Raw genomic sequence first — 288,358 nt, forward strand, 5'->3', positions numbered from 1 at the left:
ACTCACCACACAATCAAGCTGTGGAATTTGTTGCTGGAGAATATGGTCAAGGCATCTAGCATAGTCGGGTTTAAAAGGGTTTTGGACAAGTTTCCTGGAGGAAAAGTCCATAAATAATTATTAGCCAGATGGACTTGAGGAAAAAGCATGGCTAATGCCTGGGAATAAGCCACAAGGGATTAGATCAGCTCTATGGGATCTTTTGGGTACCAGATTGGCCACTGTTGGAGACAGGTTGTTGGGCTCGATGGACCCCTTGGTCTAACCAAGCATGACTGTTTTTACATTCCCAGGAGCTGACCAGAGAGAATGTTCAGTACACGCTACATACACTCACTGCAGCTTTCCCCAAGCGTTTACTTTGCTGGAATGCTGTTTTGAGCACTATAAGCTTCCCACATGAACAAAATCTTTGCCCTGGCAGTCGTTTTTCTTGGTGTTCTTCTGGTACTAGCCGTAGCCGACGGCACCCATATGGAAACAGCTGAATGGCAGGGTGTTGGTGTCGAAGTCTATCAGAGTCCCCTGTCCCAGAATCAGAGCTCTGCCTGAAATTCCTGCTGAGAAAGCTGCTCAGACTCCATCCTCCTAGGCCTCAGCCTTTAATGGAATCTCTCAGCAACGCATTGACATCTACAGCAAGCAAAGGACTTCGAACTCCCCATGGAGAGCATTGCAAATCAAACTCAGCCTTTCACACATTAGTTAATGATAAACTTTAATTGGAGGTGGTGAATGGGCAGGGATGTTCTATGGATTTTATTTTATCTTTTATTAAGGCTCCAGGTACTACTTCATACAGGACAGGTCATATCTTTTCCATGTGTTTTTGCTTCCCCAGTGGGGCAGCTTTGTCACCACTTTTCTCCAGCATAAACCCTTGGAGGCACCTTCTTGCCCACTTCACTCTCTTCCACAGATCTCTATGCCTGTCAGAATGAGGTCCATTAGCTTTCTGCTTGAGGTAACTGCGGGAGGAAGGAAACGCCAGATATACCAGTTTACATCCCGACACATCGGCGCGATCTTCAAATACGATCTCGGCATTCTTTCAGACAACTTGCCGGTTCCTTTCATGAAGGACTGTTCCATCAGCAATCTTACAGGCACGGGTTGGCACCTGCCTGGGTCTCCGTTCTTGTGATTTCCAGTCATCTGTTGCTAGTTAAAGTGAACTTTACAGGTGAAAACGTATTCTTTATAGTCATGGTAGCTCTCTACGCTCTCATGGTAAATTTCCGACTTTGCATACTTGATACCCAGGTAAATTACCATTTTCTTTTATCTCATTTTCTTTAAATGGCATACTGGACCTCTTTTTCACATAACATACTTTTACATTTGATTCACAGACAATGCGGTCTCTTTTGATCCATGGGTTCCCACTGAGGAAGCCGGATCAGGCGAAACTGGGCCTTGTTGGGAATTCACATTAACACGCAGGATTGTTTCCCTCCAGCTTTTTGTAATGTAGGCAAAAGTCATCACAGTGTATCATTTCTAAACAAAAGGCAAAAGTCAACACATTGGTATCAGGTCCTTTATGATGTGGAGTTACTCCACTGTATCAGGTTGTTGTTGAATTTATATCAAATTATAGAACATTTGCATCATATTCTGGGTTGTTTAACTGTTTTAATAATCCTAGTCAGTTAGAATTTTCTAATTTTAATATTATTGGTTGATATTTTGTTTTGATCTCATGTGTATGCTCATCTATTTTATTGTGTATAACTTGTCAATAAAGAATTATTGTTTTAAATTTACAACATGACTTTTGGATTTTACACATTAGTGCTAGATGTCCCTCTCTAGTGATGCAGCAGGTTGGTTTAATATCAGTCCATTTTACACATATTACAGTTTTATACAGTGCATATAGTAATAATTATTACTTAACAACAATGTTAATAGAATTCCTGAGCTGGTGCGTCCTGCTCCCTCTCTCGCCTTGTTTAAATCCCACCTAAGAACCCACCTTTTTGAGGCTGCTTTAAAATCTCAAGCCTGATTGTCCACCTTCAGTCTCATTAACTCACTAATTTTAACCATTGTCTTACTATATGAAACTCCCCAAGTCTCTTGACCTGTATGTTTGTCTTGATTAGACTGTAAGCTCTATTGAGCAGGGACAGTCTCTTATTAGTTGTTTGTTCAGAGCTGCATACATCAAGTAGCACTATAGAAATGTTAAGTAGTTGTAGTAGTAGCTCAGCAAAAGTACCTCTTTAATGATGGTTCAACATTAACACTTTATTAATAAGTGATCCATACATTTCATGAGGGAAGTATCTGGCAGTGCTACTATTAATGCAGGTCCCGTATTAGCTGCTTCTGGCAAATGCTGGCTGACCGAAAACTCCTGATGAGACAGCAGGCTGAAATGCAATTGCCAGGTTTCATAAGGGGAGGAGAGATGAGAGCAGTGTTGCTCCTGACATAGTTCCTCTGCTAAGGCTAGCATCTGACTCAGGTCAAGCCTAATGGCTTGATCCATTTCTAGTTTTGCCCCATTACCTCTATGAACTTGTATTGTAGCCTTTCCTAGAGAAATTGAAACTACAAGTCCAGAGATGTAACTTGGCAAAATCAGGTCTGGCTCAGCCTGTCTGGGTTAGCCTGCATCAGGTGGCATCAAGGGTTGCCAGCTGGCTTCATGCAATAAGGAACAGGCTAATCCAGTCCTGGTTTTAAAGCGTTGGCATATAGTCTTGTAGCCCTGCTTTTCTTAGGGAAATCAGAACTACAAGTCCCTGCATGCACTGCAGTAAAAGCAGGACTGGATAAGCCTGTTCTTTGTCACATGGAGTTATTTGGCAATCCAGCCATCTACCACTGTCCCGGCTCTTTCTGATTCTGTCACCAACTCAATTTCTGTATGATTGCTTCAGGAAGATTGAATCCAAATGATGGCTATCTTGACTGACTCATAATTTCCTCATTTATAGAAAAATCCAATCCTACAGACCGAGGATATTATGATGAGCATTAGAAAGCCAGGATTGAATAGTAAAATGGAGAAAATGTAAAATAGAATTATCTCAGAGACTTACAGAAGTGACTCAGTGGAGGCAATTTTAGGATCGCTGGCTGCCGCAGGGCTGACAGAATGAAAAAAAAAAAAAAAAGAATGAAAGAATAAAACATGGGCCCAGGTGTTTGAGCCTTGAGATTATTCAGTCCATCTGCACATTATTAGATTTTTCGTTCTCAACGTGTCAAGGTAATACTGCAAACAAAATGCTCCATATTGAAGCGAGAAAGACAGGAGGCATCTTAGCATTGAACCTACTGAATTTCATCAGGATCTCAGCCAAGGGAAAAGGATGGGCTGCTTCACTTCTGAGGGAGGTCTGTCGAAAGTGTGGGAAAGAAAGAGAAGGAGAGACCTTGACACAAAGAGAGGAAAATAGAGGATGAGGGAGACCCCCTAACAAAGAGAAAACATAGGAACATAAGAAATTCCATACTGTATGCTGAGTGAAAAAATACTTTCTCTGATTTGTTTTAAATGTTCTACCTATTAACTTCATGAACCATCTGCTATAAGGGCACAGGATGTGCAGAGTGCAAAAGGTTATCCTGGAGCCAGAGTACGAATGTTCCAGGGCTGCTAGGTCATCTTTTGGGCAGAGAGAGTTACAAGCCCTTCTTGATGGACAGTGGGGTACATCCCCTATGAGCTCGGTCTCTGGGAAAGTGATAAAAACCCTGTCTCTGTTCAGTCCAGGGCTACCCCAGATTTGGAAGGACAGAGACAGGTTGGAGTTGTGATTCTCTTCCAGGGCTGCAGAAGGGAATTGCAGGAATGAGGCAGAGATTTTCTCCAAACATCTCAAGAGGCCTGAAGAGAAGAAATAGAGTGTTTGCAGTGGAGCTTGGAAGATTTAAAGGAAAAGCCTGAGCTTAACTGCTGCAGGCCATCCGTCTGGGTCAGGAAGACAAACTGTGCCAGCAGTGACTTGTGCAGGGCTTGGTGGGTTCCTGTCTGCTGCTCCAGAGGGAATTCCTCCTTGAGCTGAACAGGACTGTGGAGTAAATATTTTTCTAAATGCTGGAAAGGAAGAGATGGCCAGGATAGGCTGGTGAGAAAAGCGAGTAAAGGGAAGAAGCAAAGTAGAAAGGGAGACCGTGTTACTAGAAGAAGTAACTGTCACCAAAGGAAGAGAAGTCAAGGGAAAGGAGCTGAGCATTTTCTGGATCTGTGATTTTGTTTAATTTTCTGCACCCACCAGTGCTTGTGGAGGAGTAGCCTAGTGGTTAGAGCAGTGGCTACAAACCAGGCGATGAAGGTTGTCTCAGGTGCAAACTCAGATTGTAAGCCCTCTGGGGATAGGGAAATCCCTGCAGTACCTCAATGTGATCTACTTTGAAGTGCTGAAAAAAGTAAATTATTTTTATTTTGGAGCACACCTTGTGTCTGGACATTGGTTTGTTTGTGTGGAGTGTCCTCAGCCTGGCACTGACCCTCCAGTTTATCCTGCCCTCAGCTCACAGCCCCACCTAGACTTGAACTCACACCTCGAGAGAGTGACCCCACTGCTCCCCAAGGCTGGAAAGGTGACCCCAGAGGTATTGGCACTCATGTCTGGTCTCCAGTGGCAGCAGCATTAATAATGAAAGTCAGTGTAAGCTCCCAGGCCCAGCAGTGGCCTTAATCCCTCCTCATGCAGGGTTTCCTGTTACTAGAGAACCTCATGCAGACTCACGGGCCACACATTGACTTCCACTACTTCTGTTGCTGCTGGCACTTGAAGAGTGCTGCCCCTTGAGGCACTTGTGACCTCTGATGAAGGTTTTGGGACCCCCATCTGGGATCCCACTCACAGTTTGGGAAGCCTGTATGCAATTTTAGCCTGTATATGAACTATGTAAACTTCCATGAACTATAAGAAATGTGTGGTCTAAAAATTAAACTAAATAAATAAGCCCTGGTCTATTGTATCGCTTCTCCAGGATGAAGAGCCCTAAACTGTTTAGCCTCATTTCACAGGGCATCATTCCATCCCCTTTATCATTTTGGTTGTTCTTCTCTGTACCAAAATTGAAATCGTCGGTTCAGTGTGCTGCGGCAGTCAAAAAAGCAAACAGAATGTTGGGAATTATTAGAAAGGGAATGGTGAATAAAACGGAAAATGTCATAATGCCACTGTATCGCTCCATGGTGAGATCGCACCTTGAATACTGTGTACAATTCTGGTCGCCGCATCTCAAAAAAGATATAATTGAGATGGAGAAGGTACAGAGAAGGGCAGCCAAAATGATAAAGGGGATGGAACAGCTCCCCTATGAGGAAAGACTAAAGAGGTTAGGACTTTTCAGCTTGGAGAAGAGATGGCTGAGGGGGGATATGATAAAGGTCTTTAGGATCATGAGAGGTCTTGAACAAGTAGATGTGACTCGGTTATTTACTCTTTCAGATAATAGAAAGACCAGGGAGCACTCCATGAAGTTAGCATGTGGCACATTTAAAACTAATCGGAGAAAGTTCTTTTTCATTCAATGCACAATTAAACTCTGGAATTTGTTGCCAGAGGATGTGGTAAGTGCAGTTAGTATAGCTGTGTTTAAAAAAGGATTGGATAAGTTCTTGGAGGAGAAGTCCATTACCTATTAATTAAGTTGACTAAGAAAATAGCCATTCTATTACTAGTAACAGTAACATGGAATAGACTTAGGGCCGGATTTTAAAAGGGTTACGTGCATAAGGTAAGCGCGTAACCCTTTTAAAACCCCCCTGCGCGCGCCGAGCCTATATTGCATAGGCTTCCAGCGCACACGTAAGTCCCGGGGCTTTCTTGGGGTGGGCGTGTTGGGAGGCGTGACGCGGTTGGCGCGTCATCCGGGGGCGGTGCCGCGGGCGTGGTTTCGGCCTGGGGGCGTTCCAGGGGCGTGGCCGTGGCCTCCGGACCAGCCCCCGGACCGGAACATGGCGCGCGGCAGCCGGCCCGGCGCGCGCAAAGTGAGCAGGCGTAACTTCTGCGACAGAGGTGGGGGGGGGGGGTTTAGATAGGGCCGGGGGGGGGGGGGGGTGAGTTAGGTAGGGGAAGGGAGGAGAAGGTGGGGGGAGGCGGAAGGAAAGTTCCCTCTGAGGCCGCTCCGAAATCGGAGCGGCCTCAGAGGGAACGGGCAGTGTGCGCAGGGCTCGGCGCACGCAAGTTGCACAAATGTGCACCCCCTTGTGTGTGCCGACCCCGGATTTTATAAGATACGCGCGGCTATGCGCGTATCTTATAAAATCCGGAGTACTTTTGTTCGCGCCTGGTGTGCGAACAAAAGTACACTCGCGCATAGAATTATAAAATCTACCCCTTAGTGTTAGGGTACTTGCCAGGTTCTTATGGCCTGGATTGGCCACTGTTGGAAACAGGATGCTGGGCTTGATGGACCCTTGGTCTGACCCAGTATGGCATGTTCTTAAGTTTTCTAGTTCTGCTCCTTATTGTCCAACCTCAGAGAGAAGAGGGGGTAACAGGGGACAACAGTGTCTAGGGCAGAGGTTCCCAACCCTGTCTTGGGGACCCCCCCAGCCAGTCAGGTTTTCAGGATATCCACAATCAATATGCATGAGAGAAAATTTGCATGCACTGCCTCCATAACATGCAAATTTTCTCTCATGCATATTCATTGTGGATATCCTGAAAACCTGACTGGCTGGGGGGTCCCCAGGACAGGGTTGGGAACCACTGGTCTAGGGGCACCAAAACCCTAAATCCCTCTCTGTATGGGGGTGTTCAACAAAAATTTACTGCAACCACAAGTACTTTGGGTCTAATTCACAAAGAAATTCTCCAACTGAGCTTCTCACAAAAATAAAACAGTCCAAAGGTAGCTCTTTCCTCAGTTCTGCCAGCTGAGTCAGTGTCCCTAAAGTGGCCAGGCACTAGGCAAGACCCAATCCTCAGAGTCTAGATATTAGACGTGGCTTCCAGCTCTCTCTTTGACAGTATAATCTGAACTTCTGGTGGTAGAAAGTCCCCAAAAGGGTTCAAATCCAAAACGTCTCCTGCTCAGTGGGCAGGAACTGGTAGCAAAATAATTCCTTCCAAAACACCTCTGCAAAAATATTTGTTTCTTCTTCCTGTAAGGTTACTGTGGCCCCCTCCTTAGCTGAGCAGCAGGGAATCCCAGCATCTTATCCAGACCTCCCAAGACAGGGCTGACAATCCTCCTTAAGCAGGACCAGGCTCCCAAAAGAAAAAAGAACAAACAGCTCCCTACAACTCCTCTTCCACTCTCACCAAGACAATCTCTTCAAGACTCGGGGAGCAGCAACCAGGGCAGAGTCTCTTCCCTCGCATCTGGGCAGGAGGGCGCCATACAGAGGGACCAAAAATCAGACAACTTAATAACAAAACCCAAACCACACTTCTCCCGGTGCACAGCCTGCTTTTAGGGAGCTGGCTGAGCAATCCAGGCTTGCAAAGGATGGTCTGCAAGCTACTGAAGCTGGGGACAATAGCAGTCTGCTCCCGGAACATCCTTGGCTACCATCTAGCAACTGGAGCTAATATTTACATGTTCAGAGGAATACATAGCAATGAGATTATGAGAGGGGAAATACCATCTGCACAGCTGTCAAATAGTATACGCCTCACCTTAGTAGAGGTTGCAGATGACGGTGGGGGGAGGGTGGGTGTTTGATTTTTCTCAGCTGGGCACCTTATGTGAAAAGCTGATATGTTTCTAAGCTCTGGGGTCAGCACAAATTAGGATTGTGCATTTGTTTGAAAAGAAACTGGAAATTCTAAGAAATTTCTCCTTTTATTTAAATTTGTTTTAACACTAACCCTCACAAAAAATGTAGCCATGAACCATTCAAAACCACAATAATCTCCCAGGAACTAGAACAGTACGTTCAATCATACAAAATCTAATTTATTTTGCCTATTCTCTTAAAGCAATAATTTATATAATAATAATCTTCTTAAAAATTGCATTAAAAACTCACTAATATGTCTCTAAAAAATACAAATATCTGTAAAGTTAGCTCAACAAAAATCCAATATTCTATGAGTCTGGAAAAATGCTGAAGGTATATTCTCCTTCAGCATTTTCCCAAAGTTACAGAATATTGGACTTTTGTTGAGCTAACCATACAGATATTTGTATTTCTTTAGAGACATAATAGTGAGTTAAGTTTAATGCAATTTTTTAGGCAGATTATCATTATATAAAACATTTTTGTTTTAATAGACTAGGCAAAATAAATTACATTTTTTATTGTTGAATATACTGTTCCAATTAGTGGGAGATCAAATTTGTTTTGAAACAAAACAGAAATAATAAAAAATGTATTTGTTTTATTAGTTTCATTAAAAAACAAGATGCCTGCCCCATTAGAGAAGGTAAAGAAAAAACCTACTAGGCCTTGCCTTTGATTCTGTCTGTCCGCATCGCTGACCCCTTTTACTATATTTGTAGTTCTTTATGGTAGCAGGCTTAGAAATGGTGCTAGCAGACCAAGGCCAGTGCCATTGTTAATCTTTTCTGTGCAAGGATCAGGCCGGCGCAAATTTGCACGGAAGAAATGAATAATGGCGCCATTTGTGGCAGGGCAGGAGCGACCGGCTATATTCACTTCTACCCCGTGAAGGACTAAAAAAAATGGGTAAGACGGTTTGGTGGGGGAAGGATTTGATGGATGTCCCAGGAGAGTTTTTGTTTTTCAAATTCTCTGATGGGGTTGATGTTTTGTTTTGTTTCCTTCATTTGATTTTGTTTGTTTCATTATTTTTCCTTTTAAATAAATGAAACAAAAAAACAAAGCAAGAAAAGAAACACATACATAGCCGTTTTCTCTCTTCCCTGCTAGGATATATCCCAAGAAGCATTGTTCTTGCTCTTTCTGTGACATCATGGTGCTGTTTTCTCCAGTCCTCTGAAAGCATGACCACTGCTGCAAGCCTTCTCTGTGAGGAGTCTGAGCCCCAAGCAATCATTTCAGTTACATGGCGTCTGCTTATGACGGCAGCATTGATAATTTAGGGAACGTGACTAAATCCATGGGCAGCAAGACCAGTGAGTGTGCTTAGCCCAGCATGAAGGCATCCCAGCAACCGGGAAGACATCCATGGGAACACTTTGGCAGCACAGCTATTAGACCATCATAAATAACAAATGGAAAAAAATAAATAAATCCTTCATCCCCCCACAATATTCCAGGTAACCTAAACCATGAAAACGGGATCTTCAAAAACCAATTTTTCCAGTCCTCTTCTTTAGGAATCTCCTAAATCAGGGAGGATAAAAATCCCATGCATGGAAAAAAATGGAATTGCTTGTGCAAAGATACTTTGTCACCATTTCTGCTCTGTTTTTTTTGTTTTTTTTTAAACGGTTTTTATTAATTTTCAACATACAGAATACAATATCAAATATAAAGCAAGCATTACCAAATTAGCAACCCCCCCTCCCCCCTCCCCCCACCCCATAGTCAGCCCAATAGTCTCTGCCCACAGTCTCGGGGTCTCCATGCCCCCAAACATTCTCCAATAGTGTTGGCGTCTCAAGCATTCAAAATGTGGCTACGAATCCTATGTGGTAGCGATTGAACATATGCGTCCCAAGTACGTAGAAAACAACGATCCCGTTGAAAAGATGTAGTCGCCCATTGCTTGTCCATCAACATCAACTGATGAAATTGATTTCTCCATTGCCAATGCGAGGGGGGAGCAACGGTCTTCCAGTTGCAAAGTATAGTTTTTTTCCCCACCGCAAAACCCTTCCGCAGGAGCAGGCGAGGGCCCTGTCCCCGAATGAGGTCCATAGGGATCTGTCCAAACAAAATCATACAAAGAGAACAAGGAAGCTCAACATCCAGAAGCCTGGAAAGATATAGAAGCATTCGCGACCAGAACTTCCGCACCAGGGGACACTCCCAGAACATATGAAGCAGAGTGCCCTCAGCCTTCTGACACTTCCCACATATTCCAGTGGACACTAGCTGATAGTGTACCGCCCTAACAGGCGGGATATAGGCCCTCCACAAGAATTTAAATTGCATTTCCCGGTAATATGCACTAGAGGAGACAGTAGATAAATGACGAAAGCAGCTCCTTATCATAGCCGCCGTTACCTCAGTCCGACCCTCCCTACGCCACCGGGTTTCCAACATCGTGGCTATGTCATTCTTTTGTTTCCCCATTAGATTTTTATATAATTGAGATAATGTGGGGGCCTTTGAAGCAGATAAAGCAAAAAAAGTGTCCAACGAACCGAAATGACTCGGCTCCCTGCTGGCAGGAGGTAGGGAACGGATATAGTGACACACTTGCATATAGGAGAATACTTGCGTCGAGGGCAGGCCATATTGCTGTGTTAACAAGGGAAGGGATGACAACCTGCCCTCTTCGTCCAACAAGTGGCCCAAATATTGAATGCCCCTATCTATCCATACTTTAAAATTAGCGTTTTGGGATCCCGGGGTAAAGTCAGGATTCCCCCGCAGGGGCAGTAAATAAGCACATACACGGGGAAGTTTCAGGAGTTTCATTGTAACCCTCCACGTTACCCTGAGGGGAGCAAATAAAGCCTCCACAAGGGGAGGATAGGCGAACCCTCCATGACCCCCCTGCAGTATAAACCCTAAGTCCACCGGGGCCACCAGAGCCTGTTCCGCTGGCAAATTCAGACACACCGATTTACGCAGGAGCCAATCCCTAATAAGGCGGAGATTGCCCGCTAAGTTGTAGAGACGGAGATTGGGCACCCCCAAGCCACCAGAGCCCCACCTCGTTTGCAAGCATCGAAGGGGTATACGCGCCCGCCTCCCCTGCCACAAAAAACCCCGCAGAACTCTCTCCAATTGTCTGATGTCTGATCCATGTATAATAAAAGGTAAATTTTGAAATAAAAAGAGCCATTGGGGCAAAATAATCATCTTAAAGAGATTAAGCCGGCCCAGAAGAGATAATGGCAAAGCCCGCCATGCCTCTAAACGCTCCCTCGTTTTCTGCAAAAGAGGGGGAACATTACTTTTGTATAAGGAAGGTAATTGAGTGGGAAGAAAAATACCCAGATAACGGATCTGAGAGGTGGCCCATGTCATCGGAAAATCAGACCCCCAACTGGCCCTTAGGGCCAAAGGAAATGGTATGGCTTCCGATTTCCCCGTGTTCAATTTAAACCCCGAAAAGGAGCCAAATTCCTGAAAAAGGGGATAACAAAGCAGTTAAAGATTCCCGGGGATTCGTCAAAAAGACTAAGAGATCGTCGGCGAAAGCCGCATATTTAAATGTTTCCTCTTGAAACCGGATCCCCTTAATATTCCGCGCAGCCTGTACCGCTAACAGCAAGGGCTCAAACTGTAACACAAACAAGAGCGGATACAGCGGGCAACCCTGTCTTGTGCCCCGAGCAATGGAAAAATATGCAGAGTTTGAGCCATTCGCCACAATAGTCGCCAAGGGGTTATGATATAGTAGTTGTATAGCTTGGTAAAAAAACCCCCGAATCCCCACCTGGTGGAGAAGCGGGAACAAATAGCTCCATTCAACTCGGTCAAACGCCTTTTCGGCATCAAAGCTGACCACCAGGTGGGGAATGTTATCATTTTGACACAACGTCTGGGCAATTAACACCTTACGAATATTGGTTAAGGCATATCGGTGGCGGACAAACCCCACCTGCCCAGGGCCTATCAAAGTGGGGAGGATAGTGGCCAACCGGTCCGCCAGAATCTTAGCTAAGAATTTTTGATCCACGTTAAGTAACGAGATTGGGCGGTAAGAGCCAGGGTGAAGAGGATCCTTACCCGGTTTAGGAATCAATGTAACCAAGGCGGTATTCGTATGAGGTGGGTAGGAGCCTCGCGTTATAAGGGCATTGAAGGTATTAGTGAGAGGGCCAACCAGTGGATCAAGCAAAGACTTATAAAATTCGGCGACATAGCCATCCGGCCCTGGAGCTTTATATTTTGCCGCCCCACGGATTACTAAACGCACCTCATCCTCCAATATCGGGCTATTAAGCCACTGCTGCTGGTCCCCCGTAAGTTTGGAAATAGGCACCCGGGCGCAAAACTGCTCACGAGTCCTGGGATTAGTAGGTCCCGCCGAGTATAATGAGGCATAATAATCGTGAAATGTATTCAGTATGGAGGAGGTATCCCGCACTAACTGCCCGCCCGAAGAATATAAGGCCGAAATGTGCCGGGAAGCCCGCTGCGTTTTGACCAGGTTAGCCATCATTCTCCCCGGCTTATTCCCATATTGAAATAGGCGGAACTTATAATACGCCTGACTTTTTGTGGCCCGCTGGTGTATCAAAGTGTTAAGTTCAGCCTGGAGGGCAAAATACCTAGTTCTATTTGTGGCTATAGGGGATTGTTGCAGAGCCTGTCCAGCCCGCCTCAATTGAGCATGAAGACTCAATAGCCGTTTGTCCAGTAATTTCTTACGGCGAGCCATAAACGCAATCACATCGCCCTTCAACACGGCTTTCGCCGTGTACCAAAACAATATCGGATCAGATACGTGGTCACTGTTAAATTTAAGGTATTCATCCCATTTGGATCGGAGATATTCTTGGAATGAGCGGTCCCCCACCAAATATTGGGGGAAACGCCACCAACGGCCCACTGAAGAGGAAAGGGAAGTCTGCAGTTCTAGCCATATTGGGGCATGATCGGACACCACAATGTCGTCAATATCTGCCTGTACCACATTGGTGAACAGTCGAGGACTGATGAGAAAATAATCGAGGCGAGACTGCGACGGATGTGCTCTAGACACATGTGTGAATGTTTTATCCATGGGATGTAGAAGATGCCAAGGATCCAGCAGATGGAGGGAGTCCTCTAAAAATTTAAGGCCTCGGCTAGGCAGCTGGGCTGCAGCCTGGACCCCCACCCGGTCCAAAATAGGATCTCGGACAGAGTTAAAATCCCCCCCCGAGAATAAGGTCTTGGTCCACATAGGGTACCAGGGAGCGATAAAGCTGTTGAAAAAAGCCCAAGGGTGGATTGTTAGGAGCATAAACGTTACAAATAATAACGGGCTTATGATCCAGCTCCGCAACCAAGATCAGGAATCGCCCCTGAGGGTCCTTAATCTCCTGGTGGACCAGGAAAGGAACAGTTTTACGAATTAGAATGGCGACACCAGCAGACCTAGTCGTCGCCGAGGCAAAATGAACCGCCCCCACCCATTGCTGGCGCAATTTTTGATGTTCCTGATCACTCAAGTGTGTCTCTTGGAGAAAAGCTACATCCGTCGCCTTCTTCTTTAAAACAGACAAAATTTTTGTTCTTTTAATTGGAGAGGTGATGCCACAAACATTCCAGGATACAAGTTTAAACGTTTGCTGAGACATATCTAGGTGATCCCTAGGGACCAGTACGATGTATGAGAAAGCATGACTGTAATCAGGAAGCCTGATGGCCCTCCCAGCGGGAGCCACCAAGCCCATGCATTAAGGACGACCCCGTAACAGAAATCAACAAAAAAAAATACCAAGGCAGAGACCCGATTCCCATATCCATTGAGCTGACCCCACGCACATTACCCCCCCCTCCCCTTTCCCTCACCCAACCCACCCCTCATTCTAGGGTATATAACACCTCCCAACGCCTTCCAAGAGGCTGAAAGGTCACTTTATACTAAACAGGCCCCCCACCGAGCACCCCGACCCCCCCGGCACCCCCACTTACTTAACATATCGAATAATACATACCACTAGGCATAAACACAACAATGTTGAAACCACAGTAACATTCAAACTTATAGAGCAGCCAATATAAACAAGGCAGTGCAGTGAAGGTTCAAATTCAAGCAGTGCAGAGAGACAAAAAAAAAAAAAAAGTCCCGCCACAATTTTCAACTATCTGGCCAAAATGGCAAACATGACATAAAACAGTACCCGAGGCAGCTTGGCGCCTTAATTGCTGGTTATCTTCCAGGATATCGACCCCCAAATAAAAAGAAAGGATAAAAAACAGCAAAACCAAAGGCAGGGGTGCCAAACTCACGCCGAGCCTTCATGCTAGTGAAAACTGCCAGAACCACAAAGTGGCAACGCAGGGTCCCCAAAGACTCAAGATACAGCGGGTGGCAGCTTCGAGGGCGTCGCACAGCCGTCGGCGAATCGAGAGGCCTCCCCCGGATCTGTGAACCATTTCACTCCGGCATCAGTAGGGACCCGAAGTTTCGCCGGGTAGATTAGCATCGCCTTAATCCCCAACTCATGCAGGCGCGAGCAGGTAGGTGCCATCGCGCGACGTTGTTGGGCCACCGCCGCTGAAAAGTCTTGAAAAGTCAAAACTTTTTGGTTCTCGTATTGCAGCGCCTTACCTCCTCTGGTGGCTGCAAGGATTTCTACTTTGTGGCGATAGTTTAAGACCTTCACGATGATTACCCGAGGGCGGGGATCAGCCGGCTTCTTCAGGCCCAATCTGTGCGCGCGCTCAATGCGCAAAGGGCCGTGTGTAGTAGAAAGCTGAAGGACCGAAGGGAGCCACCGCTCAAAAAACGCCGGTAGCTCGTGCTCTGGCAAACTCTCCGGGAGTCCCACAAATCGCAAATTCGACCGTCGGGACCTATTTTCAAGATCTTCCTTGCGGTCAGCCTGGCGATGTACCATTTTCTTGAGGGCCTCAAGCTCACTTTGCACAGCCTGGTGGCCATCTTGTAAGTCCGAGATCCGCTGTTCCGCCTCAGCAAATCGAGATTCAATAGATTGCATGGACGACGAGAGGTCAGACAATTTAGTGGAAATCAGAGATAACTCCGGTTTTAAAATTTCTTGCATCGCCTGTTTGATCTCGGCTAGACTTGCCGGCGATGCGATGTCGGGGGCAGATTCTTCCCCCTCTAGCATGGCTTCCGAAGGCCGCACCCGGTCCTTGTCTTTTTCTCGATCTTTTTTCAATTGCCGAGTCGTCATAGTTGTCCAAGGGTTTCAAATCACTGAGGTCAATACTGTGGTTCTAATTCCGATGGCTATTGCCGCATTAAGGTGCCAGATGGGGCCAGATACTCGGCAGGGGCCCTGAGAAGGGAAATTGTGCGTCCTTCCCCTTCACAGCATCACGTGACCTCTCTCTCTACTCTGTTTTTAAAGTTGGATTGTTTTGGCAAACAAGGGTTTGGGGTTTTTTTCAGCCTTGAAATATACAGAAGAGAGTTGCTGAGATTTATTGGACAGAGTTAAGGAAAGGCTGCCCACAGCTTGTAAATAAAATCTTTATTTGCTGTGGGGGATGCTCTTAACTCAAGGGACTAATGTCTTGGGAAAGAAGCCAGGTGACATTAGCATATTTAATCGTCCTTTCAATAACCTTTTGTAACTGATCAAGAGACTGTAATAGCTGCGGCTTCTAGTGATATAATAACCTACGTCTCTATAAATGGCAGCAAAGCAACAGCTCCTAGGAAGAGTATTTATTCGTAAGCCCCGCCTCCTTCCCCCACACCTCCCCTGGAACAGCATGGGTGGCACGGTTCTTCCTGGACTGCGGGTGCCTGCTGTAATTCACTTGATTAAAATCGTAGCCAATCTAAAAGGAAAAAAAAAAAAAAGGCTTTGTCATGGAATAAAGTGGAGCTGATCAATTTTATTCCTATAAGGTCTGTAGCCCCCAGTACAGGGAATCTTACACAGCAGCAGGGAGGGAAGGTAGGTGGAGATCAGGGATAATTCTTTAGTATGGGGGAGCGGGCAGGGCTGTCTTTGGGAGGGGGGGGTGTGTGTGTGTGAATCTTCCGTTCATGCATACTTTGAATGCTCTTTGATAAATGATATTAAAAATGATAAGAGAAAATGAAATACATGAACTTTAGGAAGGAAGTGTTGTGTAGTAGTTAAAGTGCTCTTGGACTCTGAGGTCAAACTCTGGCTCTGCTACTAACTCTTTGTGACCTTGGATATGTCATTTTATCTGTAGCTGGGTGATAACACTAATAATATTGTTTTACTTTTTTCCCCAACTCACATTTTGGAAAGCTTTCTTGCTGTTTGAGGATTATACATGCGCTGTCAGGACCTTCATCCCAGAAATGACTGCATATAGCTTTCTTGGATGCTGGGTTGTGGAGCTCACCGGGATCCAACCACACCACCACAGAATCATGAAATCACAATATTTGAAACTAATTGTATGCAAATATGCCTTACATACTGTCCACCAAGCCTCCTGGAACTAAACATCTCTCCATTAATTGAATTCCTCACCCTACATCTTAATACTTCTAAACCCACCATTGTATTTGGTGATTTTAACCTTCACATGGACATATACCCACTATCAAATACCTGCAAATCCCTATCTGATATAATGAACACACTAGGATTCAAATTAATTATAGAAAATCCCACACACAAAGCAGGGCACGCCTTAGACCTGATCTTTATCAACAATAATCTCCTCGAGCATCTAAACACAAACTACACTCAAATCCCATGGTCAGATCACTTTCTTATTCAACCTACCATCAAGTTTCTAAACCCACCAGAAAAACAAAAAACGGAACCTACTGAAGTTAAGTACCATCCTCCCTATAACTTAGAAAGACTAAAAGAAAAACTAGAAGGAAATCTAACTGATTGCGACTTTAAAGATTGCCACTCCGCAACATCAGCATGGGTTATGATGACCAATAAAATAGCAGACGAATTAAACCCCATAAAATACATGCAAATCAATGAACCAAAACATACAAATCCCTGGCACACCGTAAAAATAAAAGAAATCAAACGAAACCTCAGGAAAAGAGAAAAAGAATGGAAAAATCACAAAACAACAGAGAACCTAACCAAATATAGGAAACACCTAGCTTACTATAAAAAAATAATCATTGAAGCCAAAAAACAATATTACAGTTCTAAAATAGAAAAATACACAAATAACTCAAGAACACCATTTACCATAATAAAAAACCTGACTAATGACAAAACAGATTCTCCCCATAATCTGCCAGAAAACAGGTGCAACGAAATAGCACAGTTTTTTAGGGACAAAATCATCAATTTAAGAACCAAAATACCTAGCACTACGAAACAAGAGATTAAAATGGCCACAAGAGACATTTCACAATGGGCTGATTTCACCGAGACATCTAGCCTTGAAGTAGAAAACTTACTAAAAAAGATAAATCCTGCACCCCGTATAATTGACACAATACCTACTATGGACCTAAAAAAGTTAGCAAATATAGCCTCCCCAATACTAGCGCAGATCATAAACCTATCCCTGAAAGAAGGTTCATTGCCTGATATTCTAAAAGGAGCAATCATTAAAAAATTTAAAAAAAAAATAACATGGACCCTTTGAGCAATTATAGACCAGTGTCAAACCTACCGTTAATTGCAAAATTAATTGAAAAAATCATACAAAAACAACTAGCAGAACACTTAGAAAGCAACAATATCCTACACCCATCACAACATGGCTTTAGGAAACACTATAGCACAGAAACATTACTGCTCGCACTATCAGACAATATCCTGAGAGGTTTTGATAGCGGAAAACACTATATTCTTGTACTTTTGGACCTATCATCTGCATTCGATACAGTAAACCATGAAATACTCTTAAAAAGACTGAATGAAATAGGATTACAGAACAAAACAATAGCCTGGTTTAGATCATACCTAAGTAATAGATTCTTTCAAGTACAAATAAAAAATGCAATTTCTGAAAAAAATTGCCTAAAAACAGGAGTACCCCAAGGCTCAGCACTGTCTGATACACTATTTAATATTTACCTACTACCTCTGTGCCATCTTTTGGCAGGATTGGGAATCATATATTACTTTTATACTGATGACATTCAATTAATCCTACCAATTGTTATGAATCCTCCTGTAGCAGTGCTACGGGAGGCTCCTCACCTCTTCCTGGAGGCCGCTCCGAAGCCGGGGTCTCGCCTACGAACTATCCAGGATTTGCTCCAGGGCCTGGGAGGCCTCGATGTCCTTGGGGCCTGCCTGAGGCTTGCTTGCATCTGCATGGACTTCCTGGTTTGGGCCACGCCCTTCTCCCTAGGGGCCGGCCTGCAGCACTTCTCCTCAGTTATAGGGCCAGCTAGGTGTGGCCCATCCAAACTCCTCCCAGGGAGTTGCCTGTCTTCAGCTCTATAAAAGGACTTCAACTTCCAGTAAGCTTTGCCTTCGCAATGAGCCAGTTGTCTGAGCCAGTCATCTGAGGAGCTTCTCCTTCCCCTCGGACTCCATGTTCCTGCTCTTGCTTGGTGTTCCAGTATTCCAAGGGATCCCTCTTCATTTTGTCTCTGCTGTTCTTGATTCTGGTCTCTGATGTCCTGATGTTCCTGACGTCCTCTGTCTCTGCCCTCCGGATGTTCCTGAAGGCCTGATGTCCTTGATGGCTAGAGGTCCTTATGTTCCTGATCTTCCTGATGTCTGTTCCTGCAATGTTCCAGCTCTCCTAGTCCTCCAGGTGGCCACCACGAGGGTAAATCCGTTCCGTTCAGTTCCTGTTTCCGGTCACTGGAGCCTCTGCCAGCTGGATTTGTTCCTGAGTCTGCCCCGCTCCCGAGTGGTCCATGACCAGCCTTCTTAGGCTGTGTAGGGCGCGTAGAGGACAGGGTGGTCTGTGACCAGCCCATTGGGTCCGCCCTGTGTAGTGGGCTGTGTAGGGTGCCCTGAGGAACAGTGCTCACCCATCTTCGTCGAAGTATTCCAAGTCCTTTTCATCTTGTTGTATTTCCCAAGGTCCGTAAGAGTCATCCTTGCCTCAGACATTTCTGTTGCCTTGAGACGCCACCTTCTCTAGTCTCAGATGCCTTCTCTGACCAGAGCTTCCATCTGCTCGCCTTTCTGGATGTCAATGCCTTGTGCCCTTCTCCTGAGTCCTGAAGCCTTCGTCTCAGCCTTCAAGCTTCAGCCCTTGTCCACCCTCGTCTCTTGTCTGGCCTGCCGCCTGTGCTGCTCCCTGCAGCAGGTCCGAAAGGGCTGGGAGTAGTTGGAGGACCACTCCGAGACCAACCTTGCGTGGTTGGCCTCATCCAGGCATGCAGGTCGGCAGGGGCCTGGGCAGCTTCAACTCTAGATGAGGTCCGTCTTACCGCAAGGGGCACACATCATCACCCCTAGCGCTCCCAGCCAGCGGAGCACAACACCAATTGACGACTCAATTGAAAATCATTAAACCTTGCAAATATCTATCTGGACATAATAAAACAACTACTAAACCAAATGGAACTAGTCATTAATATCGATAAAACTGAATTCATACACCTGGAACAAAAAAGCATTGATATCATTAGAACTCCAATTATACTGAAGAACAATCAAAAATTAGAATTAGTAGAAAATGTAAGAAACCTTGGTGTAATAGTCGACACGGAACTTAATCTCAAACAACACATATCACTTAAAGTAAGAGAAGGCTACGCTAAACTAATGGTCCTAAGAAAACTAAAACCTTTATTAACACTGTCAAACTTCCGAACTGTTTTACAGGCTCTGATATTTGCAAGCACTGACTACTGTAATGCCCTGTTTTTAGGTCTAACATACACCACCATAAGACCACTTCAATTATTACAAAACTCTGCTGCACGGATTTTTACAGGAAAAAATATAAGAGATCATATTTCTGGAACACTAGCAGAATTACATTGGCTACCCATTGAACAAAGAGTACAATACAAAGCACTCTGTACAGTACATAAACTAATTCATGATGAAAAAGCAGAGTGGCTCAACACAGCACTGCATGTACACGTTCCACAAAGAAATCTCATATCAGCCAACAAAGCCCTCCTAACCCTCCCGTCTGTAAAAACAGCAAGACTTACACAAGCGAGGGATAGAGCACTGTCCCTGGCAGGTCCTTCTCTATGGAATAGCATGTCCCTGAAAATAAGGTAACAGAACAATTACAAATTTTTCAAAGCAAGTTTAAAAACTTGGCTTTTTAAACAAGTTTTCTACAAAACAAGCGGAGAATAAGTTGAGAAATAAAACTGGCAGTAATACTCCAAACAACCAGCACTCAATTTTAATGTTAATTAATAGTATACAGCAAGGGTCCCCAACCACCAGTCCGCGGACCAGGACCGGGCCGTTGGGGATTTTTGCCGGTCCGCGGCGCCACTGCAGACCAGCACTAAACAATGACAGTGTGCTCTGCTCTGCGGCAGCTCAGAGCACACTTTGTGGGGTGGATACTGCCCGCTGCCCAGGACCGATGGAAGCACTAGGCGAACTAGGCGATCGCCTAGGCGCCAAGCATTAGGGGGCGCCGAGCCGCTGCTGGCCGCTGGTGGACCTCATCCCACTGGTGGCTGAGCGGTGAACTACTGCTGTGCTGGGTGTGTCGGATACACACAGCAAGAAGATCAGCAGGGCCGTGGTGGAGCTCACGTCACCAAGGCCCGAAGAAAAAGGTCACGTCTAAACATGCAGGTGCTCCTCCTCCTTCCTGCCCGCGTGGCTCCAGGAACATTTTTCTTCCGGGGCCGCACGGGCAGGAAGGAGGAGGAGCATCAGCCACGTGCAGAAGAGGAGCAGCGCGACCCGAGAAGACCAGGGCCGCTGCAGAGCCCATCCTGTGGGGACCCCTAAAGAAGAGGCCCAGAGGTGAGAGAGAGGCTGAGTGTGTATGTGTGCATGTATGAGATGAGTTGAGAGATTGTGTGTGAGAGTGAGTTGAGAGTGTGTGGGAGTGAAGACCTGAATGTTTGCAGATAAAGCATGTGAGAGCCTCTGTGTGTGTGAGAGAGACAGCATATGACAGTGAGAGCCTGTGCTTGAGCAAGACAGCATGTGGGAGTGAGAGAGAGCCTGTGTGTGAGAGTCAGACAGCATGTGCCAGGGAGAGACTGTGTGTATGAATGATTGTATGAGAGAGGGCATGTAAGAGTGAGAGCCTGTGTGTGTGTGTGAGAGAGAGAGAGAGAGAAAAAGCATGTGAGAATGAGAACCTGACTGTGTGTTTGAGGGAAGAAGACAGATGGAGAGAAAAGAAATAGAAAAAAAGACAATATAAAAGGAATTGGCAAAAAAATAAGAAAGGGAAGGTGGGGGAAAAAAAGCCTGTGACCAACCGATTAGAAAACTAAGATCAGACAGCAAATGTAAAAAAAAAAAAAATTACTTTTTTCTGATTGACACATGTAATCTTTGGGAATGTGCAAGAGTAGCACTTTCTCTATGCGGATCTCACAATGTACGAGATCAGCATGGAGGAATTGGAAGCCCACGGGGTCTGCACAGAGGAGGCAGCAGAATGGGCTTCAGTGCCAGTAGCAGCAATCAGCACCTCCCCAATAGCCATGCGGCAGCAGTGACAGTGGCAGCAGAGGAATGAGAGAGGCTCTGAGGTTGCTGGCAAAAGAAAGAGAGGGGGTCTCTGCCTTTAGTGTGTGCATGTGTATGAATGGGAGTCTGTCTGGGGGTGTATGTGTGTGAATGCATGGGTGCCTGCCTGAGGGTGTGTCTGTGTATGAGAATGAATGGGTGTTTTCCTGGGGTTTGCTCACAGCCAGGGGAGGTCATGAGAGGGAAGGCGTTAGGTTGAGGAGAGAGGTGTGAAGTTTGGAAAACAAGGGAAACAAGCCCGGTGCTCCCACTCATTCTGAACCTATGGTGAGTTGAGTCACATTCACATTATAAATGTCTCAATTAAATGATAAGTATGCACTAAAATCCAACCCCCTCCATAACCCCGCCCCCATATGACCAAAGCCCCACCCCTGCCCCACCCCCACCCTGCTCTGCTCTGCTGGGCCATGGAAAAATGGTTTTGCTTGAAGCCGGTCCCTGGTGCAAAAAAGGTTGGGGACGACTGGTATACTGCACACTTTTGAAAAGGACAAGATTTGTGACACTCAATCAAATAGTCTTTATTTTGAATTTTGTTATAACTGAAACCTTTTGGCACCATTATACTCATATATCCCAGTTCTTTATTGAACATAACCATTTGTGCCTTTATGTAAACCGTTGTGATGGTATCTAACTTAACGACGGTATAGAAAAGATTTTAAATAAATAAAATAAATTTGTGCAACAGAATTTCACGGTCTTATTTATAGATCAAATATTCAGGCCAAGAAAATAATTTGAACATAAAGTCAAACAAACATTTTCAGAGGCACAAAGTGAAAAATACAACTGCCCTTGAATTTTTGCCTAATTGAGATTTTCCTCTCTAACCTCTTAAATAGTGCAGTTATAAGACCCATATCTGACACATCACTAGGTTTCCTCGCTCAGAGATTCTATTGCTTGGTGATCCTGCTGAACACAGCTGGCCATGGGCATTGAGGATTTGGGTTTCAATGTGAATCCTAACATCGTAATTAAATGATTTCCATAAGCTGAATGGAAGGTTATTGTCATGATGTGGAATCGGATGAGGCACTTCAGGAATGCATTGGCTCTCCCTTTAGATAAGGAAGAGAAGGTTGGGTTTAGCTGTTTCTCTATATTCCTGAGACATAACTTGTCCCTCTTCTAAACTGGAAACCCATACCAGATGTATTCCATGCATTACAAATGGTAGAAAGAAGGTTAAATAATTTTCCTAACATCTCTTCCAACTGCATCATCTATCCCAGGGACACAGTCCTTGGATACCTTTGAGCCCATTGCTAGCACTGAAATTTTACAAATAATTTCCAAAATGAAACCCTCTTCCTATCCTCACTCACCATGTTCGTTTAATCTCCTTAAAGCAATCAAAGAAGGCATTGCCCTACCTATTGCCAACATTGTAAATTCGTCACTTGTTACAGGTACATTACAGGATTCCTTAAAAATCACTGCTGTTATCTCCATTCCCAAAAAAATAACTAATAATCCTGATTTCTCCGACTTTTGCCCTATGCCATAGTTACCATTTCTCACAAAAATAACTGAATCAGTTGTTCTAAAACAACTAACAGCTTTCCTTGTTGAACACTCACTTCTAGATCAATATCAATTCAGTTTCAGACCCAATTACAGTACAGACATGCTCTTAATCTCCAGTACCGATATTATCCGTTGTGGTTTTGACTCAGGAACTTCATATATTTCCATTTTCTTAGATCTTTCCACTGCCTTCGACACCATAAATCATGAAATTCTGTTCACTCGCCTCTCCAATCTAGAAATATCCGGAATTGTACATATTGGTTTCAATCATACTTGAAAAACAGATATCAGCAAATCTTTATAAATCAAACAAGTTCTGTTCCCTTTACTTTAAACCCAGGCGACTGCAAGGACCTGCTTTATCGGGCGCCTTATTCAACATATACCTCATACCTATCTGTCAGTTGTTGTCCACTCTAGGCATATAGAATTTACACCGATGACATTCAATTTTACTTTCCAACCAAACATACTTGGAATGATATATTCAAAATTCTTGAACTCTCCTTATCCACAGTAAAAAAAAATGGTTACTACATAAAAAACTCATCTTAAATTTTTATCAAAAGCTGAAATACTGATTTTAGGAAACCCTTAATTTGACATCATTTCAGAATCCATTCTCATAGATAACTCTATCATCAATATCACGAAACAGGTCCTTAATCTTGGCATCATACTTGATCCAAAGTTAGATTTAACTACACACATTAAATCTTTACTCAAAACTTCTTTCTACAAACTTTGCCTTCTCAGGCATATAAAACCTCTACTTGACTTGAACCACTTTCGCACAATACTTCAATCACTAATTCTTTCTGGCCTAGATTACTGCAACTTGCTGTACCCAGGCATACCTCAAACTACTATTCATCCACTTCAGCTTTTACAAAACACCACAGCACGGCTTCTTTCCAACAGCAAGCCCTATTATTATATATCACCAATACTTCATCAACTACATTGGTTACCAGTCAAGTGGCGCATCCAATACAAAACTCTAACAATTATTCATAGCCTGATTTATAACAATAATTCCACCTGTTTATCTGCTGCTTTACCTCAGATCCAAAAACAAACTCATTTTTCAAATTCTGTTCCCTAAAATAACCAGGCTAACTATAACCAGAGAGTGAGCATTTTCAATTGCAGGTCCTATTCATTGGAATACACTATCCCCTGACTTAAGATTAACTGCCAATAAAAAAGATTTCAAAAAAGCTCTTAAGCATCATCTCTTCATACAAGCTTTCCCAGAATTATTCATATCAGACCATCCTTCTCTTCTCCCTTTTTTTCTCTCATCACCCTATGTTATATCACTAAAATATTTTTATTAGTATATTTTCATATTTATTTTGTTTAATTTTGTTTTTTAGTTTTAGTTATATATATTGAATCACATTATGTATGTTTTACATGTAACCCGCCCCGAACTTTGGAGGGTACGGGAAATAAATACTTTTAAATAAATAAAAGGTGAGGTAAGAGAGGCTATTACAGCTAAAAGAACAGCTTTCAAAAAATGGAAAAGGGATCCAAATGAAGAAAACAGGAAACAGCATAAGCACTGGCAAGTTAGATGCAAAGCATTGATAAGAAATGCAAAGGGAGAATTTGAAAAGAAACTTGCCATGGAAGCAAAAACTCATAATATAAACCTTTACATTTGAAACAGATAGCCTGTGGGAATCAGTTGCACCATTAGTTTCTCAAGAGGTAAAAGGAGCACTTAGGGAAGACAAGCCCTCAATGCAGAGACTAAATTAATTCTTCGTTTCAATCTTTTCTGAGGAAGAAGTATAGGAAATACCCATGCTAGAAGTGATATTTAAAGGTGATGATTCAGAGGAACTGAAACAAATATCATTGAATAAGGAAGATATAATAAGGTAAATTGACAAACTAAAGAGTAGCAAATCACCTTGACCAGATGATATACATCCCAGAGTGTTGAAAGAACTGAAAAATGAAATTGCAAACATACTATTAGTATTTGTAAAACTATGGTACCTGAAAATTAGAGGGTTGCCAACATAATGCTAAATTTTAAAAAGGGTTCCAGGGATGATTCAGGAAACTACAGACCAGTAAGCCTGATGTCAGTGCCGAACAAAATGGTAGAAACTATTATAAAGAACAAAATTACTTAACATATGGATAGACATAGTTTAAGAGATAAAGCCAACATGGATTTAGCCAAGGGAAGTCTTGCCTTACCATTTTTTTTTGAAGGTGTAAATAAACATATGGATAAAGGTAAGCCAATTGATATAATGAATCTGGAATTCCAGAAAGCATTTGACCAAGACCCTCATGAGAGGCTTCTGAGGAAATTATTGTGGATGGAGAACTGGTTAAAAGATAGAAAATAGAAAATAGAGCTAAATGATCAATTTTCTCAATGGAGAAAGGTGAAGAGTAGAATACCCCAAGGATCTTTTCTGGGACCACTGCTTTTTAACATTTAGAAATGATCTGGAAATGGGAACAGTGAATAAGGTGATCAGATTTACAGATGACACAAAATTATTCAAAGTTGTTAATTCAAAAGAGGAATGTGAGAATTGTGAGACTGGACATGCAAATGGCAGTTGACATTTAATGTGGACAAGTGCAAAGTGATGCATGTAGGGAAGAGCAAGCTAAACTATAGCTACAGAGTGCAAGATTCCATATTAGGAGTCACCACTCAGGAAAAGGATCTAAGCATCATCATGAATTTATGAATTTATTTAGATTTATATTCCACTTTTTGCACTCTTTTCAGCGCTTCAAAGTGGATTACATTCAGGTACTGTAGGTATTTCCCTATCCCCAGAGGGCTTACAATCTATGGATATGTTGAAATCCTCTGCTTACTGTGTGTCAGCAGTCAAGAAAGCAAATAGAATGCTAGGACTTATTACAAAAAATGGAGAATAAAACACAGCATTATCATATTGCACTCTGTATTACTCCATTGTGTGACCACATCTTGAGTATTATGTGCAGTTCTGGTCACTGGATCTCAAAAAAGATATAGCAGAATTTGAAAAGGTACATAACAGTGTGACCAAAATGATAAAAGGTTGGAATGATTCTCCTATGAGGAAAGGCTTAAGAGGTTGGAGAAGAAACTGCTGAGGGGAGATGTGAAAAAGGCCTATAAAATAATGAGTGGAATGGAATAGTTGAACAAGAATTGGTTATTTGCTTTTTCAAAAAGTACAAAGACTAGGGGACATGTAATAAAGTTACTAGGTGATACATTTTATACAGATAGGAGAAAATATATTTTTTAAATTAAATGTGTAGTTAAACTCTGGAATTCACTGCCAGAGGATATGGTAAAAGCTGTTAGTGTAGCTGGGTTTAAAAAAGGTTTAGACAAGTTCCTGGAAGAAAAATCCATAAACCATTATTAAGGTAAACTTGGGGAAATCTACTGCTTATCCCTGGGATATGCAGCATAGAATCTATTGACCTTTTGAGATCCTGCCAGGGACTATTGACATGGATTGACCACTGATGGAAACAGAATGGGCTTGATGACCTTTGGTCTGACTCAAAATGGCAAATCTTTTATTCTTATGTTAGGGGGAAAAGAGAGAATGGGTTGGGCAGGGAAAACTGGTGGTGGGGTTTGGGACAGAGGAGGGTAAACTACAGATCCAAACATTCCCTTTTCTCTCTGCCACTACAATCCTCCTGTAAACAGCTGTTTCAGAAAAAGAACAACCTCAATCTTCCCTCCTCCTGAGCATCATTCCCATAATTAGGATAAACACCTGCCCTCTCTCCCCTTTCCTTCTTTCTCAGGGATAAGCAGTGGATTTCCCCAAATCTATCTTAATAATGGTTTATGGTCTTTTCTTCCAGGATTTTGTTGAAACCGTTTTTAAACCCAGCTACACTAACAGCTTTCACCACATCCTCTGGCAACAAATTCCAGAGTTTAATTATGCGTGGAGTAAAATAACATTTTTCTCCTATTTGTCTTAAATGTGTCATCTATAGCTTGATTAAATGTCCCCTAATCTTTGTACTCTTTGAAAGAGAGTAAACAACCTACTTGCTTTTATCCATTCCACTCAGTTCATTATATTATAGCCTTCTATCATATCTCCCCTCAGCCATTTCTTCTCCAAGCTGAAGAGTCCTAACATCTTTAGCCTTTTTTCATAGGGGAATTCTTCCATCCCCTTTATCATTTTGGTCGCCCTTCTCTGTACCTTTTCTAATTCCGTTATATCTTTTTTGAGATGCAGTGACCAGAACTGCACACAGTAATTGAGGTTTGGTCTCACCTTGGAGCAGTAGAGGCATTATAATTTCTGTTTTATTCTCCATTGCTTTCCTAATAATTCCTAGCATTCTATTTGCTTTCTTGGCCACCGCCGCACACTGAGCAGAGGATTTCAAACATGTTATCCATGATGATGCTTAGATCCTTTTCCTGGGTAGTGACTCCCAAAGTGAAACCTTGCATTGTGTAGCTATAGTTTGGGTTACTCTTCCCTAAGTGCATCACTTTCCACTTGTCCACATTAAATATCATCTGCCATTTGGATTCCCAGTCTTGCAATATCCTCTTGCAATTTCTCACAATCCTTTTATGATTTAACAACTTTGAATGATTTTGTATCATCAGCAAATGTGATCACTTCATTCGTTGTTCCCATCTCTAGGTCATTTATAAATATGTTAAAAAGCAGCAGTCCTAGTACAGATCCCTGGGGCACTCCACAATGTTCAACATTCCCCTCTACCTCTCTCCACTCCAACATTTGCCTGGCTGCAGACTCCTTTCTGTCTCTCCCAACTCCCTCTCGACAGGCTGATCTTCAGGCGTGATCTCCAACAACAGTCTCCAGCGTCCCTTCTCCTACCTGCAGCCCTCCTGAGCAATCTAGGGGCAGCTATAATACAGCTTCTGGAAGCAGCTTCACGTATGGCCCAGTGCACATCAGCTCTGCCTCTCATGAGATCATGGCACCCATAGGCAGAGGACTGAGTGTAGGTGGGGGTTTGCTCTTAGAAATCAAAGAGCAGAAGGGGAAGACCCAGGTTTGGGGGGGGTGGGGGGTGTCCTTCAGAATTTGCTTCTCTAGGCAGATGCCTACATTGCCTAAATCTTTCCTGGGTAGCAGGTGCTACTTTCTGTACCTGAAGGGGCTGCTCCTACCCCCATCAGACTGGCTGCAGTCCAAATACTGATACAGATGGACGGGGTCCCCTAAAAACCCTGGGGCAACACTCCCTTCACTGGGGTTGTCAGCATCTCTCACTTACCCCCTAGGGGTACACATATCACACGTTGAAAAACGGATCTACAGTGTCCCAAAAGAAGAAGTCGTGCTTTTCTGAGTTGTCCTAAAAACTTCCATCTTCGAACATTCATTAGTTCAATAGCAGAAAGAATCCTTAGTTATTGGGAAGTGAAGGCAAAGCTACAGTTCAAGGGAGCTATGCAATATCAATTGGTAAAGGGGCAGACTGGATGGACCTTACAGTTAAAGAAGACGCAGAATTTTCAGCAGTGTAACATAGACAGGCTGCTCAGGAACATAGAAGGTAGGGAGAATGTGCACTCCATTACTAAATTACGTGAAGCCTTCCCTCCATGCCACTGCCCCCCACCCCTCAAAAAAACAAAACAAAACCTTACATTATCATCACAAGCCCATCTCCTCCTCCTCCAAAGTTCCAGACATTATATTACTGCCAGTTAATTTACGGCTTCGCATTCAGTTCCAGTAAAATGTGCACTCCAGCTAATCTCAGCTTTCCAATGCTCTTGGCTGGAGTGTGGGATGTGAGATCATGGTTAGGTCTGTGAAACACATCTTGGAATTTTCCCCGTACAGGCTTTACAGCAGATTAGCTCCGTTTGAGACTCTGTGACTCACATCATGGAAGAGGCCTGCTGTCCGCCAGCTGCAAGAGGGGTCAGGGCCAGAAGCTGCTGCTGCTGAGCACAGACTGATACCCAGCACTTGTCAGGTTACATAAACCATCTTTTATCATCTTCTCCTGGGCTCTAGGAGTCTAGCTTTGATGAAGTTCCATGGATTAAGCATTGTCCCATAGACGGAACAACTTGTAGATATATCTGAGCCTGACATGCCACTTCTCGCAGACAGGGTTAGTTGAAACAAATGTTATTTTTGTACTATAACAGTCCAGCACAATGGGACTAGAGGTTTCTAGCCTGATTTCCATAGGGTGGAAAGCTTATGGAGGCATGTGTATCCCTTATAAACTTTTTTTTCTCCTATCCACACCAAATTATCACGTCATCACAGTGGGTCCAAAGGAATCCTGACAAACTATATATATATTTTTCTTTTTGGGGGGGGGGGGGGGAGAAGGTGGTCCACATATACATGCAGATGTATTCTAGAAAATAGACTCCATTATTTCTGTATGTAATAAGATTAATATTTCTTCTCATAAACTGACCTCTTCTAAGTACTGCCAGAACTCACAAATGAAATTTCAGACCTATTACTAGTAATTTGTAACCTATCATTAAAATCGTCCATTGTACCTGAAAACTGGAAGGTAGCCAGTGTAACCCCAATATTTAAAAAGGGCTCCAGGACAATCCAGGAAACTATAGACTGGTGAACCTGACCAGTGCCGGGAAAAATAGTGGAACTATTTTCAAGATCAAAATCACAGAACATATAGAAAGACATGGTTTAATGAGATGCAGCCAACATGGATTTACCCAAGGGAAGTCTTACCTCACAAATCTGTTACAGTTTTTTTGAAGGCTTTTAATAAACATATGGATAAAGGTGAACCGGTGGATGTGGTGTATTTGGATTTTCAGATGACAAAATCCCTCATGAGAGGCTTCAAAGAAAATTAAAAAGTCATGGGATAGGAGGCGATGTCCTTTTGTGGATTACAAACTGGTTAAAAGACAGGAAACAGAGAGTAGGATTAAATGGTCCGTTTTCTCAGTGGAAAAAGGTAAACAGTGGAGTGCCTCAGGGATCTGTACTTGGACCGGTGCTTTTTAATATATTTATAAATGATCTGGAAAGGGGCACATCGAATGAGGTGATCAAATTTATTTATTTATTTATTTTATTTATTTGTTGATTTTTATATACTGACATTCGTCAGAACATCATGCCGGTTTACATTGTAACAAATTAACAAGAGCGTGAAATACAATAAACAGGGATGGGGAAGGGGGGGGAGCAGCAATGAAGGAGGAGACAGGACAGCAGTAGGAAAGATAGGGAAAGAGAGTAATTTGATAGGAACATTTGAAGAATATAAGTTAACAATAGACAATATATGTACAGGTGGGCTGGTAAGTACCAGACCATTGATGGCAGTGAAAGGAAGAAGTGGGGGGGGGGGGGGGGGGGAAGGGAGAGACAGGGTAGGATAAGCTTAGAGTGGAGGAGGGGAACGTATAACACAGTATTTAGGAGTCTTTGCTTGGGGGGAACAAACACTGTATTTTGGATGACACAAAATTTGCGGATGACACAAAATTTGGATGACACAAAATTATTCAGAGTAGTTAAATAACAAGCGGATTGTGATAAATTGCAGGAAGACCTTGAGAGACTGGAAGATTGGGCATCCAAATGGCAGATGAAATTTAATGTGGACAAGTGCAAGGTGTTGCATATAGGGAAAAATAACCCTTGCTGTAGTTACACGATGTTGGGTTCCATATTAGGAGCTACCACCCAGGAAAAGATCTAGGCATCATAGTGGGTAAATCATTCAAATCGTCGGTTCAGTGTGCTGTGGCAGTCAAAAAAGCAAACAGAATGTTGGGAATTATTAGGAAGGGAATGGTGAATAAAATGGAAAATGTCATAATGCCCCTTTTTCCCCGCAGATAAGCAGGCTGAAATAGTTATGCTGTCTGGGAGCACCCCTGGTAGCCCGATGAGGGAACTTCTCTCAGAAATTTGGAAAAGAGATGTGCTCCTGCACGCCTGCACAGTGCCTTCCCGTGCGACTGCCTGCATCGCCTGTTTTTTGTTTTCCCATGCAGCTACGGTCATGGGTGCTTCTCTCTCTTTTCCTATCTCGCCTCTTATCCCTTCTCCTTTCTCCCTTCCACTTCACTCACGTGAACCCACAAAGGCATTTTTCAGTGCCATTGTGGCCCCCAAGACTCCGGGGTTCAATTCTGTGGATGTGGAAAAATCATGTCCATCACGGATGGACACAAAGATCATGTTCCAGGCCCAGGCAGATGTAGCAGACTTTGTGTCCATCCGTGATGGACATGATTTTTCCACATCCACAGAATTTGAACTCCGGAGTCTAGGGGGCCACAATGGCACTGAAAAATGCCTTTGTGGGTTCACGTGAGTGAAGTGGAAGGGGACTGTGGCAGGATGTCTCCTTGGGCTCGACAACAGCGAGCAGCCAAATTGGCCAAACTTAAAGAGAATGCCCACTTCAGGCTCATACGCCCCTTCTCAGAGATCGGTGCAGTTGTCTCTGGGCCGAGAACTCAAGCGGCCGGACCTGCACAAACTTGCCTTCTTTCTTCAACCTTCCTCCAGTAAGATATATGGGGCCAGATCACCGAAACACTGGGCCATGTACCACGACCACCTTTCAGAGCCGACTCCCAAGGCCACATCACACTCTGATCCGCCTGTGTCGGAAGCGTCTTGGGCGTCGACCCCGACTAGGGTGCGGTATGGAACTGGAACACAGACACCGATTCAACACGCTGCTCCACACAAGCATGACGCAGAGTGTCGTTTGAAGCACAAAGGGGGGGGGGGTGTTTCTGGCTCAAAGGCACCAAAGCGAGGTTCCAAACCATCGACGAACACAGTGCAGAAGCCTACAATGATACACTCAACATGAAAGGCCTTGAAGGAGATTCCCCACTCACGACCAGCACCGGGGAAGGCCAAGGCGAAGACCCACCATTTGTCCTTGGCACACTCGACACATCAGCGCCACGAGCGTCATGACTCGATGAGGAAAACAGTGCACTGCGTTTAGACCTCTCCACCTGTCTTCACACTCTCAGATATGGACTCGGGAGCTTCCAACGTAGGCACCCCTTGCACTTCCGGCCGCTCTCCATCTTCAGCTTTGGCGGAGTGGGAGCTTACCCGACTAGGGAAGAGGTTACGGGATCAAGTCTGGTCAGACAATGACATGAATCATTTGGACCATGGCATGATTCATTTGGACTGATTCATCGACCAGCAGGTATAATCATCAGTCTAAAAAACCTCCAAAATATATTTTAAAAATTCAGTCTTTATTTCTATCCAAAACTTTAATGAATTATTCATTTTTTTTAGTAATATTTCTAATATATATAAAAATGGAGCAACTGATCCAAAATTTTCAAAACCACTTTCTTCTTAAAGAGCAATCCTTTAAATTTAAACATAGGAGAAAGGTGCACTTAACTTAATGGTGTTATAGCCATGTTGTAAAAAACTCCGACAATCCCTTAGAAAAGTAGGGTTTGGAGGATGGACTTGAAATCAGAGTATTCGAGAAGAGGTTTAAAATGGCCTAGCAAGCACAGTTTGTAGTAAGAGGAGTTGGTGATATTTCTTATAATTATTTATTTATTTATTTATTTATTTAAAATTCTTATATACCGACATTCCTGTATGTCATACAGATCATACTGGTTTACAATGCAACAGAACAGTCGCGTGGAAGCGATACATTGAAGATTAGAAACATATGAGTGAAAAAAACCCCCAAAAAACGTTAACAGCTTGATCACAAACAATTACAAGTAAAAAAATGAAAACGGGAAAGGATTAACAACTCGGATGAAAAATAAACTTTGATACAGAGCAGAAAATTAGACATCGAGTACAGTATAGGACCCAAACTGGACGTGGGTTAGGTAGGGATGAGTTCATGAATGGGAGCTGATCAGGGGATGGGGGATATCTGGGCAAAGGACATGCATTGAAGGGAGCTGGTTGGGGAAAGTTAGGTCTCCTGTGTAGAAAGTGAACGGCAAATCTTCGGTTGTAATATATGAGAAAATGGGAAGTTGCAAGTGCGATGGACACTAGTCTAGGGAGACATTGTCCTGGAATCGGGACGAGGCTTCCTCGACAGCTTAAGTCTCAGGAAAATCTTGACTGAAGAGCCAAGTCTTAAGTTTTTTCTTTTTTTTTTTTTTTGAAACTTTATTTATATATAAACAATAACAAACATAACAGCATAGATATCCAGGTTAACAATATTTGGTTTTTTGTTTTTTTTTGTTGTAAGAAAAGAAATACCCCCCTCCCCTCTCCCACTTAAGTTTTTTCTTAAAGGTCTGAGGGCAGAGTTCTTGCCTGAGATCTGGGGGAAGCGTGTTCCAGAGGGCGGGACCTGCTGTTGAAAAGGCCCACTTTCTTAATAGAGTTTTAGTGGGGGGACCTTTGTATGCTCTTCTGACAGGTCTTTCAGAGTAATGTGGGCGAAGATGGGTGCTTAGCTTGAGGGGGGAGATGTTGTGGATGTCCTTGTGGATCATCATGAGTACTTTGAAAGATATCCTGAATTTGATGGGTAACCAATGAAGTGAGTAAAGGATGGGAGTGATATGATCTCTTTTGTTTGCGTTGGTGAGAATCCTTGCTGCGGCGTTTTGAACCATCTACAGTGGTTTGATGGTGATCGAAGGGAGACCGAGAAGGAGGGAGTTGCAATAGTCAATTTTGGACAGGATGATGGATTGCAACACAAGGCGGAAATCTTGGAAGTGAAGAAGAGGTTTCAGTTTTTTCAGCACTTGCAATTTGAAGAAGCATTCTTTCGTAGTGTTTTGCACAAATATTTTTAGATTAAACTGACTGTCTAGCAAGACCCCTAAATCTCTGACAGAATGTGATTATATGGTTACACATAATGTGATTATATGGTTACACATGGAGAGGGAGGAGTCAATAGTGACTCCTAAGTTCCATACATTTTGGGTGATGGGGATGGGATGGTATCAAAAGTGATATGGTTGGGAGTATTGATGACTAGATGGTGTGATAGAACAATGATTTCTGTTTTGGATGTGTTGAGCACTAATTTATTACAGTGTAGCCATTTTTGGATCAGTCAGGCATTTGTTGAGGAATGATTCATTCAAGGCCCATGTTTCCTTGAGTGGGAAAATTTCTTTTTTTAATATCGTCCGCATAGATTTTATAGCGCACTCCGAGGTTGTCGAGGGTGTGGCCTAGAGGGGTTAGGTAAAGGTTAAAGAGGGCCACAGAAAGATCTGATCCTTGGGGTACTCCAGAGCTCAGAGGCATCAATGAGGAGGTAGAAGAATCAATTTGTACTTGCTGTGTCCTGTTGCTAAGGTAAGACGAGAACCAGTTCAGCACTGTACCAGTTATTCTGAAGGTGCATAAATTTGAGAGAAGGATGGAGTGATTAACCATGTCAAATGCAGCAGAGATGTCAAGTAGACATAGTAGGAACAAGGAGCTGTGATCAAATCTGCGTCTCACTATATCAAAGTTAGATAGCAGTAGGAGTTCGGTGCTGTGGTATTTCCTGAAAGCGAATTGGCATTGGATGAGGATAGAGTTGCACTGGAGAAGGTACAGAGAAGGGCAACCAAAATGATAAAGGGAATGGAATGGCTTCCCTATGAGGAAAGGCTAAAGAGGTTAGGGCCATTCAGCTTGCAGAAAAGATGGATGAGGGGGGATATGATAGAGATCTAAAAAATCATGAAAGGACTTGAATGGGTAAATGAGAATCGGTTATTTACTCTTTCAGATAATACAAGGCCTAGGGGGCACTCCGTGAAGTTAGCAAGTAGCACATTTAAAACAAATTGTGGAGAAAATTCTCTCGATCAATGCACAATTAATCTCTGGAATTAATTGCCAGAGGATGTGGTTAAGGCAGTTAGTGTAGCTGGGCTTAAAAAAGGTTTAGATGAGTTCCTGGTGAAGTCCATAAACTGCTGTTAATCAATTTGATTTAGGGAAGAGCCACTGCTTAGTACTGGCATTAGTAGCATGGGATATCTATTTAATGTTTGTGTACTTGTGACCCAGATTGGTCATTGTTGGAAACAGGATGCTGGGATGATGGACCCTTGCTCTGACTCAGTATGGCAGCTTCCTATTTTTTTTTTTATGAAGTGCATACCTATTGAGTTGCTAGAACAACTAGACCCTTGTACTAAAGATAATTAGCTAAGTCTGAATTCTCTGTAAATGGTAAGTTCTGCAGGGGACTCACAAAACCTACTTGCTGGTCTATTTCTCATGGGTAAAAATAAGAAAAAAAGGAATGTGTGGCAAGACAGTTCTGTTGGATAAATTAACCTGGATATTTATTTTCTGGAAATATCCAGGTTAATTTATACAACAGAACCATTTACTCTCTTGCCACCCATTTCTTATTTTCTTATGTTTACCCTATATGTATGTGCTCTTTACTCCACATTTTTCTTGTTATTTCTCATGGGCCCAGTCTTACCTTTCAGAGACATCCGATCTCTCCCCTTTGACAGATCAGTCCAACACTTTTCCATTACATTTATATCAGAACGAGCATTGACTCTTTCCTTAAACATCCATTTAGTCCACTCAGGACTTAGTTGACAACCGTAGAAACTATCAGTAAATTTAGTGATAGTCAGCAAAACAAAACATGTCCATAAAAATATCAGGATTAAAGTCAGGGCTGGCTTTAGGGCAAATGGCACCCTGGGTGAAAAGCATCCCCCTCCTGGGCCACTCTTCGGGCACGGCAGGATGGCATTTGCCGCAGCCACTGGGCCTCTCAAAGCAGCAGTGAGATGGGATCTGGCGCAGCCATGCTACTATGGGATGGGTGAGGGTGGAGCCCATCTCATGGTGCCCCAGGGCCCACCCCAGAATCTGGCCCTGGCAATGGTTATTCCCCCTGCGATGCCAGTGGCTTAGGATCTGCAAGGCAGCAGTACTCAGAGGCTATATCTTGGTGCATAAAGGGGTTAATCTCAGCACAGGAACTCTCTAAGTGTGTACAACATGAAAACAGTAAAATGTGTATCTATAAAATAAATAGTTGAAATTAAAAAAAAAAAAGTCATGGGTTGCAAACCTTGCCAGCTTTCCTTGGCATGTCCAGAGCTGGAGGACTCCTAAATGAAATCTCAGCTTTATGGACTAATCAGATCCAGAGCCATTATCAAAAAGGAATTTATCCCATCGTTCATCAAAATGCGTTAACAACATAATGCATGCGAAAAGTATGGTAACGCATCGTGCGAATGCTAATTTTTTTTTTTTTGGGGGGGGGGGCAAGATCAGTGAGGAGTTTGGGCGGGATTTAGTTAAATTAGGGGCAATATCGCACCATGTGACAGCATAACATGCTATTGCACGGTTTTAACACCGTAAATAACTACACCTTTTTTCCTGGCATTAGGCTGTGTGATATGCCCGAAATGGCCATAATGCAATTTGCGATACATTTTTGGATTTGCATTTTGGCCATTTCTGGGCTTGGGGTTTGGAAAGGGGAGAGGGGAGAGGAGAGTGGAGTGGAGATGAAAGAGAGAGAGCCTCTGGGGAGGGCCTCACTGTGTTGCACCTATTTATATCCCTATAGGAGGGCCACCTAATAGGTCAAGGTGAGGTGCTGGTGGTGGTTTAGGGGCCAGTTTTGCATGTAGAGTGTGATGTATGAAAAGCACAGTACACCTTGGTGAAGATTTGACGTCATTTGGAGTGAGGAAAGTCTGAAAAAGATTAAATTCTGTGCTATGTTATCTCACCCTAGCTTGATGGTATCCTGTTATAGAGTCCATCAAGCTAGGGTGAGAGAATAAAGTAGAAATTTCATCTTTTTGAGACTTGCCTTACTCCAAATGACGTCAAATCTTCACCAAGGTGTACTGTGCTGTTCTTACATCTCAGTCTTCATGCGAAACTGGTCGCTAAACCCCAAACCACCACCAACACCTCACCTTATTAGGTGGCCCTCCTACAGAGATATAAATACTTCCCTACTATAAGGGCCTTGTAGATAGTCATTCTCTCTCTCCCTAAAAATAGGGATTATCGCATGGTGTGGTAACTAAAAAAGTTCAATCAACTTGCCATTTTTCCTTAGCGTGGGTGTTATCAATGCTTTAGTAACACTTTTTGATGAATCTAGGGGTTAGCTAGGTAATTAGGGAAGTACCCAGCTACTGGGTAAATCCCTGCCCATCAGCTAAACCTAGCTGTGAGAAAAATGGCAGCCCTGGGGGAGCAGGTGAAATTGGGGGAGGAAATATAGGGAAGGTGATTTGAATTTCAAATCCCTGCAGATACTTCATCCTCACACCCGGTACACTTTTTCTCCAGAGTACAATGGAGGCAGGGCATGCAAATCTTTCTCATGCATATTCATTGCAGATATCCTGAAAACCTGGGCGGATTGTGGCAGTTGCGGACTGGAGTTCGCCATCCCTGCCCAAAGTTCAGGAACCCCCTCACCTAACTCCAGTTTAGAAAGAAATGACAGTTAAGAGTTTTCCATAGCAACAGCCAAATGCCTAATTTTCAATCCCTGGAGGGAAGGACCAGGCTGCATGATGATTCTATGTATGTACAAGTCTAATTTGATTTTGCAATATGGCACTTAGCTAATAACATACAAAATGAATCTGCTGATTCTAGCAAGACTCAAATACTAAAGTCACAAGCCTCCATGGTAGGGATATCTCCTTAGCCACCCCATTAACCCCAAGGTCTTCCTCTGTTCTCTACATTAATTGTGAAAGTTGCAGACACAGTATAGAAAGTGACTTTTTTCTTCACACCGTAATTGTTCATCAGCTTTGTTGACCATACACAGTTTCTCTGTCAGGGACATATTTATTATAATCATTATGAATATTACTTTGGCAACACATGTAAAATTATCTGAATCTGAAACACACAGTTGTGCTCATAAGTTTACATATCCCTGGCAGAATTTACAAGATATGTAGCATTTTAAGAAAACGTGAGTGATCAGACAAAACACCTCTCTGTAATTTTGAATGTGTTTCAAATTAAAACTATTCTGCTTCACAGAATAGCACAATCATTAAACAAACCATAGCAATAAGGGAAATAATAAAATGGTCTTGTTCAAAAGTTGGATGAAGTCACAAAAGGGATGTGGAATGACACGCAAGCACACTATAGTATTAACCAATATAGCAGGCGTGTTGCGAGAAATGTATGCAATGGTCCATACAAAAAAAATCACTCTAAAGACACAGTCTGATTCCCTAATACATGGTGGTTACTTGAAATGATGCAATCTTTATTGTTAATGTGTTGCCTTTAGTGTGATATTTTATGGACCATTGCATACATTTCTCGCAACACGCCTGCTATATTGGCTTGTTGAAAAGTTTGCATACCCATAGTTCTTAATATTGTGTATTGCCCCCTTTTGCATCAATGACAGTTTGCAGTCTTTGTGATAGTTGTGAATAACCCTGTATTTTCTCATGGGGTAAAGCTGTCTATTCCTCTTGGCGAAAAGCCTCCAGCTCCTGTAAATTCTTTGGTCATCTAGCATAAACTGCATGTTGGAGTTCTCCCCAAAGTGGCTCAATGATGTTGAGGTCAGAAAACGGTGATGGCCACTCCAGACCCTTTACTTACTTTGTTCTGCTGACACCACTGAAGGGTCAACTTGGACTTATCATTCAGATCATTGTCATGATGGAAAGTCCAAGTGCACCCCATGCACAGCTTCCAGACTGATGAATGCAAATTCTCCTTTAATATTTTCTAATAAGATGCTACATTTATCCTGCCATCAATTTTGACTAAATTCCCTGTGCCGCTGTAGCTCACACACCCCCACCCCCAAAAAAGCAGAGATCCACTTCCATGCTTCATAGTAGGGATGGTGTGCTTCTCATCATAGCATTTAAGATTGTGAGCATAAAGTTCAATTTTGGTCTCACCATTCCAAACTATTTTATTCCACAAGTTTTGAGGCATATCATAAGCAGGCATTTTGTGGCATTGGTGCAGCAATAGCTTTTTTTTCTGGCACCTTTACCATGTAACCCATTTTTGTTCAAGTATCTCCTTATAGTGCAAGCTGAAACACCCAAACCACTTTGTTATAGAGAAGCCTGTATTTCAGTAGAAGTGCTTGTGGGTTTTTCTTTGCATCCTGACATTTTCTTGGTGGTTGAGTCTGAAATCTTTCTTGATCTACCTTAGCATTAACAGAACCCATAATGTTCCACTTCTTGATCAGAGTTTGATCAGTACTGATTGGCATTTTCAAATCTTTGGATATCTTTTTATAGCCTTTGCCTGATTATAAAGTTGAACTACTTTTCCTCACAGATCCTTTGACAGTTCTTTTGCTTTCCTAATACTTCAGTAACCACTGAAGTCAGTGCAGCCCTGGATGCATAAGGGTTTCTCAAGATTTAAAAAAAATCATTGACTGTTTATACACAGACACAATTTTTATTTATTTAGATTTTTATATTCCACGTTTCGGCACTTCAAAGCGTACAAAGTGGATTACATTCATTACAATCAAACAAGGCACAGATGTGGATACCTACCTTTCATTGCTATCTCAACCTGTCAGGTTGAATGATTATTATAAGCCCAAACATTCCAGGGTATGTAACCTTTTGAACAGGACCATTTTATTATTTCCCTTACTGCTATGGTTTGTTCAATGATTGTGCTATTCTGTGATTCATAATAGTTTTAATTTGAAACACATTAAAAATAATAGACGTGTTTTGTCTGATCACTCATGTTTTCTTAAAATGCTACACATCTTACAAATTCTGCCAGTGGTATGTAAACTTATGAGCCAACCGTAATTAAAGTTCCAATTGGAGATATGCTCCCTTTGTAAGATTTGACAGTCACAGAATACACTTTTTTGATCTCTTGTTAAAATACCTTGGAGCAGAGGATTTGGTCTTTTTAATAAAGGCCTGGCCCTCCTTATAACCCTTGGAGCCTGGGGAGATTCTCCCAGTATAAACAGCACCTCACCACCCTTATATCACTTCTGTGGTGCCAGCTCCTCTGGACATTAGGCTTAATGAGCCTCAGCTAACATGGGTGTTAATGGCCTCAACACAATGCCATACCAATCCAGCACTATCACCCAGCACTCAAACTACAACCCAGCCTACGAAAAAGCTGTAATCCAAATATTGCAACATGCAATACTGGGAGGAGTAATCTGAAAACAGAACAAGCTGGAAATGCAACATACAGATTCCTACACAGAAAAATACATGCAAGCAGAATACCTCACCTGCCACAAATGCAAAATAGCCCTCACCAAATACAGAATACGTGATCACAGACTACAAATAGAAAGATGCAGGCAAAATCTAAACTTGGAAAACCTAAGAAGCCAGACTCTGTATGCAAGGCAGCACTGGCAATGTAGAAACAAATGCATTTCTTCCTGTGCTCTGCAAAATACAGAAAGATCAGAGATGCACATTTCCCACAGCTGGTAGAGAAAATCAAATACTTTCCACATAAGAATGAGCAAAAAAACCCCTCTGTATTAGAGGCACTGCTAAGTATCTAAAAGATCCGGGGTACAGGCCCATAAGCCTTCACCCCCCCCCCCATTTGGATAATTAATTCATCATGATCAATAGCTTCGCCCTTCCCCAAAATAATCCTGTAAAAACACATAATTGGACATCACACTTTTAAATATTAAATGATCTCTATTCTATGTTCCCATGCAGCTATCAATGCTTCTTGCCTCTGTCTATATGGAGACAGGACATCCCAGCTCAGAAAGCAGGCGGCACCACTAGAACCATTTTTCACCATTGTGGCAAAGTGCTGGGCATGCACGTCAGTGCTGTCTCTAGACAGAAGGATCTTCTATGTAACAAAGAAACCTCTAGCCAGTTTCAACCATCTCATAAAACTACTACTAAAATTATTCATGATCAAAGTTGTCTTGGGGGCGAAGTCTGGGGTCTATACAGGAGAGGACAGCGCTGCAGATATCATGTAACTCTATAAAACTTTTAAGTAATAGGAAAGAATCCAATATAAACTCTACACCTCAAGTTCTACAATATCTTGGGTTCACAGAAGCTCCGTCAAAGGGACACTTCCCCTTACCACTCACCATAGAAAACTAATATTCAAATTCTGGTGTTACCTCACAGCAACACATCAGCACACCTCAGTAACATTGTGTAAATTCAAAACCCTGCAAAAAGATGTACTCAAAACCTATAGCAAACCCACCATACCATAACACACTAACTGTCAAACTCAAACAGGAACAACCCCATCTTTAAAAAGGCAACATTACAAATATTACAGAAGGCCCTGAAAAGCAATACCCCTCCTATTAGGAAATCAGAACAAGCCAGGCTGCTATAGATCCATACACAGAAACTAGGTGCTAGCAGAAAACCTCACCTCAGTCACACAGGCAGAACATAGACAGATCCTCACCAAGTATAGAATAAAGAGACCATAAAGTAAAAATACAAACATGTAGACAAAAACTGAACTGGAAATTGGAACAAGCCAGACTCTGTATACAGTGCAACATTGGAAAAAAATCACCATTCCTTGTTAAACATCAAATACAATCAAGAAATATTAACTATACCAATAAAAAGAATAATTATGTCAAATCAGCTGATGAATAGATCATCCAATAATTTAAAAAGCATACAAAAATGCTTACAAAAATTACCAAACACTAATAAAATATTTCAAAACAGCAGACACATCAAATAATATCCACTAATTGAAACTAATAAGGATTTTAAAAAAAATGTCCCGGTTTCCATGCCTGGGAACTTTAAATTTCCAGTCACCCTGAGATTATCGTAGATTGGAGGAGGGAGCACAAACTTTAACCTCTCTCTCTCTCACACACCCGCACATACACACAACTTGGACCTCTCCCTCTTCTTCAGCTGCTGGGGAAATGTGGGCAGTGCCGAGGGGCCTCCTTCCTCAACCTCCAGCTGTAGAAAAATGCCAGCGGCAGAAGACACGGATACCAAGGGCACAGAGGAAGACCCTCGGGGACATGGGCCCCATGGGTCAAGGCTACTGATGTGCCTGCTCTTTATCGTCCTTGGAGGAAGAGGAGAAACGGCAGCTAGGGCAGCAAAACGTTTGTAGTATCCTGCCATCGGGCCAGAAATGAAAGCTGACCAGGCAACAATGCAGACCAGCACCACAACCCGAGGCAAGTCCGTGATGCTATACCTTCCACAGCCAGTACACCTTTACTTACTACCAGTTTGTAATTGGTTTCCTCTTTTCTTACCCTTTTAAGCATTCTGAATATTACTTTGGCAACACGTGGAGAACGGTTATGCCAATGAAGTTGCCAGGATCTGAGAAACCCTCAAGGCCACACAGGGCCCCTTCCCACAGTGAATTCTGCATGCAGTGCCTGAATCTGGCGGCAGCAGCACAGTCTCCCCTCTGGTCCAGTTAAAGGTGTCACAACCTAAATGATAAAGGGGATGGAGCAGCTCCCCTGTGAGGAAAGACTAAAGAGTTTAGGGCTGTTCAGCTTGGAGAAGAGACGGCTGAGGGGGGATATGATAGAGGTGTTTAAAATCATGAGAGGTCTAGAACAGGTAGATGTGAATCGGTTATTTACTCTTTCGGATAATAGAAAGACTAGGGGGCACTCCATGAAGTTAGCATGGGGCACATTTAAAACTAATCGGAGAAAGTTCTTTTTCACTCAACGCACAATTAAACTCTGGAATTTGTTGCCAGAGGATGTGGTTAGTGCAGTTAGTGTAGCTGTGTTTAAAAAAGGATTGGATAAGTTCTTGGAGAAGTCCATTACCTGCTATTAATTAAGTTGACTTAGAAAATAGTCACTGCTATTACTAACAACAGTAACATGGAATAGACTTAGTTTTTGGGTACTTGCCAGGTTCTTATGGCCTGGATTGGCCACTGTTGGAAACAGGATGCTGGGCTTGATGGACCCTTGGTCTGACCCAGTATGGCATGTTCTTATGTAACCTGCATATAACCAGTTTGCTCCAGGTACCTTTACCTAGGAGAAGTTTGTCATGCTGTTGAGATAGGACTCCAGACACAACCCTTCCTTTCCATCCTGTAGTTGACAACATCCTCTTTCTGTTGAAAAGAATTTAGAAAGAAAAAAAAAAAAAGTGACCCAACCCCAAATGGGCAAATCACCAGTCAGCAAACTAAATCAGCTGCAACGTTCTTGGTTAAAATCTTTAATTATTACAAGAATCCCAAAGTTACATAAGATACATTACAAGTTTCTGTACAAAGGCAAAAAGCCCCTCCCCCCCAAAAAAACTGTTCAAGTATAGATTCTGTTCTTGAGTTTTCAATACTTATCCCCATTTTCTTGAGATTGTCATTTTGAAGGGGCAGACACTGAGAGTCATAAAAAAAAAAAAATTGTAACAGGCCATATATGAAAAGTTTCCAGGCTTGTCAGGGTGTAGTATCTGCATTTTAAGCACGTCATGTTGAATACAAAAAAACAAAACAGTGCACGTATATTGGACCCATGGTAACAGACTTGTGAGCCGTAGCAGTCAATCCTCAAGGCTTCAACCCTTCCTATTATTGAAATGGATTGATTCTACCACACTGCATGTTAAAGGCAAAATAGTTTTAGGAAACCAGGAACCTCAGCAGGCTACACAAAGTAGAGATGCTAAAACTTAACTTAAACAGATCAGCACTTTCTGCTAGCTCAGCCGCAGCATCGCACAATCATGGTGTTGATTATAGGTACATTTCCCCCTCTAAATTTCCATTTCATAAGATATTTTAATCACAGGCTGAGCAGCAAAGCTCAACAATGTGCCCAGTACAGGCCAGAATTGGCTTTGTTTGAGCAGGGAGGGAGTGAGCTCATGCACGCTTTTATCATCATTTTCAAACTGGAAAATATGATGTTACCGCTGTGTGGGAAAGCAAATTATATCCAACAAAAATGGCATAAATCTTTAAATACACAGCAATTATGAATCAATTTTGTCCATTCTTCCTACAACATTGTTCTCAACTCTATTAAAACCCAGTCTTTCACTTTGAAATAAACAGTTTGTAATGTTCAGAGGTTAGGGATGCTCTTGGATTGGCAAGGACACTGTAGATATAAATCTTAAAAGGTTTCAGATAAATTGACTGGATTCCAAAGTAAAAAAAAAATAAAATATATGGTATATATATATATATCACTGAAATCTGCACATCATCATCTAAACATTAACTTCATTAATAGCTTGCTCTTTGGCCCTCCCAAAATCAATATTTTTATTTATTTATTTTTAGGAAACATAAACCTCTTTCAAGTTAGATTTGCAGCAAGAAAGAACTGATGGATACATCAAACATACTGGGTACTGGTGAAGACGACTGGCAAAGCACTGTAGGATTGTGCAAAAGAAAAATTCATGAAGGAAAACCTGTTGCCTCTTTAAAAAGAGACAATGAGAGAGAGAGGATTTCATTCCGTTTAATAGCCTAAAGCAAACATTTTTTTCATTCTGAAATGAAACCGTGAATGCGCCAACTCGCTTCTCACACCTCTCAGAAAAGCTTGCCATTTGGAAAGCACCTTCCACATTCCACAAGTTATTTAATCACCATACATTTTAAAGATGAGACAAAGATGCTATTTCCATTTCTACAAAACTTTTTTTTTTTGCAAAAGATGTTTAAAGAATTTTTTTGCTTTACATGTACACTTCATATTCAAGTTAAAATTCAATATACAAATACATACATATGAAATTTATAGGTCTTGTATTTATAGGAAAAGCCCTTATTAAATCAAGTTTACAGGCTCATCAAATAACTCTACCCTTGTTTGACTTTGTTTAGCTTTATCAAAACTTTAGTCTTTTATGTAAAAAAAAATAAAAAAAGGAAAAAAAAAATCTATTATATTCCTTAGTGCCTCTGCTACCCAGGTCCCTTTTCTCAGCAGTGTCTCCTCTCCGCTGTGACTTTTTATGATAGCAGATATTTTAGCTGCTCTTGTAGTTGTTGGTCTGTTTTATTTATTCAGATATTTTCTATAACTGAAAGAACCCAGCCTCATTGAAACAGGAAGGTCTGGTAACATGTCCCTATGGTTTGAAAAGGGGGGAGCAGTGATTGCTGAAATGCAGGCTGGGTAACTGAAGGGGGCAGTGCTTTTAAAACCGCAAATGCTAACTATGATTTAGCAGTCAAAAAAGCCATCTTATTCTTCCTGATCTGTGAGGACAGGGTAAAGTGAGCTCCTCCCATCTTTAAAGGAAATTAGGATTGTGGCTAGAGTCAGCCCTGTGGCATGTGCCGACCCTGGTGCAATCCTCAAGTCGGATCTTCCACTCGCCCCCCGATGGGTAGTGGGGCTGCCATGGAAGTAATGCTCACAGCTCTGGGCATGGTCGTTTTTTTAAGGGTGACATTTAATGGCTGGATTCAGCACCCGTGATTAATTGGGGCCCAGAAGAGGCCCTGGTGTATGGCCTCTGGTCAAGAACCGTTACTGCCATGACCAGACCAGGTACGTTGGGGGTGGGGGGAAAACTATATAAATTAGGGGAGAACAAAATCCCCAGCTAGTGGCAAAGGAATGCTCAGGTTGCTAATCACAGTCCTGCTTCTGACTGAGCTGGATACACCAAAATGCAGGAGGAAACTACCAGCTCAAAAAACAAAATGAAGGTGTTGCTGGACTTTTCTCTCTCAAAACTCCATGCAAGTCATTCTTCACATCTGTAAATATTCCCTGATGTTGGCAACCATGCACAACTGCTATACAGAAGATCTGGGTTCAATTCCCAGGCTTGGGATTCCCAATCATTGTGCAGTGACGAGACCTGGTGGCTGGATTTAGGGTCATGGATTGCAGGGTTTCAGAAAGTTTTTGTGCATAGCCCTTAGCCGAAAACCATTGCTGCAATGATTGGACTAAGGGGTATAATATACAATATAGGGGAAACTTCCTAGACAGATATTGGGCTACGGCTCCATAAGTCTTCAGTACAGACCAATTCCAATTGAGTGGAGCAAGAAGAAACTGCCAGTCCACTAATAAATGGCTAAGAAAATAATTTAAAAAAGGATATTTGAGAAGAGAATTCTAAAGGGTGCACATTAATAAAAATATAACATTAAAAAAATCATATATACACTCATATTAAAGCAAAAAAAACAAAACAAAACAAGACTTAGGAATAAGAAAGAGCTGAGCTGATATTTCAGGGAGTCAAACTACCCTTTTTATTTTTTTTTTCAACAAACAGAGCCAAAACCGCATTAGAAACCAGAATAACCCTGGAAGGACAAGAATGGTAGGTTGTTTAAAATGGAAATTCTCTTCCCGATGCCAAGGTGCCACTGTTCAAAATATAAAAGTAGCAACCATAGATTGTGTAGAAAACAACAGATTCAATTTTGGAAATCCTCTCTCTCATGCCTATTTGGGGTTACAAATGACTCCTCCCTGGCTCCCTTGAGCCAAAAACACCTGTGCATTCCTCTGTGCCGATGACCTTCAAAGAACTGGATGTATCCTGGACTCTGTTAAACCCTTCTCCAACTGCTCACAAAACCATTTTGTAAACAAACATTACCAAGCCTTTTTTTTCCCAATGCAGATTCCAACCCCACCCTGATCTTTTATCTCAACTGCTTTCTGAAACTCGGCAAGGAGTAGCCATAATATACTGCAAGGTCACCCGTGGATGTTTTTAAACAGCAACACTCACAAAAATATATATTTTTTAACCTATTTTGGCAGATTGTTAAGATCATCTCTACAAATTTTACTTTTAATTATTTGTAAGATTAGAATTTATAGGGGTGTTTTGTTTTAGATTTCTTTCTACCTGGCCACTCCCAACTTTATAAATTGAAGTCAATTGGCAGGGCGGGTACTGTCGCAGATGATTGTAGTCGCAGTTTATTATTAAACTGACACATGTAAAATAAGAATACAGCATGGACAGCTGAAGAGCAGATTATAGTCCCATGTAGATGTCGCGCTGGTACATAGAACAGCGTTTTCCAACCTTTTCAAGCCCAAGGCACATCTACATTAACAAAAAATGTTGCGTGGCACCATTCCTATTGCCAGTTCATGGGACTGGCAATATGGATATGGAGAGGACTCATGGTCAGAAGTAGGGAATCTCTGAAAGCCCCACCAAAGGGAGAGAGGGGGAGAAGACACACATGAACTCATCCCAAGGAGCCAGTTCCCGCTGTATCCAGTACAAGTGCAGCAGAAGGGAGCAGTCAGTTTAATGCGGGCAGCTGGCAACTCCACTATTGCTGCTGCTGCTCCCAATACTCAGAGCGAGTCCCATCCAATGCTCAGGACATGATCTCCCCTGTCTCACTCAGCCTGGGGATAAGAGAGGCTAGAAGGAAACTCGGGGGGGGGGGGGGAGAGAAACACAGGGTGTGCGCTGCATACAGCAGGTCCCCGCTCTCTGTGCCCTGTATCACACTCCAGGGCCCATGCCCGATTACGCATGTTCTCAGAAAGGAGCAGCGCCACTGGGGTCTTTTGTTGCTGAGAGAAGAGCCCAGGTGCTGCTCTAGACCCAAGATTCAGGCAGTGCTGATTTTTCCGTGGCACACCAGATCAGACCTGACGGCCTTTCTGGTTGAGAAACACTGACATCTAAAACATGCATACAGCACAGAGGGATTCTTCATCAGGGCCATCGTGCAGCTGTCACATGGAACCACATAAAGCATGAAGACAGCAGGGCCATCCGAAGAGTGGATTTAAGAAAGGAAATATTTTTTAAAAAATGGGCAGCATGCATCACCATAATAAAAATGATCTTTTATTCAGAAAAGTCTGAAAACATGAAAAACAAAAGATAAAAAAAAAAATGAGATGATCAGAGAAATAAAATTCAGCAAAAGAGCCTGAAAACACACAAGGTGGTTTCCTGAAGACCTGAGCTGGTAGCACTGCTTAGAGGTTAGCTGTGAAACACAAACTTTTCACAATTCGATATGCTAGACAAGACTGAGATTCTGGCACCGAGGTCAGAAGCAGTGAGGCACCATACGGCAAAAGCTAAGCCAACTGGATTCATTTCACATGATGTCACTGGTGATATCGTCACCAGGGTGCAAATACTTACGAAGGTACGGGCAAGAGCTCAGCTGCTCAATAGTCAGCTGCTGCCTGCAGTGAGGAAATCTTCCCCAGTATTCCCTAGGCCACAATCAGACCGGCTTTTCAGGATATCTATACTGAATATGCATGATATATTTACATACAATGGAAGAGCAGTGCACGCAGATCTATCTCATGTATATTCATTGTGGATGTCCGGACAAACAGACCTGTTTGTGGCTCTTGAAGATCTGGAGTTGGCTACCCCTGCCCTAAGCAATTGAAAGAAATGCACTGAACATTTAATGCTGTGAACAGAAAAACCTGCCTGCAGAATTCCCTCTACATCGCCATTCAGATGCTTTCCTAGAAACAGGTCTGGTTTTCAGTACATCCCTAACGAATATACATGAAATATTTCCACATACTGCCTCGTTTGTATACAAATATCTCTCATGCATTTTCATTAGGGATATTCTGGACTTGATTTATACTTTCTCCTCTTCCTAGGCTGCAGAAGATGGTTTATGCTGGCAGTTTTTATGGATCCCTATTTCCATGGCCACATCTGAAATGACCAGAACTTGCCTTAATACTAATGCACCAATATGGTGATTCATCAACTACACAAGCTGTGGCTTAGTATCACCACAAACACCCCCCTCCTCCCTAACATCACGAGCAGCATGAGAGCTGAGGGCAGGGGGGTCAGAGATAGCCATGTGTGTGCAGTAAGGGGTAATGGGGAATGATGGCATGCCGCAATGGTCATGAATCTGAAAGATACCAACATTTGATTCCACAGCCTACAGAGAGCCAAAGCAGCAAAAGTGATCTCTCTGACTCACTTTCGGGACTTGCACTGAAAGGTGGTCATTTCGAACATAATTTAAAAAAAATAAAAACAGCAAAAAGTAGCAGAATATATGAAAATGTTTTTGTATTTCTTTATAGCAACCAACATCTTTACCAGATCCTAGTACCTTTCTACCAAACTGGTATCTCTCTGGCAACAACCTTTTTACATATATATATAAAAAAATGACATGTACTGTAAATATATAATTCATATTTATACATTTTTCTACCTATGTACACGAGAAGGATTTTAGCACTGTGTTTTGTATTTGGCTGCCTGCTCTAGGATCAGTGTGTAGCAGAAACATTACATTTTTGAGTCAGGCCACGACACATACTACTGTGTATCTGGTGAGCAAAGCAAGTTAGTACTGGGATTATTAAACAAACAAAACCAAACCCCCCACTCGGGGGGGGGGGCTTGTCAATCAGCCCCATGGAGCAGGGTCTTCTCATGCTGTACCTATACAGAAGTTCAAGGCATTTACGATATCTTCTTAACAACTCATTTCTCCAGATGGTCAAGGTGCCACCATTATGTGAATATCATTCTGGTATTAGCTTATTATGCTGTAGCAGATTGACCCATCCTTTGCAACCTCAGTACTACTAAAGGTTTTCAGTCTTCTGCCCCCTTGCAAACAAGACAAAGTCTCAGTATCCCAGAGGAAGGACTGCACACAGTCTCTTTACAGAATCCCAGGGAGTCAAACCCTCACACTCTCAAAGGGCCATGAACTTCCTCGTCAGTGTCATTTTCCTTTAATGAGGACATTGGCTAAAAAAAACACAAAAACAACAAAAAAAAACAAAAAAAAACAGGTGCTGCTGCTCCACACAAAATATTCAAGCAAAGATCCCATCAAAACCCTCCCTCAATCCAATTTGGAATGCAATAAGACCAGAGAAGCTGGCATGGTATCCTAAACTGGTGAGATGCTATATTGGCCACCATCTTCTCCTTGATGTAAGAGTTACGAACATGACTTGATGGTTTAATGGATGGATCATTTATTCCTAAAAGAAGTTTTTGTTTTTTTTTTAAAAGAACATTAAAAAAACAAGGCGCTCAAAAATGCTAGAGAAATGAGGTCACGCAGTTCTGGAAGTTTTCACATCAGCGTTTTTTCAGTCTGCCATTGGCATGTTGGTGTGGATGCTTGGGAAGACAGGGCTCATCTGGAAGAGGGTCGTGGGAGAACACAGAGTCCTCGCCTGAGGAACAGGTGGAGTTACGGGTATCTGGAAAACTGGGAGAATACTGATCCAAGGGCACGGACAGGTCCAGGTACTCCTACCAAAACAGAAGAGAAGAGTGGTCATTCTTCTGAACCTGGCCAGGCCTTAAAATGCTACAAAACATTTGAAGAGTATGACTGACTGAATTGTTACACAGAGCAACTGAATTCTGAACCCTTCCCAACTCACACAGCTCTTAAAAGGTTAACACCAAAATGCTAGCTTTACAGCTAGATCCCAAGTAGCAGAGGAAATAAATGTGCATTTCTATAGATTAAGCAGTTATCCTAAGCTGATTTCTTACCTATAACCCTGATGCATTTATTTCCCAACTCTGCCAACCAGTAAAGGTGCATCACAGTAACACTGGGCCCAGTGAGCGGCAAGTCTCATCAGAATTTTAATACTGCTCTCTAATTCTATGTCAGTCATGTCTTCCACTTGGGTTTCTTGGCATGTCAGGTTTTGTGTGTCTCTACCCATGGTTAGTCAACAGCAGGAGATGACAACACCACTCACAGAAGGAGGTTACCTCAAAGCCAGCCCCTCTTCTAAAAAGCACCACCACTCATTCTTCCTTTTTAAATCATTTAGTCCACACAGTTTGAATGAATAAAACAGGGGTAGGCAACTCCAACCCTGGAGGGCCACAAACAGGCCTGGGTTTTCAGATATCCACAGAGAACATGCATGCGGTATATCTGCATGCACTGCCTCCTGCATATTCATTGTGGATGCCCTGAAAACTGGATCTGTTTGTGGCACTCCTGCACCAGAGTTGCCTACCCCCTGGAAGACAAAGATGAAGCTTCTTATTTGAGCTTTTTGAAAGTCCCATCTCTTCAGCCACACCCACTGTCAGGGTTCCACGTACACCAAAGTTTAGACATATGCCTTTTCTGCTATACCGAGGGACAGGATGACTGCCAGGGAAGGAATCTTGTAAAACAGGGGTGCGATCTTAAACAGGCACACCACTAAATTTCAACCATACCTTTGGATTAAAGAGCGTGCCAAGGAATAGGTGCAACAGATGGAGGAGGAATACAGTCAAATAGCAAGGGGGGTTAATATTTGAGGAATAGAGGGGTAAATAGCATAACAAACAATTCCATCAAAATTTCTGCTTTGGTGCAGAATATTAGGTCTTCGCTGGCTAACAAAAGCATTACCTGATTGGAAGTCATGGCAACGATTCTGTCCAAGTCTTCCACTAGGTGCTTGAAGGTGGGTCTTTGAGAGGGAACGGCATGCCAACAATCTCTCATCATCATGTACCTAGGGAAGAGACAAGGAAGAAATATTTTGGTCAGAAATCATAGAGCAATGAGAGCTACCGCTCAACAAGGTAGACTGTCCAAAAATGCTGATCCGATAAAAGAGGGGGTGTCAAAAATCCAGTAAGTCTCAGATGTTCTTGCTTTTTATGACTTGGGCTGTAAACAAAATGCAACAGAGAGGGTTCTCCTCTCTTGGCAAAACTGAATTCTACTACAATCCTTGTGCAACATGTAATGCAGAAATGAGATTTGGATTCTAATCCTGATACCAAACTAAACTTGTCCTAGTACTTTTACAAAATGGAGCACTGTAGTTACTATACAAGAAAATTACAATGGTCTTCCATTTTTCCCAGATTTCCTAATGGATTTTTATTATAGTAGCCAAAATGGTTTGTACTCAACCTGCTGGCTAGTGATAACAATACCCACCGAGTAACGTTTTATTCATGATCAAGTGGGCAGCAGCTGTCCACCATATATATATGTAGTGATCATGGACTGTGACTCTATGGTAAAACAGTGCATAAAACTTTGCCCCGACTCAGTAATTCTCCGAGAGCCCGATCTGTTGCCTGGATGGCCTTGAAATCTTACACGTTAACTTACAATTCATTGGTACAGTTGCTGGGTTTGTCCATTCTATGCCCCTCCTTCAGCAGCTTGAAGAGCTCCTCCACAGGTACTCCAGGGTAAGGAGAGCCGCCTAGGGTAAAAATCTCCCACAGCAGAACTCCGAAAGACCAGCTATGTCAAACACAGAGAGAGTCAGTCAGGTCTAACCAACACCATAGCTTCTCAAAAAACTCTTGATTCTGAAGCTCAACTACTGAGCACATAGACAGAGCTCTTATGGGGCAGGTAGCCTCCTGAACTTGTGGGCACCAATTTGCTAGGGTTTTCAGGACATGTATGAAATAAGATTTGCATTCACACCGCTTTAGTTGTATGCAAATCTCTTTCATGAATATTCATTTCCTGAAATTGCATGGCTTGGTATCCACAAGGATTGGAGGTTGCCTACCCCTGGGACTCCCAGCTCCTGCAACTACACAGAGAACATGCCCCCAGAGGATACTGCTGTTTGCCTTATGTAACACCACAGGCTGAAAGCATAACCAGCTTCTGGAAACTGACCAGTTCACAAACCAGAGTGAAGAAGGGAATAAAGTCTACATGAACAGGGTATCTGGAAGTGCTTTAAGGTACATTTGCAGGACAACATATGATCTCTAACTGGCGATGGACAGACAGACTTCCCCCACTCCAAACCAGCTGGGTTCATTCTACCATCAGACTCTGACTTTTTTTTATCCAGAGACTTGTATGGGGACCCAAACAGAACTTCCCTCTCCAATACAGTGAACCAACGGCAGATTACATGCCAGAGAGACATGACTTCCCTCATCTGAAAAGCCCTCCATTACCATACTCACACGTCACTATGGTGGGTGTATATTCGATCGAAAAGCGCCTCAGGAGCCATCCACTTCACAGGCAACCGACCCTGCAATGCAGAACAAGCCCCAGATATGACTCTTGCCTTGGATTGCCAGGATTAGATGCTAGTCCAATACTTTAGTGGTGGACTAGCATCTAATCCTGGACCTGAAATTTTGCATTCATGAGGGATGCCTTACAAACAAGGAGATTTAAAATACCACATTCTTCAGAGTACCAGCGTGCTCCTCATACTGTTCCTTTTGGGGTTATATACGTCTTTTTTTTTTTAAATCTTTTGTGCCCTTTCACTTTGTGTTTTACAGACTAACAAGTGTGAAGATGTGGTGATGGCCTAACTCCATTTGTCAAAACTCCTTTTTCCTGAGTCCAGTCTTCAGTAGTTTGTGCTCCCTGCAGACTTTACCCGTCCTGGCGTGACAACGGTGGGAGGTTCTGAGGAGGTCCTGAACAGCAGGGCCCAGATTTCTCTCCCTTCAGCTCGGTAGGGAGCACTTTCATAGTTTGAAAACATTAACATCTGGTCAGGAAGCAAAATAAGATCATAAAGATTCGTTCCCACCCCTTTTTCTTTTCTATTTATGTTCTTTTTAACTTTCAACTAAATCATAAAAAAGAAAAAAAAAAAAGTAGTTTTGCTGGTTTAGCAATTTCAATGAAACCTTAAGCCAAAACCACTGGCACCTTAGCCTGAAGGCTAGCAGGGCAGGTTTACTCTGGACTACATCTTCTGGACTGCTAAGCAAAAAATGGTTTTGGAATATAAACCTTTTGAATCTGGGAAATTTACTAATTCTTTTTTTTTTTTTGTAGCTAGAAGGAATGTCCGGATTCTGATATTTTTGGGAAGACAGCCACCCAAGCCTGTGCATGTACAACAGCCTCACACTTCTGCATACTTGGGATTACAGGTCTGCTGCTATTCTTTTGATTTTGCTATGCTGGTACTGAAGAGTCAAAACAAGAGGGCAAGAATGTACTGGTACAGTTAAAAGCCTTTGATGAAACATAGACAAAAATGATTATGGCATTGCTGAAGAGGTAAGCATTTTCAACATGGTTATTAAACACAGATTGTATAAAAATAGCACCCATGTTCTCAGCAGACAGCAGACTGTGTGTCTCCGTCTTGACTGCGGTATTTCGAATGGGACTAAAAGTACCTGAATTGGAAATGCAAACATTTTTTTTCCTTAGCTGCTCTTTGAAAGAGGAGGGATTTGGCTTTCACTGCTGATGGAACCAGGTAGGACAGCCTTGCCTGTTTCCCTGAAGCTCTGTAACACATCTTTTTCTGCACCCTGGAGCAGCGACACGAGCCTCAGACATAGCAGCACGCTCCGATGTTCCTATAGAGCCGAGGGAGATCTCCAAACCCCATTCATAAGTGATTGCTGCGTACGCACGGGAGCATCGAATGAGCTGGATGCATACAAGGTTTATAAGCAGGGGTCTGTATATTGGGGGCTGGCTTAGGAGATCATGTCGGCTCTGAATAGCTACTGAAACAATCAGAACAGCACCCAAACCTAAGCAACAAGAATACTATGACTGAAAGCAAAAAGCACATCTGATTCAAAATTCAACATGCCTGTGCAAAAACAACAGTCATTTTGTCTGGAAAGTTTTCAGATTTTACCCTCTAAAAGACCATTTTTCTTGAGCAGCTCCTGCTGTCCTTAACCCAACTGTAAGGTTTCACAGGAGTCCTTCCAAAGTTTCCCGTATTCCACTGCACTTTTTAACAAGAGAAAGCAGAGTTGCTTACCTGTAACAGGTGTTCTCACAGGACAGCAGGATGTTAGTCCTCATAAGTGGGTGACATCATCAGGATGGAGCCCAATCACGGAAAACTTTTGTCAAAGTTTCTAGAACTTTGACTGGCACCTACTGGGCATTCCCAGCATAGAACCAACCCTGCATCCAGCAAGGGTCTCCCTTCAGTCTCGTCTTATAGTAAAAGTACATGCGAAAAATAAGAAAACGTAACGAACCCAACACCACGGGGTGGCGGGCGGGTTTCGTGAGGACTAACATCCTGCTGCCTGTGAGAACACCTGTTACAGATAAGCAACTCTGCTTTCTCACAGGACAAGCAGGATGGTAGTCCTCACATATGGGTGAGTATCGAGTTGAGAATGTCCGAGGAATGCACCAAATGCACCCAAAGACGTGCAACAGGCACAACAACAGGGGCTGAAATTTGGTTAAAAGGGCATCCTGAACCCTGATGTGTCGGTGGAAGGCTGTTGGTACATTAATTGGCAAATAAGTTGCGTAAGACAGACTGGCTGAAGATGGAATCTTGTCTGCCAGCCTTGTCTAAGCAATAATGGTCTGCAAAGGTATGGAGAGAGCTCCAGGTAGCAGCTTTACAAATGTCAGTAAGTGGCACCAAGTGGAGGTGCGCTACTGAGGTCGCCATGGCCCTGATACAGTGTGCTTTGACACGGTCTTGGAGCGGAATGCCTGCCTGCTGATAGCAAAAGGAAATACAGTCCGCTAACCAGGAAGAAAGGGTCTGCTTTCCCACAGGTTTACCCAATTTGATGGTATCAAAAGAGACAAACAATTGAGTGGACTTTTTGTGGGCGGCTGTACGGTCTAGGTAGAAGGCTAGAGCACGTTTACAGTCGAGAGTATGCAGAGCCTGCTCTCCTGGATTGGAATGGGGCCTGGGAAAGAAGGTGGGTAGTATAATGGATTGATATGAAACTCCGATACTACCTTAGGCAAAACTTAGGGTGAGTGCGGAGTACTACCCTGTCATGCAGAAGTTTAGTGTAAGGCGGATAGGTGACTAAGGCCTGTAACTCGCTAACTCTGCAAGCGGATGTGATCGCCAGAAGAAAAATCACCTTCCAGGTGAGATAGTGGAGATCACAGGATTGGAGAGGCTCAAACGGCGGTTTCATTAGCCCCAAAACCACGTTAAGGTCCCAAGAAGGGGCTGGAGGGCGCAATGGAGGTTTTAGGTGCAGCAAGCCCCTCAAAAAGCATGTTACCAGGGGTTGTACCGATATGGAGACATCCCCGACACCTTTATGGAAGGCGGCTACCACGCTGACATGCACCCTGATAGAGGAAGTTTTCAGGCCTGACTCTGACAGGTGCCAGAGATAGTCAAGAAACTTCGCTGTGGAACAAGTGAAGGGGGTCGATGGACATGGAAGTACACCATACCATAAACCTGTTCCATTTATAGCGAGAAGACTTTCTTGTGGAAGCTACCAGGACACGGGAAACCGGATCTGAAAGGTTAAGAGGTTGAAGAATTAACCTTTCAACATCTAGGCAGTCAGAGAGAGGGCCTGGAGGTTGGGGTGACGTAGGCATCCATCGTTCTGAGTGATCAGAAGCGGATCCTTCCCCAGAGGAATGTGCCGGCGAATTGATAGGTCCTGAAGTATTGGAAGCCACACCTGGCATGGCCAGTGAGCTGCTTTCAGAATCATCAATCCCCTGTCCTTTTGCAACTTCACGAGAGTCTTCGAAATGAGTGGTATGCATAAAGGAGACCGCTGGTCCACGAGAGAGAGAAAGCGTCTCTTGGCTGAGAGTGAGAGAGCAGAAGTTTTCTACTTTGCGGTTGTGGATTGACACAAAGAGGTCTATATGAGGGTAACCCCAGTGTTGGAATATTGAGTCCGCTACTGTGGGGTTGAGGCACCACTCGAGGGGTTGAAAAGTGCGACTCAGCTTGTCTGCCAACACATTGTCCACTCTCGGCAAGTAGGTGGCCCTGAGGCACATCGAGTGGGAAAGGGCCTCTGCCCATATCTGTGCAGCTTCCTGACACAGGAGGTAGGAGCACGTTCCCCCTTGCTTGTTGATGTACCACATGGCCACCTGGTTATCGGTTTGAATCAGGATGACCTTGTTGGTGAGGTAATCCTGAAAGACCTTGAGAGCATATCTGATTGCTCGAAGCTCTAGGAAATCTATCTGGTGTTTGGCTTCCTCTGGAGACCAGATGCCCTGAGTTTGCAGGTTTGCAACATGTGCACCCCAGCCGAGATTGGAGGCATCTGTTTTAAAGGTTATTTGAGGTTCTGCAACCTGACATGGAAGGCCTTGAAGAAGATTGGTTTGGTTTATCCACCAAGCCAGCGAGAAGCGGAGCTAGTTGGTGATGTGGACAATGGTGGACATTGGCTGAGAAGACTGAATCCACTGCATTACTCTCATGGCAAGGTGGGCCATCGGAGTGACATGCACCGAGGAGGCCATATGACCCAGTAAGATCAGAAAGTGACGTGCAGTTGAGTGTTGTTGAGACTGCAGAAGCGAGAGTGAGAGCCCGATCCCGGGGTAGGAAGGCTTTCGCTTTTAAAGTGTTCAAGTCGGCCCCTATGAACGATAGTGTTTGAGATGGAACTAGCCTGGATTTCGGATAGTTTATGATGAACCCTAGGGAGATCAGAGTATGCAAAGTGAGACGTAGGGACGTCAGCACAGTTTGATGAGTGGGAGCCCTGATCAACCAATCATCAAGATAGGAGTAGATGTGGACACTGAGTCCTGAGATAGGCTGCTACCATGACGAGACACTTGGTGAAGACTCATGGGGCAGATGCTAGGCCGAATGGCAACACAATACTGGAAGTGCTTTGGGCCTACTAGGAACCACAGGAATCTGCGATGTGACGGAGTGATTGAGATGTGTGTGTAAGCGTCCTGGAGGTCTAGAGAGCAGAGCAAGTCTTCCCTTTGCAGAAGGGGAAGTAGAGAACCCAAGGTCACCATCTTGAACTTCTCTGTAAGTATTTGTTTAAGGCGCGAAGGTCCAGTATTGGGCGAACGCCACCTGACTTTTTTGGAATTAGAAAATACTGGGAATAGAATCCCTGGCCCTGCTGGGAGAAGGGTACTGGTTCTATTGCCCGGGACTCGAGGAAGATGGAAACTTCCTGATCGAGAAGGTGAGAATGGTCGGATGTTTCCCATGTCAGCCGAGGTGGGGAATCCGGTGGAACGGTGAGGAAGCTGAGGTGGTAACCTTGAATCACTACAGCTAGTACCCACTGATCTGTCGTGATCGTGTGCCACATGCTGGTGAAGTGGAACAGTTGACCTCCTACTGGTACGGAAGGGAGAGGAGGCTGGGCACTGCTCGCCAGGAAGGAGTCAAAATCAGGATGCTGGGCAAGGCTGAGGGGCAGCTGTATCTTTTGGGGCCGAGGTTGTCTGGATTGGCCTTTTTGGTAAGGCCTGGAGGGACGAACTCTGGAAGCCGGAGGGTAATATCTCCTTGGTTTATATGCTGGCCTCTTGGAGTCTCTTCTGAAAGACCTCTTGGAAGAGGAAGAGTAATCAGAAGGTACTAAGGAGAGTCTCATGGTGGTCCTTGAGCTGCGCCACTGTTTCTTGAATCTTTTCTCCGAAAAGATTATTCCCAGCACAGGGTAAGTCAGCTAACCTATCCTGTACTTCTGGTCTGAGGTCTGAAGACTTGAGCCAGGCCCATCTTCTTGCACTTATTCCTGCTGCAGAGACTCTAGAGGCAGTGTCAAAGATGTCGCATGCAGCACGGACCTCATGCTTGCCAGCATCTAGACCTTTTTGAGCAAGGGTATGAAGCTGGTCTTGAAACTGTTCCGGTAGAGATTCAGAAAAATCTTGGTTCTTTTTGAATATGTCCCTATTGTACTGTGTCATGTACAAGTGGTAGGAAGCAATGTGAGAAATTAGCATTGAACCATGAAAAACACATCTGCCCAATGCATCCAAGGACTTTTGTTCTTTTCCTAGAGGTATAGAAGAATGAGTTTTGAACCGTCTTGCTCTTTTCAGGGCTGACTCCACAACCACTGAATGATGATCTAGCTGAGATCATTGAAAACCAGGAGCAGACTGAACCAAGTAAGTAGCATCTGTCTTGCAATTGACAGGTGGTACAGAACCTGGATGCTCCCAATTTCTTTTTAATAGATCAATAAGGAACAGACATGGATTTCCTTAGGAGCATCAATGAACTGGAGTACTTCCAGCATTTTGTGCCTGGAGTCCTCTTCTGTCTGAAGCTGAAATGGAATTGTTTCAGACATCTCCTTTATAAAATTAATGAAAGACAAGTCCTCTGGAGGAGAACGTCTTCTTTCATCAGGAGGAGAGGGCTGTGAAGGTAGATCATCAGTCTCCCGGGTCGTGTCATCGGTCCAGGGATCATAAGGCTCGTCACCAGCTCCCACAGGATCATCAGATGGGAGAAACGGTGCTAATCCTGAAGGTCCAGGCCTAGGCACCGAAGGCATCAAAGGAATCTGAGTTGGCACCGAAGGCAAAGGAATCTGAGGTGGCACCGAAGGCATCGATGGAATCGGTGACATCAATAGACACGTCGGTAGCAGCACTCCGGAAGGCGGAATGGAGATCGGTGTTTCTTCATCTGATGAAAAGGGTATCAGTGTGGAAGGAATCGGGGCCACTGGTTCCCTCAGATCCAGCGGTGGAAAAGCACCGATTAAAGTGTCCATTCTGGCCAGTAGTGGTGCAAGAGCCATGGGTATCGGGTCGGTGACTGGCTCAGGAACCGGCACTGGTATCGATGGAGGTTTGAACACCTGGAGTGCTTTTCCCATGGCCTCTTGGATCATCCGATCCAATTCCTCTCGGAAACATGGAGGGTGGAGCCCCGGTTCCGGAGTAGGAGGCAGCACTGGCATAGCCAGAGGGTCCACCGGTGACAGTGTAGTCATGGCTCCCGGCACCTGTCCAGGTGGGGAACGCCTCAGTGACCCAGAAACAGAAGAGGATGGGGCCTTTTCTGGACGGCATTTGTCGGAGGCTCAGACGACGTCGATGCCAAGGGCTTGCCTGTATTGGTGGCCTGAGCTTTTCGACGGTGGTGTCGAAGTTTTTCACGGTGTTCTCTCCAGTCCTTTTCCTGCAGAGAGACAGAAGGAGTCGACAACCGAGGAGTTGTCGAAGCCGGTCAAGCAGCAGCGATTTCACGGTGCTGGCGCGAAGTAGACGGCACTGGTTCGGACGACATCGAAGCTATCGATGGAGTCGGGGTTTTAGACCGAAAGAGAAGTTCCATCTTCTCCAGCCGAGCCTTGCGACCTTTTGGTGTCATTTGGGCACATTTGGGGCAAGTTAGGACATCATGGTCGGACCCCAAACACATCCCGCAGACCGATTAAGGGTCAGTGATTGACATTGTTCAAGTGCAGTCGGGGCATAGACGGAAACCAGACGCCATGGTCTCGACAAAATTTAACCGTGGTGTGGTCGATGGCTGGTAGGCCGTGAGCGAAAAACTCGACTGGAATAGACCGTAAGCAGGTAAAAAAAAACTTACCGTTCGACCGCAGAGTAAAGTTATTGATAGGGGGACCCCTGTGGGGCAAATATTTTATTTATTTGTTGAGTTTTATATACCGTCATTTGGTAAAGCCATCATAACGGTTTACAAAGTTCAAATTGTAATACTCTAAACAATTGAGCAAAAGGCATAACAGGAAGCATATTAAACAAAAGGAGAGACATCCAATTGCAAAGATATTGACTGGAACTTGCACTACGGATTGCACTAAGGGGTGCACAAAGGGGAGAGCCCCTTTGTCGCGCGGTGCCTGGTGGTAAGGCGCTGTTCAACGGTCGGTGCTGCCCTTGATGACTTCGGGGGGGGGGGGGGGGGGTGGGGAGGGGGAAGGGCTCCCAATCAGGTCTCTCTCTCTGATCTCTATTCCTTCTCATTTGCTGATGGTTTTCAGTTTTTTCATTTTCTCATGGTGGTGGAGAAGTGTTGCAGGGTGAAGTGTTGAAGAAATTCCGTAAGGAAAATTCCTGTCAGGAATATCTGAAGAGCTCCTTAAGCCGCGTGGCTACTGCTGCGCGGAAAAAAAAAAGACTGAAGGGGGACCCCTGCTGGATGCAGGGTTGGTGCAATGCTGGACATGCCCAGTAGGTGACAGTCAAAGTTCTAGAAACTTTGACAAAAGTTTTCCATAATTGGGCTCCATCCTGATGATGTCACCCCATACTTGAGGACTACCATCCTGCTTGTCCTGTGAGAAATGTACATTTACTGCTCTTCCAACTTCCTTAAGTGCTTATGTGTGCAGACATGCCTGGGAGCAAGTGGTTCTAGAGATGGGGGGCTTCACTCCAGGGGAAGATATACTGTACAATGGCAACTCCAAAGTCTGAGCCCATCGCTCTGGGCATTACAGGCTCTCTTCACATCCCTGCCCGAACCTTAGAAAACAACTCCAAAACAAAACATTGTATTTCAAGCGCCAGGGCCGTTGGTGTCCCCACTCGCCACCACGCAAACGTGGGGCAAGTTAGCTGTGCCCTCCCGGGAGAATAAAACCCACGTCCCATGCCAAACCCCTCTTACGTTGGTTGTCTTCTTGTAGTAATCTATGTGATGGATGTCTCTGGCGAGGCCAAAGTCCGCTATCTTCATCACATTGTCTTCGGTTACCAAGACATTTCTGGCTGCCAGATCTCTATGGATACACTGAAACACACAAACATTCTCTCTCAGCCTTCCTCAGTCCTCCCCCTCCAAAATCTCTGAGTCCAGCCGGGAGATGAACTGAGCCCCGACAGACGGAGACCCTCAAGGCAACATTATTAGTGAGCCTGTGCTAACGTGAAAGAAACTGCTCGACTTACTCCACTCTCTGCTGGCTGGAGTTTCGAAGGAACTCCTATCATGAGAAGCATTCTAAAACATGTCAGACATTTGGCCTTCGTGTATAAAGATTTTTCTAGGAACAGGAAGGGGGAGGGAAGCCTATATGAATAAGGAGCCATTGTCTAACATCTCAGCTCCGGCTGAGAGACTAGTGGGGTTTTTTTTTTCCTCTCTTTAGTAGTAACTCCTCTAACTCCTGTCTAAAAGATAATATTTACTGTTTGCAGAGGACCCGCAGTATTCAGAGTAAATCACTAATTACTAAAAAAAAAAACCCCAAAAAACAAAGAGGGGGAAGGCATCAGAGGTAAAATTTTCACTCTAGCTATCTATGCTGCATACTCTGTGTGTGCGTGTGTGTATATATTTGTGTGCGTATGTAATTATATATATATGCAGCATACTGTGTGTGTACATATATATATATATATATATAATGTATGTGTGTGTGTGTGATATATATTACACACACACACACACACACACACACACACAGCTCTGTGCTGATAGCTGTAGACACTACTTCTGTTTCCCTCCAGCTGAACATATGCTGAGTTGGTCCAAAGCATGAATAGAAGCAGGCTAGGTACTCTTACCTTCTTGGATTCCAGGTATTCCATGCCCCGAGCTACTTGGTAGGCACAGGATACCAGATCCTTGAAGGAGAGCTGTTCTTCAGGAACATGGGTGGGATTGTAGCAGTATTCCATTCCCGGGGGCCGTCTAGCCCTCAAATACTCCCGCAGGTTCCCCTTTGAGGCATACTCCACGATGACGTAAAGAGGACCTAGGCCCAAAATGAATAGGGCAGCAGCAGGCAAATAAGAGAAAGCAGAGCCACAATCATGAGTCTGTCAAGAGTGTCAGCAAAGCAGCATAAAGTACTGAGAAGGGGGCCTTGCCGGCCAAACCATTCCCCTTACCATCTTGAGTGCAGGCTCCCAACAGATTGATGATGTTCTTGTGTTTGCCAATCATCTTCATCATTTCCATCTCGGAGATCAGGTCAGACAAGTCCTTTTCTGTGGCATCCGCTTCACAAAGCAAAGAGCAGAGGAGGAAGGCCAACAGTCAAAGGCAATTTTTGAGTAGAGTGTGAGTTACCTAACTATGACCAACGTCTGCGTTATGAGAAGGGTTCCTAGTTCCAGTCATGTATGAACAGCTGAATTCAAGGGTTCCCAGCAACCGAAATGTGAGATATTGGCTTCATATCTGCCAATGATAGGATGGTGCAACCGTTGTGATGGCTACACCAAACGACAGTATATAAAAAAGATCAATCAATAAATAAAAAAATAAACAAAAATAAATATTTTTTTTAGTTTCAATAGGCTAATTGTAAAATTACTGAGGGTGATGCTGTTAGGATCCTTTGAGACTAATGACATGAGAAAGCATATGAATGCCTCAACTTGAAGGTGCCATTCTTGCAAGGACACTAGGTTGCAATTCTGCTCCTGGTACAGGACTGAGACAGCGTACGGTCATCCAGAGAACACTTTTGACCCTTTCCATTCAGAAAGCAATATAGGAAACATAGCAGAGATATTGGAGTCCTATCTACATGACCTGTTGAGAAGTTTACCTCCGAGAGCAGGAGAAAGGGGAAGGGCAGATCTTACTATTAATCAAGTCAGTAAAATGAAGTGACGGGAGCTGACGCTGTATTGATTGCTCCTCTTCTTGCTCTTGAGCTAGGCTACCTAAAGATGCATCTTAGAACTAGGGGCCTCAAGATGGACACTTTTACACACTGCTCATGTCTGCTACATATCACCTCATATCACGGGGAAAACTGGTACATCGCTGACGGAAGTAGCTTTCTGTGGTGGTTTCAATACACTCTAAACAAATTATGCTCTCACTGAGAATGAAACAGTGTCTTCCTTTCTGAGAGCCTGAGCTATGATGGCACAATTACATTTTTATGGACATTAAAACCAGCTTTTGACTACTGAGCAGATATATGAGCAGAATAATATTTTTCAGGAGGCGACATGGAAATTCTCCAATCAAGTGAGGCCCTGGGCATTCACTACGGAGGAGAAAGCGGGGCTGGGAAGCCTTAGAATTCAATGAAAGAAATGCCTCACTGTGGGGAAGGGTTGGAAGTGGGGCCAAGGGAGGAGGAAGAGAAGGGAGAGAGATTTCTACTGGTTACTCACCCTTTAACATTTTAACAGCCACTTTGGTTATTCTGTTGGGCTTATCCTTGTCCAGCCCAATGGCCTCTGCCATGACAACCTGACCGAAGCAGCCTTCTCCTAGAGGCTTACCCAAGATAAGCCTGAAATGAAGCGGTGCACACATTGAGAGAGGGAAAACACAATTATTTTGGAACTGAAAAGAAAGCTCCCATACTTTCAGGCCGATACAGTACATTTAACCCATGTTTGGATGCACGTTTGACGTGCTAGCTTTACCCCTTATTCAGTAAGGGGTAATAGCGCGTAGAAAACGCGTGTCCAACCCCCCCAAAACTAATAGCGCCCGCAACATGCAAATGAATGTTGATGGCCCTATTAGGTATTCCTGCACGATTCAGAAAGCAAAATGTTCAGCCAAGCCGCACATTTTACTTTCAGACATTAGCGCCTACCCAAAGGTAGGTGTTAATTTCTGCCGGCACCGGGAAAGTGTACAGAAAAGCAGTAAAAACTGCTTTTCTGTACACCCTCCGACTTAATATCATGGCGATATTAAGACGGAGGTCCCAAAATAAAAAATAATTAAAAATAAAAAAATTTAAAGAATGTAAAATCGGCCCGCAGCTTGAAAACCGGACGCTCAATTTTGCCGGCATCCGGTTTCTGAAACCGTGGCTGTCAGCGGGTTTGAGAACAGACGCCGGCAAAATTGAGCGTCGGCTGTCAAACTCGCTGACAGCCGCTGCTCCTGTCAAAAAAGAAGAGCTAGGGACGCACTAGTGTCCCTAGCGCCTCTTTTTACCGCGGGCCCTCATTTAAATACTGAATCGCGCGCACAGGACTTTTACTGAATCGGCCTGTTTTTTTTCTTAAACCAAAGTTTACAAAAAGACTTCCTTCACAGCCCAGCTGAGGCCAGAGAGCCTGCAACAGCTGCCTCTAGTTGCAAATGAACTGAACTGTTTTTTTTTTTTTTTTTTACAGGAAATGGAAAAGGGATGTCAAGTTGTGCACAATTATTTTATGGATGCTGACAACAGAACAATGGATTTAATAAGAAACAGAAGCAAGCAAATGACATTTTGCATCATTTTTTCACTCATCCTTTAAGGTTATCAAACTGTAATAATGAGGCTTTCCCCACTGGTGTCCATTCTTCATGATAGTCATCTTTAAAAAGACTAGAGAATGTACCAGGCAAGGACCTCCATTTTGTGTCGAATCCGTGACCAACTGGAAGAATCCCTCACCTATCCCTTGAGAACTCCCACCGAGGATCCTCGGGCAGCTCATATTCGGAGACCCCTGTCAGCATGGGAGTCCCACTTGAGGAGAGGCGAGAGGGTCGAACCAGCATCACTCCAGAATTCATCGAGGAGCTGGATTCAGCAGACACCTGGAGGGTACGGTAATGTAACAGGAAAGTGGGGTTACCTTTCGGGATAAACAGTGGCAAATGGAAGATGCTGAAACTCACAGGGGCGGCCGGCTGTCAAATTACCATTGCACTACCACTCTACTAAGGGATTACAAAAGAAGCCCGAGTCTCAGTATTCATGAGTATACAGATTTGTTTGTTGAGACAATACACCAAACCAAAATTATATGCTGATGTACCCATCATGGGCACCACACATTCACACATTATGTATGTCTCCCCCAAACAGATTAGAACTACAAATACCAGAATCCACTGGGACAAGGGCTGAACATTTTCTGTAGCCGCACCCATTTTGTGGCTCTCTTTGCCCTATGACCTACAGACGTTGGACTGCACAAGGACATTCAGGCGCATGCTTATAACATTCTTTTTCAGACAGGCACTCCCATGAGTGAAATCGGCATCCTATAAACGGGGACAATGTACTTTGGAGTAAGATTTCTCTTGGTTTGCTCGTTTTGTTTATGCTATGTATGTTTTTATTGTACACCGCCTAGGGTTAGGCATAAGCGGGATATGAATTAAATACAAGTAAAGTAAAAAGTAAAAGAACATGCAAGAGATCAGCCCATCATAAAATCTCTTATTTCTGACCTCAGACAACATTCTCTCTGGCTTTCATTGAAGTACAGTTGGTATTAACGAACAAAAATTAATTTGCATAGTTCATCACACTTGGAGATAACCCAAGCCCAAGGAAGTATGGACAAATAATTACATAAATCATTTTGGCTCTGGAGTGTGCGTGCATACAAAATTAATACTGCACATATATTAATAAGTGCTTCATAAATTGGAAGCAAAAACACTCTAGCTAATTATTATTAGCAATGCCAGGACCTTATGAGCAGCAATACTGCAGTAATTTTTTTCACATTTTTCCTTCATTGAAGGATGACCCTTTCATTCAGGAAAAACACAGATTCTGCACACATAAACCTAAATCTGGGGGCAAGAATGCAGCTGTCCAGTCCCTTTTTCACTATGGATCTATCTGAACTCACAAAGGCACTCTGAATGCCAATGAAAGCATTCTCATTCTTTGCATGCATTGGGGTTTGTTTTTCTTAGCCTCGATTATTAATCGCAATGTTCGTGTATATTTATAACACACACCCAATCTGGTCCTTTGCTTTGCAACGCGCCATGAATGTGCTGCTTTCAATTAAACTCCTGCACACTGACTTTGCAGAATTAAGGAGAACACGAAGTTCTTCCTTTTATCTTTTCAACATTATATGTGCTGTATTCTCCTCTTCCTTAAAACATTAAAAAGCATCAGATCCTGTCACAATCTCCCCTGGAAGTTTTCCAGCATGGACACAGTGGGCTGAAGGACGCTACCCTTCCATTCGACCTGTCTGAGCACAGCTCCTAGGTGCACCTGAGGAACAGCGGCGCTTCCCTCCCCACGCCCACAAGCAATGACAGTGATCCAAATCTAAGGCCGGGCCAGGCGGTTTCAGGGTACAGGGGAGCAGGCAAGACCACCACCCCTCCTTGCAACTCCACGCCGCTCTTCCTCAATAACCGAGCCCCCCTTGGCCGTCTCTCGCATCCTAGGCTCCCCCAGCACTGCTCTGTACCACTGGGTTTCAGTTGCTTTTAAAATGTTGCGAGGTGCCCTGCACAGGGGCTCCATAAAGACACAAATTTAATTTATGTGAAGTGAACATTTCCAGCCCTTGTGTTGCAATTTGTAAGAACCACCAGGGTGGAGAGAAGCTATTTATTTTCTAATGCATCACTTAAACAAATACTTTGTATATTATATTCATTATGTGTATTCCACTTATATCAAATGCAGCTATTGAGGAGTGATGGCTCTAGTCCTTTAGACTGGTTAACCATGGCCTAATAGCTAAAATGCAGTCAAACAAAGGTAGCAGCACCTACGTGGTATGAGCTAAGGAGGAGCAGCCAAAAGAATCCAGGTCTGACTCTTCCAAGTTATTACTATTAATTCTTTGCATGGGCCTGGATAAGGCAACTTAACTTTCCCCCAGCTGTTACACATGCAGTACTCCTTGCATCGTTCAAAAAAAAAAAATAAAAATGTCCTCCTTATAACTTCCATGACTTTGACCACAGGGATGACCACTCATGTCCAAAGTGATGCAACTAATGTGTGTTGGGATCTTGGATGGAAAAGTACTTGAAACACTCACAGATTATCATGAAATCCTAATCATGCAACAGCCAAGAACTGAGGTGGTATTCACCAGATTCTCTCACCAGCAGCAGATACTGGTTTGGGCCGAAAGGCCACGCGGCAGGCCTGCTGCAGACTAAGGAAATGCATCTCATTTGGAATGCAAACCAGTAACCTTATAGGCTCAAATAACCCCAAAGCCAGAAAGCAGTGGAGGTACTACTAACTTCCTCCTTGCTTCTCTCTCGCCCCTCGCACACTACATCGCCCCCTTTAGGATGAGGAAACAGGTAGTTGCAAACCCCCCATATACTTTCTGTTACCTGTCTGCGCAGGGGGATGCTCTTGGCCAGCTTATGCACAGCCAGCTGGCTGTTGAAGTCCGTCTTTTTGGTGGTGTTTTTCATCTTGCAGATAACGACGGTCACCAGCATGCAAAAGATAAAGAAGGCACCCGCGCAGTAAATGATGATCTCCAGGTACAGCGGCGATGCCATCAGTGCCGGCTTATCATCTTCCATGGCTGAGTCAATGCGAACAAGATGTTAGCACTGCAAATCTTTCACAACATAAACCTAACACGGGAGTACCTCAGGATGGCTGATTAAACCCTTGGTTTACACTTCAGTTACAACATTACAGAACCTTTACTGGAAGAGTTGCTGTGCCACTTTTGCTCATGACTCTTCAACAGAAAATTTGTTTCTTAAACCAGCACCACACACACAGTTGATTTTCATTATATTTTGCTCTCAGATCCCAGTGCTAGAGTTAATTTGCTGTTTCATCACAGGTATGCCCAGCCATAGAAACAGGCCCAGGATTCCTGGCCTGTGGTAGATTAGGAACATGCACAGCATAGGATGCAGACAGCCCCAACTGCAGGAGCTGGGAAAAGGCGACTGCTTCTTTACAGCAAAACACTGCAGCTGGGATTAAATGATTGGAGATTATTATGCATTATGATGCAGCACAAATACATTAACGCAAGCATAAGTGGCCTGAACAGTGAGCTGCTTTGCAGAAAGTCTTTGGGTTGGGTGAGAACCCAAGGACAGATCCCCATAAATACTTTCCTTCAGATTTGCATTCTTACCCTAGAGATTCCCGGGACATTTCAAGCATGCTCCTACATCAATCCTTAACTACCTTCTTCTTAAGTGGATTCATTTTCATTCTTATATAGGGTGAAGTCTGTACTAAAATGCATGCGTCTGGGCTGAGATCGGCTTACATATTTAGCCTACCTGCTGGGATACACTGTAAAGGAGCCACAATTAGGCTGTGAAAAGGCTAATAATTGAAGGCATTACTAAGTGGGTGAAACCTCAGCCCTAGTTTACAGGAGCCCCTTGCCCAGTTGACTATCTTGGAATGCTGCCTGTAGACAAAGAGCACTAAAGTACATTGATGTCTAAATATGGAGCGATAACAATGGGGCAAATATATAGCACCAAGTAACTTCAGTCTAAGCATGGACCAAGAAAATCTGCATTTCTCCCCCAGTGGTGCTTCAGATCCCTGCTGTACCTGCCATCGAGTCTCTGGCTCCTGAACACACTCTTTCAGGCCGATAAGAGTAAAGCGCGCTCAACTGAGCGCACTGTTTGATGCGCGTCCACAACCCCTCATACTATAAGGGGTTTAGCACATCCAAAACGCGCGTCCAGCCCCCCTGAAACTAATAACGCTCATCACATGCAAACACATGTTGATGAGGCTATTAGCTGTTCGCCCTCCCAAAAAAAGTCCGCCTGATCCGCACAAATTTTACGCTCAGAAATTAACACCAGCCCAGAGCAGGCGTTAATTTCTGAGCAGCCCAAAAAAGTGAACAGAAAGGCAGAAAGTACTGCTTTTCTGTACATCCTCCAACTTAATACCTTGGCGAAATTAAGTAGGAGGAACTGAAAGGTTAAAAACATTTTTTTTTAAAAGTGCTGGTGGTCAGGTTAGGAAAAGGGACGTTCAATTAACGAGTGCCTAACCCATTGACAGCCACCTCTCCTGGGTGCCCGCTGCCAAGGAGGCGCTAGGGGCGTGCAGTTGTCCCTAGCGCCTCCTTTTAGCGTGGCCCCTCATTTAAATATTGTTTCGTGTGCCAGGAGAGGTGGCCGGGTGCGCGTTAGGAAAGCAGGCGCTCAACACTGAGTGCCCGTTTTCCGCGCGACTTTACTGTATCGGCCCGCTAGCTGGGAATCCAACCTCCTCCATGCATGGGTTGCTTTTAGGGGACAAGTTCTGTGGACCTTGTGGATTTTGTGCTCCTGAGGGTCGTATCACAAATTTACTCCATGTGTCTGTCACTATAATACCTGCAGAACTCTTAGCAATGTTGCCTCCACTAAACTCATACAGAATTTGAATATTTTACAGAGGAAAGGTTTGCTTTTTTTTTTTAAGATCCAGACGTTTCCTTCTGTTCCATTGGGCTTCCAACTCAAATCAGACGCGGGACTGGGATCTGGCACTATAAAAGCCTTCATTCACACCTACCCAGGGCCTTCCCCCCGTTCTATGTCCCCTGCTAACTTACTCGAATCCAGTCCCTGGCTGGGGGCCGAGCAGCAGGGCTCCCTCCAGAACCATGCAATCATGGACCCTAAAACTCAGTCAGCAGGGGTCATCATAGTCATCGCACAATGACTCCCCCTCCCATTAGAGGCTGCAAATGCTGCTTCTGCAGCATCCCCAGTGCCTGCTGACCCGGCGAGCGGAAGATCTGCCAGGTGCTTCTGCCTGGTGGTGCACGGAACTGCCACTGAGCCAAGATTCAAACAGCTGGAAAACAAATGGGTACAAATGGAGGGTCCCTGCACGGAGGTGATATGGTGCCAAGCAGTCCAATGACTTGATTCAGCATTTCTTGAAAGCTGCTAAGAGTGATTCTTGCCTTCAATGTGCGGGCAGCACACACTACTTACAGAACCTGGGCACTAGGACTTGTACTGGATGACCGTCTTCAGCTTGCATACTTTGCATTAATGCACCTATACTGTGATTGCTGGAGCCTCATCAGCATGGTCCTTGGTGATTCTATATTCTCAACACCAACACCAGTCAGTCACCACAGATAGGGGAATATTTTGTATTCATTTGCTAACCCTTAGGTGCTCAGAATCTAGACACCTGAACTAGCAAAAATGCACATGAAAGAAAGGTAGGAATTTTAGAAACTGCCATCTCCAAAGGGTTAAAGAATAGTCCTTATAATCAAATTTCACTCAACAAATGAATGAAAACCAACCCTTGCTTTTTCTTTTCCAAAGTCGTCATGGAATATATATATATATATATTTTTTAGGCAAATCAATAACCAGAAAGCATTTATGTCTCTGCAAACGCAAGAAAACATTTTAAAATGCTCTAAAGCTGATCACATTTACATCGGGCATATTCATGAGTGTGAAAATAAATTAAAACAAAAACACAGACAAAACGAAATAGCATTTAAAAAGCAAGTCACTCCCCGCCCGCCTCCCTTCACCCTACCCCCATCAACCTAGAAAGCCAAAGGCCTTGGAAAAAGCAACGAGAGGCACTGCAAAGCATATCAGGAAAACCTTAAGAAACAGGAGCTTGGAAGTGACTATAGCTAGCAGGGGAGGGGAACCTTTGGTGATAATTGTGAAAGCTTGGGCATAACAGAGAAGCCCAAAGCTTGCTCTCTCCTTGCCAATTATCAACCCGTGTTAGTAGGACATTGATGGCCACGCGAGGAGCAGCAGCAAGGCAACATCAACAGAGCACGTCCCGAGAGTAGGACGATGCCAAAGCAGCAACGTGACACAGGTGGTCTCATGCAGACTATTCTGGAAAAAAACACCAGAGCACCAACCCAATAAAAGTAGCTCTCCAAGACTTTTCCAACCAACACCAGTGCTGGGATTTACAGGCTATTGATACCACCAGGGCTCAGATGTTTGCACTTTGGGAGATATCTTTAAGATTCTTTTTTTTTTTTTTTAGGAAGAAGGGAAATGTGAGCATAAAAAAAAAACTTTCCTTCCTAGATCGAAGAGGTGAAGGTAGGATAAAAAAAAACCAAAACGGCTGCCACCCTCCTGATGTCCTCAAAATCTCATAATCAACAAGTTAAAAAAATAAAAAAAATAAAGCCAACACATCCGTAAGGATGAGGATGTACCACAAAACCAAGCAAGCAGCAAGGTGGTCATTTCTGAACTTGGAATCAAAATATTTCTTCGTTCTTCACAGAATAAGGATCCTAAAAGTTGGTGAGTTCAGAATTAGCACTGAACGAGCTCACAGGGCCCCTGGCACATAAACCAGCTGGACCAACCTTCGCTGCCTCACTTTTCCCAAGAGCTCACAATGGACATGCAGACACTGGTGTTGGCAAAAAAAGAATGGGAATTAAACAAGACTTTTCATTAACCTCATCACATGTATGCACTGCCTGGGCAAATGAGGGAGTTTTGCCTTTTTTTTTTTTTTTTTTTTTACACTTAAACAAAATAAAATTGGAAAGGTATATGGGCCAGCCAGCTGACAGTCTTCCAAGAAATAGCCCAGAGACGTGTAAATAAATTCTTGGATTACTTGGCAAGAAAAACTATTGTAAAATGAACTTATTTACTTTGAAAATTGACTGGCAAGTGTGCAGAGTTGGCCGGTAAGAAAATAAGATATGGAATGTCCAATGGACTAAAATCTTAACCCATACATTAAAAAGAATGAAGAGCAAGGTTCAAATTCAGTAACACAGCCAAGCGAATAACAAGCTGAATGAACAGCACTGGAAACTGGACGGATGTCTGCAGAAGATATAAAATTTTTCTAAGCTAGATAAATTTGGCATGCGTTTACCGCTGACAGTCTCCCTCATGGCCCAAATGCATACTCAATTCCACAGAAGTGTCAGAAAGGACAGTTAGAAAAGCCATATGTACCTTCAAGAACTGTCAACCATGCAGAATGATGCGAGATCCCAATAGAGTTACCCGCAAAGCATGTATACTGCCCCGCATCCTCAAAAGAGACATTCCTCAAGTGGAGGACTTCCATTTCTTTGTCTGTAGTGTTAACGCCAGCCGTCTAGAAGGAAAAAAAAATGGAAGCAAAACGGACAAGCAAACGCCATGAGACTTTCTGAGGAACGCAGGACGGACGATGCACCTGGGAGCGAGTCATCTGCGAGACCCCCCCTGGGTAGCAGAAAGAAAGAGAGAGACCACTGCAGGACACCTGTTAGACACCTTAGCAGGCCCTCCGATGTAGGTTGACCTAAGGAGGAATTTTGTTGAACCCTTCACCACACTGAATCTTCTGCCCATCGGAACATGCTGGTGGATGGGCAACATGGAAAAATGGAACCCAAAGGAGAACAGGCTGGCTTAGATTTCATGACATGACCTGGAGACATGAAAGGCCCATGTGCGGCAACAAGAACAGAGAGACAGAAAAGAACTTGGAATGAATTCAAGCAAACAAGAGCTCTCACACGGCTGAAGAAGCACCTGTACGTGATCCTGAACCAAATCAAAGTCACTGTCTGATAAGACAAACATTGTCATCAAGGATCTGGAAACCAAAAAAATAAATAAAAAATAAAGCAGCCTAGATTAGGCCGCAGAGACTACCCTAGGCACGGCCCAAACAAAAATATTCATAAACACAATTCTCAACGATTAATGCTTTTATATTTAAGAAAGACTGCGCAGTAGGAAGGCTAGAGACAACTCCACAGAAGCACCACACGCAACCCAAGCAATAGGAAAGGCTGAGAGATCTCGCAGAGAGCTCAGAAGACAGAAGGAGCAACATGAAAATCTACTGCCTGCCCATTCCTGAGTATTTTTCCATGGCTTTTTGGTACCAGAAATATAGCAGAGACAGGGAGAAGTCAGAAGTTTTCTGCCGCTAGGGGCAGGTTATCCTAAAGTACCCCATTTTTTTGCCCTTTTTTTTTTTTTTGGAGGTTCTTTGGATTACCTTTTGCCACGGGTCTGCTGACAGTGAGCCATGCAGACTGGTTAGCCTCGCCAATATAATTGGAAACCTTACAAATATACTCCCCGCTCTCAGCCTCTGTCACATTGTACAGGGTCAGCACCTCCGCATCCGAGCTATTAATCCCCGAATGCTAGAACAAACCAATAACACAGGGAATCATGACACAGTGGGGGAGGGGGCAAACAATAAATCCACTGCAGACAGAGATATCACAGTCAAAGAAACACATTCTGGGGCAGAGAAGAACATAATGGGATGAGGCGGCATCTCAGCCAAACCGTTACTCTTCTTTCTTCTATTTCCCTTCCCCTCCTCCCGATAATCCCTGAGGCCGTTTAGTGGACAAGTTACCCGGGTAAACTTAGGCAGATCACGTGTTCTGTATATTCAGCGGGTTGAACGTCCCGCTGAATAAACTTGTTTAAAGTTATCCGGCTACATTATGTCAAGCTTACGCTTCCAGCGCCGTCTGTTTTAGAGCAGACGGTCCCTTATTCCTGGTAATCTAATTTTAAGGTATGGGGGGGGATGATGCCGTGAAATAGTATAACCTTGCGGGTGGCTGGGAGGGGACTGCCAGATCTGAACATTGACCACACACTGGGAGGGGGGGGGGGGGGGGTCTTGTTAATATTTTTAGAAGGGGTGAGGAGGGCATTGCCTGACAAGGCCTTTTAAAGATTTTTTTTTTTGGGGGGGGGGGGGGGGGGGGGGGGGGGGGGGAATCGAGGAAGGGAGTGGCCCGCTATCAATTTAGTAGTTTTCAATTTTGGACCGCGCTGCTTAGCTGGATTATCTTTAAAGTTATCCGGTTAAGCAGAAAGTTATCCGGCCACACCTGCTCCTGAGCAGGTCTAAAGTTATCCATCTAACCTAGCCGGATATACCCGATATTTAGCGAGGTTAGCTGGATAACTCAATCCCTCCCCGGAACGCCCCATTATTATCCGGCTAAATTCTAGCTGGGTAAGGGCTACATACAGCCAGCTAAGCCTTTTAGGCACATAACTATTACATTATCTAAGGACCCCCAGACATATACAGTCAAGGCACAGTTAACAGCTCAACTGTGTCAAATCCCAAAAGTGCTCTCATGACTTACCGCTTTCCTCCTCTCGCATGGCTGTAAAACCAGATTTTAATTTTGAAGGGAAAAGCCCCATCTGCTCCACCCCATCCAGAGAAACAAACTGCCACATTCTTGTGACATCGTCGTTTGGCTCAGTGAGAATTAAAACCCCAAACCTCCTACACAGACACCGTGGTGGCAAGGAAGGCAGGTCTGGGCGGCCGTAGCATTGTGGAGGCAGGAAGGGAAGGCAGGCCCCACTGCCAGTGGTGGGCAGTGATGGCAAGGGAAGGACAGGTCCGGGCGGCAACACAAAAGGTTGGTCCAGGGCCTAGCTGTGCTGATCTTTCTTTTTAAGCATGGTTGCAGCAGTAAGACTCCCCAGCAGTGGCTCTTAAATCGTGCAGGGACTCCTTTCTGAGAACATGTGCAATCACGCACGTCACATGAGCCCGAAATATGGGAATCAGTGGGCAGCATGGGCAGGACCCGCTTGGTGCAGCACACACACACACACACACACTGCACCACAGCATCTCTTCGGCTTCCCGTTCTTTGGTTTCTTTCAGCCTCTGTCTTAGCCCCAGGCTGAGAGAGATGGGGAGAGTGTGACTTCAGCACTGGCTGTGACTCAGTTTGCGTGCTGGGAGCGGTAGCAGCGTGGGAGCTCTGGCAGCCACATTCAGTAGTCACAAGTGAGTGAGAGCAAGTGAGCCAGCTGGCTGCCCCTCACCCACCACACAGACTTCTGCACCCATATACACCATGACAGGCTCATGCTTTCCTCTGGCTCCCCTCCTCTTTGTTTTAAAAAGTTTGGAAGCAAGTCTGGTAAGGCTTTCAGTGCTTTCTTAGCTTTCCTTTTGGCCATATCAGTCCTCTCTATGTTTGCACTGCATGCTCTGTGGAGGCTGGTGTGCCACACATTTTTTTTTTAATGTAGGTAATACCTTGGGCATGAAAAGGTTAAGAAACATTGAAGTAGGGAGTGTGCTACAGAGACTGGATGGACCAAGAAGCCTTTATTTGTCGTCATATTCTGTGTATCTGTGGCAAAGGAAAAGTGACTTGCTCTGGGAAGGCAGTCACCCCCCAATCAAGACTCAATTACATTTACCAAGGAACTAAACACTGCCGTCTCCTTCGGGTTCAAAGCCAGCAGTCCATGTGGAAAGGAATCACTGGAAGCAGACGTCGTAACTCAAAGCCAGGCACTTACCTTAAGAATCTGGACATAAGGTGAGCCATCGGGCCCGATCTTGCTCCCGTTCACCTCAGTGTGCTTAAGCCACTGGATATGGGGCTGTGGGTCACTGTACACCTTACAGACAAACTCTACGTTGCTGCCCACAGAGACTGTTTTGTTAGCCGGAAGACCAGCTTGGAGGATGGGCCTGTGTGGTGACCGCTCTGAAAGAGAGAAGACAGAAAAGACCCTGCAGTATCTCTCTTCAGCCACACACAGTTTGGTCATAAGAACAGAAGATTCTGCAGCTTTGACTGGGATCCAAAGGTGCACTGAGCCCAGCAGTACTGTCTCCCAGGTCACCAGCAGTACCCAGCAGACCCTCACTCCCAGGGATGAGTGCTGGCTTTCTCAAGCCTATCTGGCTAACAATTATTTATGGTCCTTTTCCTGCAGGAACTTTTCCAAACCCCTTTTAAACCCAGCTTGACTGTGCTTTTAAGTGAAAAACAGAGAATATCATAAGGCTTCTGTACGGGTCTACGATGTGACTGCACCTCGAGTACTGTGTGCAGTCCCTGTAGCCCCATCTCAAAAATGATACAGCGGAAGTGGAAGAGGTGCAGAGAAGGGCAACAAAAATGATAAAGGGAGGCTAAACAGGTTAGAAGTCTTCAGTTTGGAGAAAACAACTGAGAGGGAATACAAATTAAGTTTATAAAATCATGAGTGGGGTGAAAAAGGTAAATAGGGAATGGACGTTTATCCTTTCAAATATTACTAGGACTAATGAAACTAATAGGTAGCAGTTTTAAAACAAATCAAAGAAAATGGTTTTTATTCTTACAAATAACTCCTAATGTTCTATTTGCTTTTTTGACCACCACCACCACACACCTTGCTGAGGACTTCACCATATTGTCCACAATGATACCACAGCTCTTTTCCTAGGTGGAGGCCGTGCATATTCATTGTGGATATCCTGAAAACCAGGCCTCTCTGTGGGCGTCAAGGGACCTCCCCTACTCTAGTCTAACCCCCACTAGGCCGCCTTTTCTCACAGACTCAACTTCCCATGCAATGAAAAGACTACAAAGATATAAAAGTTCACCACAGGAGGAGCTCAGTTCATTAACAGGTGCCAAAAATTATGCTTCAGGAAGGGAATACTAAATTGATCCTCGGATAGCAGAGCCCATAGTAAATGAAGAAAGATGAATTGTTTTGGACATATTTGATGCGACTGAGCCAGTCTCTGTTCTTCAACTTTTTTTTTTTTTGCAGGGCAGTTGTCCCAGGCTGGTGGGCTAGTAGTTCCTGGGTCTTGGCTATTGCAGTGTTTATGATGGCAGGCCTGGCCTTGAAAGCCCTGATGCGGCCAAATAACAGACAAATGTTTCCACAGGAAACAAACTTTCCCTTTCTTGGGTAGTTTTGTGGTTCTTGGTGTCCTTGCCAGTTTCTCCCACAAAGGCTGGATTCATTGGGCCTGTGAAATGTTAGCTGAATTCAGAACAAACTTGAACAGCAAAGGGGCCCGAACACTTCTCCACGGCAACCTGTGTGTGAGAATCACAACAGTGACAACAGCAAACTCACTGTTCATCAAGCACTCATGGTTCTACAGTGCACCAAGGGGCCACTAAACTAAGTCCTCAGGATCTGTATGTTAGGAGATCCACAATGAATGCTTATGAGCTCTACTTGCACAACCTTGGTTTAAGACCCAGATTAAACTGCATGTTTGGGTTATTCTAGAAACGGAGCTGGCTTAGGATCCCAAGTCATACAGAATGGGGTCCCCGTCATTTTGTAATCTTGGGGTGGGTGGGGAAGGTCCTCTTCCTCACACCCTGACACATTCTGGGCTTCTCTCCCTTGAGTTTCCATGTCAGATACTATACTGAGAGTACAAAACCACCTTGGGAAGGGATCAGCTGGACTCCCTGAGGGAGAAAGAAACCCATGATTTATCCGGTCGAAAGACCGGATAAATCATGACAGTTTATTTATTTTATTTTATTTAAGTTTTTTTTTTTTTATATACCAACATTCAGGACGATAGTCCCATCATGCTGGTTCACAAGAAACAGGGGTGCAATAATAATAAAACTTTACAATTTGAACAATAGTGCAGAAAAGCAGTTACATATAACAAGGAAATCAATAACTTGGAGTGAGAAGGAAAATGAAGATCAGATAATTATATATAAGTATAGATAGCATTGAATAAATAACATTTATTAACGTTATTACTAGCGAAGCGTGTTGATTGATGGGAGATTAAATAATGTTGGAGTTAGGAAATGCCTGCGTGAACAGCCACGTCTTGAGTTTTTTCTTGAATGTTGAGATGCTGGGTTCCATTCTAAGATCCGGGGGAATGGAGTTCCATAAAGTTGGACCGGCTGTGGAGAATGCCCGATCTCTAAGCGTGATGTGTCTGGTAGTTTTGGCTGGAGGTACTTGAAGTGAACCTTTGTAAGCATCTCTTATTTATTTATTTATTTATTTAAATTTCTTATATACCGGCATTCGCGATGGGAGTCGCATCATGCCGGTTTACAAATAACAAGGTGTGACAACAGAATAAATACTTAATAGCTTAAAAACATTAACATGTGATAGAAGAATAAGGTAGCAGTTACAATAAAACAGGGATAAAATGCAACTTGGAATGAAGAGAAGGCAAAAGAGAGATTAACACTGAGATAACAAAAGAATGACCAAGGTAAATAAAACCAAGGTAAATAAAATCTCTTGTCGGTCTTGTAGAGTGGTGTAATCGTAGGGGGATATGGAGATCGATTGGAGCTAATTGATGGATGTTTTTGAAAATGGTGAGAATGGCCTTGTAGATTATTCTGAAGTGTATGGGCAGCCAATGAAGGTCCATCAGGATAGGGGTTATGTGTTCTCTTCTCCTGGTGTTAGTGAGTATTCGGGCGGAGGCATTTTGGACCATTTGCAATGGTTTGGTGTGTGATGAGGGGAGACCTAGCATGATGGTGTTACAATAGTCCAGCTTTGCGAAAATGATTGATTGTAGAATCGTTCTAAAGTCATGTGTGTGGAAGAGAGGTCTTATTCTTTTCAGCACTTGGAGCTTATAAAAGTTAAAGTGAGGGGCCTCCACTGGTTGAGCCAGTGTGGTTTTCATGTGCCACATCCAAGCTGGAATAACTCTGAGCAAGCTGCCACGGGCACGGACCATCAAGATGGAGGCGAATCCCATCAGAGACAAAAAAGAAAGAAATGCACCAGGTAAAGCCAAACAGAGCAAGAACAAATTCTGCCAACAAAGCTTCAACAGCTTCGTTCCTGATAGGACAAAGTAGGGATCAGGGCACTCCAGTCCCTACATAGGAAAAAGATGGGAGTCCCAAAGAAATATGAAGGGAGCTCCAAACAAAGTTTTCCTTTCTTTTTAATCCCTCTCTAGGGAAAAAAAAAAATCAACAAAACTCTTCCTGAGGTAAATCTCTCAGGGCTGGCCATTTCCCCTGCCAAAAGAAAACCTTTCCTCTTTCTAAAACAAGCTTATCCGCCTTAGACTGCTGAGCATACTTTCTATAATACAAAGCTTCATTACTCTCGCCAACCCCTCTCCTCTCTTCTCCCCCCCCCCCAAATCCTGTTTTTCCACACAATCATCCTTATTAAGCTTCAATTGCTTCCTGTCCTGAAAGCCGCTTGAGGCCTACCCAGGCAGCTAAGGCAAGATTCACTGGAGAGGAAGTCCGATACAGGCCCCGGCCACAGCTTTGTGCTCCAAACGGAGAGGCAAGAAAACCCGCAGCAACAACCAGAGCTGTGGGCTTATTCCCACAGAGAACAAACGGGAGCCCAGCGCGGGCAGTGCTTCAAGTCACCGGGGTATTACAGCCGCAATAACCATCCGTGACAAGGACCCGCAACCGGAGTAGGAGGCAACAAATACTCAGCAACTCTCATCTGCTTCTGCTTGGTCTAAGAACCGAGTTAATTTTCATAAGTTGAGTTATCCTGCAAACCAGACTCGACGGAGACTCCCAAAATTAAATTTGGGAATTCCTGATTGATCAGACTGATCAGAATATGAACTGGTTTATAGGTCTGTTGGTCTCTCCTTTAGTCTTCACTTCTTTTTTCAAGTAAAAAAAAAAAAAAAGAAAGTATGTGCCTTTTGTAACAATGTCCTTCCATGGATCTGCTTCTCAGACTGCACAGTCCCTTTCCCCTCCCTGCAAACCTTGATAAGGATCAGCAGACAGCAGTGAATCATTTACTGAAAGAGATAAGCTCCAATAGGTAGGAGAGCTAATCTTTTTTTTTTTTTTTTAAAGAAATGAACTAAAAACCAGAACGGGGCAGACGTGAACTGTGCCAATTTTCATTTCATTAAATAGGTAACTTACCTAAAAAACCCTCAAAAGCCCCAGACACACATTCTAATGACCCTGTTACTTTCACATTCTTTGGAAATAACTTTCATCCCCGTCTGCTGAGGATGCCCTATTATTTTTACCCTGCTGCTGATCTTTCCTTATTTTAAACAGGGTTATCAACTAGCCCTGCCTCACCCTGCGTTTTGCATCTCTGGACTTGTGGTTCCAGTTTTTTTCTAAGAAGTGAAGGCACGGCTGATAAAGACAAGCAGTAAACAGGAGTTTGACAGGGTAAGGCAGCAGGCCCAAGAGCCAGGGCCGCACTCTTCTCTGATGGATGCTAGCCCAAGCCATTGCACTTGATTTATTATACAGTGCTGAAATTAAGCACTAAGGTCTGTCTCTCCGGGAGGCAGAGTAGGTGCTGAATGAAAATAGTGCAGGAATTTGTACTGAGGGGTAAGGTGGGGGTGGCAGTTTAAATACAATCGCAGCTAGGGTAGCCATCAAGGCATCTTGCCTCGCTCAGTGCTGCATAGACCCATCTGTGGTCTGTGAAAAAAAAAAAAAAGAAAAGATTTACTGTAATTTTCTTCCAGCCCTTTCAACCAGTGTCTGCGCCAGCTGTCTTCCCTCAGCAAGAGCCCCAGATCTACCTGGCTCAGATGTAAGAGGTTGCAATCACGTGGCACGCCGACATTCCAGGAATTTCAGCATGGCTGACCCAGGCATTCTGCACCTACCTTCCTTCTAGGCCACAGCGCATGCTTTTGCCAATTGTCAGGCTCCGTTTTGCAGGCCTGTTCTTGCACACCCAGAAACTAAACCAGAAGGGTATGTGGCATACCTCTAGCTGAGTCTTCAAAACAGTCCCCTTTCTGTGTCTATGCTGAAATATTTAGCAGAAACATAATCGCATGTGTAACTTGAGCAAATAGATTAAAAAACAGTAAAATGCGGATCGCTTAACACCAAGCTAGCAGCCGCAGGGTTTACCATTATTCAGTTTTAAATGACAGTAAGCTTGGAGACATCTTGTCTTCAAACTACAATGGTAAACTAAAAGTAGTCCTTGTTAAAATGAGATGCACAGGATTCATTCTAACAAACACAGCAACCAGAAGAAGTACCTGCAAAAACACAGCAGAGGGCTAGTGATATTCAGGTGATCCAGGGGATTAACTTATTGTAAGTTAAACCTCTAAGAACTGTATGCACAGCGTTCATCCACTTTCAAGTTATTTTACTGTTACATTTCCCCATTTGGCAAAAAGAGGATAAAACAGAGTTGCTTACCTGTAACAAGTGTTCTCCGAGGACAGCAGGATGTTAGTCCTCACACATGGGTGACATCATCAGATGGAGCCCCGATGCAGAAAACTTATGTCAAAGTTTCTAGAACTCTTACTAGGCAAAAGCTAGTGCATCCCCATGCCTGGCACCGTGCGTAGACAGGGACTGGTGCTGATGCTCAGCCTGGTCTTTCCCTGGTGCCGAGGTCGAAGACGACAAACCTGGCATCCTCAGCTCAGAGAAGCTCAATAACGGTCGGTCTCAGACACCCATATCCACCAGCAACATTGACAGAACAGAGGTTCTTTGATGCTGATGCAGGTGATGCCGATGGCTCGGACTTCCTCGACCTAAAGAGCTGATCCTTCTTGTTGAGTCAAAGCCGATGTCCCTTCGGGGTCATCTGGGTGCACAAGCAGCAATCCCGGACATCATGCGATGCACCCAGGCAGAGGAGGAACAACTCATGTGGATCAGTAATTGACATGGCCCTTGGGCACTGCGGGCATTGGCGGAAACTGGACATGGCCATGAGGGGGCGAAACAAAAGGGACGTAAGTTGAAAGCGATGGCGGTGGGTATCGATGGCTGGTGGGCACTGAGGCACTGCCACCATAGGGGGAAATCAACCGTGATAGGAAACTTACCTGAAACACTGAAAACCCTGTCTGGGGACACTACAGGAAGGCACTGAGAGGGACCTGGCGATGGAGCAAAGAGAAAACCGCGAAAAAACGCAAAGAAAAAAGTTTTCCACAAGGCAAAAAGCCAAAGTGAGCTCAATCACACCGCAAGACTTACAGCTCCGCGGGAAAAAAAAAAATAAACTGAAGGAGGGACCCCACATGGACGCATGGTATAGGGCATGCTCAGTGTGCCTAGTCAAAGTTCTAGAAACTTTGATATAAGTTTTCCGCATCGGGGCTCCATCTGATGATGTCACCCATGTGTAAGGACGACTATCCTGCTTGTCCTCGGAGAAAAAAATGTTTCAGCCTTGTCCCCCTGCAGAAATTGGTCTTCATACACTATTTTCATTCAGAACTTCCACCATCCTCTCTACAAACTCAACCAAAGGCATCAGCTCTGTTCTGCTTTCCGGATGAAATGTTAGGAAAAGCTGGACAATCCCTTGACAGTACTTTTACAACTGTCCATACTAACCCGCCTCTCTCCAGCAGGCAGATTTGCTAAATAGCATGGCTAACAAAATCATCCTACTAACCTCTAAAGAAATGGCTGAGTCCCATGAATATGGAACTACCTTTCTGGTCAGGTGCCCTATTCAAAATTTACCCTCAAGTGTTTGGAAAGAGCATTCCATTCTGTCTTAATTAGCAGTTACTGGGCAAAATGCAGAATCAGAGTCCAGCCTACAATGGCCTGTAGAATTCTGCCCTGATGATCAATCAGGATTCACACAAGTAACAACTGAATCCTAGCAAGATAAATTGGTAGGCAGCAGGCACAGAGAGGACTTGCCCTCACCGGAGATGCCCTTACCTGGTGACAGCTTCTTGAGCTGGTTCTACTCAAAAGTTCCCTACGACCCTGAGGTGTAGCATGGCTTGAAATAACACTTCCCAATAATCATTACCAGCAAAAAAAAAAAAATATATATTCTAACCGAGGCCTTGCAGAGACCATGGATCTGTCATTCCAACATTCAAGTGGAATCCCACAACGTACAAAGGCAAACTGGCACCATTCTTATTTTGTTTACTCAAACTGAAGAAACCGCCAGCCAAGTGAGGGATTATTTCCTATTGGAATATCCGCAAGTAAACTAACCTCTGAAAGAGAGATCAGACTTATCTAAAGCACAAACAGCCATGAATTCAGGGTCTGAGAAAAACAGGACAGGTGAAATTCCTGTCGAGAAACTGGGGGAGGGGGAGAGTGAGCAAACATGCCTAACCCTTCAGGGGAGTTATAAGGTCAAGGAAGCTTAGTGAAGCCCCAGTTGCTACACAAAGACCCTTCTGGTGTGGGGCGTTTGCATTAAGAAGTCCTTTGTTTCAAGCTCTGGCTTGTTTAATGTAATCAAATGAAATCCCAGTTTTTAAGGGTTGATTTGCTGATGTTCAGAGGAGCTCCACATTCGGAAACACACAGCCAGGTCTAATGAGAACAGAACTAAAGTGATCGTGTTTTAAAATCTCTCTCTTTATTCCCTCAGCTAATAAAGGTTTGCACTTATTTGAAAACTCTGCATTTTGAAGAGCAGAAATGCTACAGTATAGCAGGGAGAATGTCTGTGAGGCAGAGAAGGAGCAACATGACTGGGGAACTGAAGGAAGGGGATAAATCATTTTGCTTTGGGACTTTACATGTCACAGGAGGTGAATCAGAAAGCTATTCTGACTTGACCTCAAGCTTCATAGATAAGGCAGAGCACACCCTCTCCCAGTCACCATTCTGACAAACCAGTAAGACCAAAAATAACAGTGATGAATGCTAGTATGTGGCAGGGAGCGCTGACGTCCACATATAAAAAGTACACGCAGGCTTCAGTCCGAATTTTTAAAAGCAGGCTTACACGCACAAACTCTGAAAATTAGGCGGCGTTTGCGGAATACTGTACTTCCGAAAATCTAAAGTATGCACTTAAATGGTTTCCCCCTTCCCAACTCCATCCCCAGAATGCCTTTTTATGTTTCATGCATGTAAATGCTTTGGAAAAATCAGGCCCACGGTGAACAGGAAAATGTGAGGCAAATAGGCTGGGCTAGGAAGCGAAGCAGAGGGTAGGAAAGGTGATGGGGAAGGAGAGGTGTGCAACAGCATAGGTACAGCTTGGATACCGACCCACGTGAGGGGGGGGGGGGGAGGAGGCTGCAGAGACAACCAAACTCTCTTCTGCCTTCCTTAAGATGTCAATATATGGGGAGTCAAACAGAAGCTGTGAGTTTTGGAGCTAATCAGGAGCGAGAAAGGGAAGGTGGCCGAGACTGGAATCTGCCCTTGAATGCCGCTAACTCCCCCACTACCTTTCCACCCAGCCCTTAATATCCTTACCAATGACATCCAGCTGGTAGGTATGGTTGATGCTCCCATACTTGTTTTCCACGAGGCAGGTATAGTTCCCCTTATCAGAGGGCACCACAGAGTCCATAATGATGCTCCAGGTTTGATCTCTGACCTTTGGAAGTAAAAGAAAAAGAAAAGGCTGTTTAAATTCTCTTGCTTATATTTTCAGTCAGGTTTTAATAATTCTGAAGTTAACAGGAAGCACTGAGTACCCATTAGGAGATGCCATGATAGATAATTTTAGATACATTTTAACCTCAGATTACTAACCCCTCCCTCTCCCCCCCCCCCCCCCAAGCCTTGTGATCCAAGCAAACTTTTGTCTGGTGAGCTTTGCCCTTGTGCTGTGAGGCACAATAATCTCTCTCCACTGATATCTGACAGGCTCTATGGCCATCTCCTTTTGCCTCCTCTAGAGCAGCTGTTTTTCACCCACTGTTAATCCCTGGGCTTTGCTTCCACTTGGCCTGGATGCAACAGTTTCCTCCCTCAAGATCCATAATCTAAATCCCTGGGCAGGACAGCAGACTGCGGAGCACGTCTACTCTGCTCACACCAAAGAAAGACAAGCTTGAGATGCTCCCCATTGCTAAAATGTAAAGCTAGAACTGTGGGTAGCAGTCTAAGGAGGAAAGCATTAGAGCACAATTTAGGAGGAGAAGTTCAGGGTTCAAGGCTCTTCTCTTTGCCCCCCCCTGAATATCTGACCTTGGGACAGTCATCATCTCCCGTGCCTGGAGGACTTACGTGAACCAAAATGTATTTGTTTTGTCCTGGCCTTCTTTGGTCACCACAATTAAAACAAAAGGAGCAGGAGAAAAGCAAAGCTTGCTTACTTGGAGACAGCAGGATGAATTAGCCATTACACATGGGAGACATCTTCTGATGGCGTCAAAACAGACCCATCTCTCAAAAGCTCAGTAAACCTTTACTGAGCACGTGCAGGAGTTCTTGTGCGCATGCACTATCCTGTGAGCCCCCTCAGTCTCTTCCAGAGCTTAAGCCATGGAGGTGGCTGGATATTAAGAATGGCTATCTTACTGTCTACACAGAAACTTGTTCGCAGGTAAGAAAATCTCCTTTTCCCCCATCTACAAGCAGATATGAATTAGCCATTATGCACGGGGAAGTCCAAAGCTAAAGGTTGTTTAGTGGGAGCATCTACTTAACACAACCTGACCCCAGGAAGTGGAGTGTGAACTACTGGAAAGCAGGCTGCGCACTTTGGGCATGTTGCCCGGATAAATAATATTATGTACAGAAGGTGTGCACAGACAACCAAGTGGCAGCTTTGCAAACGTCTTCAATTGAAGTGGCCCTGAGATGAGCTACTGAAGCCTTCATGGCTCTTGATTGATGAGCTTTGACAACATTTGTAATGTATAGGCTAGCCAGCACATTACAGTGCATGATACAGTCTGCTAGCCAGTTGGACAGTTTGTTTGGCCACTGCCACTCCCAATCTATTGGGATGAAAGGATACAAACAGTTGAGAAGCTCGATAATGAGACTGAGTCTCTCTCACATAATATGTTAGGACTCTCTTAGTCCAAGGATTGAAGAGCCCTTTTCTCCTGTCTGCGTGTGGTTTCAGGAAGAAATTAGGCAGCACAATAGCTTGGTTAATGTGGAGTGCAGGCACAACTTTTGGAAGGAACTTAGGGTGAGTATGCAGAACCACCCTGTTTAAAAAAAAAAAATAATTGTAAGTATGGTGAGGAGACCAGAGATTGCAATTCACTTGCTCTTTCAGCTGAAATGACAGCTACGATGTCCACAGACTTGAGGGGTTCAGCGAAGGATTCACAATTTGAGCCAGTAATATGTTGAGCCCCTTAGCACTGGAGGTTTACTGACTGGAGGCCTGGAAGGACCACAATCCTTTCCTGAATCTGGATATCAAAGGGTGAAGAGAAATCAGTCTCTTCCATCTGCTGAGGACACATCACAATAGTGCTGAGATGACCTCTGAAAAGGTACTAAGGCCTAAAGATGAGAGACTAGATAGTGAAGTAAACTCCTTGGTTCACAGGAGAAGGGATCCAGACAGCTGGTCTCACACCAAGTTGAGAACCTCTTCCACCTGAAATTATAGGCCCCCCTAACTGAAGATTTTCTACCCCAAATTAGCACTTCCACCACTCCCTTTGGAAGGAACAAAGTGGAGACTACTATGCATGCAACATTCATGCCACGAGGGCCAGAGATATTACATTTTGGATGGCACACCTTGTGTGATGAGGGTCGGAGATATCCCCAGTGGGATTGGAGACTGCACTGACAGATGGACGAGATATGGAAATCACATTTGCTGTAGTCAGGTTGGTGCAATGAACATTCTGGTCACAGTCCTGGTGATCAGAGGGATCGGAGATTATACATAAAGCAGATTAATGTTCCAGTTTAGAAAAAAAGCACTGGGAGCCAATATGTACTTGTTCAGATACTTAGATCAAATCTTTTCAACCTTTTTATGGCCTTCTGAGGCAAACGGATCAATTACCAGCAGTCCATTACCTGCTATTAATTAAGTTGACTTAGAAAACAGCCACTGCTATTACTAGCAATGGTAACATGGAAGAGACTTAGTTTTTGGGTACTTGCTAGGTTCTTATGGCCTGGATTGGCCACTGTTGGAAACAGGATGCTGGGCTTGATAAACCCTTGGTCTGACCCAGTATGGCATGTTCTAATGTTCCGAAGGACGGCTCATTTGGATATAATAGTCTGCTTAGGCCAGGAGGCGGCAACTCCTGTCCTGGAATACCGCAAACTGGTCTAATTTTTAGGACATCCACAATGAATGTCCATGAGAGAGATCTGCATACACTGCACGGCTTAAAATTCTCTTTTCCAGCAGGAGATGAAAGCCCTCAGAGTGTAATGATTGGCTCACAGTTCCAGCAGGATGATCTGCAGATGACTCTCCACTGGGTCCACAAACATTCTGTCTGTGTAGCTCTGGTATGAGTCCCCACCCCTTGGAAGAGGTGTTGATAGACAGAGTCACCTGATATGGTGGGACATGTAGCGAGAGCCCCACTCTCAGAACTTCTGGATTCATCCACTACTGAAGTGATGCCCTCATTGCGAGGATCACAGAGATTTGGTGGGATAAAGGCTGATAGACTTGATCCCATTAGTTTAAATGGCCCCACTGAAGGCCTCATGTGTAAATGAGTCATAGGAACTATACACACTGCAGCAGCCATATGCCTGAATAGGACCAAGATCAATATTACTGACGTTCGACCTGCTGAAGAACAGACCTTGAGGCCACTCAGCAGTTGCAGTTCTTTTGGTCGGAATGAACATTTTCTCCTGAAGAGAATCAATCCACGCTCAAGAAACAATCTGCTGAACCAGAACCAGGCTCGACTTGGCAAAATTAACTAGAAACCCTAGGGACTGGAGCAATGTTCCCTCTAATTTCTGAGGGGCCATGCACACATAAATATATTTTTTTTGCAACTTTTTATAAGCTGAATCCAAATTTGTGTGCCATGAGCCAAGTGTGCCTGAGCAAGTATAATGCAAATAGTATTGGGATTTTGAGGAGCTGAATGGTCAAAAGTGTACTCTAGAAGCCCTGACAAGGATGGGTCCATCACCAACAATTGTCCAGGTATGGGAACATGCAGACTTTCTGCCGAAGCTGCACTGCCACAGCTGTACTGCCACCACCACCAGGCATTTTGTGAATACCCTCAGGGCCACAGATAGGCCAAAATGGAGTACTTTTATTGGTGATGCATACCCTTCACCACAAATCTTAAAAACTTCTAATGGGTGGCAAGAATGGGGATGTGCACAAAAGCATCCTTCAGATCCAGAGCATATATCCAAACTGTAGGTTGAATAAAAGGGAGAATTGTCTGGACGGAGTTCATCTTGAACCTCTCCTCAATCAGCAGTTTGTTCAGTCTTTGTAAATTCAGTATAGGCCTCAATCCTCCAGATTGCTTGGGAATTAAATACTAGGAACAGAACTCCTGGCCACATTCCTCAGAAAGTACAGGATGTTCGCCTTCTGCAGAAGGAAAGACTCCACTTCCAACTGTATTTGGGCAGAGTGAGATGTGTCTCAATTGAAGACCAAGATCCACCAGGGCAGAGGAGGGAAAGAGATGTGTAGTCCTTGGTGATCAAGTGCCACTCTGGTAGGAAGGATGGGACCCTTCTCCCTACCAGTGGAAAGCTGCGGGGGGGGGGGGGGGGGGGGGGGGGGGGGGGGCAGGGCTCAGAGCTGTCTACAACTGGCACACAGTATGGCTGATGCATTTCTCTCCGATGCCCGGGAACAGGAAGCTATTGCTCCTGTAGAGAGGACAGGGCTAGGTGATGCTAAGAAGAGAGGGACATTTTTGGAAGAATCAACTCTTGTAAGGAAAAGCAGATTTGCATACTTGTAACAGGTGTTCTCTGAGGACAACAGAATGTCAGACTTCACACTTGGGTGATATCCTCCGATGGAGCCCGGCAGTTGTGGTCTGTATATTACTTAGAAGTTGATCACGATTATGAACGATAAATTGCCTAGTTTTGAAGATATGTGGCTACCATATTCACAGTGGTGAGAGCTGCATTATTAATGTGCTGTGCTGAGTGTATTGCTCTCATTTTTCTTTTCATTTTATGGACATTTTCTTATATCATTATTGTCCAAAGTTTTTATTTTGTGGATGCTATGCCTCTTTTACTCATGTGATACTGGAGGATGGGGGGTTAGGAGGGCGGGAAAGGGTTAGATGGGATATTATGGTTACTGCAAAGATGTTGTGATTTCATGTTGATTGCTTACAGATATTTTAATAAAAATTAAATTAAAAAAAAAAAAAGAAGTCATCTAAGGAGAGGCAGGCAAGTTTTGTGAGAACTGAAATCCTGCTGCCCTTGGAGAACACCTGTCAAAGGTAAGCAACTCTGCTTTCTCCGAGGACAGGCAGGATTGGCAGTCCTCATGAGTTGGGAATCCCTAGTTACAGACTGCTCCAAATGAAAAACGGGGACAACAGCTACCAAATCTCAGTGAGCACAACAAATTATTTTTGTTGGCAACAAGCCTTTTTTCCACTTTATATCTTATCTATAAGGGATAGCCTGGAACAAAAACAGCAGGCCCTAGGAGAGAGTGGAATTGGGTTCTATACCTCATATATGTATTTTATGTAATTATTTGATTTATATTCTGCCTTTCAGCCACTTCAAAGAAGATTATATTTAGGTACTGGCCAAACCTGCTGTCTTGCTGGGAGTTGGTGTCCAAACAGAGTGAGATGTGAATGTATAGAGAGAACACAACATTGCAGCCTTGCAGATCTCCTCAATGGAGGCCAATCTTAGGTGAGCCACTGACGCTGCCATGACTCAGACAGAGTGAGTCTTGACATGGCTCATCAGGTTCAGTCTCATCTGGCCATAACAGAAGGAGATGCAATCTGTTAACCAACCATTGAAAGTCTATTTGGCAACAGCAATCCCTGGTTTGTTAGTGACAAAAACAACCAAAAACCAGGTGGACTTTCTATAGTCTTCTGCCTGCTTCAAGTAAAAGGCCAAGACTTTCTTGCAGTCTAAACTGTGCAGTGCTTGTTCACCTTGGCAGACATGTGGCCTAGGAAAAATGCTGAAAGAATGAAATTCTGATACAATCTTAGGTAGAAACTTAGGATGGGTGCACAGAATCAGTCTATTGTGATGAAACTTAATATATGGTGGATAGGTTACTAGAGCCTGGAGCTTACTGACTCTGCATGCTAAAGTGACTGCACCAAAAATACAATCTTCCAGGTCAGGTACTTCAAGTCACAGGAATGCAGTGGTTCAAAAGGAGCTTTTATTATTGGGATAGAATCACACTGAGGTCCCAAGAACCGGCTGGAGGTCTGATGGGAGACTTCAAATGAAGTAGGCTCCATATAAACTGGATAACCAAAGGTGCTTCAGAGACGGGTCTACCTTCCACATGCTGACGATAGCCACGAGTGGCACTAAATTAAACTCTTATTGAGTCGGTTTTGAGACCTGATTTGGATAAATGTAGAAGGTAATCAAGCAGTTTTTGTGAGGAATAAGAGAAAGGATCTAGAGCTCTTTGCTCAAACCACAAAGCAAACTTACTCCATTTTCCACAGGACTTTCTTCTAGTAGAATCCTTTCTTGAAGCTAAAAAATAAAAAAAAAAAAATAAAAACCCCCCAAACTTTGGACACATCCTCTGACAGGTCAAGAGTCTGCAAAGTTGGCTCCTCAACATCCAGTCAGTAAGCCCCAGGGACCTGATGATGGGGTGGTGTAACCTGCAATGATGAGATATGAGGAAAACCCCAGCCTGATTGGTTCCCTCATGGCCATCTCCCTGATGAGTGGTCCCCAAATCTATCTCAGCCAAAATGAGGCTATGATTATCATGCTCCTCCTTGTAGTCTAGTGGTACTGGAGGTTACACGTTTAGTAGACCCTTGTCCCAGCTGAGGGAAAAGGAATATGAGCTAGTTTTTCCTGTGCCCGTTTCCTGGCACAGAAAAGTGAAACCTTCCGGTTCACAAACAGATCACTGTGGAAGTGCCTCACTCATGGAATACCTGGTTTGGTACTCTCTAGACCAGGGACTATTCATGGGGCTCCAGGGACCAACTCAATCTGTCCGCAAGGATATTCTCCATCCATGCTAGATACATGGGTCTGAGAACCATCTCTTGAGAGTGGCCCAGTCCCACAACTGGACAGTCTCCTGACACAGGAGGTATGATCCTGTGCCTCTCTGCTTGACAATGCAGCACATCGTAACTTGGTTGTCCATTTGGATCAAGTCCTACTTTGTTTGCTAGCTGATCTCTGAAAGCCTTTAGAGCATTCCGGATCGCCCTTAGCTCCAAAGACCAAAGACCCTGGATGCAGAGTCCCTCCACCTCAGCTCCACGCCTCCAGGTTGGATGCATCCTTGGTAAGGGCAATTTTATATACCCCTATCAGATTGCAATTGTTCCACCACCAGGACAGAGAAACTGTGAGCGGTTGTGTGACATGGATGCTGTTGTGCAGATCCTGAGTGGCCTGTAGCCACTGTGCTTTGAGGGTTTATTGGGCTCTCCTCATGTGATGATGTGCCAAGTGAATGACAAACAGTTGAACTGTAAGACCCAACATGCTCAACATATGCCATGCTGATGTCTGCTGACTCATCTGGATACTTTCCACTGCAGATATCAAGATTATAGCCCTTTGTTGCAGAAAACAAAGAAGGAAGGCTCTTACCTGAGTTGGGCCTATCAGAGCTCCTATAAACTCCAATTGAGATAAGCTCAAGTAGGACTTAGGATAGTTGATGACAATACCTAGCAACTCCAATACCCATAAGATCTTGTGCTTCAATTCTGTGGCATCCACCTGTGATGTTTTCTTGATCAGCCAATTGTCCAGATAACAATACACATGCAACCTCAGTTTGTGCAGGTGCATCACCACCACCGCAAGAAGTTTGATGAAGACATGTGAGTTGATGTCAGGCCAAAAGGTAGCACGCGATACTGGAGGAGGCGATCTCCCACAATAAATCTGATATGATTCCTATGTCGGTGTAAACATCCTTGAAATCGAGTGAAGAAAGGGAATTAAGATGTCCAGAGAAACCAACTTGAATTTTTCGTTTTTTTTAAAAATGTCTTCTAGGATGGATGGAGTTCCCCTGTTTCTTTCGAAATCAGGTAGATTCCCTGCTCTCTTTCCGCTGGTGGAACGGGTTCGACCACATTGGTCTCCAAGGGGGAGGCAAGCTCCTTTTGAAGCAATTCCTGATGTAGTGAGTGACCTCCAATTTGAATCTGGGGGCCACTTTGGCAGAAAACCCAATGGATTTAATTTGTACCCTCTCTTTATGATGCTTTGTATTTATTTATTCCAATTATTTATTTAAAAGTTTTATAGCCCACTTATAACGAACCAGTCCAAAGTTACACTGGGCTAACTGTTTATGTAAAACCTCAGCCTGCCTCCAACAAGAAGGTGCACATGTACAGATACTGGAATGCAGGCTATACTCTCTGTGATCCAGGTAAAACCCCGTCCCAGGTGTTGATTGGAATGATGGCCATGGCTTAGGGGCCTGCTGCTGCTGCTTCAGATGGGCACACGGAGCCTGCTGTGCACAGAAATGAGGGGGTGAAGGATAGCATCTCCAAGGCTAGAAAAAGTGCCTCATCTACCCTATCTTGGATACCTCCTAGAAGAGGAAGGGAGGGTCTGGAGTGACTGTGGAGAGCTGCTGACGTGCTGCACAGTGTTCACATATCTGTGTCACCTTTTTCTTAACCTTATTTTCAAAGAGATTCTCTTCGGTGCATGGCATGTGTGCAAGTCTTTCCTGCACCTCAGGTCCGAAGTCTAAAGCCCGCAGCTAGGTGAGTCTGCGGGCACCAATCTCCATGGCAGAGATTGTCAATGCAGTCTTGAAAACATCAAAGGTCGAGTGGACCATGTGTTTTCTTCACACCATTCCCTTTTCAACCAGTAACTGCCGCTTTTGAGAAAGTTGCTCAGCCATCTGCTGCATCTGTTTCAATAAGTCCTGCAAGTACTGGCCCATGGAAAGCTGGTAGGAGGCTATATGGGCATTTAGCATAGATCTCTGAAATTCTAGACTCCTTCCCCCGGAGCATCAAGTATTGGGTCCTAGTCCTTTTGGCCCTCTTGTGAGTGAATTAGATCACCACAGATTGCTGTTTATTATTATTTATATTCCATCTTTCGGCACTTCATTTAGGATTATATTCAGGTACTATCACCAGAGGGCTTACAATCTAACTTTGTACCTGAGCCTATGGAGGATTAAGTGATTTGATCAAGGTTACAAGGAACAGCAATGGGATTTGAACCCTGGCTTCCTTGGTTTGCAGCTTACTGCTCTCCACTGATGTCAGTGCTTCTTTGCCATTGCTTGATGTCTAGCACAAGAGCTCCTCAGTGCCAGAGTCAAAGAGGAAGAACCTGATGCCTTCTCTGAATCAGAAAAGCCAGGCAATAGCCTGTCACTTGGGTCCCTACTGATGCCCAATGTCAAGGAAGTGGCGTGCTCTCTCGATGCCAATGCATCACCAGCCCTCGGAGCAGCTGCGTGGTCTTTTAGATGTCAATAGATCAGTCTTCTGGTGCCCAAAACACTTTCCCATCAGATCCAGCCAGGACAATCATCCCTTCAAAGTCATAGTTGCACATAGATGACACCTCCAGATGTCATACGATGCCCCCAGGTACAGGATACACGTATCATAGGGATCAGTGATAGACTAACACTGGTGCACTGAGGGCATCACTGGAAACTGCTAGACATAACTGACTGAAAAATAAGGGAGGCAAAAATCATACTTGAAGGCTACAGGAGATTGATGCCCGTTGAGCACAGCTGGTGCACTGACTTGGCACCAAGACGGCATTAAAAACTTACAAAAACGACCAAAACAAATGTTACCTAGGGAACCACAAGGAGATGAAACAAGACCCCAAAGTCCAGTGGTGAACGATGTTGCGACAAATTACCTGAGAAAGAACTGGTTTAGGAGGAGGAGTGAGGAATCGCCTCTGGTGGACTTCTCAGAAGAGAGACTTTGGAATGGATTGAAGCTCTTTAACAAGAGCTGCTGTTTCTTTAATTTTATCACAGAACAGGTTGTCCCCTATGCAGGGCACATCTGTGGATGATTTTGCATATCTTTCTCAGAGGCTGCTAGCTTGCAGACTACGAGTCTCTTGGTTCCAATGGCCATGACTGACGTTATGGCTGCAGCACTAAAATCTTCATCGACAGAATAGATCAGATGTTTCTCACATTCCTCCATTTTGGAAAGCAGAGGCTCTAACCTCCTTCTCCTGTCTTCAGGTGTTAAGGAGGCAAAGAAAATTTCCACTAGCTCTGACAATTGGGGCAACAGCACTGGAGCAGATACATCTTCCTCAGAAACTCTCAGATGGGCTTATCGTCACTTAGAACTGGTGGTAAAGGTGAAGAGCAGCTTTGGCACCACAGTTGTAATGGCTCTGAGGCATTCCTCTCCAGCTGCATCAACAATTCTCAAAGATCAGCTCTCCACTGTGTACATGGTGCTGATAACTCCTTCTGTGCCTTGGAATCTCCAGTTGAACTTGAACCTATATGCCAAAGTGCTCTGCTCCACAGATGGTGCCTTGGAGTGTGTGCTCTGCATTAATGACAGACAAAACCCTGGCTGGCCCTGTGTAGAAGAGGTGACTATGTGCCATGGGGGATCTTCTGTTCCAGAAATGAAGATGGCACCTATGCTGATGAAGCTACAGCCCTTCTTGGGGATGAGGAGGGGCCTGCGTCCACAGGGGTCTTGTGCTGGTGACACCAACCTTTTTGGTTCTGATAGGGATAGCCCTTTGCTGCTTAGGTGCCTTTCTCCACACCTCCTCCAGCACCAATAGCTTTTGCGCCATGCTCAACCCCCTGACCTGGGACGGATCTGGAGCCCAGTACCACAGAGAAAAGGGTGGGGGAAGCCTTCCTGTGTTTGCAGGAAGCCATAAGATGCTGTGCTCTGTGATGAAAGAGCAACTCTGCTGCTTGGCCTTGCATCAAAGCTTAGGGCTCTTATCTACTGGCACTTTCTGAAGGGCCTCCATCTTCCAGGCATGATGCTACTACACCCTGGGGGACAGGCACCCAGCTGTAATAGTTTGCAAGCCTTAAACCTGCTTACCATGGGCTTTCTTCACCATCAGCTGTTCTTTTTGGCTAGAAATTTTGGAGAGGTTGCCAAGACAGTGGTGAAAACATTTTAGCAACAAGGCAGAAAAACAAGAAGGCACTAGCCTTCAAGAGAGATAAATATCTGAGTGTGGCCATGATTGCGACATGTTTGTTTGGTAGCTTCGACGAAGGAAGACTGCAAGGCTCATGTGACAGCGTGCACACACAGGAGCTATCATACATGCTCTGTAAAGGGTGACTGAGTTTTTGAGAGATGGGTTCGTGTCAGCGCTGACGGATGATGCTACCTCAGATGGCACAGGATAATTTTGTGAAAATAATTAAATGTCATTTGGAAGTTTGTTTTGACCAATGATAAGTTTAGCTGTACATAAACACTGATATACCTCTAGCATGAGGTCTTTTACTCCACAGAAAATTTACTTCTGACACTTGAGTTTGTTTGCGTTGTAGTTCACATTATTTCATCTGCCTCGTTTCATTTTTGGATTTGTTCTTAATTTGACCTTGCACTTTCCTCCTGCTTCTTTCAGTGTCCATCTCAGGCAGAATCAGCCTTTATTCAGATATGGCACTATGAACCTGGTGATTCCCCCCAACACACACGGTTTCTTCCTATAGCCCCAGGCACTGCAGCAACAGTCCTTGACCAGGGGCTACAGCTCATGGCTTCCTCGCCTCTTTGCAATGGCAGTGACTCCCTCCCCTCAGGGGAGCTTTGCCTCCGCAGCATCCCTAACCAGCTCAGAGAGCAGAAGCCAGCCCGGGTCTCACATGCAGCATAGCCACTGAGCCACCAGGCCAGTTTTCTTGAATTCCTTTGCCGGTTTTCCCCTGCCCACCCCTGGTCTCAGTCAACAGTATCATTCCCACTGCATGCCTTCTTCTCTGAAAGCACAATTGTGTTTTCCACTCTCTGGGGTCTGTGCAGGGGGCTCCTGCATTCCTGGTCCCCAGGAGGAAGTCTGCTTTTGTTTAACTGTGATGACATTCCACCCTCATTAAATGGTCTCCCGGTGAGCCAGGCAGATGTATGTCTGTATATGTACAGAAGGGCACTCTCTTATTAAAATAGATGTACCAAATTTTTCTATAATTGGCAGCTGAATTAGAATAAGAGGACCTTGTCACTGCGGCTGAATGCCTTGTAATCAAGGAGAAAGTAAACACTTTATTCTGTGTAATCCACACACACTAAGTAAGGGAAAATGTAGCAACACAGAGGGGAAAACTAAGTTTCATAGTAAAATATTTTTTTTAAACCCCATAAACAAAAAAAAAAAAAAGAGAAACTCAGGGAACCCTCTCAGCACTTCTTGACAGGTCAGTGGACTGAGACTAAGCAAAGTTATCCATTAAAAGTTCTACAGAACTCAGCCAGCTCCTTTTTCCTAAGATTAGCAATCCTGAAGTACAGCATGTGAATGATTGCAGACATCACACGAGACATTTAGAAAATGAGTATTTACCAAACCCCATATATATATATATATACTTTGTGCATTTATATGTATAGCTATATATAATAATGCAATATCTACCCTAATATATGTTGCAGATGCTATGTTAATGGAATTAAAAATGTTTCAGAGTTCCAAAACCTTTTTGAGTCCAAAAGTGATTTTTCCTAAAGAAAATTGTCCCTGCCTTTAGAAAATGATACTGTTCACGTTTACTGCTTCTTGCAATTCCAGACGAGGTGTGTGCCCACTCTCCTTCCCTGGTCAAATCTAATTTGAAGATGAGGAATCATTTCAAGTCCTCCAGTCTGTGCTTTGGATCATCAAATAAATGTTTTATTTAATTGGTTCAATAAGGCAGGTGATTCATAGGCTGACACAAGAACAATGGCCAGTTAGCGTAGTGCGGTGCTTCCCCGACAGGTATTGCCATGGCGCACAGTTCTGTTGCTGTGAGGTGCTGAGAAGACAGTCCAGGTGCTGGCCTGGATCTGGTGACTTTTCCGTGGCACACCCGATTGAGTCTGAAGGCACACCGGTGTGCCATAGCAATACTGGCTGGGAACTGCACACTTTTCCTGCCTCACTCAACCCGAGACTAAGACATATTCTCAGAAAAGAGCTCCTACAGGTTTAAGAGCCACCACTATTGATGTTTGCTGCTCTGAGGTGCTGAGAGAAGAGCTCAGGTGTTGCTCTTAAATGTGCATAATGATACATTTATCTCCTTCCAGCTACAGCACAAGGCCCGGAGTGTGGTAATTAATGGGCAGCATGCAAGGGCATGGTAAGCCAGGTTCCACTTTGATTGGCACATACATTGCACATAGCATCTTCTCCCCCGCCCAGAGCTTTGTCCTTTGCGTCGTTCCAGCCTCTGCCTGAGTAAGACCACGGAGTTGAGGTCATGTGTGTTTTCCTAAAATTTAGGGGAGAGACTGGTGGGGTTTTTAGTGATTCCCTAACGCTTCTTTTGACTTTACGAGTCCTCTCCATATCTGCATTGCCTGGCACATGGAGGCTGGTGCGCTACACAACATTTTTGTTAATATAGGTGTGCCTTGGGGCTTGAAAAGGCTGGAAAACACCGGTGCAGTGTGCACTTCTGATCAAAGGCTGGGCACGACCATACTTTGCATAAGAGAAGAGGGAGGTCCTCTGTATGTTCAAGCGGGTACAAATAGGTGTCTCAACCCTCTTCCCATGCTCTCTGCAAGGTATCACAATCACTGTTCCACCACTTCCCAGCAGCCAAGCATCACATGAACGCTCCCCAACAGTCTCACCGCCCCTGGCAGTGAAGCAGGATGAGTGGTTTGCAACTGATTTCTGCTTTCACTGCTCACTTCTCCAGGCTCCTCTCTATCCTCACCCGCCTCTACTGCCCATAGAGACCCCTCTTGTATCATTCCATCTGTTTGATTTGTGAGGCCTCTGAAGCCAGAAAAATGTCTCCAGTAGTTATATAAACTATACCCAGCATATCTTACTACGTGTGCAGATAATGACCACAAGGCCCACCTCTTCTCCTCCCTTCCCACTGCAATACCTTAGACTCGGCTGGTCTCCGGCTTTACTCTCACATCTCTGCTATTACGGGAAAGAGAAATCTGGATTTTTAGCTGGCTTTTCCAAGTGATGCTCAAAGTGGTTTTCTTGACATCACTTCCCCTGGAAGACCACTCCATGCACCCAGCACGTTTTCTGAGAAGAAATTCGGAACATGCATCCCCTCCAACCTCTTCCTTCTAAGGTAGATACATAATTGGTCCTCATAGTAGAGGAAAAAAAATAACTATATTGCATCATTTAAGTTCAATATCACCATTATACATATCTAATCATAATGGAGTATATAAAGTTATATATTAACAATAAGGGCTTTGTTTTGTAAAGATTTTTGATGTAGGCACAGGAAAGAAAATGCCTTAGAAAATGGGTCATAAAGAAAGCAGTACACTGGGAAATGACTGCCGACATAATATAATATATTGTGGAATTAATGGAAACACACGTCAGCAGCACTGAAGACTGGTTCTCTCAAGCCAGACTTTGCTGCAAATTCACATTTTCAACTCTTGCAGAAGATCAAGGCTTTACAAACCTGTTCTGGTAACCCACCCCACAGTCAGTCAAGGTTTTTAATTTATCCACAATGATAAATTTGCATATATTGGGTCATCAGTATGCAAATTTATCTCATGCATATTCATTGTGGATATCCTGAAAATTCTAATGGCTGTCGGGTCACTAGGACATGTTTGGGGAGCTCTGCATCGGAATATGGCAGGAACACTGAGGAGTCACCTCTAAAGGGTATGCTTGAGCCTAACTAATAAATAGTATGTGTGAACAACTGACCTTACCAGGGCTTTTTAAATGAGGCAATCACTGTCATTACTAGTGATTCCCTCTAGGACACATTGCACAGATGTGCTCTAAAAATGACCACCCTCTTTGGTGGCCATCTACAGCATTTCTGGCTGGTCTAAAGAGCTAGTCTTTGTTCACAAGTCCCCGTGAGTCACTCATTGCCTCCAGAAATCTTTGCAAAGAGAAGCAGGATGAGAAATGAAAGAAGTTTCCAGGCCCTTCATTGTATCTATAGCTGGGCAAGCATGTATAAAGCACAAGAGCTGGGGAGAGAAACAGCACCCAACAGGGCCCTCGTCTCCAGGTGCCAATTACAGGGGTGGGGCTTGTGGAACGAGGAGAGAGCGAGAGAGAGGGGGATAAGGTGGTTAGAATTAGTTCACACAGCTCAACATGTCTGTACAGCTTTCCCATCCCTGTGCCTTAGGGTTCCAACTTGCCAGCCGAAGGAAGACTGTTCCCAGTTTGGCCAAAGCTCACATCGTTTTTCAATGAGCTCCCTTTCCTACATGTCAAAGGAGGTGGGGAGAAGGAAGGGAGGAAAGGGATGATAAAGTAGATTCCCGTTTCTTTCATAAAATCTCAAAAGATGGGCAGGTATCCTGCCCTTATTGTTAAAAAAATAAAAAAATAAAATACTTCCCAATGGATATCCCTCGTTTTCTCCTTCCACCTCTCAGCTCATTTCATGCTCCAAATAAGAGATTTCCTTCATATGATAAGCAGAAGGAAACTGGCAGCTATATTTCCAGTCTTACTGCACATGGGCAGAAGCTGCTTCTGACTGAGATGGAAACAAAAAGCAGGAAGAAACTGCCAGTCCAAATCAGAACCAAACCAAACCCACAGAAGAGCTTTGTTGGAGTGGAAGTGACAAAGCTGGAACCTAAGTTTTGTCGGAGGTTGCAGTAAGAGGAAAGGAGTGGCCTTGTAGTCCTTATCAACCTTCATGCTTCGTCACTTCCATGAGATTAAAAGGATGCTGTCCCTCTTCAGTTAGACACGGATGCTGCTAGTCTATACCTACTGCATACGTGTGCGGTATCTACTGATCAATGGTGACGCCAGGAGATCCGACTTAGGGTTCACGTAGGGTCCACATTAGCTAAGTTCTGGAGGCAGCCGGGGTTTGGGGGTCCCCTGGCTGAGGACTGTTGTGATGATAGGCCAGAGTTGGGAGGAGAGAAAAATGAGGGAGAGAAAGAGACAACACCCCCGAAATGAAAGCTCATGGTGCCGTAAGCCCAACAGAGACCAGCTCCAACTGAGCTGGAAGCACAAAGGAGCAGGAGGAAACTGCTGGGCCAAAAAAACAGAGAAGGTCTGATCAACATTCAGACTGAAGTGCTGTTCCTTCTCCTTTTAACTTGGGGGACTAAGGAGCATACACCTCCCGTAAGCACTGGTCATGATGAACAAATGGAGCCCTGGTCTGACTCAGTTTGGCAATTCTTAGGACTGCTTTTCTAAGGAGGAAGAAAGGGTCTTTAACAGGGAAACTAACCAACATGCGTCACTGGCCGTGCTGTGAGCCCAAGCTGGCACTGCTGTCACAGGCACACTTTCCCACAGAGCCCTCCAATCCCACTTCCGCTCCCTCTCCCACTGTTGTGCTGCAAGAAAACCATTTCTCCCACTACCGTATCGGCTTCTGCCCTTCACAATGCCTGCCTGCAATGCTTCAGCTCCGAGAGGGCCAGCAAACGGTCTCACAAGGCGGTCTCAGTTCTCAAACAAATAGTTTTACTGGGACAAAGAAGCAAAAACGGGAGGGGGGGGGGGGGGGGCGGAGAGCATGGAAACTAAATGTTAGAAAAATGAAAGGCCATTTCCCACTGCCAAAAGATGCCCGAATAAATCCTGCAGGCGCCTTATCACTGGGGCTGTAAAAATAGGTTTCCTTTGATTTTAAAGGAGCTTATCCTCAACTAGAGGCTTCTACCAGATTTATCCATCGTGACCAGATACTCAAAGGTTGCCCATTTGTTCCACCCACAATGTGAAGAACAGAAAATAATAAACAGCATGTAAAATAGTTTTCAGCCACATGTCCGCAGAAAAACCAAGGTCTCTCATACTGGATTTGTCATGTGCTTTTTTTCTGATGCCTAAATTCTCTGAGTGAGTGATATATCCAGTCAGAGGTGGTCTGAATTCTCTTTTTACTTCATAACTCTATTAATACACCAATGCATCAGAGACTAAATATCCATTTATCATGCAAGTTCACAGCATTTTTTGTTTGTAAAGCAGTGAGAACCTCTGCTTGCTTCTAGGTGGCAGCTCTGTGACCTCCAGCTGATTAGCTTAGTGACTAAGGACTCAATCTTCAAAAGATATCCGGGTATGTAGGTTCGCTAGACAAGACTTATCCGGCTAACTTACATGGACATTCAGCAGCACAGCTATGCTTATCTGGCCAAGTAGCATTCGGCATGTTTTGAATATCAGGGGCCTTTCTAATATTCGTGTCTTGCTGCATTGTACAAATGGCTGCTGAAGCCCGGGCTGTAGTCTCCCTGCTCACGCCGCCGCCTGTAGATCATGACCAGGCGGCTTGCACTACCATACCTTGTATCCCCCGATGCGGTGATCTGGTTTGAACTCTCTGCCATTCTTCAGCCAGCGCAGGGTTGGAGAGGGGGTCCCGCCTGCCTGGCACCTGAACTTCACAGTTTTGGCTGCAGGGACAGCATGGAGCTTCTTCTCCATCTTTCCTGGGTATGCCCAAAACGGAGCTACAGCTAACAAAACCAAAGAAGCGGAGAATGAGGACCAAACAAGAGGCTGGAAAAGAGCTTTCCCTTACGTACAGAAAAGCTCAACTGACTTGCTGGTAAATGCTGTAGGATAAACATTTTATTTAACAAAATCTATCATATTTGCCAGATTTGTTTTGGGGTTTGTGTGCAAAATACTGTGTCTATTAAATTCTTCAACAACTTACACTGGACTCAAGACATGCTGCACAGGCCACTACATTCTGCACTGTTTCCTTCTTAGATTTCATTTCCAAAGAAAGACAGAAAGTCCAGAAGAAGAATGAAACAACAGAAGGAAGGGGAGGGGGGGTGGAGCACAAGGAAGCAGGGCCTGCCCTGGGGGGGTGAAAGGAACACTCGCTACACACCTTCTGTTGGCGACAGTAAGGGCGACACTCTAGAAATGCCAAGGATTGTACCAAAACACACTGCTCATTCCCACAGCTGCACAGTTTTGCTGGTTTTACTTCCCTGATGAAAATAAGCGCCCTCTCCCCCCTCCCACAGAGACACGCTTCTCTCTTTGGCGACTGCCTTACTGGACTCTCTGCGGGTGCGTTTGCCTGTCACCTGAAGCTCCAACACAGGCTCCACCCCCCACTCCGCCCACCCTACAGAGAGCGATACTCCTGCCCCCAAGGCACAGGATACACTTTCAGCATTGCCCCACCAGCTTTTCTAAACGCACGTTCCAGAGCGGTAAAGAGAGGAGAGGGGAGGGCAAGGGAAAGAAAGGGACAGATGCATCAGTTTACTGTGTTCCTGACATGGCCCAGGGGTGCAGGTAATGATATATCCATGCAGCGACATATATTTATCATCTCCAACGGAGAGATTGTAAGATAGCAACACAGTCATTATGTAAACTGTGATATGTAATACATACAGCGCTGCTCAAAGAAAATGATAGGTGTTGCGTGATAACTAACTATAAACAGGATAACATAATTATATATAATCACACTATAAATATTTAGCTGGGTTCTACTGTGCTGCATATTACACGCCCACATAGGATGTTATACACTATAAGGGTGATATTCAGCAGGACTTGTCCGGCTAAGTAGCAGCAACTGAATATCTGGCCCCGCTGAACAGCCAACACTTATATAGTTAGCCAGTTAAGTAGCAGGTGGGGAGAGAGCAGTCTGGGGAGGAGCCGACTTAGCTGGATAAGTTATCTGGCCAATTCAGATATTCAAAGTTAGCCAGGTAAGTCTGGTTAGCCCATAGACCTGTCCTAAAGTTGGCTGATAAACTTATCCCGCTAATTTTTAGATAGCCGGATATATTTAGCAGAGTGGCTGCACCTCTGAATATATGGACAAAATTAGCGGGATAAGTTTATCCAGCTTTCTAGCCAAGCCACACAGTGGCTCAATATCTACCTCTACAGGTACATATGCAGTGCAATAATGAGATTATAGTATGACATGTAATATAAATGCATACAGCATCACAGCTGATTACCAATAAGGTACTATACTTGTGATCATGTAAAATACAGCACAGCAGTAGTTTTCTAATTATCTCTGTGCTTCCACACTGTATGATGATGAGAGATGTGCCTCACACCATAAAGAAGTACCGTGCTATCCAAAATGGCAGAGGCTAAACACACACACTTCAATTTCTCTCTTTTCCATAACTGCATTATTTTCCCTATGCTATGTTTCCTTGGGGCACCATTGTTTATCCTCAGACCTCAGACCCATGGATGAATCCCAGATCATTTCTGTGACACATATGGCAGTGTGGTAATTAACTACACGCACGTGCCTTTCAACTCCATTTCCATTTGATGCTGCACCCCTCCCCACCCGAACTGCTGGCTTCAGTACAAAAAAAGGACTCCGAAGCAGCAATAGGAAGAGTTTTCAAAGCACGATGCATTTCACCATGGGTTTCACTGACCCATTTGTGTTCTTTGGCATGTTCTGATGTTCAGTCCAGTAGTAAAGGGATGCTACATCACAGATCCTCAGCATTCCTGGTCACTACTTGCCCAAGTCAGACCAAACCCTCAGCAAAATTGGCCAAAACAATCATTCAGCTTGGAGTTTTTACATGCCCAACCCAAAGTTACCTCTGGCCTGAACTGATCTCTTAGGAGTTTTCTTCTAATGTGTGTGTGCGCGTAAGGGAATACCATACCTTGGAAACCCATTTCCTAAGGGGATATTTAGCACTGTCTGTGTAAAAATGCCAGGAATTAGTGGAAAAAAAATAATTCAACACGCAGGTCCCTGAACTCAGGGGGTCGAAATCATCCTACACATCGCCACACATCATGGCACATTCAAAGTGGTATCGTGCCAGCCGCTGGGCTTGTCCTGCTAAAGGGTCTACATGTAAATGCACTAGCATGAGAAAATAGCTCCCTCCCCTCCCTGCTTTACTGTCAAAATGAACAAGTAAGGGAGCATGACCTCCGCATGGGCAAACATTGTGCATTCAAAGTATTCATGCAGCAGCTGTTTATAGGCCCAGGCTGATGGGACTGCAGAATTAGATGCCATCCCTGCAGTTTCCATATGGGTGACACTGGCATCTCTCCTTGCCCACAAGGGTGTACATAGTTTCAGGGTAGAGAGGGAGCCTATCAACAGATTTCTTGGAATAAACAGCAGAACCTTGGCGTGAGCATTCAGCGATATCTGCTCTGTGCCTGGCTGCACAACGCACAGCCCAGGCCACTGGAATGTACTGATCAGTCACTGCAGGAAGCTTATCTTCTGCCTTTCCCTCATCAATATGGAGGTTCCTAATTGTAACATACAGTACCATAGCAATGACGGCAGAAAAAGACAAATGGTCCATCCAGTCTGCCCAGCAAGCTTCCCTAGGTAGCAACTGCCACTCCGTGCAGGCTATCCCAAGCTTTATGATAATCCATACAAATTTCAGCTAGCAACATTTTTAGCTGGGTGATGAGCTTTCTCGAAAATTCAGACAGTGCCGCTTGACGTGCGTTGCTTATGGACTTTGCCGTAGAAGCAGCCCTGTGTTTTTTCCCTTATGCCAGAGTATCAGTAGCCCAGAAGGTAGAAGTCGGGGCCCTCTTAGTTACTGCCTGAATCCAATTCCCCTTTCCCCCCCCTGCCGAAGTGGGGAGCGCTGTTGGAGTTGTATTAAAAGCATCAAGGCTTATAGGTTAAGGGTAGTAACCTCCATGCTTTCTGCTATGGGCAGTAACCACCACACCAGCGACTTCCTTCCCTGAACGCTTTCTTCATTTCCTTTAGGACTGGGCCATAGAAGCAGTCCTATGCTTTTTCCCTTATGTTTGTGCATCAGTATCCCAGTCTATAGAAGTCTGGGACCATGGTTGTTTTCTGGATCTAATTCCCCTTTCCCCCACTGCCATCAAAGAAGGCAGCAATGCTGCAGTTGCATTAAAAGCAACAATGGTTATTGGTTAAGGGTAGTAATCTCCATGCCTTCTGCTAAGGGAAGTAACTGCCATATCAGCAGGTTACCCCCCCTGCTTTTCTCATTTCCTTCCTCTAGTCTTTAGAGATCCACAGTGTTTATCCCATGCTCCTTTGAATTCTTTGACTGTTTTTGACTTCACCACCTCCTCCGGAAGTGCATTCTACGCATCCACTACCCTCTCCGTGAAGAAATATTTCCTGACATTTGTTCTGAGTCGTCCCCCCTCGAGTTTCATTTCATGACCCCTTGCTCTATTTTCTTTCCACCAGAAAAGGCTCATAGTTTGTGCATTATTAAAACCTTTTAGGTATCTGAAGGTCTGTATCATATCCTCCCCTGTACATCCTCTCTTCCAGGATATACATATTCAGATCCTTCAGCCTCTCCTCATAAATCTTCTGATACAGACCCCACACCATTTTGGTCGCCCTTCTCTGAACCATCTTCATCCTGACTCTATCCTTTTTGAGATGCAGGTTCCACAACTGAACACAATGCCCTTGGTACATGTCCAGGTGAGACCTCATCAAGAACTTGTACAAGGGTATTATCACCACCTTTTTCTTACTGGTTATTCCTCTCTGTGTAGTCCAGCATTCTTTTGGCTTTAGTTATCACCTTGTCACATTGCTTCGTCATCTTCAGATCACCAGACATGATTACCCCACGATCCCTCTCTTGGTCCGTGCACACCAGTCTTTTATCCCCCTCCCCCCACTCAATCACAAAAAGCTCTTTTAGATTGCTGCACCCCAGATGCATGATTCTGCACTTCTTGGCACTGAATCCCAGTTGCCAAATCTTTGACCACTCTTCAATCTTTCTTAGATCACTTTTCATTCTCTCTACTCCTTCAGGCATGCCCACTCTGTTGCAGATCTTAGTATCATCCGCAAATAGACAAACTTTACCTTCCATCCCTTCCGCAATGTCGATTACAAACATGTTAAACAGAACCGATACCAATACCAGTCACTACACTTAATATGGTTCTCTCTTCAGAACAGGTTCCATTTACCAATACACATTGTCTATCAGTCAACCCGTTTGTAATCCAAGCCACCACTTTGGCGCTCACTCCCAAGCTTCTCATTTTATTCACAAGCCTCCTGTGTGGGACCCTATCAAAAGCTTTGCTGAAATCCAGGAAGATCACATCGAGTGTTCTTCCTCAGTCCAATTCTCTAGTCACTGAATTCAAAAAATCAAAATCAGATGTGTCAGACAGGACCTTTCCCTGGTGAATCCATGCTACCTCAGTTCCAGCAACCCACCAGATTGTAGATAGTTCACTATCCTTTCCTTCAGCAGAGTCTCCATTCATTTTCCCACCACCGAGGTGAGGCTAACTAGTCCGTAGTTTCCACCCTCCTTCTCTGCTCCCACTCTTGTGAAGCGGGACCACCACCGCTCTTCTCCAATCCTGTGGCACCACTCTCCTCTTTACAGGAGTGAACCCACCAACATATCTCTGAGCTCCCTCAGTATCCTGGGATGTATCTCAACCAGCCCCCATGGCTTTGTCCACTTTCAGTTTGTCTAGCTCGTTCCATATATTCTCCACTGTAAAAAAAAAATGATTGGCCCTACAAATCTCGGCTAGGTTCTGCATAGTTTCTGACACTCCAATGGACAGTACACAAGCCACCAGCAAAGGCAGAAATTAAAAGGGATTTAAAAAAAAAGGGGGGGGGGGGGAATTGGATTCAGGCAGTAAGTAAGAGGGCCCCGACTTCTACCTTCTGGGCTACTGCTACTCGGGCATAAGGGAAAAAGCTCTAGACTGCTTCTACGGCAAAGTCCATAAGCAACGCACGTCAAGCGGCACTGAAGACAAGAACATCCCCAAAATATAGAAATCTGTATTCAGCAGCAGTGTCCAGTGACCTCTGTATCAGAAAGGGGGGATTCCAGAGACCTGTATAACTAGAATAGCAAGAGTAGAAAACTGGGATTCTGGCCTAAAAATTGGTAAAGAAACCAGGGCGGCACATCATTCATACCACCTGCAAAGTAATATCCATTGAAAATGATCCTTCTGGTTTCACAGGAAAAGTGGAGCTGTGGCACTATGAAAGCCACATGCTCAACCCACTAGTCAGCTGTTAAACTCCAAATAGCTGTTTAGTTAATTTAGATATTTGGCCTCCAGACGTTATACTACATGAACCACCTGACTTGGCCAGAGCTCTAGAACACATTTATCACTGCTTCTCATAGATTAAAGGCAACACCTGCCCCAAAGCCCCTTGGAGAATCTCCCCTCACAGAGGTCCTAATTATTCCTCATTCTGAGTGACAAGTCCTTTTATTCTGCCCATCCCATCCTCCTCCTCACTACCTAAATAAAAGGTGCTATGGCCTTTTTCTTTATGCCACCACAGAGGGCATCCACACCAATGAATTTTAATTGAAGGCCAGATGAGAAATGTGTTTCTCCTGCTCCCAGGGTCTTCTGATGTAACAGATGTCAACTGCTGGGATTATAACAATGTAGGCAATGATCCTTAGCCAATCAAGAGCCATTGCCACAAGAACACGCAACATCACAAGCAGGGGGGGCCCACACCTTTAATTTACAGGAAGCACATTCCATGTGGTGGGAGCGGGGAAATTCTAGTGCTCTTCTGTCCAGTCCACAGAACAGCACCAGAAAACCTGAAATGAACATGGCTTATGGGGGAGGGATGAACAGCTCAGCTAGTATTTCTGACAGAATGAGGAGGACAAGCAGTAAGACAAGGGACCGAATCCAGCCAGTAATGTCTGCTTGCCTCTCCTGGTCTGCTGTAAACCTTACGGCCTGCACTGTTTCATTAGTAAGATGAAGGCTAGTTAGCACAGCACTTGCTTCTGTTGCTTATCCTTTTGAAGGGTATTGTGGCTACTGATTTTTAGGGTCTCAAGGCTTTTCCCTCCTCCTCTGTGCCCATCCAGAACAGCTGCTAGGGAACCAGATCTGGTTTCACAATGCACTGACCGTGCGGAATCTCTCATGCTCTCAGAACATCATCCCATGTCCATCAGCGACAGAACCAAACAGAAGCGGAAACCCCAGCCGTCCACTGGCAGAAGCCCTGGACACAGCAGGTGCTTAGCCTGTGTTTTCAAATTATCCATTTGTGTTCTTCTCCAAATCAGAACTGGAATCTCCAGTTAAGAGCAGCTGAATGGCAAGGACTGAAACAGCTGGATGACAAAGCTTTGGTCACTGGTGAACAGTAGCAGCAAAAAGAGCAGGCTAAACCCATGACATCAGTACCTCAGTGGCGAGCAAGATTTGGATTGGTTTGGAAGAGATCCTCCCCTCTTGAGGTACTTGGCTAGTCCAAAACTACCCACATATTGAATTTTCTGTTGCCCACAATATTCCTAAGATTGGAGAAGTGATCAAGCCTAGACGCAGACTTCCTTCTGTGCCACCATTCCCTGGTCATAACTCACCTCTTTGGTGTGCTCTACCAGTAGATGGGAAGACTCAAGAGTCTGTACAGCTGCAAGAAGTGTGCTGGGAAAGATAGCAGTCTGAACAAACACAGATCAGAAAAGGAGAAGGGAGGGAAGGGTGGGTTTAACCCGAGCAATGAAGTCTCTCAACCCAACCATCATCCATGAGAAGAACTTGGTGTAAAAGGAGAAACCACTGGTAATCCAGCACACATCAATACTCAGAAGATGCGAGCAATTTCGCTTATTGACTCATCTGTTGAAGCTCATCTCTTGGCAGGAGAGCCGTTTCCTTTGCCTCCTAACTGCACACCTGTCAGACATCACTAAACAAGGACAGTTCTGTTTTCCCAAGATCCTCCAATTCTTCTCCAGTATTCTTCCTCATCAGAATATTTGATTTGCTGCTAAAATGTGCCTCTGCGAATAGTAAAGGATTTGTTGATTCTCAAAATAGTAAAAAAAAAAACCAAAACATAACATCCATCAGCTTGCAAAAACACATTAAACAAGAATTTATCTCAATTCAGCACCAAGGGACAGGATATATTTTCTGCTGCCGCAGTATTAGGTTCATCCATCAAGCTGTATGACTCAGATATTGCGTGAACGTTTCGACAGACAATGAGTACAGTATTATACAAACTGCATCTAAGGTATTGAAACTGGTCATTCAGAGTCCTTTAATGCAGTGCAGGCATCCACCACCTCCACTAAGTACTAACCTGCTGGGCATGAAGATTCACAGCTTTAAAATGATAACCTAAACCCTGGATGCTCTCAAATTCTGTCAATCAGGGGATGTATTCATCTATCCACATGATGGTCTTCAGTTGCCCGTTCCTTCTTTTTGGTTTCTGTCAATAATGAACTCTAACAAAGCAATTAGTGCCGGATGGAACTCCGAAAAGGTGCAAGTGGCATTCTCCCTTTCTTTCTGGGAAAGAAATTACGTGGAAGACAGCTTCATTGTGCTTGGACGGGACTCGGTAGGAAAGCCTCAGTTGCACACAGCTGGCATGCCTCTCTTTTGCATTGCAATGATTGACACCTTTTGTCTCTTGTTGACGTGTGGACTTCGGCAAAAAGAAAAAAAAAATGGAAGCTCCCAAAGTTCTCATGACCCTAACATTTTCCTGCATCTAATGGTATAAATTAGAACAGAGAAGCAAAAAAAAAAAAAAAAAGTTCCTTAAACTTCTTTTTCAGCAGATTTTTATTTTATCTTTTATATCCCTGTAGATGTGGTGGTACTTTTATACATGTTAAACTTGTAGTTGTTATGGCAAGTTGTTTTAGCCCATTTATGTGTTTATTTATATTTGCTGCTTATCCATGAACACATTCCTGAGCTACACTACATTAATTGAAATGAAAGGGAAGCTTTTAAGATCCCAAACTCTCAGAGGGCTATCTCAATTGCAGATATTCCCTGCAGATAGCTTGTTTAATGCTAGTTCAATCCTGATCATACTGTTGGTGTTGCATTCCTCAGTGGCATCTTAAACCGAATAGTTTAAGATGCCACTGAAGATATGAACATCTTAAAATATCAGGCATATTCTCTGTGGGACCTTAGTTAGGTCAATGGTGTCACCCATTAAGAAGGGGAAGACTCTTGGATGTTTATTGGGGTTGGGGAGTGATCTTTGATACTTTAACCCTGCTGCATGTGAGAAAACCAAGCCAGTCACCATCAGAAGTATGCAAAGGCTACTGGTTAAACTAAGGGGGAGATCTGTTGTAACCCCGCTTTCTCAAATATTCATATTGCTCAAAGATCAACCCAGAGCCCCCAAAGTGCACAAAATTTACCAACAAGCTGAATCAATGGTTATGTACTAACTTACGGGCCGATACAGTAAAATCACGGGAGAGCGGGTGAGCGCCCGCTCTCCCGGCACGCGCACAGGCCACTCTCCTGTGCACGCGATTAAGTATTTTAATTTAGTTTAAATAGGGTCGGCGGTAAAAAGAGACGTTAGGGACACTAGTGCGTCCCTAGCGCCTCTTTTTTGACGGAAGCGGCGGCTGTCAGTGGGTTTGACAGCCGACGCTCAATTTTGCCGGCGTCGGTTCTCGAGCCCGCTGACAGCCACGGGTTCAAAAACCGGGCGCCGGCAAAATTGAGCAACCGGTTTTTGACCCACAAGCCTATTTCAATTTTTTTTTCTATTTTTTTTTTTTTACTTTTTTTTTTTTTTTTAACTTTCGGGACCTCCGACTTAATATCGCCATGATATTAAGTCGGAGGGTGCACAGAAAAGCAGATTTTACTGCTTTTCTGTGCACTTTCCTGGTGCCCGGAGAAATTAGCCCCTACCTTTGGGAAGGGGCTAATTTCTGAAAGTAAAATGTGCGGCTTGGCTGCACATTTTACTTTCTGTATCGCGTGGGAATACCTAATAGCGCACGCAACATGCATTTGCATGTTGCGGGCGCTATTAGGTTCGGGGGAGGGGGGGTTTGGACTTGCGTTTTGGACGCGCTATTACCCCTTACTGAATAAGGGGTAAGCTAGCGCATCCAAAAGCGGGGTAAACTGTATCGGCCCATTACTGAGGCTTTTGGAGGCATTCTCTTCCATCAAAGAATTGCCTTACTTCCTTCCTTATATTAGAGTACCTCGTTTCAATAAAATATGTAAAATACATTCCTCTCCCTGTAGAATCTTGAAAGAGCTGCTGTCTTCTTTCATTTTAGTCTCGCCGGTGAATTTTAAAAAGACCATGTAATTACTTTAATAGATTTTTTTAATCCCCCTGAAAACACTAAAAATAATATTTATACTGTAAGCCAAGCGGACTCTTTTGCTGGGGTGTGACTGGCACAGCTTATTTATTTATTTATTTAACTTCTTTTACTATACCGACACTCAAGACCAGGTCTTATCGTACCGGTTTACATTAGAACAAGGGGAAAAATCAATTAACGTATAAGTGGAAAAGAGAAGTTACATTAAAACAGGGAGAGTAAAAAGAGCTTAAAGGGCAAACTCCCTAGGCCCACGCCGCCCTGGGCTCAGACTGGGCTGGAGCTTTGCCCATAGCCACCTGTTCCCCACAGGTTGAGCCTTCGGGTTCCAGAGGCTGGCAGGTCTTAGGCCATAGTCTCACAGGGCTATGATGAAGAGTGAGTCCGGGGCTGGACTGAGGTCTGGGCAGGCAGCAATCAGGAGGGTCACCGGGTGCAGGCCAACGGTTGGGGCAGGCAGTGAGCAGAGCATAGTCCAGGTCCAAAGCAAGGGTCCTAGGCAGGAGGCAAGCAAGAGAGTGGTCAGTGTCTGTAGTGAAGGTCCAAGGGAGGCAGCAGGCAAGAGAATGGTCAGTGCTCATAAGAAGGTCAAAGGTAGGAATCAGGCGAGACAAACAAGGAGACGGAACACAGAGGACCATAGAAAGGCGGGAGAGAAAAGGCAGGACTACGGAAGCAGGACCACAAGAAAGGCAATGGCTGGGAGACAAAGGGAGGGAAATGAGCAAGCCAACGAGAAACAAGGCACAGGGAGCGACACGCACTGTTGCTGAGGTGAGGAATGAAGGGCTCAGCGGGGTAGTAGTAGTAGTAGTCCAGGAATGATGTCATCAGAGCACACCGCTTCCAGCTTTCCACCGTGGGGGCCAATATAACATGCGCACACATGCCCATAGAGAGCGGTGGAATAGTGATGGCAGCAAGGGAGCCGCGAAGTGAGTTGGCATCTTGGGGTGAATGCAGCCAGCCGCATCCCGCAGCCAGCCAAATATTACATATACTGATATTCACCAAACTTTGTAGTTTTAAAATAAATACCATCTCAAACCCCTATGTGATCTCCCGCTGTACCCCACAACCAAGGGATTTTCTAGACTTGCCCTGGGATTGCCTTATTTCCAATAATATTTTCCCCAAACTCCTCACCCCCACTGAAAGGCTGTGAAGAAATGTTAAGTCATTCCTAAATCTACCTCCTCAATCTGAAACACTGTAATTCAGGAAACCAGTAAATTCTGCTTTGGGCGCAAACACCACCTGGATACCGTGGTCTGAACAAGTGCCGCTAAATTCCCCCTGCTGACATGAGGGAAGGCAAGCATCTGAAGATTTCTGGTACTGGATTTGATGACTTGGGGCTCAGGCTGCAATCAGAAGGGTATAGAGGGATGAATGAGAGGGACCTAAAAAGAAGAGAAGCAGTAGAAACAAAGGAGAGGCTGAGAGGCAAGGTGAGAAAGATTCAGGACCCGGAGGGTTTCCAACATGGGAAGCCCACCAGTTGTTCTTTGGTAGCTGATGGTCCAAACTCAATAGGAATATTCAGGATTGCATGCCATTCTGGGATCCCAGAACTGCTGTGACGGTTTAACGCTAGCCATGTTATGGGGCATGCTGGGATCCACATGGGGGAGAAACTCTTTGCCCTTTCTTCATTTTCCTTGCAGTCAAAACACTGAACTTAAAACAGAAAGGACAAGGAGGTAGATTCATTGGCCCTATCGGCAGAGAGACACACGAGATGCATACGGTTAGGCTTGGAATTCGAAGCTTCCTTCTCTTCAGAGGAGGAATCGTCATCCTCATCCTCGTCCTCTGCTGAAGGGAGAGCATCTGCTAAAGGAAAAAAAAAAAAGAAAAAAGGTGGAGAGTTAATGTCAGTGGGACTGGTGCACGGGAACGGGGGAAGAGACAAGTGCTAAAAATGTAACATTTCATGCCTCAATCTTGCTGCATGCTAAGATGGCAATTTTCAAAGGCATTTCCCCCGGGAAAACAGCGCAGAAATTGGGCCTTTGAAAATTGCCCTCCCTACCTATGGGTAAAAAATACATGTTTGGTACCACTACCCCTTGCCCTTTTACCTACAAGATAGAGTAGGTGGTTCTAGGGGTGAAATCTGGGTGGGCTTATCACTTCCATACCATTTTTCATTTTCAAAAGTAGGCGTGGAAATTTCCATGGGGGAAAAAAAAAAACACACCCACATAAATAGCGGGTGCAAGTCTGTGCACTGTCTTTTTCTCTTTCAAAACTGACATAAAGGCTGCAGGTAAAGGGAACCCGCAGACTTCTGCGCACAGTTTGAAAAGTGCCCCCTAAACTCGTTAGCAATCGTCAGAGAGCAGACATTATGAATGACAACGCAGCAGTGACCCATCATCTCATGTCCCCATTGCTAGAGACCGCAGAGCACGCCTGTATTAACAGCTGCAGCTAATGGCCAAGGCAGAGGCTGGTGGACTGGTGAGACACCACAGTGACCGGGCAAAGCCAAAACCTACTCTCCCCACTCCTGTGGCCATCACGGGACTTTCACAGCATTCTGTTTATGGGAATGGAGGGAGGGGAGAGAAGTAGAAAAGTGTAACAGACGCCGATTATTTAACTTTTCTCTGTGTATCCAATTCTGCGCAAAAGAAGAGAGATAAAAGTACACAAAACATACAGTCACTGACAGAACACAAGAACAAACAGGCGTAAAATGGAGGGCAGGACAAAATTCACCTGCTCAGCAGGGATGAGGTGGAAATTTAAACTCAGGTTTGTCTGGTTAACTCACAAAGTTAGCAAGATAAATCTTTTGAGAATCAAGCTCTCTGAGGTCTATTTTCAAAGGTTTAGGTGCTCACTTTGGGAGTTAAGCACCTAAATCAGCTCTTTTGAAAACTGAAGAACAGAGTACCTAAATGTAGGGGCCTAGTTTCATTGGAAGCCTAAATTTAGGTGCTAAAAAAATGCTACTTGCAACAAGCAATGATTCTATGGAGGTCTACTTAGATCTCTCTCTCTGGGCCATGAGGCATCAGCCATTAAACTCCTTGTCTGGGCTTTGCTGTAAGCCATATTTCACCTAGGCACTGCATAACTCCCAATCAGCTTATGGGCAAATAAATAGTTTTCCTTCTGCCTTCCTGAGGTCCTTATTGTGTTGCCTCGCTGTTGTGTGAAGCAGATCTACAGTCATTTCAATATAAGCGAATGGAACGTAGGTAGGAACAGGTTGTCAGAGGGAAGCCACACTCTGGTGCTGCCTCTCTCATTCCTAGAGGGGAGCCACCTGAAGCTGAAAGGCCATCCTAGCCAATGAAGGGATTTCTTTGTGGAAAAAAACACAAGGAGGTCACCAGAACTCAGGAAAAGGATTATTTTTAATCCCTTTGTGCTCTTACAGCTCCATGGAAAATGTTTATCTGCATGCTAATGTCCCTTTGGGCTGTTTGCATGAGAAAGGTTGGGATTTGCACTCAGTTAAAAAAAAACCAACAAAAAAACCCGCTGTTCATGCCTCAGAGCATGTAAAATCCTGGGAGCTTTCCAGAATCTTCCAAAGGCAGCAGGATTAATTTGTTTTGTGGAAGTCAGTGCTTTCTTACCTTGGGGCATGAAGACTTTGTTATTGTAAAGGAGCTAAAATGAAAAAAAAAAAAAAAAAAGATTGCAGTGCCTGGGGTGGGAAGAAGGGGAGGGAAAGGGGTGGATGAATGAGAAACGTCTCAGGCTGAGCTCCTTCACCACCCACCCCCTGCTTTTTTACAAGACAATATGAATATGTTAATTAACTCACTATTCACACAGAATGGAGCCCCTTCTGTTCCCTTTTGTGGGGTGGGGGTAGATTTTGAGGCTTCCTTAGCAAGGACAAAATGCAGCCGTCTTAGTAGAAATTGCTCTTAAACAACCTTGCTGCATGTAATCTCAGCTTTCTAACCTTCAGCACTTCAGGCAAATCAGTGCTTTGCCATGGCAGGAAAGTTACAGGAACGTCTGCTGAGGCACTGCAAAGGGCCTGGATTTACGCACAGACCTAGGCCTGTCCTCTGGGGGCAAACATTCCAGCCTGCCCCTACGGACCTCTTGGATCTGCCGCCCCCTCCACCACTACTCCCAGCAAATCTCTGGGCAGAAGGCGGGAAGCAAGCAGAGGCCGGCGGGGGAAGGAAGGAAGGAAGACCATGCCTGGCACCGACTGTCCAAGGGTGGGGCCCAGGTCATAATCTGTCACCAGTGTCACGGTGACTCCGGCGTTAAGTGCTCCTGCGACACGGCCGCCACGAAACAGCAGGGCGCGCGCTACGGTGACCGAGCAGAGATTCTGTAAAAAACAAAATAAATAAAAACGTGGCCCCGAATCGGCTCTGAGGGGCAGATATTCCTTCAGCCAGCGCCACCAGAACGCCTGGGGAAGGGGGAAGGGTGAGGTAGGAAAAGCCTGGAAATGTTCTTAACTCCTCGGATGAGTTTTCCCCTCCCCTGTCCGTCCTGGGAATGCTGCTCAGAAGCAGCTGCTAACGCCACCCCCCCCCCCCCCCACCACATTCTTTCGCCAACTGCATCCGATTCTTCCTGCAGTTACAAAACGCGACAGCCGCTCATATTGAATGCATTAAATTACATTCTCTGCAGAGCTGGATCGCGCCGTGCAAGTCGTTTTAACTCGCCAGCCCAGGTGGAGTTCTCTGCAGCCCCAGCTGGGGCCGCTCATATACGATGGCCCCGGGAGATGTGCATTTCCTGGCTAGGGTCTGCGACACACTGCCCCCCATCTGTTCCGGTAAGGGCCAGCTGACCTTCCTTTACAGTCACCTCACTATAAAGTGGGGGCCGAGCTCAGGATGTCTGGGGGGGGGGGCTCACAGGACTTTGGAGCTCTTGAAAAAACAAACAAAAAAAAAAAGGCCATTGTAAAATTCTTTTCCGCTACCTAGCTGGGTTCTCTCACTACTCCCACCCTACCCACATTTCCCTGGTTTCACTTCTCCTTAAAGATGGGGCAAGCTCATTCCGAGCCACCGTGTCCGCTGCGAGTCTTAAACAGATCCTTTCTAACTGCTACAGATCTCTCATCCCGTGTACGAATGTGCAGGAAGGACACAGATTACAGAGACACACGAGCATGATGATAACTCTTCCTATAAAGGCATCATCAGCACAGAAACTTAGAAATATAGAAATACAGAAACATGACAGCTGAAGACCACATCTGCTTTCTCTCTGGTTTTCACCCTCCCTCTGCCGCCATGAAAAGATCTGTGCTTGGCCCAGGCTTTCTTGAATTCCAATACTAGTCCCGTCCCCCCATGCCTCATTTGTGTGTATCCTGTATTTCTGGGCAAAAGTTACTTCCTAGAGAGACATCAGGCATGGAATACCACCCTGGAGACGACAAACAAACACACACACACACCAGCTTGCTGCAACATTGGGCACCCAAAAACCACAAACATAAACAACAGGCAACAGCAACAAGGGACATACCGAGAACCCCCTCTATTCTAATTCTCACTAGTAGCATTTGTGAAGGCAGGGCCCATCGAGGGCCAGGTGTCTTTGCAATTTCTGCTAATTTTCAGACATTTTATTGTGATTGAAGGAGAAAGACAGCCACCAGGAGGTTTGTGTGAACACAGGTCATTGTTGCAGATACTACTGAATAAGGATACCTAATCCTTTCTGAATGCAGTCCTTTGCTGCTCAGAATTGGGGGGGGGGGGGGGGGGGGCGCGTTGTTAGTAGTAGGGAAGCATCATGCACAGGCACAGCCAAGCCTCAAAGAAAGCCAATAAAAAATGGGCATTGTTTTGGAAAAGGGGCAGGCCTGAAGACTTCAACCCCACACTCTCCCTCGCTCTTCAAAGTGAGTGCTTTCTAACCCAGCCTGCTTTTCAGGACAGCTGCAATGAATATGCATGGGGATGGATTTGCATCCACCGGAGACCCGGGTGCATGTAAATTTCTCTCATGCATATTCATGAAGGATATAGTGAAAACCAGACCGATTGGGTGTGCCTCAGGGACAGGGCTGGGGAATCGCTCTTCTGTCATGGGATGAAGCATCACTGCATGCAGCCAAAACGTGAACATTTCAGACTAATTTCCACAACGATAACACAACAAAATGTCCCCACAATCGATTAAAAAAAATAAATAAATCCCTTTGTTGGACGAACACACTGGCAGGGAGAGAGTCAGATGTGCTGCCTGGAAGGTTCCAGGCTCATAACTTGCCTCTAATTTTCTGCTTGCGTTTTTAGGAACTCATTTGTCTGGAGTTTACTGAACAGTAAATCTATTCCAGCTGCTTTCTTCGCCATTCCACTGTGCAGATTACAAACTTTGAAGTTCATATTCAAAGAACCAGTGAGCAAGTTAGCTATCCAGATAACTTTAGGGCAGCTTCCCCCGACAGGACTTACCTGTATAACTTTAACACAACAGCAGAGTGCCAAAGCTCCATGGCTAAATTTTTACCAAGCCCCAGGGATGCCTCCAGCCCCGTTTCTTTTTATGTGGCTATATTCTGTGCAGGCAATTATTTGCCTAGACAAATTTATTTATTTTTTTTTAAATTTATACTTTATGCCCAGACAAATTTTACCTGCTAATCGAGAGGGAATAGAGAGGTAGCTGGAAAACTCTGGAGTTCAAATTAACTCCCCAAATTAGCCAGACATATCTTTCGAACAGCGTCCTGTTTTGGAGGTCCATTTTCAAAAGGTTTTAAGTTCCTAAATTTGGGAGTTAGGCACCTAAATCAGCTCCTTTGAAAACCGACTAGGCTTGAACCTAAATTCAAGAGGCTATGGGGTGGAGTGAGAGGTAAGTTTGGCATAAGCACTGAATTTTCAGCATCTAGGCACCTAACTTTAGTACCACGCCCTGAACTTTGAAGGGAGTGGGTTATAAATATTTCAAATAAAATAATTTTTCTAGATTTAGGCTTCTAAGTTTAATTGCAGGTCTAAATTTCAGATTTTAATGTTGGCTGAAATTCTACTTAAATGTAGGCACCGAGCAATTTTTGAAAACCAATCCCCTTTGTTTCTGGATAATCAGCTAGATTTATTGTGGCACTGGGATACCTTCTTTCAATATGACACTCCTGCTGAGATTGCGTCATGTAACACCCCTCTCCTAGGAGGACAGTGTCCTTAAAGGAACAGCACACTAATTATACAGGAAGTCAGGGTACTACACTGGCCCTATAGCCATTTTATTTCACATGTAGCGGCTTCATCGCTTGGCACTGCCCCCTTTACGAGAATCCCCATCCCAGGGGCAGCTACAAACCTGAAACATTAACTGTGAAGTAGGTGGTCTCGCTCCCCGAGGGGCCATTGGCCATGCAGACATAGAGCCCAGAGTCTTCCTGCACGGCTTCCCTGACCTCTAGCTCCTCCCCAGTGATGCGAGTTCGATTGTTCTCAGACAGCTGCACCCCATCCTTCACCCAGCTGATGCTCTGCACATCCTCCCGCAGCCTGCACCGTAACTGAAGGAGCTCACCAGGATGCACCGAGTACGATTCAAATTTTGGCACAACTGGAAAATGTAAAGACACACAAAAAAAAAAGCAAACTAGATTTTAATTGCTGGGGGAGGGTTTGTGTAAGGGGAGTTAAAAACGTTAAAGACCTCACAGGTTATCTGATGCTTCCTTTACCATCTACGTGCTCACAAAAAACGATGAAAAAAAAATCCTTCAGTATTTAGGTGCTTCCTGTTTGTAGCCCAGTGGATTTCCAAAGCAAGGATGCCACACTCTGATCCTGTAATGCCACAAAAGGATCTGGTTTCAAGATACTTGCCAGGACTTTGGATCATGGGTACTTTGGCTACACTGGTAAACCAAACTCTAGTATGGCACTCCAGGGACATCGTGTGCTCCCCTTGCCTAGGTGGGCAGGATTTACTTCTAGCTGGAGGGAAGCTGGGTTGTGGGAGACACTCATCTAGCTGACGTTCAAAATGGGAAAAGTATGGGCACAGTCAACCTGTCAAGTCCACAATTTAACTGCTCTATCAGTTTGCAAGATACATGCACAAAACGAGGAGGAGAATGGAAAATAATCAAGCTTACTTACCACCAGTTACCTACCTGTTAATCAACCAGGCACAGTGGCGGCCATGCTGCCCTTTCCAAGACGAGCAGAGGGAAGCAAGGTTAGACAAGCTGGAGCAGCAGGATTAGGGTTTCAGCGCGACTAGTGACATGGCTGCTCTATACTGGTTTTAGTGCTGTTAGCTAATTCCAGGTCACCATCAAATTTCATAGCCCAGTCCTAAATTTCCTAGCACCCACCCAGGTCAAGTCTAAAGAAGAGAATGCACTTTTATAACATCCCCTGGTTTATCACTGCATGCGCATGAGTACACGAGGAGGGCACTGATCCTGTTCATCAGGGTGGGAGGAGCAGAGGGGCAGATCCTCTCTTTAAAATTTTTACAACAGCGATCCTGAAACCTTGCAAAAGCGGAAGGCAGAACAAGTTGCAACTCCATGCCATCATCGCACATTCTGGTTTCTAAACTGGTTATTGATTAGGGATTGGGTGAGGGAAAGGGAAAGGGAGGAGACAGAACAGCAAACTGCAAGTCTATGTACACACACAGTTTTTAGGAAGAAACATCATTATAAAAGTATGATGAGCATTCACTGAGACTGAGAAGTAAAAGTAGCACTAGCTGTAAAGCAAAATATTTGCTTTAGAATTTCACGGCTCTGCAGTACAAATACCTTTTCTTTCCTTACTGGCACTTCTTGATATAAAAAGTAAATATTATTTGCCCTCACCTAATTTGCGTCATAGGAGCTATTTTACACATTCACACCACAGAACCAGACACAGGCGGAAAGCAAGTCTATAGAAAATTACTTTATAAAACAAGAGGACCCCCTTCCCAACAGAATGCTATAAACACAAGCTGTTGCAAATAACTTCTAAACTGTTTTTCCCAGCTCCACGTCACAGAGCATCTGGTATCGAGAGCAACCAAGGCTCGGTGCTATGCTATCCCGCACACTTAGGATCATCACAACCCTCTCAAGAGAGTTTCCCCACAACGAAAGACACTGCTACTTGAAGCTGAAACACCTTTTTAATACACCAGGGGATGAATTTACCAAAGATTTCATTATTTACATATTTGTAAACCACAATATCCAAGGTTCTGTGCAATGAACAGGTTAAAACTCTCATAATATAACAAAACATAAAATAGTCATAAAACACAAAATACAATAATCAAAAGGCAAAGAATTTAGTCATATCTATGATTCAGCTGACACCTCAAGATTGCCTGCCATTGCCTTAGGATCCAGATGTGGCTGCATATGAATGTTTGAGATCCCCTATGGGTCCCTTCATCAGCTGTGACTAAAGGGAGCAAAGAGAGCACAACATTGACCAAAAGAAGTAGCAAGTCACATCTTTAGAGCAGCCACACGTGACCTGTCACCTCATCAGGACAACAATCCTTCCAGCTCAGTTCAGGGTCAGCATCATTGTCATATTAGAGAACCTTCACTGGTTAGAGAGTCAGGCGACTTCCCTTTCTTTTATATTTAGTTTAGTTGGTTTTCACAACTGTTAAGATGCGAGTTCAAGTCAGAGGGTACTCCTGGGAAATTTTTTTTCGTGGTGGGGGGGGGGGGGGGTGGATTCTGGTTCTAGCTTGTTGCTAGCATGGCAACTTTAAGCAAATCCCCATGTGCTCCTCTGCCTCACTTTACCCAGGTAGGTAAAGCAGGGTAGCTGCCCTGCCCACAGCCCAGCACACAGAGCTCCAGGTCCCACCTTGCCACTGTCAACTCCTCTCACTTTGATGTCCTGAAAGTGGGAGGCAGCATTTTTGTTTATCAACTATTTTTTTTTAATATAGAATACCGCTGTTAACCTATCGAAAAGATTGTTAAAAGAAAACAAAAGCCATTGGTAGAAGATACCAGCTCAATTAGGTTGGCAAAATAAGATGAACATTTATGTTCCTCCTCCTCCAAAAATCACTAGGTGGCCTTCAGCACTTCCTTCCAGTGTTCAAACCTAGGCTAAGGTCTTGAGATCGGGGATATCACAAAAGCATGTGAACTGTTTCGTACAGCAGCCCAGGGTGTACAGACACTGCTCCCCATCCAGTCCTCGTTAAAAAGCTCCGCCCAGAGAGGCACAAAAATCATTCCACCCGTTTCAAAACGCAGGGCAACTAAAATGTTTGAAACTCAAGTGACATGAATTTCAAACTCACTGAGGGAGAAAGATGGGCCAAAGACAAAAGTAAAAGAGAAAAAAAAAATTAATTTCAAAGTACTTCTTGGCCTGCATTATTTCAGGCTTTGTTTGGTAAGAAAAATAAAAAAATAGAAAAAGAAAATCCAATAGCTTTTGTCTTGGTTTCAAGAACAGAATCTGAAGTGCCAGTGAAAGATTAACTTTCATATCCCTGTGTGTCAAAACTTCTCCAACCACCTAAACACTCCTTCTGTCCAAATCCCTCAGGTTTCAGTTCAAGAACTAAACTAATTTATCCGCATGCTCATCTATCAATATGTTGAGAGCCTTCAGATGAACCCTATTACCTCCCTCCCCATAAAGAGATCTCCTAAGATGCCAGTGACCATCAATCATCACGGCAGCCTACGCAGCCTTAAATCTCATCGGTCCATCTCCCTCCCTTGTAGATGGTCAGAGGGCACCTTAGCACCACCGCTCTAGTTCTTACAATCTGTGTTCCCGGCATACGGCGTCTGCCACCCTAGTCCAGTCCCACCCTTGCCCTTGGTGACTGGTGAATTATTCATTTGGAGGTTCACAGGATGAAATGCTGCATCGTACATCACTGCCACTTCAACAAGGATCTAAAGCTTTTAACTGTGCCAGTTTATTCAATGATTTATTTACCGGCTAGAGAAACAAGCAACCCATGATCTCCTCAGCCATTAGAGTTTAGGGCCTATCAAATGAAACTGAGATAGCGAGAGATGGGATCACTTGGATTTTCCTACCAAGTCTACTACTTAGGTTCTGTGTGTGCAATCTTTACCTCCATGTGACTCGGTTTACACAACATAACCTCTGAATTGAGGTCAGTATTTCGAACAGCGAGTGAGAACTGCAGTAGCTTACAAAAGATGTCTCTGTTTAATTTATTTTAAACAACAAATGTGTGTTTTGAAAGTTGTTGTTTTTTGTTTTTTTTTAATATACAAAGTTATCTGAGCACTTCTATCAAACTGGAGATTGGCCCAGACCTCCTCTTTTTAGGGCACAAGGGGATAAGCTAAGTTCTGGATACCGTATGCTAAAAAGGCACAGCTGATGGACCGGGCTCTACTGCTGTCTGCAAGTCTCCACCACCGGGTTACGTCAAGCACTACTCACCCTAATACCTAGAGGTCGGAACAGATGCAGAAGCTGGCCTGCTCCCAAATGAACTAGCATAAAAATGAGTCTTCAGGTCCCAAATCCGACTGGAATGCAAAGAGTTCAGCATGTTTTTTACAGTCCCAAATGCTCTGCGTTACGCTCAACCACGGAACCTTGCAACCAACAAAATGAGGAATTCCAAAGAGGAAATCTGGAAGCACTTAACTTTCAGCCGAAGCACAACATTCCTCTTCTCTCCAAAAATGAGCTCTACCCAGGCCGAGTGCACGAAGGCTGAATACACCTAGCTATCTCCATCCATGCCAAAGCCAACGCATGGATACATGAACGACCAACAAGTCTAGATCTTTCTTCCCTCAACATGAACCTAGACAAGCAATGCATTTATTAGAACCGTGCTTTATTTTATTGCCAAGAGTTTGAATTTTATTGAAATGACAGAAATGAGTAACCATGAAGGCTTTCCTGAGTTTATAATACCCTGCCATATAACCCCTTCCAATGTGTGTCTTACATTAATAAAGAAATGCTCAAAGGGGGTAAAGGCTGTGTCATGTTAAGTTTAGATATGGAGGATGTACCCATTTTTGTAGGAAAGAATGACATATGCATATTGAATTATATGGCGGCTAGTAAAGGCTGCAGCTTTGGATTGTTTGCTGGTCCAGAGGCTAGTATTTTTTCATAGTCCTTGGACAGGCATTAGCTCTAAATCCATGAGGGGAGGGGGGGGCAGAGAGAGAAATGAACCCCAAGACATCTACTGGATGATCTTTTGAGGTTGCCGAAGCATGTGACTTATGTAGGCAGGGATAAAGATCCCTTCACTATTGCATACCTTAGGTATTCCAAATTAGAAATCTGGGCTCTCAAAAGCAAATTCTTTCACAATATTTACTACACAAGCTATATTCTGCTGCTACAAATAGGGCCACATTTTAAAAGGTGCGCGCGGGCGTAGATTTGTTCGCACAACCCGGCACGAACAAATCTACGCCTGATTTTATAACATGTGTGCGCTGCAGCGAGCATGTTATAAAATCCAGGGTCGGCGCGCGCAAGGGGGTGCACAATTGTGCAACTTGCGTGCGCCGAGCCGCGCAGCCTCTCTCTGTTCCCTCCAAGGCCGCTCCGAAATCGGAGCGGCCTTGGAGGGAACTTTCCTTCCGCCTCTCCCTACCTTCCCCTCCCCTTCCTAACCCGCCCCCCCAGCACTACCTAGAAACCCCCCCTTACCTTTGTCGGGTAAGTTGCGCCTGCCTCCTGACAGGCGTAGCTTACGCACGCCGGCCAACGGCCAGCCCGCAAACCCTGGCACGCCCTCGCCACGCCCCTTTTTGCAAGCCCTGGGACATACGCGCATCGCTGAGCCTATGCAAAATAGGCTTGGCGCACACAGAAGGGGTTTTAAAGGGATACGCGCGTAACCCTTTTAAAATCTGCCCCATAGCTTTTATAACAAGCTCCCAGCCTGTTTGTTATAAGGAAGGATCAATGTACTGCTGGCCACACCTGGTGACATCTTGGTCCTTACATTCCTTCTCAAAATCATTAAGACCCTAGTTCAGAATTATAATCTCTGTGGAAGGGTGCAGTGGGATGATACAAGCTCAAAAGGAAAGGACTACTAAGGACAGCAAGCTTTGCAGCAAATTTAAACCAATATTATTAGACATTTCAGCTTTCAGTTTCCTTTATCAAGGTGTCCGGCTTGAAAACTAGGGCAACCTGTGCATAGTGTCAGCCAGGGGTGCCTCCAGGCAGCCAAGCTCCAGTAAAATAATTCCATGGCAAACCATCAAATCATGTGATTTATGCAAAAGGCTGAGATAAGGCTATCGCCTATGAACTAGTCGGGGAAAGAACTGCAAGTGTTCAACTTGGTAGTGCTACATAAGCCATTAGCGCTGATCAGGAGCTATAGGGGCAGCTTTTAATCGGTTTCTGAAGCTCTCTCATCGATAGGTTATTTCAGCAACACGGCCCAACAGAGCAGCAGTCAAGGGCTTCAACACACTTAACAAACAAACAGTTCTGACTGGACAAAGAGGGTCATAAGAACATAAGAAAATGCCATACTGGGTCAGACCAAGGGCCCATCAAGCCCAGCATCCTGTTTCCAATCCAATCCAGGCCATAAGATCCAGGCAATTACCCAAAAACTAAGTCTATTCCATGTTACCATTACTAATGACAGTGGCTATTCTCTAAGTGAACTTAATAGCAGGTAATGGACTTCTCCTCCAAGAACTTATCCAATCCTTTTTTAAACACAGCTATACTAACTGCACTAACCACTTCCTCTGGCAACAAATTCCAGAGTTTAATTGTGCGTTGAGTAAAAAAGAACTTTCTCCGATTAGTTTTAAATGTGCCCCATGCTAACTTCATGGAGTGCCCCCTAGTCTTTCTACTATCCGAAAGAGTAAATAACCGATTCACATCTACCCATTCTAGACCTCTCATGATTTTAAACACCTCTATCATATCAATGTGTTTAAACAACAAGGAAACAGCAGTTCACTAACATGATACTTAAAAGTCAGGATTTCTTTTCCAAAGAATATGCACATTTGTCCTTTCGGTGGGTATCAGACCAAATCCAACACTGTATGTGGAAGACACACTGAACTTGCATGCTTTTAGAGCAACACAAGGAAGATTAATTTCACAGTCTTGTTTCCCTCCAGTTCATGGATAGCTCCTGCTCTATTGAGTGCTCTCCCCTGAATGGATATGGATGAAATTTGACAGGACTTTGGGTACCTCAGTAAGACTTTCCTACCACTACCAAATTCGTCCACAAACAGGACCCCCAAGATATGAATGCATACGGACAGAAGATGAACACACAAGGCAACAGCTAAAAGTGCCTTGAACGGTGTCTAGAAAGAGAAAAATATAAAATTTAAGGTGCTATAGCAATGCTCTTTCGAACAATTTTTGAGTGACTTGAGTGACTCAACTTTCCTTCCCCAACCACTACTCATGAGAGTCACTCCTAGCTCCTCAACTGAAGACAAGCTTAAGTGCCGTGCCCTTCGTTTATGTAAGAGATGGAATTTGGGGTCTATTTAGGTTAGCTGCCTGACTTTCCAGTAGCTAACAAACCAGATGGCTAATTATCTCTCAAGTCTATAGTTTGTAAAGAGGACGGTACAATGCCTACTAGACCGGTATGGGGTTAATATTCTCAGAGGTTTTAAGTATAGCGTACCGCCATGCAAGCAATGGCATCCTCTGGGGAAGTGAAGGATAATTTCTAGGTACAGTTCAGTTTATTGAAATTTACAGTGAATATCTAGTTTCTGCTTTTCTAGCCGGTTAGGATTAGCATGGGGCATAGGGGCTTGCTAGGGGGAGATCTTGTTTGAAAGGGTAAATCACAGCCTCCTACCCTCCCCTCACTCCCCCTTTCTCAGACAGGAAAAACATGGTCTGAATTAAATGCATGACCGCAGCAAGAAGACACTGGAGCCAGGGCTCTTTCCTTCCACCCACCCCCCAATCATGGGGCAGAGAGCAGTTCAGACCGGTGGCCTTTGGTAACCCTGAGCACATCTTGTTTGCTTCACTCCTGTAGAGACGCCCACGCCAGTGAGAAGTTTCAGCAAAATGATTTCAGAGGGTAATGGGTCCGTCCAGGTTCATTAACCCTTGGACTCTGAGGCAACAGAGCCTCTAGTTAATCAAGCAAGAGTCACGTGATCCCATTTATAAAAGGTTAGGATGCCACAGCTTGGGTTTCTCAATGGTTTACTTGAAATACACGAGTAACTAACTCTCTGGAAGTTCTTGAGGCAGTATGAAAACGCTGAAGACACAGAATTCCTCCTTTTGTTCTTTATTCCTTGATGGGATGGAGAGGGGAATAGACAAAAGAAGCTGCAATTTCTAAAGGCAACTGGGTTTAGGCAGCTTCTAGCAATGACGAAGGTGGGGGGAGAGAGAGAGAGAGAGAGATGCCAATGGCCATCCTCTTATGAATTAGTATGGCCTTAGCGGCTCTCTATCTTTCACCAAACAGATTTACCTCCTAAACACATGTTCAGCTTTGCAAACAATATGGCAATACTGTTAGTCTAACATCTGTCCAAAAACAGCAGCTAGTTCTCATTTCTCTTCCTCCATGATGGGAGGGGGTTTACTATGGGAGAAGAGTAAAGGTCTCCAGCAGTGGCTCCCAACCTTTTTTTGTGTCTGGACACCTGGCATTGGGCTCACTTCATTATGGCACACCGGCACCTTCCCTATTCCCCATTCTCCTGGCATCATCATTCTCTGTTTTTCCTTCTCCCCCCCCCCCCCACCCGCCACAACCCTTGGCACCATCACCTTCCCTTCACTCACCCCCCCTGCCCCTGTCCCCTGCATTATCACCGTTTATCTTTCCTCTCCCCTCCATCTCACATCACCACCAGCTTTTCCCCTCCCTTCACTCCTCATCTTCTCTCCACAACCCTTGGCAACATCACCTTCTCTTCCCTTCTCTCTCCCTCCCCAGCATCTCTGGTATCATCACCTTCTCCTCCAGTCCCTCTCCCCTAGCATCATCATCTTCCCTTTCCTCTCCCCTCTACCCCCGCATCATCTTCCCTTTCCTCTCTCCTCTACCCCCGCATCATCTTCCCTTTCCTCTCCCTTCTATCCCCTGCATCATCACCTTCTCTTTCCTTTTCTCTCCCCTCCCTTACCCCTGGTATTAGCACCTTCCCACTCCTTCTCGCTCCCTCTACCCCACTGGAATTATCACCACCCCCCCTCCCTGCTCTCACCCTCCACACATCACCATCATCTTCCCTTTCACCTTCTTACCTTCTCCCTCCACACCCTGACATCTCCACCATCTTCCCTTTTCTACCCTCTCCCGATATAATCACTCCATTCCTATCCTCTCCCTTCCTTGGCATCAGCACTTTCTCTTTCCTTCCCTCTCCCCCAACACCCCCAGCTTCCTAGCAAATTCAACTGCCTCTTCCAGCAGCATTTACCTGTTGCTGCTTCTTCTATGCCAGTTTCCCTCTGTAATCGGAACTGCATGGGGCCAGCAGAATTTATGAGTCTGCAGGCTCCCCCATGCCGTTTCCATTGCAGACCAGAAGCAGAGGGGAAAACAGAAGCAGCAGCAGATACGTGCTGCTCTCTGACTCCCCCTGCCGGTGGGAGGATATCCTGCAGGCTAGCTGTTGGGGAAAGAGAATCTGAAGACTGTCACGGCACACCAGAGCTACAGCCATAGCACATCAGGAGGGAAATGCTGGCTACACCAAGGGTAGGCAACTCTGCTCCTGGAGTGCCTCAAACAGGTCTGATTTTCAGGATATGCACAATGACTACGCATAATATATATTTACATACAATGGAAGTAGTATTTGAATATCTCTCTCATGCATATTCATTGTAGATATCCTGAAAACCAGACCTGTTTGTGGCATTCCAAGACCAGAGTTGCCTACCCCTGGTCTATACAATGGAAAAGGTAAAAGATGGACATTTCTTTTTTTTTTTTGGGGGGGGGGGGGGGGGTGGTCAGGGGGAGAAAGTGGGTAAAAAATGAGAAGCCCATTATTTTATTGATCCACAATTCAAGATTTTCTTTTTTAATGTTTACTGGCAACTGCTGCGCCAAAAGAGCAGGATTGGTGCAGTATTAGGCCAAAAGAGCAGGATTGGTGCAGTATTAGGCACCCTAGACAAACTTTCAGGCCCAAAAGGTACCCCCCGCCCCTCCAAATTTTGATAAACTCGACACCATCACCCATCCCAGAACAATCCTGTAAAAACAGATAATTCTATCATGCTTTAAAACTATTAAAAACTGTGCTTTACACATGTACATACGATAGGGTGGAGGAGCAGCCGGCTGAGAACTGGAGAGGTGAGAGTTCAAGTCCCGCTCCCTGTGACCTTAGGCGAGTCTCTTCATCTTCTGCCGCCTCAAGTACAAATTTAGGGGCTCATTTATCAAGCTGCATTAGGTGTTTACTGTGCATTCAATGCCTAACAAAGCAGTAATGTGCAGTATTATAAATACTGTGTGTGTTAACTCCAAATAATGCTGGCATGCTAATGAGCCGCTTTGCAAAGCAGCTCTTTATTAGTAAATTTTATACTAATAAAAAATGCAAGCCGTGTTATTTTCCCCAAAAGGAAGCTGCAACTCAGGATTTGTGCTAACTTTCCCCCGGGGAGCATCAGGATGCTAAGGTGCAGCCCGATGCTTCCCAGCTGGTTGTTAAAGAGCCATTACAGCCTAAAAAAGACACAACGTCCGTCCGTCCCCCGGTGGCTCTCAGGAGAAAATGAAAACATTTTTAAGTCCCACAGCAAACGCCACCCCCCCCCCTTTCCAATAAATTGCTCTTCCCAGACCCAAATGTGCCCCTCCCCAGCAGCTGAATCCACCCATCCTAGCACCCCTTTTATTCAAAAGGCTGCCAGCCAGCACGATACCAGATATGCCCCATTTTGAACAGAGAAAGCTCTGGGCGCAGAGCCTAGGGGGCACTCCAGCCCCCACCCCCCCAGAGCATCAGGTATGCTGGGGAGACGGGGACAGGGCTGAAGATGGGTTGGGGGATTGATTGGAAGTGCGAGAGTTTGGGTGGGGGGGGGGGGGGGACGGGGCATTCACCACACAACCAACATTTTATTTATTTTTATCTTTTCTGCCGAAAGCTGCCTCTAGAAACAGGGGTCTTACACACATTGGGGGGGGGGGGTGCTCTTTCAGGCAGTGAGGACCCTTTAAGAACATGGCACATCTTTTCAGCCCTTTTACACTGTGCTATTTTTCCCCTACGGATTTTTAACACTGGGGAAAATACTGCTGTTCCCAAAGCTGCAATACTCGGCTTTGGAAGTCCCTGAGGTATTTTCCTGCTCTGGGGAAAAATGTCATGGCTTAGTAAATGACCCCCCCCCCCCCCCCCCCCCACCTTAGATTGTAATGGAACAGGGAAATGTAACGCACTTTGTACGACCAAAGAAAATATAAATATATAAAATAACGTATGTTTCAGAAATCATGTCACAGTGTCAATGAAAAATGTCATCAGTGATTTTTGGGAACAGACTGCAAAAAATATCCATTCATACATACATTTATAAATTAAAAGAAATCCATACCATATTGCCTGAATATTATCCCTGAAATGGCTGGCTGGATGTTTCCCTTGACTGCTCACCATGCAAAAAATATTTAAATTCTGTTGTTAGCAACATAAGAATTGCCATACTGGGTCAGACCAAGAGTCCATTAAGCCCAGCATCCTGTTTCCAACAGTGGCCAATCCAAGTCACAAGCACCTGGCAAGTACCCAAACATTAAATAAATCTCAAGCTACTATTGCTTAATAATTACGTTTATGGATTTTTCCTCTAGGAACTTATCCAAACCACTTCCCCTTGTAAAAATGTTATTACTAATGTAAATATCTATATCTAATGTTATCCTCTCCCTTTCTTCTCTTCTCCCAGTTCTAGTACCTTGTTATTTGTAACTGCTTCCTCCACACTAATAGGTTACTCAATTGTTCTTTGTACACCCCTGTTTTATGTAAACCGGCATGATGTGATTGTATCATGAATGCCGGTATATAAACATTTTAAATAAATAAATAAAATCCAAACCTTTTTTAAACCCAGCTACACTAACAGCTGTAACCACATCCTCTGGCAATGAATTCCAGAGCTTAACTAATTATGCACTGGGTGAAAAAGAATTTTCTTCGATTTGTTTTAAATGAGCTACTTGCTAACTCATCTCATTCACCCAAGCGCAGCACAGCGACTCACCAAACACACAATAAGTGGCCACAAATTAGAAACAGAAATACGCAGAGAAACAGACGTTTTGCTCTGCTGTTCACTCTGCCTCTCTCTCCTCCTGTTATCGGCAGCTAGGAAAGGAAGCATAGGAAGGTTTCTGTGGTATTGGGAGGTGGGGTAGCATTAGAAAGCAAAGTAGCTCTTGTTTACTGCACTCTGTGCAGCCAAGTCTCAGCTCCTCTCTTCCTGTTCCTAGCAGGCTACCTTAAAGGGAAAGGGATGGTACAGTAAGCAGAAGAGCATTCTTCTCATGCCTAAGATAATAAGAGTTGTCCCTTCTGCCATACTCAGCATTGTGCTCTAGGCAATCACTTAATTTACCTAATGGAAGAACTGACCCCTTAGACAGGGCAACCCTTCCAAACATTTGCCTTGCATGACTGTAAAATTGATATGAGCCCCTCTTCCCCACTCCCTCCCAGTCCTGAGTAACCAACAGAATCCCAGTTGTGAACAGCTGCTTTCTGAGAGGGCCAGAGAGAACACGATTGAAGATGGTAGAACTATAAATGGATGGAATGTCAAAAAGCTCAAGCAGGATACCAAACACTGCATGGTCCAGAAGATCATCTCCTTCCAACCCACTTTTCTACCCAGGTAACCTTGCAAACCAAATTCCCAACGCCCTGCCACAGAACAAGAAGCCCCGCACAGACCACCAGCTGTAGCTCGTGCATCCCGGAGCTCTGAAGCCCTTTCCTTCCACAGTCAGTCATGCACCACACCAAGCTGGCCGCTGATTGGCTCAAGGTGCATTTCAGAAAGCTGGAGGAACCCAGGGCAAAAACAGCTGCATCTCCAAGATATCACCATGTGATTACTCAGGTATATCAGAGCAATGGTTCTTTGTAATTTAATACAAGCCAACAGGTGCTGCCGCTCCATTCATGAAGAAGCTTGTTGGATTAGTGACTGCATTATTCCTGATTAAAAGTGCTTTGCTAGATCTCATCAGTAATCCTATAACTAACGGTTCTTACAGTGTGAAGGAACACTATATGCAAGTCCTTTGGTCTCTGCTTTCTGCTGCATTGTATACAATATGAATATGGGACGTTTGCTGATAAACACCTGAGAAATTCATAATTTTCTTCTTTTAGGATCAGTTTTTTCCTTTGTAAAAGGTGACTGGTTCCATGGATTTTCTGTAGGTCAATTTAAAGAAGCTTTTTTTTTTTTTTGTCATCAACCAAACTTTGTAAGTATACAGTAAACCTGTGGCCCAAACACACAAAAAAAACAAAAACCAGGCCTGTAGCTTGCCACAACAAACCTGTACCACTGCATTCCTGTCTATGTCACTCATGGTGAGAACCATTTTAAAAAAGGAATTTGGGCAAAAAAGTAGTTAGCTGACTAAATTACCCCGGTTGTAAAAACTACCTCTCCTTTCAGCAACAAAATTTAGCTGCAAAGTTCCATAAAGTGGCTAGATTTTTCCCCAGAGAAAAAGCAGGGAGTGAGGGTGGGAAAGTGCATTTTGAATTCCCTGCACATGCTTTACACCTGTAGAAAAATGGGTGCAAAGTCTGGGGGTATTTTTGTACCTGTCATCTTGCCAACCTGAACTTTCAAATGAAAACTCTGCAGAGAGTTTTCCTTTGAAATCTAGCTTGCAGATCTGCAGGACCTGCAAACTACTAGGGCCATTTTAAAATTGTCCCCATAATGACATTAAAGTTCAGTTCTTATCCTGCTGCTATGGAACATAAAGAAATTGCCAAACTGGATCAGTCCAAAGGTCTTTTTACAGGTAAGCCAAAATGCTTTCTCCATCAACAAGCAGGCATTGATTAGCCATTACATGTGTGGAGGAGTCCAAAGCTGAGGGCTGCACCGCAGAAGCACTTATTTAAACACAAATACAGAAGAGAGTGGACAAGCTACATAAAACTGCTTGTCCACTTACTGTCTCCTTGGGGACATGCTGTCCAGACAGTAGTGGAATGTAAAGGCCTGCACAGATGAACAAGTAGCAGCTTTGCAAATGTCTTCATCAGAAGTGACCATGAAATGAGCCACAATTCTTACAATAAGCCTTGACAACAGCCTGTAATCTGTAAGCAAGCCAGTGCATAACAGTGCGCTGGCCAGTCCACCAGCCAATTGGAAGTTTCACAACTACTTTTTCCAATCTATTAGGAGAAAAGGACACAAATAGTTGAGCAGCTTGATGGTGCATTTGAGTCTTCTTTAGGTAATAGGCCAGGGTTCTCTTACAATTCAAGGGGCGAAGATCCCATTTTCTTTTGTGTGCATGTAGTCTTGGAAAGAACACAGGTAGCACAATGGGTTGATTAATGTGGAACACAGATACCATCTTTGGAAGGAACCTATATAGGAACCCATATTGTGCAAAAAATTAAGGTATAAGAACATAAGAATTGCCATACTGGGTCAGACCAAGGATCCATCAAGCCCAGTATCCTGTTTCCAACAGTGGCCAATCCAAGTCACAAGTACCTGGCAAGTACCCAAGCATTAAATAAATCTCAAGCTATTATTGCTTATTAATTAATAGCAATTTATGGATTTTTCCTCTAGGAACTTAACCAAACCTTTTTTAAACCCAGCTGCCACATCCTCTGGCAATGAATTCCAGAGCTTAACTATCCACCGAGTAAAAAAGAATTTTCTTTGATTTGTTTTAAATGAACTACTTGCTAACTTCATGGAGTGCCCCCTAGTCCTATCATCTGAGAGAGTAAATAACAGATTTACATTAAATTATTCAAGTCCTTTCATTATTTTGTACTAAAACATGAAACTTGAGACCACAACTCACTTACTGTTCATGCCAAAGAGAAACACTTTCGAGATGAAAAACTTCAAGTCCACCAACTTTAGTGGTTCAAAAGAAGATTTCATGAGTTGAGCTAGGTCTCAAGGCACTGCAGATTTACTGATCGGAGGTCTGGAATGCCACAATACTTTCATTAATCTGGATAATGAACGGCGATGAGAGATTGGAGGCCCTTCTGTTAATGATACGCCAAAAGGACATCAAGATGAACTTTGACTGAAGAGGTACGAAGGCCTGAGGACAAGAGGAGGAGTAAATACTGAAGCAAGTCTCTCAGGCCACAGGGGAAAGATGGCTGGTCCCACACCAAGTTTTGAAAATGTAGGATTTTCTGTCCCATGACTCTACAGCCAAAACCAGCACACATGATATGGCTGCATACCACTTTAAGCAGGCTGTCGTCGGGTGGAGTGGTATATAAATAAGAAATGAAATGGAGTAAGCAGGAGAGTGAGAGATATCCCCACTGGAAGTGGAGACTGAACTGATAGATGGACGAGATATGGAAACCACACTTGCCATGGCCAGGCTCGTGCAATGAGGATTATCCTCACCAGAGCTTAATTTGTGGGGGAATGGCCTAGAACTAAGTCCTACCAATTCTTTTCAGACAAGAGGCAAGCAGCTCCTCCTCTCCAGGCAACCTGCAAGGAAGAAGAGGGGAAGGGTTGAGCACTGGTAGCTAAAGAATGGCTGGGGATGGAAATAGAGGATCACTAGGATAAGGAGGAGGAAGGGTATGAAGAATGTGTTTGTGATTTGTGTTAGGGAGGAGAATTCACACCCAGTCCAGGTCAGTCTCATGGTTCACATCTCACCCTGGCCTCACTTCCTACCATCCCTGCTCCACAGCTCTTCTTACTTTTTGTCTATAAATTAAGCCCTGATCCATCACCTTCTCCCGAAGGACCTCCTGGTGATAAAAATAAATAAATCGGTGGGTGTGCATAGAGTAGACTGAGGTTCTAGTTTAGCGGAAAATTGTCGGGAGCTAATCTATAGCTGCTCAGATGCATAGAGCAAACTTTTTGATTTTCTTATGGATGTCTGAGTCAACGGCTTTCCCCAGTGACTCTGATCCAAGGACCACTCATACAGTCTTAACACTCTACTAAGATGGCCCACCAACATATTCAGGACTCGCAGAAGCTAGGTTGCCTGGAGATAGGTTGTGTGATGTCTTGCTCACTACCAGATTTGCATGATTTCCTGGCAGAACATGGCCACTTGATTGTCCATTTGGATTAAGATTCTATTTCCAGAGATAAGGTGAGAGAAAGCTCTCAGAGCATAACAAATGGCTCACAGTTCCAAGATGATTTGCAGATGGCTCTCCACTAGGAGCCGCAATCCTTGGGGCCATGTTGCAGCGGTGTGCACCCCCTACCCCTTAGAGAAGACATCGGTAGACAGAGTACTTTGATGTGGAGGGATTCAGTGAAAAAAACCTGCCTTTTGAACTTCCAGCTTCATTCACCACTGAAGGGATGCACTGATGCCGGTGGTAACAGAGATTAGGTATGATAATGGTTAATAGAGCTAATCCCACTGGCTTCTGAAACCCCAGTAAAGGCCCCCACCTGTTCAGATGAGTTAGAGATACTAGGACCAACCTTGCTGATGTTCAGTCCTGCTAAAGAAGGCCCCTACTAGGCCCATCAACAGGGAGAGAACACTTTTTTCTGAAGCAAGTCTATCCAGGTTCCTCTGAACTCAAGTCTTTAAGATGGAACCAGGTAAAATCTGGCAAAACTAAATCAGCTAACCCAGGAAATGGAGGAGCCATATAGACTTTAAGGGATTCCAGAACTCCTGCCGTAGATTGATCCCTCACCAACCAAGTGTCCATCTATGGGAACAGGCAGACTCCCTGACAATGAAGCTGTGCTGCCACTACTGCAAAGCATTTCGTGAACACCCTCAGTGCCACTGAGAGGTTGAATGAAAGAAAGGATCATCTGGAAGGAGTTCATTTATTTTATTTGTTCATATTTTCCACTATTTCCATAACAACGTTCAAAGCAGATCACAACAAAGATAGTCTTGAACTTCTCCTGAACCAGCAGCTAGTTTAGTCTTTGCAAGCTCAGTGTAGGCCTCAACACTCCTGACTTCTTAGGGGATTAAGAAATACCATGAAAAGAATTCCTGGCTACACTCCTTATAAGGTACTGATTCGACCACCTTCTGAAGGAGGAGCAATTCCACCTCCAACCTTAGCTGGGAAGATTGAGAACAGTCAGAGTTGAAGACTGAAATCTGTTGAGTGAGAGGAGGATGAGAGCAGAGTAAGCGGTAACTATATTCCACAATTTTCAGGACTCACCGGTCTTTGATGATCTGGAGCCATTCTGCAAGGAAGGACTAAACCCTTCCTCCCACCATCATCAAAACCTGGTGCCTAATTTGCCTGCTGCTCAGCTTTGGGCTGACACCTTTCCTTCTCACCACCTTGAGTGAGCAGCTGCCACTGCAGAAGATCTGGAAAAGCTTGATAATGGTGAAAAGCATGTAAGGGTAGTCTCTGGAAGAATGGGCACTTGTAAAAGCAGTACTGGCTTTGGGCTGGGGCCATTTGGTCCCCTGCTGCAGCTATAATTTTAAGAGCTGATTAATGCTCCTTAAATCAGAGCCACCTTCTCTGGAACTTTGTCACTGAACAGGTTGTCCCCTGTAGAGGGCACATCTGTGAAATGATTTTACATGTCCTCTCAAGGTCACTCTCCTGCAACCATGTGAGTCTTCAAGCCCTTATAGAAGCCTTCTAAGTCCTGTCTACAGTATCAAAACTTTATATATGGAATGGATAAGATGCTTCTCACATTCCTCCTCCACTTCTTCCACTGCTCAACTGCCTGTTCTGGGTCTGACGACTCCATCAAGGGTTTTAGCTTCTGGACACATTTGTGCAAATACTGCACCAAGTAAAGCTGGTGAGCCACAATCTGGGCATGCATCATGGAACCTCAAAACATCTTTCGAGTCCTTCCCTGGGGATGTGCTTAGCACACTTCAATGCTAATTCCACCACAATGGAGTGGTGCATTTATTGGACCAACTCAAATTCTGTGGTGGCCTGATGCTATATTTGAAATCCAACTTCCGGGTTACCGGAAAGCATGATGAAGGTGTCTGTCACATCCCTATCTGAAGGTCCTAGAGAAGTCTGTGAACCAAAACAGCTGCAGAATCTGCTGGGGGTTAAAGAAACTAAAGGAGCCCAAAGACATCTGTTCTAGGGTTCTTTTCTTTCCTGACACTGTCAGAAAGACAGACAGCCTTGGCTAGCTTATGCAATACCCTGGAGTAGCAAAGATCCTCTGGAGGGGAGATATGCTGTAGCAAGTCTGGGAGAGGATCAGATGGAATCCTTGCGAACTCCTCCTCAGCTCCTGATCATGAGGGAACATTAAGCCACAACCCGATGATGATGAAGGCAACCAAAGTGGAGATTTCTGCTGGTCTGGAGGGAAAACATCTGGGAGGAACCTAGAGTAGACAGACCTACTTCTTCATGTTCTGATCCATGAAGGGATTTCCGTGAAGGAGGAGAATCTGTGAACTCAGTGGTGAGGACTTGCTACCAAAGACAGAAGCTCTTGTGGTGACGTATGTATTGGCATGGAACTTAGAGCAGCTCTACTATGTGGATAAATTTCCTTCATCTTAGAGAGAAAAGATTCTAATCTCTCTCTTCTGTCCTCAGGACAAGGAGGCAAAGAAACTCCTCACTAGTTCCAAAAACTGGACTTCCACTGACTGGGGAACTCTTTGAGGTGAAGCTGGAGGAAAGACATTCTCTTCAGAAACCTATATCAGCTCATCCAAACTCAAGGTTGCTGGTAAAGCTGAAGAGGACCCATTTCATAGCCACTCCTGCTGTAATAGCGGATGGTTCCAAGGCACTCCGCGCCAGTTGCATTGACAACTCCAATCGACTAGCACCCCACTCTACAGATGACGCAACCTTCTTCCTTGCCATGACATTCATCACAGGATTCTTGAATTGTAAGCTGAAGTGCTCTGCTATCACTGATGGAGACACCATCTATCTCACAAAGTGCATAGACTGTGCCTTGGAATGCAAGCTCTGCAGGTCAGGATAAAACAGATAGCTCAATGCCACAAGGATGTTTAAGGACCTTCATTTTCAGTTTCTATTTTATTTTTTCTGGAAATTTAGCAGTCTTTATTACAAAACCACCACGTCATTTACCTGGAAAAATGCTGAGTCATTTTTTTCCACCGATTTTGCTGTATTAATCGGATAAATTTCCAAGAAAAATAAAAAAAAAATTAAAAAGGTGGTGCCTAAGGATCTTTCACATCAAGAATGAGGATGGCACCTGTGCCGGTGAGGCTATGTCCTGCCTTGGTGTGAAGGATAGGTCTGATCTGACCGAGCCCTGTACTAATCTTCAGGTCCAAGGAAATGGCCCTGAAGGTGGTCCCTGTGCCGCTTAGGCACTTTTCTCAGTGCCTTCTCTGGCACCAGAGCCTTTTGCACCATACTCAACCCATGACCTGAGACCAGTGCCACCTGAGTGGGGGGATGGGGGGAGGGAGCTTTCCTGTGCTTGCATGAGCAAGAGAGGGAAACTTCCCGCCTCTTCTTGTGCTGGGAGCCTGATAACACATTGTTCCTCGACCTCATGCTAAGGCTTGGGGTTCTTACCCACCGGGGTACCTCCTTTCCTTTGGGTCTCCATCTTCCAGGACAGTACTGCTGCGCCCTGGGGGTCATACGACCACATCTGTAGCAGTTGTGATCTGGTTCCAAGCAGAGATAGCAAATGGACCGTTTCTCCGTAATGGACATCCAGTGCCCACAGACGCAGGCGTTTTAGCCTTTGGCTTCTGTGCTTTTCTACATCTTCTTTTCATTTTCTGTTTTACATATCTATTATCTACATACACAGAGAGAGGGAGAGACATTTTTTTTTTTTTAAGAACTTAAAATGTTTTTTTTGAGGGACTGACAAGGCAGCAGCAGCAGAAAAATCGTGATGTAATGAAGCACAAAGGGGCACTAAGACCCAAGTACAAAAAAAAAATAAAAAATTCAAGAAAGAGACTGGGACACATCCGTGCAGTAGCTCGGATGAAGAAAAACAGAGGGGATCATGAGGCAGCATGCGCATGTGGGAATTCCTGAGCATGCTCAGTAAAGTCTTTACTGAGCTCAGAGTTGGGTCTGCGTCAGCACTGTCAGATGACTCCACCCACGAGTAATGGCTAATTCATGCCTGCCTGTCAATAAAAAACTTTTCTTAGACTGACGTGAAAATAACCTAAGTAGGAGGATGAATTCAAGTCTTCAAGATCAGATGCGTCAGATATTACAGCAAAGAATTAGAATCTGTCATCACATTTTTCACACACTCAGTCCCAGCACAGTGAAACAAAGCTGCTTTTTCATAAGACAGCTGACTTGCCTACGTTCCAAGAGCCCGGGACAGTTTTTGTCATCTTCCATTGTACTCCACCCCCTCCCCCACCCAGCTGAATTTGCAAGATCCCTTGTTTAGTTCGCCACCAGCACGTCTCCCACAAGGTCTCACAATAAGCCAAACAGCCACAGACATCAGGATGGCTGTTAATTGACATCCGGCCTTACAGGTCCTTGTGGCCTTTTCAGACATCTCTCCACCCCAATCGAACCAATGTGAGGAGCCTAAAGATCAACAAAATGTAACATCAGGGGGAATATGTCAGTGCTGACAAGTGAAACGTTTTCTCTATTTCAAATTTAAAGCTCTTCATTTCCTAAAAACTAGAGATTTAAACAATAAACCAACCAGAACCCTTTCATTTGCTTTACTTTTCTAATCTGTTTATCTTTATTACTCAGTTAAAATAATTACTTGGATCTCTGCCGTCCAGGAAGTGGGAAAAAAAATGTATTCAAGTGATGTGGCCATAGCTAACAGGGAACATAAGGCCAGTGTTTACACTGCATTAGGAATGCTAAGGTCCCTTGCTCAATGAGGGGAAAGAAGAGAATGGGAATGATGTCACAGAGAAGGTGGGATTTACCAGCCAATCCACAGCTTCCCAATGGTCCAGATCAGATTGGGACTCTCAAGAAATTCATACAGCTCTCTTCTAAGCAGCACTACTAGTTGGGTTCCTTAAATTTCAACTTGCATGCATATTGGTTCTGGTTTTTCTTTTAGGCTATATTGCTATAACATCTTTGTGCTAATATATTTTCTTAAATTTTTTGTCTCTTTCAGAACAAACATTTGCTCTCCTAGCCACCTCTCTCTTTTTAAAAAATGTTCTTTCCCTGAGTTTGCTCATCCTGTTGTATGTATGCTTGCATGTCATGTTCTGATGACGGCTGACTATGGAGTATAACATTTTGAGGTGTTAGGTGGGGTAGGAATGGGGTACAGCTGCCCTCCCACTAGACTACCAGGGTCCATTTTTTTTTTGGTTTGGGGGAACCCTAGACACCAGGGATTTCATTGTATTTGGAAGGGGGAGGGGATTGGGATAGGCCAGATGGGGGGTCATATACCAAAGGGGCCAATGCTTGGGTTTAAGGGGATGTGGTGGAGAAGGGAGTGGGCTGTCGACATGCATTTGGACTTTTTTTTTTCTTGCGGGTGGGGGGTGCCAGTGCTGCCTCCATAGGCGGTGGGGTCGCTATTAACTCCTAGGGTGATTTTTCTTATTTGGGGGAGGGCCATTTTTCAGACTATTGGCCCCAGTCGATGGGGGCAGCCATCATGCAAAAATGGAGGTACCGCGGCACAATTTTTTGTTGCACGCTTGTGCCATGATAAAAATAAATTCTGCTACGTACAGCTGTGATAGTTTGTTGAGGGAGGGGCCAAATGTCCCAGGGATGCCCCCGCCCAGAATAAACTATCGCAACTTAATAAATCTTCATTTAAGATAGGTCTCAGGAAGAAAAAGCATGTGCCAGCATGGTTAGATGGTGCTGGAAAAGAGGGCAGCAAAGCCGACAAGGCATCTTTTAAAAAAATGGAAAGCAGAACCCAGTGAGGAAAATAGGAAGGCAGATAAGTATGGCCGAATCAGTGGTGAAACATTAATACAGCAGAGACTTGCCAAAGAGGCAAAAGCTAATAAAAACCTTTTCAAGTACATTAGAAACAAAAACCCGAGGAGTCATTTGAACCGTTAGATGACTGGGGGGGGAGGGGGGGTAAAAGGGGCACTCAGGGAGGATAAGGCCATAACGGGTTCATTAAATTCATTTTTTTTGCTTCAGTCCTTACAGAAGAGGATAATGGGGAGATACCCATACCTGAACCATCTTTTCTAGATGACTCAGAGGAACTGCATCAGGTCAGTGCATGACTCGAAGTGCTAAATCGATTTGGCAAATAAAATAGGGGCTGATGGTATTCATCTTGGCGTTCTAAAGGAACTCAAACATGAAACTGCAGACTGACTACTGGTAATCTGTAACCGATCATTCAAATCTGCTTCTATACCTGAGGGCTGGAGGAGAGCAAATGGAATGCCATTTTTCAAAAAGAGTGACCCGAGTAGCTATAGACCAGCGAACCTGATGTCTGTGCCTGGTAAAATGGTAAAAGCATAGGCACATGCTATAATGCTTGCCATGGGCATGTTCAGTAAAGTTCAGTCTAAGTTCTAGAAACTTAAATTTTCTGTGCTGGGTTCCATGTGTGAGGACTGCCATCCTGCTTGTCCTTGGATAATGTCTTTGTCTCCATCATCTCCACTGGTAGGCTGTACCACTCATCTACTACCCTCTCTGTAAAGAAATATTTCCTAAAATTACTGAGTCTACCCTCCTTTTACCCTCATCCCATGATCCCTCATTCTAGAAACTCCTTTCCATTGAAAGAGGCTCACCTACAGTGCATGGAAACCTAAATGTCTCTATCATATCTCCCCTATCTTGCCTTTCCTCTAGGATATACATGTTTATATCTTTATGTAGGACGATCTTCACATTGATGTCCCTTTCTATTCTAGTAGTACAAGGTATTTTGCTTGAGGAGTTTTCATTTTTTTGACAAGTTATGAAAAATGGTTGAATGTTTGAACTTGCACTACCTTCAGAGTGACCACTGGAAAGAACTTAGTGTGATACCGGATTATTGGGTTATGGTTATTAGAATGAATAAAGATATCAGGGTGATGTGTCCCCTTCAGGTTGTGGGAGGTTTTGATTGGTTTGGAGGTGCCCTGTGAAAATATAAATTCTGGGTCAAATTGGTGGGCGTTGCCCTTTCTAGATTGCAGCTTGGGGCCCTCTAGTAAGCAGGGGACCCCTCCAGTACAGAGTGGGCCCTTCAGGGGCCTTGCCCCCGGGGAAAAGGCCTGAGGCCACATAGTAAGAGCTAGCGATTCCTAACCCTGAGGAACTGGTGGGATGAGGAGCTGTAGGAGAAGCGATTCCTCCTCCTGAGGACAAAATGGCCTGAAGGAGGAAATGAAGGGGTGTCCTGAGATGAGGGGAACCCCAAGGAGAAATTAAGTGAGAAAGAGACCAGGGAATCCTTCACATTGCCAATGGCGATGCCCAGGATCCTGTGGTCATGAGTAGCCCTTGGGGTCATGTGTGTATGACTGGAGGGGTATTTGGGAATGTAAGCTCCATGTCCCTAAAAGTGGAGAGAGAAAAATAGTGAAGAGACAGGAGGAAAGCACAAGGAGGGGGAATAAAGGATTGCAAAGATCTAAATTCTGTTCAAGTGTGGATTGAGAGGAGGGTATGCCGGACTTTCAGGTACCAGATAGGCTTTATTAGTGGATTTTGTTTTGTGTATCTCATGAATTCCGAGTATTCAGTACAGAATGTCTGCCATATTCTAAAATGTACATTATTCTGGATTTGACAGCCAGTACTAAGTTAAGAGTTTTGGTTATATCTTGGAGTGGTGTGACTCTGCACACATAGAGAATTAGAGGGACCAGGTTCATGGAGGGGATAACAGCCAATGCACTCCCTGACCAGTCAAGGGAAGGTGAGCTACTCCACTGCTTCTAACGAGGTCCACCTCACCATCTACACGACCCAAATTTCTGAACCCACTAAATACATTTGAAAGACTGACCTTCATCAGACAGAACATCTCATCATTTTGTCTGTTGGAATTGAGGATTACATTTAAATCTGTCCCCATATATTTTAGAATGAAGACCATGGAGCATTTTAGTAGCCGCCCTCTGGACCGACTCCAACCAGTTTATATCCTTTTGAAGGTGCAGTCTCCAGAATTATACACCTTATTCCAAGTGAGGTCTCACCAGGGACTTATTTAGGGGGCAATATCACCTCCCTTTTTCAGCTGAGCATTCCTTTCCCTATGCAGTCAAGTATCTTTATTCACCTGTTTACCACCTTAAGATCATCAGATACACTCATCCCCCCAGATCCCACTCTTCTTTCGAGCTTAGAAGAATTTCACACTCAATACTGTACCTCTCTCTTGGATTTTAGTACCCTAAATGCATTACTCTGCTTTTTTTTTTTTTTAGCAGTAAACTTTAGCTGCCATACCCTAGGTCCAGGCCATTCCTTGAGCTTCGCTAGATCCCTCACGTTTTCCACACCTTCCTGGCTGTCTACCCTACTGCAGATTTTGATGGTATCAGCAACAAGCCAAACCTTTCCCAACAATGCTTCTGCAATCTTGCTCACGAAAATGTTGGAAAGAAATGGTCCAAGGGCAGATCCCTAAGACACCACCACCGCCACCCCCACCCCCCACCTCGGAGTGAATACCATTAACCATTACCCTTTGTCGCCTCCCACTCAACCAGTTTCTAACCCAGCCATTCAGTCTAGGGCCCATAACAAGGGTGTTCAATTTATTTATAAATCCGTTATGCAGAACCGTGTCAAAGTACACAACATCCTGCGCTCTCTCCCTTGATCCAACTCTCTGGTCACCCAATCAAAGAAATTAAGCAGACTCGGCTCACAAGATCTACGTCTCTTATAATGAGCCAGGAGGTGAATAAAAGCATGAGTTGGGGATAACAAACAGGTTTTTTTTTACCTTTTCAAATACTACTAGGACCAAGGGACACTCTTTGAAACTAACAGGTAGCAGATTTAAATTGGAGAAAGTATTTTTTCACTTAAAGCACAATCAAGCAGTGGAATGTGTTAACGGAAAATATGGTAAGGGCAACCATCCTAGGCAGGCTGAAAAAGGGGTTGGGCGAGTTTCTGGAGTAGAGAGAGTCCATAAACAGTTATTAACTTTGGCAACTCTGGGACACCTACTTCTTGTCACTGGAAGCGAGCAACAAGAAATTGGATCTAATTTTTGGGATGGACAAGATGCTGAGCTTGATGGACCTTTGTTGTTACCCAGCATGCCATTTCTTGGGTTTCGTTTTTTTTTTTTTTTTTTTAACTTTTTATTACATTTTTTTTTTTTAAATAATACATCAAGGAGCACATTGAGAAGATATTTGGGGAGCTTCAGAAGCAAAGGTCACCTAATAAAACAAAATGAAAAAAAAAAAAAAAAAAAAAGGAAACAACCATAGCTTCTAGCCCTGGATTCAAGTCAGTTTTAAGTCTGGATTGATTTTGTCTTAGAATATTATTACTTCAGGTTGTTTAAGATAGTTATGATTTATGCTATTCCGAATGTTTTGTTGTAACCTGCCTAGTATTTTAGGTAGGCGAGATATACATTTTAAAGGAGAATTTTAAAAGCCCGACGCATGCCAAAACCAGGAGATATGTGAATATGTCAGGCCAGCACACTCCGAGCAGATTTTAAAAGCCACCCCCGTGTGTGCGTAGCTCCCGCTGTGTGCAAAATGGAAGCTCCAAAAAAGGGGCGGGGCATGGGCACTCCGGGATTTCACATTGAAAGTAGCGTGCGCTGGGGTCCTCTGCTGCCTAATTTTACTTCTGCTATGGATGACATGTAAACAATAAAATCAAGATAAATAGGCAGATTAGCGGGGGCTTTAAAGATCGGGCTAACAGGAGAAAAGGGAGGAAATGTAATCTTGGGGGTGGTGGTGGGGGCGGTGTTGGAAGTTCTGGGAAAACGGGTAATGGTGTTGGTGTGCGTGTCTTTTAAAATCCCCCCCCACTTATGCGGTAGAAGCGGGATTTGCATGCACAAGTGCGAGTCCGCTTAAAACTGCGCGCACCCATGCACGCGGTCAGGCTATTTTATAACATGCGCGTATGTTATAAAATGGTTGCGTCCCTGGGCACGGGCTGACAAATGCACACGCATGTGCGTCTGCGTGCCTTTCTAAAAGTTACCGTCTTTATACATAAAGTCCACAATAAATAGGTTCTAATACCACAACCCCATGAAAACATCATAAAGCAAGGAAAATCAGACTTAAAGGTGGTGAAATATGAAGAAGAGAGAACTAAAACAGGCACAAGGGTCTAGCATTGCAGATCTCCAAACGAGCAATTGACCCTGAAGAACAAATTTTGTCACTCAGGCAGAGCTTAATTTGTGAGGGAACAGCCTGGAAGGCAGTTCCAGCCTCTCTTTTCAGACTTAAGAGGCAGAGCAGCAGGGGGTGCCCTGCTCCAGCCCTTCCACTTCAGAGAGCATACAGGGGAGAGGAGGGGGAAGGGTAGGTGCTGACCACAGAGCAGAGAACAATTCTGCTCCCTAAGGGAACAAGAGGAGAAGGGGTGCTACCCAAGCAGACACTGCAGAGGAAAGGATAAGACACAAAAAGGCTCAACTTAGCACCAAGTTTGAAATTTATAAGCAATAGTGCCAGTTGTCAAAGCTTCAACCCTAGCCTTGCTGAGTGGCACTACAGCTCACAAGTTTGTAACTCGTGCTAATTCAGCTCCTTTTTATGTATGTTATCCAAGGCTTAATTTCTGGTGGAACCACCCAGAATGGCGTTCTGCCACCTTTTTTCTGGGACCCAGAGTACCAGGGTGGAGCTGGTGGTGTAATTCAGTTCTGACTCCCCTTCCGAAATGGAGCAAAGGTGGCAGTGTCAATCAATTCCAAATTCCCTGCAAAAATGGAGCAGAGCTGGTGGCGGCCTGTAATATTTCTGGTCCCCCAGGACCCAGAGGAAGCAACATGCAGTGGTGTTTACCCTGAGATGGAGCAGCGCATGGCCCTTGATTTTTGTGCCATTTCCTGGTACATTTAAGAAGGCCCTGAGAGATAATAGCCAAGATCAAAGAGACAATGGGGTTAATGCCTGTCAGCCCCATTGTTTCTGCCCTACTGGGTGTGTCAGCTTCCTGGCCAGGCTGCTGCTTACTGTGCAGGCTTCCTGGGTCTCACTGCCTCTGCTGCTGGTGACCACACTAGGGGGCAGATGCAATATGAATCGCGGAAAGCGGGCGCTGAAAAGTCAGCGCCCGCTCTCCTAACATGCGCATGGCGCCCGCAAGGGGGGCACCATGCAATATCTAAATTAGGGGGGTCGTGCTAGCAAGGAGGTGCTAGGGTTGCTGCAGCTGCCGGTTATGAAGGAAGACAGACGCCGGCAAGCTAGGTCTGCCAAGTTTTTTTTTTTTTTTATTTTTTACTTAAAAAAAGAAGTACAGAAAAATAGTTTTTTCTGATTTTCTGTACTTCTTTTACCTGCGCTCAGCTATTAACGCCTGCTCCAGGCAAGCGTTAATAGCTGAGCGATAAATGTGCATCTGAGATGCACATTTATTTTTTTGCATGCGGAGTGAATGAGTAATAGTATTTGCATGTGATGAGCGCTCTCTCATTCACTCTGCATCCGACGTGGGTTAAATAGGCGCTAATCCCACTATTGCATAAGGGGGTGGATTAGCACCTATTTAACCTGCGTGGGAGTGCAGGTTATGCAGTGCGCTCGGCTGAGTGCACTGTATTGCATCAGCCCCTAGGGGAGGGGGGAAAGAGTGGGAGGCGGGAAAGTGAATGAAGGGGATCAGAGGAAAGCAAAGTGAGGGTAGGGAAAAAGCAAGAAAGTGAATGAGGAGATGTCTGTAAGGTGGAGGAGAGTGAGTGAAAGCTCAGAGGAAGGAGAGGGAAAAGGGAGTGAGGGGATCAGTGGGGGGAAGAGAGTGAAAGCGTTTCAACATTTTAGGGTGTGACTGAGGGAATTGGAGAGACACTGAGATAAAGAGTGAAGGCCAGTCTGAATGAAGCAATTTGAGGAAGCAGGGAAAAAAGTGAATGAGGTTAGGGAAAGGGAGCGAGTGAGTGAGTGAGGATCGTACATGGTGCTGGCTCCCTTACCTCCTTTCCCTGAGGAAGCAAACAGCAGGATGCACTTTTGAATTCCAGACCCTCCCCACCTTCTCCGAGGAGGCTGACAAGAGCCCACGGTGCATGCTAGTCTTCCCCCCACCCACCAAGGCAGAGCCAGTTGATTCCGGCTTAAAGTTCAAGAAGGAGAGATGGGAAGGAGGAATCAGTGACCTTTAGGGGCGGGAGGGGGCGAGTGGGGGCTCAAGAATCATCGAGGATTGGCGATGAGACTTGGGGGCTTTTGGACAATTGAGAGGAGATGAAGACCACTGAAGGAATCATGGGGAGTTGGGATGAAGAACCAGGATCACTGGAGAAGTAAGAAGGACAAGGAGGGTAGACAAAAAGGGGCCCCATTCTCTCTACATACCTCCTTGTCCTCCCCATCCACAGTCCATAACAGTGTTCAGCCCCCACCCGCCAGTCCTTACCGAGCGCTGATGGGTGAAGAATGCCTAGGAGTGGAGCCCTCGTGGGAGTTGGGAATGAAGGATCACTGCGATAAGGATGAGGAAGAGTGTATTCACATGTGTGTGTGTGAGAGAGAGAGATCATATGTGTGTGTGAGAGAGAGAGATCATATGTGTGTGTGAGAGAGAGAGAGAGAACGAGAGAGTTTACACCGGCCCTGGCCCCCTCCATCCAACGCAGGTCACAGCCTATCCTGGCTCTGCTACTCCCACTCCACCTCCGCCCCCCCTCCACTTCATTTTTGTCTACAAATTAAGCCCTACACTCAGAAATAAAGTTAGTTGACTTATGTTCTTACCTAAATGTGTTCGCTCATCCCCATTTGGGAAAGAAAATAAAGACATGGGTGGATGACTCTGGATCAGTCTGAGAGAGTAAAAACCAGAATGACTGTGATCAGCCCTGCATTATCAGAGCCTCAGAAAAGTTTAAACAGTTTATACATTAACTTTTGGCCTGCCCAAGCATTCAACTAAACCTTCAATAAAAAGTCTTTTAAATTAAATTTTAAAAAAAGACTAAAATCCCTCCAAGACATTTTACATGCCTGAACAAACTATTACTGCCCAAACTTTTAGATATAAACAATAATTACTTGTCTTTCAGAAAAGCCTGTAAAGCCTGGCTTTTTACTATTGCTTTTAAATGCTCATCTGGATAAAAGATGAGTAGGCAGGGTTAGATGTTCTGTGCAGGGAGGGTCATTTTAGATTTTGTATGGAAGTTAATTTTATTTTATAAAGATCTTTTATTGTTTTATGTTGGACTAATTGTTTTTAATGCATTAAAATTATCAATCACTTTTATAAATCACCTTGATCCTGTGAGACTGGACAGATGTCTCAAATGTGAAAAATAAATACAATTAAATGCGAAAAAAAAAGTATATAATTCCTCCCCCACCCCACAGCATTCAATGAGTCTCTGCTAGTGAGAACTTCAAATGTTGGCCAGAAAGTGTTTGTAATGCAGAGGCCCAACAGAGAGCCCCCAAGGCCCTGCCAGCAGGGTCCTTGCATTGGTTGCCATGGAAACCTCACCACGGCCTACTCAAACTATTTCTTGAAGAAAAGGCCCAAGATCACCAGCTTCACTAATCCCAAAAAAAGTACTTCAGATTTTTTTTTTAAGAATGAAATTTTAGAAAGCAGTCAATGTTTTATTTAAATGCATAAAAATGATCTCTTGACCTGTAATACAGCTAACATTATTTTGGCTCCCATAAATCTCTGCTAATTAGTGCTAGGCATAGTTTGGGGAGTCATACATTTCTCATGGCTCAGCTTTTGTTTACTTCCCTCCTCCCCACCCCCCACACGAAACAATGAAAGAGGCCATTACATTGGGAAACTAAAAACAAATTTAAAAAAATTAAAAACATCGGAGCTTTTCAGAGTCAGATTTCTAAAAACCTAGACACAGCCTCAGGAAGGGTATGTAACTTTTTTTTTTTTAGATTTTGTGCCATGCTATTGGTCAAAACAGGCAAGCTTGCTATCATGTGAGAGAGCCTGGCAGTAAAATCTATACCAGCATGGGTGCAGGCCTCTTTAAAGAGATTCCGCCTTCTGCTGGAACAGGCAGGCGCAGGCTCGGAGGAACAGCCTCAGTTTCACATTGCAAGGGGCACAGCCCACGGACTGAAAAAGCACCCTCAGTCTGGCGCAGTCTTTTCCCCATCAGCATTCAGCGACCCAGACACAGACGCTGAGACATGGCACACTGTAATTATACGAATCAAAAATAAGCATCTGCCTAAATAGCTTTAATGGGCTTTCCTAGACCTGCTGTTTAGGATCTGAAAACAACTGTGTTTACTGGAGCAGAGAGCCAGGACAAAACAAGAAAAACGTTGACAGAACAGCCTGTCTAAATAGGCAAACTTTCAGCATTATTGCTCTGGAAACTTATAAAACACAAGGCTGGAAAGAAGTGCTTCAGAGAATACACACAATTTTCCCAACGCATTCCTTAGGGGGGGTGTAAACTGAGAGACTTCGCTACTTAATCCCCAGCCCCTCTCTCCCTCGCCCAGTGTATGGTTTCATTATTTTGTGCGTGTGATCCGCTTTCAGTTTCTTATGCTGAGGAGGTGGAATATCAAAATTTTAAGAAATGAAACACCTTCTTTCTTTGCTGCTGACCTGAGCTGGCAGGAGGAGCCCTGGACCGCGTCCTCCTCCGCTGCCTGGGACCGGACCGAAGCTTGGAACAGAGCAGGACACCTTAGCACCTTGCAGCTGAAAGCAGAAATCTGGGCCCCGGGCAGCAGAAGAGGAGGAGGAAGCAGCTTGGGGTACCACTGCTCAGCGGCAGTGAGAGGACAGGACAGATCATTTGGTAGCCCTAGTTTAAGGGTCTAAGGTCTTGCGCCAGCAATACAGAAGTATTTTGCCGATCGAAAGTTTGCGTGGGGGTGGGGAGGGGGAAGAGAGAAAGAACTGGAGGCTAAGGTCTTCGGTTCCTGTGGGCCCCACTGGGAGCCTCTCTCTTCAATGTTTTTCAACTTCAGGAAAGTTTCCGCTGATAGGAAAAAGTTATGCTCCGAAGTTACAGCACAGGTGCAGTTGAAAGGGAAACATAGACAAGATTATGTGCATAAGACGTTACACAGCATACATGCCATAAAACGCATTAAAACAAACAAACAAACAAACAAAAAAAACCCCAGTCTCACCTATAACTTGCTTGCGTCATAAAGTAACTTCCAAGTAAGGAAGCATTTTTCAGAGCCATTTGCAAGTTGCAACTGAGTAGCTGTGTTCCAAAGAAAATGGCCAACCACTCCTCCTGCCTTCAGTTTTGTAGGATGCCAGCAAACTAATGCCATTTCATTTCCTGTACGTATCAGACAAGTCCCCCCCCTATGGTTTTTCAACTTGTGAATTCACGTTGAGGCAACACAACCTGATTTTTTTAGCTGGCGCCAAAGTAACATCAAAAGCTTCTCTCATAAGCAAAGAATGAGCGAAATCCTTAATGGATCAGGCTACCCAACAGGAATTCGTTTTTTCAAATAACCAGTATAAACTTGTGCTAGGTTCATCTCTCCCTGGTCTCCCTGTGCCGCAGACCAAAAATGTCCAATAACTGTACTCAAATACAATGGAAGTACATTTTGTAACTGGAACCGGCTACTTTCTAACACGATACTTAGGGATCTTCATTTTCAGTTATTTTATTTGATTTTACCCAATAATTTATCAATGTTTATTACAGCAAGAACAGGAGAAATTGGTAGAAAAAAAACCCCACAACATTTTTCCAGGTAAATATAATTTCTGTTCTTGTTGTAATAAGCACTGAAAAATTCCAAGGATATTTAAAATGAAACCTGAAACGAAGGTCCCCAAAGATATTTTATGACAGGAGCAGGGCTGATCCGAAGCCCCCAGGTCACGGTGCCAGGCCCACTTTATGAAAAGTGAAAGGAAAGGAAACAGGAGATTATTAGGAGCTGTTCCTGTCTCGGCCACAATTTTTTTTTAGCAGGACTTCAAAACGTGACAGCGCGCTGCTGCAATACATGCGTTTTGCCTCTATGGGAACTGTGCTGTAAGGGCCAGGACTCCAATTCTGCAGGTCCCCCTTTGAAGCAGGCTACAGAGGTTTCAGCCAGTGCCACCAGCAGCAGCAAGTTTCCAGATACCCCAATGAGATAAGAACATAAGAACATAAGAAATTGCCATGCTGGGTCAGACCAAGGGTCCATCAAGCCCAGCATCCTGTTTCCAACAGAGGCCAAACAAGGCCACAAAAACCTGGCAATTACCCAAACACTAAGATCATCCCATGCTACTGATGCAATTAATAGCAGTGGCTATTCCCTAAGTAAAATTGATTAATAGCCATTAATGGACTTCTCCTCCAAGAACTTATCCAAAACTTTTTTGAACCCAGCTACACTAACTGCACCAACCACATCCTCTGGCAACAAATTCCAGAGCTTTATTGTGCATTGAGTGAAAAAGAATTTTCTCCGATTAGTCTTAAATGTGCTACTTGCTAACTTCATGGAATGCCCCCTAGTCCTTCTATTATTCGAAAGTGAAAATAACAGAGTCACATCTACTTGTTCAAGACCTCTCATGATCCTAAAGACCTTTATCATATCCCCCCTCAGCCGTCTCTTCTCCAAGCTGAACAGCCCTAACCTCTTCAGCCTTTCCTCATAGGGGAGCTGTTCCATCCCCTTTATCATTTTGGTTGCCCTTCTCTGTACCTTCTCCATCGCAACTATATCTTTTTTGAGATGCGGTGACCAGAATTGTACACAGTATTCAAGGTGTGGTCTCACCATGGAGCGATATAGAGGCATAATGACATTTTCCATTCTATTAACCATGCCCTTCTTAATAATTCCTAACATTCTGTTTGCTTTTTTGACTGCTGCAGCACACTGAGCCGACGATTTTAAAGTACTATCCACTATGATGCCTAGATCTTTTTCCTGGGTGGTAGCTCCTAATATGGAACCTAACATCGTGTAACTACAGCAATGGTTATTTTTCCCTATATGCAACACCTTGCACTTGTCCACATTAAATTTCATCTGCCATTTGGATGCCCAATCTTCCAGTCTTGCAAGGTCCTCCTGTAATGTATCACAGTCTGCTTGTGATTTAACTACTCTGAATAATTTTGTATCATCCGCAAATTTGATAACCTCACTCGTCGTATTCCTTTCCAGATCATTTATATATATATATTGAAAAGCACCGGTCCAAGTACAGATCCCTGAGGCACTCCACTGTTTACCCTTTTCCACTGAGAAAATTGACCATTTAATCCTACTCTCTGTTTCCTGTCTTTTAACCAGTTTGTAATCCACGAAAGGACATTGCCTCCTATCCCACGACTTTTTAGTTTTCGTAGAAGTCTCTCATGAGGGACTTTGTCAAACGCCTTCTGAAAATCCAAATACACTACATCTACCGGTTCACCTTTATCCACATGTTTATTAACCCCTTCAAAAAAATGAAGCAGATTTGTTAGGCAAGACTTCCCTTGGGTAAATCCATGTTGACTGTGTTCCATTAAATCATGTCTTTCTATATGCTAAATAGATATATCCTAAAGGAGAGAGGAGATAGTAGAGACACATTACTTTAAAAGGTATACATAATGCACACAAGGCAAACTCTTTCCAACAGAAAGCAAGTTTTAACACAGGGATGCTCGAACTGTGGCCCGCCAAACACACCCTGCCCGCAGATCAAGGTTTCGGTTTTTTTGGCTCCCGCACAGCAGCACTAAAAGCTTCAATGATGGTGGAGCTCCCACACCCCAACCAGAAGAGGAAACGCAATGCGGCAAAGGCCAGACGTCCCACGCAACACCACGGTGAGGGCCATGTAAGGGTTACATGTAAGGGCACCGCCCAAAAGTTTTTGTTTATTGTGAACCGATGCGATGTGCGAACGGATATCGGTATAAAAGAGATGTTAAATACATAAATAAATAAATATTGCTGGTGGGAACCCCACTTCCCGCCAGAAGGGGAGGAAGCCCCGGTGAGGTGAGGGGAAGGAAAAGGTCGCTGGAGGGAAGGGGGAAGGGGAGGGTGCAAGGAAGAGAAGGCAGTGTGATGGAGAAGAGAGTGAGAATGAGAGAAGGAGGAAGGGAGGGTGGCAGAGTGAGAGGGGTGGAGGAAAGGAGTGAGAAAGGAGAGGAAGTAGAGACCGCAAGAATATACATAGAGTGAATGAAAGAGAGTGCGCCACAGCACACACCACCCTGCCATTCACCTGTGCCTTATTGCTCCAGGGGGCAGATGCTAGGGTTTCAGGGATATGGCAGAGTTGCCTACTTCCTAGAAATATTTGTACCCTACACCTCTGTGGGAGCCCTGCTTCCTGTTTACCCACTTCCACAGAATTTAAAATCACTGAAAAAGCCAGACTAAGGGAGAACACATCTCCTCCTCCAAGCTCATCAAACCTCCAAGGGGGGGCCCCTCGTGATCTGAAATGTCAAATGTGGCCCTTTGCTTAAAAGGTTTGGAGGACCTCTGTCCAGAACAAGAGGCCACGATATGAGGCTGAAAAGGAAAGACTCAGGACTAACAAAAGTATTTCTTCACGAGCAGTATGGTGGATGCATGGATCAGCCTCACAGGGAGATTGGCAGAGACCAAAAACAAAAGAACATAAGAAAATGCCATACTGGGTCAGGCCAAGGGTCCATCAAGCCCAGCATCCTGTTTCCAACAGTAGCCAATCCAGGCTACAAGTACCTGGCGAGTACCCAAACATTAAATGAATAGATCCCAAGCTACTAATCCTTACTGATCAATAGCAGTTTATGGATTTTTCCTCTAGGAACTGATCCAAAGCTTTTTAAAACCCAGCCATGCTAACTGCATGTAACCACATCCTCTGGCAATGAATTCCAGAGCTTAACTATGTGCTGAGTGAAAAAGACTTTTCTTCAATTTGTTTTCAATGAGCTACTTTCTAATTTCATGGAGTGCCCCCTGTTCCTTCTATTATCTGAGTGTAAATAACTGATTTACATTAACTTGTTCAAGTCCTTTCATGATTTTATAGACTTCTATCATATCCCCCTCAGCCCTAACTGCTTTAGCCTTTCCTTATCATTTTGGTCGCCCTTCTCTGCACTTTCTCCAATGCAGCTATATCCTTTTTGAGATGCGGTGACCAGAACCGCACTCAGTATTCAAAGTGCGGTCTCACCATGGAGCGATACAGAGGCATTATGACATCCTCTGTTTTATTTGTCATTCCCTTCCTAATAATTCCTAACAAAACAAGTTAACAGAATTGAAAAGGGCATGGGAGAAGGGTAAAAGATTCTTCAATCACAAGGTGGTGAATGGAAACTCGGAGATCAACTGGTGTCTCTGATATAACAGGAACAAAACTGGGCAGACCTGATTAGCTTTATAGCCCTTATCTGCTGCCACATTTTCTGTTTCTATGGAACTGTTCTAAGCTTTGTAACCTGTACACCACAGAGGCAGCCATGTGCCTTCAAACACTTATCAAAATGTCCATACTGTTTTATGCTCTGTTTTTCACAAAAAAAAAAAAAAACCAAAACCCCAACATATTATCAACAGGCTCCTGATAGCCCCCTTCTGCACACCATCAGGTAGTGGGCAGAATAACAACTTCCAGTTTGTGTGCAATCATTTTACCATGTGTTTTAGGCTATTAGCCTGGGCCGAGAGTAAACATTCACTGATTAGGACGAGGCCACTGTACTTCTTTATAAGTGGTCACTGGCAAACCTAACCCAGGATCTAATCAGCAAATGCAGCTACAGGGATCTTAGGTCAGGAAGGTTCCCCAATGAGGATACTACTACTGGCAGTGCTCCTCCTGCCTAATACTGCAGAGAGCACACACCTGCAGCCCCTTCTGCACTACTACCTACAACTGGGAATCCTGTGGCCTCTGCTCAGCATAGCCAAGGGGTACAAATCAGGTTAAAAATAAAATGCACATTCCAAGCCACTAAAAGCATTCTGCATAGGCTGAGCAGAAGCTGTGCTCAAAGACTGAATGGTGCTGGGGGGGTTGGATGGATGGATGGATGATTTAAGAACATTTTAGGAAAGAAAATTGTCCATTTCAGTAGTTACTGCCCTCTCCATGCTTGGAACTATGGGAAAGCTACAGCCAAACCAGGTCAGCGAAGGCCACAGCAATCAGATGAGGGATACTACTCGGGGTCAGCTCCTCCAGGATGAGAGCGTAAAAGGGGAAATGTAATACAGATGGAGTCTGATTGAGATCTGAAGCTGCCCCCCACCCCCCTTTTCTTTCATAGGTCACTATGTTAGGCAGTGCTCAAAAACAAGCCTGGCACTACCATTTGTCCACTTTCTTTAATTCCAGAGGAGGATGGGTTTCTGGAGCATCTCGCTGGCTGGACAATGCTCCGAGCTTTATGACATCATTAAGGGGCTTTTAGGGAGGCGCAGTATAGAGAGGACTCAGCAGGCGCCTGCAGCAAGGAGCCCACCAGAATGCCTTTCAGAGTCACTGAACTCATTGCCAGCAAAAAAAAAAATCCCAACCTTAAATACTTTATCTATTTCGAGGATTTATATGCCGCCAATCCAGAGCTCACAATGGAATACACATAAAAAACTAAAACAAAATCATACAATTTACAAAAGAAAACAGTATCTTCTTTATATTAGCTAGAAAAACTTTTACCCTCCTGACGTCCTGTTAAATACTTTAGATTCAGGGCTTCCATTCTTTGGTGTTTATCTTTCTTTGATAGTAAGAAAATAAAATCAGCATTTATCGGTGTCTTTGCAGCCCAGGGTATTATTGCCGCCTACCTTTTCTAGTTGAATGCATACATTTGTGAACCCGAGGCATCAACGCAGAAAGCATTCAAAACAGATTAGAGGACCCAAGGCAGGCAAAGGAAGGGGTGAGAGAGTTCTAGGGAAAGTGGTGTAATTCCCTTGTGTATCCAATAAATGGCTCTTTTTGTTTTTTTATTGTGGGGGGGAGTGGGGGGGATATTGTATCAGTGTGTATCGGTTAAAACACAAAACCAGAAACCCTATTTCTATTTTTTGGATCTGCAGATATACAGAAATGAAAATAAATGCAAAAAAAGTCACTCTCACGGGGACACAATGCTAGACAATCAAGAGATTTGAAAATATAAAAACTGACACTGCATTTCCAGTCTTCTTTTTCTGGAATCTTTACAACTTCCCACCACTCCCAATTAAACTTTTACATAACATGCTCAGAAGTCGAAGATCCTGCCACCTGGTAAATAACGTTGCAAGTTTTCAGGGGATTATCAAGAGCCTTGCTCCTCAGTGTCAGAATCCCAGGATAAGTTGCTACCTGCAGGACAAAGAATTGGGTGTGTGTTTGTTTTTTTTATTTTATTTTTTAAATTTGAGGCAAGAGAAGTGACTTCTATTCTACATCTGATCCTGCTCGCCTCCCTCTGGGAGTCTGCACATTACAAAAACAGTACTCCAGCTGCTCTGGCTGATCTTTGACCTCTGGGCTCTGCTCTGTGTGATAATGGGTCCCCCCTACACTCATCTTCCTCCTCCCCTGGAGCCAAACAATTAATCAGGAGGCCAGACACAACCCATCACTCACTGCTTCCTATTACAGCGGGCCTGGAGAACAGAGGTCTGGGCCAGCTGACCTCCAGAGTTGTATTTAAAAACAAAACAAAACAAGAGCTTAGGCTCTAAAACCAATGGCCAACCACTGCGCAAAGTCAACAATAAGCAAACTCTGGGCTTTTTATTGTTAACAAAACATTTCATAACACATAATAGTGTCATTCAGATTCTAAGCTCTTTGGGGCAGGGAGCTCAGTTACCTATGACTGTAGCCCTGTTCTGACTGAACTTTATCTTATACAGTGTTTGCATACACTGTCAGGTAAAAATAAATCTGCCTGAAGTTGTTCTGTTTTGTCTATTTTTAATAGGGATGTGAATCGTTTTTCTGATGATTGAAAATATCGTACGATATTTTCAAAGTCGTCCGAAATCGGGGGCTCCCCGAAATCGATAGGAAAACCCCACAAAATTGTTCGTGGGGTTCTCTTATCGTTTTGGGGGAGGGCGGGAAAAACGGCACACAAAAACAACCCCTAAACCCACCCCGACCCTTTAAAACAGATCCCTTAGCTTCTCCTACCCTCCCGACCCCCCCCCCCAAACTTTTTAAATGTACCTGGTGGTCCAGTGGGGGTCCCCGGGAGCGATCTCCCGCTCTCGGGCCATCAGCTGCCACTAATAAAAATGTCGCCGATGGCCCTTTGCCCTTACCATGTGACAGGGTATCCGTGCCATTGTGCATTTAACATCCACATTGTGAGTTTCAGATGGCACAGCCTGCCTTCATCCTGTGTAAGAGTCAGAGATGTTCCTAATAGAACCAGAGATAGAACTGACACATCGACTAGATATGGATACCATGCTTGTCATAGCTAGATTGGTGCTATAAGGGTTATCTTCACCTTGCCCCACAGAACCTTCTGGATGGTCCTGGTGATCAGAGGAATTGGTGGGTATGCAGAGAATAGACCAACACTTCAGTCTAGCAGAAAAGAGTCAGGAGCTGATCTGTAGCTGCTCACATGCATGGAGCAGAACTTCAACTTTTTATCTTATGAGGAAAACAGGTCAACCACCAGCTTTTCCCAATGATTGAACAAGTTGGCCATGATCCCTTGATCCAATGACCACTTGTGCAGTTGTAATATTCTGCTGACACGATCCCCCAATGTATTCTGGATTCCAAGAAGGTAGGTCATCTGGAAATGGTCATAATTCAGAGTGCCTCCTGGCAGAGAGTGGAAGAGCCCATAACTTCCTGCTTGTTTATATAGAACATGGTGGGATGTTTGTTGATTTGAATCAAGATTCTCTTTCCCAAAAGAAGGTGAGAGAAAGCCTTTAGAGCATGTCTCACAGTGCCATGTGTTTCATTTGCAGATGATTCTACACAAATGTCAGAAGAGGTGCATGCACTGCAGCTGTCATATGTCCGAGCAGAATCAAGACCAATCCTGCTAATGTACAGTCCTGTTGCAAGAGAGACTTACCAAGCCTCTCAGCAATGCGGCTCTTTCAACAGGGAGAAATGCTCTCTCTTGAAAGGAGTCTATACAGGTTCCTATGAACTGAATCCTTTGAGCTGAAGCCAAGTATGATTTGACAAAGCTGACCAGGAAACCCAAGGTCTAGAGGAGCCGTATTTTCTTCAAGGGATTCCAGAAAGGGATGACTGCATTATCAGCCAATCATCTACATCAGACTTGCCGCTGATGAAACTGTGCTGCCACTGCTGCAAGGCATTTCATGAACACCATTGGGGCTGCAGAGAAACCAAAGGGGAACATGTTGTATTGGTAGTGTGTCCCCTTCACCACAAACCTGAGAACTTCCAGAGGGCAAGATAAATGGGGATGTGTGCATAAGCTTCTTTCAGATTCACAGTGAATATCCAATCTCTTGATTGAATGAAAGGGAGAATCATCAGGAAAGAGTTCATCTTGAACCTCTCCTGCACCAACAACTTGTTCAGTCTCTGCAAATACAGTACAGGTCAATTCCCAGTGACTTCTTGGAGGATGGAAATCAGGAAATAACCTGGAATAGAATCCCTGGCCACACTCCTGAGGGAGAGGTTCAACCACCTTCTGCTGAAGAAGTGACCACTTCCAGCTGCAGCTGGGCAGACTGAAAAGCATCAGCATCAACAACTGAAGTCCATTGGGTTGGAGGAAGGTGAGAGAGAAGTGTATGCTGTGGTCATTCAGGGACCATGGATCTTTGGTGATATGGAACCAGTTCAGGAGGAAGGACTGAACCCTTCCCCTCCCACCAGAGGAAATGAGGAGACTGCTCTCAAAATGGTCAAAAGCTATCCTGGTCTTAGGCTGTTATCTGCTGCTGAGCCTTTGCTAACCTCAGGTGGGCAAGCTGCTAGAGTAGCTTGATAATGCTGACAAAATTGGAAGGAACATCTTTTAAAGAATGGATGTTTGTAGGAAAAATACTAGCATTGGGAGCGGGCCAGTTGGCCCCTCACTGCAGCTGGTACAGACTGCAAAGTGGATTCGTGGTTTATTTGATTTGATATACTGCATCATATAAAACTGAGGCAGTTCACATTAAAAATCATAAAACAATGTAACAATACACTATTAGCAGAATTATAAAATTAAATAAATAAATAAATAAATATATACAAAGGTCATCCCTCAATCTTACTTCCATCAGACCCTACAATTTAAAATTCAATTACTAAAAACTTGTTGAAACAACCAGGTTTTAACTCTCTTTCTAAATGTAAGTCTTTGATGTTCTTTAATAAGACTCACCATTTCTAACTGTATTACCGAATAAACTGTCCCTGTACAGGACAACTCCACAAGATGACCATGCATATATTCTCAGAGGTCACTTGCTCGCAGCCACACAAGCCATCCATCTCCTATAAAAGCAGCTGAAGTCCTAGCCTCAGTATCAAAAGCTTTGGAAGCGGAATGGATGAGGTGCTTCTCACATTTCTCCACTGCTCAAAAAAGGTCTACCTGCTCCGGGTTTATCAAATCTATTGGAGGCTTACGTTTTATATGCATTCTTGTAAATCTTGTACCATGTAGAATTGGTGAGCCACAATCTGGGCACTCAGTATGGACCCCTGAAAAACTCTCCCCCCAAAATGTGTCCAACACCTTTGAGCCCTTCCCAAGAGATCATAGGTGTGGCTTAACATATTTCAATACTGATGCCACCTCTGTCAATTGGTGGGGGGAAGTTGAAGGATACCAAAACCTGGGGAAGCATAGAATCTGCATATTAAAGTCAGTTCTAGGCCACTGGTAGGCATGTCGTCTATATCTGTCACATCCTCTTCTGGAGGTCCTGTAGGAGGCACGGAATCCAGTGGAAGGTTGAAGACACTGAAGAAGCCATCTAGTCTCTGGTCTTTTCTTTCCTGATGCTGGTGGAAAGCATCTTTGCCGGCTTATCCAAGAACTTGGAATAGCAGAGATCATCCAGAAGAGACGTTTGTGGAGACAAACTAATTAAGGGATCTGAAGGAATTCCCAAAGAATCTTTTTTCCTCTCCCACCCATGGGAGAACACTAAGCCAAAAAGAGTGAGGGTGACTGGAGGTGGCTTCTGCTGCTCTGAGGGGGAACTATCTGGTAAGAGTTTAGAATGGACAGAGTTCACTTCATCCCTTTCAGACTTGTGTGGGAAGTCCCCTAGATGAGAAGGATCTACCACCTAATGGGAAGGATTTACTCTTAATGCCACAGAGACGGGCACTAGTGAGATGGCCCCACTTTGTGAGAAACGTTTCTCCATCTTGGACTTCTTATCTTATGCATACTCATCTTCAATTTTTTTTTTTTTTTTTTTACTTGCTAAACCTAAAAGGTTCAGTTTCAGCAGCTGCCAAGGCAGTGGCACAAAACTGAAGAAGGAACGAAGCGGCAACAATGCACAAAGCCAAAAGTTGAAAATAAAACTTAAGCAAGAGACTGGGGGTCATGTCCATGCAGTAGCTCACGAGGCAGCAGGCGCATGCGGGAACTCCCACGTATGCTCAGTGACATCTTTACGGAACTCTGAGAGCCAGGTCCGTGTCAGCACCATCACCCCACGCGTAATGGCTAATTCATGCCCGCTCGTCAATAGAGAACGGACGTATAAATACCCTATTTACATTGGGGTCAAGTAAAAGTGCAGGGAGAGAAGGCAACTTGTCCAGGGTCACACAGAGTTAGCAAGAAAGGTTTTTAACCTGCTCTCTAGGAATTCTCCTCACTACTGTACTGACATTTACACAACTAAAGCACATGCTGTTTCTGCCAGTGCTTGAAGTTTTGTTTAATATTTTGCAAAAATACAAGTCCCAGGGGCTACGGTGACATTCATCCTTCTCCCTTCCCTAAAACAGCACCCTGTGCAAAGCACCGATCAAAAATACAGAGTGACCCCCACCTCTCCATAGCCATCTGCACTTTTAATAATTCAGAAGCATCCACTTTTTGCTTTTATGCTATTTCATGGCAGGCTGGGTGTGAGCCTAAAAAGGAGAAATCTATACCCTAAGGGGCGGATTTTCAGAGCCCTGCTCGCGTAAATCCGCCCAAAACCGGGCGGATTTAGGCGAGCAGGGCCCTGCGCGCCGGGAAGCCTATTTTACATAGGCCTCCCGGCGCGCGCAGAGCCCCGGGACTCGCGTACGTCCCGGGGTTCTCGGAGGGGGGCGTGTCGGGGGGCGGGGCCGGAGCGCGCGGCGTTGCTGGGGCGTGTCGGCAGCGTTTTGGGGGCGGGTACGGGGCGTGGCTACGGCCCGGGGGCGTGGCCGCGCCCTCCGTACCCGCCCCCAGGTCGCGGCCCGGCGCGCAGCAGGCCCGCTGGCGCGCGGGGATTTACGTCTCCCTCCGGGGAGGCGTAAATCCCCCGACAAAGGTAAGGGGGGGGTTGTAGACAGGGCCGGGGGGGTGGGTTAGGTAGGGGAAGGGAGGGTAAGGTGAGGGGAGGGCAAAGGAAAGTTCCCTCCGAGGCCGCTCCGATTTCGGAGCGGCCTTGGAGGGAACGGGGGGAGGCAGCGCGGCTCGGCGCGCGCAGGCTATACAAAATCGACAGCCTTGCGCGCGCCGATCCAGGATTTTAGTGGATACGCGCGGCTCCGCGCGTATCTACTAAAATCCAGCGTACTTTTGTTTGCGCCTGGAGCGCCTGGAGCGCAAACAAAAGTAGGCTGTTCGCGCTCGTCTGAAAATCTACCCCTAAGGCTCTTGCTGGCAAGCTAGCCGCAGACTGTCAGATAAGAAGAAAAGCTGTTTCCTTGACGCCTTGAATAATAAATGCCTTCGGGCACCAGAAAGAGCACAGCACTTGCACGGGATGGGGAAGATACCCAGTTGCCCAGGTTCCCGTTAAACATTCATGCTCTGTTGAGATCCCAAGGCTCTTATTGGCCGTAACTGGTTTTAACTGACTGCACCGAAATCCTGGTTGGGATTCTGTCTATAGGGAATCACCACAAACGCAAAATAGTAAACTCTTCTCCTCCAACACAGGTGTTTTCTTCAGAGAAATGTTAAAATCCCACCCCCCCTCTAAAGACATTACACCATACCCAAATGCTAGATACTGTCAGCTTAGCACAGTTTCAAAAAGGGCCATTAGAAGAAATAAAAGTCAACCAAAAAAAGTGATTATTTTTCTTGGTCTAACAATGCATTTCTTCACTAGCTTTTGGGAGTTACACGCTCTTCATCAGATCAAAACAAAAAGGGGCATTAGCAGATAGAGGTCTGACATTTTTACTTAGTAAGCCAGTGGGCTATGCCATCCATGAACACAAGGTTGCACAAGACAAGTCACATGATTATAACCTCCAATTCCCCCACAGCTTTGAATGTATATTTTAGGTTCAGGGACATTAAATGACTATTGATAAGTAGGGGGTCAAAATGACCTCTCCACATTACTAGACCGGGCCCATGCCAGTACAAAGTATCCCAAATCCAGCTAGCAGTAAACATCCTAAATCCAGCTATATATATATATGTATTAGAGAATGCAGACCAGGAATGACATTTACAGTGAAAAGATCAGGTCGTGGAGGGAATTTATTGGTCAACACCGACTAAGAAATATTACGTAGGCCAATATATTTTTCTAGGTAACAAGTATTTCAGCCTATACTCATCTTATGCTACCAGGCCGACTTTGCACACACACAAATTTCAAGAGCATCCCAGGAAGACCACAAAAGAGACCGCCTCGTGTAATTCAAAACAAAACCACAGTCTAGCTTGGACTTTTGTGCACGGCAAGATCTGCTCCTTCTCCTCCTCCTCCCACTGATGACAATCCTTGCTTCTAAAGGCGAGAGCATTTTTAGAGAAAGGGAATCCCCCTTCCGCCTTAGGCACCACACTTACAAGGACTGTTAATACTCGGCCTATTGTGCTTCAAAATAAGAACAAAATCCCAACAGGAAAGACAGCCAACCCTGTCTACTCTAGTGGAAGAAATGAATTTGGTGGGGAGGTTGGGTTTTTTTTTTTATTTAGGAAAGAAAAAAAAAAAACCCAATGCTTAAAAAGGGAAAAAAAAAATATGCCCTGGTAGAGCGTACTACTCTGATTGGAAACAGGAGTTGCTTGGGGTGGTCAAAGATGCTGTAGAGAGCTCAGAAAAACGTTGATTAAAAACAGTGGAAAATGTTATTTGTAAGATGTGGGTCTTCTGTAACCGAGCTGGAAATTCATTATTTAGTAAGTTTACTTCCGGCTGGGGCTCCAAGGCCTGGTTTCTTACTGAAATTAATCAACAAAAAATTCTTTTTTACTCTCCAGCCTGCTTTCCTGAGAATTCATGGGAGACCTGGTTGTAACCACGCAGGAATTCAGACTCTAACATGAACAGATTTATCATTTCTCCTCCTACTCCAACCTTCGTTACACTCCCTCCCCCCTCCCCACCAACATTATTGCCTCATATACCAGCTACCTCTATGATGCCAGCAAGAGACTTCATTTCTTTCGTAGCACTGCTCTACAGGATTTCTGGCAACCTGGCTACTAGAATGAAGACAAACTGAGCAACTATTTCAGATTGACTTAGATTCTTTCATTCTGCATTCCCATGTCTAGATTGTGCGAGGTCTCAACAACTTTGCTAACAACTGGCTACAACATTACAGTCAATGAGGAGAAAACATTTAGCAGCAAATCACAGTTTGATAAAGTAAAGCCGATGTGGATGGAGAGATTTGCCCAAGACATCAAAGGCAGGAGTTGGATTTGAACCTGGAACCCCTATATCCTAGTTCCTCTCTGTAGAAAGCCTCCTGTTCTTTTACCAGGTGAACAGGTTAAAAAAAAAAAAAAGAGGAACCTCAATAATAACATCATTGTATCCTGAATGTCTGAAAAAACAGTGCACATTATGAAGTCATCAACAGGTCATCATCAGGATGTTTAGAAAGCTACACACATTATGTCATGTGACAGTGTCTCCTTTCAGGGAGGGTCCTAAAGTTTAACAGTTTATCATCATTTGCAAAACTAAAATACAACCAAATGTAGTAAGAGACTATATATATCAAGGAATATGAAGGGAGTCCCATTCCACAGACATTTAAGCCATGTCATTTTTTTTTTTTTTGTTATTAAAGGTTTTTATTGAAACAACAGCAATAGAAAACCTACATACCAGACCAATCAAACAGTGATTAAGGTACACATAAGGAACATTATAAATCCGCATTCAAATCCGAAAAGAACTGTAGGTGAAACAGTAGAGAATGTCAAAACCAAGTTGTTTACATTGAATGAATATATCACCCCCCCCCACCCCCCCTAGCTTCACAATTTCAGAAAAAAGTAGAAGAGCAGAGCGTAAATGGTATCACACAGTAGCAAAAATAGTAACCTATGGAGTTAGTCCCACAAGAAATATGGAAGATTCGAGGCTTCCACCACAGACATAATATTTAAGGCGAAATACCCACTGGAACACTGGAAAGCCATTTTTGGTATGGGCGCCATATGGATGTAAAACGGGAGACTGTCTTATTTTTGAATGCTGTAATTTTGCATAAGAAATAAATTTTCCGCACTCTATGTTGAATGTCCTCTATCTTGGGAATTCTGGTATCTTTCCATAAACGTGCTATCTCACAACGACTGGCAGTAGAGATATATTGAACTAACTGATTAGAATCCCGCGAAAGCCCTGTGGGTGCCAAACCCAGCAACGCCTGAGCAGGGGTAAGAAATGGCAGCCCCGGAAAAAGACATCTCAACCATTGAGATACCTGTCTCCAGACCAACCTGACCCGGGAACAGGTCCACCACATATGATAGAACGTGCCCTCCTCCATACAACCTCGCCAGCAAGAATCTGGGTATAAAGGCAGGAATTTATGTAATTGTGATGGACACTTGTACCAGCGGTATAACAGCTTATACGAGTTTTCAATAAGAGAGGCAGCAATATGGCCCCTGCCCACCCTTTGAAAAATCGACCGCCAGAGCCGAGGAGTCCAACTGACCTGGAGGTCGGACTCCCACGCCTTCTGAAATGTATAAAGAGGAGGATCCTGCAACAATAACAATTGATAGAGCCTAGATAGCAGTTTAGTACAACTATGAGCCCTCTCACACAGTTTCTCAAAAGCAGAAGGTTCCTGTGCAAGTGAAAAACAAAGCATGGTAGCCTTGGCAAAATGTGCCAATTGCAAATAGGGGAACAGAGCCGACTCGGGTAAGTCATAGGCTCGCTGAAGGTCGGCAAAAGGGCGTAAAGCCTTAGAGCCCCAAACATGTCCCCACGTCTGGACGCCCCGTCTCTGCCAGTCTGCAAAATTCGAGCTCTCATAGCCCGGACGGAAGGCTTTATTATAGTATAAGTGGGTGCTAGCATGGTATGCCCTATTTCCCACCAGGGCTGAAAGCCATGTCAGTTTTTACACATGAACTGGTAAGAAACCCGGGCCTACACATGTGCAGATATGAACATCAGATGTTCCTAATTAAACTCACAGTAAAACCTAGCAAGGCTGAAGCCATGATGAGGGCCTTAATATACGCCATGTAAAGATGACTTTTTGCAAACAAAAAGCGAGTGACTGGTCTCTACTAAAAGCACCTTCCGGAGGTACTAAAAAATCGATCCAGTAAAACCAAAGAGAGCAACAAAAGAGCTTGAAAGTTTGATCAACATTTACCACTGACCAATGAGGCAAATAGCAAAGATCCATGAAACGGACCCAAAGACTTAATGTGCCACTGGTCACACCGACTGCTCCCCTCACTATAAGCAGACAGTCCACTGCACACACAGTCCCTGCACATTTTCCCCAAATGCCCCTTAACTGACTAGCTCTGGCCCCTCCCTTCCGGTCCTTACCTTGCTCCGGTAGCGTGGGGGCTGGCCGGGCAGCTGACAGAGTGGCTGTAACCAGCACAGCCCAGAAGAGGAGATTTCTCCAGGAGAACATCCCAGCTCCGCCGCCGCCGCTGCTCCTGCTACTGCTGCCTGCCACAGGGGCTCTGGAACCCCATGAGGACCCCAGCCTCAAGCAGACACTTCCTCGTGCCAGTCCTTCAAAAGGAAAAAAAGATAAAAACAAGAATTTTAAAAAATAAACAAACAATCACTACAGCACAAACTCCCTCTTAAGTCTCTTCAAACAGCAAATGATCACCACCATATATCCTAAACAGTGTCAAAGGTTATCACCGCACTGACAGGCATTCCAACCCTGTAACCCTGGCCCAGACCTCATGGTAACTCATGAAACCAATTATGACGGCAGATAAGGACTCTAAGGCCCATCAAGGTTGCCAATTTACTTCCTTTTACAATGCCAGAATTAAACTAGTACATGTTTAAAGCCTGTGAGCACCAGCACACCAGACCAATCAGTGAAAGAAAGGTCACCTTGGAGCAGCCATTACAGCTCACAAGTTTCAAATTTGGGTTCATTTAACTGCTCTTCTGAGTCTAGTTACTGCGCATCATTGTAGAGCTATGTCTGAAAGGCTGCGGCGCTGGGCATCCTGTATGGTCTCCAGATCCCAGCGACTTGCAGACCCCACAAAGGATCCCGTTTTCTCGAGACAAATACGTCCACTAGAACTCTGCACGGTGGACATCAAGGAAACTCTACAGCCCTCAGACGTCTCCAGACAAAACTGCAAAACATATTATAAGTGCACTTGCATTATAATTGCTGGATGTAACTGGCAGATTGTGGCACTAGACTTTAATGTATTTATAAAGCTGAAACAGATGAGCTGTACAAGTCCCTGCCCTGGAGAACTTTACAGTCTAAGCAGGTACTTGAGGCAATAGAAGAGAAAGTGATGTCTAAGAACACAGTGTCGGTGGCAGGAGGAGGACCTTGCACCCTGGCCTACTAGCCCCTAGCCCTTTAGTTTAATCACTAGGCCACCCCCCTCTCCCCTACTGAGTAGCCTCCTTGAGATTCCTCTTGGAGTTTGAACAGCAGAGGGTTAAAGCAGGAAGTTCTGTCAGGAGTGGTCCCCTATGGTGAAATAAAGACCATCTTCAGCTTTCCAAACTTCCCTTGCCATCTGATACCTGGCATTGCAATGCTTGGCTCTACCAGCTCAGATGATCCATGGCCAAACTTCCATGCCCGAGCCCAGTACAGAAACTCATTTCTACTGCATTATCCAATATCCATTATGCTCAGTGTGTGCCAGGCTGCAATTCAGGTACAACAGCAATGTTATAGAGTGGCATTAATTCCTGACAGCTGGAGCCAAGCAAATGTCTATTGACATAATCTAACAACCTACATTAGTGCCCAACATAGGAGGAGCAGCACTGGCTGTAGTCAGAACACCAATCTATTTATATTTGAAGATGCTTCTTATCAAACTACTCATTCAATATTAATTGGCAGTAGAAAAAAAAATACATCAATGCATGTTCCTTTCAGGGAAAAAAAAAAATAAAAACGTATACTATAGCAAATGAAACAGATTTCTTTCTGTTATGTTCTGCACGTTATTCACCTCACACACATACAGCAGTGAACATGAGACTGTCCTCAAAAGAGACTCATCCCAACAAGAGAGCCTTATGTGTTTGGCCCTGAACTAACAGACAAGCAGCAGTCTCCCGCCAGCGATCACATACTCAGGAGCGAGTCAGCACCGGCTCCAAACCTGGCCAAATTCTTCTCTCCATACACTTCACAAGACGCCTCATTTAGCTCAGTAGGGCGGCATTTTTTGGTGCTTAGCTTCCTACAGCCAGCATACCTCAATGGGCCCGTCATTGGTGCAGCTGGCCAAGCTGAAGGGAGGAGGAAAGGGCTGAAACCGGTCAGCAAGAAACTCCGGCCCAGATCTCAGGGAGCACGGGACAGGTGAGGAGGAGGGCGTTAGACCCGGACATGCTTCCTACAGGTTCCCAAGACAGGGAGCAGTGCCTGAACAAGACTGTGCCCACTTACACATGACAGCACCCCTCCCCACCAATGAGCCTACCTCAGTCATTTTAAGGTCAGTTACTCCATCACCTACCTCGCTCCACAGTACCCAGTGGCATCTCCCACAAAATTTGAACGAGACCCTACTACAATTGTGCTTTCATATTCGTGTCCAGAAACTACCCTAGCAGTGACGTGCAGGTATCAGAGCCCCGAGCTGAGACCCAAGAGCGAGTTCTCTCTCCAACCTCTTAACCTTAACTTATTTCTACTTAGATTCTGATTTTGTCTATTTAAGTTGTTTATAATAATATTCTTAATTTTTATGAATGTACTCTATGTAAACCGCTTAGATCCACTACAAATTATATAGGCGGTATACAAGAATTTTTAAATAAACAAACAAGAAAAACAGAGCAACTTTCTTGTCTAGTGTAACTGACACATCCAATTTTTCTTAGAATGTAAAAAGTGCCATACTGGGTCAGACCAAGGGTTCATCTATTCCAGGAACCAGCAGACCTAATGGCGTGAACCCTTCCGTGCTGCTCACTGCAAGCTGTAAAAAGTAATGGACCTGTCCTCCAGGAATTTGTCCAAACCTTTAATAAACTGAGCTCTACTGCTAGGCTTCACCGTATCTTCCAGAAACAAAAAGTCCACAGCTTAAACTGTACACTGACTGAAAAAAAATACTCTTAAATCTGTTTTAAATCTGCCTGCCAGTCAGTTTCATTGCATATCCTCTAATCCTAGTACTATTTTGAAGAGGTAAATAGCAGTTCCCTATTAATCTGTCCCGCACAACTCATGGTTTTAGAAACCTCTATGCTATCTCAGTCATCCCTTCTCCAAGCTGAAGAACCCTAACCTGTCAAGCCTGTCATCATAAGGAAGTTGTTCCATCCCCTTTATCATTTCTGTTGCCCTTCTTGGTACCTTTCTAGTTCCACTATGTTTTGTTTTTTTTTTAAGATGGAGGCAACCAGAACTGTACACATTACTCAAGGTACGAGTAATGTGTAGGTACCACAGACCTACAAAGGCTTTGATATTGTGCTTTCTTCTCCATTCTTTTCCAAATAATTCCCAGCCTTCTATTTGCTTTATTGATAGCCACTGCACGCCGAGCTGAAGATTTTCAACCAACTGTCCATAAGGACTCCAAGATCTGTTTCCTGAGTGGCGACTTCTAATGTGGAACCCAGCACTGTGTACCTGTAGTTGGGATTATTTTTCCCTATGTACATCACTTTGCACTTGTCCACATTAAATTTCCTCAGTTCCCCAGTTTCACAAAGTCCTTCTGCATTTCCTCACACTCTGCTTGTGTTTTAAACTACTTTGAATAATGTTGTCTCATCTGTAAGTTTGATCACCTCAATTGTTGCTTCCTTTGCCAGATCATTAATGAATAATGAATACTGGCCCCAGTACAGATCCCTGGGGCACGCCACTATATGAAATGATACTATGACAGAAGATGAAAATAGCCTGTAAGGTCAGTTGATTGCACGCTGAGATATTTAGTGACTTCTCTACAAATATGCTTTTACATGTAGATTTTATTTTTAGTAAGAGAAATGTTCCCAATACACTGACAAGGGAGGGTTTAGATGGATAGGTACTATCGCGGATATCTCCACTGTCCCCGGAGTCCTAGTAACACAGACTGCCTGTCTGCCAGTATTAAAAATGGCCGCCGAGTTTATCGGCGGCCATTTTCATTACTGGCAGACAGCCGGTTATGAAAACCGAGGCTGAGTTTACCAGCGTCGGTCTTCATAACTCGGTCTGCCGAGTTATTTTATTTTTAAAAAGTACAGAAAAGCAGTTTTTTCTGCTTTTCTGTACTTCCTTTCAATGCGCTCAGCAGGCGTTAATATCTGAGCAATAAATGTGCTTCTCAGACGCACATTTATCTTTTTGCAATCGAAGTGAATGAGTAATAGGCTGTGATAGATTACAGGAGGACCTTGCAAGACTGGAAGACTGGGCATCCAAATGGCAGATTAAATTTAATGTGGACAAGTGCAAGGTGTTGCATATAGGGAAAAATAACCATTGCTGTAGTTACACGATGTTAGGCTCCATATTAGGAGCTACCACCCAGGAAAAAGATCTAGGCATCATAGTGGATAATACTTTAAAATCATCGGCTCAGTGTGCTGCAGCAAACAGAATGTTAGGAATTATTAGGAAGGGAATGGTTAATAGAACGGAAAATATCATAATGCCTCTGTATCGCTCCATGGTGAGACCACACCTTAAATACTGTGTACAATTCTGGTCGCCGCATCTCAAAAAAGATATAGTTGCGATGGAGAAGGTACAGAGAAGGGCAACCAAAATGATAAAGGGGATGGAACAGCTTCCCTATGAGGAAAGGCTGAAGAGGTTAGGCTGTTCAGCTTGGAGAAGAGACAGCTGAGGGGGGATATGATAGAGGTCTTTAAGATCATGAGAGGTCTTGAACGAGTAGATGTGACTCGGTTATTTTCACTTTCGAATAATAGAAGGACTAGGGGGCATTCCATGAAGTTAGCAAGTAGCACATTTAAGACTAATCGGAGAAAATTCTTTTTCACTCAACACACAATAAAGCTCTGGAATTTGTTGCCAGAAGATGTGGTTAGTGCAGTTAGTGTAGCTGGGTTCAAAAAAGGTTTGGATAAGTTCTTGGAGGAGAAGTCCATTAACAGCTATTAATCAATTTTACTTAGGGAATAGCCACTGCTATTAATTACATCAGTAGCACGGGATCTTCTTAGTGTTTGGGTAATTGCCAGGTTCTTGTGGCCTGGTTTTGGCCTCTGTTGGAAACAGGATGCTGGGCTTGATGGACCCTTGGTCTAACCCAGCATGGCAATTTCTTATGTTCTTATAGGCTCATTCACATGCATTTGCATGTGATGAGCGCTATCTCATTCACTCTGCGTCGGACGCGTGTTAAATAGGCACTAATCCCCCTATTGCACTAGGGGTGGATCGGATCAGTGCCTATTTATCCCGCGTCCGACTGCGGGTTATACAGTGCACTCAGCTGAGCGCACTGTATTGCATCGGCCCCTTAGCAAATAAATAATTGGACTAGGAGTAGCTGTGTACCCAGTCAGGAGGGTTGTGCTCGTGTTTTTACAGCCCTTGCATAAATCAGAACAGGAAATCTTTCATATTCAGGCCTCTGAAGTAAACAAGATTTCACTGCAGCCACCAAACTCAGAATCCCAAAAACCAAAATAAGCAGCCACTGCCCTCACCCACCACACACATTTATCCCCCAACACAGTTCCTTTTTGCTCCCATCCAGACCAACATCCCCTGATTATTGCACACCACAGCGATACCGCCCAGCACACACACAGGCACCAGTCAAGGACCTGTGATCATATTCCCTCTAAGCTGAGCACATGAGCGATTATCATACATTTTGGAGCATCACTCACAGGATTTACATGATTGCTCACATAAATTTTTCTTTCTACTTTATTCAGAAATGCAAAGCTAATACTGGCGCTCAAAAATTGTTGGTTTACAAAAATTGTTGCTCACACACAAAAAAACGTGCACACATCTAGTCGCTCTTTGGAGGGAACATTGCTTGTGATGCTACAGAATGGAACAGAAGTAGACCCTGCAGTTTATATATTTAAAGCAAAAAGCAATGCTAAATATGGCGCTTTCATTGCTGAAAATGCTAGAAAAAAAGTTTGTTTGGCTGGGTTTCTTTTTCCTCCTTGTGGTATCCTAGTGCATACATTTTCTGTGCCAGTGTATTTCTACCAATTTTCATCTCCCATTCCGCTGGACCCTCTTCCTCAGCTAGGAGCATATAGCTCAGGCACTGGCTACAAGCTAGGGCTCCCTTTTACTTAGAGAAGAATCTCACAAACGCAGGGAACTTGGTGACACCATTCAAGTAGGCCAATGAAATACAATTGCATAAAAACATGTGTCCAAACTGGGCGCACATTTTTTGAACACTCGCACATCCACCTCTCTTGGGCATTCGATGCAATAGGCAAATGAGCTGCCACATTAAAAGGGATGCATGATGGATATTGTGCATCCCTACTGCTCTGCATCAGATGCCCAGATGTAGCTGGGCGCCCACAATAGCCCGGCCAGAGATCCCTCCCCACCCCTGGCAGGGCTATTCCCAATTGGTCTTTTTCACAGTGAAAAAGACCAATTGGGAATAGCCCTGTTAGTATCACAATGATACTAACAGGAGGAATCACAGAAAGTAAGATTTTTTTTTTTCCAGTGAGCTCTTGAATGCAGCATGCTTTAACGCCAGCTCCCAGGCAGGCGTTAAATTTCCCATGTTAAAATGAGTGCCTTGGCCACGCAGCAATCTTTGGTATTGCGAGGTAATAGTTAATGGCCTCATCTACATGGAATTTGCATGTGATGAGCGCTATTAGCTATGCACATGGCTCGTTTTGGATGCACTAATCACTGTATTGCATCGGGGGTTATTTCAGCACGTCCAAAATGCGCGTCCAATAGAGTGTGAGTCTGAGCACACTATATTGCATTGGCCTGTTACTCTGCAAGGTCATGGCAACTGCAGGGGAGGCTACAACTGAAACATGTTGTTTTTTGTTTTTTTTATTGACCCCCTCCCAATCGCTTGCCATGTGCACTTGTGAAGCCTGACACTGCATCCGAAAGAAAACTGTCACTAGGCACTGCGATCTCACTTAGCAAAGTTATGCTTCCCATAAGCCAGTCTGCCACTACTAGGGGAAAAAAAAAAGTAAAAACACAAATGCATACAAATAAAAACCTGGCCACTCATTTCTTTGCTTTTTCTGGTTAGCACCAATGCAATCTGATACAGTCCATCCTGCTTTCCGCACAATGAAAATATTGTTAGACACAATCAGGAAAGGAAATATGTAAGAACACTGCCTCCACAATACAGCAACCCTGGGCCCCTCACCCAGCAAATGCAAACCTGAGCACAGAGATCTCAGGACCCTCCCCCCATCCCCAGCGGTTCACTGGGGTGGTGTGAACCCAAGGACTGGATTTGTAGTCAGGGCACTGGCTTCCAAATCTCTGACTTTCAGAAAATGACGACATCTCCTCCAAAAAATTAAAGGGCGCAATGCAATAAACAACCCTGAAAAGGAGGGTGGGCATGTTCTGGGAAGGCCGATTGGGATGGCTGACCTTTAAAGGGAGGAGTACTAGAACCGTACAGTGCATAACAATTTGAAAACATATTCCATTTACGCACTGCTTGAATACAAAAAAACAAATTGACAAAAAAAGGGGAGCTGTACATTAGATCAGATGGGGTAAACAGATATGAGAGTTGCCACTTATGGGAAAAGGCCTAGTTTGCAAGACGGGACAACAATTTAAGCGGAGGTAGCCTCAGAGACTCCCATTTGTACCCTGAGATGCCTTCTCAGAAGAGCAGCGGGAGGGCCTGATGGCCAGATCTGTAGCAACCAATGTAATAAACCAGTTCCAGAAAGATCAGAAGCAAGAGCTTGGTTTCCCTCAGCAGCGAGAGGCCCCAGCCATCAAAGCAAGGTTGCACCAGAGCCAGCTGCAGGAGTTATAAGCGCTCCTTCGAGGGTATATATGTGACAAGATTAACACAAACAGCCAGCACTTCTTTGCTTGTGCTACCAATGAAATATGTAGCTAAATTCCATCTTTCAAAGCTATTTTTCATCCTTCAAAGGAATATAGTGCTATATAATAGTGCTTAATACCCGAGAGACAAGGCTGAAACAAGCCTGCTGTAAGGCACGATTTCAAACAACAAAAAAAATAGTAACCTCTTCAAAAGGTTTCAATTTCAGGAGGTGGTGGAACCCAGAGGCTATAGTAAGGGGAGACGAGGCATAATAAAAGAGCATCAAGCCCCCCTCCCGCCAAAGGTTTTCTTAAACAGAGGATAGCTCAGTTCCAGCCTGAACATCAGTTGGGGGCTGGGGGGGGGCCCACCAGATTTCCTATTCCTAGAACAATTTTATGTACCTAGGCCCAACATTCCTGCAAAGCACATTCTATCTTGGTCAATTCTAATCCTTTTAGGAAAAAAAAAGAAACAATGAAAAAGTGTGAAAACTTGGCAGTCACCTCCAGAGATTAAGGGAGGAAAGTGCTCATGTGTGATGAAAGGGCTGCAGTCCTAATTAAAGTTTAATAAAACCAAGCTTCGCGCTCATGCCTCCCAATAGGGAAAACCGTTCAGTGACACCCTAGACTCAACTCATTATACACCTTTGAAGCCTGCACCCTATACTCTCTTCCCCCCCCCCCCAAACAAATAAAAAAAAAAAAAGTTCAAATCACCATAAACAGAAACTCTACAAACAGTTTTCTTTCAGGCCATATCAGCTCAGCTCCTGCAGAGGCTGAAAGCCATCCCAGCAAAGATTTCAGACACAACACTGAAGAGGCTGCTGAGAACTTTTAATGAGATGTGCGTACCAAACCAAAAATGAACCAAGGAGAAAAAGCAGTGAAAAGATTTTCTGCTGGTTGTGTCTGAATAAAACACAACATAGGTGGCATTAAATGAACCAGAAATCAACTGTTTAAAAAAAAAAAAAAAAGGATCCAGATACTCATCCCGGTTATTTCAGTGAGTGAATGCAAAAAGGAGTTTGCAAACTTCAGGAACCAAAAAGGTGTCTTAGATCTATTTGGAAGACAGGATTGAAAACTCTTACTAGATCGATTCAACATAAAGTGCAATATTTTTATAAATACAATGGTTGGCAGCTCTGGCACACCAGTTCCCTCTGGGCTCAACTCTTCTATTTTACCCATTTTTCCAGATGTTGACTTTTTTTTTTTATGTCATAGCCCCTCCCCTCCACTCACTCACTCTGCTTTCCTGTCTCTTTTGCACTCTGATATTTTTTTAAATATTAAATTTTCTAAATTTGTCACCACATCATCTGAGTACCTGACCAGAATAGTTTATTTTCATTTTGATCAGGTCTTCTCTCCCTGGGATCTTCCACCTCCCATCATCTCATGGTCATTTATGTCATTGGACCAAAACTGATTTGCCTTTAAAGCCAAATTAAACTATACAAATTTATTTATATAGCCAGGACTCAAAAAATGCACTTGTCTGCTCATCAACCCAAACTATTTTTTAGGGCTAAAGAGTGGAGAAAGAATTGTGACTGTGGCTAGGTAGACCCATCCCACAGCTGACCATGAAGTACCCGTCTTAGCTGCAGCAGAGACCACAGTGAGTGTGCTCTTCTTGACCTCTCTCTCCCCCCCCCCCCCCCCCAATACAAAACTAAAGCAGCAGCTCAGGGACACAGCCCCTACCCTCCTGTGCTTTTTGTCAACATAGGAAACCCCTTATTTATTTATTTAAAACTTTTTTATACCGGCATTCGTAGGACACATGCTCAGATTTTTGCCCACACTCTGCCTGCAAGGCCCTTGGCAGCTCAGCATATAGAACTGCATACAAAGGGATAGGAGGGAGAAGGAACCAGAAAAAGGGGAGGGGGGGGGGTGGGTGCCGAGGTGAGAAGGGAAAGACTGAAGGAAGGAGAGAGGAGAGAGGCACCTGATGGCAGAAAGCCAGAAAAGAACAAAGGAGGGAGATATGAGTGGGGGCAGGGCCGGATTTCAGATTATAGAGCTCACAGGCAAAGGACGGGAAACTGTTGGTTTCACCCCCAGAAATCAGAGAGAGGGGGGGGGGGGGGATGTGTTCCAGTTTTTGACTTTCAAAATCTGGTGCCCTAGGAATGTGCCTATGCCTAAATCCTACCTTGTGTGGGGATGACCAAGATGATGATGAGAGAGAAAATGGAGAAAAAACCCCGGCACAAACTGATTTTTGTCCCCCGACTGGTAAATCTCCAGTCTGCTTTTCACACCCTGTATACACCACCATCAGCATGCAAAACAAAGTACATGTCTAGTAACCGTTTACAATCTACTCTTGAGCCCAGAAAGGCTAAGTGACTTGCTGAAAGTCACAGCATGAGAACTGAAAGAGAGGCTGCAGGCTCAGGGGTGCACCCAGCGTTTTCATTCACTCAACACCAGTTAATATTCAGTGAGGCCCCACTGCCCCCTCTCACACACCAAGGAAAACCATCTCCGCTTATTTAATTCGTTTCTTTAAAAAGGCCAAAAGTTTCATTTTAAGTGCTGGAAATGAAGCATTTTCTTATGAACGGAAGTTTTAACAATTCAGTTTAAAATCCTCCTTTAGACATGATGGAAATGAAGGTCAACCACCAAGTTGCAGGCGAAACCTTTTTTTTTTTTTTTTTTTTAACATTACTTATTCAATATATCTGAACGGTTCTGGTCACTTCGTCAGGAGAGCGATAGAAACGCACACACCAGTCAGAAGCATAATAAAGAAACCGAAAAATTCCGAAATACATCAATCGTTTTATAAAACCTTAATTAATCTACCTCCAGATGCCTGTATGTACATACATATATGGGGGGGGGGGGGGGGAAATGATGCAAAATTGTCTATGCAAATGTCAGTTTTTAAATATACTTTCTGTTTGGGCCCACCCCGTGAACTGCACAGCTGACAATTATTTGAACGTGCCACAAAAACTAGCCCAACACCCTCAGTGAGGTTTGCCACCGTCAGAGCTCCAGATCTGAAAAGCCGGGAGAGGAGGGGAGGGACGACACTAAGATGTTCGCCGAAAAGAAGTCCCACTAGAGTTCCAAATGAGGGGCTGTTGAGGGAGGGATGCAAGGCACCGTCCGCGGCTAGAAAGTAAGCCTGAAGCCTCTACTCCAATGCAGCCCCCCTGGCCTGGCGCCACCGGTGCAAGACATGCACGTGGCTCGTAGCCCTGCAGCCCCCACCCCACCTTCCCCAGCAGCGTCTGCAGGCTGGAAACGCACAGCTAGCGGCTTCCCACCTAAAGGCGAAATATCCGCTCTACCTCCCGAAGCCACGGAGGCCGTGACGGTGAGAGACGTTCAATTCCGCCCCACCCCTGCCAGTAACTCATCAGCAATAGTCGCGTCTCAAAGACGGAAAAAAGATACAGCAGCTGCCGCCGCCGCCGCCCCCCCCCCCCCACTCCGCGAGTTCCAAAGGTGAATCTTCCTTACCCACCCCCCAAGCTTAAAAAAAATATATATTACTAGATTCAATCAAATCATCGGCGTAAGGAAGGATTTACTTTTACTTCACTTGCAAACCATGAAGTTCAGCTCTGTATGCTCACGCTAGGTAAACTGTCTTAATGTTCAGGAGGCAAGAGTTCTTTCAGTGGGGATCCTAAATACATCGTGAACGAGAAGAGCACCCCCCGGGGAGAGGGGAAAGAGTATTCAACGCCGGGTTAAGCTCCATTTAGTCCCTGCTATAACCGGAGTCACTTTCAGCCTTCTCTGGCCTCGCCGATCGCTGTTTACTTGCCAGGAAACGTGAAGGCGCATAGACAACTGATTAGTATTACTAGAGAAAAAAAAAATAACGAAATACATTTTAAAAAAAATCAGATTTAACTTCGCCACCTAATTTAGCAAAGGATCAGCAGAGAACAAAACCCCCAGGAAATCTTCCCGGCGTTACCAATGTTTAAGTTGAAAAGGTTCTCCCGAGAGCAAAAGAAACGACTCAATGTTTTTACAGTGAAGGGAAAATTAAATGACTTTTCTCCCACGATACACGTTGTGATGAAGCTCCGGACGGGTGCTAGACGCAACTACGTGATCGCTGCCCTCTTAAAATGGAAAACAGCGGGGAGAAAACGATGGCCGATTAAACTTAAGTTATTCCCCCCCACCAAATTTCCAAGTTTGGGAGAAAAGTTTATGAAGCTCGGAGGTCTGGCCACACGGCAGGCGAGGAGCTCAATCGTCCGCGAGACAAAAAATACCCCCAACTTTATAAAGCAGAGAAACCACCACCGATATAAACGTTTACAGCTCTGCCTATGGCTTAAAAACTACCCACCTTTATCTGCTGGCAAATCCGCTTCTTTCTGATCCGCCTGAAGAACAGCTTTTTAATCCTTAAAGGGTTTCAAAACATAGCGAGTCCTCAAAATAACATTAAAAAAAAAAAAAAAGTGAAAAATCCCGCCCCCACCCACCCCAATCCCGAATTTCTTCCAGGAAAATAAATGAAATTACCGAAGCAAAACCCGAGCCAAAGTTTCAGGGACCTGAACAATAGAAGTGCTCAGGTGTCTCTCCCCCCTGTCTCACTTCTTCGGGAGCAGATTGGGGGGGGGGGGGGCGGTGGAAGCGGGGTTATTCTGTAAAAGGCATCTTAAGTATGAAATACAGGGGGGCTTTATTCCAGCCCAGTAACTGCTCACAGAACGGGTCCATCAAAGCCCTCCAAAGGGGTCCCGAGAAGAACTTTAACGCATCTGCCCTTCTCCTTCTTCCCTCCCTTCCCAACTTCGGCGGAGAAACGTGGGGGGAGGGAGAAAAAAAAAAAGATCTCGGTTCAAAGCGAGCTCAGGACTTGGTAGGAGACAGGCGAACAGCAGCCCGCGCTTCCACTCCACACTCCCCGATCGCAAACTTGAGACGACTTTCTTTCTTTCTTTCTCTCTCTCCCACGCGAGGCTGAAGCTGCTGCTGCTGCTCCTTCTCCTTCTTTCCCTCGGTGTTCTGTGACGGACGCGCGTTCAGCTCCCTCTCACTGCTGGGACCGTGCAAGCCTCACTCCAGCCACTCAGAGCCTGTCTGCGGGCCTGCCTCCCCACCACTGCCTTCTGGGGGCTGTAGTCTCCTTAGCACTTTCCACGTCTCTCTACTTCTTTTTCCACACTGTACACACTTCACCTCCCCCCCCCCCCCCCCCCCCCCGTTTTTCTCTCTTTCCTGTAATTTACCAGGGTTTTTATCTTTTAGAAAGACAATCTGTGCTGTTTCCTTGTTCCCCATTAACGACTTTTCTGCCACAGGGAAATCAAAGCCATCATTCTAGAGGTGTGGATTATTTTCCTTTTAAAGTTTTTCCTGTCCTCACAATCCATTAATTTTATTTTCAATGTAAAAAAAAAAATCAGAAACGTTACTGTAATGTAATATAGCATGTCCATTTTTTAGAGGTGAGAATATTTTTTTTAGTCCTACAGTTTCTTTTGCTGCTCTAGGCATCCAATTAAATTAGAATCAGTCTATATTCCCCTGGGCATCCCCCCCCCCCCCGCAAAAAAACAAAACAAAAACAAACACACCAGTCACCAAATTGAAGGGGAGGGTGGTGGACGGGCTAGAAATATTTCTAAACCCCAAGTCTGTGCAGGCACTTAGCCTGCAGTTCATTCATTCTGTGACCTGTCCCCATTGTATGACTGAATAGGGCCTCCCTCCCTCTCTGTGCTGTGAACACTGTTGCTGCTTCTGCAGCATCCCCTGCCAACTCTGGGAAACAAAAGCCCTGAGCTAGGTCTTCTGCAGGCCTGGATTTAGGGATAAGCAACATAGGAAATTGCCTAGGGTGCTATAAACCCAGGCAACTGCTCCAGCAGTCCCACTTCAAAGAGGCACTGCTATACCACTCTAAGACTTTAAGTGGGGGGAGAAGGGACATTCCCCCACTTTCCAATCTCCAGGATCTTCCACCCTGGATAGAGGTGTTTAAAATCATGAGAGGTCTAGAAGGGGTAGATGTGAATCGGTTATTTACTCTTTCGGATAATAGAAAGACTAGGGGGCAGTCCATGAAGTTAGCATGTAGCACATTTAAAACTAATCGGAGAAAGTTCTTTTTCACTCAATGCACAATTAAACTCTGGAATTTGTTGCCAGAGGATGTGGTTAGTGCAGTTAGTATAGCTGTGTTTAAAAAAGGATTGGATAAGTTCTTGGAGGAGAAGTCCATTACCTGCTATTAATTAGCAGGCCGATACAGTACAGTGCGCTCCGATGGAGCGCACTGTTAGTCTGCTATTGGACGTGCATTTTCCCTTACCCCTTATTCAGTAAGGGGAGGAAAACGCGCGTCCAACCCGCAGCACCTAATAGCGCCCTCAATATGCAAATGAATGTTGATGGCCCTATTAGGTATGCGCGCGGGATACAGAAAGTAAAATGTGCAGCCAAGCTGCACATTTTACTTTCAGAAATTAGCGCCGACCCAAAGGTCGGCGCTAATTTCTTCCGGCGCCGGGAAAGTGCACAGAAAAGCAGTAAAAACTGCTTTTCTGTGCACCCTCCGACTTAATATCATAGCGATATTAAGTGGGAGGTCCCGAAAAGTAAAAAAAGTAAAAAAAATTAAAATAAAAATTTGAATTTGGCCCGCGGCTGTTGGGCCGAAAACCGGACGCTCAATTTTGCCTGCGTCTGGTTTCTGAGCCCTTGGCTGTCAGCGGGCTCGAGAACCGACGCTGGCAAAATTGAGCGTCGGCTGTCAAACCCGCTGACAGCCACCGCTTCTGTCAAAAAGGCGCTAGGGATGTGCCAGTGTCCCTAGCGCCTCCTTTTCCCCGTTTTTACCGCTTCACCTAATTTAAATACAGAATCACACGCACCGGCAAAGGGCCGGTGCGTGCGCCGGGAGAGCGGGCGTTCGTCCGCTCTCCCGCGGACTTTACTGAATCGGCCTGTAAGTTCTTAGAAAATAGCTACTGCTATTACTAGCAACTGTAGCATGGGATCTTCTTGGTGTTTGGGTAATTGCCAGGTTCTTATGGCCTGGATTGGCCTCTGTTGGAAACAGGATGCTGGGCTTGATGGACCCTTGGTCTGACCCAGTATGGCATGTTCTTATGTTCTTAACTCTCCAATCCTGCCTATGGGCGCCAGACTCTTAAATCTGGCCCTGGTCTTCTGTGTGACCCACCACTAGAGCTGAGCTGACCCTAGGGTAGTGCAGGTTTGGGGTGAATCAGCTGGCTCAGGCCCCAAGAGATTGAAGAGCAGACTATCTGTACTGCCTCTTCTCAGCTGCCGCTGTTATCTCCAGCATGCTACAGGTTGGATGCGGGGCTACTGCAAGGGCACAAAAACCCTCAAAGAACAAGGTCCAGGACAGTCATCTTAATTTCCCCTCTCATTTAAGTTTGGACACTGGTGTGCAGGGGTAAAAAATGTGTTTTGTTTTTCGTTTCATTTTCAGGGGGTTTTTTTTCTCATGAATTTTGTTTCATTTTGTTTAATGTTTAATTTGTTTCTTTTGTTTACAAAAAATGAATCTAATATTTAAAAAAAATCATAAAAAGGGGGGGGGGGAAAAAAGGAAACGAGGCCTCCCATCCCTCACACCCAGAAAAATGCCAGTGCCAGGATCATCCCCAGCCCCCACTTGCCTGGTCCAGTGGGGATCAACTGGTGATGCCTAGGCCCAGGGTCCAGAGACTGGGTCCTGATGCAGGGACCTCTGGGCCAGGCCAGGCATTGAGCCTGGTACTGGGCTCTAGCCTAGGTTTAGCCGCAGATGTCGGGACTCAGCCTCAGGTCTGGGCCTGGACTGAGGCCCAGTTGTCGGAACCCGGGCACCAGACCGGTCCCCAGCCTAGACGAGGGCCCAGGTGTCAGGACATGCCCTGCAGACCATGCTTCAGGGTCGGTTCTGGGCATGGGCTGAGGCCCAAGTGTCAGGTCCAGACCCTCGGCTGGGTCCACGTGTCGGGCCTGGGCTTATGCCAAGGCTCAGGCATTAGGACCCGGCCTCTGGACCTGAGCCTAGGCCTTGGTTAGGCTGAGGCGCAGGCATTGGGACCCAGTTTGGTTGCAGTATCTGATCCCTGAAGGATCAGGTAAGTGGGAATCAAATTTTGTGACCTCAGCAAACTTTTTCAAGGGGGCCTGGGCCTTTGCTTGGGTCTCAGCTGAGTTCCCTGCCCTGGGTCTAGGCCGAGATTCCAGCCTGTTCCTAACCTGATGTGGCCATGACCTATGTTTAGGCAAGGCCTTAGCCTCGGACCTAGGCCTAGGCTGAGGCGCTGGTGTCACGTTCGGGTGTAGGCCACAGCCCGTGCTTAGGGCCTCAGGCTATGCCATAGGTGAGGCCCCTGAGCCTATGTGTAGGCCCGATGGGAGATTTTTTAAACCAAATTTAATGAATAGGATTTGTTTAATTGGGGCCCTCAATACATTTTGTGGGTGCTCTGAAAGAAAATAATTGGCCCTTATTTGTTGCATTTTTCAAATTAGCTTAAAACAAATGCATATCCCTTCTAGACAGGTTTTCTGGGTCATGTCATGGTTTCCATAAAGCAGTGGCGTAGCCACGGGTGGGCCTGGGTGGGCAGTTGCCCACCCAATTTGGACCCAGGCCCACCCAACCAGAAGAGGCCTTTCGGAGCAATGCCTTTGTAGGATCCGGTCCCCGCTGACCCAGCTGCTCCCGGTCCTCCTCCGCCCGGGCTTAAAATGCTGTCAGCCCGGGCGGAGGAGGACCGGGAGCAGCTGGAGTCAGCGGCACCGGCATGGTCTCTTCTTCCTGCCCCCCCCCCCCCCCCCCCCCCGAAGCAGAAGTGGTGAGCAGCGAGTGCGTGCGCGGGAAGAAGAGACCATGCTAATGTGGTCAGTGTCAGCCCGAAAAACAGAAGAGAGGCGCGGCCTGAAGAATGTGCAGCGTGGCTCGGAGGAAAATGAAGAAGATCGTCAATCCCCGCCGCCGATGGGACTCCTCCTCCGCGAGGGCTGAAAGTGAAGTAGGTTGCTGTTGCCTTTAGGGATGGACGTGGAGGAGGCTGTTGCTGCCGCTATTTCTTGGGGGGGTGAGTGAGTGAATGAGCAAGCATGTGTGTTTAAGATCCCGTGTGTGTGTGTGAGATAGCATGTATGTGAATGATTGAGAGCTGATTTAGGTGAGAGAGCATGTGAGTATGTGATTGAGAGCCTGTATGTAAATGAGAGAAAGAGAGAGCATGTGTGATGTGTGTGATTGAAAGCTGGTTTAGGTGAGGGATCCTGTGTGTAAATGAGAGAAAGAGAGAGCGCATGTGTTAAGCATGTGAATGAGTCTGTGTGTGAGAGAAAAAGACAGCGTGTATGTGTGTGATTGAAAGCCTGTGTGTGTAAGCGTGAAAAGATAGACAGCATGTGTGTAAATGTGTAATTAAGAGCCTATATAAGTGAGAGAGAAAAAGCATGAATATATGTGAGCGATTGAGAGCCAGTGTGAGAGAGAGAGAAAGGAGCAAGTTGCAAGCAAACCATCCCTCCTCCTGCTAATTCAAAACAATTTCAGGGGACCTGGATATCAAACGTTCTCAAGTATACAGAGCAAACAATTTTTGTATCCTTATTATTTTTCATTTCTGGGTCTTTGTGTCTGCTATTTTGAAATATTTTATTGGTATCTAGACATTTTTTATATGATTTTTTAATTATTGGATATTCCATTCATCAGCTGTTTTGAAATAATCTGTTCTTTTTGTTAGTATGGTTTTACTGCTACTGATTTTATATTTCTTGATTTGTTTTATAAGGATGGGTGATGTTTCTTTTTTCCTTTGTTACACTGCATACAGAGACTCTGGCTTGTTGCGGTTTCCAATTCAGTTTTGTCTGCATGCTTCTAGTTATGCATTTTGGTCTCTTTATTCTTTGTTAGGTGAGGGTCTGCACATGTGACTGAAGTGAGGTTTTCTGCTGGCGTGTAGTTTCTGTGTAGGGCTCTATAGCAGCCTGACTTGGTCCGTTTTCCTAATAGGATCTGATTGTTTGTTTTCTTTGCTTTTTACATGATATACTTGTGCATTTATAAACTGCAAAAAATATAAAATGAATACAGATTAATAAGGAATTTTTAATGCTAGTAAGTCCTGGAAATAATTGAGGTAAAATATTTTAAAGTTTCTTGCATGATGCACAATGGCTGTTGCAAACTACTTAGAAAGCCATTGAAGGGTGCAGTATATGGCATTATTTATCAATAAGAACACAACTAGTAGGTCTCACACCTGCATGCCTATAGCCCACCCATGTTAACCTTATGCCCACCCAAAAAATCAATTCTGGCTACGCCACTGCCATAAAGTAAAGGGGAGGCTTCCCTTCAGAACCACAGAAAGGGATCTGAGCAGTGATTATTTTTTGTTTGCTGTATTTACCAAATATCTTTCCGCCAGAAATATTTCTAAGCCCCAAGTCTGGGCATGCACTTAGCCTGCAGTTCATTCTGTGACCTGACCATGGTTCATGATATATTAAATCGGGAATCATATATTCTATTACAAACATCTTATGTTTATATTAATGCTCTGCAACCCTACAATAACACCAACAAATAACAGTCTGTAATTATACGCAGGAAAACCTTCTCAAATCACAAAATGCAGGGAGGGCAATGAATAAAATCAAGTACAAACACTACACAAACCTAGGGAGAATGAGGAACAACTTGTATTCTGCAACCAAAACTCCTCTCCCATCAAAGCCAGGACTGGCAATTTCATTGTATTATTAAAAAGAAACAAAATAATGCGGAGAATGCCACCTCACTGCCCTGGAGGCAGATAGCTATTGTACGGAGAATAGCTGTGATACCACATTTATTATTAGCTGGCTCGCAGAGAGACATCCTACTGTCTTCCTTGCCCCAGTAAAATGTCTTTCATTGTTGAAAGTAGAAATGTAATCTTCTTATGCAGAGGGAGAAAAAAAAAGCCAGTCCCTCCCTGAGCCAGGGAGGAGTTAAACTTCCTCAGAGCAGAGGCTTTTGAATTGTCTAACAGGCAGCTGAGGTGCCCAAAGGACCATTTGCATTTTGAAAGGGACTGGCTACCATTTCTCACTTCTATCCACAAATGAGAGGAGCTCCTCTAAGTGACTCCCCTCCCCTGAGCCAGGACGGTTACAGCTCCCAGTTCCTGCCCACACAAGTAACTCCTTACAGTTGCCAGTCCATGACATAAAACGCAACCAATTACAATTACCTGGTTGCTCACAAAGTGCGCACTTAAAATGCCCTCATGAGGTTTTAGTAATTTAATTTAATTTAAAATCTTTTCTATACCGTCGTTAAGCTAGTTGCCGTCACAACGGGTTCACAACAAGGCACATAAATTAATGTTGCTAAATGTATTAAATGATATCAATTAAGCAGGTGCCATCAAGATACGGTAACATAGTTTCATAATAAATACTAATTGGTGGTTGTAAGAATGAATTAAAAATGATATATTATCCATTGGTGTTGAAACTAAAATATACATTAAAATCAAAATACACACACATTATACTGGTTCCTGGGGCCACAATAGAACGAAACCTGGCTTAAGACTGGTGCAGTTGTTCTGTGAGCGGACTCTGGATCCTCAGATCTGGGTCTTCCCCTGTGATCTTGGGCTCACTGAGGGACACACGTGAAGCCTGTGCTGCCGCGCCGAGGGAGTGCAGTGGGATATAGTGGGAGCAAGCCAACTTCTTTTTCCCTACGGTGGCCTGGCTGCCGTATTAAATAGGAGCACCACCTTTTTCTATTTTCATAAAGGATTTTTGTTTGCCTTTAGATGAGCTGTGCACATTCATACCTTATACACATATCCTTGAGCGCAGCAGAGGTGGCTTATAACCCACAAGTTTTCTTCTACCAAACAAAAACATCTTGAATTTGAATTCCAGAGTGAGGAGCTGTCCTACGATGAGATTTGCTCTGGGAGCAAGTTAAAGCTCATCTAGTACTGAAGGGAATGATGGAGCACCAAAGAAAACAGAGTAGCCAGGACCAATGATATATATATAAAAAAAAAAAAAATGGTCAAGATGTGGAAACTTGAGAGCCGAGCCACGAGAGAACCGGAGCACCAGAGTTGCCAGCTTTTGTACCAAAGCTGGTGCTTCATGGTGATCTAAGCCATTATTATTATTATCTACTGCAGTTCAGTAAACCTCCGTGACATAGGTCCTTCTTATGCCGGCTGCCAATCCTTGTTAATTAAGGGGTGGATCAATTTCTGAAGACCATGACTTTAATTCCATTTTTTAACCAAGCCTATTTCCTTACCCCTTCCCATGTAATCTGCAATTCACATCTATGTTCGGGCAACCCTTATCTTTTGCTCTGCCCTCGGTTTTGTTTCGCCCCCAAAGAAAAAGAGTGTAGCTCCCAAAAGCTAGACAAGAAATATATTACGTTAGTTTAATAAAAAGGTATCACGTGATAACTTTTGTGGGGGTTTTTTTTTTATATAGAAAATGTATTTATACTAGGATAAAAAGTACAGGTACATTGGATTAGGATCACAATGGGAAACAAGTGGGTGAAGAAAGAGCCCAGTTGATACTTCGAAGAATTTAGATAATCCATAGCCCTTTAAAAACTGATGCTTGCATTCATATATTTGCCCCTCCATACCATTTGCTGCTATTGTGGCTTATAACCAGAGCCAGAGCTTCCATTAGGCAAACCAGGTGGTTGCCTAGAGCACCAAAATGTTGGTAGTGGCAAAATCCAGCCAATGCAAGGCCCAGAGGGGTGCTGTGCCAGAGTTAATACTGGCAAAGAAAGGAGCACTGTGCTGGAGCCACTACTGCCCATTGGAAGGAGTCCTGTGCTGGAGCTACCGCCAGAAGGTAAGTTGGGGGAGGGAGATGCATGACTGAAGATTTGCCTAGGGCACTGAATACTCTTGCATTGGCTCTGCTTATAGATTCAGATAACTTTATTGGCATAAGAATTTTACATGTGTTGACAAAATAACATACAGGATTATTAAACTAAAAGAAGGTAAAAAATTACAAAATGTTAATAAGTCAAGTAAAGATTCAGGTTAAAGGAAAGTACATGTCTCAGGTTCTGGTCCTGGTCCACATTGTCCCTGATTAGGTTTCATTTCTGGCCTGGTAGCAGGATAAGAACATAAGAACATAAGAAATTGCCATGCTGGGACAGACCAAGGGTCCATCAAGCCCAGTATCCTGTTTCCAACAGAGGCCAAAAACCAGGCCACAAGAACCTGGCAATTACCCAAACACTAAGAAGAATCCATGCTACACATAACCAGGAATACTGAACAGTTGCGCCAGCTAAAACTCCCACAAATGCCACAGTTCTCAGGCTTCTCTGATAGTGCCACAGAGTTTTCTGGAACTTGCCCGCTTTGTGTAAACTATCTTTGCTCAAATGTTCTTTGTTTTAGACAGTGTATTTGATCAGATTTCCAATTGCTTGTCTCCCTCAAGAGACCATTAGAGAGGTTTAAACTCTCTTCCTGGTAAGAAGGTAGAAGAGTAGGGGGGAGGAGGTGATAAGTGCATCAGGGGAAAAGATAATAGTTTAGCAAAAAATACAATTACCATAGTTAACAGAAAGGGAGCTAAGTTATAGAGTAGCAATGATTCTCTTAAAGGTTAATGAATGCTTAAAGAAAAGTTTTCCAGGGTAACACTTCATAGGCAGAAAAAGGAGACAGCATTTTGGAAACTATAGAAGGCAAAGGGCATGAAATCTGAACAGCAAAACCCTTAACTCTTCATCAAACATCTCTCTGCAGGCCTTCAGGTTACTTTCATTAATTTCATTACTAGGAGTGGGGGAAATAGCCTAGTGGTTAAGGTGACAGGTTGAAAACCAAGGATGCCAGGTTCCAAATCTCACTGGTTCTCCTTGTGACCTTTGGCAAGTCATTTCACCCCAGGCATAGAAGCCAGGTTAGTGGGTGCTTGAGTACCCCCAATATTGAGCAAATACCTTCACTGTATCTAGGTAGGGATAATTTGTGTTCAGTTTATCACCTTCAGTTAGGGCTGGTGCTAGCATTTTTACTGCCCTATGCAAACAATTACTGTGCTGCCCCCCTCCTTGTTTGTTTGTTTGTTTTAGAACAGAATCATCCACCTCAATTAAACAAACATACATACATATCACAGACTCACCCTCACCAAATACAAAATAAGGAGACTGAAAACTATAAACAGAAATTAACTGGAACACGCAACAAGCCAGACTCTGTATGCAGTGCAGCAATGGAGAAACAGAAACATCACCAGTCCTCATAAATCATACATTTAACAATAAAATCCAGGAATAAAAATCAATCATATTAGTAAAACCATACTTATAAAAATATTTCCAACAAGCTAGGGAATAGAATAACGTCTAATTATTAAGAACTCATACAATATTAAAACATTTTTTCCAAACAATAAAATATTTAAAAACAGCAGACACAGACACCCAATAATTAATACTAATAAGGATGGAAAATTCACTACTTCTCCATACCTGAAAACTTCTCATTTCCAGTCTTCCTGAGTATGGCATGGATTACTGGGGCAGCACAAACTTTCTTCACACACGCACACACAATCAAGCAGGCCCCATTCCCACACACTCATACCCCAGGCAGGTTCCCAGTCACACACACACACACTCACACACACATAACACCCATCCCTCAGTCAGGTTCCAATTCACACACACACCCCAGTCAGGTTCCTATTCACACACACACACCTCAGTCAGGCTCCTATTCACACGCACACACACAACTAGTCAGATCCTATTCACACACACACACATACATATCCCAGTCAGGTTCCCATACACACAGAAACACCCCCCCCCCCCAGTCAGGTTCCTATTCACACACATCCCCACACCCCCCAGTCAGGTTCCTATTCACACACATACACATAACACCCATCCCCCAGTCAGGTTCCTATTCACACACACACACACACACACACACACACACACACACGTCAGGTCCTATTCACACACACACACACACCAGTCAGGCTTCTATTCACATACACACACACACACACACACACACACACACATCCCAGTCAGGTTCCCATACACACTCCAGACAGGTTCCTACACACACACCCACACCCCAGTCGGCTTAAGAACATAAGAAACTGCCATGCTGGGTCAGACCAAGGATCCATCAAGCCCAACATCCTGTTTCCAACAGAGGCCAAACCAGGCCACAAGAACCTGGCAAGTACCCAATCACCAAGAAGATCCCATGCGACTGATGCCAGTAATAGCAGAGGCCATTCCCTAAGTCAACTTGATTAATAGCAGTTAATGGACTTCTCCCAACCTTTTCTAAGCCCAGCTACACTAACTGCATTAACCACAAATTCTGGCAACAAATTCCAGAACTTAATTGTGCATTGAGTGAAAAAGAATTTTCTCACATTAGTCTTAAATGTGCTACTTGCTAACTTCATGGAGTGCCCCCTAGTCCTTCTATTATCCGAAAGTGTAAATAACTGATTCACATCTACTCATTCAAGACATCTCATGATTTTAAAGACCTCTATCATATCCCCCCTCAGCCGTCTCTTCTCCAAGCTGAGCCGCCCTAACCTCTTCAACCTTTCCTCATTCGAGAGCTGTTCCATCCCCTTTATCATTTTGGTTGCCCTTCTCTGTACCTTTTCCATCGCAACTATTTTTTGAGATGCGGCAACCAGAATTGTACACAGTATTCAAGGTGCGGTCTCACCATGGAGTGATACAGAGGCATTATTACATTTTCTGTTTTATTAACCATTCCCTTCCTAATAATTCCTAACATTCTGTTTGCTTTTTTGACTGCTGCAGCACACTGAACCGACGATTTCAATGTGTTATCCACTATGATGCCTAGATCTTTTTCCTGGGTGGTAGCTCCTAATATGAAATCTAACATCGTGTAACTACAGCAAGTGTTATTTTTCCCTATATGCAACACCTTGCACTTGTCCACATTAAATTTCACCTGTCATTTTGGTGCCCAATCTTCCAGTCTCGCAAGGTCCTCCTGCAATGTATCACAATCTGCTTGTGATTTAACTACTCTGAATAATTTTGTATCATCCGCAAATTTGATAACCTCACTCGTCGTATTCCTTTCCAGATCATTTATAAATATATTGAAAAGCACCGGTCCAAGTACAGATCCCTGAGGCGCTCTACTGTTTACCCTTTTCCACCTACTGAGAAAATTGACCATTTAATCCTATTCACTGTTTCCTGTCTTTTAACCAGTTTGTAATCCATGAAAGGATGTCGCCTCCTCCTATCCCATGACTTTTTAATTTTCTTAGAAGGCTCTCATGTGGGACTTTGTCAAACGCCTTCTGAAAATTCAAATACACTACATCTACTGGTTCACCTTTATCCACATGTTGATTAACCCCTTCAAAAAAAAAAAGAAGCAGATTTGTTAGGCAAGACTTCCTTTGGGTAAATCCAAGTTGACTGTGTTCCATTAAACCATGTCTTTCTATATGCTCTATGATTCTGATCTTTAGAATAGTTTCCACTATTTTTCCCGGCACTGAAGTCAGGCTCACTGGTGTATAGTTTCCTGGATCGCCCCTGGAGCCCTTTTTAAATATTGGGGTTACATTGGCCACCCTCCAGTCTTCAGGTACAATGGATGATTTTAATAATAGGTTACAAATTTTAACTAATAGATCATACATTTCATTTTTTAGTTCCTTCAGTACCCTAGGATGCATACCATCCAGTCCAGGTGATTTGCTACTCTTTAGTTTGCCAAGCTGGCCTACTACATCTTCCCATACACACACACACACACCCAGTCAGGCTCCCATTCACACACATACCACACCCCCAAGCTAGACTCTCATTTACATATACCACACCCCAGTAAAACTCTCATTTGTTCATTCATTCATTCATTCATTCATTCACTCACACACACACACACACACACACACCATCAGGAGCCATTCTGCTACTCCCCCTTGTGTGCCAGCTCCTGAGCTAATCAAATCTCGTGGGGCTAGCACTTCCTCTATGCTGATCTTATGCATTGCAAGATCAACATTGAGCATGTGCTAGCTGCACGTGCTTTGGACAGCACATGTCAGCAATGAGAAGGAGCAGGAGAATGGGCTCCTTTTTGCTTCAGCCGCTGGAGGGATGGTATCTAGTGGCGACCTCATGGGCCTCTTCCTCTTCTTGGCCTCCAGTGGGATGGAGTCCACCGGTGGCCTCGTCGGCCTCATCATCTTCCATCCCATCAGAGGCCTCGCGGGCCTCATCCTCTTCTGGGCCACGGGTGGGCTAGGGTCCACCAGTGGCCTTGCGGGCTGCCTCTTCTTTCGCTGTCCCCCCCCCCCCCAAAACGAATGCAGTAATCTGCTCATTAAAATACTGTGCACTGGATTTCAACTCACACATTACAATATTTCTAACTTCCAATGCAGTAAGCTAGAGCTATGTAAATGCATCGGGAGTTAAAATAAGCACGTTGAGTGTAAAATGTGTGTTCAAATTGGCCAAATGCACATTTTAACTCAGGAAAGGGGGCATCTCTGACAGGTTGATGGAGATAATGGCAGCAGCAGCTGCCGCTGTCGCCACTTACACAGATAAATATGAATTTATCCGGCTAAGTGTACCCACTCTGGAAATTTAATTCTATCTCTGACCTGGAGTTAAATTTGGAGCACTTACGAAAATGGAAGCTATTTTCTGCCCTCATTTGCCTGGGATTTCCATGCAAGGGTACTAAAACCAACACACAGTTTTGCATACACATTTTCTGCAGTAAAACTCCTTGATGCATCAGCAGTAAGGTTTACCTGCAGAAAATGAATACCCAGCTGTGGGTAAAACTGTGCATTTCGCTGAATGCACCTTTCTGCATTGACCTGTTAAATTGTAAACCCTATGGAGACAAGTAAATACGAGGGATGTGCATTTATTTATAATACATGTAAAAAATGTAATGAATGAGGTAATTTTTGGTTTGTTCCAAAAGGAATGAACTAAAAATAATCTCCTTCAAGAATACCCAGAGAATTTAGGGTATTTTCATATTTGTGGCATTAAAAAAAACAATAGGCCTCTGGTGGCCCTGGCTGGGCCTGGGCCCAGTGCCAAAGTGTAGGTCCAGGGCCTGGTGACAAGGCATAGCCCCCGGCCTAAGGCTTCAGTGGTAAGGTCTAGGCCTGGGCTGGACCTAGTGCTGGGCCTAGTCCTGGTGCTCAGACCTAGACTCGGCACTGAGGCCTAGGTCCAGGTTGGGCCCAGAACCAAGGCTGGGACCAAGTTCCTCCTCCTTTATATTTGCTGAGGCCAAGGAGTTCTCACTCAAGCCTCCACTTACCCCCTTCTGAATCCAATTAAAATGGGTAGAAGCAAGGCCCAGTTGCTCCTCTATGGGTTCTGGCGCTTTAAAAATGGCACATCCACTGGGAGGATGGCACCCAAGTCATGTAATTTGGTGCCTTCCTCTAGTAGATCCGGTGTCATTTTGTTATATGGCATATAGCATCAAAAAATGGCATTGTCTGTACCAAAGGAAGGCATCAAAATGATGTTACTTGGGCGCCATCCTCCAGGTAGACGGTGCCATTTTTAAAGTGCTCGTACCCAGGCAGCAGCAACTGGGTCTTGCACCTGCCCAGAGATGGATATTTAGGGTTTTGGTGCCCCTAGGCACTGTTGGCATCTGTTACCCCTCTCCTCTCCCCCTCCGAGGTTGGACAACAGGGAGCAGAAGATCTAAGGCACAGTCCCCTAGTTTCCTGTGGCAGCTCCAGGGGTAGATGCTGTGGCAAAAATTTAAGAATTCTGAAGCAAACTGGAAACATTCCCATTGTTTATATTACATTATAAAAATAAATTAGCTTTACAGTATATTTATTATTATAATTAGTATAATGTATTTTATTATTATTATTGGTGAAGAAAAGTGATCTCAAGTATCAGTACAGGGAGGAGACCTCAGAGATGGGGAGAGGAAAGGAGGAAGATCAGGCTTGGGTTAGGAGAAAGGGGGGAGGAGTGTAAGAAGGAAAGATGATTAGGGACAGAAAGGATGGGAGATAAAGAAGATTGGACATCTGGGATGTGGAAGAGGAGGGAGAAAGAGAGGGTGATTCCTGGATTGAAGACGGGAAGGAGGGAGTAGGAAGGGTTGGGGACTGGGTTCCAGAATCTGGGGAGAAGGAAGAGGTAGGAAGGGAGGTTCCAGTATCTGGGGAATTCAATCCAAGATCAAGGGAGGGAGGATTTGAATTTCAGTGGGATCTGTACTAGGACCGGTGCTTTTCAATATATAAATGATCTGGAAAGGAATACGACGAGTGAGGTTATCAAATTTGTGGATGATACAAAATTGTTCAGAGTAGTTAAATCACAAGCGGATTGTGATAAATTGCAGGAGGACCTTGTGAGACTGGAAAATTGGGCATCAATGGCAAATGAAGTTTAATATGGACAATTACAAGGTGATGCATATAGGGAAAAATAACCCATGCTATAATTACACAATGTTGGGTTCCATATTAGGTGCTACAACCCAAGAAAGAGATGTAGGCGTCATAGTGGATAACACATTGAAATCGTCGGTTCAGTGTGCTGCGGCAGTCAAAAAAGCAAACAGAATGTTGGGAATTATTAGAAAAGGAATGGTGAATAAAACGGAAAATGTCATAATGCCTCTGTATCGCTCCATGGTGAGACTGCACCTTGAATACTGTGTGTACAATTCTGGTCGCCGCATCTCAAAAAAGATATAATTGCGATGGAGAAGGTACAGAGAAGGGCGACCAAAATGATAAAGGGAATGGAACAACTCCCCTATGAGGAAAGATTAAAGAGGTTAGGACTTTTCAGCTTGGAGAAGAGACAGCTGAGGGGGGATATGATAGAGATCTTTAAAATCATGAGAGGTCTAGAATGGGTAAATGTGAATTAGTTATTTACTCTTTCAGACAATAGAAGGACTAGGGGGCACTCCATGAAGTTAGCAAGTAGCACATTTAAAACTAATCAGAGAACATAATTTTTCACTCAATGCACAATTAAACTCTGAAATTTGTTTCCAGGGAATGTGGTTAGTACAGTTAGTGTAGCTGGGTCTAAATATGGTTTGGATAAGTTCTTGGAGGAGAAGTCCATTACCTGCTATTAATCAAGTTGATTTAGAAAATAGCGACTGCTATTACTAGCATCAGTAGCGTGGGATATACTTAGTTTTTGGGTACTTGTTGTTATGGTTAAGTGGTGTTTGGGTGGATCCTTGGGTACTGTGGCAGATGACCACGCCCACGGGGAGGAGTCCCGTGAGGAGCCACAGTACTAGGCTAGACTCAGAACGCCCAAACACAGTTAGTTCTTTATTATACAGCTTGAAGAGTACCACCAGAGGTGGCAGTAGTGAGGCAGTCTGGTAGTTGCAGTCTCAGGGACCTCGGCAGAGGGAGCCCTTCTCACCCTGTTGGTACAGGAAGGTTCCGAAGCTGGTTTCCCAGCAAGGTAATACTAAGGATGAGACAGACTGAGAGAGTACTCACTAGGTGTTTGCTGTAGGTATGCGATTCCACCAGGTTGAAGAAAGTGCAGGCACCAAAGCAGGGAGAGCAGGCCCTCGAGGAGCGAGTACCTGTACCCTGTAAGGCACCTGAAATAAAGCAGAGGGCCCCCGAGGAGCGGGTACCCAGGTTAGCAGTTATCCCATAGGGCAGAGAGAGAGTTTCCAGTGGCAGCAAGGAAGCGGCAGAGTAGCGTAGACAGGAACAGATTCCTTGCTAACTCAACGAGCTAGCATATTAGAATAGGTTATATACCCAGATGGCGTGACGTCATCTAGGGGGGACGCCCCCGAGGTTCGCGCCAAGGTTGGAATAAAGACGTGGGTGACGTGCGCGCACCCTAGTAGGTACCTGGGAGGAGCATGGCGGGAGGCTGCACCATAGCCGTTCCAGGGATGCCGGAGAGGTCGCTTGTAGACACGGCGGTAGCCATCTTTCCTAGGTAAGCGGGAGGAGCCATGAACAAGGTGAGGCAAACGGGGCGAAGCCGTCTAGCACCGACGGACGCAACACTTGCCAGGTACTTGTAACCTGGATTGGCCACTGTTGGAAATAGGATGCTGGGCTTGATGGACCCTTGGTCTGACCCAATATGTCAATTTCTTATGTTCTTATGAGTGGGGAGGAGAGGAGGAAGGTGTCCCTACCACTCAGCACATAGTTAAGCTTTGGAATTCATTGCCAGAGGATGTGGTTACAGCAGTTAGTGTAACTGGGTTTAAAAAAATTTGGAAAAGTTCCTAGCGGAAAAATCCTTAAACTGCTATTATTTATTTATTTATTTGCTTTTATATACTGACGTTCGTAGGATACATTACATCGGTTTACAATAAATAAAATATATAATTCAATAAAATTAATCACAGTAAACATAAAATACAATAAAAATTTCAAAATATAAAAGTATAATTAAAATATCATAAAATACAATTAAGAGCTATGTAAAAGTCTCAATGGTCCAATAAAATAGTTAACTGGGTTATAAGCCTGACGAGTGAGGAATTAAGTCTATCAACTAATGTTATGTGAATGCTTGTTGAAAGAGCCAGGTTTGATGCCCTTCTTAAATGCCTTCTTAGCCAGGGTGGAACCAGACTGCTGGCGCTAATCTTGAAAAAAGGAGATAGAGCAGCTTTTAAACTAGAACAAAGGAGAAAGCCGACAGTAGCTTGTGATTTATTTAAGGTTTGCATATGTGCCAGGTACTTGTAACTTGGATTGGCTACTGCTGGAAACAGCGAATCTATGCTTGATGGACCCTTGGTCTGACCCAGTATGGCACGTTCTTATGTTCTTGTGTTCTTATGCTCTGGTCCTGCTCTGCTTTGCAATTTTTTTTTTTGTATTTATTTGTATCATTATGTGATCCTAGTTTTGTTATTTTGTAGTTTATTTAATTGATTGTGTATGTATATACTTGCTTCCATGCTTGTATCATTGTAACCCGCCCCGAGCTTTGGAGGTTGTGGGCTAAAAATAATTTTAAATAAATAAATAAATTCCTTCTAGCAACCCACCCAATATGACATACACTTATACACTTGGCATCAATCCCTTCTCTCTCACATACACACAAACCCCACCTCTTACCCTTGTTCCCCACCCCTCTCACACACAGACCTACACTCCCCAGCCAATCCCCCTCTCATTTCCCAGCCTCTCTTCTCAACCTTCCATGATCTCTACTCAGATGCTCCTAATCTCCCCAAATGATCCCCCTTTGCTCTGTCTGCTGCAGGCTCGCTCCCCCTCCTCTCCTGTTCCCTGCACCCTGAAGGGGATCAGGAAGGAGAGGCATAGCTGAGAGGCAGCAATCATCAGCCAGCCTGCTGCCCCCCACCCCCCCCCCCCCCCCCCCCCCCCCCCCCCAGACTTTTGCCGCCCTAGGTACAGGCCTAGCGTGCCTTTGAAAAATCCAGCCCTGCTTCTGCCCATTTTTACTGGATCCAGGAAGGAGGAGCATCGGTAGTTTTAATAAATATGGCAAATATCTTTATATTTTCTTGTCTTTCCACAGGGCAGTCGATCTCTGAGTACAGAGCCAGAAACCAACAGAAAGAAGAACTCGCCACTAAGCTCCCCCAAAAAGCACAGGAAAGTTCTGCCAATTTTTCTTCAATCACTTCTCTTCTTTCAGGTGCCAGAGGCCCAAGAGAATGAAGAAAGCAGATCTGACATTGGGGATGCTCAAGCACCCACAGAGGTGGCACCCACGGTAAGGCCTGGCAGTCATTCTCTTGTTTACTGACTTTTCAGACAGTGACTGGTCCAGACATACTAAAGGTTTACCCACCTTCCCCACCTCCTCCTCCCCTCTGTGTTGTGTTGTGTTGATGGGGAAAAATGCTTACATAAGAACATAAGATTTTCCCTACTAGATCAGACCAAAGGTCCATCAAGCCCAGTGTCCTGTTTCTGACATTAGCCAAGCCAGATCATAAGTACCTGGCAGGATCCGAAAAGGTCGATAGATTCCATGCTGCTTATCAGAGCTAAGCAGTGGATTTCCCCAAGTCCACCTTAATAATGGTTTATAGGGATGTGAATCAGGCTTCGGACGATTTTGAAAATATCGGACGATATTTTCAAAATCGTCAGAAATCGGGGGCTCCACCAAAACGATAGGAAAACCCCACAATATTGTTCGTGGGGGTTCTCTTATCGTTTTGGGGGAGGGCGGGAAAAACGGCACACAAAAATAACCCCGAAACCCACCTCGACTCTTTAAAACTAATCCCTTAGCTTCCCCCACCCTCCCGACCCCCCCCCCCCCAAAAAAAAAACTTTTTACAGGTACCTGGTGGTCCAGTGGGGGTCCCTGGAGCAATCTCCCGCTCCCGAGCCATCGGCTGCCACTAATCAAATTGGCGCCGATGGCCCTTTGCCCTTACCATGTGATAGGGTATCCGTGCCATTGGCCGGACCTTGTCACATGGTAGGAGCACTGGATGGCTGGCTCCATCTTGTGCTTCTACCATGTGACAGGGGCTGACCAATGGCACCGGTAGCCCCTGTGACATAGTAAGGGCAAAGGCTATCGGCGCCATTTTGAATACTGGCAGTCGACGGTCCGAGTGCAGGAGGTTGCTCCTGGACCCCCGCTGGACTTTTGGCAAGTCTTGTGGGGGTCAGGAGGGTCCCCCAAGACTTGCCAAAAGCCCCTGGTGGTCCAGCAGGGGTCTGGGAGTGACCTGCACTCGGACCGTCGGCTGCCAGTAATCAAAATGGTGCCGATAGCCTTTGCCCTTACTATGTCACAGGGGCTACCGGTGCCATTGGTCAGCCCCTGTCACATGGTAGGAGCACAAGATGGCACGGGCCATCCAGTGCTCTTACCATGTGACAGGGTCCGGCCAATGGCACGGATACCCTGTCACATGGTAAGGGCAAAGGGCCATCGGCGCCATTTTGATTAGTGGCAGACGACGGCCCAGGAGCGGGAGATCGCTCCAGGGACCCCCACTGGACCACCAGGTACCTGTAAAAAGTTTTTGGGGGGGTCGGGAGGGTGGGGGAAGCTAAGGTATTAGTTTTAAAGGGTCGGGGTGGGTTTTGTGTTTATCGGCTTGGGCGCAGCGGATAAACAAAACCACGATCGGGCCCGATGAAAAAAACCCCCACATGTGAATCGGAACCGGAATCCAAACCGATTCCGGTTCCAATTCACATCTCTAATGGTTTATGAACACTTCCAGGAACTTGTCCAAACCTTTTTTAAACCCAGCCCTGGTGCTGCCTTGGAGGAAGAAGGTCTCATGATGGGAGAGCACCAACCAGGTGCAGCAGGAAAGGATCCTGTAGCTAGGACCTGCTCTCCAGGTGATGCATTGTTCTTTCGCACTGAGGATATCTCCCCAAAGCCTACTGCCCAGGAGGGAAGGGTTAGGTCGGCCATCATAGTTGGTGATTCGATTATTAGGAATGTGGGTAGCTGGGTGGCTGGTGGGTGTGAGGATCGCCTGGTAACATGCCTACCTGGTGCAAAGGTAGCGGACCTCACGCGCCACCTAGATAGGATTTTAGACAGTGCTGGGGAGGAGCCGGCTGTCGTGGTGCATGTGGGCACCAACGACATAGGAAAATGTGGGAGGGAGGTTCTGGAAGCCAAATTTAGGCTCTTAGGTAGAAAGCTTAAATCCAGAACCTCCAGGGTAGCATTCTCTGAAATGCTCCCTGTTCCACACGCAGGTCACCAGAGGCAGGCAGAGCTCCGGAGTCTCAATGTGTGGATGAGACGATGGTGCAAGGAAGAGGGATTCAGTTTTGTTAGAACTGGGGAACCTTTTGGGGAAGGGGGAGTCTCTTCCGAAGGGATGGGCTCCACCTTAACCAGGGTGGAACCAGACTGCTGGCGCTAACCTTTAAAAAGGAGATAGAGCAGCTTTTAAACTAGAACAAAGGGGAAAGCCAACAGTCGCGCAGCAGCGCATGGTTCGGAGAGAGGTATCTTCAAAGGATACTAATGATGCATTAGAATTAGGGCATCCCAACAGTGAGATTCCAATAATTAGAAAAATAGTCCAAGTGCCTGTAACTAAAAAACTTACCTGAGCTAAAAAATTCTAACTTATCCCTATCAATTAAAAAGCAGAACGAAAATACAAACAAAAAACAAACTTTGAAATGTTTGTATGCTAATGCCAGAAGTCTAAGAAGTAAGATGGGAGAATTAGAATGTATAGCAGTGAATGATGACATAGACTTAATTGGCATCTCAGAGACATGGTGGAAAGAGGATAACCAATGGGACAGTGCTATACCGGGGTACAAATTATATCGCAATGACAGAGAGGAGCACCTGGGAGGAGGTGTGGCGCTTTATGTCCAGGATGGCATAGAGTCCAACAGGATAAACATTCTGCATGAGACTAAATACAAAATTGAATCTTTATGGGTAGAAATCCCTTGTGTGTCGGGGAAGACTATAGTGATAGGGGTATACTACCATCCATCTGGTCAAGATGGTGAGACGGACAGTGAAATGCTAAGAGAAATTAGGGAAGCTAACCAAATTGGTAGTGCAGTAATAATGGGAGACTTCAATTACCCCAATATTGACTGGGTAAATGTATCATCGGGACACGCTAGAGAGATAACGTTCCTGGATGGAATAAATGTTAGCTTTAGGAACCGACGAGAGAGGGAGCAATTTTAGATCTAATTCTCAGTGGAGCACAGGACTTGGTAAGAGAGGTAACGGTGGTGGGGCCGCTTGGCAATAGTGATCATAATATGATCAAATTTGATTTAATGACTGGAAGAGGAACAGTGTGCAAATCCACTGAGAAAAATTGTTAGAAAAAAACTGAAAGGAGCAGCTACAAAAGTAAAAAATGTCCAAGAGGCGTGGTCATTGTTAAAAAATACTGACTTCCGGTGATGACGTCACCTGCAGGGTAGCTGGCAGAGAGAGCTCCGCGGCTCCCTTCTATCTTTCTCCCCTCCAAAAGGGCTGAAATGGCGGCGATTTTTCTCGGGCTTTTATGGTGAACCTTACCTGCATCCTTGCTTCTGTCTCCGTGGTACGGAACGCTGACTAATACGGGGGTGAATCACAAACATCTCGCAGCCTAGATTCTCATCTCCCACGCTCAAAATGACGCTTGCCCGGCAAAACTATAAGCCATAATTCCCCTATGCAGCGAGGATTTGGGAGGCATGTATAGGGCGAAAACGATCTGCGAGGCAGCCGGACTGCCTTGGGAGAGTTGGGGCAGCAACTGATTGAAGCCGTTGCGGTAGGGGACCTGGAACGTGGGGCTTGCTCTGAATCCCAGCCATGTGGCCAAGATGGCGGCTCTTCGACCACGTTCTTTTTCTGATTGCTGCGTCCTGGTTCACTGCCTTGGTATCATCTGTCTAGGAGGGGCTAGATGAATTGGGCACTAATTTGTGAGGACACAGTCTATGAATTCCTTTGGACTCCCTTGTTGGATGGCAATACAGGAAGCGCAGCTCATTCTTACTTTCTTTGGTAACTTTAACACACGCTGGCATCCCTGCTGATTCTACTGCCTGTGAGTGCCAACTGCTTCGCTCCACTAGAGTTTTTTTTATTACCTGCGGAATGCATAAACATATCTGGGAGTTTTTACAAACGCTGACGTCTATGCTGCTCCTACAGTGAGTTGGAACCAGTTGTTTTGTTTCAAAGAACATAAGAACATAGAGATTGCCAGGCTGGGTTAGATCGAGGGTTCATAAAGCCCAGCATTTTGTTTTCAAAGGAAGCCAAACTAGGCCATCAGAACCTGGTAGTTGACCAAGCATTGGGGGGTCCCGAGCGGCTGAGGCAGTTAATTGCAGCGTTTATTCTCTAAGTAACCTTGATCAACAGCTGTTGGTGGCTTTCTCCAGGAACTTGTCTAAACTCCTTTTTTGAACCCAGCTATACTACCTGCACTAATCGCATCCTCTGGCAATAAATTGCAAAGCAACAAATTTCAGGGCAATAAATATATTTGCTTGTGGATCGTATCATTTTACCTGGTACCTCTCACATGCAGTGGTGCTCCTGCTGATTAAACAAGGGATCAGTGAAAGCTGCTTTGATCAACCAATGGTATCACCTGCGGTCTGCACGCTATCCCTTGTTATCTCTCTTTCTTTTTAACTTGTTACTGCACACTGAAGTACCGGTAGATTTCATTGGATATAATTGGAGGAAGATAAGTCTTTCCAGCACAGAGGGATTGTTGAATACTGGCAAAACATAGCATGGGGACAAGAAGCAATGCGACATAGGAGTTCCCGGGCTTGCACTGAGCGAAGAATTCCCGCATCTAGAATGGCCACCAATGCTGAGGATGTGAAACAGCTCACCTCTGTGTCGGAGGATGTTTTACTGCAAATCTCATCTCGGGTCTCAGGAGCGCTAGATGAGAGGCTTATCAGACTGCAGACTATGATGGATGATATAACGGGGACTTTGGAAGGGCAGGCCAAACGGATGGATGGCGTGGAGCAAAGGATTGGTGATCAGGACGATAGACTGGCAATTGCAGAATGACAGGTTCAACTACTTACAGAGCAGCAAGCCGTACTCCTGACCCGGATAGTCGATCAGGAGAACAGAAATCGCAGGAACAATATCAAGTTGGTCGGTATTCCTGAAACTGTAAAAGAACCAGAGTTGTATCATCTTATAGAGGACTGGCTCCCTAGTCATTTGGGCCTGACCTCGTTGGTGGGCCAAATAAGGTGTGAGCGTGCACATAGGATGGGTCTTCTATGGGACAGAGATAATAGACCACGGCCTGTCATGGCGCGTATCTTAAACTGGCTGCATAAGGTACAGCTGATGCGTGAATGTCGAAAACGTCAAGTGATAGAATACGAAGGAAATCATATTTTGCTCTTCAGTGATTTCTCAACAGCAGTTGCCATGCAGCGGAAGGCAATGGCACCCACGTGCACTGAATTGCATAAGAGAGGCATCTCATTCGCATTGCTCTACCCGGCCAAGCTGAGGATACACCATGATAACAAGACTCTCTTCTTTTCGAAAGCAGATGATGCTTCTGCCTTCTTGGCATCCTTGGCTCCGGAAGGGCCACCTGGAGCGGTAGTAGCAGAGTAGAAGTTACTCACGGGAGAGATTGACTAGGTCCTGGAAGTCTTGAGAAAAAAACTGGAAATCTGCTACTTGCAATGGCCTATATTTATGTTGGCATGGAGCTACCGTTCCTACCCCTTAGTCCTTCTATTCAGTATTTGGTTCAAGTTTGTGTGTGTTGCTTACTGGGTGTCTTTTGGGTTGGGGGGATAGGGGTGGGGGCTCAGGACATCTGAATGCTGCTGTTTCAGCCTTGTGTCTTAGTTCTTAACAGTTCAAAGGTTATAATGTATTGGTATGCATTAGAAGTTTAATCTTAACTATGCATTGCAATTTGGGGGGGGGGGGGGGGGGGGGGGGCGGAGGAGAACCTCGGCATGTCTCATATGTGGGGGCATGTAGGGGTTCTGGGCCTCTTAAGGATGCTAAATGTAAGTTGTAAGTATGAAAGGTTTGCTAATTGGTATGTATGGTGCGCATGGTGTGTATGTATGTGGGGTTGGATGTTGGAGAGTGGGGGGGGGGGGGGGGGGACAGAAGAATTCCTGGGAGGAGAACTTGAATTCTTGGATGGGGAATAATCTTTACTGGACAGTGCTGTAGTGGGGTCCATGCTGTTTTCTTATGATCCCGGAGGCTCAGGCTGGGGAGCCTAAGGATCCTTAATACTGATATTCTCTTTGCCAATTCATTCGGGCTAAGCCTGTAGAACTCTAGAGTGATGGCTGCCGTAAAATTCACTTCTCTTAATGTAGATGGCATTCACTCCCCATAGAGGCAAAAACTCATAATAAAAACTTTTTAAAATATATCCAAAGCAAGAAACCTGTGAGGGAGTCGGTTGGACCATTAGATGACAGAGGGGTTAAAGGGGCTCTTAGGGAAGATAAGGCCATTGCAGAAAGACTAAATGAATTCTTTGCCTCCGTGTTTACTAATGAGGATGTTGGGGAGATACCAGTTCCGGAGATGGTTTTCAGGGGTGATGACTCAGACGAACTGAACGAAATCACTGTGAACCTGGAAGATGTAGTAGGCCAGATTGACAAACTAAAGAGTAGCCAATCATCTGGACCGGATGGTATGCATCCTAGGGTTCTGAAGGAACTAAAAAATGAAATTTCTGATCTATTAGTTAAAATTTGTAACCTATCATTAAAATCATCCATTGTACCTGAAGACTGGAGGGTGGCCAATGTAACCCCAATATTTAAAAAAGGCTCCAGGGGCGATCCGGGTAATTATAGACCAGTGAGCCTGACTTCAGTGCCGGGAAAAATAGTGGAAACTATTCTCAAGATCAAAATCGTAGAGCATATAGAAAGACATGATTTAATGGGACACAGTCAACATGGATTTACCCAAGGGAAGTCTTGCCTAACAAATCTGCTTCATTTTTTTGAAGGGGTTAATAAACATGTGGATAAAGGTGAACCGGTAGATGTAGTGTATTTGGATTTTCAGAAGGCGTTTGACAAAGTCCCTCATGAGAGCCTTCTACGAAAACTAAAAAGTCATGGGATAGGAGGCGATGTCCTTTCGTGGATTACAAACTGGTTAAAAGACAGGAAACAGAGAGTAGGATTAAATGGTCAATATTCTCAGTGGAAAAGGGTAAACAGTGGAGTACCTCAGGGATCTGTATTGGGACCGGTGCTTTTCAATATATATATAAATGATCTGGAAAGGAATACGACGAGTGAGGTTATCAAATTTGCGGATGATATAAAATTATTCAGAGTAGTTAAATCACAGGCAGATTGTGATACATTACAGGAGGACCTTGCAAGACTGGAAGATTGGGCATCCAAATGGCAGATGAAATTTAATGTGGACAAGTGCAAGGTGTTGCACATAGGGAAAAATAACCCTTGCTGTAGTTACACGATGTTAGGTTCCATGTTTGGAGCTACCACCCAGGAAAAAGATCTAGGCATCATAGTGGATAATACTTTAAAATCATCGGCTCAGTGTGCTGCAGCAGTCAAAAAAGCAAATAGAATGTTAGGAATTATTAGGAAGGGAATGGTTAATAGAACGGAAAATGTCATAATGCCTCTGTATCGCTCCATGGTGAGACCGCACCTTGAATACTGTGTACAATTCTGGTCGCCGCATCTCAAAAAAGATATAGTTGCGATGGAGAAGGTACAGAGAAGGGCAACCAAAATGATAAAGGGGATGGAACAGCTCCCCTATGAGGAAAGGCTGAAGAGGTTAGGGCTGTTCAGCTTGGAGAAGAGACGGCTGAGGGGGGATATGATAGAGGTCTTTAAGATCATGAGAGGTCTTGAACGAGTAGATGTGACTCGGTTATTTACACTTTCGAATAATAGAAGACTAGGGGGCATTCCATGAAGTTAGCAAGTAACACATTTAAGACTAATCGGAGAAAATTCTTTTTCACTCAGCGCACAATAAAGCTCTGGAATTTGTTAGTGCAGTTAGTGTAGCTGGGTTCAAAAAAGGTTTGAATAAGTTCTTGGAGGAGAAGTCCATTAATGGCTATTAATCAATTATACTTAGGGAATAGCCACTGCTATTAATTGCATCAGTAGCATGGGTGCTTCTTAGTGTTTGGGTAATTGCCAGGTTCTTGTGGCCTGGTTTTTGGCCTCTGTTGGAAACAGGATGCTGGGCTTGATGGACCCTTGGTCTATCCCAGCATGGCAAGTTCTTATGTTCTTATGTTCTTAAAGAAGCTTTTGATGGCATTTAAGTGCATGAATGCACAAGTGGTGTTCCTCCAGGAAACCCACTTATCAGCGGGTGAACATGCTAAACTGCAAAGAGAATGGGTGGGACAATGTTTTTTTCTTCCTGTAACTCACGAAGACGCGGTGTGGCAATACTAATTCATAAACAATTGCCTTTTCAATCGGAAAGGGTATGGCAAGACCCCGATGGCCGTTATATCATTGTCCAGCGATTGTGTAACCAACAAAAAGTGATCCTTTGTAACATATATGCACCAAATGTTTATAATCAAACCTTTTTCACACATTTGACAGGGATGTTGAGGGAATTTACAGATTATGCATTGTTGGTAGGGGGAGATTTCAATTATGTGGCTAATAAACAAGAGGACTGTTGCCCACCTAGGTCTGTGGAGCCTGGAGATAATCACAGGGGACCAAATTTTTTGTGTCAAGAATTAAGCCTCTTAGATATATGGCGGACTTTGCACCCTGGGGAACAGGATTACACTTTCTTTTCTCATCTGCATGGGTCATACTCTCGACTAGATTATTTCTTACTTTCAGATTTTTTATTCCCTAAAATGTCAGTGGCCACTATAGGTACGATAGACTTATCTGATCACGCTGCGGTATCAATCACTGTCACCGTAGGCCGCACCCCGAAACCTCCTTTTTCATGGCGTATGCCCCCTGGTCTGCTACTGGACAAGAAATTCTCATGCTTCCTTCAGGAGCGGTGGGAGGAATACATACTTTTAAATTCGAGTCCAGAAGTAGCGCCCGGGATTCTTTGGGAAGCGGGAAAAGCGGTGATGCGCGGGCATATCATAGCATATGTTGCTACTCAGAATAAGGCTAGGAATGTGGAAAAACTTAAACTTACTGCAGAGTTGAAGGCCGCCCAACTTCGCCATATGCAGGTGATGTCTGAAACTAGTAAACGGGAGGCAGCGGGTATTCGCGAAACGTTACAAGCGCTCTTACATCATAGAGCGTCCAAATCTTTGAGATATTACAAATTTCAGATGTATCGCTATGGTAATAGAATCAGTAAGTTTTTAGCTAATTTAGTCCGTGTGCGTGGGCCTAAATCTTTTATTACTAGTATTAGGATCAAACAGGGGCGCGTCGTGTCACCGCGCAGGCGATAGCAGATCGCTTTCATGAATATTACAGTAAGTCCTCATTTATAGAAATATCAGAACAAGAAGTTGAATCAATGATTAAAAATATAAACCCTGCTCCACATAAAATCGATACAATACCAACAACTGAGATAAAAAAGATTACCAATATAGTAACCCCAACACTAACTAATATCATAAACCTATCCCTAACTGAAGGATTAATGCCAGATACACTAAAAGGGGCAATCATTAAACAAATCATCAAAAAGAAAAACAGTGATCCACTAATCCTCATTAACTACCGCCCAGTCTCAAACCTCCCATTATTAGCAAAATTAATAGAGAAAACAGTACAGAAACAGCTAGCTGAACACCTAGACAATAATAATATACTGTACCCGTTACAACACGGCTTCCGAAAACACTACAGCACTGAGACATTACTTCTCTCTCTAACAGACAACAGTAAACAGTAAACATTACATCCTTATAATGCTCGACTTATCTGCAGCCTTTGATACAGTAAACCACAGAATACTACTAAAAAGACTTGAAGAAATTGGATTATGTGACAAAACAATAAACTGGTTCAGATCCTACCTAAACAACAGGTTTTTTCAAGTCCAGATAAAAAACTCATTATCAGAAAAATTTAAACTTGAAACAGGAGTACCTCAGGGTTCAGCGCTGTCTGCTACCCTCTTTAACATATATATGCTACCCTTATGTCATCTGCTGGCAGACCTAGGGATAATACATTACATTTACGCAGACGACATTCAATTAATTCTACCAACAGACGACACAATTGAAAAAACATTAAGTCTAGCCAACATGTACCTAGACATAATTAAACAACTACTAAACCAAATGGAACTGGTCATCAACATTGACAAAACTGAATTCCTTCACCTAGAGAGAAAACATACTGAAATCATTCAAACACCAATAACCCTAAGAAATAACCAAAAAATTGAGCTAGCCGAAAAAGTAAGGAATCTGGGAGTAATAATGGACCCAGAAATCAACCTGAAGCAACACATATCTATAAAAGTAAGAGAAGGCTACGCAAAACCTATGATCCTCAGAAGACTGAAACCATTACTCACACCCGCCCACTTCAGAACAGTATTGCAAACACTTATCTTTTCCAGCACTGACTACTGCAATGCACTCTTACTTGGACTCCCAAGCACATCGATAAGACCACTCCAGATACTTCAAAACACTGCAGCCAGAATACTGACAGGAAAAAAGAGGAGGGACCATATAACCGAAACTCTAGCAGACTTACATTGGTTACCCATCGAATACAGGATAAAATACAAGGCCTTATGTACCATACACAAACTAATATATGATAAAGAAGCAGACTGGCTAAACCCAGCCTTACGAGTACACATTTCACAAAGAAACCTCCCCTCAGCAAACAAAGCACTACTAACAATCCCTTCAGTAAAGTCAGCAAAATTAACCCAAGTGATAGAAAGTGCTTTATCATTGGCTGGGCCCATATTATGGAACACGATGCCCCCTGAACTCAGATTACAGAATAATCTCAAAACTTTTAAGAAAAATTTAAAAACATGGCTCTTTAAAAAAGCCTTCACTAAAGAGTGTGGAGGATAGAGAATGAAAGTACAGAGTAATGCAGATGAGAATTAATTTACTCAATCATACATTTAAGAAGTAATATCTCAAAGAGATAGTAACTCAATAATATACCTGGACTTGACCAACATTACTCAAATAATGATTTTATTTATGAAACTGTAACCGAACTTTATTGGCACCTGTTAGAATGTACGATATCATAGATTTACTAACCTTAGTCTATGTGCCTATTTGTAAACAGTTGCAATGGTATATAACTTAGCGACGGTATAGAAAAGTTTTTAAATAAATAAATAAATAAAAGTTATATGGGAATAAACCAAGTAATGAGGAGATGCAGGAGACATTTTTTGCTAATTTGCCTTGGCCTCGGTTTACTGTGGATCAACAGGACATGTTAAATAGACCAATAGTAGATATGGAAACTATGCGGTTATACATGGCTTGAAGCCGGGCAAGGCGGCAGGGCCGGATGGATTAGGACCTGAGTTCTATAAGATCTTAAAATTCCCAGTGTTGCCGGTGCTGAGGCAGTACTTTAATGGTTTGCTTCAGGGACCGACGGTTAATCCAACGGAAAATCAATCTACTATAGTTCTACTGCCAAAGCCAGGCAAGGATTTGCAAGAAGTTGGTTCCTATCGGCCCATTTCTCTTATTAATGGTGACCTGAAGATTCTGTCTGCTGTCCTTGCCGCTAAATTAAATTCTCTCTTGCCCTCTGTAATTCACGAAGATCAAACGGGTTTTATTAAAGGGAGGCACGGTGTAAAAAATGTGAGGCGTCTGATTGGCCTGTTGAATTTTCATCTGACAACGGAGGCGGTGGTCCTGAGCCTGGATGCAGAGAAGGCTTTTGATTCCCTCTCTTGGGATTATTTATTTTGGGCTCTACAGACTTATGGCATTTCTGGTCCTTTTCTCACCTGGTTGCAGGTATTGTATACTCATCCTAGTTCTTGTCTTCTCATTAACGGGGCCTTATCAACACCTTTCCCTATTCAGTGTGGAGTACGTCAGGGATGCCCTCTTTCGCCTCTTTTATTTGTTTTGGCGTTAGAGCCTCTGGCTACTAAATTACGGATGGATGGGGAGTTTAAGGGCCTTCGACTGGGGAGACATCTGATGAAATTGGCAATGTTTGCTGACGACATTTTGCTGTTTGTTGGCAATCTGAAAACTAGTATCCCAGTCATTATCAGCCACTTCACATCATTTCACAGCATAGCGGGCTTGACAATTAATTTTGGGAAGTCGGAGGCTCTGGTGTTAAGTCCCAGTGTACAGCGTCAGTGGACGGGGGATTTTCCATTTACTTGGGCCCAAGGTAAAATAAAATACTTGGGGGTTTGGATACCACGGGACCTCGCAGACCTCTATGAGCTAAATATTTCCGCCACTATTGCAGCTCTAGTCGCACAACTCCAGACGTGGCGGGCCCTGCTTCTTTCCCTATTTGGCAGATGTGCGTTGCTTAAAATGGTTATATTGCCGAAGTTACTCTATAAGATGCACATGTTGCCTTGCTGGCTAATGGGCAGGGATTTTACTTGGTTACAAAAGGCGTTCCAAAAGTTTGTGTGGGCTGGAAAGAGAGCCCGGCTGAATTATAAAGTGTTGACCTATTCTAGGGGGGAGGGGGGGGCTAGGTCTGCCAGATATCCGACTTTTTAATGCAGCCTGTCAGCTACGCTTCGTAGGTGAATGGCTACTTGATCGTTATACCTACTGTGAAGATGGGCTGGTCATATGTATATTGTTCTCTACAAATCCCGCGTAGTTTGGTCCACTCCTGCCGCCAGGCTTGGCAATGGCTCCGGACACATGGAGGTCTGAATGGACTCATATCTCTCTTAATGCCACTGCTGGGTAACTGGGACTTTCCCCCAGGGTGTGAACAATATGCTATTTTTGACGATTGGTTACAAAAAGGACTACCGTTTACTTATCAATTTTACTCTGAGGATACACCACTAGTGCAAGATTTTGCCTCCTTGGCTACAGCTTATGAATTGCCAGCTAAGCAATTTTTTGCCTATTTATAAACGCGCCATTATTTGCAAAGTTTCAAATGGACAGAGGACCAGTACCGACAAGAGTGTCTATTCGCCCAGAATTTCTTTGATACGGCTTTCAAGCAAAATTCAATCAAAGGTTGGTATGAAATGGGTAGGCATTATCGTCCGCCTCGGCATCTATCGTACCTGGCGCAATATTGGGCTGAGATGGGGGTAACTAATCTGTCCTCATCCTATCTGCTTTCATGCTTCAAAAACATGCCAAAAAGTTTGCTGGATTTATCACTCCAGGAATTACAATTTAAAATTTTACATCATATTATCTGTGATGACGTACGTCGTTTTCAAATGGGGCGGCTTGCATCGCCCATGTGCATCAAGTGCCATCAAGACAGAGGAACTTTGGTTCATCGACTGTTTGTGTGCCCACAGTTAGCAGGGTTCTGGAATGAAGTATTGACTGTTGTTGCTCAAAGTATGCACTCAACCCTTGGCAGGAGCAGTAAACTTCTTCTGTCGGGCATGCGGGGTGCGGTGCCAGTTTACCAGGTTTCCCTGGATAGGTTTGGCCATACTGCTATATTATTGGCCTGCCGCACGATCCTGGCAGACTGGATACATCCAAATATCTTACCTGCTATAAAGGCATGGTATTATCGACTGGCATCCAATATACAAATGGAGAGATTAGCCTCATTGCATGGTTTGAGGCCACTGGATTTGGACTATAGACAATGTTGGGCTACTTGTTTCACCTTAATGCCACTGGACATCCAAACCCACTTGCTATCAATGGGATATCATTCTTCATGGAAGTGATTACACTATGCCAGTTTTAATTACATATTCCTTGTTTATGGACCGGAAGGGCGGGGGAAAAGGGAGTTGTCAGAGGGATTCTTGTGTTTTAATGTACTGATTCATCTGTTTTTCCTCTGAAAAAGTATGTTTCCTGAGTTTTATGTGTTAATCTCCCAGGGGTTCGGGGAAGAGGGGGAGTGGATTGGATGAGTGCGTGTATGGGATGAATGGTGTGCGTGGGATGTGTGACTGATTTGGTAGATTATGTCTGGTGGTATAAATCCACTAGAATTTGAAAAGGAGTGGGGCAGTGCACCTGGCAACAGGTGAAAGTAAGGTGAAAGAAGGTACAGAGAAGGGCAACCAAAATGATAAAGGGGATGGAACAGCTCCCCTATGAGGAAAGGCTGAAGAGGTTAGGGCTTTTCAGCTTGGAGAAGAGACGGCTGAGGGGGGATATAATAGAGGTCTTTAAGATCATGAGAGGTCTTGAATGAGTAGATGTGACTCGGTTATTTACACTTTTGAATAATAGAAGGACTAGGGGGCATTCCATGAAGTTAGCAAGTAGCACATTTAAGACTAATCGGAGAAAATTCTTTTTCACTCAACGCACAATAAATCTCTGGAATTTGTTGCCAGAGGATGTGGTTAGAGCAGTTAGTGTAGCTGGGTTCAAAAAAGGTTTGGATAAGTTCTTGGAAGAGAAGTCCATTAACTGCTATTAATCAAGTTTACTTAGGGAATAGCCACTGCTAATAATTGCATCAGTGCATCAGTAGCATGGGATCTTCTAGGTGTTTAGGTAATTGCCAGGTTCTTGTGGCCTGGTTTGGCCTCTGTTGGAAACAGGATGCTGGGCTTGATGGACCCTTGGTCTGACCCAGCATGGCAATTTCTTATGTTCTTATGTTCTTATGTGTGGGTTGGCGTTATTGTTGTTGATCTGTTGTGGGACATTGGGCACCCCCTATCTATGTTTTGATGTATTGATGGTGGTACTGTCCTTACTCTCTAATAAAAATGATTTTGACAAAAAAAAAATACCATTCTAGAAGCACAGTCTAGATGTATTCCATACATTAAGAAAGGTGGAAAGAAAGCAAAACGATTACCAGCATGGTTAAAAGGGGAGGTGAAAGAAGCTATTTTAGCCAAAAGATCTTCATTCAAAAATTGGAAGAAGGATCCAACAGAAGAAAATAGGATAAAACATAAACATTGGCAAGTTAAATGTAAGACATTGATAAGACAGGCTAAGAGAGAATTTGAAAAGAAGTTGGCTGTAGAGGCAAAAACTCACAGTAAAAACTTTTTAAAATATATCCGAAGCAGAAAGCCTGTGAGGGAGTCAGTTGGACCGTTAGATGATCGAGGGTTTAAAGGGGCACTTAGAGAAGATAAGGCCATCGCAGAAAGATTAAATGATTTCTTTGCTTCGGTGTTTACTGAAGAGGATGTTGGGGAGGTACAATGGAGAAGGTTTTCATGGGTAATGATTCAGATGGACTGAATCAAATCACAGTGAACCTAGAAGATGTGGTAGACCTGATTGACAAACTGAAGAGTAGTAAATCACCTGGACCGGATGGTATACACCCCAGAGTTCTGAAGGAACTAAAAAATGAAATTTCAGACCTAATAGTAAAAAATTGTAACCTATCATTAAAATCATCCATTGTACCTGAAGACTGGAGGATAGCAAATGTAACCCCAATATTTAAAAAGGGCTCCAGGGGCGATCCGGGAAACTACAGACCGGTTAGCCTGACTTCAGTGCCAGGAAAATAGTGGAAAGTGTTCTAAACATCAAAATCACAGATCATATAGAAAGACATGGTTTAATGGAACAAAGTCAGCATGGCTTTACCCAGGGCAAGTCTTGCCTCACAAATCTGCTTCACTTTTTTAAAGGAGTTAATAAACATGTGGATAAAGGTGAACTGGTAGATGTAGTATACTTGGATTTTCAGAAGGCGTTTGACAAAGTTCCTCATGAGAGGCTTCTAGGAAAAGTAAAAAGTCATGGGATAGGTGGCGATGTCCTTTCGTGGATTGCAAACTTGCTAAAAGACAGGAAACAGAGAGTAGGATTAAATGGACAATTTTCTTAGTGGAAGGGAGTGGACAGTGGAGTGCCTCAGGAATCTGTATTGGGACCCTTACTTTTCAATATATTTATAAATGATCTGGAAAGAAATACGACGACTGAGATAATCAAATTTGCAGATGACACAAAATTGTTCAGAGTAGTTAAATCACAAGCAGATTGTGATAAATTGCAGGAAGACCTTGTGAGACTGGAAAATTGGGCATCCAAATGGCAGATGAAATTTAATGTGGATAAGTGCAAAGTGATGCATATAGGGAAAAATAACCCATGCTATAATTACACAATGTTGGGTTCCATATTAGGTGCTACAACCCAAGAAAGAGATCTAGGCGTCATAGTGGATAACACATTGAAATCGTCGGTTCAGTGTGCTGCGGCAGTCAAAAAAGCAAACAGAATGTTGGGAATTATTAGAAAGGGAATGGTGAATAAAATGGAAAATGTCATAATGCCTCTGTATCACTCCATGGTGAGACCGCACCTTGAATACTGTGTACAATTCTGGTCGCCGCATCTCAAAAAAGATATAATTGCGATGGAGAAGGTACAGAGAAGGCCTACCAAAATGATAAGGGGAATGGAACAGCTCCCCTATGAGGAAAGACTAAAGAGGTTAGGACTTTTCAGCTTGGAGAAGAGACGGCTGAGGGGGATATGATAGAGATGTTTAAAATTATGAGAGGCCTAGAACGGGTAGATGTGAATCGGTTATTTACTCTTTCGGATAATAGAAAGTCTAGGGGGCACTCCATGAAGTTAGCATGGGGCACATTTAAAACTAATTGGAGAAAGTTCTTTTTTACTCAGCGCGCAATTAAACTCTGGAATTTGTTGCCAGAGGATGTGGTTAGTGCAGTTAGTATAGCTGTGTTTAAAAAAGGATTGGATAAGTTCTTGGAGGAGAAGTCCATTACCTGCTATTAAGTTCACTTAGAGAATAGCCACTGCCATTAGCAATGGTAACATGGAATAGATTTAGTTTTTGGGTACTTGCCAGGTTCTTATGGCCTGGATTGGCCACTGTTGGAAACAGGATGCTGGGCTTGATGGACCCTTGGTCTGACCCAGTATGGCATTTTCTTATGTTCTTATGTTCACCACATCTTCCAGCAACGAATACCACTACAAAGATATTTAGCCCATAGTGCTTAACAGATTACTGATACACTTTCTACTTCGCCTTTCTAAGGTCCATTAGAAGCTGCCAGAGCAGTATTCTTCAAAAGTATCTGTGCAATAAATTTAGGTTGTTAAAAATCTGTTGTATAATTTACTGAGGCAAGGGGACGTGCCAATATTTTTACAGCACAGATTCATTCTGCTGCACGAGCTGATGCTATTGTAAAAATACCAGCTATCACCTGGCCTGATGCTTCTTTCATTTCCTCTCTCTATGAATCATATTCCTACCTCTTTTCTTTTTAGTTGGAATATATTTTACTTCATAAAGTTTTATCCCTTTTAGGAATTAAAGGTGAGCACTTGTTATTGTGGCCTCATGATTTTTCAGCGCTTCATGCTTTACATGTGATGACTGCATGGGGCTCTGAGGATTAGAATGTGTGCACAGCTCTTTATTTTGAAATTAAACATCTATGAACAAAGCCACAAGAGGAAAGGCATTGGAGCATGACTGAATGAAAACTGAATAGATCTTAAAAATACAAGGCCTGGGCTATGCTCAGATGAGGCATCCTAGAAATAAAAAAAAACAAGTTAAGAGAGAGAAAAGGTTTTGTAACCAGTTCGAGGAAATGAACCTTCGCCCTAGTGAACCGAGCTAAGACATTTATTTGAAACCTTAATTATTGAAACCCTGGGAAGCCAGCCAGCATATGTGATGAGTTCTCTCTCTCTCTCTCGCTCCCTTTGGACTCTCTGCTCCTTTTCTCCTCTGAATCAGACCGTCTCTGATTTTGCTGGCAGAGAATGAGCTCTGATGACACTAAGGGGAGAGCCGTAAGTGACGTGAGGGTGATGACACGCTGGATCTGAAAATGCTTTTTGATAAACATGAGGAACCATTTACGACAGTGGCTCGGGAATAAAGAGATTGCTTGCGCAGTTGAATTTTCAGGTGGAAGTGTAATTACACAGTATCTGTGTTCAATTACAAATAAAAAAAAAAAAAAGAGAAATATACTGTACCTACACATTTATATCTACATATAATTTGTTTACTATTGTCAGTGCTGCACCACTCACATGGTTTTGGCTGTTCCTGTCCCAAAGAGCTTATAATCTAAGTAAGACAATAAATGACTTTCTGAAAGTCCAGGAATGATTGTATTGGGGGGGTGAGGGTGACATTGAACTGGGGTCTCCACATCTGTGGTGAGCACAGCATGAACCATAAAAACATTCAATCAGATTTGTTTGTCTTTAAATCCAAGAACTAACCTGTTGGTTGTGAGAATCTTGTCAAGGAAATGCCAGCGGGCAGCAGCATCCTTGACCGACTCTTGCTCCTCTTTCCGTGGTCACTGAGGCTTCAGAGCATCAATGAATAACTGTGTGCGTCATTGCTTTAGATTTTGCAGTGAGGAGGAGCCAGGGTCGCTTGCACGTGAGGGGTATTTGGGGGGTGTTTGGAAGCAGGGATCCTTCACCTCGGGTCCTCCAATCTGCTAGTTGACTAATGCTAAAATGCTCAGTGTGCCTGAAGCCCACAGAATTTACAAGTCCTGGACAGGCCTTCCGTTCCCAACCTTAGTAAAGTATCTCACAGTGAGGGCCGCCTTCCTCTATTCTTTACTGAGCTCCACTATTTGTGATTTTCTTACTTGAATCTGACAGGATATTGCTTAAAAGGCATTTTCGCCATAGGTAAAAAAATGGGGGGGTGTCTCCCTGAGAATTCTCTCCTGGATCTGGTGGCTCTTCTGTACCGTGAAGGCTTCTGATCCCCTGCTATTCAGGGAGTGTTTTCTGTGCAGCAGGGAATGAGGCTGCACACACATCAAACATCGCTCAGTGATCACTCAATAGTCTTGGCTGCATCAATTCCTCTGTGTCTTGTTGAAGTATTTCCTGTATTGATTTGGAACGCATTTGATTACAAAACATGGCAAATAACAAAATGAGCTGGCAGGCTGGGATTCTGCTAAGAGCTTCCTGTGATGCAACTCATGCAAGCTGAGTTGACTTTCCACCCCCAGGATAGGATTCTTTTCCCCATTATTTCTTGGGAGGGGGGGGGGAGGGGGTGCTTCCACTCTGCTTATTAATTTTATAATATCCTAGTTTCCACTGAAGCTGAGGTCTACCTTCCAGCACCAATTCCTTCCCCACCTCTTCACTGTCAGAGAGAGGTATTCATTGGAAACAAGACAGAAAATGCTGACAGATAAGGACCACAAGGCGCATCTTGTCTGCCCATTCCTGATACAACTCTGCAGCACTTACCCAGTCTCAGACTTTTCCAAAATATGCTCGTATCTAAGGATCCTCTGTGCTTATCCCAGACTTTCTTAAGGATATCTGTAACTGACAATTGTTGCATCCTGCAACAATTGTCAGTTTAATCTCGTTTGGGTTAAGAACATAAGAAATGTCATGTTGAGTCAGACCAAGGTCCATTGAGCCCAGCATCCTGGCTCTGAAAGTGGCTAGTCCAGGTCATAAGTGCCCTGCAGATCCCCAATCGTTGATCTATTTCTTATATTTCATTCCCAGGGATAAGCAACAACTTACCCACTAATAACTAGCTAATAACTGTTTATGGACTTTTCCTTCCAGAACTTGTCCAATCCATTATATCGGATGCCTTGACCACATCCTCCGGCAACAGATTCCATAGCTCAATTGTGCACTGAGTGAAAAATTATGTCCTACAATGTAAATTTGCCGATTGCTAATTTCGTGGCATGTCCCCTAATCCTAGTGTTGTTTGAAAGGGTAAATAACCGTTGCCTATTTAACTGTTCTGCCCCACTCATGATTTTTATACATTTCAATCATGTCCTCTCAGTCATATCTATTTTGAGCTAAAGAGCCCTAATCTATTTAGCCTTTCTCCATAAGGAAGCTTTTTCATCCCCTTTATCATTTTTGTCACCCTTCTCTACAATTTCTGCATCTGCTGTGTCTTTTTTGAGATGGGGGAGACCAGAACTGCAGACTTTTCTTAGATTGTACATTCTTTCCTGTAGAAACCTTCCTTACCTACTTTACCTATCTGTCTTTTGTTAACCATTCATTCAACCTGTGCATTTTTTAATCTTTGTATCTGTGCAGTTCAGCATACACCCTCAGTGCTATGCATGAAGAAAGCAATTATCACAATACCTCACACTCCTGTTCCACTTCATCCTCCCCCTTCCCGCCATAAACACTGTTCTTGAGATATTATTAATATTGTGATGTTATTTATAGATGGACATTCCTATATTAATGTAAAATACATAGCCAAGCCACATGGAACCTTCTGTGTTTATCCCACACCTTTTTAAATCCCATCACCATTTTTGTCTTCACCATCTCCTCCAACAGGGAATTCCAAGAATCCACCATCCTTTCTGAGAAAAAAAAATATTCCCCGATATTGTTCCTGAGTCTACCCCTCTGGTGCATGCAATGGTACCAGTTACTGCCATTACTGGTGCAGCTGATGGAGAGGAAAGGGTGGCCAGCAGAGGTAATCAGTTTTCCAAATGGACAAAGGTTATCAGTGGAGTACTATAGGGATTGATACTGGAACCTATGCTATTAATAGGTTAACATATTCATAAATGATCTGGAAAAGGGAATGACAAGTGAGGTGAGGTGACCAAATTTGCAGATGACACAAAATTATTCAAAATTGTTAAAACAGCAGTGGATTGTGAGGAATTGGAAAATGACCTTCTGAGACTAGGAGACTGGGCATCTGAATGGCAAATGAAATTTAATGTTGAAAAGTGAAAACTGATTTATTTATTTATTTTTATATACCGATGTTCATTGGGGTATATCACATCAGTTCACATTATAACTATTTATACATTGAACAAATGATACATTAGAAACTAGAAACATTGTTACATTAGATACCTTGAGCATTGATACATTAGAGACTAGGGCTAAAGGCTAGGGGTGTTTAAAAATAACAGTTGATACAAAATTAATGCATTATAACATATAACCATTGAAACTTAATAGGTTCAAAACTAAAGGCTGGGGAGCCCTATATTTAATGCATTATAGCATATAACCTATATAACTTGAGGATGAGGAGGCTTATTTTCGATACATAGTGACATTGAGAAGATCAAAAACAGTGGTAACCAGTGGAACATAGTGAGAGCGGAATATAGATAAAGGATGGGAGGCTTTATGGGTGGGTGGGGGGGAGGGTGTTGGGGGTAGGTGCTGCTAGGGGGTGGGGGAGGGATGGGCAAGGGAGGTCTGCTGGGAGGGGGGGGTTAGGTGGAATTAGACTGTGTGATGGTAGGCTTTTTGGAATAGCCAGGTTTTCAAGTGTTTTTTGAAAGGTTGTGTGGAGGATTCCAGTCTTATATGGGGGGGGGGGGCAATTTTTTTCCAGAGGGAGGGGCCTGTTACTGAAATGGTGCGTTGTCTAGTGGAGGTGAGGTGAGCTGAGCTAGTTTTGTATGAGGGATGGAAAGTAGGCCGGTGTTTTGGGACCGCAGGTTTCTCTGGTAGTCTTGATGGTGTGGAGAGTAGGGATGTGAATCGTTTTTTGATGATTTAAAATATCGTCCGATATATTTTAAATCGTCAAAAATCGTTAGGGCCACGATACAATACCAATTCCCCCGATTTATCGTCAAAAAATCGTAAATCGGGGGAAGGGGGAGGGCAGGAAAACCGGCACACTAAAACCCCCTAAAACCCACCCCGACCCTTTAAATTAAATCCCCCACCCTCCCGAACCCCCCCCAAATGCCTTAAATTACCTGGGGGTCCAGCGGCGGTCCGGAACGGCAGAGGTCCGGAACGGCCTCCTGCAATTGAATAGTGTTGTCTTCAGCCGGCGCCATTTTTCAAAATGGCGGCGCAAAATGGCGGCGGCCATAGACCAACACGATTCGACTGGACCCCCAGGGACTTTTGGCCAGCTTGGGGGGGCCTCCTGACCCCCACAAGACTTGCCAAAAGTCCAGCAGGGGTCCGGAATGACCTCCTGCAGTCGAATCGTGTTGGTCTATGGCCGCCGCCATTTTGCACCACCATTTTGAAAAATGGCGCCGTGACGTCACAGCATGTGACTGCCTTGAGCGGCGAAAGCAGCCGGCAGCGGCGAAAGCAGCCGGCTCCTCCGCCTGGATGAATGAATTCATTCACTGCCGCAGCCCCCACCGGCAGCCCCCAGCGCTGAATCGCAGGGGTCGCACAGGCGCTGTGGGCCTGTGCGCGCATTCATTCACTGCCGGTGGGGGCTGCCGAGGCAGCCCCCACCGGCAGTGAATGAATGCGCGCCTGTGCAACCCGACCTAGATTTAACACGCGACCACCCGCCGCCCGCCGGCCGTCCCGAACTAACGCGCGTCCACCCGCCCCCCCCCCCCCCCCCGCCGCCGCCGCCGCCTGGAACAAGCGCCCGCGGCCTAGATTTAACACGCGACCACCCGGCTCCCGCCGCCAGCCGCCTGGACCCACGCGGCCCTCCGACAGGTATTTAAAAATAATTTTTTTTTGAACACTCAGGTTTTTTTTCCAATATAAGACATACCCTGAAAGTAAGACATAGTGGGACTTTTGGGGGTAAAAAGAAAGTAAGACGCTGTCTTATATTCGGGGAAACACGGTAGTATGGGGGAGATGTGTGTGGAGCGATTGCTATTTGTAAGAGATCTGGCTGCTGTGTTTTGCAGAAGCTGGAGGGGTTTGGTGGTGGAAGTGGGTAGTCTGAGGAGGAGGGAGTTACAGTAGTCCAACTTGGAGAGAATTGGGGATTGCAGTATTGTGCAGTAATTATGGTTGAATAGCAGAGGTTTGAACTTTTTGATGACTTGTAGCTTGCAGTAGCCTTCTTTGATTGTTGATATGTTTTTTCATGTTGAGTTCAGAGTCCAGAGTGATACCAAGGTCTCTTACTTTGTTGGTGAAATTGATGTTTGGTTGTGTGGAGAAGTTGTCCTGGATGGTCTTTGTGGTGGGTTTGTTAGAGATATATAGTATTTCTGTTTTTTTGTGGTTAAGAGTGAGTGATATCTGAGTGAAAAGGTTTTTTATTTGGATGGATAGGGATTCCCATAATGAGATGGTGTTTGGAATGTTTTCTTTGATGGGGAGTAGAATCTGGACGTCGTCTGCATAGATGTAATATGAGAGGTCCAGGCTGGAGAGGAATTTGCAGAGGGGGAGCATGTACATATTGAAGAGGGTGGAGGAGAGTGAGGATCCTTGAGGTACGCCATGGTGGAGTGGGAATTGTTTTGATTTGCTGTTGTTGAAGTGGACTTTGTAAGATCTGTTGGTTAGGTAGGAGGGAAACCATTTAAGGGTGTTTTCACCTAGGCCAATCTCCATCAGTCAGGATAGTAGTGTGTCATGGTTAATGGTGTCGAATGTGGCAGAGTTGTCCAGAAGTATAAGTAGGTAGGAGGGACCGGTGTCGATGCCTCTTAGAGCTGTGTCTGAGAGGGATAGGAGGAGAGTCTCAGTGCTGAGGTATTTCCTGAAACCGTGTTGGGTGGGGTACAATATATTATAGGTTTCTAGGTGTTCTGAGAGTTAGAGATTTACATGCTTCTCTATGATCTTGGCTATGAATGGCAGGTTTGAGATGGGTTGGTAGTTGGCAGGGTCAGAGGGGTTCAGTTGTGGTTTTTGAGAATGGGTTTGACTATGGCACATTTCAGGGCTTCGGGGAAGATGCCTTGTTCAAGTGAAGTATTTATAATGTCTGCAATCGGTTTGGCGATGAGGTCTGGTAAGTGTTTGAGAGTCTTGACAGGGATGGAGTCCAGGGGGTGGATGGCTGGGTTTATTTTCTGGATGATTATCTTGACTTCAGTTGAGGCGATGAGTTCGAAGTTGGACCAGGAAGGGAGTGTGGTGTTGAGTGGGGTTGGGATTTCTTTGTTTATGTGAGGGTTGGAGGCGATCAGCTTCGTAGTTTTCTCTGAGAAGAAGAGGGCAAGTTCTTCGCAGGTCTTTGTGTTGAAGGGGGATATGATAGAGGCTTTTAAGATCATGAGAGGTCTTGAATGAGTAGATGTGACTCGGTTATTTACACTTTCGAATAATAGAAGGACTAGGGGGCATTCCATGAAGTTAGCAAGTAGCACATTTAAGACTAATTGGAGAAAATTCTTTTTCACTCAACACACAATAAAGCTCTGGAATTTGTTGCCAGAGGATGTGGTTAGTGCAGTTAGTGTAGCTGGGTTCAAAAAAGGTTTGGATAAGTTCTTGGAGGAGAAGTCCATTAACGGTTATTAATCAAGTTTACTTAGGGGTGGATTTTAAGAGCCCTGCTCGCCTAAATCCGCCCAAATCCGGGTGGATTTAGGTGAGCAGGGCCCTGCGCGCCGGTGAGCCTATTTTACATAGGCCTACCGGCGCGCGCAGAGCCCTGGGACTCGCGTAAGTCCCGGGGTTCTCCGAGGGGGGAGTGTCGGGGGCGTGTCGGGGGGCGGGCCCGGTCGTCGCGGCGTTTAGGGGGTGTGTCGGCAGCGTTTTGGGGGCGGGTACGGGGGCGTGGTTACGGCCGGGGGCGTGGCCGTGCCCTCCGTACCTGCCCCCAGGTCGCGTCCCGGCGCGCTAGCAGCCCGCTGGCGCGCGGGGATTTACGCCTCCCTCTGGGAGGCGTAAATCCCCAGACAAAGGTAAGGATGGGGTTTAGACAGGGCCAGGCGGGTGGGTTAGGTAGGGGAAGGGAGGGGAAGGTGAGGGGAGGGAACGGGGGTAGGCTGCGCGGCTCGGCGCGCGCCGGCTATACAGAATCCATAGCCTTGCTTGCGCCGATCCCGGATTTTAGCGGATACGCGCGGCTCCGCGCGTATCTACTAAAATCCAGCGTACTTTTGCTTGCGCCTGATGCGCCAGCAAAAGTAGGCCAAATCGCGCGGTTTGAAAATCTACCCCTTAGGGAATAGCCACTGCTATTAATTGCATCAGTAGCATGGGATCTTCTTAGTATTTGGATAATTGGCAGGTTCTTGTGGCCTGGTTTGGTCTCTGTTGGAAACAGGATGCTGGGCCTGATAGACCCTTGGTCTGACCCAGCATGGCAATTTCTTATGTTCTTATCACCCCAAGTTTAAGCATTTCCTCAATCTGATCAATCTGAAACCAGAGGCCCATCTTTTGGCCTCTGGTTTCTGTAGGATTTCTGCCAGACTATTTTCCCAGGAACTGTAAAAAGCTCATGCTGAAACAGCTTTCTGGCCAATACAGTAAAATGCGTGGGAGAGCCAGCGCTCCAAGGCGAGCGCCCACTCTCCTGGGCACGCAATTTTGTATTTAAATTAGGGCCCCCGGTAATAAGGAGGCGCTAGGGACACTAGCGCGTTCTTGGCACCTCCTTATTGACAGAAGCGGTGGCTGTCAGCGGTTTGACAGCAGACACTTAATTTTACCGACGTCGGTTGTAGAATCCGCTGACAGCCACGGGTTCGGAAAATGGACACCAGCAAAATTGAATGTCCGTCTTCCAACCCACGAGCCGCGGACTGTTTTTTTTTTGGGGGGGGGGGGGCTTTTCTGCTTTTCTGTACACTTTCTTGGTGCCGGCCGAAATTAACTCCTGCCTTTGGGCAAGCGTTAATTTCTGAGAGTAAAATGTACGGCTTGGCTGCACATTTTACTTTCTGTATGGCATGGAAATAACTAATAGGCTCATCAACATGCATTTGCATGTTGCGGGCGCTATTAGTTTTGGGGGGTTGGACACGTATTTTCCTCGCGCTATTAATAGCACATCGAAAACGCACATCCAGACGGGGGCTAACGGTGCGCTCGGCCTGAGCGCACCGTACTGCATCGGCCCGTTTGTTTGCCCTGGCAAAGGAGAAAACACATCATTGGTTCCTCTAACTAAATTTTTGTAGCTCATTTCACTGCCTTCTAATTAAATTTTCACTGCCTTCTAATTTAATTTTCTCCAAGTGTCATGTCCCGAGGGTCCTGGAGCAACCCACCCTCAGGTCCCAGCACCCTCCTCCTCTTGGGTGATCAGTAATGCTTCTCTCTCTCTTTCCAAGGCTTTAAGATATTTACTTGATAAACCTGTTTTCCCCTGGCCTTGCAATATCTCATAATTTAATTTCCCCAGTCTTCTCCATACTACGAAGGGCCCCTTCCACTTGGTCACTAACTTATTAAGTGAATTTGGCACCAGTAGTAAGATTTTCTTTCTGGGCTGGAATTCTGTTCCCCTGGCCCCTTTGTCATAATATGTTTTCTGTTTCTCTTGGGCCTGCAGGTTTAGCTTGAGCCAAGCGAGCTATATGCTCGCTTGGCTCCCTTAACTCATTCACAAAGCTGACTATTTTTGTTTCTTGCGGTGTTTCCCCTTCCCACACCTCCTTTATTACGTCCTGTATCCCCCTAGGTTGTTATCCATATAGCAACTCAAAAGGGGCTGTCGAAGTCTGGGTTACCTCACAACTTGCAAAAAGCAATAGTGGTATTAACTGATCCCAGTTCCTCCACTCTCCTTGCAGACATCTTATCAGCATGGTCTTTAAGGTTTAGTTAAAACTTTCAACCAGACTATCAGTTTGGGGGTGATATGCAGAGGATTTAATATGTTTCACCCCAAACACTGACTAAACCTGTCCTAATAGCCAAGATATAAAATTAGTATCCCAGTCTGTTAGTTGAAATGATTTTTATTGAACAAAACACAAAAACAGTATCAGACAAACATCCAGAGGGGCCTTCACTCTGGTACCCCCCCTGGCTAACAGGCTTACATATGTTAGTTTGCTCATTTACAGTTTTTCCCCCATCCAGAAAGCATCCCATCTTTCCTCCCCCCCCCCCAAATGCCCATCAACATCCCAGTCTGTTAATATTTCTTGTGGAAACCCTACCTGACAAACCAGTTTTATCAGCTCAGTTGCAATCACTTGAGCTAAGGTGGAGCATAGAAGTTCTTCCCAGCAGAATTGGGTTGCATAGTCCACCATCACTAAGATGTACTGCTGTCCCCGGCACTCTTCTCTAGGGGCTCAATTCTGTCTACAATTATTTGTCCACAAGGGTCTGTATTTATCGGTAAGCGGACTAAAGGCTCCTTGGGAGGCATCTGCACAGACACTGTCTGGCACTCTGGACATGAGACACAGAATTCCCACACAGCATGATGGATTCCAGGCCAGAGAAACTGGGCCAGCAGGCGGCTTACGATATTCTGCCCCCCCCCCCCCCCCCCCCAGATGTCCCTCAAGAGGATGGGAATGGGATAAAATTAACATTCCCTTCTGGAAGATTTTTGGGACCAACAACGGTTTTTGTACCTTCTGCCCCTCAAGTCCCCCGTGCACTTGGTATAATAAACCATTGACCAATTCAAAGTAAGGGTACTGTGGTGAAACATTTTTATTGTCCTTCCCCTTGAGCTTAACAGTTTTTTCCATAATCTTCCCCAGCATTTTATATGCCTCTTGTTCTTCCTGAAATAGTGGAAGCCTCTTTTCTTGCCCTAGCACTTCAATCCCTGCCTGTGTCCCCAGTATCTTCCCTTGTGGTGGTCCCACCTTCTTCTCCCTTCACGTCTTACCCAGCTCCCTATATACCTCCAATCCTAAAAATGGAAAAATCTGTTGTAGACTGTCTTCTCCTCTTTCGGCCTGTGCCCTAGTAGTAATCCACACTTCCTTGACCGGTATCCTCTCTTCTAAAGCTTCCCAGTCTCTCCCCAGAATTAGGGGAAAGGCATCTTCTCTAATGCTGATACCCACAATGATGTTTGTTGATCCTCTCCAGGCAGTGTTTATTTTACAGTTGGGATAGGACTGTATATCCCCATGGACACACCAAACCTTTACCCATCTTCTGCTCTGTCACTTCCCATCTATCTCTTTCCATATTCTCAGACTCCTAGTGAGAGGCCAGAATGGCTTTAAATTCTGGTCTTTTATTTTTACCATGAGGTCACAGGCATTCCTCTTCTCCTCTTCTTTCCATTATTTCAAGGGTCTTCCCTCAGTATAAGAGCAGTCCATATACGGGCAGTCTCTTTTGAAATGCTCCTCCTCGCCACATGTAAAGCACCTGCTCTTCCCTTTTCTGGGGATCGCCAATTTCCCCTCCCGTGAAGCAAGGCTATTCCCTTCCTTGTCCCTGAACCAAGGGAAATTGGGCTTCCTGTCTGGCCTCAATAGTCCTTTGATTAGAGGAATGTCTTTAGCTCTTTTTTTTTGTCTCTGACGCTTTCCCCTAATGTAGGTCTAACCCTCCCCTCCTTCAGCATTTCCTTCCCCCAGTCCTCTGTGTCTACATACTGCTCACTGAAGATAATAGCCTGTTTTAAATTAGCAGGACCCTGCTAGCCCACCCAGGTCTGCATATTCCCCAGAATTATTGTTAAGTACTGCTCAAGCATTATGGCTTCCAGTATTTCTGGCTTTGACTTTTGGTCTGGTTCCAGTCATCTATATGCGAGGTTCTGAAAACATTGAACTATGGCCCGGGGTCTTTCCCCTTTTTCAAATTTCAACCCTCTAAATGTGCATCCATAACACTCTGTTGATAGCCCCCAGATGGTTTTTCAATAGTCTCTTTCACCACATCATAGCCCTGGGTTTCTTCCTTACCTAAAGCCCTATATGCGGCCTGAACTTCTCCGGCTAGGTAGAGGGTTAATCTTACTACCCAATGCTCCCGAGGCCACCCTGAAGTTTCTGCCACCTGCTGAAATTTTGTAGGGAATACCTCTGGGCCATCCCCCTCCCCCATATTATTTAACATTAAGCCATAAGCAGGACTACCCCCTCCCCCCCCACCTGTCTCCTCTGTTCTAGATAGTGTTACGGCTATGGCTGCTGTGCAACCGCCTCACCACCAGGGGTCCTTCTAGAGCAGGCTCTCCTGGCTGGCCCAATCCATCTGCTCGATGTCCTGGATGTTCCTTTATAGCCCTGCCTACCCTAGACTCCAGTGCTTCGGCATTGAGCTCGTTTGGGCTCCCTGCTCTAGCCTTCCCTACCTTGCTGTGTGTGGCCTTCGGGCCTTCTGCCTTGTCTTGCCTTGCTGCATGTGTGTGGCCTTTGGGTCTCCTGCCTTGCTGTGTGTGCGTGGCCTTCGGGCCCTTTGCCTTGTCGTGTGTGGTCTTCGGGCTCTCTGTCTTACTATAAGGTTCTGTTGACCCTGCCTGGACTTTGACTTTGTTCCCAGCCAGTACTCTGCTCCATATATATCAGCCATCACCCAGCTCCATACATTCCTTACCTGCCATCATCAGGGACCTTCCAGCTATCCCTGCCTCTCTCCACCTGGAGTCACTCCTGAAGGTGGTGTTCACTACACCGGACCACTGCCTAAACGTAACAGATAGTCCTGGTTATGGTGCGGCCACTGTTGCTTCTGCTGATCTAGAAAGGCTCCAGTTTCTTTAGTTTGTTCCTCAGTTAGGGAAATTAGTGGCTGGGTCTGCTGGGCCAACATCTGCTGAATCATATGATACATGGTCTCCTGCTGTTTCTGGATCTGTTCCACCATCCACTTTAAAATGTCTTCTGACACCATCCTGGAGCTCAGGAAACACAAAAGGAGCGGAAAAAAACCCCAACTGTGGCACCACCACAACTCCTTTTTCTCCCCTTGGCTATCCAACCAGTCCCTTCTGGTCCCCTTACCTTAGAGCATGTATTTTCATGCTTTATTGACTGGGTAAATGTATCATCGGGACATGCTAGAGAGATAAAGTTCCTGGATGGAATAAATGACATTTTTATGGAGCAATTGGTTCTGGAACTGGTGAGAGAGGGAGCAATTTTAGGTCCATTTCTCAGTGGAGTACAGGACTTGGTGAGAGAAGTAACTGTGTTGGGGCCGCTTGGCAATAGTGATCATAATATGATCAAATTTGAATTAATGACTGGAAGGGGGACAGTAAGCAAATCCATGGCTCTCGTGCTAAACTTTCAAAAGGGAAACTTTGATAAAATGAGAAAAATAGAAAAAAACTGAAAGGAGCAGCTACAAAAGTAAAAAATGTGCAAGAGGCGTGGTCATTGTTAAAAATTACCATCCTAGAAGCACAGTCCAGATGTACTCCACACATTAAGAAAGGTGGAAGGAAGGCAAAACAATTACTGGCATGGTTAAAAGGTGAGGTGAAAGAGGCTATTTTAGCCAAAAGATCTTCATTCAAAAATTGGAAGAAGGATCCCACAGAAGAAAATAGAAGCGCTGGCAAGTTAAATGTAAGGACCCACAAAGCAGTGCGGTAAACGGTCAAGAAAAGCCTTTATTTAGCTTGAATTAAGAGCCCCTGATGCAGCCTTAAAAAGGCAAAACTTTGGCCAGAGTTGGGCCATATACAATCAACCAATAAACCTTCTTCTTTCCGAGGCTTCGGTCTTGCTTAAGTTAAGTGTAAGACATTGATAAAACAGGCTAAGAGAGAATTTGAAAAGAAGTTGGCCGTAGAGGAAAAAACTCACAGTAAGAACTTTTTAAAATATATCCGAAGCAGAAAGCCTGCAAGGGAGTCAGTTGGACCATTAGATGATCGAGGGGTTAAAGGGACACTTAGAGAAAATAAGGCCATTGCGGAAAGAGTAAACGATTTCTTTGCTTCGGTGTTTACTAAAGAGGAATTTGGGGAGATACCCATTCCGGAGGTTTTCATGGGTATTGATTCAGATGAACTGAACCAAATCACGGTGAACCTAGAAGATGTGGTAGGCCCGATTGACAAACCGAAGAGTAGTAAATCACCTGGACCGGATGGTATACACCCCAAGGTTCTGAAGGAACTCAGAAATGAAATTTCAGATCTATTGGTTAAAATTTGTAACCTATCATTAAAATCATCCATTGTACCTGAAGACTGGAGGATAGCAAATGTAACCCCAATATTTAAAAAGGGCTCCAGGGGTGATCTGGGAAACTACAGACCAGTTAGCCTGACTGCAGTGCCAGGAAAAATAGTGGAAACTGTTCTAAAGATCAAAATCACAGAACATATAGAAAGACATGGTTTAATGGAACAAAGTCAGCATGGCTTTACCCAAGGCAAGGCTTGCCTCACAAATCTGCTTCACTTTTTTGAAGGGGTTAATAAACATGTGGATAAAGGTGAACCGGTAGATGTAGTGTATTTAGATTTTAAGAAGGCATTTGACAAAGTTCCTCATGAGAGGCTTCTAAGAAAAGTAAAAGTCATGGGATAGGTGGCGATGTCCTTTCATGGATTAAAAACTGGTTAAAAGACAGGAAACAGAGAGTAGGATTAAATGGTCATTTTTCTCAGTGGAAAAGGGTAAACAGTGGAGTGCCTCAAGGACCTGTACTAGGACCCGTGCTTTTCAATATATTTATAAATGATCTGGAAAGGAATACAGTGAGTGAGGTTATCAAATTTGTAGATGATACAAAATTATTCAGAGTGGTTAAATCACAAGCAGATTGTGATAAATTGCAGGAGGACCTTGTGAGACTGTAAAATTGGGCATCAATGGCAGATGAAATTTAATGTGGATAAGTGCAAGCTGATAAATATAGGGAAAAATAACCCATGCTGTAGTTACACAATGTTAGGTTCCATACTAGGAACTACCACCCAGAAAAGAGATCTAGGCGTCATAGTGGATAATATTTTGAAATCTTCAGCTCAGTGTGCTGCGGCAGTCAAATAAGTAAAGAGAATGTTAGGAATTATTAGGAAGGGAATGACAAATAAAACAGAGGATGTCATAATGCTTCTATATCGCTCCATGGTGAGACCACACCTTGAATACTGTGTACAATTCTGGTCGCCGCATCTCAAGAAAGATATAGTTGTGATGGAGAAGGTACAGAGAAGGACGACCAAAATGATAAAAGGGATGGAACTACTCCCCTATGAGGAAAGACCAAAGAGGTTAGGGCTGTTCAGCTTGGAGAAGAGACGGTTGAGGGGGGATATGATAGAAGTGTTTAAAATCATGAGAGGTCTAGAACGGGTAGATGTGAATTGGTTATTTACTCTTTCGAATAATAGAAAGACTAGGGGGCACTCCATGAAGTTAGCATGGGGCACATTTAAAACTAATCAGAGAAAGTTCTTTTTTATGCAATGCACAATTAAACCCTGGAATTTTTTGCCAGAGGATGTGGTTAGTGCAGTTAATGTAGCTGGGTTTAAAAAAGGTTTTGATAAGTTCTTGGAGAAGTCCATTACCTGCTATTAATTAGGTAGACAGCCACTACTATTACTAGCAACAGTAATATGGAATTGTTGCATTCGTGCCTCTTCTCGCCCCTCGCTCCACCTTCTCTACCTTGGGAGTGACTCCCTTCGGCTCTGATGGACAGATGCAGCTGTGGCTTCTCCCTGCCTCTTGGTCCCGGTGTCCCCGGGCTGGCTTGACACTACTGATCTGTCATGTTCCTGATGACATAAGGGCACGCACGCGCTCCAGACTTTGTACCAGCAAGGGTGCGAACCTCGGGGGGCGTCCCCCCATAGTGATGTCATCCATTTTCACTTTAAAAGGTCTTTGTTTGCTAACCTCTAACGAGTTAGTAAGGAACTCCAACAGGACTTGCTTCGGCAGTCCACGATACTTAACCCATGGCAATGCAGGAAGGTATAGGAACCACCGGCTATGCCTTCCTGCATTGCCTGCGTCAGCGAGGGGAATCCTTCTCCACTGCTCGGCCTTTTCAAACTTACCAGGAGTACCCGCTCCATGGTGGTTCCGCTCTCTCTTCTTGATTTCAGATTGCCAAGACGGGATCCGGTACTCCCTCCTCGAGGGCCTATGTCCCTGAATACTCAGAAGACTCCTCATTGCCTGGAAGCGATCGCAGATGTGAACACAGTGAGTTCTATTGTAGATAGGAATCGGTACTCGCTCCACGAGGGCCTACATTCCTATAGCTCCGAAGACTCCCTTCCATCCAAGACGTTATCGCAAGTATGGAGATCGAGAGTTATATTGGCAAGATTGCAGATAGGAACCGGTACTCGCTCCACGAGGGCCCATGTTCCTAGAATCCTTTACAGACTCTCTTCTACTCTAGAAGCCATTTCATATACAGCTATTGTGAGTTCTTATTACAGACTGTTTAGAGAAACCAGTGCTCGCCCACGGCTCCTGTTCCTGAATATACTGAAGACTCTCTGTGGCATAGAGACCATTGCAGACATCTACTATTGTGAGTGTACCATCTTGTATCCAGTATACCCTATCTATTCACTACTTCTAGTCTCTCTCTACAGCTCAGCAACCCAGAGATTATATTCCAGTATCAGAAGGACTTCAGCCCTGCCAAACACATCGACTCACTACTGCCACCACTGGTGGTCCAGCTTCCAGTCTAATAAAGAACTATTTGTGTTTATTTCATATTCTAGCCTAGCCGGTGGTTCCTCTCAGGATCTCCTCTTGGGGCGCTGTCATCTGACATCGGCCCAGGGATTCACCATTTCCTCCAAGTGGCCATTCCTTACACTACTATCATCCTGTGGGAGCCAACCACTACCGACCACTAACACCGCTTACGGAAGTATTATATAGATAGCTACCTTCTCTTTCTAAGGGACTTGCCAGCAGCCTATATATAACAGATTGCTACTCCGTAGCGGAAGCATGATAGATTGCTATCTCAGTAGTGAAGTACAGTATACCTATTTTTAGCTCCTCTCCTCAGAAGACTATCATTGAACAGATTGTCAACTCCTCTTCCCTTGGGAGTTGATCCATAACAGATTGCTACCTCCTTCCTTACAGGAGCATCTAACAACAGTTCGCTAACAGATTTCTAACTCCGCCCTCCTGGTGAGGTAAGCACTACAGATAGCTAACTCCTCCCTTCTGGAGGAGCAGATCATGACAGATTGCTAACTCCTCCCCCTTTCAGGAGAAAAGCAGAACAGATTGCTAACTCCGCCCTCCTGGCGGGGAGAGCGATAACAGATTGCTAACTCCTCCCCTCTGGAGGAGGAGAGCGTAACAGGAATAGACTTAGTTTTTGGGTACTTGCCAGGTTCTTGTAGCCAGGTTTGGCCACTGTTGGAAACAGGATGCTGGGCTTGATGGACCCTTCGTCTGACCCAGTATGGCAATTTATTATGTTCTTATGTTCTTATCAATTCCAAGTGGAGTTGTGTGGCCTTCACTCTATCAGACTTTGGTATCCATATTACTTTCTTTCCCATCTGGGAACTATTGGCACTACAGTTCTCAGATTCTTGCCTGTTTATAAGCATTTTTTAGCATTTTACAGTGCAAAACAGTAAATATGAGTTCACTTAGAGGTTGTCATGTGGCCTTCAAACTTGTCTGTGTCTATGTGAGAACTCTGAATCCACCACAGCCTAACCTCTAAATACATCTTCAGCCAGAGTAGTCAGATGTGATTCCATTACAGCCTAGTATCCAACAATTGGTAGAATAGGATACTCTTACTTTATTCTTTCTTGAGTCTTTGCATTGCTAGGGGGTCCAAGCGTTCCTCACTGCCAGTCTCCTCTGGTGCGTAGGGCTTCTACAATCCCATTTCTAAAACCAACTGTAATAGTACCACGACCCATGAGGGTCAACATGCCAAACCTCCAGTTTCTTTTCCATGATAAATACAAGGCATCCTATACCTTCTTGCATTGCTGTGGGTTAAGAATGCAAGGAATGGATGCCCTCCCACAACCAAAGGTCCAGGAACAAGTCTCTGTAATGTCTTAGGAGCACAAAGTCTTTTTGCCTCATTCCTTCCAATAGTGTTACTGTTCAAACATCCAGCAAAGCAACCTCTATCACAGTCTTAGCCTAGAGGAATGAGGTTCTGTATTCTTTTTACCTTTTCCACTAGAGAAGCTCCTCTCCCATTAACCACTCTGTCTTTTCCTTCTCATAAGACACAGAGCTACCCTGTTCCTCCTTCAGGGTGCAATCAGGGGCAGTTCTATAATAAGGCAGGGTGAGGCGGCCACTTCAGGCAGCAAAAAATGCCCCTCTCAGAATGCCACTGTGGGGTCCACCTCAGCCTGCCTGACCCTGCCACCCCAGGTCAGTGGTGCAGAAAAGAGGAGGGTCACTGCTGCGGGCCACCACTGCTGCTGGACACCAAGCCATCAGCATGGAGGAGGGAGGGACAACGACCGATGTTGGAGGCCAGGCCGTCGGCATGGAGGAGGGAGGGAGAACAACAACGATGCTGGAGGCCAGGCCATCGGCATGGAGAAGGGAGGGACAACAATGCCACCATTGCTGGAGGCCAGGCCTGTGGTGTGGAGGAGGTAGGGACACCACTGCTGCTGCTGGAGGCCAGGCCAGCAGCTTGGAGAAGGGAGGATAGATGGGGCGGAGTGAGGCAGGGCTGCATGAGCGGGAGGTGGAGCAAGAGGGGGCGGGCCAGGGATGCCATCTTATCCCTTGCCTCAGGCAGCAGATTGCTTTGAGACGCCCCTGGGTACAGTCATTAGGTATTTTGATCTCTTCACTGGACTGGTGAACTGGCTTAAAACAAACACTGTCCCCAGCCATCCTGGTAGTTCCCAGTCTTTAATTCTTAATCTAGCATCAGCTTCTGGTATAATAAAGCTACTCTTTCTTTCAGCGATATACAGTCTCTCTGCCACTGTTTCTTCCACAATGTGGGGCTGACTCAGGCTCTATGGGCTTGGAGGGACCAAACCCTACTGCCACCTTCCACCATAGCCTGCAGTTAAGGTTTAGTCTTTTTCTTTTTCCTCTCTGGCTGTGGCTACATCCACCCACGGCAATGTTCTTACAAAGCACCTAAGCTTGCAAAGCTCCTTGAAATATCCTCTTCCTGGGGAGATTTCCACTACTGGTCTCCTAGGTCCATTGGTTTAGATTCTTCCTTGGCGCCATTGCTCACCTCCAGCTCCATCTGCTGGTTCTAAAAGAGCATCTTCTTTTTCCTGGGCTGCCCCTCCTTCTGGAAAATCTTCAACCTGATCACACCACACCTGTGCTCCTTCCTCCTCTTGGTGATGTAAAACATGTGTGGTTCCTCCCCCTCCAGAGCCCCTGTTCTGATTCCATTTCCATTCTGGCCCTGTTTCCCAGGTTTTCCTTCAACCTGCTGCCTTTGACTGGCTAGGGTTATAGAATATCCCTCACAAAATAGAAATTCCGTATGTGATGGGGGAAGAGTATAGTGGTGGGGGGTATCTATCCTCCACTTGGCCAGATGAAGAGACAAGACAGTGAAAAACTAACAGAAATTAGGAAAGCTAACAAATTAGACAAAACAATAATAGGAGATTTCAATTACTCCAATATTGATTGGGTAAATACCTCATCAGGACAAGTTAGGGAGGTTCTGTTTCTAGATACTAAAATGACTGCTTTTTGGAGCAGCTGGTCCTGGAACCACTGAGGGAGCACTGCTCTAAATCTAATCCTCACTGCAACATAGGATCTGGTGCGAGAGGAAAAAGTGGTGGGGCCACTTGGCAATAGTGATCATAATGTAATGAAATGTAACATAATCATGGAAGGGAAGAAATTAAGGACAATGATGGCAGTAACATTTAACTTAAAAATGGAGACCATGATAAAATGAGGACATTAGAAAAAATTAAATGGCATGGTTATAAAGGTTAAAAGTTTGCATGAGACATCGACACTTTTAAAAAATATCATCTTGGAAGCTCAGACTAGATTTATTCCATGCATTAAAAAAGAAATAAGACTAAATGACTGCCAGCAAGGTTAAGTGGTGAGGTGAAAAAGGCAATTAAAACCAAAAGGTCATCTTTCAAAAACTGGAAAGTGGATCCAAATGAAGAAAATATGAAAGAGCATAAGGAATGGGAAGTTAGAACTAAACCATTAATAAAACAGGCCAAAACAGAATTTAAAAAGAAATTTACAGAGAGACTAAAACTTGAAATAAAAACTTTTTCCAGTGTATCAGAAGGAGCCTGTAAGGAAATCAGTTGGACCACTAGATGACCAAAAGGTAAAAGGAGCACTCTGGGAAGACAAGGCCACCATAACAGAAAAACTAAATGAATTCTTTGCTTCAGTGTTTACTCAGTAGGGTGTTGGGGAGATGTGTATGCTTGAGGGTGAACCAGGAAAATATAATAGGGCAAATTGACAACTTAAAGAGTAACAAATTACTAGGACCAGATGGTCTAAAAAAAACCCCTCAAAAATAAAATTGCAGACTTATTACTAGTAATCTCTAACCTCATTCAAATCAGCTACTATACCTGAGGAGTGGAAGGCAGCCAATGTAATGCCTATTTTAAAAAAGGGCTCCAGGGTGATCGGGAAACTATAGACTCATGAGGCTGATGTTGGTGCCAGGCAAAATGGTAGAAACTTCTGAAGAACAAAATTACTGACCATCTGGATAGATGCAGACTAATGGGGCAGAGCCAACATGGATTTAAGCAAAGGGAAGTCTTGTCTTACAAATCTGTTATATTTCTTTGAAAGGGTTAACAAACATGTAGACAAGAGTATGTTGGTTGATATAGAGTATCTGGATTTCTGAAGGCATTTGACAAAGTCCCTCATGAGAGAATCCTCAGGAAATTAAAAAGTCATGGGACAGGAGGCAATATACAATTGTGGATTGGTAAATGATTAAAGGATAGCAAACAGAGACTGAATGGTCATTTTTCTCAAGGAAGAAAAGCAAATAGTGGAGTGCTTAAGGGATCTGTACCAGGACTGTTGCTTTTTAATATATTTATAAATGATCTGGAAAAGGGAGCGATTAGTGATCAGATTTGCAGATAACACAAAATTATTCAAATTTGTTAAATCACAAGCTGATTGTGAGGAATTGCAAGAGGACCTTGTGAGTCTGGAGGATTGGGCATTTAATTGGCAAATGAAATTTAATGTGGACAGGTGCAAAATGATGCACATAGGGAAATATAATCCAAAATATAGGTGCAGATCCTAGATTTCAAATTTGGCATCACCAGTCAGGGAAAAGGATCTTGGAATCATTATGAACAATATTTTGACATACTCGGCCCAGTGCACAGCAGTGGCTAAAAAAAAGCAAATAGAACGTTAGATATTATTGAGAAAGGAATGGAAAATAAAGCAAAGTTTATCACAATGCCTCTCTATTGATCTGTGGTGCAACCCCATTTTGAAGACTGTGTGCTGTTCTGGTCATCCCATCTAAAAAAAATATATATAGTGGAACTAGAAAAGGTATAGAGAAGGGCAACCAAAGGGGATAGGAAAGCTCCCCTGTGCAGAAAGACTAAATAGGTTAAGGCTCTTCAGTTTGGGGAAGAGAGAGCTGAGAGAAGATATAATAGAGGTCTATAAAATCTTGAGCGGGATGGAACATGTAGACAGGGAATGGTCATTTACCCTTTCAAACAGAACAGGGGACGCTCCATGAGTAGCACATTTAAAACAAACTGGATAAAGTATTCTTTCACTCATCACAAAATAACTGTGGAATTTGTTGTCAGAGAATGTGATGAAAGAAATTAGTGTAGCTGGGTTTAAAAAGGGTTTAGACAAGTTCCTGGAGGAAAACTCTATAAACAATTATTAGTAATAGAGACCTGGAAAAGCTACTGCTTCTCCTTGGTTAGGAGCAAGGAGGACTGGATCAATTTGTAGGGTTCCTGCAGGGCACTCGTGACCTAGAGTAGCCATTGTCAGAGACAGGATACTGGGCTTGATGAATCTTTGGTTTGACCCAGAATGGCATTTCTTATGCTCTTATATACTTGCATATAGTAGAAGTGGTGCGCACAAATATCCCGTGCCTTTTTATTATGGATATCCTGAAAACTAGAGGCTTGCAGCCCTCGGGGATTACAGTTTGACACCCCTTCCCCATCCCAAAATAAAAAGGAATAAAAGAAAACTAAACAGAAACTTGTATGCTTCATGAGCTTTACAAACTGAAGTCAGGGTTAGAGAAGTCTCTGTAAGCTCCGTTTCAGAATTTAAAAAGCACAGGAAAAAAAAGGTTAACAAGTCACTCAGATACTTGGGCATAGCAATCCATAGAGATCTCAAGCGGTACCTGTGTAATATAAACCAGGTGATACAGGAGGTCAGAAAGAAGTTGCAATCATGGATATAATTTCCTGTTTCTCACATGGACTGATTAACTCTAGTGAAAATGCTCCTGGTCCCCAAACTTCTATGAAGTCCATATTCAAAATAAAAAATGTAAATGGCTGACTTGGAGTTACATGGATAACTTGGAGTTAGTTGGATAACTTGGAACCTGGAGTTAGATGGATAACTTGTAAATGGCTTTGCAAATTGACCTCTATATGTTTTGCAGATGACCCCGATTATTCTTTGTAGGAAAGATTTTATTTTATTATCTATGCAATAAGTTATTTTGGCAATCTCGTAAGACAAGATTCCCCAGATCTAACATGATAATTCCTAAAAAAGAAGGAAGACTAGCATTTTGAAATTTAAAATTTTATAATATGTTCTGCAATATGATTTCACTAGAGGATTGGCTGATGGGAAAGAAGGCTAATATAATGCTGGATTGTGAGCGAAAATATGTTACTCCTCTGGATGTCAGATTTGTTTTGCATTCATGGAGGGGAAGTTTACCCACACATGTTGCTCAGTCAATTACTTGTGAAAGCAAATAGAATTACATAGAAATATCTGAGAAGAGCATTGCATCTTTCATGGGAAGTATTTTTATTTCTTCCGGTAATGCTAGATTTGTACCAGGGGATTTACTTAATTTTTTCAAGAAGTTAGATATGGTAGGCAGAGCAATTATAAAATCTTTTATTGATTACATACTGTTATATAAATATTTATGTTCCTTTACGCAACATCATTTGTTAAATTCAATAGCTGATACCTGGCGCAGGGATTTGCATACTGAGTTATCAGATGATGATATAATAGCGTGTAATCATCAGGTGAGCAGAGCAGCCATGCAATTCAGAATACTGAATCGAATTATCTTTTGGCCTCTCGAGGCCTTTAAAGCTGGAATAGCATCTTCTGTTATCTGCTTGAAAGGTTCTTCTCCTACTGCCACGTTACTCCATCGCTTTTGGGAATGCCCTGTAATTCAATGCTTCTGGATAAACATTCCATACTTTCTGAGCTCTCTTATGCAAACAGACATTCAAGGGCTTGCAGCATATTGCACCTGTATGCTTGCGGCGAGCTCAGCAGTTGTCATTTACTAAATGCTGTCTGATAGTAAAGAAATGCATACTGGCAAAATGGATCAAGAAAGATGGTCCATGAGTTGAGAGGTGGAAAACTGAAATGCTAGATCTTATTATTACTGGAATGTAAATGGGTGGATCTGATGTCCACCAAGGCCAAATTATGCTTTCAAGAGATGTGGGCTCCATTCATTGCGACCTTACCTACAGAGAAAAGAAATAAAATATATCAACCAGAAGAGGCTGTGTCTCGAAGGGATTTTCACATTTTGGTTTAATGGAACTGGCTGTTGGGATCGGTGGAAGAACTTTGTCAGTTCCCACTACTTGTAGTAAAGCACATCTGGGGGACAGAAGGGAAGTTGGGGAGGGCTCAGTTAACTCAATAATGTTAACCACATACACGAGAACTGTGCTGATGGTCCATTTGTTTCTAATGTTTCTGGCTATTATGAAAAATCAATAATGTAAAAAAAAATAAAAAATTAACAAACAAATAATATAAGCTGATGCCTTTTCACTGGACTAACTTAATATATTTCTTGACTTGCTTTTCGCAGCTACACTTCCTTCCAAAGATCCAAACAGAATGCATTAAATCCAATGAAAAGGTACCACCTTATATTTTTTCTTTGGTTCTTAATCTTTATACTTTTAAGTGGAGTAGCATGGCAACCATATTATTTTATCCAAAACAAAGTGCGTCAGCTGAGAGGCTGCAGAATGGTTTCATGCCCCCAGTTTGGCTAACTGTTTTTCATGAAAGGCTTCCCATATACATGGCTTTTATGAGAGAGAAACTCCTGACCATCAAGTTCAACTTTATGCAAGCTGCCAGGGAGGGGGGAGGGAAGCAGGGCAGTAGGATACTTTGAAATAACATTCTCCTGTCAATGCCTGACACCTATACTTAACTGTTGCCTTTAACATTCAGATCTGTCCATGCCGCTCCCGGAAGGGCGGGTTCCGTTCTCCCGCTCATCTTTTCCTCACACAGCAAGGCACTGGATTTCCTCATGTTGAGCTTCTGCCGAACCTGAAAACTCCCAAAAGCTAGTCCAATAAAAAGATCCTGCCTTACAAGATTGGCGTTTTTGTTACCCTTTATTCCTCTGATAATATTTATGGCGGGTATAGCTCTGAGAGCATGCGGCTGTGTAAGGGGTGCATCACGTGGTCCCACGGTCGGTGTGCCTGCCATGACGTTCTTGACTCTCTTGCTCACCGAATATATTTTCACACTCATGTTTTGAACACTGCTGGCTGGAGCTGAAAATAAATGAAGGATCCAGAAGGCCCTGGGCAAATTTAATAAGCAAAGAGTGCTAAGAAAATATGCTATTAAGATGAGTTTTATAAGGACAGATGATGCAATAAAAGCAAAGTGTTTGGCAAATAAATTAAATTTGCAAGGATTTAGCATTATTAGAAAACAAACACCACACGAATCTAATTTCAACTTAGAAATAATTTACTTCACTGGTTACAGTTGTTTATTTTAGGGGGAGAGGGGTTAATAGTTTATCAATGCTTAAAATACAAGGGGGGTGTGTTTGCATTACAGTCGGCAGTCTGTGGGCTAGCCCCATGGACCATCGCTCTCATCTCTACCCCGGTCCAAGCCGAAGCGTCGTGACCCAGCACGGAGATGCCTCCCTGATGCACCATGCCGCCCCAGAATCCTATGATATGCAACTTCCTTAGGCGTGCACGCGTGTGCCCTCTTGTTAGATTTAAATGGACCGCGGTGGGAAAAGCCCGCTTCCCCTCTTGATGACGTCACTGCCTTTAGCCCTTAAAAGGGCCTTACTCCCATCAATCCTGGCCCCAGTGGCACCTGATGATGACATCATTTGAACCTATAGAAGGCCACTTCAGCTACCTCTCCTTGCTTCCGCAATAGGTTGACTACCTTGGTAGAAACATGTTGCCTCCTGTATTCCTAATCTTCATTCCTGTTTTCCTGGTTTTTGTCTTGTCAGCTTCTGGTCTTTGTTCCCGAGTTCCTTCATTCAGTTCTGTAGTCTTGGTTCTTCAGTGTCTTCTCCTACCCGCCTGTGCCATTCCTCGCCTCCCTTCCTGCCTTTCCATCCTGCCACCCTTCAGATGGATCTCTGGTTTTGACTTCGGCTTGCCTGACATTGACACTGATTGAACTCCGCCTGCCACTGACCACTGCCTGCTTCTCGTCCACAAAAGAACTCTGCCTGCCTCTGACCTTTGCCTAACTCTGACCAGCCTGAATGACACCTGCCCTTACTGCTGCCTGACTCTGACTTCGCCTGAATCCAGCCTACCCTGGCCTGTGACTTGTCTATCTTCCCAAACCTTCTCAATGACCACAGAGGCCCACCCCTAAATCCTACCGGCCTCGGCACCTAAGGGCTCAACTTAAGGGGAATGAGGGTTGGTAAAGGTGATGCTCCAGTTGGGCCTCTGCCACAGCCAGCTCTGTGAGCCGAAGGTAAGGACCTGCAGGTTGCACCAACTTCACCTTGGCACAAGAGTCCAGCCCGCAACAGTTTGTGTGTGCATATAAATAAATAAATATATATCGGAAGCCAGGGGATGTGGTTAGTGCAGTTAGTGTAGCTGGGTTCAAAAAATGTTTGGATAAGTTCTTGGAGGAGAAGTCCATTAATGGCTATTAATCAATTATACTTAGGGAATAGCCACTGCTATTAATTGCATCAGTAGCATGGGTTCTTCTTAATGTTTGAGTAATTGCCAGGTTCTTATGGCCTGGATTGGCCTCTGTTGGAAACAGGATGCTGGGCTTGATGGACCCTTGGTCTGACCCAGCATGGCAATTTCTTATGTTCTTATGTACATATATATAGATAGATATGTAAAACTATATTAATAATATATTGCAAGCTCCAGGGGATCATCATAGCATATCTGCACATGCGTGCGCATAGAGACGATCTTCTGGGGCCACTTCCACAGACATCAAGGAGAAAGGCAGAAGCAGTAGATCCACACTGCAGGGCCAGAGAGGGAGAGAAAAAATGAGCAGTGGTAGACACAGCAGGGCTGGAGGGGTTCCCCGGGCCCCACCAGCTGAAGAAGAAAAAGAGTAGCAGTAGCAGTAGCCACGCGGCTGGTGGAGTTCTCTTGACTGCACTAGCAGTAGAAAGCAACCAGGGTGGGTGGGGAGCAGAGATGAAATGAATAATGGATCTGGCATCAAAAAGGCTGGTTGGAGTTTCCTGGGCCCCACCAGACGAAGGAAGTAGCCCAAGATGGGAGACAGAGAGCAGTTTGACTGGGGGAGGGAGAACAAGGAGAGGCAAGATCAGGAGTGCCAGAGTGGGAGAGGAGGGCTGAGTGACAGGAGAGAAAAGGAGGAGAGGGAAATGTGCTAAAGGAGAGGGGGGAGAGAGTGCAGGCATCACCACCTCGCATGCCACCCTAGAACTGCCAAGTTACCCATTTCCAGGAGGGAGATTTTAGGGCACTTCTGGATTTCTGACAATCCCATTCTGGTGCATTATGGGACCTGCAGCACTGATTTCAAGGGGTAGAATCGGGATACAAATGCCACACTGCTTTGGGATGTAAATATAAAATCAGGACTGGCCAAAAAAGTCTCCTTCCTGGAACAGCTCTTCCACCCCCTATGTCCCAAAACTCACACACACACATTCCCCCCACATCACCATCCTCCCCCACAGACACAAACACCACCACCACCACCACCACTCACATCCCCACACTCCCCCTGACCCACCACACCACCCCTCGTAACTGGAGCTAGCTTTTTTGCTGCCCTGTGTGAACAATTACTGTGCTGCCCCTCCTTTCTTTTTTTTAACACGTAATATTTGTTTTACAGTAACTGAAACACAATGGAAACAGTCTATGCTTCCGTTTCCCACACACACATACACTAGGGATGTGAATCGTGTCCTCGATCGTCTTAACGATCGATTTCGGCTGGGAGGGGGAGGGAATCGTATTGTTGCCGTTTGGGGGGGTAAAATATCGTGAAAAATCGTTAAAAATCGAAAAATCGAAAAACCGGCACATTAAAACCCCCTAAAACCCACCCCCGACCCTTTAAATTAAATCCCCCACCCTCCCGAACCCCCCCCCAATAACTTAAATAACCTGCGGGTCCAGCGGCGGTCCGGAACGGCAGCGGTCCGGAACGGGCTCCTGCTCCTGAATCTTGTCGTCTTCAGCCGGCGCCATTTTCCAAAATGGCGCCGAAAAATGGCGGCGGCCATAGACGAAAAAGATTGGACGGCAGGAGGTCCTTCCGGACCCCCGCTGGACTTTTGGCAAGTCTCGTGGGGGTCAGGAGGCCCCCCACAAGCTGGCCAAAAGTTCCTGGAGGTCCAGCGGGGGTCAGGGAGCGATTTCCCGCCGCGAATCGTTTTCGTACGGAAAATGGCGCCGGCCATACGCGTATGGCCGGCGCCATTTTCCGTCGCTGAACGACCTCCTGCAGTCGATCTCCTGCCGGCGCCATTTTCCGTACGAAAACGATTCGCGGCGGGAAATCGCTCCCTGACCCCCGCTGGACCTCCAGGAACTTTTGGCCAGCTTGTGGGGGGCCTCCTGACCCCCACGAGACTTGCCAAAAGTCCAGCGGGGGTCCGGAAGGACCTCCTGCCGTCCAATCTTTTTCGTCTATGGCCGCCGCCATTTTTCGGCGCCATTTTGGAAAATGGCGCCGGCTGAAGACGACAAGATTCAGGAGCAGGAGCCCGTTCCGGACCGCTGCCGTTCCGGACCGCCGCTGGACCCGCAGGTTATTTAAGTTATTGGGGGGGGTTCGGGAGGGTGGGGGATTTAATTTAAAGGGTCGGGGGTGGGTTTTAGGGGGTTTTAGTGTGCCGGCTCACGATTCTAACGATTTATAACGATAAATCGTTAGAATCTGTATTGTATTGTGTTCCATAACGGTTTAAGACGATATTAAAATTATCGGACGATAATTTTAATCGTCCTAAAACGATTCACATCCCTAACATACACACTCTCTCTCACACTCAGTCACACTTTTGCTCAGTCTCACCCTTCTCTCACACTCTCACAGTGGCATAGCCAGAACTGAATGTTTTTTTTTGGAGGGGGGCGGGGCCAAGGTTAACATGGGAGGGCAGTAGGCTTATAGGTTTGAGCCCTACTAGTTGTACTCTTATCGATAAATAATACCTTACAATGCACCTGACAATGGATTTCTTTGTAGTCTGCAACAGCCATCAGGCATCATGAGTGCTGTTTTAAAATCATTTGTTTCAAGCACTTACCAACATTAACAACATTAAAAATAACTTATTGATCTGTATTAACTTATATGTATTGCAGTTTATAAATACACAACAATATCATATAAAAAGTAAACAAAGAACACTTCACAGAAACATCAGATCCAATCTGATGTTTCTGTGATGTTTTTTATGTAAACCGACCTGATTTGATATTTGTATCGAGAACGTCGGTATATAAAAATGCTAAATAAATAAATAAATAAATAAATCACGTAATAAAACAAATATCAATGTATTCTTTTATGAATCCATCTTCCAAAAATGCAGAATATCATAATTACAATAAAACAGCAATAATCATAAGAACCTACAATTTACAATGAGTGCAGAGCAGAATTAGGCTTGTTCATACAATAACCCAACATGCAAAAAAAAATATATTCAGATTCTGGTGTCATCTCATTAACAGCAAAACAAACTCCCTCCACTGCCAAGCACTTTCAAGTCGATACAGAAAGGATGCACTAAAAAAGCTTGTCCCGCTCTTCTAACACGTGCACAGTCCCCTCTCCTGGGCATGCGATACAGCATTCAAATGAGGGGGTCATGCTAAAAGGAGGCGCTAGGGACAATTGTGCGCCCCTAGCGCCTCCTTGGCCCAGGAGAGTTGGCTAGCAGTGGGTTAAAAAACAGGCACTCAATTTTACGAGCACCTGCTTTCCTAACCTGTGCACAGCCACGGGTTAGAAAAATGGAGGCTCGTAAAACTGAACGTCCGTTTTCCTAACCTGATCCGCCAGCACACCTTTTTTTTTTTTTTTTTTTAAACTTTGGATCCTGCAACTTGATATCACCATGATATTAAGTCAGAGAAAGTACAGAAAAGCAGTATTTTCTGCTTTTCTGTACACTTTTTAAGCTGCTCAGAAATTAATGCCTGCCCAAGGGCAGGCATTTATTTCTGAGTATAAAATGTGCAGATCGGGCGCACATTTTTTTTTACGGTATCTGGGGCAAATGACTAATAGCCTCATCAAATGCATTTGCATGTGATGAGCGCTATTAGCTTCGGGGGGTTTGGACGCGCATTATGGACACGCTAAACCCCTTATTGTATAAGGCAGTGCTTCTCAACCGGTGTGTCACGACACACCAGTGTGTCGCCAAACAGCAGCAGGTGTGTTGCATCTCCCGGTGAACCACTGCCCCGTTGTACTTTCCTTCTCCCTTTTTCCAGCCCCCGCGGGCCAATTGGAAGCCTCCTTTCTTCCTACCCCCACTGCCCAATGGGAAGCCTCCTTCATTCTGCCTGCCCCCCGCGCAGGCCAATCGGAAGCCTTCTCCCTTCTACCTGCTAGTGGGAGTAGGAAGAAGGGAGGAAGCCTTTGATTGGCCGGTGAGGCAGGCATCGCATAGCCTGGGGGTGGGGTGGGAGGAATGGCAGTGTTGAACCCTGATGAAGCAAGGCCACCACGGGAGCCCATCCCCATGGTGGTGAAGAGGAAACCCAACCCTGACTGAGGCCACCATGGAACCCATCCCTGTGGCGGTGAAAAAAGAAGGCCCGACAGAGTAAAGCCACGGCAGAACTGGAGCCCAACCCTGCAGTGAAGGAAGAAGAAGTTTTTGGTGAGAGTTTGTGTGTGGGTGTGAATGGATGCATGGGTGAGAGCTTGTGTCTGAGGTGTGAATGGGTGCCTGGGTGAGAGCTTGTGTCTGTGGGTGTGAATGGATGCATGGGTGAGAGCTTGTGTGTTTGTGTATGAATGGGTGCCTGGGTGAGAACTTGTGTCTGTAGGTGTGAATGGGTGTCTAAGTGAGAGCTTGTGTCTGTGGGTGTGAATGGGTGCCTAAGTGAGAGGTTGTGTCTGTGGGTGTGAATGGATGCCTGGGTGAGAGCTTGTGTCTGTGGGTGTGAATGGGTGCCTAAGTGAGAGGTTGTGTCTGTGGGTGTGAATGGATGCATGGGTGAGAGCTTGTGTTTGTGGGTGTGAATGGGTGAGAGCTTGTGTGTGTGGGTGTGAATGGGTGCTTGGGTGAGAGCTTGTGTGTGTGGGTGTGAATGGAAGCCTGGGTGAGAGCTTGTGGGTGTGAATTGGTGCCATGGTGAGAGCTGGTGTGAATGGGTGCGAGAGCATTTGTGTGTGATTCAGAGCTTGTATATAAGAGAGCATGAGTGTGATTGAGAGAGAGACTGGTCAGGGAGGTGATGTGTTTCTGTGTGAGAGAGAGAGAGACTAGTCAGGAAGATGATTAGTGTGCGTATGTGACAGAGAGACTGGTCAAGAAGATGACTGGTGTAAGAGAGACCAAGACTGGTCTTGGGGTCTAATTGTGTGTGTGTGTGTGTGAGTGTGTGTGTGAGTGACTGGTTGTGGGCGCTAAGGAAGAGGACTGTGAGGACAGAGCTTCAGGAGCCCTTGCTGCTTCTGGTGAGTGCTATTGGCCTGGAAGGGAAAGGAGTAGGAGAGTTGCTGGAGAAGGTAAGTTAAGGTGGCTTTTTAAATTTATTTTCCTTGATTGACTGCCATTTTAATTATTGGGTATTAGGCGATGTCTGCTGTTTTGAAATATTTTATTGATATTTGGACCTGTTTTAATAATTTTTATGAGTTTTTAATTGTTGGATATTATTCTGTTCAGCAGCTGTTTTGTAACATTTTTAGTATAGCTTTACAATTATTTCTGTGTGGGCCTCTATAGCAGCTTGGCTTATTCTGTTTTCCCAATAGGAAATGTATTAGTGTTTAGGGCCTGGTTTAATAGTTGTATTTCTTAGATAGGATTGTTACTGTTGAGTGTGTTCCATAATACAGGTGTAACTTTGTACGGGTTAGTTTGTGTGCATTATTGCAAATCCTGAGAGTCTGTTAGGTGCTATATTTCTCTTTCCATTTCTCCAGGTTCGCACTGCATGCAGAGTGGCTTTTTTGGTTTTCCATTCCAGTTTCTGTCTCCATATTTATAATTTGTAGGTTTTCTGTACTTGGTGAAGGTCAGTTCTGGGTGTGTGACCGAGGTGAGGTATTTTACTAGCATGTAGGCATTGTATCAGTCTTATTTATTGAGTTTTCTCAATAGGATATGCATTAGTGGTAAATTACCGTCTTTCCATAAGGAAGGCTATTGTGCCTGGTAGTAAAGGGGGTTTGTTTTGCTTTTACTGAGATGTCATCAGAACCAGAATATCTTTTTTGTATGGTGAGTTGTACAGGGTAATGCCCTAGATCTGCTCTGCACTCACTGCTGGGGGTTGAGGGGATTCCTGTGGATGCAGAGTGCATGTTTACATTTAGCCCCGTGATGGTCACATGTTCAGTGTGTCACGCATGTGAGAACCATCTGTCAGGTGTGTTCTGGCCAAAAAAAGGTTGAGAACCACTGATATAAGGGGTTGTGGACGCGTGTCCAAAATGCGCGTCCAACCCAGGTTAAACAGTGCACGCAGTTAAATGCACTTTACTGTATCGGCCTGTTTGTGAAGTAATTCAAACCCCTACAAAAATATAATAAAAAAGCATCTAGAACTTTTCCATACCATAACATAGCAGTAATTCAAACAGTAGCAACCTTATCTAAGAAAAGGCAGCAAGGCAAACATTACACCATGCCCTAGAACACTATTGCACCACCTATTGGACAAACAAGCCAGACTGCTACAAATCCCTACAAAGAACTACATGCTAGCCAAAAAACGGCACCTCTGTCACACATGCGCAACACAACCAGAATAAGAATCTATAAATTAGCTAATTACCTAATACAGAATAAGAAACTATAAATTAGAAACAGACAGGACTGAAATGTAAAAACCAAAAGAAACCAGATTCTGTGAAGAATGGAATACTGAATAAAAAGTAAAATACAAATATATAAGAAATGCATATTTCCAAAGCTAGCATATTTCAAACACTGAAAGTCAAAATAATTTTTTTAACTTCATTGTCTGATCTTATTTTTCTAATCAGCTGGTCACAGTCTCTTTTTTCTCTTTTCTGTCTTTTCCTAATTCCTTTTTCAAGGTCTCTTTTATTCTTTGTTTTTTTTCTCTCTTCTCCTGTCTTCTTTCCTTCTTCTCTCATACAGGCTCCCACTCCTACACATTCTCTTTTACTCAGGCTCCCACTCTCATATGCAGGCTCTCACTCTCATATTCTCTCTCTCTCACATGCAGGCTCCCACTCCTACATATTTGCTCTCTCACATCCACAGGATCTCATGCTCACATACTCTCTCTTTCTCACCCACACGGGCTGTCCACTCCACATGCTCTCTCAATCAAAAACACATACAGACTCACTTCCATATGCTCTCTCTCTCTCTCTCACACACACATGACACACAAGCTTCTCCCTCCCATGCTCCCTCTCACACATACACATGCACAGAGGCTTCTCATTCCCATGCATTCTCTCACACATACACACAGGTTTCTCTCTCCATGCTGTCTCTCATGCATACCCACACACACACACAGGCTTTTAACTCCTATGCTCTCTCTCACACATACACACACACACACACACACACAGGCTTCTCACTCCCACACACTCTAACAGGGCTCTACCTCTCTTCTGGTCCTCCTTGCTGTGACAAGCATCCTACTCAGGCTATGTGAGATGAGCTCTATGACTGCTCTGTGACGGGCCTCCTCTTCTCGGGCTGTGCGGGATGAGCTCCATGACTACTCTGTGATGGGCCTCTACTTCTCGAGCCACGCTAGATGAGCTCCGTGATGGCCCTGCGATGGGCCTTCTCATTCTTGGCACCAGGCAACACTGATTGGGTGGGCCTGAGCGCAAAGTGAGTGGGCCACAGACCACCCAGGACCACCCATGGCTACGCCACTGCACGCTCAGTCTCTGTCCCAGCCCTGTTGGAAAAACACGGTTCTCTCCGGTGATCCAAACTTTAAATATTGCTTTCCCCCCTCCAAAACCATCTTACCCCATCCAAAGGTCCAAAATGCTTAAATGGGGCAGGAGCAATCCTCAGGTGCTCCTGCCCCACCTTCAGGAATGTAAAAATGGTGCTGGCTGGTCCGGTAGCTAGCACGATTTTGTTCTACAGAAGTTAGGGTGGCCAACTTTTCCATGAACCATAACTAGATCCCCTATTAAACTTCATGCTTTGGGATTGTGTGTGTGGGGGGGGGGGGAGTTGTCAATCCACTCATTACTTGGTTTTCAAGCACCCCCTCAATGTATTTTGTTTTATAAAATGTTATTTCAGCTATCCTTATAAACACATCAGCTTCTCTCATGCGGTTTTGCTCTCTATCACAACTAAAGCCTTTCTAATACATACCTACCTCCATATTTCCCCATAAACACACAGCCTCCTCTCTCAGATACACACACACTCCCAAACACACAACCTCCTCTCTCATGTACATACACACACTCCCAAACACACAACTTCCTCTCATTCACACAGCCTCCTCTCTCATACACACATACACACACACTCCCAAACACACAACCTCCTCTCTCATACACACATACACACACACACACACTCCCAAACACTCAACCTCCTCTCTCATTCACACAACCTCCTCTCTCATACACACACACTCCCAAACACTCAACCTCCTCTCTCATTCACACAGCCTCCTCTGTCAGACACACACACAGCCTCCTCTCTCATACACACACGCAGCATCCTTTCTCAGACACAGGTGGTTCGCTCTCCCTTTCCTTAAAACCTTTCCAACCTTTCATCTCAGTCTCCTTGTGCCAACTATCTCTCAATATGCTCCCCTCCCCGTGTACTCCTCTCTTGTGCTGCCCTCCTATCTCTAGTCCCCTTCCTCCCCATGCTCTTGTCTTTCTCTCCTTCTTCCCTCTCCTCCCCAGATCCTTCCTCTTTCTATATCTCCTTTCCTCCTGTGTCTCCCTGACTCCTTCCATACCCCCCTCTGTGTCTCTTTCCTCTCTTGCTCCCGTTTTGTCTATCTTCCTTTTCCTCCTCTTTTCTCTGTGTCCCCCTCTGTCTCTCCCATTTGCTCACCCTGTGACTGTCTCTTTCCCCACCTTCCTCTCCTCTCCTCAGGGCCAGTGCTAGCTTTTTTGCTGCCCTATGCAAACAATTATTGTGCTGCCCCTTCCACTCCCGCTTTCATTCAGTCTCTGTATGGGGCCACCAAAAAAACCTCAGTTCCTTCCAGCGACCTAAACTTTAAAAACTGTTATCCACCACCCTCCAGGTCTTCACCCCCTCCCCTGGAACCCATGACCAGTGCAAGAGTATTAGGTGCCCTAGGCAAACCTTATACCCTTGGCACTGGCCCCCTCCATGCACACAGTTAAGAATTATGCATTCATAATAACAGATTTTACATGAAAAAGAATATTCAAAGTGCAGTATTCTGAGATAAAAATTTCTATCCTCAGTCACATATGCAGAACACAAGCTGACCCTTACCAAATACAGAAAAACAGAAACCATAAAGTATAAATAAAAACAAGCAGGAAAAACTGAACTGAAAACCACTACATCAGACTCGTATGCAGAGCAACAATGGAAAAACAGAACTATCATCAATCCTCAGCCATTAAACAATATGATCAAGAAATATAATAAATATATTAATCATAATAGTATAAACATACTAATAAAAAGAATATTTCAAAACAGCTGATGAATGGAAGAGCCAATAATTAAAATATACAATTTATATTACATTTCCCAAACAGCTTTAAAATATTTCAAAACAGCAAATAACACCCAAAAATTAAAAATAATAAGGATAAAATAATTCTCCATGCCTGGGACTTTTGATTTCCAGCCACTCTGAGATTGTCATGGATTAGTGGGACAGGGATACACGACCTTTCTCTTCCCTCTGTCATAGGTATAGATATATATCAATACCTGCACACATATGCTCCTTCTCCCACACACATACATATATATGCTCTCTCATGCACACACATGCTCCCACTTGCACATGTTCACACACACACACATTCTCCTTACATACACATGCTTACACACACACACACACCTCTCTCATACACATGCTCCATCTTACAAGGACATACTCACATACACACACATGATCCTTCTCGCTCACACATACATGCTTACACACATGCTACCTCTCTCACATACACATGCTCATACACACACATGAAGAGAAGTGGCAGGCTTGGAATCCTACCCACTCAACCTATGCTTCAATACCTCAACCTTTTCTGATATAAACTGCATAATTTACTGCTCAAAAAAAAACTTGCTACTATTTAGACCTCTAACTCCATCTCCCTAGAGCTTGATCTCTGCACTTGTTTCAGTGCTCCCTCTCACACACCCATGCTCAGGCACAGACAAACTCCCTCTCATACACACATGCTATGACGCTCAGACACACACATATACACACAGAGATATGCTCAGACACACACAGCAGCTCCCTCTCTCTCACACACCAAGGTCTCTCTCTCTCGGCAGCTTGGGGCCCTCCTCTTCTTCCTTTCCACCAAGGGGCAGATTGGGAACTGCCCCATGGTCTTTTTTTCTTCTGGCCGTGTATCTGATTTGGAATCACCAGGTGGCCCCACAGCTCTCTCATCTCAGCAGCGCTGAAGGTTGGGAAGCACCAGGCAGCCCTGGTGCTTCACGGCATTGGCATCTTCAGGCTGCCTGACGGGGTCCCGCCAGGTGGGCTGCAGCCTCTTTCTCATCTCAGGCACTTGGTGGATTGCAGTGTGGTGGCGGCAGCATTCTTTTTGTTATGGCTGCCGGCCCCATGGCTTTCTCTTGACTTTGGGCCCCAGTGCCTCTCAGGCCGCCGCACTCTTCAGGCCGCCAACCTGTGTAAGTGAACAGCTTGCACAGTGAGTGGTGCCGGCCCTGCCTCTGCTCCTGAATCTCTCCATTGACTCGCTACAGCCCCTTCTCTTGGGTGTTGGCCCAGCACTCAATGAGGGAGAGAGAGGGACCCAGAAGGCCATTGCTGCAAAGATCCGTGGAGCCACAGGGACCTTAGGTCTGTGTTATGCCCCACCTCCTCTCCCTGTCTCATCCAATTACAACACAGGGAAGGAGGCAAGCGGGCAGGAACACGGCTCAGATCCCGGCTCTGTCTTTCCCTGTAACCAAGAAGCTGTGGGAAAGAGGAGGATCCTCCTGCAAAATCCAGATTTTCCGGTCATTACTTCTGACCGGACACTGTACCGCACATTTGAAAAACTGGCTGTCCAGTCCAAAACTGGGCAGTTGGCAGCCCTAACAGAAATACCTCCCTACAACAAAATGGTGCTAGCCAGAGGGCCTGGTGGCACCATTTTTACACACCAACAAGTGGAGCGGATTGCTCCTGCCCCATTTAGGCATTTTTGACCCGTGGATGGGGGTAAGATGGGTTCAGGGGAGAGAGACTAAGTGAGCGAAGGCCCAGTGCATGGGTATTAGGAACCCTAGGCAAAACCTACAGACAACCCACCCCCACCTCAGCCCGTTCCACACACAATTAAAATTATGCATTTATATTAGGAGATTGAAAGTACAGTCTTGAGATCAAAATATCACTCACAGCAACAGGTTTATTATATTTGCATGCACTGCTGTGATGCCAACCATAAAACTTTAAAAAGAGCAAAAAAGACACCTGGAACCCATATGGTATTAGGCCTATTGAAACGTGCGTTTTGTGTGAGCTAGGCCCTCACAAATCCATGAGTAAATAGTTACAATAGTAAACCACCTGTACCGAAACATCACTAACTATTCCAGACACTAAAACACCAATAGACCTATTAGGGAAACAAAACAAGCCAGGCTACTAGAGATCCCCAAACAGAAACTATATGCTGGCAGAAAATGACAGGTGTTGGGTGGCACCTTATAGACTTAACCAATTTATTGAAGCAAGAGCTTTTGAGGACAGTGTCCACTTCTTTTGAGTTTCAGAAATTCACATTTTTCTGTTTCCGGGGTAGATCTTGACAGCATCTCAGCCTCAGTGGCCAGAGATAGTCCAAAAGAACAAACCTGATTTGTTTTAATTTGCAAAGACTAACATGGCCGAGCCAGTGACTCAGATGGAAGGCATAGCACCTGCCCCGGGTGTATCAGGTCAGCCTTCTCCCGGTAGTTCCTTAAAGCAGACATAGGGAGCCCTGGGTGGTTTGCATTTTCACAGCATTCATTTCCTTGTTTAAACAATCACAACTGTTAAGCCTTTTGATTTTGTATTGTATTCCTGATGAGATTCAGTGTTTAAAGCTTTTGTCAATGCTCCTGCTTCCTGGATGCTTCCCTAATTCTGAAGCTACATGAATCGAGTGGGGGAGGGAGCTGGCCGATCCTTATGGTTACCCCCATGCTATCAGAACAGTGTTGTATTTAAAATTAGAAAAAGCATGAGCTGCTGCAGTCTAGACTGGGGGAAGGAGCTGTGTAAGAGCAGAGGATGAAATCATATTAGAAACCTGCCTTTTATTCTCCTCCCCTCTAATATCAAAATATCCTACATTAAAACAAAAATTACAGAACATAGAATACAACAAAAAGGTGCATTAGACCAGCGAGTCTCAACCTGGCTCTCCAGGCCTTACCGGCCCCCAAACAGGTCTGACGTTCTGGGTAAATATGCCAGTTGTTCTGGCTCCTGGTCTTAAAGTATGTGAATCTCAAGAAAATACTTAAGGAATCACCAGTGTATTATAAACCAATGAACTAGAAAATGGCTGGTGTATAATGATTATTTTTTTGACTGCATAAATATAATGATATAAATAGAGGACAAGACCTCAACACAGGAGGCCCAGCCTCTCGAGGCAAGAGCCGCATAACTGTGCAGACGTGCTGCAGCCAGCGCCGGGGGAAGAGGGGGGACGGGCGGCCTGTGGGGTACCGTGGCCGGTTTAAATCCCGACCAGGAGCCAACGAGACAAGATGGCGGCGTCTCAGAGCTCAGGTACATTAGGGAGTAGGTCAGGGAGGGGTGGCATTGAGAGCAAGCACTGACCTCCAGCTTAGAAGAACAGTCCTCCATGAGGCAATTTCAGGTAGGGAGAAGCAAGCAGAAGCAAGCCGATCCAGCACTTCCAGCAAGGGAGAAGCAGCCGAAGGAGAAGCAAGCTGATCCTACAAAGTATCCGGAAGCAGCAGCCTCGGGCATCCCCTTGCTGAGCTACACTAATTGTCTCTTGCCGAACCACCAGGTAATTTTCCTCCTTTGTCACAGTTGATCTGCCCTGCTCCCTTTACCTCTCCTGGCTACCCCACCTGTTCTCTTCCTGCTCCCATTCCCCGATATCTGTCCTCTTTTCCCGTTCCTGTGACTCTCCTCTTTTCCCATTCCTCTTTTCCTTCCCTGATGGTCCGGAGGAATGGTGCTTTCCTCCTCCCGCCGCCCGTTAACTCTCCCTGTTCAGCCCCCTGCGTCCCCGGGGCTTAACTGCACCCCCCCATTTACCGTTCCTTATCCGCCCCCCCCTTTTCCTGCCGGCGGCGGCCTGTTTCTGTCCTTTCCCCCCTTTTTTCTGTGGTTTTCTCCTCCATTCTGTCCTTTTTCCCTCCCATAACCCCCCCCGGCCCGCTGGGCACCCACCAGTGGCCCCCCTCCCTTGCTGGCACTCCTGCAGCAACCCAACCCATTGCCCTGGAGGCTGGGTCCTGGCCCCCTGCCCGCTTTTCCCTTTAACTCCCACCCCACAGCCCCTGGCGGCCCTGGAGCTTAACCACCCTCCTCCCATTTCTGACCACTGTCGGCAAGTAAATCGGCCCAGCGGTCCTTGGGCCTGGCGCACCCCCCCCCTGCCCCACACCCTGACGCCAGCCCCTCGGCAGCGACCCACGCGGCTGCTTGGCGCCGCCCGGCCCTCTCCCCTGCCTAATTCTGCCTTCCTATTCCCCGGGCACCCGCCCCCCCCCCCTTTTTTAACCTGCTGGGGTTGCACCCTTCCCTGCAGCGGCGTACGAACCCGCCCGCCGGCACCATGCTTCGTCCCGCCCTGCCATGCTGGCTCCTCCTCATCTTCCCATGTGGCCTCTGCGCCGCATGGCCTCGCGATATTTCGCCTACCCCCCCTCCCGCCAGTCCCTCCCAGGCCTACAAGGTTGCCCGGAGCACCCCGTGCCCCCCCCCCCAGCGAATTTTCCCGGTGGCGCCCTGGCCCGGCCCTCCCCCGCCCGTCCTCTCCGGCTCCCACCCAGCATCCCCAGTGGCCTCTCGCACCGCCCGCCCCCCTCCCCGGCCGCGCTCCCCGCGAGATTTTGCTGTCGTCCCCCCCCCCCCGCGGCCCCCCCTTTTTTTTCCCCGCTGGTGGTGGCAGCTTTCTTCGCCCGACGGCACCCCATCAGCGTTTCCCCCCTGCTCCACCTCCCTGTTTAAAATAGTTTATAAGCTGTAAGCAGTCCAGATACTTCAAAATACTGCAGCCAGAATACTGACGGGAAAAAAGAGGAGGGACCATATAACCGAAACTCAAGCAGCCTTACATTGGTTGCCCATCGAATACAGGATAAAATACAAGGTGCCGTCCCCCTTTCCATCCCCCTCCCCCCCGGCCACGCCCCAAATCCTTAAAACTTGTACAGTAAACACCCCCCCCCCCCCTCTCGCCATTCCGGCCTCCCCCTCTTGGCCCCCGCCCACCTCTCCCCCCCCCTCACCTTCCCACGCCGGCCGCCATTCATCCTCAACACCCACCCACACCCAACTTGCAGGTGGGGGTTTAACCTATACCAGGTTACCGACTCCCCCGCCCCCCCCTGATTGTGATCTAACCTATTTATATGTTTACACAGCATGTCTGCCATTCATTCTTCCATGGCCACCAGTTTGGCCGCACCACAACTCGCTATGCTAGATCAGGCTCCAGCCGGCAAAAGAGCGAGGAAGAAGCCAAGCAAGCTAAAAGAAAATTTCGCTGCTATCCCAGATGACGACAAACGGGCAAGAAGCAAGGCCAGGATGCAGAGGAACAAGACATACAAAGCTGCGTCCAGACGACAACCACACAGCATCAGCCACTTGGGCTGCTATGTCCCAGAGCAACGCCCTTTAGAAAGCATGGCCCCTTCAAGCACAGCAGCGCTGCAACAAGTTTACGACACCAGAGCGAGCTCGGCACTAACAGAAAAACGATCTGCGACAGGTCACGGAGCAGGCACTGGTGGCAGCGGCGATCCATGGCACCGATAGGGTGAAGTCACTGCTGGCAGGGCAAACTCAAACTGGCAGCCTGTTCCCCTCGCATTATAACGAGGTAACCATCGGCCCACATCAAAGTGCAGCTGTCAACACCCATATTCCACCGCATCACTCTATCGACAATGAGCTAAACGAGCACTCACAAGAGGGACACAACTGTGAGTACTCTGTTTTAAGCGTGGGCCAGGCTAATGCGCAGGTTCCTCAAAAACAGCTCAGTTACCCGCCAGAAACGCTTAATGCGCTGAGCGGTAATGGCAGTGAAGTGTGGCTGTGGAGACAAGGGGGTACAACTGATATTTTCTCTGCCATGAAAGCCTTTTTCGATAACTTTACTGGACATGGTGTTGGGGGCACAGTATCGCCACAACCCCAAAAAGCACCCAAGCAAGTCGATACAGGGGGACTGGGGCCTTCAGGGCAAGCCATGGGGGGGGGGGGGGGGGCCTTCCCATTATCTACAACACAAACCGGGGCGGATCCCAGGACAACAGCAGCAGAAACAGCAGAGAGTCAGGCGGGGACCACAGGGCAGGAACCTGTAGTAAACGCAGCCACTAAAGTTACCAATGCGACACAATACACATGTACTGTGGGCTCTCTCACCACGCATGTTTCCGAAACAATAAAAGCGAAGATATGACGCAGTGAGTATGTCAACATATTCGAGTTACTTAGGAGGGACGGGGAAGGAGCCGAGCCAAAGTGCCATGGAGCATGCAAGCTAACAGCTAGGGATAAACCCTTCTTAGCCAGAACTTTAGCTAATTGGTCGGCGGGTTTTAGAATTTTGTCTAGTATTATAGGGGAAAAACACCCAGAAAAATGTTGCTCCCTGTTCACATACCAAGATGTTATTTGCGGTGCATACCGCACATATGGGGGTACGGCTTGGTTAGAATACGACGAACAGTTCAGAAGAAATATGGCAGTGAACCCTAGCTTGGGCTGGGATCTCAAGGATATTGATTTGTGGCTCTCTAAAATCACTCCGTACAGACCAGTGCAGGAAGTCATCCCTGGCTTCTCAGGAAACGCGTACTAGCCTAGTACATGGTCGGCACCTCGCCACCAGACTTTTCCTGGGAGGCCCCCGTTTCGTCAGGGGCAGCCCTTTTGCCAAGGGCAGGGTTCATGCAACCCGCGAGATTTAGGGGTGGCGCTCCCATCTGCCGGCTGTACAACGCTGGTTTTTGCAGATATGCAGGAGCCTGTAAATTCAGACACTCCTGCACTGTATATGGGGCAGGCCACCCTCAAGCCAAATGTGCAAGGGGCGGTAACATCCAACAGTCAGAGCAGCAATAGATTTGGTAGGGCTCCGACGCCTATCAACCTACATAGCTTGTATAACACACTAAAGGATTATCAGCCCGAAGAGGCAAGGTGGCTTTATGAAGGATTTTCTCAAGGTTTCCACATACTGTTCGTGGGCCCCGAAACCTCTACAGAGGCTAATAATCTACTATCAGCAAGGAGCAAGGAGGAGGTCATAGCTTAAAAAATTAAAAAGGAATGCTCCATGGGTAGGGTGGAAGGCCCATTCGAAGAAAAACCACTACCCAACTTTAGGATTTCCCCACTGGGGGTGGTACCCAAAAAAGAGCCAGGTGAATTCAGAATGATTCATCATTTGTCCTTCCTGGAGGGTGGATCAGTTAATGATTATCTGGACCCCGAAGCATGCTCAGTAGCTTACGCATCATTTGACCAAGCATTAGATATGGTGAGGCATTGGGGACAAGGAGCATGGTTGGCCAATGCGGACATCGAATCAGCCTTCCGTTTGCTTCCAATACACCCAAGCTGTTTTCATTTGTTGGGGTTCCAATTTCAGGGGAAATATTACTTCGATAAATGCCTCCCAATGGGCTGCTCCATATCTTGCACCTACTTTGAGAAGTTCAGCACATTTGTACAATGGGTGGTGGAGCAGGACATTGGGAGAAGAAAAATAATCCACTATTTGGATGATTTTTTGTTCACAGGCCATAGGGACACACAGGCATGCACCCAAGCCCTTAAGGCATTCATCAGTAAGGCTGACGATTTAGGTATTCCGCTAGCCTACCAAAAAACAGAAGGGCCAGTTCAAATATTGTCCTTTCTCGGAATTGAAATTGACACACAACAAATGGTCACACGCCTCCCTCCCAAAAAACTAGAAGCATTACGTGCCACCATCTTGGTCACTGAAAAATCAAGGAAGGTCACTTTGAAACAAATGCAGTCGCTCATCGGTCATCTTAATTTTGCTTGCAAAATCATGCCCATGGGTCGCCCATTCCTTAGAAGACTGTCCCAATCTACATCGGGTATCCGAAAGAGCCATCATTTTATTAGAATCACCCAGGAGCTAAGAGAGGACCTGAGAGTCTGGCAGACATTCTTGAGGGAGTATAATGGGAGGGACCCATTAGTGACCAATCGGGAATTACAGCTCTACACCGACTCGGCTGGCAGCTTAGGTTTTGAGGCCTACCTGGCCGGGAGATGGTGTGCGGAGCAGTGGCCGTCACAGTGGGAAGCCTTGGGCGTTCTCAGAGATATCACCTTTCTCGAGTTATTCCCTATAGTTGCGGCCATACGCATGTGGAGGTCACGTTTCCAGAATATGAGAGTGGTTTTCTGGTCCGACAACATGGCGGTGGTACAGGCCATAAACTCTCTCACTGCTCACTCACCCAGGGTCCTTAGGCTACTGCGGGACTTAGTATTGCTCTGCCTGCTCATTAACCTGGTCTTTAAGGCTAAACATGTACCTGGGGCGGATAACAGCATTGCTGATGCACTTTCCTGTTTTCAGTGGTCTCGTTTCAGATTCCTGGCCCCGGAGGCAGAGGATCAACCATCGCGCATTCCACCATGGATTTGGGAATTGGGGTGCCCGGGATTGACTCCATGCTGAGACCGGCTCAGGCAGAGAGTACATGGAGAGCCTATTCAAGGGGATGGAGCTTATTCCAAAATTTTAGTCAAACACATGACACACAGTATCCGGGGCGAATTACAGAGAGAACAGTAATCGAGTTCTTAATCCACCTCAAGAACTCTGGTGTCTCCAGAGCGCAGGCAGGGCAGCACTTAGCTGCCATCGGATTTGTTGCTAAATTGTGGGGCATCGGCGGCAGTAGCAGCTCCTTTCTGATTAGAAAGCTTTTGGAGGGTTGGCAAAGAGAAGAACCAGCTAGAACAGACAATAGAAGGCCTATCACACCTATGGTGCTGCAAGCCCTGGTGGAGGAGCTCCCTAGGTTAGTTTGGGATGCTTTCGAGGTAAAGCTGTGGACCCTGGCCTTTTCATTAATGTTCTTTGGAGCCTTTAGGAGCAGCGAGCTGATCCCACAGGCAAAAGTGACCACCAGGCCCTCCGATGGAGGTCTCCCGATAGAGAATATAAGGGTAGTTAGGGAGGCGGTGCAGATTTTCATCAGATGAGCAAAAAATGACCAACGGGAAATAGGTCGATGGGTTACATTATATCCTGCTCGTATAGAGGCCATATGCCCAGTAAGGGCCACGAGGAAATATCTAATGATATGTCCACGGGGGAGGGGCCCTTTACTAAAACAGCAAGATGGAGCTGCTTTATCGCAATACCAGCTTAGTATACTGCACAAGGGATTAGCAAGGATAGGGAAGGACCTGGGAGATTATCACACTCATTCCTTCAGAATAGGCGCAGCATCGTTTGCCAGCAGCAGTGGTTTAAGCGAGGATCAAATCAAAGCAGTAGGGCGCTGGAAATCAGGTAAATACAAGGCATACATATGGCCCATAAAACAGGTTCCCTAGGAAATAACATGGTGCATCGCCGTCTATCCAGCTCCCCATAACCGTTGTTATTCTTATCTATCATAGACTCTTCATTGGCGGTCACGAAGGTGATATGGATCCTGGGCACTCATACATTTATTGGGCTCACATTAGAGCCAGAAAAAAGACCTCCAGTGATCAGATGGGCATACCTCAGAACAAGGCCAGCATATTCTGGCTAGGCAACCGAGGGATGAGGTGGGTCCAACTAATGCCATCCATCCTGCAATACACCTCGCAACTTCCACGGCCAGACATTATCATCTTTCATTTAGGAGGTAATGATTTGGTCTCAGTCAAAAACATTGACCTTATAATTGCTATCAAGAAGGATTTGACTACAGTTAAGGCTCTTTGGCCATCCGTGGTATTGGTTTGGTCTCACATTATCCCTCGATTGGTATGGGGAGGTGCGAAGTCACATAAAGGCATTGAGAAAAGCAGGCGTAAATTAAATAAGGAAGTGGGAACTTGGGTGAGGCGGTAGGAGTTCACGTCATCAGACATGATGATATTTCACCTACCTGTGCGGGCATGTATAGGCCGGATGGGGTTCACCTATCCGATGTGGGCATGGATACCTTATGCCTTTGTTAACAATTTTATTATAAATGTTCTCTGTATTTGACTATGGAAATATTTTTTCCTGCTTTTTCTGTTTTATGTAAACCGGTATGATTTGCATTTTAATGTAAGAATGTCGGTATATAAAAATTATAAATAAATAAATAAATAAATGGATATCTTCATACTCTCCCTGCAAACGGCCACAGCAGCGCTAGCTGATTAGTGGAGGTAGGAAACAAATAAAGTGTTATTGTTTCCTACTATGGCAGGGCCCTCACCGGTGCATAAGGAGATATGTCGCTGCATAGGGGGAAGTTTTTGGTGTCAGGGGAAGGGGAAGGGGAAGGGGAGGAGCTGAGCACCAATGACTTTGCATAGGGGGAAAGCTTGGGGATGGCTATATGCAAAGCATGGCGCAGACCGAGATGATGGCCGGTCTGGGGGTGGCCCAATGAAGGCCTGGCAGAAACAATAACCGGGGCCCGCAAGGCCAGGGGTTGGAGGAGGCGGCAGAACACTGCACAGAGCAGCAGTAGCCACAGGGCCATTCACGGAGCGGGATGCCAGTGGCGAGTGTTCCACCTTCACGGAGCGGAAGGCTGGAGTGGCATTCACAGAGCGGGATGCCAATGTCGTACCACCTTCATGGAGCGGAAGGCTGGAGGGCTGCCGCCTCCAACAAATAGAGGGGTGGGTAAGAGCATGTAGTTTTACCCGTGGGGGCATAGGCTAGATGTATTGCCAAATGTTAAGCTTGTTCAAGTATTGCTGATTGTTAATGTTTTAAAGTAATGTTAATTGGCTGTGGCCGTTTCTTCCACTCAGTAAAGGACAATGATTTACCTTACTGTGCATCTTTGTGTTCAAGGGTGGGAGGGGTGGGATGGGTGGGGTGCCCAGAAGCTACGGCTTGCACAAGTTATGGTGTTTCTCTGAATTTAGTCAATCAGAATATAAACTAGTTGATAAAATCATTGGTCATAAAAACCTCTTATATATGCTCTTAGCTGATAGTTTTTCAGTATGTGTCTAAGAGCATTTTAAGAAAATGTATAAACAATAAAAAAGTAGTTTTCTCAATAAAAATATGAGGTTTTTATGACCGATGATTTTTTTTTAATTTTATTTTTCTAATTTTCATAATTCACAGCAAGCGATAACTTGCAGAAAAAAGGAAATACAATATGTTTACAACTATTTCCCATTTAAACAAAGCAGAAACAATCTTATTTCACCTTCAAAATTACATACTGCATTTCACCTTAAAGAAACTACATTCAGCGGGGACAGAAATTTAAAGGAAGAGTTTAGATAACATAATCTTGCATGTATTGAGCTTAACGTAGCTAAAGGTATATACTCATTTATGTTCCAAGTCTAAGGCTGTACTATGGAGGGAACTATCACCCTCCTAGCGTTCAGAAAGGATTTTAACTGTTCAGGATAATAGAAAACAAACATATCTTTTGCAGATTTCACAACACATTTGCATGGATATTTTAAAACATAAGAATAACCCAATGCTATTACTTGAGATCTCATTACAAGAAACTCACGTCTCCTGTTTTGAGTGACAGGAGCGTAATCCGGGAACACACGTATTTGTGCCCCACGGAACTGATTTTCTATATTTTTTAAAATAACGTTTCATAATCTCAGTAAGATCTTTTTCAGATATAAAGGATACCATTAAAGTAGCAGTTTCATAGTATTCCATAGCTGAGTCTTCTAGGAATTTAGTTACGTTCCCTTCAGTTACATTTGCCTGCAAGAAATTCCTATTCCTATTAGATACAGGAAGATAATATAATTTATTTACTAGAGGGATTTCTCCCTCTTGAAATTTCAAAATTTCCATAAAATACTTCTTTAATGTGATATATGGAAGCTCACCAACAATTTTGGGAAAATTTAAGAATCTTAAATTTAAATGTCTGAAATAATTTTCCAAAGACTCCAGTCTCCTTGAAACCATATTGATGTCCTTTATAATCTTCACATTGCATTCCTGGTTTTTCTTTATTTCAACCTCGAATGTTCCCATCCTTGGCTTTATTTCTTCTAACTGATTTTCACATATTTCCAATTTCTGTTCTGCAATTTCCAAATTGTCCTGATAGTTACCAATCGATTTCACCAACGCTGCCATAATATCCCAAATTGCTTCTAGAGTTATTTTATCTGGTTTAGTGGGCATTTGAAAATGGGGTCTTGATAAAAACTCACCCGTTTTTAACACCGGCGATATTCCGACCAGTTGAACCTCCCTCTCTAAAGCCGAAGTTGCTCCTCTCAACGATTCAGTGTCCTCACTCCGAATCGGGGTAGATACGGGGGGCACGAGAACCAAGTTTTCTGCCCCTGAAGTTCCGGGGATCTCTGAGTCTTGCTTCAGCACTTCGGCGTCTTCCACCCTCTGACCTCCCTCTGCCAAGCCCGACAAAGGCACGTCATGTGTCTGCGACTCTGCTGCCACCGGGCGGGGGGGAGATGCCGCAATTTCGGGCTTCCGAGAAATTGGGGGGCTGAGAGTCACATCTCCAGAGGAGGCCATCGCTTCCTCGATGGTGCCCTCAGCGGAGTTTGCACCCCCCGATTCAGATACCTTAACAGATGCATATGTTGTTATCAAGCGTTGGGCGGCCATGAGCTCCGCATCCGAGGGATAGGTACGAAGCTTGCCTTTTCGTTTAGCAGGCATCTTAGCAGGAAAAGAAAAAATTGCAGGTAACAGAGCTCAACGCGTTATGGGGTAGATTTTTAAAAAGTGCGCCTTCGCGTACTTTTGTTGGCGCACCAGGCGCAAACAAATGTACGCTGGATTTTAGTAGATACGCGCGTAGCCGCTAAAATCCAGGATTGGTGCGCGCAAGGCTGCCGATTTTGTGCAGCCGGCACGCGCCGAGCCGCACAGCTTGCCTCCATTCCCTCCAAGGCCGCTCCGAAATCGGAGCGGCCTCGGAGGGAACTCGCTTTCGCCCTCCCCTCACCTTCCCCTCCCTTCCTCTATCTAACCCACCCCCCCGGCCCTATCTAAACCCCCCCCTACCTTTGTCGGGGGATTTACGCCTCCCGGAGGGAGACGTAAATCCCCGCGCGCCAGTGGGCCGCTAGCGCGCCGAGACGCGACCTGGGGGCGGTTCCGGAGGGCGCGGCCACGCCCCCGGACCGCCCCGGGCCGAAACCACGCCCCCGGGCCCGCCCCCGAAACGCCGCATCCCGCCCCCAAAACGCCGCACCGATCGGCCCCGCCCCCGACACGCCCCCTCGAAAAACCCCGGGACTTACGCGAGTCCCGGGGCTCTGCGTGCGCCAGCAGGCCTATGGAAAATGGGCGCGCTGGCGCGCAAGGCCCTGCTTGCGTAAATCCGGGCGGATTTACGCGAGCAGGGCTCTTAAAATCCGCCCCTATGCGTCTGCCTAAGCCGCCATCTTGTCCCCCCCATGACCGATGATTTTATCAACTGCATGCCCGATTTTATCAACAGTATGCCCGATAAAATTCAAACAAAACCTAAAAACATGGCTATTCTTAAAAGCTTTCCCCTAATGTCATCTCAAGCAAAACCAAACCTTCCATTCTGCCCCTCCCAGCATTGTAAATAACACTTGCATTTAAATGGTTTCTTGAGACTTTTACACTACTGTAAGTAACCTATGTAAATAATTATCTATCGCTCCATATTTATCAAATTTGCTTACATGTTAAATATATATTCTATAATGCTTTGTCTTTCTCTTTAGTTGAATGTGATTTTTGTAAAGCACTGCTGCTAATCGCTATTTTCTAGTTTTTAGGGCTGATGCTATATCTTTGTTGATTGTAAACCGATTTGATGTTACTAAACGAATGTTGGTATATAAAAAACCCTCAACTAAATAAATAAATAAATAAATAAATAAATAGAACTGGTTTATATTCTGATTGACTAAATTCAGAGAAACACCAGTGCTGAGGGCTTTTCCTCTATTTATATCATTATATTTATGCAGTCAAAAAAATAATCATTATACACCAGCCATTTTCTAGCTCATTTCTTAAAGTATGTGAATACATCTCATGTCCATTTCTTGTGAACATCATGAACCCCAGCACTTTAGTTAAAGGCTGGAGCTGAGAAGCCCTGCCTGCCTGCACTAGCTGCCTACTTTGAGCAATCTTTGAATTGCTCCTTCTTTCAGTCACCCGAGAAAAGATCAGGCTGCCGGACCATCCCACCAGAATACCACACCGCCTGGCTAGCTCTCTGATCTAGTACTGAGCACATGAGTGGGTGAGAGCCAGCTGGCTGCCTCGCAACTCTGCGCCCCATGTGCTTTGTCTGTCATTTACACACGAACTGCCACAAAGACCCTTTCCCTCCCCACTCCTCTCCCCCTTGTCCTTTTATATATTACTTTGCTTGGCCTTAGTTATTTATTTATTTACAAAAATCTTAGTATTCTGCTCTCATTACCAAACAAACTGTTTGAGGCAGATTACAACAATAATGCATACAGTTTTACAAATAAAACCAAACATTAAAACAGCAAAGTAAATATTCACATTAAAGCTTCACTAAAAAGACAAGTTTTCAAAATCTTCCTGAATTTTTTGTAATCACTTATCAAGAGCAAATCTAGTGGAATTGCATTCCACAATCTGGGTGCTAAACAGAAAAATGCCCATTTCGAGATCTGATTCCAGCGCACTTGACTAATGCTCGGGAGTGATAGTAACCACTGAGATTCAGAGCGCATGGATCTGGAGGGTTGGTTTATACTAATTAATTGTTTTAGATAAGCTGGTAGGGTTGGTATATACTCAGCTGGAGGGTTGGTATATACTAATTAACTGTTTTAGATACCCTATGAACTAAAGACAAAATCTTAAAACGGACCCGAAACTCAATGGGGAGCCAATGTAGCTCACACAAAACAGGGGAGATATGAGTGAGAGAGGACAGCCTGAGATCACAGGAGCAGCAGAGTTCATCAAAATTTGCAAAGTTTCTACATAACATTTGGGTAACCCAAAATATAGTGCATTACAATAGTCCAAGCATGTTAGAACAAAGCTTGTATAACAATCCTAAAATCATCCCGATCTAGAATAAATTTTAGTCTGCATAGCTTCCGTAGCTTAAAAAAGCCCTATCTTACCATAGTACACAATTGAGGTTGTAAAGAAAATCTCGAATCTAACAGAACACCAAGATCACGAACTGTCTCCCTTACCGAAATGGGGTTTCTTTCCAACTGACAGAAGATAGAGGAAATAGGCATCTCCATCTTAGTAACTGGTAAAATCTTGGTTTTCTTCACATTCAACTGTAAACCACTAACCTTCACCCATAACCCTGTCTCTTCAATATTCGTATTCACATGTTACAATGTCTCTTGCATAGTATTGTTTACTGAATAAAGCAACTGCAGATCATCGGCATATAGATGAAAATTTATATTCATTTGCTCTAGCATTTCCATAATGGTAACAAGAAGATATTAAATAATATGGCTGATAAGACAGGAACTCAGTGGAACTCCACGCTGTAAATTCATCCACTCAGTGCTATTTTCTCCCACTCGCCCTTGATATTGTCGACCTATCAGATAGGACGCCAACAATTTGCCTACCTTCCCACCTGTCCCAAAATCTGCTAATCTAGATAGTAATAATTTATTTATTTATTTATTTAATTTCTTTTACTATACCGATGCTCAAGATTAGGTCTTATCGTACCGGTTTACAATGTAACTGAGGGGAAACCAATTAACATCAAGGTAGAAAGTAAAGTTACATTAAACAGGGAGCGTAAAACCTGGGCAATGGAAGACAGTACAGAGAGTCGAATGCAGATGAGATATCCAAAAACATTATTACTACATCATGATTCTTATCTAACTCCCGAAGAACAGTTTCAGTACTATGCACACTTCAGAACCTACTTGGACGAGAATGGAGTACATCATTGTCTTTCAAATAAGATGTCAATTGATTCAATAGTAATTTTTCAATAATTTTCCCATAAGATGATAGTTTAGAAATTGGACGATAGCTGCCTGGATCAGACCTACATAAAGTGGTCCCTGATCCCTTCAAAACCGGATACATGATAGCCTTTTTGTATATCTCAGGAAAATAGCCTTCTGTCAAAGATAAGTTTACCAACATGGAATAGACTTAGTTTTTGGGTACTTGCCAGGTTCTTGCCAGAGTTCTAACATGGAATAGACTTAGGGGTAGATTTTTTAAAAAAGCGCGTTCGCGTACTTTTGTTTGCGCACCAGGCGCAAACAAAAGTACGCTGGATTTTATAAGATACGCGCGTAGCCTCTAAAATCCTGGATCGGCGCGTGCAAGACTGCCGATTTTGGGCAGCCGGTGCGCGCCGAGCCGCGCAGCCTGTCTCCGTTCCCTCCGAGGCCGCTCCGATTTCGGAGCGGCCTCGGAGGGAACTCTCTTTCGCCCTCCCCTCACCTTCCCCTCCCTTCCTCTACCTAACCCACCCCCCCGGCCCTATCTAAACCCCCCCCCTTACCTTTGTCCGTAGATTTACGCCTGCGAGAAGCAGATGTAAATCTACGCGCCAGCGGAGTGCTGGCGCGCCGTGCTCCGACCCGGGGGCTGGTCCGAAGGCCTGGACCACGCCCCTGGGCCAGCGCCACGTCCCTGGTCCCGCCCCCGAAACGCCGCCCCCCGCCCCCGAAATGCCGCGTCATCGGGTCCCGTCCCCCGACACGCCCCCGACACGCCCCCGACACGCCCCCTTCCGAAAACCCCGGGACCTACGCGCGTCCCGGGGTTCTGCGTGCGCCGGCGGCCTATGGAAAATAGGCGCGCTGGCGCGCAAGGCCCTGCTCACATAAATCTGGGAGGATTTACGCGAGCAGGGCTTTGAAAATCCGCCCGTTAGTTTTTGGGTACTTGCCAGATTCTTATGGCCTGGATTGGCCACTGTTGGAAACAGGATGCTGGGCTTGATGGACCCTTGGTCTGACCCAGTATGGCATTTTCTTATGTTCTTATGTTCTTACCATCAACAAACTTTCAGTAAATAAATTCCTATTCAAGCACAAAGACCAAAATGGACACACATCCAAAGGACTGTGAGACTTCCTTAGACCAGTTAAAACTGATTCCAATTCAGTAACAGCTACCAAATCAATGTATGCCATTTAACCTGGTCATTCAACTTTAGCTTATTTTCAGCAGCCCGGCCAGACTTTGCAACAAAAAGCCTGTCCTGGCCCTTGGGATTTCTTCTTCTAAATTCAGACTAAATAAATCCCATATGCTGCCTCCATGGGGGTGCACACTGCGATGTGGGCTGGGTCATAAATCCTGGGCGATTGTTAAGGCTCTTCATAATGAGCAGATCTGGGGTGGGTGTTGTTCTGATTGAGCATCTCAAAGCAGCGCCTCTGCATGGCCAATTCAGAAGTAACTTTTGCTGATGTTTTCCCTTCGGGTGTATGGCACTGTTCACAACAGTGGCGGGGGCAATAAGCAGCCTCAAGGGCAGCAAACTGGTCGGGTTTTCCCACACTGAATATGCATGAGAAAAATCTGCATATAATGGGTTTCCTTCATATGTAAACATATCTCATGCATATTCATTGTGGAGATCCAGAAAACTCAATGGGCTTGCAATCCATCAGAAACAGCATTGCCTCTTCCCCCCCTCCCCCCCCCAAAAAAAACCCCTCTCTAATTTTTAAAATAACAACAAAAGTTTATTTACCTCTGCTTCAGGGCCCACTGCAAAGCCAAGAGTTGTGCCTCTGTTCTGGACCCATACTGAGCACAGAGGGGCCAATTCGGGGCTTGCTCAGGGAAGGAGCTCTGACTGTATTGATCTGCTCTATCCCAGCAATCACAGACAACATAAAGGACACTACATTTGGCTAATTATGTTTCCTTCAAGATTATTGCGCAACAAAGTATTCTGCCACTGTACTGTAGAGGAGAGCTTATCTGGCCCAGTAGGAATTTCTGCTCTGCTATTATTTAGGTATGTTTGCTTGGTCTCTCCTCTGTTCTTGACTGAATGGATCATGGTACCACTTTTTTTCCTGTCTGACCAGGTTTTAACTCATATGGGGGCCGATGCAATATATATGTGCGCTGAACACTCAGTGCCCGCTGTCCTAACTCTCCCCCAAGCGTCAGCCATCTGTTAGGAAAACCGACGCCAAATTTATCGGCGTCTGTTTTCCTAAACGGCGCACAGCCAGGAGTTTAAGAAACGGACGCTTGTCAACTGAGCGTCCGTTTCCTGCATCCAACTGCCGGCGCTTTTTTTATATATATTTTTTTAAAGATTTGTTCCTCCTACTTAATATCGCAACGATATTGCATAAGGGGATTACGTAGCGCCTATACAACCTGCATCCAACTGCGGGTTAAACAGTGCACTCGGCTGAGCATTGGCCCCAGGGTGGCTGTCGGATCTGTCTTTCTCCATCTCTCAGGGAATTCACATTCTGCAGCTTTCCCAAGGGACCCATTATCTGGCAGAAGGCTGCAGGCAGGTCCTGACTTTTCGACACCCTTGCTGTCTTACCCTGATACACAGTGTGGTACATTCAATTCAGATTTCAAAATAGAAGGAGGACCACAGATCCCACAATACACTGGGGATATAAGTGCAGAAACTGGGGCCAGCCAGAAGTCAAAGGCAGGAAAGAAAAAGAACCATAGATGGTACATAGATCCTGAGCCAAAACCCAAATGGAGTTTTGGAGGATAATTCATGGAGAAAGGAGAGGAGATCAGCAGGGGTGAGCACGGCTTTCGTGGCATGCTCTTCTGTTTCCCTAAATCCCCGTTGTTCCTGGTAAAAGAAAACAAAAAACCTCAATAGCCTGCAGATCCTGGAAACCTCTCTTGTCCTTCCAGGGTCTCCACTGTGGTCTCTCTTCCTCCAAAGTCGACATTCTCTCTCCAGTCTGAGACCTCTGTTCCTGAGCACAGCAGAAATGTGAGGATATACAGGAAAAAAACAACAGTCACACAGAGAGCCGCAGGAAACAAAGAACAGCTGTCCTCCACACATCTCTGAGGAAGGGCTAGTGTTAGCATCCTAAACTCAGGCACAGGATTTTAATATTCCCCTTAATAGACTGAATTAGAACCCTTCTTAAATCTACCCATACAAACAAGGTATCTCCTGGTACTGAAGCAAAAGCCAAAAATATTTACCTATTCTGGCTTTTACTGGCCAAAGACGTCTCATGAAATACTGGCCAGGTGGCAACCTCATTATCTCGCTCTCTCTCTCTCTTTCTTTGGCCTTCCCACTGTCTTTCTTTCTGTCTGTCGCTCTTCCTCTGTGTGGATGCTTATTTTCTTTCTGTCTGACTTAATTCCAGCTTTCATACCCGTTTATCTCCTCCCACAGCACAGCAGCTCAAAAGAAAAGGTCTATTAACACCTCTCTGCCACTTTCTGTCATAGGCCTATTAGGCCAAGATGCCCTATTCACCAAAGCAATTCTCCCTCTCTGGAGTAGCAGGGATTACCCCTTCTAATAAAGCCCCTAAGAAAGATAATGAGGCAATGGCTAATCAGGAGCAGAGGCCTGAGAGGAGATGTTGCAGATTTCAAGGGTCTCCAGTATGAAAGTCAACAAGACCTCACCTTCTTGGGCATGAACCTTCTCACCCCTGGAGCCAGGATTACCGGCTCTGCTGAGGGAAACTTGTTAAGGGAAGGGAAGAAGGGTGGGGATTGGATGCCTCCAGTGAATAGCTCATTCAACCCTCTGTGGCAATGCATCAGACTGGAATGAATTAGTCTGCAGGATTCAGAAGACAAAAAAATAGTAACCCTCTCTCCATCCAACTCCACACTCTCTCCAAATGCTGTCCAATGACTAATACTATTTGGGCAAAACTTTGGTGCTGCCTTCGTGCTGCCGTGATAAATTTGCTTGCGTCATTATTACTGTTCAAATTCCCAAGAAGTAGGAGAAGCATGCAGAGACATGGCGTCGGGCCTGCATTCTAACAGAGATTTGTAGAAGGGATGGGTGTGGGGTGTGGCTAGAGGGGATTGTAGAGGGAGTATAGGAGAGAAGTATAGATGGGATGTGTGTGAGGATGGGTGCATAGGGTAACCAACTGCCCAGCTTTGGACTGGACGGCCTGGTTTTCCAGCCTGTTGCACAGGCCGCAGCACAACTGAACAGTAATGTGATTGGGCTTCTGACTTCATAGTTTGGCCGTGCCAGCAGTGTTGTGGCCTGTACGGGAATCACTTAAACGGCAGGGGCAGGAGGACAGCGTGAAGCAGCAGCGGGTGCAGCACAACTAATTATCTTTAGCTTAGAGACATGGGGCCGCAGTGATTAGAAAGGGGGGGGGGGAGGGAGGAGGCTGCAGCTGCCCCCCCCCCCCATGTGTCCGGTCCTGCTCTGTAGAAAAGTTGGGAACTCTCTGGGTGCGTGTGGCTGGTGGAGATGCGTATTTGAGGGGAATAGGGTTGTTTATAGTGTGGGTATCTGGGGGACAGACATGTGGGTGGGGGTGTGCTTTTGGGTGGGAAGGGTTTGTAGGATGTGATTTTTGGTGGGCTATGGCTCTGTGTAGGAAGCAGATGTGGTTGTAAGGCAGTGTGTGTGTGAGGGCGCTTGTGGGTGAGGATTGTGTGGGTATATTTTGGGGTTTTTTGTAAGTTGGATGTGTGGAAAGATGTGTGCATGGGGGTGTCTGAGGGATATGGATGTGTATGAATATCTAGGAACAGGTGTCCCCGAGTGTGTTTAGGTGTCAGGGTGGGTATTCAGAGATGAATGTGTGTGTGTGGGGGGGGGGGGGGTGTCTGTGAGGGGGTAGTTTTGCTGCCCCTGAATTTTGGAACCTAGTACCCTATGGGGTAGATTTTCAAAGGGTTAAGCACGTAACCCCCGAAAACCTACCCCTGTGCGCGCCGAGCCTATTTTGCTCCGAATTCGGAGCGGCCTTGGAGGGAACAGGGAAAGCCATCGGGGCTCCCTTTGGGCTCGGCGCACACAAGGTGCACAAGTGTGCACCCCCTTGCGCACGCCGACCCCGGATTTTATAACATGCGCACGCATGTTATAAAATCGGGTGTACATTTGTGCGCGTCAGGTAGCGGGAGCACATGTACGCCCGCGCGCGTAAGAATAAAGATCTGCCCCTATGAGTAAAGAACAGCACAACGTACAAAATATTTTAAAAAGCAGTTGAAAGCACTACTCTTTGTACAGGCTTTTGCTTAATTTGTTATGCTTTTTATTTTTAGAGGTTATGCTTTCCATTTTAATCATTAATGCTTCTGCATTTAATGTTGTTGTAATTTTATTTCATTTTATCTTGTTTCACTTTTGAGTATTTTATTGTGTATGTTTTACTGTAAGCCACCTCTAGTTTGTGTACATAGGTGGCATATAAATAAAGGAAAAATATCACCACAGGGTTGTGACAGGGCATGTTTTTGAGGGGATTATGGCAGTGTGTGTGCAGATGGGTTCTGAGAGAGTGGTTAGGGCAAGTTTGTGTGGTGCGCTGAACTGAGAAGTTGCATCACTTATTTTGTTCATCTTTGTTGAGGGGGGAGGAGCAGTATAAATGTGTTTGATGGTTTGCTGGAAGAGGGGAGAGTGTAAGGATGTATGTGTGTGGAGTGTGGGAGTATAGAGTAGGATGTGTGTGATGAGTGTTTGTGTGTGTTGTGAGGGTGTATGTGGGAGATGTGGACTGTAGGGTGGGGTATAGGATGGGTGAATGTGAGTGTGCAGGTGTGTGTTAGGAGGGTGTTAGTGGATATAGGGGTGAATGAGGAGGTGTGTATGGGAATGTGTGTACTTCAAAAGTGTCTTTTTGTGCCATCCTTTGCCAGTTGCTTTCGTTATTTTCCCTGTCTCTGTCTTTCTCTGTCTGTGTTGCTGTGTCAGTGCTGGAAGGGTGAACAGAGGGGAGGGGTGCCAACATTTTGAGGGAATCATATGCTCTCCCAAATTTTGCCCACCCTCCATCCCTTTACCACATCCCCCAACATATACTGCCATCCAAAACATACCACAGCACACTTTGTTGGTAAAAAGGTGTAGTTTTATTATACATTTTCACATGACATTTTATGCCCGAGCCTGTAGTACCCGTCTCCTCAGAGTTATGACATACCCCTTTTTCATATAGCCCATCCCCCCCACAAATGTTACCATACCACCCATTGAGCAGCTATATGGGTGGGCTGATGGGAGCAGGAAAACAGGAAAGAGAGCGAGTCACCTGGCTTACTCTTTTTTAAGCCCTTACTTGCTGACCAGCTTCCACCTACTGTAGCTTTGACCCCCATCTGTAACCTTTGCCCTCAGTCCAGTGGATGAAAGGAAGAAGCTATGATGGAGGCCTATAGCCATGCTGCCGAGAATGTGCTGATCTTGTCTCCATCTTGTCACTTCCTTCTGTGGGGCTATGGTGCCTAGTTAAGTGCACCTGCCCAGGAACTCTGTATTGGGGTCTTTCACTGACTAAGGTAGACATATGCTTCCCTTCATCCCTTTAGCTTATCTTCCAACACACATAAACAGAAATGTGATGGCAGAAAAAGACCATAGGGCCTATCTAGTCTGCCCCTCCACACATACTACTGGTTTTCATTTCCACAATCCCTACCACTCCCTCCGAGACCCATGTGCTTGGCCCATGCTTTTGTGAATTCAGATACTGTCCTTATCTCCACCACTTTCGCAAGGAAACTGTTCCATGCATCCACCCACCCTCTCAGTAAAGAAATATTTCCTTAGATTACTCCTGAGTCTACCCTCTTTCACCTTCATCCCATGACTCCTCATTCCAGAATCTCCTTTCCATTGAAAGAGGCCCACCTTCTGTGCATTGATACCTTGATGGTATTTAAATGCCTCTAACATAGCTCCCCTATCCTGCCTTTCCTCTAGGACACTGGTTTCCAAACCTGCCCTGGAGGACCCCCAGCCAGTTGGGTTTTACGGATATCCACGATGAATATGCTTGAGATAAATTTGCATGTACTTCCTCTACAGCATGCAAAGTTTATATCATGCATATTCATTGTGGATATTCTGAAAACCCGACTGGATGGGGGTCCTCCAGGACAATTTTGGGAACCTCTGCTCTAGGATATACATGTTTAGACCTTTAAGTTTGTCTTCATATGCTTTTGAACAGTGGTTCCCAACCCTGTCCTGGGGACCCCCCAGCCAGTCAGGTTTTCAGGATATCCACAATGAATATGCATGAGAGAAAATTTGCATGCACTGCCTCCATAACATGCAAATTTTCTCTCATGCATATTCATTGTGGATATCCTGAAAACCTGATTGGCTGAGGGATCCCCAGGACAGGGTTGGGAGCCACTGCTTTAGAACGAAGACACTGGACTGACTCCATCCGGTTTATATCCTTTTGAAGACAAGTACAAGAGACACTGGCGGTGGCATTTAGAAGTACAGGACAGGGCTTCCTAAACTGTGGGTCAGGAGGACCCCAAATGGGGTCACAAGTGTCTCACATGGCAGCACTCTTCAGGTGCCAGCAGCAATATTGGTAGTGGAAGTCAGTGTATAGCCTGTGAGCCAGCACGCACTCAGAGGCCCTGCAGTGGCACTGCCTTTGCACAAGTTTCTCTAGTTACAGGAAACCCTGCATAAGGAGGCATTGAGGCCACTGCTGGGCCTGTGAGCTTACACTGGCTCACAGGCCCCCCATGCTGACTTTCGTTACTAATACTGCTGACACTTGTAGATCACTGTACGACTTGGGACCAGACATGGGCAGAAGGCATGAATGATGGAAATTACCATTGCTTCTCTCCTCATCCACCATTGAACATAGCCAAGCGAAAAATGTTGCTCTTGTTGTCAGGCTGTCCTCTTTCCACCAGTTGTCATCCACTTTTGGTCTGGAGCTTAAAGGAAAATATTGCTGCTGACCCTGACCAGAGGGATGTTTAGAAAAGGGGCTGTTTGAAGGGAGGGATCAACTGCAGAAAGGGTTTGAGGGTTGGATTGGCTGTAGAGAGTGAAAGAGTGGGAATGACTGTGGGTATGAAAGAATCAGCTGGGGGATGTGAAAGAAGGATATAGTAGGGGAGGCTGGGAGGTGAGACAGATGGGGATGAGTGTGAGGTAATGTAGGATGGGGGAGACAGAAGATCAGCTGGGGTTATAAGAAGAGCTTGAGGGTGAAAGGATCAGCTAGGAGAATGTGAAAAGGGCTGGAGGGGTGAGAAAAGGGATGGGCTCGGGAGGTGAGAGGAGCTGGGGTATATAAGAGACGACGGCTGGAGAGGAGGAGATAAGCTGCAGTGTGGGGATAGGGACTGCACCCCTGATCATTTGTTTTGGTCGTCCTCTGGGGTCATGTGAATTTTCAGATGCTAAAATGGGGGCACATTTCCTAAAAGTTTGGGAAGCCCTGGTATGGGAGCTGCTTTCTGAGAACATGTGTAAACATGCATGCATCTTCCGAGCTACAGCATGAGCCTGGAATGTGGTAATTAATGGGCAGCCTCAGGACAAGGATAGCTGGGATGGGCTTTGTGTGGTACACGTCGTCCACAGCACCTTCTCATCTTTCCCGTCCTGAGACACCTCCTTTGAGTCCTTCCAGCCTCTGTTCTATCCGCAGGCTGAGTAAGACAGGGAGAGTGTGCACCAAGCACTGGATGTGGCTCACTTTCGGGCCGATACAGTAAAGTCCGCGGGAAACGGGCGAACGCCCGCTCTCCCAGCGCACGCACAGGACACTCTCCTGTGCGCACGATACAGTATGCAAATTAGGTCCGGCGGTAGAAATAGGTAAAAAGAGGCACTAGGGACACTAGCGCGTCCCTAGCGCCTCTTTAGGGACAGGAGTGGCGACTGTCAGCGGGTTTGACAGCCAACGCTCAATTTTGCTGGCGTCGGTTCTTGAGCCCGCTGACAGCCAGGGGTTTGGAAACCGGACGCCGGCAAAATTGAGCGTCCGGTTTTCAACCCACGAGCTGCGGGCCTACTTCGAATTTTTTTTTCTTTTTTGTTTACTTTTTTTACCCTTTGGGACCTCCGACTTAATATCGCCATGATATTAAGTCAGAGGGTGCACAGAAAAGCAGTTTTTACTGCTTTTCTGTGCACTTTCCCGGTGCCCGGAGAAATTAGCGCCGACCTTTGGGTAGGCGCTAATTTCTTAAAGTAAAATGTGCAGCTTGGCTGCACATTTTACTTACTGAATCGCACGGGAATACCTAATAGGGCCATCAATATGCATTTGCATGTTGCGGGAGCTATTAGGTTTGGGGGGGTTGGACGTGCGTTTTCGACCCTTTACTGAATAAGGGGTAATGCTAGCACGTCAAAAATGCGCGTCCAATCAAGGGTTAACAGTGCGCTCCGTCGGCCCGTTTGAGTGCTGGAAGCAGTAGCAGCAGTGGAGGAGCTCTGGCAGTCACATATGGCAGCAAAGGTAACTAACCAAGCCAGTTGCCAGCAACACACTGACCTCTCTCTTCTCCTGCGCTTGTATATAGAGGTGCAAGGGAGTCCATAAGAAACTCTCTCGAACCACCTTAAAGGACCAGTCATAGATACCTGGCCCGGTCCTCCTTAAGGATCAACACTGAAAGGGATTCTAGTCCGGGGGAGTTCCCTTTAGCCAGAGGTTAAGTTGGCAGGGCAGAAAGAGCTTGGGGAGGCCCTGGGAAGAAGAGAGAGAGGTACGGATTGCAAGGACCTCTCCTAACAAGGTTTGTACATACTTGAACTAAGGTGAGCTATATTGTGTTTTGTTGTAACATTTGAAGTGAAGGCTTGCTGCCGATTTGTTTGAGTTAAATCCATTGTAAAAGAAAAAAAAGGCACACTGAAGTCGCAGCCAGAGTCTACTTGGTGTTTCCTCTGGCTGTTATCAAGCCATTCACCGCTCGAGCTACCGCATATGGTATTGTTCCTAGGATTTTTGTTCTCTAAGCCTGGCAAAGAGAGAAAACCCAAAGCCTCCAAAGGAAAGTGAAAAGCTAATTGTGTGTACCCTGCCTAAAGAAATAGGGTGGGAAAGAAGAAGGTTCTGCTAGAAGGGAAGAGCACAGAAGTTTAAAGTAAAAGCAGAGGCCTGCGCCATAAGAAGAATAAAACTCTCTGCAGAGGGTTTCTTTCCTGGGGCCCAATTGCAATCCGTGTTTGCGTACAGGCCAAGGGGGCTATCCCCGCCTGACTAGTCAGAGGTCAAAGAGTGAGTAAGGGCCGGACAGGCCAGTAGGATTTTATTGTTTTGTTTTCCGCTCTCCTATCCCCGGAGAGGTATGTAACTTGGGCCGGCACAAGAGCAACAGAACGGAGCAGGTAATCCAGCTCCTTACTACCGGTCAGCAGCAATTACAGAACGCCCTGTGAAAACAAATTAACCAATAGCAGCTGGCACAACAGCAGGTGACGCAGCAGCACACAATATTATTTCAGAAAGTGGAGGCTGTGCAGGCTGCTCTAAACGAGATACCGCAGGCAACCTCAGTGCCTCACATCCTATTTAAAATGAAGACTGGCGAAGACCCGAAGGTCTTTCTGAAAAACTTTGAGTATGCCAGTGTGCTGCTGGCAGCTGGCTGTTGGCTTGGCCCGAAACGAGTTGGACAACCTACCTGGCAAACTTGTTCACGAGGAGAAGCCAACCAGATGGAAGGGCCACCTACTTAGAGGTCAAGGCCATTATCCTGAAGAGAGCTGGGTATACCTCAGAAACATACCAGCAGCAGTTCTGGCAGGGTGCCCTACAGCCTGGGGAAAGCCCCTGAAATCTCTTTAACTGTCTAAAGGATGCTGGCTGGAAATGGTTGCAGCCAGAAGCAAAGACCAGACTAGAAGTAGCTCAACAGGTGCTTCTGGAGCAGTTCCTGGATGGGCTTGACTGCCTCATGAGGAACTGGGTCTGCTTTCACACAGGCCTCATATTGGAAAGAGCCCTAGAAGTGGCGGAAACTTTCTATCAGAAGCAATTAATCCCTGACAGTCTAAGGAGGCTAGAAAGGCAATCTGTGCCCAAACCCCTGGCGAAGCGCAGAGAATGAAGATCCCCAGCAGTGTTCTTCCAAGATGACTAGTTCTTCTCTTGGGCCCAGAACCCAGGCACAGCCCCTTCCACATGCTTTAACTATGGTCGGAGAGATCACTTGACAAGGGACTGACAATATGAGTGAAGAGGAACTATGGATGTTGGCCTAGTGACCCAGCCGACATTAGAAGGTGAAATACATGGGGAAAATAAGCAAAGCTCCTAAACAGGAATGATCCTCAAATTGAAGGAAAACTGGAACCATGGAGAGGCTGGAGCAGCCCAGGAACCGGGGGTGGGGGTGTGAATGCCTTTGCGCGGAGATCTGCCATGACGAAGATCACTGCCCATATCGATGGGCCAATGAGGAGGAGCCCTTGGAAGGGAGGGGCAGTGCAAGGGGGTGACCTGCTCCACAGGCTTGCTTGTTTTGTTTGGCAGAGGACCATATGGAGGAGGGATCCTGGTATAAAGACATGGAATGCAAGCGCAAAGTGACAGAGAACCAAAGGTGGGGCTAGGGCCCCAGAATGAAAATGACAACTGGGAGCGTGAATGGTTCCGTACTTGGTCAAAGCTCGAAAGCTGCAATTTTGTAGACACTCTTCTTGCAAATCTCAAGGACTTTATAATCCAAGCTGAACTGGATGGAGTGCCCATCCAAGTGCTGGTCAATTCGGGATGTGGCAAGACTCTCATTCGCGAGGATTTGCTTCAAGAGGAGTATATCAACCATAAGAGGAAAGAGACATTGGTGTGTGTACATGGGGACAAACAGAAATGTCCAACCAGTCGGATCCTGTTAACAACTCCAGCAGGACAGACCATGATGGAAGCGGGTATCTTTCCTAAATTCCTATATCCAATTGTCCTCAGTTTTCAATTCTATGGGGGCAGCTCACAAATAACCGGCGTCATCTGTCCAGAAGGGGAGTGCCCTTCAAGCTGAGCTGGGAGTTAGCCCGGCCATGGCTGGACACACGACCAGACAAGGCCAAGCTGAGGGGGAGAGTACGTGAGGAAGTCCATAAGAAACTCCCTCAAACCACCTTATAGGACTGGTCACAGGTAGCTGGCCCAGTCCTCCTTAAGGATCAACATTGCAAGGGAGTTCCTTTTAGCCAGGGGTTAAGTTGGCAGGGAAGAGAAAGCTTGGAGAGGTCCTGGGAAGCAGAGAGAGAGCTACTGCTTGCAATAACCTCCCCTAACTAAAGGTTTGTACATACCTGAACTAGGATGAGTTATATTGTTTTGTTGTAATTTCTGAAGTGAAAGCTTGCTGCCGATTTGTTTGAGTTAAATCCACTGTAAATAAAGTGCACTGAAATCACAGCCAGAGCCACTCGAGCTACCACAAGAGGGAACTGAAAATATTTCTTTACAGAGAAGGTAGTAGATGCATGGAACAGCCTCTCAATTGAGATGATAGAGCAGTATCTGAATTCAAGAAAGCATGGGATAAATACAGGGGATATATAAGGAAGTGATGGAAATTATAACGCTAAGTTAATTGGGCGGATGGGCAAACTAGATGGGCCATATGGTCTTTTTTCTGCCATCATGTTTCTACGTGACAGGTTCATGTGTGTCTCTAACCCTCTCTCCCTGTGTTTTAAAATTTGGAAGAGAGAGTGTGGGGCTTTCAGTGTTTCCCTAACTCTTAATTTGACCATATGAGCCCTCTCCATGTCCACACTGCCTGTCACGAAGGAGGCTAGAGTGCCACAGAAAATTTCTGTTAAAGTAGGTATTACTTGGGCTTGAAAAGGTTGGGAAGTACTGCTGTAGACCAGAGCTTCACAAATTGTGGGTCAATACCCCAAATGGAGCCACAAACCTTTCCGCTGGGGTAACAAGCATCTTAAGCAGCACTCTTCAGGTGCCGGCAACAACATTAGTAGTGGAAGTCAATGTTTAGCTGTAAACCAACATGCACTCAGAGGCCCTGCGGTGGCCATGAGTTTCTGTGGTAACAGGAAGCCCTGTATGAGGCAGGATCAGAGCTGCTGCAGAGCCTGTGAGCTTGCACTAGCTCACAGGCCCTAAGCTAACTTTCAATATTAATGCTGCTGCTGCTGCTGTTGCTTGCAGATCACCATGGGGCTTGGGACCAGTCATAAGAGGAAGGAATGGCTAAGTGTGCATTACCACTGCTCCTTTCTCTCCTCATCCATCAATGAACCTACCAAAGAGAAAAATGTTGCCTCTGTCATCAACCTGTCCTCTCTTCCCACTGGTTGTCATCCACTTTTGGCCCGGGGTCCAAAGGAAAATGTTGCCCTGAACTTGGCCAGGGGATTTTTGGAGAAGAGGCTATTTGAAGGGGGGGGGGGGGGGGGATCAGATATAGGAGGAGTTTGACAGTTGGATCAGGTGAAGAGGGTTTGACTGTGGAGGATGAGAGAAGGGAATGACAGAAGAGATCAACTGGGGATGTAAAAGAGGAGCTGGGGATGAGAGGGGATCAGCTAGGCAGGATGTGAGAGAAAGGTTGGAGGGGAGGAGGTAAGGCTGGGGATGAGAGAGAGGGGATGACAGAGGCTCAGTTAGGGGTTAGAAGGACTTGAAGGAGAGAGAGGATCAGCTGGGGTGAGACAAAATGGGCTGAAAGGTATAAGAGAGAGGGAATGAGTGACGTAAGAGGGGATCCACTGAAGGGACAGAAGTTGAGAGAAGGGGTATACTGAGGGGAGAAGGTATTCCTCTGGAGGGCTTGGAGGTTTAGAGAAAGGATCAGCTGAGGGAGTGGAGATTGAAAAAGGGGATCTGCTGAAGTGCAGGAAGGGTGAGAGTGGAGTGACTGGTGCTCTCCCCTGATCCAACGCTCTGGTCACCCAATCAAAGAAATTGATCAGATGTATCTGATATTTACACATAACATCTTATGCCCAAACCAGTCCTGATCCCTCAAATAATTCTCCTCTTCTCCACTGCCCTCAGTTTGCCATCCGGTGCAGCCAGGTCAAGGTAGTAGCTCGTGCCGCCATCCAAATCCAGCCTCCACCCATCTCCATCACCTTCCAGCTCACTGGCTGGTAATGGTACATCTCCAGCCATCTGGCTGACACCCTAATCACTCCTTGCTAACCCCTCCTTTTGGTGCTTACTGACTCAGGCACCCAGCACAGTCTAGGGGCAGTGAGGCCATGCCCAAACTTGTGCCTATACCCTTCAATTCAAGCTGCAACTCTGTTTGCCTCAATCCCAGACTCTCTTTAATGGCATCATGCTAGGCCATATTAAAGATATTCGCTATATCAAATAGGTGTACCCCATCCATGTGAGACAGTTCTTCAATGTCTAAAGTCAGTGTTGTGAGTGGACGGTGCTCAAGTGCGTGAATCCCCGTGCCATGACATGACCGACACAACCTCGGGGCTAGCTGTGGTCTATGTGGCTGGTGAGTGAGTGCATCTGGGCACAGGCTGGCTGAAATAGGAACACTCTTGGCTTAGAACAGGAACACTTGGACATCCAACATGCTCCAGAAACTGAAAAACAGCAACCCATGCTGATCTCTGGGGTAGCCTTCCAGCCACTCTGAAAGCCTTTTCAGACTGCGCTTGGAAGCGATTTGAGCATGAGAACAGACAGAGGCAGAGGACTTGAAGGTGACTCTGGAAACATGGCAAGATGCTGGATACTTGGATGTAACACTGAAGACTTGGACATGATGAAAGCTGAAGACTTGGACGTGACAAAGGCGAAGCATAGCTTGAAGACGGACACAAGGCTTGAGACAAGGTCATAGCTAGACAGAGGTCCAGGCTTGACAAGGAATGAGACACGGACCGGAGACAAGGATCCAAGCGAGGATAAGGAACAGGCAGAAGGCTGGAACAAGAACACTGGAGACCAGAGACAAGACAGACTCAGGAACTCAGAGCTTGGACTTGGAACTCAGACTCAGGAACTCGGATTCAGGAATTCAGAATGAAGGAAGAAACTCTGAAGACTTGGATGCAGGAACGAAGACTTGGACGCAAGAACCAGGAAACCAGGACCATGGAGAACCACAAGAAACAGGAGACACTGAAGGACCGGTAACCTTGTAAAGGCAATGCTGAACAGATTGAAGAGCCCCCTTTATAGGGCTGGCTAGAGATGACATCATTGGGAGGTGCTGCGGCATTTCCCACTGCGGGCCCAAATTAAATCCGTGGCTATGGTGCATGCGTGCACCTAAGGAGAATGCTGACAAGAGCAGGGATGGAAGTCAGCGGCCCTCAGGCCATGAAGACCAGGACAGCATCGAGTGGCAAAGTGGAAGGTGGTGCTGTTCCAGGCCGTGAAGATCATGAACAAGTTGGTGGTATCTCTCAGCCACAGGAAACTATGGCCAGGCTCAGGTAGCATCAGGGACAGAGGCACTCCAGCAACGCAAGAAAGCAAGGCAGCGATGGCATCAGTAGCCATGGAGAGCGGTGGCACAAGGCTGCACCGGGAGGTAAATGAGGCCATTCGTGTGGCCCTCCCGCAAGCGGTATTGCAACAGTCAGTAATAAGCTGTGCATAGCAAAGTCCTTCTTGATGCTCTTTATAAAGGCTAATGCTGATATCTTGCAAAGTTGTTGCCTCCCAATTAAATGATAAGAACATAAGAAATACCATGCTGGGTCAGCCTGAGGTCCATCAAGCCCAGCATTCTGTTTCCAACAGTGGCCAGTCTAATTTTCAGGTATTAGGCACATCCCATGAAGTACTGTAGACCTATTTCCTGTTACTCTCTCTCCCTGGGATAGCAATAGCTTTCTTTAGTGCACCTGGTTAATAATGTTTTATGGACTTTTCCTTTAGGAACTTGTCCCAACTTCTTTCAAATCCCACTATGCTAGTCGCCTTGACCACGTCCTTTAGCAACAGATACCACAGTTTGTGTGCTGAGTAAAAAAGTATTTTCTATGATTTGATTTAAATCTACTGGTTGTTAATTTCATGGCATGTTCCCTTGTTTTAGTATTATTGAAAAGGGTAAATAACTGTCCTTTATGAACTCATTCTACTCCACTCATGATTTTATAAACTTCTATCATGTCTACTTGTTGCATATTCACTCTGTGGGTGTGTAAGACACAGCACTGAAACACTAACAAGGCCAATGTCCTGTGGGCCCCTCTCTGTGGGATCTTCACCTCTGTCTATCCCTCTTTCCTCTCCCTCCCATGCCTCTGTTAATCATATCCTTTTCATCTGAACATCTGAAAACATGTTTTAAGAGATTGCATGCCATTTCCCAAAACATGGTCAGGGAGAAAAAACAAGTTTGCTTTTTTATGTGACTCTAACTCCTTCACCACAGAGCCTGTGCATCTGTTGTTTATTTCTTCCTTTCTCATATTTGTTGTACAGTCATATGATGCAGGAGTCAGTGGTGAGAAGGCTGAGCCCAATTAGGCCCTACCTATTGAATATTTATTTATTTATTTATTTTTGGTTTTTATATACCGATCTTCCTGCATTAAATACAAATCAAACCGGTTTACAAGGAACAAGAAACTGCCTGAACGGCGATACATAGAACTAAGAACAAATGGTAAACATGGCAAACATAGTTAAACTTTAAAATTTAACTGAACAGAGAGAAAAATAATTACAATGCATAGTAATAAATGTCCTAAAGCATTCCAAGAGAAATAAGTGATTAATAAGTGATTACATCCTAATCCAAACTTTCAACCCATCTCGTTTCCAAGTTGATGAGAGCTAACCTATGAAGCTCCTCATCATAGGGGAACCGTTCCATTCCCTTTTCTGTACCTTTTCTAGTTATGTTATATCTTTTTAGAGATGGGGGTGATAAAAACTGCATCCAGTACTCAAGGTCCAGTCGCACTATGGATCAATGCAAAGGCAATATGATACTTTCTCTTTTATGCTTTTTTGGATCATTGCTAAAATTGTATTTGCTATTTTGACCACTGCCACAAACTGAGCTGAAGATTTCAATGCACTGTCCTCAAGATCTCCAAGGTTGTTGTTCAGGTCGTGACTCCCACTTCAGAACCTAACATTCTGTATCTGTAGTTGGGATTATTTTTCCATATGTGCATCCGGAGCCAGCAGCCGACAACCCGCAACTTCACCCGCAACCAGGGCCGAAGCCTCGAGACCACGCCAGAAGCCCAGCCGACCAGAGGACCGACCGGGACTCCAGCCACCCCAGCCCCCGGCTTCACTTGGGGCCTAACTCGCGGTGATGTCCTCGGCGAGACGGCGACGTCATCAAGGCGACGGTGGGTGTCCCTTTAAATCGAGGCAACCTCCTGGGCGTCCTCCTTTCCGCGCCAAGCCGACCACCGACCTCGAACTCCGTGCTGCCGGCACAGACCCGCTGGGGTCCGGAGCCAGCAGCCGATAGCACGCACCTTCATCTGCGACCAGGCCCAAAGCCTCGAGACCACACCAGAAGCCTAGCCGACCAGCGGACCCTCTGACTGGGACTCCAGCCACCCTAGCCCCTGGCTTCACTCGGGGCCTACCTTGCGGTGACGTCCTCGGCGCGACAGCGACATCATCAAGGCGATGGTGGGTGTCCCTTTAAATCGAGGCAACCCCCCGGGCATCACGCGCCCGGTGTCGCGCACACGAATGAGTGCGACAAAGGAGCTGGCCCTTTTGTGCGCCCCTTCGGGCGCTCTGAGCACACGATCACCATCCACTACTCCCCCTTGCCCACAAAACCCACCGCCCCACACCGCCCTACAGCCAATACAAAGGACACCCCCTCTCCCTAACCTCGACCCACCATCTCCCAAACCCATCACCCAAACCCCTGTCCCAGCTCCACTACCTCACCAAGACCAACACCAGGGGACATCCCTTACACTGAACCCACACACTAAGTTCTCCTACCACCACACTGCCTTCTCCCCCAAGCAACACCATGCATACATACCCCAAACTACCCCCCTCAACTGCAACTGCACCCCATTCATAAGGCACCACACCCCTCTGCTCCCGAGATGCCTCACCAACATCCCCACCACCCCCACCACCCTCTCCACTCACCTAACAACCCTCTCAATAGTAACCCTGCTTCTCATCATTACCCAATCCATCCCCCAAAAAATTCCCATTATACACGACCTCCTAACAGACAACCACCTTGACATCCTATGCATCACCGAATCATGGCTCAAAAAATCAGACACAGCCTTAATTAACCAACTTCCCCACACAACATTATAACATCTTCTCCCTACCCAGACCAAAACAAAAAAAAAGGAGGCGGTCTCCTCCTCCTGGCCCTTAAAAAATTTAACCTGACATGCATCCCCATCAACATATCACCCCCCCCTTGAAATAGGCCTTTTTAAATCTAAAAACCTCCAAATTCTCCTGCTATATGCCCCCCAAAATGCCTTGACCACAACCTATCCACCCTCATCGAAACCCTCTCCTCCCAGATCAACATCAACCTACCTGCAATCATATTAGGAGACTTCAACCTCCATATGGACACCACCCCCTCCCACCCCAATGCAAACTCCTCCAGAACACCATGACCGCAATGGGCTTCAAGCAGATCATACATTCCCCGACACAAAAATCAGGACACACTCTTGATCTAATATTCATCAATGACAAAATCTCAACCTCCAACAGCCCTCCCCCCACCACCACCAACATCCTGTGGTCTGACCACAAACTCATTCAGACCACGCTACAACTGAAATACAACTACACTGAATGCAACAACTCCAAAAAATACATCAAATTCCACAAATCTTGCTCCACTGAAGACCTAACCAAAGCCCTCCCCAATGCACTAACAGGCTTAGACCTCAACAACCCGAACACAGCCATCAATTCCTGGATCAACATCAACAATGAAATTGCCAAAACCAAATGCCCCATCATCTCCAAAGCTATCACCAACAACAACCCCCACAAAACATCGTGGTACAACCCAGAGCTGAAAAACACCAAAAGGCTACTCAGAAAAGCAGAAAAAACTGGAGAAGACATCCCACTCCACCCATCTAAAAGGATACAGAACACTACTCTACATCTACAGAACTGACATCGACAAAACCAAGCGAGAACTCTACCGAAAGAAAATCCATCAACATCAATACAACCCCAGAGCCCTAACTGACCTTGTCTCCAAACTGACGCAACCTGGTTGCACTTCTTTGTACCTTCTCCATCGCAACTATATCTTTTTTGAGATGCGGCGACCAGAATTGTACACAGTATTCAAGGTGCGGTCTCACCATGGAGCGATATAGAGGCATTATGACATTTTCTGTTTTATTAACCATTCCCTTCCTAATAATTCCTAACATTTTGTTTGCTTTTTTGACTGCTGCAGCACACTGAGCTGACGATTTTAAAGTATTATCCACTATGATACCTAGATCTTTTTCCTGGGTGGTAGCTCCTAATATGGAACCTAACATCGTGTAACTACAGCAAGGGTTATTTTTCCCTATATGCAACACCTTGCACTTGTCCACATTAAATTTCATCTGCCATTTGGATGCCCAGTCTTCCAGTCTTGCAAGGTCCTCCTGTAATGTATCACAGTCTGCTTGTGATTTAACTACTCTGAATAATTTTGTATCATCCGCAAATTTGATAACTTCACTCGTTGTATTCCTTTCTAGATCATTTATATATATATATTGAAAAGCACTGATCCAAGTACAGATCCCTGAGGCACTCCCCTGTTTACCCTTTTCCACTGAGAAAATTGACCATTTAATCCTACTCTGTTTCCTGTCTTTTAACCAGTTTGTAATCCACGAAAGGACATCGCCTCCTATCCCATGACTTTAGTTTTCGTAGAAGCCTTTCATGAAGGACTTTGTCAAACGCCTTCTGAAAATCCAAATACATTACATCTACCGGTTCACCTTTATCCACATGTTTATTAACCCCTTCAAAAAACGGAAGCAAATTTGTTAGGCAAGACTTCCCTTGGGTAAATCCATGTTGACTGTGTTCCACTAAATCATGTCTTTCTATATGCTCTACGATTTTGATCTTCACAATAGTTTCCACTATTTTTCCCGGCTCTGAAGTCAGGCTCACTGGTCTATAGTTACCCGGATCGTCCCTGGAGCCTTTTTTAAATATTGGGGTTACATTGGCTACCCTCCAATCCAGGTACAATGGATGATTTTAATGATAGGTTACAAATTTTAACTAATAGATCAGAAATTTCATTTTTGAGTTCCTTCAGTACCCTAGGATGCATACCATCCGGCCCAGGTGATTTGCTACTCTTTAGTTTGTCAATCTGGCCTACTACATCTTCCAGGTTCACAGTGATTTCGTTCAGTTCGTCTGACTCATCACCCCTGAAAACCATCTCCGGAACTGGTATCTCCCCAACATCCTCATTAGTAAACATGGAAGCAAAGAATTAATTTAGTCTTTCTGCAACATCAGAAAGACTAAATGTAGTGAGTGGGCCAGCCCAGTGGTTTTAGTGCCAAAGGCAGATGGATCCATCTGTTTCTGCATCAGTTTTAGGCAACAGGCAGGTCAATGCCACTTCTTGTTTCAAGGTCTACCCCATGCCTCACATTGATGATTTGATAGAACAGCTGGGGGGCATGGGGGGGGGTCTAAATATCTCTCTACTTTAAACTCGATGAAAGGGTACTGGCAAATTCCTGTGGAAAAAACATCCAAGAAAAAGACAGCAACTATAACTCCCAGGGCCTATATCAATTTAAACTTATCCCATTTGGTCTTCATGAGGCTCCCCTAGTGTTTAAGCACCTAATGAATATTGTTCTGAAGCCCCATTGGGAATATGCCGCTGCATATTTAGATGATGTGGTTATATTCTCTCAAACATGGGCAACTAGTGGCTGTTTTGTACTCCTAAAGCATCACGGAGGATTGCTCCTGGGTCTTTGCCTGTGGGAGGGCATCCATTCCTTGCATTTCTATCCCATGCCACTGCAGGAAGGAATAGGATGCCTTGAATTTATCACTGAAAAGAGACTGGAGGTTTGGCATGCTGACCCGCGTGGCTCGTGGTACTATTACATTTTATAAAGATTCCACAGTGCATTTTGTCTCCTGCAGGATTTTTATCCTGTTTTATTCCTTGCCATCCTTAGCACAACCTCTCTATGTCATCCTTAGTGCCACACCTCCACCAATTTGACCAGTCCTACCATTTCGATATAATTTGTAGCCTGCTATCACAGTGTCAAATTGGTTAGGTTATCCTCCTTCCACCACATCTCTGAGATGTCTATTACATCTACATCTTTGTTCAGTGTCTTATATTCCAACTCGCCAACCCTGTACATTTTAGACTTTTGCATTTGCATACAGACTGTTCTGGATCAGACAGACATCCGAGTTTGCCATCCAGGCAGATAAACTTTCTTTCCAATCAGTCCTCAAGACAAAGATTCTTTAAGTTTGAAATTATTTATTGTACAGGTAGATTCTACTTACAATTGTTGCATCTCAAACGTAAGCCCCAAGGCAAAGATCTTTGGTAACTGGAGACAAGGTAGCAGGAGGGAGAAGGACGTTTCTTGTGTTGCAGGAGTTAGTTTATGGTAGAGGTAGGAAGCTTGAGGGATATGAGGCTGATTTATTCTTCAGACGAAGGCAGTAAGAGAAAAGGTAAAAACCCGATCGTTTCACAGGGTTTTACAGAGCGCTGCTGGCTCAGAAGAAAGCACGGGCAAGACTGAGCTCTCCTCGAGAGCTGCTAGAGGAAACACCTCCACAAGCTAGGGGCAGGGGAGCAAGGTCCAAAGGCAGCGAGCCTAAGAACCATGTGACACAGGGTGAGCATGAAGGGCAGTCCCTTGAGCCTATAAGGCACCTAGGAAGACTCAAGTTAGATTGAGGGGCATTCAAGCTCCTTCGATAGTGAGAGAAGGTGGAGGGGGGAGGGAGCTTCTCTTAAGGGCAAAGGCTCCTCTTAAAGGCAAGGCTCACAGATTTTTATCTTGGGTTACGAAAAGTGTTTCAGTATCAAGAATCCTCAGAAGGGAGGGCTGCACTAGACACAGTTAAACTACAGTATATACAGATACAAACATGTACCCACTGCTGGGTACAGAACACAGACAATTCAATGTATGTTTTTAAATTGTATTCACAGTCTACCTAGCAGTTGAAATGGGTAGTTTGGGATATTTTCTCTCTGTGTACTCTTTATTTAAATGCATCTGGGCTACTTTTGCCTCTATCACAACTATTCCCCATTATGCCAGAATATTTTGAAGATACCTCACTCTGAACCATGCACTACTGAGCTTTCTCCCATGATTTAGTTTAAACGCTGTTCTATCTCCTTTTTAAAACATTAGTGCCAGCAGCCAGGCATCACCTTACAGAATAGGCTCCCCCCTTCCCTTTCTCACGCCTATTCAGTAGGGATATTGTGAAAACTGGCCCAGCTTGCAAATCCTAAAGTTTGACACCCCTGCTATAGTCCCTTATAGGTTGGGACCTTCATTTTCAGTTTTTATTGTATTTTTCCCAGGAATTTATCTCTGTTTATTGTAGTGAATAAAAAGGGGAAAAATCTGTGGAATCAAATTATTAATTTTTCCACTGATTTTTCTCTCATTTCTGTTTGTTATAATAAACACCGATAAATTCCCAGGAAAATAAAATAAAACAGAAAACAAATGGCCCTACTTGCAGGGCAGAAGGCTCAGCTTTAGAAAGCTGATATGTGATAGATGCTGGTCAGATATCAGTGAGGCCCTGAATGGCCATGCTAAAGAGACTCAAACTTCTACAATAAGAAGACTTTCTACTCCACAAAACCCCACTATAGGTGTTTAGAGCTTTACAACCACTAAATGGATTTTAGTGCTACTTTATGTCTCTCTCTGTGATTTGCTACCATTTTACAGCAGTTGTAAAAACTGGCAATTAATCACGGGCAATATCACAGGCTGGGAACAAATACAACACATCGTACCAGGCACTACCTCCTCCACCCCTCCTAGTCTCACTCCCATTCTCAGAATTGGAAGCAGAGACTGGATGGACCACGTTGGTCTTTATCTGCCCTCATTTATGTTACTATGTAAAAGACAAGAAAGCAAAAACGTAGGACACCCCCATAAAGGGAAAAGAAGGAGTACAATGTAAGAAGAGAAAGAGGAGGCTGGCAATGGGAAGACAAATAAACTGAGTCTGAATGAGAAGACAACATTATTTAGGAGGAGACTGATGGCTGCTGGAAAGATCCCTTGGAAAAAAATGGATAACAAAGTGGGAACAGAGAACAAAAGTTGGGTGGAAGAGTAGCATAGTGGTTAGAGCAGCAGGTTGAGAACGAGGGTTCAAATCCTAGTGATGCAGGGCAAGACACTGCAGGCCCAAAAAGTTTGTAAGCTCCCTGGAGCAGCACAATACCTCCTAAATCTGAATGTAATCTAGTTTGATGTGGTTGACCAGCAACAAAAGATGGAATATAAATGTAACCAAAAAAGGTATTCTTGGAAGAGTGGGACTTTCTTGATGGAGAAACCAAGAGACAATGGTGGAAAAGTAGAGAGGATTCTACAGTAAGGTAGAAGAAGAGGTTTCTTATTTTGTCTTGCATTTAAAAAATGACTAAATTCTTAGCATTCAGTAATGGATTTCCTGATTTGAGGAGGGAATTTATGGTAAGAAAAAAAGAAATAGCTCCATGTAAGTAAAACACTCTTAACTTTGTCACTGATTGGGAAGAAGTGGGTGTTATGCTATGAATCTACACAAATAATGAATTTAACTTTATGCAATCACTTGCAAATGGGTTAAGTTACATGCATACATTTAACCAAGTTACACAATATTCAATTTAAGAGGGTGCCTTGTGCTTGAAAATCTGATTGGCTTTCTGTATGAGTAATTTGTAAGTTTGCAACTTTGCAGTTTCCAATTAGATCCAGCACTGAAACATTACCCTTTAATTACTAGGCAAGCACAGAGTATAGTGCTCGTCTCCATCGGGCCACCTCTGTGTTCGCTCTGCTAGGACTTCTGTAACGGATGATCTGTCTATGAGATCTCATATATGGACATACCGCAGCAAAGGTGGACAACAGAAGCGGTAACCGTACAAAAGAAGGGAAGTCAAAATGAAAGATGTTGTTTTCTGCAATCGCAGGTTTGTTTTTTTTTCCCTTCTCTCATTTAACCTCGGTTGTGCTTTGTATTCTGGGGATCCGCGGATGTGATCCGAGCTTGCATGCGGGCGGAATTTGTGATCAAGATGGGCCGAAGCCCTGCGTTCTGTAAGCAGCCTTCGGGAGTAAACTGGCCAGCCAATCAGAAAGCTCGGTTCTCACCCCTCCCCCCCCCCCCCCCCAGCCCAAAAGGCTCTTTGTGAAGCGATGGCGGGCGGCCCCTCTTGCCGAGTGCAAGCCCAGCTGTCTCTGCAGAATACCGAGCAGCCCTCATTTAACTTCTCCTGCCGTGCGTTTGACCTACATCCCACTTAAGGTCTAATTCTCACACCTTTCCAGTTGCGTCCTTCTCCTCAAATGCTCATCTGGAAATGCATTTCAGACTAATGCGTGGGAATCAAACGAGGGCTAGGCTGCAACTTTGCCTGTTTGTCTGTCTCCTCCCCCTTTCTTACCCCGGTGCCCGCTGTTTGTTTGCCTTTCAGCCCGCCAGCTGCAAGTTTCCTATCGCTGCTCATTCCCCGCTGAGGCAGAAGGTTTGGATCCACTCCAGATCCAGATCTGATGCTTGTGCCCAGTCCAGGCCACGTTCGCTGATAAAAGTTTATGTGCCAGCTATTCCTACTGGGATTTCATAGCAATGAGGGGAGGGGAGGGGGAAAAAACGCAGCCCACAACCCCAACCTGTCAAGGCTTTGGGAATCATTCTTCCCAGAGTATCTCGCTCATGTGAGAGCACTCGGCATAGACTTTCTGCAGCAGCTGGTAATGGCAAAAAAAAAAAAAAAAAAAGCAAACGATCCTCCCACTGTGGTTAGTTTCCAGGATTAATTCAGCTCTTTCAGAATAATGAAATGAGAGAAAGAAGGTTAAAAGATTACCAGTTACCAACTCTCATGTATAGAAGAGCTGTTAACT

General features: G+C 44.9%; 1 protein-coding gene across 7 annotated transcripts; it reads right to left on the reverse strand.

Annotated features, from left to right (window-relative positions):
• Window positions 1-43,008: 43,008 nt before the first annotated feature.
• FGFR1 (fibroblast growth factor receptor 1) lies at window positions 43,009-177,824 on the reverse strand. 7 transcript variants are annotated; one of them, XM_029603940.1, is made up of 18 exons: window positions 177,133-177,824; window positions 165,128-165,322; window positions 118,301-118,552; window positions 112,760-112,843; window positions 101,184-101,356; window positions 84,042-84,165; window positions 75,397-75,587; window positions 73,088-73,238; window positions 67,450-67,655; window positions 64,790-64,935; window positions 63,558-63,679; window positions 62,313-62,423; window positions 61,986-62,176; window positions 61,087-61,209; window positions 52,715-52,785; window positions 51,888-52,025; window positions 51,171-51,276; window positions 43,009-50,053 (listed from the first exon to the last, which is right to left on the reverse strand). In XM_029603940.1, exons 2-18 carry the CDS (start codon window positions 165,216-165,218, stop codon window positions 49,877-49,879), a joined length of 2,457 nt encoding a protein of 818 aa, XP_029459800.1. In that variant the 5' UTR covers window positions 165,219-165,322; window positions 177,133-177,824; the 3' UTR covers window positions 43,009-49,876. The 7 variants fall into 7 exon arrangements, with proteins under 7 accessions (XP_029459800.1, XP_029459799.1, XP_029459802.1 ...); XM_029603939.1 differs by having other exon boundaries at window positions 112,760-112,846; window positions 177,133-177,823; XM_029603942.1 differs by lacking the exon at window positions 73,088-73,238 and adding an exon at window positions 72,046-72,190 and having other exon boundaries at window positions 177,133-177,822.
• Between the last annotated feature and the right edge of the window lie 110,534 nt (window positions 177,825-288,358).

Source organism: Rhinatrema bivittatum, chromosome 5 (genome assembly GCF_901001135.1).
Source record: "Rhinatrema bivittatum chromosome 5, aRhiBiv1.1, whole genome shotgun sequence".
NCBI lineage: Eukaryota > Metazoa > Chordata > Amphibia > Gymnophiona > Rhinatrematidae > Rhinatrema > Rhinatrema bivittatum.

What these genes read in the sequence shown, in the direction of transcription:
- FGFR1 (XM_029603939.1), bottom strand. Translation starts at nt 165,218, where the DNA reads ATGTTCTCCTGGAGAAATCTCCTCTTCTGGGCTGTGCTGGTTACAGCC. An exon ending in ACCGCATCGGGGGATACAAG is followed by an intron (nt 84,166 to 101,183) that starts GTATGGTAGTGC and finishes TTACTTCCAAAG; the next exon opens with GTCAGAGATCAAACCTGGAG. An exon ending in AATACCTGGAATCCAAGAAG is followed by an intron (nt 61,210 to 61,985) that starts GTAAGAGTACCT and finishes TGTGTGTTTCAG; the next exon opens with TGTATCCATAGAGATCTGGC.